The sequence below is a fragment of the Zosterops lateralis genome, assembly GCF_965231275.1.
Source record: "Zosterops lateralis genome assembly, chromosome: 9".
NCBI lineage: Eukaryota > Metazoa > Chordata > Aves > Passeriformes > Zosteropidae > Zosterops > Zosterops lateralis.
Window position 1 is genome coordinate 11,382,616 of NC_139769.1, and position 286,832 is coordinate 11,669,447.

The window sequence follows — 286,832 nt, forward strand, 5'->3', positions numbered from 1 at the left end:
GTTTGTGCCAAATAATCAGATTAACTCTAACTGGAGCTGGGAGATGATAGTTTGCACAGAATTAAGACCTAGAGCTGCAGAGAGTTAGTAGTCTGACTTTGGTTGTAGTAAACAAGTTATATGCCTAAAAACCTTTGAAAACCTGGTTCTTAAAATGCTTAAATGTACACAGCAGTTACAGAATTTGTAAATCTCCCACAGTTACTAAAGAAGTGAGCAGGTAGGACAAGACAAATACATTGGCTTTGCAAAACAGTTGCAGAGCAGAAGCTCTGATTGTGACAGTCACAGCTGCCCTAGGATTACCCAGGAAAGGCTGGGGTGGTTTATTTGCTGCCAAATGCTTCCCAAGCAGGTTGATCTCCATGACTGATGTAGTAATATAAATAACATATAATATATAATCCAGGGGAGGGAGCTGCTTTCTACTCCAGCAGCTTTTCACTCAGGGTTTGCACTCAGGAGACCAAGTTGAGCATTATGCTGGGTAAATGTGGAAGGAGTAGGATGTGCTGATAAAAGTTGGTTTGCAAATGAAGGTGGGTTGGTGAGGTGTTATTAGGAGTGTTTTTTCCTTGAGACATTACATATGCAGTGCTGGTTTTCTACTACTAACACATTTCAGAATATCTTCACTCGTGTGGGCTATGCTGTCTCTCAAGCAGTCCTGGAGTTTCATATGCATGTTCAGGATAATGAATGTATGTTGTATTTATTTCCCTTTTTTTGGAATTATTTGTTCTTTGTATTAGAAATCCTTTTACTTTGTTTTAAATCATTAAACTAATGTAGATCTTGAAGTGTCATGAGGATTAGCTTAAATACTTTTACTGTGCTCTCTTTGAAGATGTAGAATACTATTCAAGTGCTGAGATTTAAATATGGGCAGTGAAGAAAGTGCTGCTGATTGAATTTTTAGAGGCAGCATGTTAGATAATGTGGAATTTGTTATTTAAAGGTAAAATAAAAGCCATGGAGAATGACAAAGTATGAATAGTCGAGAAAATCTTAATGACTTTGTAGGAAACAATGTGTCTCTCTTTTATGGATGCTTAATAACCTTTAGGGTTTGATATGGATTAGAATACTTAGGGGATTTTGATGGGAATGGCAGTCAAAGCCCATCTTTTGGCCTGGGACTATCTTGTGTCTTTATGGATGACAGACATAATTGATGCTTTATAGTTTTTTGTTGTTTTAAATTTTGATCCATACATGCAAAACCAATAGAATAAAGAAAAAAGAGCTTTACAATGTGCACTACACCCCAGAGGACAAGGAAATACAGATGAACAGGCCTTAGATGGAAGGGTTAGAATTTTTCCTCTAAATCCAATGCCATTCTGTAGAACAAAACATCACAGATATTAATGGGTTAAAATACTCTGCTAAATATGCTGTAAAGGCTCCAGGAGAAAAAAAAAAAATCATAGATTAATTCCAGTTTTCTACAGGGGGTACAAGCATATGGATTGTGGTGTATTCTATGCAGATATAAAACCCATGTGGCAAATCTTCTTTCAGTAATAAAAAAATTGAATGGAAACTTAATAATATATGTGCATACGGATTGATGTGTTTCTCGTTTTTCTGTTTAAACAGAGAATAAAGTCTGCCTGAAAAACAGTATTAATGACTCCTTTGCAGAATATGCAATAAACATTTGAAGTGTTTCCTCTGTTGGCATCTTCTCCAACCACATTTCAGAAGGTTAAAAACTTCAAGTGTGAAAAGCTGCCTTCTGTTTTGAGCAGGGTTTTTCTTTTTGTTTTCTCCCCCAAGAACCGAGAATATTTTTGATGAATTGTAAATGAGTTTTTGTGTTCCTCAAGTAACCTGCAATATCAATTATTTGCACAGCCCTAGTCTTATTGTGTCTCATCTGCTATTGTGTGTTCTCAGGAAGACTGTACTTCTTGGATATGCTGGAACATTTCCAAACAGCCTAAGTGGTAGCTTTTATCAGTTCGATTCTGTGATTTACAAAATCAGCATAAAGATGGAAGCAAATCTATTTTCTATTTGTTTCAGTGAGCAGCTTTGTTTCACATAACAGTATTTTACCACACTTCATCTGACATAGAATAATCCTTGTAACACATTCTGAGTAGGATGCTGGAAGGATGTTCTAAAGGAAAGGGAAAAAGATGTTCTCAAAGAGACCAACACTTCTGAAGAGAATGAAAGGGCAATGAATAGTTGTTTAGTATTTCTACTGACTTTTCCTTCACCTTTCTCCAGAGATTTTGCAAATATATTTTGACAGAATACAGCTGTCAGTGCTGTAAAACATAGAATGCTTGTACCTTGCCAAAAATGTGATGTCATAGTCCAGAAACTATCAATAATAAGATGTATTTTCTATTTTAGAGATCTCCCTAAATCATGAAATGGAGTGAAAATCTAAATTCTTGATTCTCTGCAAGCCTAGGCAGAATTTAGGCACTATTTTTGCTGATTAGCTAAAGAAACTTATGCATTATGTGAGAGTATGCTGGATTTGGAGAACTTGTAACTGAGGTAAGCATGTTGCAGCATGAAAACATCCAGAGATGGCAGCAGTGGGTAGAGAGCCTTGTATTGCCCAGGAAAGCCAGGTAGCAAAATCAGGAGAAGTATATACAGCATGTGTTTATTGTGTACTTGGTAAGCTAGCCTTGGATCTCCATGCTGTGTTGGATATTTTCCCTACAGACAAGTGGCTCAGACTCCCCTTTGGTTCACTGCAAGGTTTCAGTTTGAAGTGATGAGTCAATACTGATGATCTAACTTGGTGTGTTCAGCATCTGGTGGGTAGGTGCACCCTTTATGAGACTTTGGCAAAGGAAAACTTCAGGAAGAGGTGGTCAGTGTTGGAAGTCCCTTTTATGCACTGCCAAAAAGCTTCTTCAGATGCTGCAGCAGTGACAAGAGGGTGCCATCGTGGCAGATGGGCAGCAGTGAAACTGTGTTGAGGATTTTTTCAAGGGTCTTCCTGGCATCAATTACCTTAGTATTTATATTTGGGTGCTTCCCAGACATTAAGTGACTTGTATGCAATATCCAGTGCTTTGCCAGCAGCAGTCAACAATTAAAGCTCCCATTGGAAGCAACTGGAGGAGGAGGTGAACACTGCTCAAGCTTCACTGGTGCATGTGGGTGACTTCTACACCCATCCTGGTTTAGCTTGCAAGGGTAAAGCAGGTAAGCTTCAAACTTGCTTGATGATTTAAAAACCCTCACCTGCAGATGGATACCTTCACTGGTGCCCATTGGTAACCCTGTCCAAGTTGAGCATGTGAGATGGAGATGCCCCCATGGAAGAGCACTCTAGGGTTGTTGTTATGCTCTCTTTTAAGGTTTGCAGAGGTCTTTTTTTCCATAGCAGATGTTCTGCAGCTGGCTATCACACAGGAAGGAGGCAGCAATAACTCTTTCCCTTGTTTTTAATGAAACATATTTTTACCAAAAGAGTTATAAGGATCTACACTTGGCAGAAAGTGCTTGTAGGAGATCTTCAAAGGCATGGCTGATGAAATTTTGTAGCAAGCTAAAGGCATCATTTGGGCTAAGGGTGGGGGCATTAGTTGATTAAATACAACAGAAGCACATTAATTTGTGCAATAATCACTGTCCCCATTTTCATTCTAGATACTAATATCAGTCAATTCAAGGTTGCTTAACCCCTCAAAATAACAGAAAAACAAGTAATTGATATAATATATGATCATGAAATTCAGTAGTAGAAGAAGTGTTAGAGTTGTGTCTCAGGCTTTGCTTTCAGGTAACAGTCACTTGATTACTGAGAAGAAAAAGAGCTATAATAGGTGAAGGCTGGAATCTTTCTAAAGAAATAAATTCTGTCAAAAGCTTCCTTATGAGGTTCTGAGTGTTAAGCTTGGGGAAAGAAAATCTGGAATTAACTCAGTTATATAAGCATATGTGACTATTCTTTTCCTACAGGGAGTATGCTATTAGTGGAGTCAATCCAGATTGGCTCAAGGGCTTTTTGGTGTGTTTTGCATTTATCAGCTTGTAAGGGTCACTTGTGAACTCATGGCTTCAGAGAACAATCACATAGAGGGTCTCTGGCAAACAATGGGAAGAAACAAATCACAAATCTGAAAATGCTCATCAACGGCAGCCTATTTCTCAGCTGTTCCTTAGAGGAGGACAGGAATTTTCAACCAATTTGAATTTTCACTCATCAGGGTGTGTGAGGATCAGCTATAGGGCAAACAAAGAGACAGTATTTATTTCAAAAAAGCTTCCTAGGGAGGATCACAAAAAGATAATTAATTCCAAAGAACAACAATTCCAGTGAAGTAATTAACTTTTCTCATATGTATGTTATGAACTGCTGCCACAGCAGGATTGAGGGATATAAAGTCCAAGTGACATACTAGATTAACTTAGGGGAATTTTGAAAAATGAAATGGAAAACATATGGAGGCAATATGAATATCTCCTTAGTGTGAGGATCCAGATTAGATCATTACAAAGGGGTGGTACCTCCTTCCTGTGATCTTGCATCATGTTTGGCTAGTCACAGACAGGAGTATTGCCATGATTTGTATCCCCCAGCTCTGCAGAAAAGGCAGTAATTCTTCAGAAACTGAAGAATCCAATTGGAACAACGACTCTGACTATTGAAAGCTTATTTATTTTAATCACATGCATTTTTCTGTAATTTATCTCCTAATAACTGTGAATACTTTAGTGGAAAACATCAGTTGCTTCCAACAGTTAATTGAAGTGGGAAATTCAGATAGACAAGCCCATTCTATTATTTAATTCCAACAAGAAATGATAGATTGGGTCTTGGTCCATATTCAACATGCTACTGGTATTTGCTCTAGGATGCCCAAGATGCCCAATGTCTATTATTCCTTTATTACTCTTCTTTTTGAGACTGATTTCAAAGCAAGAAAAGAGAGGCCCAGGTCATCCTGGTCACCTCAGTGTGTCCCTGGCAGTTTTTGCTTTATAATCTAATTGATGATGTTGTCCATACCATTGAATGGCAATTGAATGGCAACATTTTTAAAAACTGCTTTTATGTCTGTTTTTTTTTTTTTTTTTTTTTTTTTTTTTTTTTTTTTTTTTTTTTTTTAATAAAAATAATTTGGTTGGGCCACAAGTAACATAGGAATATGAATGCAATATCTGATTCAATTTGTTATCTAGACTGGTGGAGCTATTTGAAAATGTAAAAATATATAATGTCTGGCTAAATCAGGCTGAGTTCAGCTATTCTGTGCTATCAGAATGCTGCACTTGAGACTGCTGAAAAGGAGAGGAGAGCAGCAAGGTTAGAGAGGGCAAGTTAGAAAGCTCTGACTCAGAAAAGTAATTCAATCTTCTCACCTGCAGAGTCACTGCTAAGTACAAACCATGAATTGCACTGTTGTAGTTCTGAATGGCATTTAAGAACAGCAGTGAGCTGTTGTACCTAACCAAATACCATGAAGGGGAGTGGAGGTCAGTGTATATGCTTGGGTGCCTTTTGAATTTGTCACTTTAAAGTGTATATTCCCTGAATGCTGCTGCATGCATGTTCCCAAGCAAAAGCATTCAGTGAGAATTGGAGGGCTCAACCAACACTAACACGTTTATTCTCCTGTGTGATTTTATGTTTCATTGCCCTCTGCTGAAATCTTGACCAAAATGTACTAACTTTTCTCCCATGGCTGTGGTTTGCCTTTGAACCCCCAGGAGGAAGGCCATGGCTACAGAAATTTGAGCACTCTGTCCAACAGCACAGCATAGCCCCATCAAAATAACCTGTCTTGGAGGTTTCTAGTGGCAGGCTCTACCATTGTTCTTGTGTTCTATTATTGCTAGAGTGCTGTTTGACTACAAATGCTGTTTATTATCCTTTTGGGAAGGTTTCTTCTCTCTTACTTTCCAAAACAAATCTAAGTGTTCACTATTTAAATTCTTACTTCATTAGGTAACAAAGCCATTAAAGTCTGTTAGACAAATACAATGAAACAATTTTGAGGGCTGGTGTGAAGAAACTGAAATGTGTTCACAGTCACAGAAGAGAAGCTAATTATATGAGGACTTTATATACATACACCCACAGACATACATGTGTGCACAAAACCAGACATATATATGTACCCACGCTGGTGGCTAATTATGTTGTAGATCATTTAGTAAACTCAACTCTTTGGGATCCTTCTCTTGTTCTGGGTTGCAGTGTGCATGTAGGAATACCTGATATGAGATTTGCTAACCCAAGCTGAAGACAGAAACCCTTCTAGTTTGTCGTGACATGCACCTAGGAATATTTCTGTTATATGATTCTTACCAGTATTTCACATACCAAGATATTTTTAAAGAAAAAAAGGTTCCTAGCATCTTTTATCCCATAGTTCTCTTACTGCCCACAGAACAACACTGGCTGCAGTGGAAAATACCCTTGTTCTTTAAAATTAACAGTTCTATTTATAACTGATTATTGGTAATACTATGTGCAAGAAAAAGGAAGCAAGGATCATGTTACGTGTGGGTATCATGGATAACCCCAAAGAATAATACTGCATGAAAACTAGAGTACACTTGAGGCTAAAGCAGAATAATCTCCTAAAGGGGTATTTTCTGCTCAAGACAAGTGGCTCTCCTGATGATAATATAATTAAGAGCTTTTTTTAATAACCAACCCTGCCAACTATACTCTTAGTGAAACTACTGGCCCTTACATAAAAGGTACTTTGATGTCTGTGTAAGTAATTGCCACCATTCCTTGAATTGCTTTATGGTGCTGCCCAGGTAACCAGTTTGCAGCTCAGTCAGTGCTGCTTTTCAGCCTTGTCTTGAACACTCAGTCACAAGTAGCAGGCAACAGCACAGATTTGGCATAGATGTTTAAATAACTTTTTCCTAGGAAAGAATTCTATTCCAGCAGAGCAAACTGTTAGATTTATTTGCATTTATGTCGCTAAAAATGCATGTACTTACTGTGAAAGGGGTGGGTGACCGCATGAACCCCTAGTGGGGCTTGTTTTTCCAACGTCTAAATAATTTGCTTTTGGAATAAGATGTTCCAGTACTGACACTGCACCCTGAAGTGAGAACTGAAAGAGCCAATATAAACCTGAGCTCAAAGACATGTGGGTTGTTTTGGGCTTTTTTTTTCCTGACTTCATCACATGCAGTATAATTAGCCACCATAGTTAGTGTCCTAAGCTCCTAAACTGTTTAAGAGCAGATCCTGACTTCTGTGAATTATGCTATAGCACATTTAGGAACTTCCTGAGCAGTTCTTGGAGTTTTCTTTCTTGGAGGGCTAAATCATAACACTGTTTACTTGCATTTCAGCCACAATAAGGAAACTTTCTGACTAATCTTGGAATAGGTGAATTTAGACAATTTCTATAAATAGATTCATGTTTTGTTTGATACTATTTTCCAGTGATTTTCACACATCATTGAAAATTCTTTTGTAGTTTTAGAAAGAAACTGCAAATGTGTGCTAAATACATGAGCAAATGCCTCCTTGAAATACTAATTAAATTATTATAGAAAATAAATTAAAATATTTAAAACATTAAATTTCCATCTGTGTCATAGTGAGATCTGTGTGTTGACAGCCTTGTCTCATGGTCTTCTCTCTCCCAGGTTCTTCCATGCAGACTTGCAGAGTCCTGACCTAGTTTTGTTTTGCCTCATGAAAGTTTAGTCATTACTTTTGTCAACAGAAGCAAGCAGACAGTTAAACAGAAATGTCGGCTCTTTGTAGATTATTGCTTGCTGCCCAGCTGATATTACTTCCTCTAACAACCCATCTCTCCTTGCTGTATCAAATTATTTTTTTTCCCAGCATTAACTGGGTTTAAGAATATGGTGCTCTGTGGGCAATTCCAATGCTATTCTGGTTTGGCTGCGGTCAGCGTCCTTGCTGCTACTTTGAGCTGGCTGGGAGACAGAGAAGTAAGGATGAAGGAGAGCAGGAGGGGGCAGGTGGAAGGCTGGGGAGGATCCCACATATTTCTGCAGCTGTTCTCAAGGAGAGACAGGATACCATAATTAAACTCCAAAAGCTTTGTTCAATCTACAGCAGAGCTCCTGTTTGAAATATATTCAAAGCTAGATTCTTCTGCCCCTCCAGCGAACTTGCTTTGTGTAGCAGTGTGTGTGACTTTGCAAAAGAAAAGCTTCAAGAGATGCAAATAATGGCCTTCTGAAACCTGGATAGAAATAAACTGGGCACGCTCTAGAAATGTGTCAGTAAAATTTCAAGTGGGTTTAAGAAACTGCTCTGAAAATTCACAGATTTGCTCTCACTTCGCCAGGCCTTCTGTTGGGGAAGCTATGTTAAAGGAAGAGATTTTCACTCTAGCAAAATAATCTCCATTTCTGTTTGTGAAAACAGAATTAAACACCAATCTGGCAGCTCTTTACCCGGCCCTGATGCCAGTCTGTTGAGCTCTGCCAGTCAGTGGCCTGGGGCCTTTACCCTTCCAGTACAGAGCTGCTGTCATCTTGCAGGAATTCCTGATGCTTCACTTTGTGGGAGTTAAAAATAGTAACCAGAGGAAGGAAGGAAGGAAGGAAGGAAGGAAGGAAGGAAGGAAGGAAGGAAGGAAGGAAGGAAGGAAGGAAGGAAGGAAGGAAGGAAGGAAGGAAGGAAGGAAGGGAAGGAAATGCTCTTGAAGTTGCAATAGGGTAATGTTCTGATTGTCATTTTTCTTTATCACCCCATTGTTATAAATGCAATGGCAAATATCGGATTAATAAAGAAACAATTTATTAATAACACGATATCGATCACCAACAAAAAAAAAGAAAACCACAAAATAGGAAATTAGCAGCGCCGCGACGGGTGGATAGGGGTCTGCACGCCAGGGTACAGGACGCCCAAATCCACGCCGAACAGTTCTCAGTCCACCGTTTTATAGGATTTTTCTGCCCTGAGGCAGTCCAGGTGTCCAGGGTGGGCTGAATAGTCCAAATTTCTTTTCGATGGTCTTCCCGGATCTTGTCAAGTCCCGTTGATCCATTCCGGGAAGGTCTTTTCTTATGCCAATTGTACCAGTCAGTCTTATGTTGATTTCAGTGTGCACATCGTGCCAGGGCGTTGATGAAATCTGCATCGTCGTCAAGAAGGAATTCTCCTTGCATTGGAAAGGATGCGATTCTTATCGGGGCTGGCTAGCGTCTTTGTCCAGTCTGATGGTCCTTGTCCTGTTTCGTAACTGGAGCCGTGCAGGCTGGGGATGCAGATTGCTACCTACTAGACTTTACATTTTATTAGCATCATTCTTATTATACATTGGATTATTATTTTATACACGAATTTTTACACCAAATTTATCACACCATCATCTATTAATTATTCCAAGACCTTTAGTCCCAACTGAAATCTTGCTAATGTTACAGCCCTTAGCACACTATAGCAAAGGCAGCAAACTGTGTGGTTCACAAAAGGAGAGCGTGATGACAAAGCCTGATGTCCTCGATGTTTCCAAAAGGGGAACTCTTTACTGATCACTATTATATTAGACTAAGAGTTTTACAGTACTATAGCAATGTGCAGTTCTCTTTATTCTTATCAGGAAAAGATACAGAAATGTTACATTGCAAAGCAAATTGTCCAAGAATACAAAGGATGTGCTCAAGCTATGGGCTGAAAAATCTGTCCTTCCTTCCTCCTGCTTGACTTCTGACCCAGTTGCCTCTCAGTTGTTCATGACTTCACCTAACAGTCAGATTTATTTCTTCCTTCTAATGAAAACTCTCAAAAGATTTTGATTTATACCCAGAAGGATGTAAATACCATCCTGGGCAAAGTTCAGTAGATCTGGCCATTTCTCCCGTGGCATCTGCTTCTGGAATGACAGATCATTAAGGGAATTAAAGGAGAGGATTAGTTCAATATAATTAAATCTCCCTCTATCCAAACTCTAAAGCTATGCAAAATCTACTTCAGGGGCCTTTAACTGCGAAAGGTAACTTAATTTCAGATTAATAAAATGGAGGAACTTTATGTTTGTAGATAAGTGTTGTATTTAGTGTCCCACAAAAAACCCTTAGGCAATCCCTATACTCTGACACTTTCTAGTGCTAGCAGCCATCCTGTTTGCATCTGAACCCCTGAACTTAAATTAAACCAGTCCTTAAAATCCTTCATGGACCTTGTCCAGCTTGACTGTTATACAATATGCCAAAACAGGTATAAAGTAAATCTTAGGTATTAATATGTGCTTTCTTCAGTCAATGAAATCTGGTACTGCAGTTTCTCCAAAAGTTGTTGTAAATTTTATTAAAATGAAAAGCCAGACACAGTAAATTTATCTCCACCTATAAAGTGTATTTTTTTTTTTTAAATATACTGCAGCATTAAAAAGAGACAACTGAGCTAAGGGAAGAACTATGTCACATCTTGATAAGGAAAATCCTAGAAGGTCTTGAAAACAATAAAAATATTATAAAACTGTATTATGCTGTGCATAATAAATTACAAGCTGTTTTTAAATTTGATGCTTTCTGGAATAACAGAAATACCGTAGTTTTATTGAGTTCTATTAATATGTCTCTGGCAGAAAATGAAATGAGGAGTGTGACCTACCTGAGGATGATAAAAATTATTTTCTTTCCAAAATATTTCCTATTTAAAATATGTCTCTATATGCTTTTTTTTTCCTGTCTTGGATGTTGACATGCAACATTACTTGTACTTCTGGTGCAAAAGAAATAGGTTATGTGATCTGCTAACACTGATGGTGTGCTCTCAATAGTAAGAACCAACATAGAAAAATGAGATGCTGATAATCATCTTGACAATATAGGGGCAAAAAAGGTCTTTGCTTGTCATGCACATACATTTTAAAAATCTGCATTATGAATATACTTCACTTAGATGTTCTCAGATTGGTTGGATCCAAGTTCTGATTTCCCCTGCTCCTGAGATGTAGGCTGTAATTATAGAGCAATATTAATAAACTTCTCCTGGAGATATGGAACTTGCTTCCAGTGAAAACTTTACAAAATCTGGTATTTTACACCAAAGGCCACTGTGTCCATAAAGTCTCTTACTTGGCTTAGAGTGATCTATGGCAGGATTGCATTGCTGATAAAAAGGTTTTTTTAAAAACAGTCAGAGTACCAAATCTTAGTGTTTTGTCACTATAGTGGGTGTGTGAATCTTCAGCTTTCAGGTTGGGGAAGCTTTTAACAGAGGCCTTAATGATTTTCTGAAAATTCAAAAACAACTTTGAACAAAACGTCAGTCACCAGAAGTCACAAAATACCAAAATTAACAAACATCACTTTTGTAGTTTTCCAAGGACCACTGTATAGACTTTATTTGGACTGTTAAATGGACTTACTTAGAGTTTTTCTGTTTCTTACATTATTGGGACCCTTAAAATAATGTGGAGGCTTTAGGTTTGGGTTTTTCTCTTCTCAAAGTTAGCCCACCAGTGGGATACATTCTTTCTTGAGTTTCTAACTGAGAAAGAATACAGTGATAGAGAGGACTTGAGCTGTCTCCCATTCAGTGGCTGAGTTGGTGGATTCAGCACTCAGTATTTACTAGGCTGGAGTGTGCCACAGGACAGGATCTCCCTTTCTTTGCTGCTACCAACTGTCAGGGAAAGGATGTGCCTTGTACTGCAGCTCTAGAAGTGGCTGCTTTTGTGTGAGTTGGTTTCTCAGCCTGGATGGTTCTGGAAGTTAGAAAAATTTACAGTGGTTCATAACAGGGTTATCAGTAATGGCAGGAGATGGAATTTGTGCCTCTGGCTTCTGGGATACAAAAATAGTATTAAATAACAAATCTAAGCATTCAAAATTTCAAATGCCAATGGGATTACCTCTGCAGTCCTAAATATTTTAAATTATTTATTATTTAATATTGTAACTATTGATTTAATTATCTTCTAAACATAGTTCTAATTTATATGATTAATAACATGTTTTTTGTTCTAGTGGTTCTGACTTGTTTACGCTCATGGGCTGGCCAGATGCAGGTGGAGAGCAGCTATTTAATATTCTGTTTGCTCCGCCATGCCCCAGGGTGGCTCTGTGCCACATGTTACTTCATGACAGTGAAAGCACTTCCTGAAGATAGGTTGCCTAATTTCCTAATGGACACTCTTATGCCATTCACTGTAATATGACACCTTGACATTTAAAATTATTACTCTTTTATAGGAAAGAAAGTGAGTCACAGGGAAAAGAATTAATGTGTTCTTTTATGCTGCTGTCCAATATTGGGTGCCTAAGATTTTTTTTTTGTTCATAGCACTCAGCATTATGTATCAATTAATATGATCAAAATGTAACTCCTATTACCTTCAATTGCAGCTGCAAGTACCCAGTGCATTGGTAAATAAGGCCTGATTTCCAATTCTGAGTCCAGAAAGTGAGGGAAAATAATACCAGTGCCTAGCTATTACATCAGAGACCATTGCAGTGGATTTCTGTTAGAGATAAGTTCAAAATCCACCTCTTTATAGCTGCTTTGAATGATTTAAATCATCAGACCTCTGCAGCTTTACTTTAAAACCATTTCTCATGCACTGTATAATTTTTTCCAGTAAATGAAGCAGTGATTCTGTAGGAAACAGCATATTCATGTAATGCTGATTCAAACTCATCTTTTAAAAGTTTCATCTTTTTGAACTAGAAAAGGGTGGACAAATGGAAAAAACCCCACCTCAACTCCAAACCAACCTAATAACAAAAACAACCCACAACCCCAAAACTTCCTCTGGGGAAAGACTGGTGTGGTCATGTAATTAAACAATTCTGAGATCTGTATCCCCAGGCTGAATTCCTGTATCTCTTTAGTCTTGTGTTCAGTGCTGCAACTTTGATTTCAAGGCAACATTCAAAGTTCTTTAATTCATTAAACACCTTAAGATCCCCTTATAAATGCATCTTTTTATCTTCTAGGTCACTATTACACAGCAATGTAGACAACAGGGTAGGCAAGACTGTTGTCAGCTGTAAACTTGTAAAATTGTTAATTAAAACAATTGCATGGGATAGGTCTTGTTAAAAATTTGTAGGAGAGCTGTCAAGATGTTTCAAAAGATGTAAAGGTGTTTTCCTTGAGTATATATGTTAATGGTTTGAGATGGACTCTTCAAAGTATGGCAATGCTTTGCTACTGGCAATTTTCATGGGTGAAAGTAACTTCAATACCAAGATATTTTCTTCACTTTATATCCAGTGGAGCAAAGTCTGTTGGCATTAGGGCACAGCATGGCAGCAGGTTAAAGCCTATGAAGGCTCCGAGGAGAGTGGGGATTCAACAGGGCAGTAGGGTAGCAGTTTATTTGGATTCAGAGGAGTAAAACTCATGATTCCAGATCTATAAACAGCTTTTGCTGTTGCTCATGCTGTGGCTAGGTAAGACATTAAATTTGGCAAGAACAGAATTTCATTGAGAGAATCATAATGGAAGGAGTAGAATTGTATTTCAGTATAGTTCAATTGGTTTCAGGAATCAAGTATAGAATGAGGTTTAAAAACAGGAATAGGTGCTTTTTGTGACTTTGTGACCTTCTTCTGTATAACTCCCCATATGACACCTCTGCTACAAGAGTATATTGTTTACTTTTGTGGTTGCACAAATCAAATTCTTTTCTGCATGTCTAAACAATGTGGCCATAACTGAACAAAGTATATCCAAGACAGGAAAAAAAAAATCTGTGAAAACCTTTTTTTATTCCTAAAATTATGGGAATCATGTTAAAGGTAGACTTATGGCATGCTAAAATAATGCTAATTCATATAATTTCCTGAAACAAGACCACCAGTTACACTCAGGGTTAGTTCATATCCTGTTTTTGGATGGTGTGAGCAAGATCTTGCTGAACAAGGTGGCTCAGATCTGACACTGCTGGTGTTGTACCCTTTAGATGTTACTTGGGAGTGGTGTAAAAACCCACCTTTCCTTCTGCTGCCCTGCACCAAAATGAATTCCCTCTTGAATTAAAATATGTTTGTCTTTTCTGCTGCACTTTTAAGATTTTCCTTTCGAGTACAAAGAAACGTTAGATAAAGCCTTGGGAAGGGAGAGGTTTGGCTGGTGGTTTTTTTTTTTTTTTTTAAAGACAAACTGGATAATGACAGAGCCAACAAAAACAGGCTGGATCTTTGGAGGAAGGAGGCAGGGTATGCATCTGTTTAGTTCAGAGGAAGGCATTCTCCTATGCTGAAATGCTGCTTTTAAATTTTGTTCCAATTTAAGGCCTTCCATGCCATGATTGAAGTTGTCACCAGTTCCTTTTCCTAAGCTCCTTTTATGTGCACAGCTGTATTCTCCAGGATAAAATCTCATTAGAGGATAAACTGACATGGCCATATCTCAGTGTGAAACACTATCAGTATTTTTGTGATGTCAGTTTTATCTCATAAAAATAGTGGGAGTGTAAAGCATTGATAATAGAGCAAAGAATGTAAAAACTTTCTATTTTCTATTCAGCAGGCACCTACAAATGACAGCGCATTTTCAAACACATCATTTAGCTTTTGAACACCCTTCAGAATATTACTGGTGGGTTTTCTTCTCCTGGAGACTGCAGCAAGTTATACATTTGTTTATTGTACTATTTTCATATAGGCCAAACAGCTGGTGGCATAAGCAGACACAGCATCCTTCAGAGTTGCTTAGTCTGTTTTAATTAGAGGAGAGCTGTCTGGGACAGACACTGTTCTTCTCTAAGCATGTGGGGCTTTTGGTTTTTGTTTTGGGTTTTTTTTCCCCTGCAATTAAAAAAATCCATTGTTTCTGTTAAACCACATTTAATTAAGAAAATAAATTACAAATAACAGATGACATGCTTTTTCATTTATAAAAAAAGCTCAACAATCTGTAGTTCAGTGTAAAATGATCACTGGTAAATAACTGTCTTTGAAAACAGAAACCTGAAGCTCTCAGACGAGCATGCATTGAAAATAAAATGTCAACAGTCTGAAAAGATTACTCATTTGTAGGGTTTGCTTTTTTCTGCTTTCTGGAACTTCTACAGACCTTTGTGTTTTAATCTCACTGAATATTAATGCACCATCAGGTGGGGCCAACACTTGTGGTTTTGTTTTGGTTGTTTTTTTTTTTTTTTTTTTTTTTTTTTTTTTTTTTTTTTTTTAAGAATGTTTAGTTGAAAGAAAATTGGGAGGCCTTGATTTCTTGATTTGAGTGTTTGTGAGTGTGCATTAGAATGGGGCTCGGGGGGAACACCAGAACATGCAAGGGCTGCAAGTGCTGTGTGGCTGGGCTAAATTGTTACCATGACACTGAATAATAGTGAGGTGATGAGCTGAATTTCGAACAGCAGGAATCGTGCCGAGTAATCCTTGTCTCCTGCCACTGAGACATGCAGAAGTATTCCACGACTAAACTTTTCGTTTCCTTGATGGATCTGGGTTGTCCTGCAGCTGAAGAAGGTTCAGATGACTTGTGCTGAGAAGGAAGCTGGGCAGGGCAATATATACTGGCTCTTTCAATAATGGGCACATGGCGAGCTCGCTTTAAGACATAAGGATATTCTGAAAAGTAACAGTAGAATTTGGGCTGTAACAAGCCTCACTCGTTCTCCTCAGCTTCTGCACTCTAGAATGTGGCAGAGGTTCACCTCTAAAATGAAGTACTCAGGCTTGATTAAGCCTTCTTTCTTACCTGCAAAATAAGCATCATTAAGAGTTTTAAATTAAAATTCCATGTAGCATTTGGATAACCTGCTAAGATTTCCTGTTCAAATCATAACCCGCTGGTGTTTTAATCATTTCATCCTCTATCTCTGCCACGGCATTGGGCTGCTGCTTAAATTTCTTACTTACAGTGATGAATTACATGAGGTAAGGAGAACTTGATACAGAAGGTTGGGAAAATGAGATCTCTGGATAACAGCAGAGCAGATCTGTTACACTGCCACAGACTCAGGTTGCACCTGAAGGGTGAAAAATGCCACCTTGCATCATCCTTGTCTGATAAAACTTTGTAGTGGCAGTAAGTGTAAGAACAGGTTCTTCCTTTCTGGCACATTTTCACTACATGAACCAGTGTCTGATTTCAGTGATTAGTGAGTTGAAAGCTTTCAGACTTTCTCTAAGCCTGCACTTTTAAAATAACGATGTGGGACTGAAAAATTAACTTACTGCTTAAATCTGTGAGGTTTTGGCTTTGAAGTTCTTACCATAGGTGAAAGTGCAGCTTCATCAGGCCATGGTGTCCACCCACCAAACAAACCAACTGTTCATGGCACAGCCTGCCCAGCAGAACTACCCACACCGGCACTACAAACTCCTGCTTGGATGCTGGCATTGTGTAGCTGTACTAATCTCTGAAAATTAAGCCTTAATCAGCCTTCTCCGCAAAGGATTGATTCCTTATGACTGAATTAGTTTTTAAGAATTAGAACTGAAAAGGACTGCTGCCCACACAACCATATTTCCCCCAAGGTTATGTCGCAATAGGAAGTATCGGAAGGGTTTGGACTCGATGGAAAACACAAAAGGTCTTTGTCCTCAGAACTAAAGGTCTTTGTCCTCAGAAGAGAAGTAGTGGCTTTGTGTGGCCTGTCACAATGACTCAGACTTGAAAGGCAGATTCACACTGCCTTTGACATCCCTACCAGGCAACAACAACCGTGTTAATTTTGGATGGAAAGTTGCAACCACGACTGAAATTTCTGTGAGCTATGTTTGGCCTAAAGCTGATCTCAAGAGCATCATAAGTGCAGGTAAAGCACTTAATGAGACTCATGGAATGATGTGCTTACAATGGCTCTTTGCTTTTATAATTTGGTGGATGCCTCTCCTGGTGTAGTTTCTCTGAGGTGAAAAGCTCAGCCTAAGGCTGGATTTCCTGTTGCTCTTTGTGGTTATCTCAGCTCAAGTCACACATTCAGTTTTGTCCCATGGAGAAAATAAAGTGAAATCTCATATCCTTCCTGAAAGAAAGAGGGAAGGATGGCTGTTGCTGATGTGCAGTAATCATGAAGTATTTTTAAGGTAAATATCCATTTACAAAAAGTCTCAAAGTTAAAGTTCAACACATTTTGTCTGATGTGGTGTTTAGAATCAAAGCATGTCAGAGATGCTTAAAACAAGACAACTACCCCTGCCTCTGCCTTCCCTTAAGGAATATAATTCACTGGAAATCCCTCAATGCTTTGGACATGTTGAAATGGTTGACCTTTCCAGGACAGTTTCTCTCCAGTCTCATTCCTTTTATTCTTTACAGAGCTGGTACAGTGGAGCGTGGGAAGGGTGTGGAATATTTTTCATTTGCCTCAGATGAAAATTTCTTTCATTCTCATCACACAGGTGAAAAGAACAGTTTTACTCTGAGGAAAACTTGATTCTTGACTGCTGGATAGAAAAATAGACAATTATTTTTTATTCAGGAAAGAATGAATTGTTTGTTTATCTTATTCACTAAGAAACAGAGCTTTGTTACAGAACTCCTTATGAATAACTAGTACTTAAAAGACACATAAACTGCTGTCCAGAATGATCTAACACTAGTTGGTGGTAGCCTCTAATAAGAAAAGGTTTTAAGTCCCTCCTTTACCACCTTCTTCCACTGAATTGTAATTTAGATATTTCCTTATGTTAGTCAACACAGTTAGAAACTTCACTAAGTCCTTTTTCATTAGCCTTCCCAGCAATACTACAGTTTTCAGCTCAAGAGCTTTGGCTTGTGGCTATAATTGAACAAGGAAGTGGATTTCCAGTGGGAGAGGTGCTGAGGAGTTTGCAGGACCTGTGTAAGAGTACAGCATTTGGATGCTGATGCAAAGGCCAAACACACATTGGCATCCTCTCTGGAAATGCACAGGAAGGCAGCCAAGGAGGGTGAGCAGGAGAAATCCCCCCAGGCCCTTTCTGTTCCGCTCTTGGGGAGGATTTGCCCCTGCATACAAATGAGGACATCTAGTTCCTTTACTTTCAACCTACTTACTGTCTTGAGGGATTGCACCTGGGTAGGAGAGGCTTGCCAGGCAAGGAACAGTATTGGTTGTTAAATGTGCAGCACAGCATTAATCCCTTCTGGCTCCCACACACTGAGGGCTCCGTGGTAAATGGTTCCATAACATCAACTGGAAGGTATTGCCTGCATGTAAACAGGTACCCTGAGCTGCTGCAGACAGGATGAAGACATCCACTACAAGGAATTTATTAAGAGAGCCAGAGAGCTTTTGGTACTAAAGCAGCAGGAGTGAAGCAATGTGGCACAAAAGTAATAGAGGGAAGGTGCCAAGTACAGAGAATGCAAAGGGTTCCAAGATGAAGTAATGAGAAGTACTGACAAAATGTAAAAAGGAGAGAAAAAGACTCCAGGAGAAGTGACAAATATGAAGTAAAACCTTTATGATATATGGAGTATGTTATGCAAGGGATGGATTTGAATTTTATGACATGTAAAGTGAAAGATTTCTTCAATGGCTGAATTTATTCATCTGCACTTTACCCTACTTATCTTATCTTATGAAACTCCAAAGAAAGCTGCACAAGCAAAAAAACTTCACAAGCCAACCCCAGCTTTCCATTCCCTGTGATGGATGCCAGCTCTTTACCCAAAAAGGTGTGCACAGCACAACGCAAACACCTCTGGTGGGATATTTGGGCTGGTTGCTGATAATGATTTTTTTTTCTCACAGGGCAGCAATTTAGACAAAGGGAAGCCAACTGCACAGCGAAAAGGGCTGAACATAATACTGCACTCCAACAAAGCAGCGTTAAGGATTTTTACAGCCCCAGTAACAGAGAGAGTTTGGAGTTTTTCTGCCTGAGCGGCAGCAGGCGCCTCCTGAGAGCCCCGAGAGGGCTGCCCGGGGATGGATGGCACACACCGAGCTGGGTGTGAAGGCAGGGCAGAGCCCGGCAGGGTCGGGCTGGCCGTGTGCACGGACGGCACCGCACACACACACACAGACACAGACACAGATACACAGACTGGAGCCATGAATCAAACGCCGTCATGTGACGGAGGGGAGGCGCTGGCCTGGCTCCCGGCCAGTGGCAGGAGCTGAGGGGTGGAACGAACGGGGCGTAAAAAGACTAATATGACTAACGGATCCTGGATGCGTGGTACCTTTATTTGGATCTACAGGAATGTAGGCTCAGGCAGTTCTGCAGCTCTACCAGCCTCTTGCCTGACACTGGAACTGCTGCTCACAAAGTAGAATCCTGCTGCTCTTTGGTAGGAGGGATAGAGAAAGAACATGGCCTGCATTTTGAAGGTAAATCTCTATCTGTTGCTTGAATGCGTTGTTGGAGAGCCCCTGGCCGCTCAGAGGCGTGGATTTGGTACAGTCCTATTGCATCTTCGCTGTCTTTTTGAGCACTGGCTTTGTTTGGCAAATGAATATGGAGAGATTCTGCAATGCACAGCTGTGCTCGGCTTCCCTCTGCCATTCTTTCTCTTTCCCCTGCATTGTCAGGACTGTGAGCTAGCGGGAAGAGAAGTGTGCACCGAATAATGAGAGGGGGGAGAGGGGCTCCGGTTTGTCTCGGCTGACTTTATCTACGCTGAATTCCTTCAGCAGCAATAGCATTTGGGCAATAGACTTCTAGTACAGAGGGCAAAACGGGCAACTTATTTTCTTTCTTTAACCATGCAGCATTTAGTGCTCTTAAAGCAACGGCTGCAGATGTCCACAGCTGTCCCGGTTGCTCCTCAAGCACACACTCCCCCTGCTTAATCTGCTCCACACAATTACACTTAGTGTTTAACCTCATTTTCGAATTAACCAACCTATTTGATAGCGGGCTTTCCCCCTTCACACCAGCAGATATCAGCATAAACTTACCGCGTGATCCCAGGCATCCTCCAGCCCGCTCCCCTCCCCAGGCAGAGTGTTGGGACCCCATGGGGATGGAGGAGCAGCGGTGGCCGGGATTGAATGGGAGGAGGAGGCGGAGGGGCGGTCAGCCCCAACAAGCGGCGTTTGTCCCTTGCGGCGCCGGCACTGGCGGGGAGTCACTCTCTGTGCCCGAGTGCTCAGCTTCGGGTCCATTTGGCACCTGGTCTGTTCAGAGCCCGTTGTTATCTGCCTTGCGCCTTTCTGAGTGTATTTGCACTTTGTTTATTTTAGCAGGTAAAACTGATCTGTGAGTTCTTTGTTGTTTGCAATCTGATCTTCTGGCGTGGAGTTGATTATCTCAAACTTTGGGATGGCCTGTAGAACTCAAACACCAGCAGTGGCTTTCAGCGTATTAACAAAGTGGATAAATTGCAAAACTTTAAAACAGCTTCTGGATAATTAATTCAATCCTCAGCATTACTTTTGGCCATTCAGCTTGGAAAAAAATTTGTTATTTTGCTGCACTCTTTTCCTCATTCATTCATTCATTCATTCATTCTCAACTAGTAGGTCTGTGGTACATGGAGGTTTTTTGAGTTGTCTGTCTTGTGGGTTGTAGTAACTTATGTTAACAAATATGGCAAAGTTCTGTGAGTGCAGAAACTTCCCTGAACTAGCAGGTTCTGCTTGGAGCTGGATGTAACAAACTCCTTTAGTCAGACAGCAGTGATGCAACTGAGGGTTGTGATTTGAGATGGGAAGATGTGAGCTCTGCGAATGGAGCCTGGTTTCACAAAGATAAGCATGTGCACTCCTGTTTAAACACTACCTAAATGACAGGCTGGATCTGGCAGTGGTCCAGAAAACAGAAATTTTTTTTTTTTTTTTTTTTTTTTTTTTTTTTTTTTTTTTTTTTTTAATTCTGTGGCAAGATCACATGCAAAATCTTTCTTTTGCCATAAGAGTTAAGTAAGAATCCTTTTATAAGAAAAACTCCAGTGTTTCTTTTGCCCTCCTAATTGTTTCCTCTGCAGAGTCTGGTGACATAGCTTGCCACAAACATGACTTAGAGTTTGAATTATAATGCAGTAAAAATATTCTGTTTGCCTGGGCCAGAAACTCCATTTAGTAGTTATTCTCATGGTTAAATCAATACATTAATTGGTATTCCTTGACAGACAGCCCTCTTCCAGCTTAATTCTTAATCTTGTTAATACAGACAGGTGCAAGGATAAAAAGTGAAACAGATATGAGAAGATTAGCATTGCCATAAGGCAAGCTGTATTTTCTCAAACAAACATCCCACAGGAGTAATTTAAATGTCTAACTCAAGATACTTACATGTATATGTTTTTTATGTAATGTCTACAGCTTTTTCCCTAACAAGGAAATTCAAAATGTGTATTTTGACATGATATTAGGCTCATTCCTTCCTGAAAATATAAACCTGTTAGCTACACCCTTCTCCCTTCCCTAGAGTTTGCCCTGAGCTTGTGTGGAAACAAGAAAAAAAAACCCCAGAAATCTGATTTGAAGTAAGTGACGGCACAGTGGATGGGAAGCCAGAACAACTGTGTGTCCTTTCCACTTCAGCCCTGGGTGTCTCTCTGACTCTGCCTTGTGGCTTGCCCTCCTCTCTTCCTAGATTTTTCCCTGACAAAGATGTTGGGATTTGTTGCATGTTGGAGTTCCATATGAGTGAGAGTTTAATATAAATGCAATTGGTTAGAGGTGTCTGTGAAGTGCAAAGATCAGGGTGGTGGTTCATAATTAACTGGAGTTACGTAGAGTGGTGAAGGGTGTGTTAGAAGAGGTGTATCAGATGTGAACATCTCCTTATACTATGACTACTGCATGAGATCATCTCTGTGTAAAAATGCTCTGGAAGGGGATTCTCCCTAAGAGTGCCTGCTGTCTCTCTGATGTTTGTTGTACACTCTTCCTAGGTAAGAGTGGCGGGGCTGTTACTGATCCTGACTCCAGAAACTTTGTCTTCTCGTCAGTAATTGGGCATTCTCAGTAAAACCAGTGAAATTATTGTTTTGAGCCATTCTGTCCTCTGTTAGAGACAAGCAGGGAAATGTGTAAGTCCTAAAATGCATGATGTTTCTTTATGTTCTCTGTCATGACTTTAAAAATTGTGGCAAATAGCTGAGTGAACTGTAGGCATTTTTTGGAAGCAAACAGTTGATCTTATGCTTGTTACTATGGTAGCTGCATGCAACCTTGCCAGCTACTAGATTAGCAGTGATTACTAATTATGTAGTCACTCTTGTCCCTAATGATATTGACGTCCCCAGGTTCCACTGTATCAGCCAGTGACTCTTGAAAATGAGGACAGATTTCACTCAATAAATTACTTCCTACTCCACTTCCCGAATAATTGAAAAATAATACTTCTAAGTATGCAACTTCCTCCAGTGAATACTGGACCATGATATTTTAAAGCAAATAGGACAGGTAACTTACTTTGCACATGTTGAAGTTTGCAGGAGATTGTGTTCCCAAGCTCTTCTTTTTGAATGGAAGTTTTGAAGAAGATGACGGAGGTGGGTTATGTTGTCATCCCAGTAAAATTTTAACTGCGTAGGCTTAACGTGGTAGAGCTTAATAAATAAAATCTGTGTGTGACGGGCCTGTACAGTGAGGACTAAGCATGAAATCTAGGAAGACACTTCCTTCTGGTTGGTGTGCTGTGTGTTTACTGTGCAGTGAATAACAGAGGTTTCATGTGCCTGGGGGCTGGATGTGACCTTCTATCAACTGGGATCACAAACCTTCAATGAAACTCTGTGGTCTGAATATTATTTGCATAATGTGAGGCAATGTTCTCATTACCACAGCTGATTGAGGGTACTCTCAAAATAAGCAGGTGGCCAACTAAAATTCATAGCCTTTTAAAAAATATTTTTAAAATCTAATTTAAGGATTGAAAGAACTGTTTTGCAAAGCACAACTTAAAGGTTTCAAACAAACAAAACCCTTCAGCACAGGCTTGTAACTCTTCTGCAGGATGCTGTCAAAGTTGACAGTATCTGTGCATTCATCTACTATTCTTTTACATGCTTCCTCTCCATGGTTATCTCCACTGGTTTAATTAAATTCACAGGTTGCATTTTTCACTTAGTGCACATGGTGAACTGTTTTTGGCAGGAATTTTTTTTTGAGAGTTTTTTCTGTGTGTCTAATGGCCTATGTCTAATTGGGGTCTTCAGACACTGCAGTAATACAGATAACATTACTGTCTACAGGCATATGCTCCATCTGCACTTTTGAGACTAAAATAGCAAAGCTGATCTCATTTTATTGAATTTTTCCCCCTGGCAAGTAGCTGTTCAGAGGGTAGAGGCAGGTCTGAAAGGATCTGATCCCAGTGTTTGGATGCTTGTAATCTTGGATATTTAGTTATTAATTTGATTTTCTAAACCTCTAGGTACATGACAATGAGTGTAGATATTGCCTCCCAAGTTGCTATATCATCAAAAGCATGTTCTCTGTTTCAGTCTGCTCTGTTGTGCAGGGTAGGCTATGGGTCTCACCATAATTCCATTCTCTACTAGAGATTTGCAGGATGCAAGCATTTCCATAGAGTTGACCTCTATATCCTGCTTGAATCAGATCCAAGTTAATTCACATTCTGCCTTGACTGTTAAATTGACTGCAGCAATGTTTATGCATGGCATCCATTCGTTTTCCTGTGCTGAGAGTTGTACTTGGATCCTGTTTGGTTCTCATGCTGTGCTCTTTCTTCTGACATGGCAAGAGATGGAGATCCTTGGAAAAGCAGCAAGGGTGACGTCCCCTCCATATGGGAGGATGCTGCACTGATGGGTCATTTCCCAGCATTTGCTGCAGGTTTGCTGTAATGTGAGCTTTCTCCTCCTGATCAACAGTTCTGTGGGCTGCAGTATTTCTCCTGTAACTGGAATCATTCCTAGGATTATATGGTTGTATCTCTAGGGAGGGAAGGTGTAAATATGCAAAGGTGTCCCTTATGAGGTGTGCATAAATGAGCTGGAAAGTAGTAGGTGGATGCAACAAGGAGTTACAGAGAAAAATCAGGATTTCTGAGGTAATAACCATTTTTTTTGTGGATCACTCCATCCTTATTTGTTATAGGTCAATGTTTCCATCCTTTTTCACCCCATCCAACAAAACTGGCAAAACTTCATTTTTAATTCTTTCTAATAATCCTTCTTCATTGGATATTTCTATTTAAAATAAATTTCTAACTGTTACTCTGTTTCTAAATAAAATACTTTTTTTTTGGTGGTGGTGGTTCTACCTTGTTTACCTTTGAATTGCCCCAAAGTAAATGAAGCTGCATTAATGAATCTCCCAATGTGAAGGACGAGGATTTGCCGTATCGTGATCTAGTGGTGCTTAATTACCATGTAAGATTTTATGGAGTTCAGTACATGGGATTTTGTAGTGTGTTTTTTGTTATGTTCACTTCTTGAAAATTTAAGGCAAATTAAGTTCTGAGAAGTACAAAACCACCTTTCGCTCTCGCAATGACTTTAAACTAACCATACTTTAAGGATAATATATTACCCCCCTCCCAGGAAGAGACAGCATCTAGTCAGTCTAGTCATACAAGAGGACTTGCTTTGGTTGGATGAATTTGATTTTTATGCTCATCTAGCTAAGCCAGGACAAGAAAACCTCCAGTTTTCAGCGTGCTTCAGTTTGTTTAAACTGGAGATTTGTGTATGGCTTAGAGGTGTAAAAACTAAAACCACAAAGCCAGCATGAAATGATGATGTGTCTTATACATTTAAGTAGTTATTTGATAAAGCAATAATGGGGAAAGGTTTTTGTCTTGCAGTTCATCTTTAAACAATGAAGCATGTGTCACCCAGATGTTTTAAGGCTTTCCCCCTGCGGGGGCACACTGTCTTTGAGCAGCCTAGTTTAAGGAAAAGTGTCCCTGCCCAAATTAATTTGGCCAAATTTCCCAGTCAATTCTGTGATTCTATGATTATCACGGGTATGGAATCACACATTAAAGGGAATTATCTCAAAATTCAGCCATTTGTTGACTTGTATGTGAGCTTTGGTTTCTATCTTGTTCATTTTTTTCAATTTCCATTTTGAAGTCCTGAATGCCAGATAACTTGGCATGTATGACATAAACCATCACAGAAAGCAGCAAATTGCTATACTTGGACAAAACATATTGAAATTCCTCGAGAGTCAGGACAGATGTGCTGTTACCTATTTCTAGTGACCTGCAGCAAAAAGAAAAGCACACCTTGTTTTCTTGCCAAGCATTCATGATTAATTTGTGTGAAATGCAGCTAAATGATCCCACATTTTAGGTTTTAATCACAACTATCACAACATATGTGTGGTTAATTTAAAAGGGCAGAGCTTTTAGCATTTTGTCTGTTCCTTTGCCATGTTTCATTCCAGCAGTCTCTTATGGGCCTTCCAGAAGTGTAATACTGGTCATAGTGATCTTGCCAGGATGTTCTCTCATCTTTCCCAGGAAAGCAGTATCTATGCAGTAGATTGACTTTTTTTTAAGAGAATTTTTTTTCTGTGTCTGTGACTTAAGGAGGAAAAAAGTTTTCTCTGTTTTTTCTAGGAAAGGAAAGGTCAAATGCTTACACATGAAATGGAAAATTAATTTCTTTACCTTTTTGGTGGCTAATGGATAAATTTAATTTTTCGACCAATCTGCTCCCTAGAGAAGCTTCTACCATAATATAAAGAGCTGTTTTGTGCAAGAAAAATTATTGATTCTAAATTTATTTTGGATTTTTAGTTTTACTTTCAGATATTAAAAGATAATTTGTTTTGTGGCTGTTACCCATGACACTTTCCCAGTACTTTCTTCTGCCTATCAGCTGCTCTCCATCCATATTCAGATTCATAGCACAGAAGGTTGGAAGTGTGCACATAAATAACAATGAGAGGTGGAGGTGTGTTTTATCTTCCTGGTGATTGAGACTTCTCTGAGACCTCTGACCAGGAGCTAGGAGAAATTGATCTTTGTGGAGATCTGTAAACAAGGTGGATAAAGACAGCTCCATTTATTGGATATATTCTCAATAAATAAGGCAAAACTCTGCCTTGGGCCTGTCATCTCTAAAAGCTGAGGGAGCAGTTGCCTTGCTGTTGTCAGCATCAAATACTCATATGGAATGAATTTGCTGTTGCTTTGGAGGAAAAGCTGCATCTGCTGCATTTTTGTGGTGGTTTTTGTAAATAACCTGTGGACTGCTGAGAGAAGAACAGCCACTGCTTTTCCAGTAGCTTCATTGATTTCCTTGAATGGGAAGTATAAAAGGACAATGTGTGACTCTAATGTGTGTTGTGTTCCTGAATTTGTGGACAGAATAAATGATGGCTGGATGAGGTGAGAATTGCTTTGTGTGATCTCAGAAAATGTTAAATATTGAGTTGACTGTTCTCTGTACTCCCCCTGCCCCTTCAGGAACATCCTGCGTTTATGCAAATATTGTATTTACACGCTTACAATACCTGCTTTTGATAGCAGTGTCCCAAGTTATATCGAGTAAGATATCCTTATGCTGGTGCATTCATATGCTTTCTGGGAGCTGTACTGGTGTACTTTTTTTTTTAAGTCAGTCAACTAGCTAAAAATATATTATGAATACAAAATCCATATAAATGGGATTTGTATTTAAAATAATAAGAATTATTTTGATTCTGGTTATTTTAGCAGAAGCACCTGAAAAGCGTGAAAATTTTTGGTTTATAGATTTGAAAGTGGATAAAATACCATGCTGGGTACTCTTTTTCATATTTACTATTGAGAAGAACAAAGGTGGGGCAGGAACTGAACTGGCAGGGTTTAGGAAGTGAGATCTTGTGAGTGATGCTGTTCAGGAGCAATGGTTGATGTGATGTAAAGGCAGTCCTGTTAAGCATTCTTGTTTACCTGTATAGCATGTGTGACATTGAAAATTTACATGGGAGCACTACACTTGCTAATTAAATGAAGCAATAGCTTCTTACGAGAGATATGTTTTCAGCAATTTGCATTAACAATAGGCAGAGGAATGCTGGCCTAGGCAGGTAGGACGGCAGGTGTGGAGCGGTTGGAAGTAATCAGAAAAAACTTGTTTATTTCATGGGAACAGCAATTTGTACAGAAGATATGTGAATGAATTATTTATAGTTCCTGTTTCTTTCAGCATATGTTCCTTGCAGTGCTGGTTTGGTGTAGGATCAGGTATCTTATGCCTCTTTCTTAAATTCTTTTCCTTTATATAATCTCAATACTAGAAAAAATTTGCCAGGGCCTTGGCAAAGAGAATGTCCCCCAAGCATGTAACAACAACTTTGTTCCATGAGGTTTGGTGATTTAATTCTAAGTAGGAAAAGCCAGAAACCAAATACCAATTAATTTTTTCCTTCTAAGTTTCACAACCTTTTGTTAGCCATCAGCTTCTAGTTTCTTCCAAATCTATTGTTTAGACAGATATGAACATAATTTTTTTCTTGGAATGGGGGGCTGCCATTGCATATAAAAAAATAACAATGTGTGCTTATTAACCGCTTAATATACCCAGGGGTATTGCTACTAACCTGCTGAGGCCCATAGAGTGCTTCATGTTGTACTTTCAATACTTATTATTACATTATTTTACATTAGATTATAAAATTATGTACTTGTGGTTTATGTATGTACTCCTCAAAATTACTATGATCTGGCCCTTTTCTATAAGTGGAAATCACTTTATCTTTTAGATTAATTCAAAAAGACTAGAAGGCTTTTGTGTTTTGATGTTTTGTGTTCTGTTCTGGATGCAGTTATGCCAGAATAAAATTCCTGTAAAAATTTTTTTTTTGTTTGATTTGTCAGGGGACTAAATATTTTAATTTCAGGTTATGTGTGTCCACAGTGGGGCTTATGAGGTTATTGAAATTCCTTATAGCTTTACTAAACTTTTCTACCTCAGTCCTCTGAGCCATTTGGATAAATTATTTACAAGTTACTACTGTTCTAGTTTTCCTGTGTTTACATTCAACTCTGACAAGCTAGTCAGGTTAAAATCAGCTGTTAACAGAAGAGAGCTGTTAGTGTTTCTTATGTGGAAACAAAAAACCCCCAACATTTAAAAAAATGGAATGGAGAATGAGACTGACTCATTCTGTGGGATCCTTGGGAGCTGTGGAATGTGTAATGTGGGGAAAAAACTAGTGGAAGACACATCTTTAGTAACTGGGGAATGGAAGTTTTGCCAAAAGAAAAACTTTTATAACTTTTTTCCATATGATTACAGAGAATTTCAGACAGCTGTGTCTCTATTCCTTTTCTGTCTTTTTTTTCCATAGGGAATGAAAATATTTTTACAGAAAAATTACCTTTACCCTATTAAATGTTTTTCTTGAGAACGGCAGTGGGAAGAGGAAGGAATACTCCAAACCAGAGAGAAGAAATGGCATCTTTTGGGGACACTTCTTGAACAGCATCCTAGCTTTTTTGTGCATGTTCTCTCAGCCAGCATTGAGTTCTCTGTACCTGTTACACACCTGGAAGTCTGTCTCTGCAGTTCACAGCTCTTATTATGAAATGAAGTTTATACTGTGTTTTTGTGTTTGCTGCCACTTGCCCATTCATATTTCATTAAACCAGTTAAGGTATCTTAGTGGTTTTACCAGGTCATTTAAGGTGAAAACAGAGAACTGAAGGACCTGGAAATGCCATCAAGGCTTCCCCATTCTAACAACGCTTCCTCTTGGGAACCCTAAATACGGAGGCTCTGTCTGTAACTGCTGCCTTAACCATGATAACGGGCTGGGATCACAGAGGCAAGTGTGTAATCCCAGAGTCACACAGTCAGCAGTGGGCTGTGTCCCAGGGAGCAGCACATCTCACCTCAGCACAGCTCTGGCTCCTGGACTGGCACCTCTGCAAGCCACCTACAGCTGCTCACCTCCCCCTCTGGGGTGCAGCATAGCTGTTACATGAACTGAAAATGCAACTGGATTACAAGAACTCTTGTTGCTTTCTTGAGTGTCATTTTTAAAATGGATTAGTTTCCTGAGTATTGCAGAGCTGCATTTGGCTGAGCTGAGAAGGTGGTGCAAGTATGAGAGAGTAGCCTAGAAGGGGTCAGGAAATCTTTGTGAGGTTCCTACTCCCAAAATACTCCTTCAAGAGTAGGAGCTCATACTGTTAGTGGACATTGCTTGCCAATGCACTGGCAATAAACCCAGACTGGATCTAGCTTCCGTTTAAATGAGAAGTTCTGTAGCAAAAAATCAGCTTTATTCTATGTAGGCCCTACTGCCCTGAGTTGCACAGGGTGCAAGGCCCCATGCACAGTTTGATAAATTGGTCTCTGCTGAGTGCTGAAATATGGTTTTAGTGTGCCTAGAATGGAAAAAAGGGAGCGTTCCATATTTCATGTGAACCTGATGGAAGTCATTGTTTTTCCTGGGCTTTGAGTACCTGTATAACCTTTCCCAGGTGAGCTGTTTCCATGCTGTCCAGCTTTGCTATCTTTGGACAATGCCCCTGGCCATCTCCCATGTCCTTAGGTGCCGCCAGCTCCTCACCTGCAGCCCTGCACTAACTCCAGGTGCCACAAAGTATTGCTAACTTCCACACTTGACTGAATGTAAGCCTAATTTATTTAGGAAGCAGTAGTGTGTTCTAATAGCACTAATGCTGTAGTTTTAGAAAGTAATTATACTCAAGCAGTCTTATATATGTTACTGACTCTGTTGAATCTATGCTTTTAGGCCCTTTATTTCTTCAGATAGAGTCTCTTAGCAAATGAGTGTATATATGTATATATCTATATATCTCCCCTTAAAATGTTTGTTGTTCTTTTATGCTTCCTATTTCTGCAGATCATAGATTTTATTTCTATCACTATGTCCCCCAGCCAAATGTTTTTAATTAAGAGAATGATCACCCATTATTCTATCAGTCAGAGAGCTTGGAGAACCTATTTGAAGTCCACTCTACTTCACTATGTTTCATAATGTGGCCAAACAAGACTAGACAAAATTTTTCCTTGTTGGATCCTATGAGAACAAGAGACAACAGTGACTGCACTGTAGGTGGTCTTTATTGAAAGAGGATTGCTTGTCTGATAAATAATTTAGTCTTATAAAAAACCACTAAAATTGCTTGTGATCCTGTATTGTGCTGGATTCTGAAGACAATTTGTTTCCCTTGTTGTTTTTACTAAATGCCATCGGTATTCTGAGTTTGATCACTTGTCTAAAAGGCCAGTTAGTTCCTCTGTCTCCCATGGGTGCTTGTGCTTTTGAGACACCTGAGATGAAGCTCTATTGGCATTTTGTTAAAGCTTTACCTGTACAGTATTCTTTGCTTCTTGTAAAATGAATGTTTCTGAAAATTCAGCTTTAAGCATTTACTAAAACTAATGTTACACTTGGTGGCATTTACGAATTAACAAGAAGATTGACTGTACTTTTTTCCCCACTGAAATCTTGCATGAGACCTTATTACCACTCCCCATTCATTGATTCCAGGGGGAAAAGCTGACTTTGGTGTACTTGTTCTGAATGCAAACTGCAAGAGCTGTTCGAACTCCTCTATTTTGCCTTTTACTTCAGATCCTCAGTTTCAAATCTGCCTGAGGCCATTGCAGTGAGGAACAATTGTACAGTGAAAAGCACATCCCCCAAAAGGCAGATACCATGCAGGTCACAGATACTGTGGAAATGGATTATAACTTGTTTTTACCTTTAAAATCTGCAGGAAAACGTTATCGGTGACACTAAAAAGAAAATGGGATTTGACAGTGTTGCTCCTTTTTAGTTTTTTTTTCCTGTCACATCCTTCTCTCAACAGGAAGTTCTAAGCCCCTCATGAATAGGGCCAGAGAGTTGAATTTCCTTCTGGGTCTCAAGGCAAGGTACCATGGGTTTGTCAGGATTTTGCTAATGGTGCTATGAAACAACCCTTGTGTTTGCAAAGTGTCTTGTGAAGCATTGCATGAAGGTACTCTAAAGCAAACTATGGAAAATGTAATCCATTTATGGAAATAAACATTCTTGAAAGAAGGAAAATGGAAAACTCATTAGGATGTTTGATAAAACTGTGGGAAGTCTACTTGGGGGGTGTCAGTGTGGAACTAAAATAAAACAAAATCCTGAATATTGTTGATTTAAAAAGTATTTACTGGGAGGAGACATTCATTTTCTTGTGCTAAATGAAAATGAGTTTTGAAATTGTTCAGTCTCCAAGATATATGACTCTAGCAGCCTGAGATGTGCGACAGTAGTCATATATTTCTTCAATCAGTAAAGTGTTCTGTAAACAGCTGTGCAGTTTATTAATTGTTAATTTTATTGTTTATCAGTATTTTATTATTAACTAAAAACAAAATTGCTGTTTTCATAGGATCATAGAAGGGTTTGGGTTGGAAAGGACCCTTAAAGGTTATCTCATTGCTTGGACCAGAAATGTTATGGTAACATTTATCTAATGTTTCCCTTTAGTGGACTTAAGACTGTTTTGGTTCAAAATAGTGATTAATCATTTTATATAAAGGAGTTAGGCTTTGTTTTTCAAGTCAACATTTGTGACCTTTCATCCAAAAAAAATGGGGAAAATTGCTTTACCTACATAGCACTAGCACTGCTTTACTTCATCTTTCCTACCATCTGTAGTTGGGAAAAAAATGAGATTATGGGATCTGTATTGAATCATAGGTATGGTATTCCAGGCGACTGGAATGACTAAAGCTGTTTTGCATACTTCTGTAAGTACTAGACAGGCAGAGTACAAAGGAATGTAGTTGGTAACCAACTCACTGTCTAGATGATGTTCCTTAAAATGCCCTGGAGTAAAAAGCATAAATTATTTTTGTGCTTTACTAGGCATGTTTCCTTTCAGGAATTTAAAAGTACTTATAAATTCAGTAAGAAAGGTATTGAAAACTTCAGAGAATGAATCAGGTCTTGCTGATCTTCCGTGAAAAGTTTCTTCCTAATATTCCATTTATTTGATTGCAGACTATGATAATAACTTAATTAGTGTGATACATGTACAGTATTGTTATGTATATGTAATATACTTCCTTAATAATTTTGTTGGTTTTGTACTTCTATTAGGCATCTATTTTCCATGCAGTCCGTGAGGAAAGGTAATGAAATATAATAAGGGCTGTATCCAAAGCAGTGGAAGGAAGTAATTAAACCTAATTGAAGTAATTTCTTTGAACTATAATAGCAGATGCAAAGGATTAATTCAAAGCAGAATAAGGCCAATGCATGCTTTGAATTGCCAGCCTGCAAATAGATAAGTATTACTGTTATTTAAATGAAGTCAAATGAAAGTATCTTCTGAAACCTGAGTCTGGAATCAGGTCTAAAAATAGACAGTTGGGTTAGGTTTTGATAAGGAATGTCAATTCTATTTCTTAATTTATTACACTCTGCCAGTTAGAAATGAAATCTCAGAAATGCTCTGTGCATGTTATCAAACAACTGCAATAGAACTGGGAATTAGCCTGGGCTATCCCTGAAGGTATTCTCTGAATGGCAACTTAATAATCAGCTGTGACAAGCCCTTGGTTGGAAATTACAGGAAAAACTACTTTAATGATTTGGAAGTAAAATTACGTTGTATTTAGAAATGTTACCTGAGAAATTATACATTTTCTTCTGTCTTTGTACTGTAATGTTCTAATGGATTTCACAGTCAATTTTACATTAGAAGCTTAAATTAGGCTTATTTGTATGCTAAACAAGAAAACATTGGCTAATATTGCATAGGGGACTGAATATGAAAATTTATATGAAAAAAAGGTATGATAAAATTAGTTTTTACAGGACATACTTTATTTCTTTGCAGACCTGATGCAAACAAGAGAACCATAAACATAAATCTGAAGTTTTGGTTTCTTACTCTTTAGAGCTTTAGAATTGGTAATTTCTTTCCACCTGCACAATGATTCTAAATAAAATAGGATGTCAGATATCTCAACGCCTAACTGATCTGTCAAACTCCTAAGCAGCTAAGTGTGAGTACATCCTTTTCTCTCCAGACCCACAGTGTTGGAAAAATAGAGGTGTGAGAGCTGTGAAAAACAATCATCCTTCTCTGAATTTGGCTGATGGGCTGAGTGTGGTGGTAGGAGCCGAGGCAAAAGCAGGGGCAGTCCCTGGCTGCATGTGGATGGGGAGATAGGTTTTTCCAGCACTGGAGTGGGAAAATGAGATAAGCCATACACAGACTGGAAGATGTTAACCATTAGGAAGAAATAACAGAATTGTAGTCTGGGCTTTCTTCCCTTCTGTTTTAATCTTATTGAAGCACTGAACAAGGGTGGGCAACTACAGTAAGATTTACTGCAGAACTGTGAGAGGGACTGCACTTTGAATGGGTTTTTTTGCGTTAATTTGTAGTTTAGTGTGTTAGTAATTCATGGCACAGGTGGGATTGCATGACACTGTGTGCATAATGTCACAGACAGCATCACCAGGGCTCCAGAACTCATTTTGTTGTGACAGGAAAGAAAAGTTGGCTTCTCCTTTCTGTGTTACAACAGCGTTTGTTTTATGTGTGTCGGTTGATAAAATACGGATCCAAATGTTTTGTTTTGTTTTGCCTCTTGCTCTGCAGAGACAAACGCGCTGCGGGGCCGGGCCTGTGCCAGGCCGGGCTGGGGCTGCCGCCTCTCTCAGAGCCAGCACTGGGTGGCACCTGGGAAAGCTCAATAAATGAGGTTGCCCGAAGGCATTTCTTGTAATGACAGCCGGTCATCTGCCTTAATTAAGGCCTCTCTTCAAAAGAGGAGATCAGGGCTCTGTTTTTTTTCCTGCCACTGGCCAAGAGTAATTCTAAAGTGTGGCCAAACAAATGGAACAGACTTGTTGGATCCAGTTTGTGTCCAGTTCTGGACTCTCAGTTTAGGAAGGACATTGAGACCCTTGAGCACATCCAGAGGAGGGCAAGGAGGCTGGTGAGGGGCTGGAACACAAACCCTGTGAGGATGAGGGAGCTGGGGGTGTTTAGCCTGGAGAAAAGGAGACCCAGAGGTGACATTATCACTCTCTACAGCTCCCCAAAAGGTGGCTGTGGTCAGGTGGGGGTTGGTCTCTTCTTCCAGGCAACAACTGACAGAATGAAAGGACACAGCCTTAAGCTGTGCCGGGGAAGTTTAGGTTGGGTATCAGGAAAAAATTCTTCACCAAAAGCGAGATTGGGCACTGGAATTGTCTGCCCAGGGAGGTGGTGGAATCACTGTCCCTGGATGTGTTTAAAAAAAGACTTGATGTGTCGCTCAGTGCCATGGTTTAGTTGATGAGGAGGTGTAAGGCCATCGGTTGGACTTGATGACCTCAAAGGTCTTTTCCAACCCTGTTCATTCTGTGATAACTGCTGTGGGAGTCTGTCTGCTGCCCCCCTTGCCTAGAGCAAACAGCGGGCATGACTCTGTGTATGGAAAGTTGGGATGTGTGTGCCTGCTTTTAATAGGAACTGAAATTAAAAGTGAAAAATCCCCAAAGTCTGAGATTTCTCCTTTGCAAAGGATAGTGGGAGGCAGATAACCACCCACTAATATCCTAGTTGTTAGAAAAGAAAAATCTTGTGAATCTGAGGCAGCTGGGTTTGTCTAGCCTGGAAAAGTGAAGACCTGGGGAGTAGCTGCCTCTGGAAGGGTTAGAGGAGATGGAAGCAAGTTTTTTCTCATAGAAGCATAGCGTGCACAAGCTGCAACAAGGAAAATTCCAACTGAGTATAATAAGAAAAATACACAGCAAGACTGGAATATTACTGGCACAGGGGCCTGGCAGATACAGCCTTAGAAATACTCTAAACTCAACACGACAAGGTCCTGAGCAATCTGGTGTGACTTTGAAATTAGGCCTGCTTTAGGCAGGAGGTTTGGCAAGATGATCTCCAGAGGTCTCACAGTCTTAATTATTCCTCAGTTTTATGATTTCTTCGATGCTGCTGCTGCCGTTTATAATGTTAATTGTAGTGTACCATATGTAGTGGGTTTATTGAAGCATGTCTAATAGCTGTGTTAACAGAATGACCCTCACCTGTGGGCAGGCCAAGAATTTTTGGTTCTTTCATTAATCTTACTGAGGTATAGTGTTACCTCCAGAAGGTAAATACACTGGAAGTTTAATTTACATGTAGAGGTGTAGACTGAAGAAATGGAAGCAGTGGCCCCTCAGTCATTAGTAGGGGAACCATTTACCAATTGGCTTAGGACACGAATAAATTGCTGTCTGGCTCTCATGAGTGTGGCATTCTTGATCTTTTTTTAAGCTCTCTACAATTAAGTGCAAGCTTCTCCTGAAAGGAGTTACAATTTGCATTACTCTTGAGAATGCTTGAAGGGTTGTATTTGGCAGAAATTTTTAATGTGACAAGGTTTTTTGTCCTAGAGCCTAAATTTAATTTGTTCATGCATAATGCACTCAGTTGAGAATTTTTTGAAGTGGTGGAGTCTAACTCTTCTTTTTCTGCCTATGTTCAATGAGACAGGAAAATCTAGCTAAACTGATGAGCCTCTAGTAATTTGGTGATTTGTGAAAGAGTGAGTGCAAACTCAGTCCTTTTCAGGTTTTCTTTCTGCAGTTCACTCTCTCATCCTGCTCCATTTTTCCCAAAGGACCCTATTTAAAACCTATATTCAGGGTTATTAACTTTTTCACCAAGAAGGTTAAGCTTGATGTAATTATACAAGAGAGGATACCTGCAATGAGGTTTTATAGCTTATTACTGCTATGAAAACTCTGTAGAGAGTTTTTTTAGTATTAGGAGTGAGGGAGTGCTTGATACATATGCCTTTAATACCTACGAGTGTGATAAACAGGAGTGATTTATTCCAGCTGTCTGTTTCTGCTGAAATCCACACCTTTCCTTGTTTCTCAAGGGATGTAGTGCAGGCACAGAAAACTTTGAGTTCCGCTTATGCCAAGCTGTGCATGACAGGACTGTGTTATTTGAATTTCACAACATTATATTTACTGGAATGGCAGAATGTACAAAACTGTTCATGGATCATGACTGATGTCCCCAAACAAAACTAGATGTCCGCAAACAAAGTCTTGCAGGTTTCAGAGGAGTTAGAGAAATGCTTTGCTTTGTTCTCATCTTATGTTTTTCTTGAGGATTATGATGCAAATACATTGTCAACATTTTTTTTCTTTTTTGTTTCTTCCTTTTTTTTTTTTTTTTTTCCCCTATTTACCATTTGCTCACCATAGCTTAAAATCAACTGTCTGCTAAAGTGCTACTGGTAAAGTTGTAGAATGTTTGCTGGAATGAAAGGTCAGTTGCCTTGTGTCTGAAAAATGAATTCATTCTAATGTGGTGGTCACAATTTTTTGCTTCAGTGTGGTTTTGGCGCTCCTGTAAGCAGCTCTCATTTGTCATCTGGAAAAGTTCAAATGACTATTCTCTGGCTAATATGCTGCCCTGTTTTGTCTTTTTGGATTGAAAGGTAAACTTAGTCCAGGTTCTCAGACCAACTGTGTGAATGGTGGGAGTTGTATGCTTTATGTCCTCTGATTCTGGAAGTAAATGATTTCTTTTTGCTTTGGCACAAAGACAGAAATCAAACACACAAGTTCTAGAATTTATTACAAGCAACCCACAGCCACAAAATGAGTTTTATTACAGTATTTTTGGAGACTCCCTATCAGTTGCAAATGTGCACAATTTAAAGTAGATTTGTTTGTAAGACTGGCCTATAATGTGTGTTTGCAGTCAGTCCACATTCTAGTGGACAGATAAGAAGGGCCAATGTCACTACAGACTTTGTCTCTCATATCCCTTGTGTTTCTGGATGTAGTTTCTGGCTTCATAATGAATGCTTTTTTCAGTTCCTAAACTTTTTTTCTCAGCGATTCTCTAATACAGGTACACTATTCTTAATATTTTCTGAATTAGACTGGAGGCCATAAGTGGATTGCTACACTTTACTAGAATAAAGCTTCATTTTTAGCAGTTCAGGCCTTCATATTCAAGAGCGACAAAATACTCCAGATTTTCAACTGAAAGGTCAGCATTCCACCTTAGAGAAGCTGTAAATAAACACTACTTTCTGTCAGTTCGTTGGTTTAGTTTCTGTTCTGTGCTTAACGGATCAGAATTATTTCTGCTGTGGCTTAAGGCAAAACTGCTTGTTAGGTTTGCTCTTCTGGAGCAATAGTCAAATTTTTCTAGTCTTTTTCCTCACTCCAAAACCTTTGAAAATCTTCTTTTAGTAGAGGATATAAACTAAAAGATAAGTGAAACTGTTGTGTTTACTGACACTGTTGTCTCCTTCAGCTTTCTCTGATATTTTAAGGAATACTTACTAAAAAAAAAAAAATCCGACAAAATAATAAGCAGAGACTGGACATAAGTCAGAATAATGTTCTGTTTTAAATCCAATTTATTGTGTCTCGTTTGGTTTTCATCTAAGCCAACAGAGGTTTGATTCAATTTGCCAAGTGGTTGTATTATGTGCAAGTCTAACTTGGCTGTCAAGGACAGTATCTCAAAAGGGTCTTTTTGAGTAATCTGCTCTTTTCTGAGCCATCTACTTAAAGTTAGAATCTAGGAAAATAGGAGACTGCATATAATTTATTTACATTTTTATTTGCACATGGGACAAGGTATTTTTTCACTGCAAATGTTTTGACAAGAACAGAGATTTTTGATCAGCTACAAGAATTTGAAGTTTTAGTCTCTTAGTTTGAATTCTTCTTGTCTAAGCTTTTGCATATTTCTAGGAAACTTGTGCAAGGTCAGCTCTGACTGTACTCAAGTGGGATTAATTAGCCTGCTTTCTGTGAGGCCTGACCTGTACTGCCCAGAAGAAAGGATCTCACTTCTTTCTTAAGCTCCTTTTTAAAGGAGCATCATAACAGAGCAGTATAGTAAGTTAAAAAAAAAAATAAATAAAATTGTGCTCTGATTTATTCACAATTCTTGCTTTTTCAGGATTGTCTTTCAGGGCAGATACATGCAGGATTCTTCAGTTTCAGTAATGAGACTACTGGTGTCCTAACATAGGGAATTGGGTTTGCCTTAAGCATTTTAAGCGATTTTTAGCCATTCAGGAATTTGAAGGCATTTTGTTTTATTTTATGGCTTTTGAAGCAATCTGTGCGCTCCAGAGTACTGAGTAGAAAAAATTTTGGAATAGGAAAAGAATAGGAAGGGAATAGTGCTGGGACAGAGAAATAAATACAGCAAGTATTTTGAGCAGTACTGAGTCACCCTACAGAGGTGTTGACAACAGGCTTGCATGCTTCTGTAACTCAGAACACATTTCCATGGTATTGAAGATGCAGCACAGAGCTCCTTAAAAATTGAATATTATGGCTTTGCATATTTTATTTGATACCAATAACCAGATTTCTGGGTAAATAGGCACAGCTTCATTAACAACAGCAAGGGTTCACTGGAGTAAGAATGAACAGAATTGAATTCTGCAGAGCTTCTGCTCTTATTGAAGCTTCAAGGTATCAGCTAATTTGGAAATGCTCTGCACAGCATTCCCAAGAAAAAAAAGCACAGCTTAATTGGAATCAGATGCAGTGACAAAGCTGTGTCCCAAGGTCAAGTTGGTGGTGGTGATTTTCCAGGAAATGTAGCAGTGGTTGCATCTGCAGCTTTTATTTGGGTACATGACTGATGTTTGAATAGTGAAGAATCAAATTATTACATGCAAATCATAATTTAACAAAACAAACAAAGGAAGGTGTTTAATACCACCTTACTTGATGGATTTTTTTTTCTGCTAACTTTTTAAGCTGCTTGAAAGTGCTGGGATCTTGACCCTTTAACTGTGTCATATCAAAGGCACTGCACCAGCTTGCTCTTTCAAACTGAGTCCAAAACACTGTACATAAGTACACTGTAGAAACAGAAGGTAAGCTTTGAAAATCTGCAAGTGAAACTAGCAAGTCTTGAAGTAGTTGCAAGAATTCAAAGACAAATAAATACCACCCTCCTGTTTTAGAGGATCCTTCCAGGACCAGAGAAGTCAGGGATTTTACTCTGGAAGTCTCCCAGGGCGTGGTGTTCATGTGGTGTTTCTCTCCCCTGCTGTTCAGTTCTGCTGGGTATCCAAAGGAATGTTTTCTCTGCTCTCTTCTGTCTGAAGTCAGGATAGCCTATAAATTGTTAATACATTCATCATAAGCTATGAAGTAGTTACTGCAGAGAATACTGGTGCTATTTCAACTGCTGTGAAAATATGTTTGTTTTGAGGGCTACATAACTTGGAATAAATGTTTCATTAAATGTGTTATGAATGATGTATTTAACAACTAGAGCAGGCCAATAATATTCAGAATTAAATTTTGCGGGTTTTTATTAAAGATTGCCTGTTTCAGTGGTGAACAGTTTAGTAAGCATGTGGTGCTATGAATGCTTCATATGGTCTGTTATGAGTGCTTTATTAAATAGTTAGTCAATAGCTGCATTTACCAAATGAACTTAATTTATTGTATTTATTTTTTCCTAAGGGTTTCACAGTTCATTATAAATGATTTATTGAACATATGTAAAGCAGTTTAGTAAGCTGTGTTCTGCCTCTTAAAATGAATGCGTTGCTAGTAGGGCTTGGTATTGCTAACACTTTGTAATTGTTTGAACAGTGTTTAAAAGTTACTAAAACATCATCAGAAAACACAGGTTTGTTTGTGTGCTTTTTTTTTTTTTTCCTTTTTCTTTTCAGTTCCTTCAAAGTCATTGTAGATGATGTTTAAAACATTTAGTCAGTCTGTAATGTGGTGCTTTCCGTAGTTCACACTTAGTGGTAAAAGCAGTTGTGGGGACTCATCCATATATGTTAGTATTGTTTTCTTAGTCAGCAACAATAAATTCAACTTTGCATGTGGAAAAGATGACATTAAAATCTACTTCATAGGAACCATCATATAGGAAAACAATGCATTGGACATTCTGACATTTTGAAATTTATCCTGCCTTATATTCCAGCCAAAGATGGGTGCTTGATATATTTGAAGACTGATGTTTGGAGATGGATTGTTTCCTTCCTCTGAGAATCATTTCCTTTCCTTTTTTTTTTTTGTATAGCATACCTGTCAGCAAAGAAAAGAGCTTTTGTGCTTTAGAGGCCAAAGCAATCTTCAGTTAGATAAAGAATAAATAGGGCATATTCTCATATTCAAGCTGATCTTCATAGTTGTGGCTAATATTACTGCTAGCTGGGCTGTGAATATCCAAAAGAGCTAGTTTGTCTGGCAGAGTAATGTTGATGAAAGAAACAAGAACCTGGAGCAGAAACACAGTTGGAAGCCCAAGGCAGTTGTGTCTTTTTGTTTCCTTTTCCAGCAGTGCCATGAATTAACAGGTTTAATTATTACATTTCTTGGCTGACCCTCAAACTATTTTTGGTCTCATCATCCTGCCAGTGTGCCCTTATCTTGTGGAAGCTAAAGGAGCCTGATTGGAGCTCCATGAATGGGATTTGTATGTGGGGGTGGCATCTGAGACAGCTTTTAAGCATACTGTGGATGCAAAAAGTATTTTGACATCATAAAACTCACTAAAGGTCTTGTCTGAGGCAAGGATATGGGACTACAGAGCTGAGTATGGATATTTATAAGCAGCCTACAAAGTAGAAAAAACACCACACTTCATTTTGATTGCAGTTCTGTGAAATGGTGTATATCACACATGAATAATTCATAATTTAAAAGCTTAGCTGAAAGTACCTTCAGAATGTGCAGCTGTGTGTGGATTGTGTCTCTGGTTGTTTAGTTGTTGGTTTTTTTATTTCTTTTTTTTTTTTAACGATATATAATGAAAATTAATTTGGAGTTGTAGTATGGAAGCAGAAACAAATGTCAAAATATTTTTTCAAGACCTGTATCTGGAGAAAGCATACAAAATTATAAATGTAATACACATGCATGACAGAAGAAATAATAGTAACATGAAAAATGCTTTCTCTATAGCTATGCCCTGGAAGCAGAAGCAGCAAACAGTGAGGGTGTTGGAAGCATCATGTAGTGCACTGTTACCATTACTTAGAAAGAGCATGGAAATGCAGGAGGTTCTTCACTTCTTCAGATAAAAATGCAGATGCTTGTATTGGCAGGATATGTTTGAATGCAAAGCACAGGTGAGCAGGATTAATCCATTTCTGCACACCATGCCATGTTCAAGAAGTGGTCTACAGCCCATAAATTTAAGCTTCTTGATGAGATGTTAGAGATGTTTGCCTCTGTCTTATGGTTTCTTAATAAGTTCCAAAACCAAACAAATAACTGTGTGTTTGTAGAACATCTTTATGTAACTTTTGCTCTCCTTTTAGTTTTCCTTAAGTTTTGCATTTCGCACAAGTAGTTGCTGTTCAGTGTTGCCAGTACAAATTTTCTGCACTCTTTGCTAAACTAATGACTCAAGTGTGTTGTCCTGAAATCTACATATAGAAAAGTGCTTTAAGTAAAGGAACATTGCAGAAGACTGGATTCCTTTCCTGTTCCAGGGTTCAACCACCCTTTGAGTCAAGAACTTTTTTCTAATTTCTGATCTAAACCTCTCCTGACATAACTCAGGCCATTCCCTTGGGTTGTCTCACTGGCCACCAAAGAGTAAAGATCAGGTAGCTCAGGCATGGGGGAGAAATATTCTCTCCAGTTCAGACCTTCAAATTCTAATTTGACTGTACTGTGATGTTATCTTATGGGCATTGTGAGCACATGGGAAATTATTAGACCTGTTGTTTTTTTTATTGGTCATAATTTGAATTAATCCAAGACATCCTGTTCAGTTCTTTGTACACTAAAACAAAATGTCCAGCCTGATAGACAGTTTGATACTGGGTCTAGTTGTATATGTACAACTCTGGCTTGTTCTGTCCTGACTCCCTTCCCCTCCCGCTGGAATGTAAAGGCTGTTCAGGCAATTTTGGTGAATTTAGTCTTTAGAATTCCTTATTATATTTTAGTGTGTCAATTACTGACTGAATAGCTCAGTAATTTGGCTTTTTAAGGTCCAGAATTAATTTTGTCTCCTCTCCTCCCAGCTATTTTCTACTGCTGCTAGCAAAATCCGCTTTCTTTCTGATTCAGCAAATGGATATGCAAAACCCTGAAATAATTTTCTCTTTGGATGGTGACAAGACAAATGCTGCACATGTGTTGGCCATGACACGTAAGGGCTTGAGCCCAGAGCTCATAAAATCAATGGGAAGAAGCTCATTGACTAGATTGGATCTTAACTCAATCCTCTTGGTAGCAGAAAAAGATGCTCGATGGGATAAGAAGTTCTTTGATTCCTGATTGCAGAGACCACACAAAGCATGATGATATGTGTGGAGGGTGCACACAGCACAGTGGTAAAATCTGAATTGTCCTGATCTCTGCAGTCTCTGGTACATGTGTGTCTGTGCCACAGGAGCTTCCCATCTGCCACAGAAAGTCCCAGAGATGTCTGGGAGTGGTGTCAATCTTTTTGGCTTACACAGGACACATTTCATAGCAGTTCTAGTCTCTTGGTTTTGTTGTTTGCCTTTTTTTTTCCCCTCCAGTAATCTGTTGGGCATTTTTGTCAGTCTTGATACCAGAGCGTGGACGGAAGGAGTTGTGGGGGGAACAGGTTTGTTTTTTCTTTTTTTCCTTTTTTTTGTACCTGCTTCTGCCAGTCATACATCTGCTGCTGTTAGAAGAACTGAAATCCAGGCCCTGAATCTTAGAAATTTGGAATACTAACTGAAAATACTAATCAGTTGCAGAGACTGCTCTATGAATATGAGGGGCTTTTTTTTGCGGTTTGTTACTGTCCTTCCCCAGGGAGCTGGTGAGAGGCGTAAGGAGGTGTCAGAGATAGTGGGTGTCCAAGCCCAGTGTGTGCTGTTAATCAGGCAGCTGTAGAGGAGCCACGTTCAGATTGCTGCCAGATGTTTTTCTCTGCACAGATTTTCAAGCTGTGAAGCCAGAGCCTTGCCAGGACTGATAAGGCTAGGCATAAAATATTCGAGATGGCATCGTGTTGGCCCAAAGGGTAACAATACAAAAGTCTGTCACGCTTGGGGTTTAAAAAAATTTTTAAATCCCAGGATTGCTGGGACTCGGTCTCATTTTTGAAAAGAACTTTAGGCATTTAGCCAGACAATAAGAAATATCCTTGGTGCCTGATTTCTATTTCTCTGATATCAGTGAGAAATTAGGTCACAGGAGCCTATGTGTTATTTGTTAAGGCTCCCAAGGCCTCCGAGTTGCTTTTCAAGTATCTTACCTGAAGTGGTGTTTATTTTTGAAGGAGATAGTTTAAACAGGTACTTGTAGATACGACTGAGCATTTTACAGCTGCTGTGTGGAGTGCTCTGAGCAGTGAGATGTGGAGATGTGAGCCCTTCTGTTCCCAGTTCTCTGCAGGTGCTTTGGGGCTACCAGCAAGGCATTGTTGCCTTTCATGTCATAGCAGCTCTAACCCTGTGCTCATGGAGTTTGATGCTCCAGTCATCATGAGGACTTTAGAATATCATTATAGCCATAAGGAGGGAAATTACACCAATGCATATATAAGCCTGGCTGTGAAAGGTGAGACCAAAGGCCAGCTTGGCAGAAATAAAAGACCAAAGCAAGCATCAGTTTTCCCCCTGCTCTCTTCCAGCTCTCAACAATCCAGGAGGGCAGACCTCCTTAGTCAGCAGTGGCTTCTGTTTATTCTGTAATTCTTAATGAACTTTGTGAACTTGCACAGTCTGCTCATGAGCCCACAGAGTTTTATTATGTCCTGTGTCAAGGACTGCCACATGCAAAGGAAGCACCTGTAAATTCACTTGGTGCACCCCACTTCTGTTCTGGAAATGGACACTGAAAAACTATCCCTCCTTAGCCTCTTCATACCACTCCAAATACTTTTTCCCCAGCTACTTGGGGAAGATACTTAGCATAGTTTCTCTGTGCAGTCTAGAGAAGTCTACCATCACCTGAAGAGGAGCTTTTCTTCCAGTAAAGGACAGTTGTTTGCAAACGTTGAGTGTGGAAAATAGTACTGTAGCATTCCATCTGATTAAATATGACACTCACCTGGATAACATCTGTAGATATTATGTAGCTCCTGTTGTATTTAAAGAGGTTGATGCACTTTAAAGCCCCAAATGTGGCCCTTGGAGACAAGAAGTTTGTTGCTACTTATGTAGTCCTGTATTTTGATCCTTATTCAGGTTGTTTTCTTAAATATGAGACAATCTGCTTGTATTCACTTCTCTCAATTAACACCCCCCTCCACCAAATTGTTTAGAGAATAGTATGTTCTTTCATCTGAGAATCAACCAGCCAGCATTTTGTAAACACAGAAAAGAATTCAAGTGATTTTGACATTACTGATTCTTTATTTTTAATGTTAATATTTTTGATAATACTGATGTTAAACTGTCTTCATGTGTGTCTGCATTAAGAAGACCTTGTAAATTGTAGAGCACTGCAAAGGCAATATATTACATTAATTTTTTTTTAAAGTTATTATTTTGTTGAAAACTTTCAGATAGTGTCCATACCCTTCAAGCTGTCTTTTCAAGTCACGTTTTGGCTAGGAAGATGAAATTTTGGCAATCTAATGGATATAAATGCTTCAATGCTGGGCATATTAAATAATGAAATAAACATCAATATCTTTTGCTTGTGAGCAGTGGTTTATAGCCTCCCATTGTCTAGAAAATATATTTTCTTAACCCTTAAAATCTGACTTTCTGATCTTTTTCTAGGTATTCCAAAAGCTTAAGGTTTCCAGACAGCAACTTAGACATTATTTGGCATATAAGGAAAATTATACTCTGCTGTGAAAAACCACTTTTTATTACTATACCCACTGGTACTAGATCATGTCCCTGGTAGAAGAGTTTTGTTGATGAAAAATACAGTCCAGAAACAAGAATGATAGGAATGTCTTTGAAATAATGAAGAAGGGTTGTAGTTAACAGATCCATCTATATATATTTTGAACCTCCCTTGTCCACAAAAAATATTCTCCATTCCAGTTCAGTAATGCTATATAGCTGTGCATTTATTTTAATGCCATGGCACGTCTAGATTTATTAAAATAAGATTCTGGACCAAGGAGAGGCATCTTCCATTCCAATCTCTGTGGTGAAGGGGGTCAAGTGACTTGACCTTTCTTGTTCTTAACATTTTTTCTTCTGTCCTTACCCGAGGACAATGCTGACCTGAAAAAAAACCCACACGAAAGCCAAAAACACCTCTCCCAAAACACTATCACCAACATAACTCCCCCGCAAAACCCAACCTCCAAACAAATGTCTGAGAAATTTTGAGAGAATAGTGGAAGATCTGTGTAAAGTAAATGCTTGTTTACATCCTGCTTGTGAGCAAGCTGAAGATCTTTTTCACAGGAATCCATACAGAATGGCATGGTTTAAAATAGTATGGAACACATCAAAGTCTTTCCAGCCCTTAAATGTCTACGTTTTTCATTGCAAGGTGTGACCTAGATTCCCCACTTACTGCCTACAGCAAAGCTTTTCTCTGTGCCACATAAAATGAGGGTTTAAGAAAAGCTGCCCTGTAACCTGTCCTTGCAATGCAGATCCCTTTTGGAGGAATTCTAGAAGTGTCACAGGCTTTCTAATGAGCAATGGCCAAGAGAGTTCTGTTTGGTTCTGTAAAGAACACAAGGAGAACTACAGGCTCTGTTTTGTTTTCTCAGTGGTAAGCAGAAGAAACTCCGTGCTGATGAGAGGAAAACGAATGTCTATACAAACAGTTCCATGGGTGAAGTATGGCTGTTAATATCTTTATAATGGATGGGTAGTAGTGTCCCTGCTGACTGTGGGCAGCAGGTTTGCTGCAGGGCCCGGGCAGGTTGGCTCCTGGAACAAACAAAGGTGGGTCTACATGAGCCTGAACTTCTGAACTTTGGGGTAAAATTGGAGGTTCGGGGGTGATACGTTGGCTGCACCTTCCCAGTCCCTCAGCCCAGGGAAAGAAAGGAAGCGCCCTGTGGCAGCTCAAGGTAAAAAGGGACCGCTCCCTCCAAAACCTCGGGAGAGAAAACCCCGCAGGTGAGTGAGTGAGCCCCGCTGGGCTCTCCCCCTTTATTCCAATAAAACTGCAGGACTCCTGTGTCTCCTTTTTGGACATAAACCTCTGGCGTTTATGGATTTTCCTAACGCTGACAACTCAGGAGCCTCTGTACACGTTGTTCTTGGAGTCCTGAGCTTTTCTTTGTTCCTTTTAGGGGGTGGATTTCGAGGTATTGTTTTTCCAGCAGAAGAACTTAGGTAGCTGTAGGTGAGTGCCCTCCTCCCCACCCCAGGCACATGTAAGCAGTTAACTCTAACTAGTAGGTTTAATTTGGGTTTGAGGGAATAGTGGACATGGCATTGTTTCCATATTGTGCTTAAGAATTTTTAAAGAGCTGTAGGGACTGGTTAGGACACTTCTCAATAATTGAGTTTTTCAATTACCTGGTCCTGTTCACCTTCCAGGACAGAAGCACTAACAAAAATCTACTAGCTGGTGTTCTGTCAGCAGTCCTACACAGCAGCTCTCATTTCTGAAGGTGTGATCAGTGTGGGATATGTAATATCCTTGTGGATTTCTAGGTCAGCTGGAGCTTTGTGTTCAGAGAAATTGAACAGAGCCTGCTTGGGGCACTTTCACAGAGTAATCTTGATGTGGAACAGAATTGGGAGGTTTTACATTCCTGCTGCAGCAGGAAGAAAAATGAAATAGTGCATATTACCTTAATTACTGTATTGTGTCTTCACTTCCAAGTCTCACATTGCTTTCAGCCATTTGTAAGGCCAAGGGAAACAAGCAGCTATTTTCTGTTGTAGAAAGTTCCTGACTAAGTAAAATACTGGATATAATTCTATTAATCTTGAAATAATGTCAGAGATGATCTTGGAAAAGCCTGTGATCATTGCAATAAATATTTGTTTACAGCTCTAAGATGGCAGTGCATATTTATTTATTTATCCTTCAGATTCTCCTTTTTGTTGTTTCTTGACAAATTCTCAAAGGCATTTGTTGTATGTAGGATTTGGAAGGAGGTTATTTTCCAGATAACTCATGTATTTCCACTTGGCAGCTTTAATATGACCTTTGTCCTAACCAGGTCTTAAGCTTTTTCCATAATTCTTAACAATTGAATGTTTAATTCTTTGTAGCTCTCTGACTTCCATTCCGTTTCACTGACCTAGATTTTGGTGGTTGGGGTTGATTGCTGGGATGATCTAAGCTGCTGCCTACTAAAGCCTTAAATACTCTCCTTTGTATAAAGAGAAAATTATCTCTTAGCTTCTTATCTAGACTGTAGTCAGGAGAAACAAATTCAGATGCTTTTTAAACTTCAGTTTTCATTCTTGGGGAAGTGATCCAGCTTGGATTTTGCTTAGAAAAGAGACAAAAGTGTAAACTGGATTTGTTGAGGCAGCAGATCTATGAGAGATGAGTACAAGGCTCCATGTCTTGTACTGTGGGACACCCAAGGCCAAGGGAATTGTTTTTCAGGCAGCTGGTGACAGTGACGCTGCTGATTAAAAAATCTGTGAGGAAAAAGTGGTGGGTGCTGCTCATAATGTGCTGTCTGTCAGTCTCTGAAGTCCTGGAGGAATGTTACTGTGGCTTTGGAGACAGTCTGGGAGTGCTGTGTGTTGACATTTGTTTTACCTTTTTCACTTATTTTCTTTACCATTTTTCAGCCCACCTTTTTTTTTTTTCTTTTTTTTTTTCTTTTTTTTTCTTTTTTTTTTTTTCTTTCCCCCCACCCCCCATAGTTCTTTTGTTTTCCATGTCTTTTTTCCTAAGCTGTAAGCAAAACCAGGAAGGCATTATAGAGGTATATTAAAATATTGCAGTGGCTCTCAGGTGACTAAATAATTCTGCAAATAAAATCTGAAAGTTCGGAGGACATAATTTACATTTTGGTAAATGGTTTGGAAAAAAACAAGATGATAAACTTGCTAATAAAAAATGAAGCTTCACTGTTTTTGACAGAAATAATTTACATATGCTATTATCTGCCTCTCAGTGTTCACACGGGGAACACTAAATGTAAATTTTACTGAGGTCTGGAAGAAAACATGTAATAATGAAAAATGGATGTGTGTATGAGAGAAAGGGAGGTAAATATATGAACTGATGCCAGCCCACTTCTGGCTTTCTTACAACACTGAGGATATGGGCAGAGAGGAAAGACTATTGATGGGTTAACAACTTGTTCCATTAGGATTCAATCCTTTGTGGGATGAGAGGAATGTCTTAGTGTCTTGGCTTATGGCCAGCAGTTATCTGAAGATTTAATGAAATTTCATGTTATTAAAGTAGGAATCTGGAAAGGCAGTGAATGGGTCTGGTTTATGGAGGCACTCATAAAATAGAGAACACCTTTTGTTATAAATAGCTCTTAACACACCTTGGTGTTTATGTGTAGTATTTTCTCTCTGGGAATCCCTCTGCTGACAGACACACCCATATGACTACGTATTGTGGGGAAGTTGTGAATTATTTTTCATCAGATCCAGCCTGTGTGCACTGGTGGCTGTAGCTGATAATTTTTCTGCATATTCATTCTGGTGTAGAAGAGCCCACATTGAGTTGCAATTGTCTTTCTTCTAATTTTCATGGTGAGCCTCTTGCATCAGAGGGTGTCTGCAGTAATTTTGTTTCGAGGTCTGGTTTCATTGCCTTTTTACAAGAGTTAATGTCAAGGAGGACAGAACTTGTGTTTTCTGTTAGCCTTTCTTAACACTTCGCCAGTGCTCTGCAGCATGACATTCCATTTAATTCTGCTGAGGATAATTAATGCAGAATTGGAAATAATGCTTCATATTTGTTTTTTGGCTTTTAAAAAGCTTTTTCCTTGTAGAAGCCTCTTGAAGTATAAGGCAGAAATAAATGTGGTTGTCATTCAGTAGGACAACGTACCATTCTACTTTGTGTGTCTTAAGATTTTTATTTAAGATATAAGGAATGATTGTCACTTCTCTTTCACTTGTAATGGATGGTAACATTTCTAATAACTGTAGATTCTCAATCACATCAAGGGTTTTTTTAGTACTTTTGTCGACATAAGTGCAGATCTAATTACAGGAAGATTCACTTTTTGATACCTGTGAAGAGACAAACACAAGACAATTTAAAAAAAATGAATAATACTTTTATAATAATATTTTAAAGAAATATATATTTAAAAATGAGTAATTTAATAAAGGTGCTGGAAGCATACTAACCGGACTTCAGGTTATTAAGTGGCTGCAAAGGAAAGGAGGTTGTCAGTACTATGGAGTCTCTTTAATCAAACCTGAAGTCTTGTGGTGCAATTTAGAGCCTGCTGTTAGTGGTATTTAATGTAATGGTGTGGCAGTAAGTATACTTTTGAATGACATCTGTTGCTAAAGATTCTGTAATTTTAGACTTAAATGTTTGCTGGGTTCTAATTCAGCTGCATTTTCAATTGTTTCTCCATTCATATGATAATCAGGCTGCTCAAGAGTTGCTAATTATTACTACTGCTGTTTAAAGAATACAGTAAGCAAAAGCATGCCTGTGACCAGATGCTTTTAGAGATGTAAGCATTAAGATGATAAAGCTCACATAATTCACAGCCCATCATGTGCAGGGAAATGATTAGAAAGCAGCTAAGCCTGTCTTGTCAACCTTCTAGCTTAAAGGAGAAAAAGTCTGTATTTGTAAGCAACATGATAACATTTTAACTGAAAGATGAATGTCAGCATTTCCATAAATCTCCAATTTAGAGAATTAAAATACTTTGGGGGACCATAAAGGGCTGAAGCTGACGTCTAGTTTCAGTTCTGTGCTGCTACAGAAGACAGGCTGTCAAGGATGTTCAGTTTAATTGCTAGGAGAAGGCAAGCACAGAATTAAAAGAATGAGTAACTCCAGTGATGAGGATTTCATGTTCTATATGGATTCAACTTGTAATCTCCTTTCCTCTCCCTGGCTTCTTTTATCTCTCTATCTTTCCTTCAGGTCCTTCCATCTGCCTCCTTCCCCATTTGTTTTTACCACTCTTCCTCAGTAGTTCTGAGTCTGCTCTAGTTTTGGTGCTGATAGCAGCTCTAAGAGGCACCATGTGTGTTTTCCCTGGGAATTCTGGCTTTGCTCTGGCTGCTCGCGTTTAGGGCTTTCAATGAGCCCCTGCCAGTTTACAATCTGTGGCATTAGTCAGTACCTCACCTTCAGGCAAGTGTCTGAGATGCCCTTCACTCTTCATCTTCCTCTGTGATAAAAGATGCTTTGCTACCGACATTCCAGTGGAAATAGACCATTATTTTCTGGAAATTTCCAATTGCTGACTGTCTGATTTGAACATGGACAGTGAAAAGCAAGCTGAGTCCCCTGCTCGCTCACCTCTCAGTTTGAATTCCCTTTTTTCAGTTTTCTCCTACCAGCTTCAAAGTGTCGGCTGATATTTTCTTATTATTTTTATTAGGGTCTGGTATGTGCCAATGCTGCAGCCTGGAGGAAGTATCACTCCTGCAGAGCTGAGTAGGAAAATACTGGAGGAAACTATTTAGGAGACAAGATAAGGAATAGATTATTTTGCACTGATTTGGCTTTGACTTTGCCTGCTCATGTGTCCGTGAGAATAGAAATCTAGTGAAACAGGTTGGAAAAAAAAAATTACCTGTCAGAAACAGGCAAAGTTACAGGGTGATAAGAGGAAATGTAATTACGTTGTTGCACTTTTGGAATTCCATCATGTTTCAGCATTGCACGCAGTGTCTGACAGTTCTCACACAAGAGGGCGCTCCGGGAATTTTAAAAGAAATACTAGGATCTGTTAGGACTCTTTTTACATGCGTGTGTATTTTAATGTGCCGTTTTCATAGCTCTTGTCCTTTAACTAAGGTTCAGTCTCTGAGCCTTAGAAAGCAGTGTCTCCCTTCTAGCTTTACCCATACAGTAATAGAAATAACTGGTCCTATTATGACTTTTACACTAAATCCACTCAGTGAGAAGGAATGATTGGCAATGATTCTGAACAGCATAACCATGCAGATTTTAACAGCTATGTAAATAGATGGTGTCTACTGTCACATAAGATGTAGTATTTGAGTAATGTCAGTCAGAAACGTGACCTAGTTTTCATTTTCTGGCAAAGCAAATCCTTGTATTGGGAAAGCACTGTTACATTTCTAGTACCTGGAGAAAAACACCTGCTTTTTAGGCTAATATAGAAAAAAAAAAAATTGAGAAACCAGAATCTCCACAGAAAATCCCAGCGGGAAGGTGGTGCTGTAAGGATTTTTCTTATTGGGGAGGGAGAGGTTGTAGAGGGATTTTTTGTTATTTTTTGGTTTGCACATTAAAGAAATGTGTTCAGCCAAGATCATTGTCTTGGGTACAGTCAGAACAGGGCAGGACATCTGGCTTGTAGCTGAACTTGGAAGGCAATAATAAAGTGAGGTGATACACTTGGGAAAGGTGGAAATTCCATTTCTTACTGAGCTTCTCTCATGTGTTGTCACTTAGGCCTGCTGCCATTTGAATGCTCACTAGCCTGATAAGAACTTGAACTGGTTGATGTGAAGCTGAAAGACAGTGTAGGCCTAGTAGCATCACCCTTTCTTATCAGTTTTCATGCTAAACAATGTTAAATGTTGGTGAGAGAACACTGGCTTTCTGGGAAGACAAACGTGTTAAATCTGGTTCTGGTTTTTTTTGGAGCTCATGGGAGCAAAGCTCTTCCACTTCTCCAGAAATGCACACCCTTTCCCATGAACTTGTTACTTCCTATCTACACTTTTTAAAGGGAAAACACTTGCTTAGCTGAGCACAAGCCATAGTTAAACACAGGTTAACGCATTAGTTTTGTAATCCAGTGTTCTTCTAGGCCTTTTGTGAGTATTGAGACAGGCAACATTTTGCTCCTGTTGTCTGGGTATGCAGATTAGTGCTCTGTCTTTCAGGACAGGAAACTGTGGAGGGAATCAGTTTCACCCTCACTTACCTTCCCAGTGAACTATTCTTTGTTTTGCAAAATAACGTGTAAACAACCATAAATAATCCCACTACTGGTGCTACAGTTGTACAGTCCTGGTAAGTTTGAGGATATTTTTCAGTGTCTATTAATGTGGGTGATTGCTTTTATAGGAAGGTATTTAACATTCAACCTCTATTTATCCCTGGTAATGAGTTCCGTGGCCTAGTAAGCTAATGTGTTAAAGAGTATTTTCTGTTAAATCACTTGTTTTGCTTCTTATCTTCTGTCTTTCAGGTTCAGTGACTGGCCCTGTTCTTCACCTGTTGATAGGCTTACAGGCCTGGACAGGACCTCTGTCATCATCCCTGTGATCTTGCCCCAAGGCAGGATCAGCTGTATTTGGTCCTTTGGGCTGGTGATTGTCTAACTAGTTCCTAACCCCTTCAATAAGCCAGACCTTGCAGGCTAAACTGCTGTATTTCATTACAGTCTGAAAATGTTGTCCTTATCAGTCTTGCTGAAACTTAATCCCTTTACTACTTGTACTTTTATGTATTTGAAGCATATCACATTGTCATCTCTCCTTTGAATTAATGCAAGCATTTACCCTAGCTTTTCCCAATATTTTTTTAGAATCTCTGGGCTGATCTTCTTCATTGCTTATCATTCTCTGGATTCCCCATTTCATTTCCCTTTTTTTTGATGTGTGATGTGCAGAAGTGAGATGATGTTTCAAGTGATATTTTACAGTCTTGCAGTAGAACAAAAATATTTGCAGATGCTTCTGTATAGAGATCCTTTGTGATGCTTACTCAGTTTGTTTTTTTTTCTTTTTCCAAGGCAGACAGAGGCATTTTAAGTTGCAAATTCTCATTGGGTCTTTAAAAAAGTGTATTTCAGTTTTGCTATTTTCATGCTCTTAATCAAACTTCCAGTCTGATGAGTCCAGTTTTATGAGTCCACTTTTATGTTTCCTTTATAAGCAGGCTAACTCCAAATTTATCAGTTAGTTACATGTGCTGCTGTCATAGAAATCCAATGATTCTGTTTCCTCTAAAATGAGGATATCAGAACTGACTTTGTATCATTTGCTGTCAGTTTAATAATATCTTAATACTTTCAGTAGTTGCCACTCCTTCACAATGTAAAGCAATTGCTTTATTTATCTTCAATCTTTAATCCACCATGAACAGGAACTGTAAAATCCAGGGTTTTGTTTTGTTTTGTTTTTTTTTTTTTTTTTTTTTTCCTCTCAGTGCTTGTAGTTAGCCTGGAAACTAGCAATCATAGTTTGAATTACTCTCTTCTACATATATTATACTCTTCAAAGTTTCCCTTTATCTTGACTGGGAAGAATTGAGTTCATGATTGAAATTTCTCTAGTACCTAGCCATCTTCTTCCCTTAACCTAAGTAATTAGTTGTTGTGTTCACATGTTGCTGTTCTACTCTTAGACTAGTGTTTTTCCCTTTTCAATAGTTTTGAGCATAGCAGCAAGCACAAAGCATAGATTTTTTTTTTTTTTTTTTTTTGAGGAGGAGGAATAGATTGAAGGTTTTCCAGCTTCTTGATCTGTCAGATCGAAGTGAGTCTTGTTAAAAAACAGCTTGCCTTTTCCTATTTGGTTTACATTATGTGCTTTTCACCACAAATTGTACCAGTTCTTTTTTGATTCACATTTTCTAAATCTCTATATTATATTTTCTGATCGGAGGCCCAGGCAAGAACAACACATGAGAAACAATCAAAATGTTAATGTAATTTTCAATTACTTTAAGCCCAGCCCTAGTGTTCTCTTCCTAGAGAATGACCTTCATTTTTGTCCCTGCAGGGAAGAAATCTTCCTTAGGCAACTGTAGGCCATAATATGCTACTGTTTTTTAAGCAGAATTCCCCATTGATTTCTTCAGGGAGTTCCACTTAAAATGCGACATCACGGCAGAGCTCAGTCTAGTTACATATATCAAATGGAAGGATGCAGTTCACATACATTTTTGAATCCTGTGTCTAAGCTGCAGTGGCCACTAGAGGGAATGAGAGATCTCAGACGTTTACATTTCAAAAGAAACATTTTTTTCCCTCTGGTTGGTTTTAGATTAATCTCTAAGAAATAACTGCTGATCTATATTAGCTCTTTTTTTTTTTTTTTTTTTTTAATTATAAGAAAATTAATCATGTACATAAATGTTTGTGATTCTTGTCTCCACTGTGTTTTTTCTAGCTCTTCAACAAAAATCAGGCTGGTCTCAGATAAAGATTTGCAAATCATCAGTACAAAAATTAAAAATAATAGGGATGGTGGTTAAAGAGAAGTGTTTCTTTTGCCCCTCTCAGAGAGTTCTAGATCTACTGGCAAAGTACTGAATTAGTGTTGCAAACTGTCAGGGCCTTCACTTTCAATAGTGTCAACCATTTATGCCAGCTACTAATGGCCATAGAAGAGTAGGCATTTTATGTTACTGAAAAATCTAAATTGCATTCCGGATAGGTTGACACTGATGCTTCAAATTGTGGGTTTGCAAGATGGTAATTCCTAATCTTAATAGAAAAGAGGTGTCAGATTCAGTAAGGGACTGATTGTACTTTGCATTTTAACTCTAGAATGCTACAGAAACAATTGACTCTTTTTAGCTCTAAAAGTGTTTTTCACTTCACTTTTTATTCTGCCTGTAAGTAAACATAGTGTACATAAGCAAATGTGTTCCTTTAAGCTTCTAGTTACCCATTCCCTGTAAGCATGACTTAATCTTTCACAATCTCAATATTTTCTCTATCTTAGCTGTCATCAGTCCTGAATATGGATTAGGAATTGAGCATGATGATGTTTGAGAGAGATTAGTGCTCCAAGAAATGGAGACTTCCTTTGGGGGGGTAAAAAAAGGCACTTTCTGGATTACCATAAGATTCAAGCCCTTGTGGTTCTTTGTTTGAAGAAACTGGGGGAAAAACTAGGAATGGTAGAGTAATTTAGTGTTTTCCATGTGTTTCCACGTAAGGTAACAGAAGCACATATGTGAGTAGAAATGGCAAGATAGTGTGAAGTTTGTCCTTCACATATCTAGAATGCTATTATGCTAAATGGTTTAGGATCCTAAAAAAATCCAAATAAAAAAATCTGATGTTATGTTCTACAACTTTTGTTGAGGTTCATATGAATTCTAGTCCCATGTCCTTCAAAGGATAGACATCCTGAGCGTGTAATACAACTAAAATTGTTTAAATACCCCTTTTGAAGGGGGAGGAGGAGTGATATTGGTGAGAAAATCTTAATAATGAAAGCTTTTGGGGTGTTTTGATAGCAGCTAGTGTAATCATGAAAAGTGGCGAGCATGCTGTTATAGCCTTTTCAAGATGAATAATGTTACACTTAAAAAGAGGCTTAGGATGAATTTACTGATAAAGCAAGCTTTTATAAGGTCTTCCGTATATACAATACTTACTGGCACTCGACCAAATTATCTAAAAGAAATATGTGCATGCCCTAAAATAAATAACTTTAGGCTGTCTTGTGACTTTCAAAATACATATTAATTTAAGAAGAATAGATCTCGGTATCTTTTGTCCTGAAATAACTCGTCTAACCTCAGTATTTGTACAGTGTATATTTGGATCGCTTGCGAGTATTAACATGATCCAAATTGTTACTCTGTGCAAACATTTACTAAGGCAGTGTGAGGTATAGTCTGTGGTCTGATGGAACTTAAAATGCCAATTAAAAATGATGACTTATTTAATGCCAACAGGCCATACCCTGCAGTGCTTACTCAAGCAAAATTCTAATTGACTCCAGTGGGAGGTTTGCTGAAGTGAGGATGGCAGAGAGAGGAAGAGGCATAAGCAAAGGCATGACCTCAAATATTACTCCAGGCATCACAAGGGGCAGCATTTTGTATTCCCTGGCATCAGCAAGGAGCCTGTCTTGCTTACAGGCAAAGATCGAAAGAACAGGGATTTCTCTTCCTATCTGGAGCTCTCTGCAATTGTAGCTCCCTTTAGGGAATGTTTTTGGTGAAACCTGGCTGTTCATTGAAAATTGCAGGTTTAATTACAAGGAGATAACTCATGAGCTTGTATGTGTTTTCACAAATGGACATGGGATGATGAAATGGGGGTTAAAAGGGGAGATGGCATTAAAAAAATCAACAAAAGTAAAACTCTACAAGGATCTGTTTATTTTTTAAAATTACCTAGAAACAAGATACCTCAAGAAAACAAAGTTGCAAACAAACGAACAATGTGATTTCCATCTCTCTTGGGCTTTATTTATGCTCTTCAGGTTCTCCATGTCCAGCTCCCAGCAGCCAGAAAAGCCTCTGCATTTCATTGTGAGTTAGTAAAGTAAAAGGAATGTCATCCAAGTGATGTTCTGTTTGCTGTCCTCTGTCCATTGTTTGACAAGTACTTCGATGTGCTTTTTGAACTGCAAATAAACTATCTGCTGGAGATTTTGGTTGCTACTGCTTGAGATGTGTTCACTAGACAGACAAGCTGGAAGGTTTTTCTCTGGCTTTGTCATCGGAGTTATTCCTAAATGCTTTTGACAGTACCAAAAACCCTAGAGAGCAGACCTGATTGATTACTATTGACTGACAGATTAGTTGGTTTGTTTGGGTTTTCGCAGGTAGAAATTACTCTCTATTCAATGTGCACCTATAAATTACAGTGGTTTAGTTACCTTTATTTTTAATAATGTTTTAATTCAGTATGCTTCTTGCACAGCTTTACTGCTGCTGCATTTAAGTCAGCAGAACAACTTTATTGCAGACTGGTACACATTAAGAGGTGTGTGGTAAGATGTTAAAAATAGTAAGGCATACTTCTAGAAGTTCTGAAATCTAAGACAGGACAATTTAATAGACTTGATATTTTTAAATGATAAAAGCTTAAATGTGGACATTTGTAATGAATTATATATCTCTCTGGTAGTCTTTGTTTTACCTTTTCCACTTTGTTCTCAGAAAACAGAAATGGCTTAAGTATAAGGGGGAAAATTGAGTTTATATGGTCCTCTTGAAGACCTTTTCCATTTATTGCCAGAAATACTGGGTTTTTCTACTAATTTACTACATCCTTGTGAGCAAATGATGTCTTGCTCAGATTTACCATCTTTGTGACTTTATTTTTAATTTTTAAAAAAATTTTGAATTTTGCTAATTATCCTGTGAGATAAGCAGATGATCTATTTAGGGAGCAAAACCTTGCTATTTAAGTGCTGCTGCTGTTCCAACAGTGGAGATGTCAGCTGTTGCCTTGGTGCTGGAGGATTTACCCAGTGGGCATGGGCATGTCAAAGGGACAGGAAAGGTCCATGTTCAGTGCCAGTTTGTTGTTTTGTCCTTTTCTGATCTCCATACAAGAGGAAAAATGGCAACTCTGCATTGGAATGCTGAGCATTAAGTTTAGAGAAGGAGCAAATATAAATAACATTTCTGTTTTTATAGATGACATATCCACCTCTGTGGTATCTTTCTAGCATAGAGTATTGAAGCTATCTGAAACTCGTTTACCTTTGATAAATGTTGGGGGTTTTCCTCCTCTTTGTGATCTTGTTTCTCAAATGACAGGTATTTAGGAGGAGTGTTCAGTTGATTTAGAGCTCTTTACTCAATGCCATCTAAAACTATGCTTAAATCACTGGAAATTTTTGTAATAGATTTTGACATCAGCAATACTGTATTTTGCAAGAATTATACTCTAGTAAGACTTTGTGCTAGATCACTGCTAAAAATGAGAAATGTGCAGTTACTGTAAATTATTTTTTTGGTAGTAGTGTGACATTCCATTGTCATACTCTATTGTGACCATGACAGTCATAACACTGCCATGGATCATGGGAACAGTAGTAAATAAACTGGACAATAACCCTGCATAGATTGTGCTTAAAATAGTTCTCATACTGAGGTACCCCTGCTCCCAGACAGCTGCTTTAAATGGTGTGTTATTGCACATATTATACAAGTCTGTGACATTTACCTGGCTACATTCAGATTTTAGTATTTAATATCCTTAAAAGCTACTAATTTTTAAAAGTATTTCCAATCCTGTGATTATAGTTAGCTAATTGCTAATTAGTAATCTATTTTTCTGTCAAGAGGCTTTTTTAATAAAGGTGGTAGTTTGGTCTTGTTTTTCTTTTTTACTTGTGATAGAAAATTTTCATGGACTATTGAGAATATTCTCCAAGTCATGAGGTATACTGCTTATGTTCTTTCATGGAGTTTCTTTCATAGGAGGTTGGTTTGAATTTCCCAGTATAATGAAATTTGGCACCACCCATATACTGCACAAGAATACAGTGCCTTGCTGATAACTGAAAACAAAAATCCCACCCCACATGGACATTTAAGTTCACTTCAACATGTGAACTGACGCTCACCAACAGTTAGTAGCACTTATTCAGTGTTTCCTTATCAAATGCCTTCTACTAAATAACTGCATGTCTTCTAATAAAAAGGGGAATGGTAAGGTAGTAATTGCATATAGGCCTTGGATTTAATGTGATGGTGGTGTTTTTGTTCTGTCATAAATGTGTGTCTTTTAACATGAAGTTGTTAGAAGAGCTGACAGCTCTTTAGGTGGCTTATAATAAGGGAATGTTTCATGTAACGGCTCTGGTTTTGTAGATCAATTTTTCTATTGAATTTTTGCATTCTGTATCTGAAAATATAATTTATTGTATCAAAAACTGATTTAAATAGACTTGCAGTTCAGGGCTGACTTTGATCTATCTCTGACTAAAAAACTGAACAGCTTTATCTTTCTATCATTTTATTTTGCAGAAGTGTAATAGCTTCAAGTGCTTAAAACCTACAGTGATTTAAATATTCTCTTTCTCCTTATCTTTTTTGTTGGTTCCTCTAATTTAACAGTGCAGGTAAAATGATGAAAACTGTGTAGACCTTAAAAAAATTTTAATGGTTGAGCTCATTGTAAACTGTATGAGATTTTTTTGCCTTTGGCTATAGCCTTTAGTTACAGCTGATTTCCACTCGTGTTTTTTGTAGAGGTTGTGTTGAATGCATATTTAAATACATAACCATGTTCACAGGTGTCTGCAGGGCAGGTGACTGCTGCAGTCCTTCTGCTGACATTAAAGGCTTCTGGTGGTCCTAAAATCAAGGCCATTCAGAACTGTATTCCAGGTCAGGAGCAGATGTTTCTGGGGGCTAAAATGTACCTACTTAAAATGTGATAATTGGCCAGTATTTTATACACATTTTTTTTTCCCCCTTAGGTTTTCTTCTTGGTAAATATCTTGTGTGTGGCCCTTATAAAAGACGTACTTGTTAACAAAAATGTCTTTAAATGAGTTTGTTCTCCTGAAAGGCAGCCTGTTTCCAAGACCTATGCCAATTGAAACATGTCCTACTAATTATGACTGTAGGGAGACCAAGCAAATAAAAGACTGAACTGTGCTTGTGGCAGTCATTCATCGCACAAGAGGACACACATGGAAATTATTCTCATTATTACTTTCACAGCCTGGATACTGGAGACTGTTCTCTTTTGCTCTGGTTGTGCACTCTTGCTATTTGAGCTGTCTTGTTGAGCATCCTTTTATGTTTCTTAGAGATTGTAAGTGTTTGTTTTCTAGATCTGTTCGGTTTAAAGAGTAATAATTATATTTGCTTTGTAGTAACTGTGCCATCTAATCCATATTAAACAGTGCAACTATACATGTAGACTAGTTTCCAAGGAAACATCACCCCCTCTGCTGCCCCTGAACCCCTTCTGGAACTTTAGAAAGTGAAGTGTCTTACTTTAATCACGCCCTGTTTTTGCCATCCTGATCCTGAACTCATATTTCCAACAGAATTACAGCTTTTTAAATGTTTACAGTGCTGTTGTGAAGTTTATCATGCACCAAATGATTTAAGATACTTAAATGGTATTGGAACAAATTACTGCCTTCATTATGACAGACAACAGATGAGTACATTACACTACTTAGTCTCGGCTTCTTTAACTAAAATACTGTGATTGTTTTCCATCCAGTAGTTCTGTAATTACTCTTTCTTTATGTTCACTGTAAGAAGTAAGACAGCATTTCTTAGTCTCTTTAAGTGGCACAATCAATATAAATCTTGCGCATTTTTGGGAAGATGATCAATTATTTCATTTATGTACCCCATGTAAGTAGCATGGCAGTTTTGTTGAGTAAAATTTGGCAAAGATACTTCCTTATTGTCTTGGTTCTATTGCAAGATTTCATGAGGTAAATTTCAAGAAGTTGAGTATATTTACTAGCGTGCTGATAGGATCTAAGCTTGTACTTTGAGGAGTGTCAAATTACATCCATACTTTGATCACTAGGTACCTGCTGTGGCGTAGAGGTTAAGGAGAAGAAAAACTGATGACTCAGTTAAAGATAGGCTTGACCAAGGTTTGGATTTGTAGGTGTGGAATTCTCCCTCCAAGGTTTACAAGGACCAGAACCTGCTGCTGCAGTTTCACACCTCCCAGAAGGGTGTCTGCCCATTGTTGTTCAACTTGCTTCCTGTTTCCAGGCTTTCCAACTGTGCTGTTTTGCTGCATGTGTTGGGTGGATTTTCTGGTGATCAGATGAAGTGAGGGAGGTGGTCTGCTCTGTGTTCATTGCTATGTTGACCAAATTCAGATTAATTTCACATCAACTGCAAATAAATCAGAAAGTTTTGTCTACTATACTGGCATCTAAGAGAGCTGGTAAAGACATGGTGTCTAGACAGCTTCTATATTTCATTGGCTTAAAAAAGGCACAAAGTAAGTGCACTGATAAAAGGTGGTGCTTAAGAGAACTATGTCCTGAATTGGGAACTGTGAAATAAAGATTTAGGAAAAGAAGATTTTTCAGATATTTTTATACTTCTAACTAAGTGTTTGGAGTTACCAGCATGTGCAGTGGCAAAATGTCAGAATTTTATATCTAAGGGATCAGATACCTTGTGCAGACAAGTATTTAATGACATACTGTTGGTATTTTTTATTTTATCAGTGCTTTGCTTTTGAAGGAGGCCTCAGTGAAGTTACACATCCACACAGAGATGCAGGCACAGAGGCTGCCTGAGGCAGCTGAATCTGTGACTGACTGGTTGTGCCCCTTGGTGCCTGGGCTGTGCTGCTGCTGGAGCTCCTGGGGATGTAATTATGGGAGCACATGGGAGAGAAGGGGATGCTGCTCTCCTGGGATGCTGTAATGATCCCATGCCATCAGAAGAAAAGTATTTTCATAGAAGTCTTATGAGGAGTGAAACTGGTACTTAATGTAAGCATGTCCTGTACAGACCACAGAATACATCTGAGAAATGCCACATCTTTGCTCACAGGAGTTTTCAGAAGTCTGGTAAAGTCAAACACACTTCTCCAAGGACTCTTTGTCATTGCTTTGAATTACTCCTAAGGAAATCACTTAAAGGTCTTGGAGAACTGAGATGGTAAGGGATGTGGTGTAGAAATAATTGATCCTTTTGTTTTATTAGGTTGTGTCCCTGTTGTGGAAGTTTTGTCAATAACAATAACACTGTAGAGATGTCTGTCTGCAGTTAGTCTGTAGCTAGATCAAACATTTCATGGGGTTCTAGCTACGTGATTTCTCCTTGGAGAAGGTGATGTATTATTTAATTTGTAACTAAGTCCTGGGACATCTCGAAGAACATTGTTGTTATTTATCTTTGCTATTCCAGGCAAAAGTCCACTGGTTGTGTACAGCACTAGCTTGAGTTTGTGAAAATCTGGCTTGCATGCAGTTGATAATGGTTTTGGAATATTTTCAGAGCAGAATTAAACAATTAACTTTTACATTTGATTTGAAAGCATAATGTGTTTGAAGGAAACCTTTGAGGACGGTGTTTGCTGAGTTTGTGCTTGTAGTTATTACACAGTGATTTGATTTGTATTTTATATTTTTTTTAAAAATGCATTTGCTTTTAGATACTAGTACAAGAAAAATATTTCCTTGGTGGGTACTAACACTCCCACTTTTTTTCTCAAGGAATAATAAAGATCTGTTTGCCTGGAATCAGTGTTGAGGTCTGTTACCACACAATTAGCAAGCAGACTTACTCAGGGTTGCTCTTTACATCTGTTTGGATGCTGGAGAATTAAACTGATTCTGTGTTGACATTTTAAATGTTTCAGCCCCCCTATACAAAAATCTGTTGCTGCAATTGGTATGCATTTGGCTTTTCTGCATTAATCGCATTGTGCAAAGTAGTTTCTGATGGTTTCCTTTAGTAACCTTCACATGGTAAATTAAACCTTGAGTTCTCAGTATCTGATTGTACTGACCTTCACTTCAAGGAGGTTTTTTATTTAAACTTCCAGCCTTCCATCAGACAGAAACACGATCGCCAATAAAAATAAAATAAACACCTAGTCTTGCACCCTCAGCTTACTTGAACAGAAGTGTTCATAAACGTATAGCTCTTAGTTGGGCAAATACAGGCAGCCTGCCGAGTACATTTACATTTTTAAATTTACTGCAGTGAGGGTCATTCCAATTCAAAAGAGAGTATTTGGTAAATGAGTTGGCAAGCAGAATGACTTTGTAGTGTTTAAAGGCGCTCTGCCAAGAATTGGCTGAAAAAATGCTTGTTGTCTGGTTGCACCTATTGAAATGAGATGGGAGAGAAAACATTTGGATTTAGTAGAATAAAATATACGAGGCTCCCTTAGTCAGTGAAGGAACTACCATATTCTGGCATGTAATTCCTTGTGATCTCTGCCTTGAAAATGCTAATGAAGGGAGAAGAAATTTGATGACCAATAGCAATCAACGAGAAAGTGTCTAATGAGTGATGTAGCCATAAATGAGAGTTACTTCTATAGTTACTCTGAGGAAGTTCCAAAATCCTTGTCCCACAATGCCAGTTTAGTGTAGGCCATATAGCATATTCAAAATATGCTGTGAATAGGTCAGGACAGTATGAAGGAAAATCACCCCGGAAATCAGGAGATCCAAATCTAGTGAGAGAGCTGGGAGTTCATTTCTCTCACTGTCAATCATGGGATGCCAGTATTTTTTACCAAGGTGTTTGTCTCTTCATCTTGTCTTCTGGCAAGTGGGCTCCAGTGAGTTACACATTCTCAGTGCAGCTGGTTCTTCATTAGAGCAGTTGAGGAACTGGGCCTCTGGCCCAATATTTGTATGACACTTGTAACAGTGACACAAAGAAACCCTTTGAACTGTGTGCAGTTAGAGATTGGAGGTAATTATTTACATTTGTTTCAGATTAGCTGTTTCCTGCCCTTCCTAAAAGAGATAATTATTTTCCTGTTTTTTTTTCTTTTGTACAGCCATATATTGTACTTGATCTTCCACTTTCTAAAAGGAAAAGAACAGTAGGAAGGAAAGAAAAAGCTTTGCTTTTTGAATGGAAACCTGCATAACATGGCTAAGGAGTGCACTCTCTTCTTATAACTCATGGTCTACATCCAGATTAGTCAAAGGGACCCTGGGGGTAAAAATTCAAGGCTCTTCTGGACTACAGGAGATAGTGTGGTCCACAGGTAAAAAACCTCCCCAGAAATTTCCCTGCCACAGTCCTCTGGCACTTACAGAAAAGGAAATTTAGTTCTAATCTCGCATTGCGTGATTTGTTTTGTTCTTAATGAGAATTTAGCCTCACATTTTGCTCTGGTTCAGAGATATTTCTGTGGTCATACTGGCAAAATACCTAGCATAGCATTTTTAGTCAGTAGGATTATTTTTTTATTAGTCAAAGCAAGGTAGGACGTCTTTGTGAAAAGAGTTGATAAAACCCATGTTTTCTTATTTGCATTGTCCAGTCCTCAGGATTTTTATGTGTGAAATAGTTGCACATTAATACCTGGCAGTAAATACTAAATCCATGTGTGGTGACTGGCGGATTAAGCACTAGGGATTCCAGTGGAGATTAGACCACACGTTTTCAAAGTGCAGATGTCAGTACTATTTTACGTCACAGTACTGAGTTTAGCTGCCTTGTTTTGCATATAAACAGGGGCTATTATATAAACTTTTTTCTTTTTTTTTTTTTTTTTTTTTTTTTTTTTTTTTTTTTTTTTTTTTTTTTTTTTTTTCTTGTGTTCCATTTTAGTTGCTTCACAGGGGTGCTTTTGGCACTGTTCATCCTCACGGAGATCAAGTGATAACTGGTGCAGCACAAACATAAAAGGCAGAAAAAGGCTGTGAGTCCACTATTTGAGTTAGACAGGTGGCCTTCGGGTTGAATCTGAGTGAGGAGGAGAAAGAGCTGGAGGATTTGAGAGAGAGTTGAAGTCAGGCAATTTAGTGACAGAGTAAAAGTAGGGAAGCAGAGATGGAAAAACTAAATGAGCCATGGCTTTGGGAAAGTTGTGTCATATGGATGTGATACTTTTCAGAGCTGCTTTCACCTGGGTTGCTCACAGTTTGCTAGATAATATGTATATGTGTTAATATCAGATGCACTTTATGAGTATGCTTATGAATCCATGTAAAATAAATAAAAGTCATTAAAAAAATATTTCTGGCCTTGAAGCCTTAAAATCAATGTGGGGAGAAGTGAGTTGTGTGCATAAACCCAGCAAAGTGAGAGAATGGATTCACTTTCACCAACTAAGAGTGCAGCCAACTCTGAACAGAACTATCCACATGTAACTGATCATCTCGACTCACTGGTGTTGCAGGATCTCCTGAACAGGAACAAATGGTGCTAACAAGTCCAGTGATATTATCAACAGACCTGTTGTGTTGTATACAAGTAATTAGTGACTCTTGTTAACTTTCACTGCACTCAAGGGGTGGAACAGTGGCGTAGGGAGACAGTGGCCTTGCGTCACTGCGTTTAAGGAGAAATTGCCTCCTTCTCTCAAAATAACTATTTTAGTCAATTTTTGTCAGATGTTCTTTTATCTGTACATACTGGAGGTGTGCAATTAAAGGTTCCTTGGCCTGTTTCTTTCCTCCAGTGAACCCTGAAAGAAACTAGCTTTTGTTATGTAGAACTCTGCATTAACATGAGGATTATATTATATTTCATACATCAGGGTTTCTGCTAATTGCCTGCCAGGAATGAATTCCTCTTCTGCACTCTGCCTATTCTTCTTATGTATTTTGACTTTGGTGAAATCAGGGTTCCTTGGGAGCATCAAAACCAGGTTGTAGCTGACATCTGGATATGAAGTAGGTCAGGTCAATGAAATCTCCAGGAAGCTGATGCAGAGAATTCCCTTGTCTCCCTCGGCAGTGATTTGCTTTCAGACCTGTGATCATTCAGGTTTTTCTTCTGGCTTAGCCTGGCTGGAGCTCTGGGAGTGTTTTATCTTTGTGCTGCAGAGGTGTGATTTGGCTTTGGAACTGTCTGGACTTCCTTCTGCCCATTAGCTCCTGGCCATTGCAAGGCTTTGTGTAACACTGCTGCTTTGGCTTTTTCTGTTCTGTAGTTAAAGTAGGCTAAGTATTTCACTCCTAAATTGAAGTACATAGCTTTCAGCTCAATGGATGTTATTTAGGTGAGACACAGTTGCATGTGATATAGAGGTCAGAATGGGCATGTGCCTTGCTATGCAGAAGGAATTTAATGTTTTACAAGTTTGACTCCCAGCCTTCGGGTAGCTGAAATTAGGATTATTCTCTCTCAAGTGGTCCCTTATGCTCAGTCCTTACCATGAGTTCAAGGACAAAGTTAATGTTTTGCCTCTCTTTTCTCCAGATTGAGATGTCTTCAAAGAATTATTCTTTTCTCCCTGACTGCAAAGGAGAACAACTCTTCCAGCAACTTAACCAAAAATATTGCCAACCAAGGGAATAATTAGCAGCCAAAGAGTTTGATAAAGCTATGTAACCTTTTCAAACAGAAGACCATGTCCTGCTTATTCCACATTGTTTCTGAAGTTGGACTTTTTTTTCTTTAAGCACTGCAGAAACAATTTTGAATGGATAAGAATCAAATTTCTTCAAAGGGAGGTGGATCTTCCAACAGTCCAATAATGTTGGAGGGATAGGAAACACAATAATTGCAAGTTCTGCTATGTTGAAGCTCTCAGACCTAGTCATCTCTTGCCATTGTGCCGCTTGCAGGAGCTGGAGGACTTCTTGGAATCTACTCTTCTTAAGCCCATGCTTCTATCTAAACTAGTTCATTCGGGTTTCTTTGGGAAGTGTGGCAAGAGGATTCTTTTTCTTTACCTGGCCTTCCCAGACTCAAGGTTTCTTGCATAAAAAAAGATATTTTAATATTATAAAAGAACTTTGAAAAAAGACTCTAAATTTCTCCACTTGTGGGATACAGTATTTATTTAATCTACTACTTAAAAAGTGATATTTTATACTCTATAGCTGTAGTGCCATGAGCACATTCTTGGGACACAGCCAGACTTCCTGGTTTCCCCACAACATTTACAAATGCACAGAGGAGATCTTTACATGATTAATACTGATTTTATCCAAGGCAGTGAACTCCATTTTCGTGTAAATCTTCTGTATTAGTGTTCTTTAATAATTAGTCAGAGATGTGAACAGAACTGTGCAGACTGATGAGTAATAAACTGTAGCTGCTGAAGGGAAAGACACGTGAGTCAGCAGGGACTGAAATGGGACCTCAGGCATGTCAAGCATCCTTTGTGCACTTCAGGGGAGAGGGGGGTAGCAGCAGTGAGCTGTGACCACCAACTCCTGCCAGCAGCAGAGGATGGGACTGTGCCTGTGGGGCCCTGCTGCAGAGCCAGGTGTGGTGGCACAGCCACAGTGGTGACACACTGATTGACAAGGCATTTTCTTGTTCCCTTGTTCCTGTTGAACCCTGGCTGGAGATGGATCACTGCTGTCCTGTTCCGTGGATGCAGTCATACTGTCCTCTTGGGACACCCTCTCTTGGGAACCTGTCCTACCCTTCTGATTCATCTGAAGAGGCAAAGCTGAAAAAAAGTGCCATTCGTCTTGTTTAATTACACCTTTAAATTTGTCTGTATATTTATATAATAAACACAAGTCAAGGAAAGGTGAAAGAAAGGCAGAAAGCCTATTCAATTTTGAGGGTGTTAATCTTTCACAGTTTAATTTATGTTGGTAACTGGTAGTGACCTCTCTTTTTTTTTTTTTTTTTTTTTTTTTTTTCCCTTAAGCAAGTCTGATTCTTTCCTTAGACAAAAAAAAAAAAAAAAAAAAAAAAAAAAAAAAAATATATATATATATATATATATATATAGATAGATAGATAGATAGATATAGATAGATATATCTTGATAGAATAGGATTTTAGAAAAATTTGCCATTTTCTTTTGTGGTCATCTGATCAAGTCTCAAGAGTATATTACATCCTCTTCAGCATTCTCAGTTATGACTTGATTTGTTATGAATAAATTTACATAGCTTTTTTTGTGAAATATATCACAGCCCTCTGCAATGTGTTTATGAATAAGTTAGCATCTGCTAAATGGATTTGTTGTGCAATTTGCCTTGAATGAATGACTGTCTTCAAAGGTGGCTGAAGTTAGGCCTAATAATCAGCTGAAGTTAGGGCTGATTTTCAACATAACCATGGAATCATAGGATCATTAAGGTTGGAAAAGACCTGCAAGGTCATTGAATCCAGCCTTTAGCTGATCACCACCATGTCAGCAGGATCATGGCACTCAGTGTCACATCCAGTCATTTCTGGAACACCTCCATGCCTTTAAACAAAGGAAAGTAATATATATGTATTTTTCTCCTAATTTTTGACTTCTGGTTTTGCTGCTTTTCAGTGGGGTAATTTTTCAGTGTTTGACCATTTAGCCAGCAGTCTGGAGTGCTTTTTCTACCTTGTGTTAATATCTTTCCTTGTGCTTAGACTGGACACCATTGTGTGAGTTGTATTTGTTCACTGGGCTCAGGTATCTTTTGTTGTGACTGAGGTCTGTGAGGCATCCATTGTTCATATTACAAAAGACATGTGAATTAATATTTAGAGAATTTCTTGTCTCAGTGATAATTTCTCACAGAGATTCAGCTACCACCGTATCTACCTGTGCTATTACCTCATAGCTCAGGTACACAGGGAGGGAAGGTCTTTCTGTCCTTGGGAACTTGTGAATATTGGGGAAAAGCCTCATCCTAGGAAGGTGCTGGATGTAAGACTGAGTTGTACTGGATGGCAAGTCAGTTATGTATACCTCAGGTTTTTTTACTTGACATTGCTTTTTTTTTTTTTTTTTAAAGCAGCTCTCTGGTGATTTATGATCTTTTTGATAGAGTGGTTCCCTGTCCTTGAATCAAACTTTTCACATGCACACACTCCTTTAAGACATTTCTTTTCAATCAGGTGTGTATTTTTCCTCTGGTGATAGTGACCTTCACACACAAGGTACTGACTGTCCCTTTTATTGGAATGATTCTTCAAGCACCATCTCACTGGCCTCATGTTACGTGATTTTCTTTTCATTCACGTACTACTTCAAGGTGGGATGATTGGTAATAAGCTTCCTGTTACCTCTAATGGCTATATCAAGGTAAAAGAGATGTATTCAGGCTGCATCTTTATTTTGCATCAGCCTCATCTCTCATAAGAGCACTTTGCTTGTTTTAGCATTGCCAGGAGCAGCCATCCACTTGTTTTAAGTGAAGGCACTGATTGTGTTGTCTCTACTTTCTAAAACTTCACTCTGTGAGTTTATTCTTTGGTGCTTTTGTATATAGTTATAATCTGTGTACTTCCTTCAGTTTTATGACCATTTAATTCATTTTGTGTCACAGTAGCTTTACATTATTTTCTTGCACAATTCTGAGGGAATTTGCATGATGTAGTACATTTAATTGTTTGAACTTCATTCATGTGTGTCTCTTTCTCTATACCTAGTGGTGTCTTTGCTCTGCACACGGGGCACTGCATGAATGTTACTGAAGCAAAATGTTGTCTCCCAAGCCACTGATCCCTGTTGCTGCCTCCTCAATACATTGTGTGTTATTTGCTTGCCTGGAAGCTGTGATACAATTATTCTCTGTACCACAGTTAGTGCAAATGACCCCTTATACTAACCATTGCATTACTGTCTTGGGTATTGTTCTTCCTGATTTCCACACTTCTTTGTGTTAAGTTCATCCATGTACGGGTTTTGTACTTTAGCATTTGCTTTTTCCTTGTTTTCTTACCTTCTGAGGTACTTAATGAGTGGACTCCAAGCCTGTACCACAGGTCATCTCTGTTTGGGTGTGGTATTGCTCACTAGTTTTGCATGTCTCTGTACATCTTTATGATAGAGTTCCTGAGTAGTCTTGTTTCCCCTATTTGTGTTTCCCCTTATTGATCTATTGCATGTTAGTTTATCCTTATAGGATTTTGTAATAGCATGGCTTGGCCATTTCACACAGCTTGGCAACCGACCAATCTGCTTTTTCTCCAAATGCATTATTATGCTTTCTTGGGATATGTCAGAAACTGTGGATTGAAAATGCTTCTAGAATTCTATGTAAGTGCTCCTGGTTTGTGCTGAAAAATCCAAATGCTATTTGTTGCCTGTGGCAGCCATTGCTCATTACAGATGGTAATATGACTGCTTTTATTCAAGTTCTCTCTGTCAAACTGCACTGCAATTTTTCATTGTGATCAGAAGGGTTTCCAGTTTCTAACTAAATTCCTTTCATGTTGGTCTGCTCAGGGACAGGTCTCTGGTCCATTGTCATGATCACTGTTTGTTCTTTGTGTGTGTGTGCAGGAGGGAGATGCAGTATTTTTAGCTTCTGATATCAGGTATCTGAAGGAGCTGATTTCTTTCTGTCACCAAGTTCACTGCAGAAGAATTAATGGGGATGGAGCCAAGGCGTCTAACATAAACTTTTTGCCTGTTTCTGTATTTTCCCATTTCCTCAAGCACTTTTAAAATGAGAGCTGTCTAGATGTTGCCTCATATATGAATATGCCATAAAATCAGTATAATCATGGAACAACAACCTTGAGAAACTATTATCCTTCCTCTTGGGTTTGGCTTTTTTTTTTCTTTTTAGTTAATTCACCTGAAAATGAGAATGCTTACTTCATTAAGGAACACTTGTATAATCCTTGGAAACTTGTGAATGAAAAACTTGATTGAACTGCAAAACTGGTGGTAGTGATGGCCATCTTTGTTCATGCTCATTTTCATGCTCATTTCATGTGGTTTTCCCTCCTTACCTGTACTTCAGCACTTTCCTCTCTGCACATAACAGTCTCAACAGCTTGGATTTAAAAAAAAAGTATAAATACCTTGCTTGTGTAAACCAACTGTCCATGTAGCCTATAGCTGTGTTCCAATAGCACCAGCAATCCCCAGCGTCCTCTATCACTGACTTTGGGATCTTGGAGATACATTCCTGCCCCTTTAGGCTATGTTAATGGACAGATTTTGCAATAATTTCTTCTTCTTTGCTGTACCATATAGTGGTTGAAGCTTATCACTATTGAACTGCTGTTAGCCTGAGCACCTTCTCTGAAATGATCTGCTTTCTTTTGCATTTGATAAAATTTGCAGTGCTCGCGTATTTATGACCACCTAGTATTTTGAAAGTCAAATATTCTTCTACTCTTCCTGGTTATCTATAATGCTGATACCCCACTTGAAAATACTGATCCTAATTCCACAGAAGTGCTGGCACATGGTGTGTATGTGCTAATCTCCAGAAAGGTCCAAGGTTTCCCAAGGAATTCACTGGAAAAATGAGAAGCTGTTCAGGTGTCTCCTTACTGTCAACCTCGCTCAGTTGCCTGATCCTCATGGTGTCTCACTGAGAGGGCTGAGTCTGGGTGGAGCCTCCTCTGCTTACGGTCATGGGCAAAAATGGGAACAGAAGAGATGCTGTTTTTACTAAAAGTTTACTTTGTAACCTTTGACTTGTTTTGAAATTTAAAAGGTAGTTATTTCTAAAAAATGATTTCTTGTCTTAATTAAGCTCTCACCTTAGAGCTCACCTCAGAGATGTTTCTTCTTTTTTCTGTTAAAATGAATTGGTTGAATTACACTGTGATTTTCATCTTGGCAGTATCCTCAAAGAATCTTAATTGATCAGAGATGAGCTTCTTTCCCCCTTCTGGAAATAGATCAAATTTGTTTTAATCAAGTAAATTCAATTTTGTTGTTCCTCTCTTTGATCTTAAGAGAGCAGTTTCCATTAATTCAAGTTTGTCTAAACTCTGTGGTTCCCTAGGGCATGTACATGACCTTCTGTGTTAGAATTATACTTGTGACTAACTCTAGGAGTTTTCCTTGGCCTGAACCTGTTTGTGAGAAAGTCTCTTCTGAATTCTGTGAGTGATCTGGGTATCGTGATTTTCTGCCCTTCTAGATAGATATCTCTCTCATTTTAAATAATATCTTCAATAGTGTGTTGGATATAAACTGAAATTGTCTTCTCTCACACTGAAGATATTTGCTTTAACCTCAGCTTTTAAAATAAATATCTGTGTTTTTTAAAGATGTCTTAGTTAAAAAACCTTATTTACGTAGCTGCAAAATTTGCACGTAGCTGGAGGCATGTATGCCATTCATAATTCTGCATTTGTCCCACTACACATACATGAAGAACTATATTTTAAATATATTTTTGTAATGCTCTGGATTGTAAAGTGGAGCTTTCTAGTAATCTCATTATGCTAAGGCTTTATCCATCTAAACTAAGGTGGTGGTAAAAACCTTACAACCTTAAGAAGCTAATTAAGGACAAGAACATCTTGGTCTTGAAATAAAGAGCAAGGAGCACAGTGCTTGTTCCAGGGAGCTTATCAGCAAACTTTATATACATAATTCCATTAAAAATGGATGTACACTGTAAAGTCACACTATGAATTTCTTAGAAAAATTCTCTTCAGAGATATACAAATATTTAGAAGGGGAGGAACTCTGTAATATATTTACTCTGGGGTTTTTTTGGTTGGTTTTGGGAGTTTGTTTAGTTTTGTTTTGCTTGATAGAGAAAAAAGTATTCTATGGCTACTAAAGAATATTCCCTGGACTTAATCACTTAGTCCTGTGCAAACATTTAATATTGAAGACATTATTTTCAGTCTGTAGCTTGCTGATGTTGTCAAATGAGTCACAGACTCTCACATCCCAAAGCAGGCTGGCATAGGCAGGCTTTGGTTTGTACAAATGCCATTGTGTGCAACCTTGAAAACTGCAGGTTTGGGTGGTTTTTGGTTAAAATTTCTGTGGATAAAGATAATATCTGAAATTCTGAGTAAAGGCTAAAGAGCCAAAGGGGAGGCCAAGATGGCCAAAATTATCTTACTGTGATTGAAAGCTGCAAAGATCTGGCTCGTTTTAATTATTGGGGGTGAGGTGTGTGTTGGGGTGGTTGATGGGTGGTGGATTTTGGTGTTTGACCTCAAAGCAATTAAAAACTTTGGGGAAAATTAGAAAATCAGTTCTTGGGGAAACTTAGAAAATCAGTTCTGGCAACAGCTCTTTGGGTGCATTTGAAAGCAACAAATTTTTAGCAGCTGTGTGAGGGAAAAATCATCAAAACTGAAATAGTAGGGACCCAAATTAGTTTGCAGTGATGTGCAGAGAACACAGAAATGTGCTTTGGAATTGTTACATAGGAAGTAGATAGCCTTGGGACACTTAAGCTTTCATTCTTGAGAGGAAAGAGTCAAAGATGATCCCCCATCTGTTGGCCCAAGGATTACAACTGCAGTGATTATTTGCAGAAATATTCTGCAGTAGCAACCAGGATCTATTGATTATTTCTTACACATGTACTGTGGATTCAGAGAGCAAGATGAGCAAATCCTTGTTTTTTCTTCTTAGCAGAAATGTCAGGGAACAAACATTGGCTACCTTTACCAGAATTTCTGCTAGCTAAAATAAAAAGCTTTAAGGGAATTGGAAAGCTCTATAAACTAACTAGAAGGAAATGTTAGTGGGTTTGTTTGTTTTAAATAAGGCTTGTTTTATAGTTATTACATGTGCCCATGCACCAGTATTTTTTCTTTTTTTTTTTTTTAAAATTGCACATAACAAAATTGGAAATTGTGTTCAAATGACATTATTCTGGTTGTACATTTTATTGCCCTTCCATTTTCCTCCACTGTTAGTCACACTGCAAATAAAGAGATTATATTAATTAGTTGATGGTATGTAACAGCGGTATTCATGGTGTGGAAGTTAAAGGTAGTCCTAGAACTGGTTTTTAGATCATCATCTTTATTATTTCAAGCACTTTGTCTACAGTAGTGGACAATAACACTTTAGAAAATGATGCTTAATTTGTCTTCAAAGTTTAAAAAAAGTATGTAATGCTTTTTCATCAATTAGCAGCAGGAGAGCAAATTATAGTTATATTAAACTGTGCATGCTATATAAATCACAAATCTTGTTAGCAAAGAATTAACATCATAACTGGTAATTTAAAAATTGCCTTTAGCTCTGAATAAGGATTGGCTGTGTATGTATTTTAATGGTTTTGAAGAAGTAAAAATAGATCTCTAGAAGAGAGCCTTTCTGGTGGTAGTGAAATTAACTATCTGCTGTTGTATAAAGTACTTGTGTAATGGTAATGTGCTATAGAAAAGACTGGCTATCTTTCCCTTGATTCATGGCCCTGATTCTAGATTTAAAAAAAAATCTGTTTTTTCAAATAATGGTAAGGCTGGATTGTATCACCAAAGGACATAGGCACATCTAGTTTTCTCAGTTTTGTTGGCTGTTCAGGTACAGATGCATGAAAACTGCATGGCTTCTCAGATGTGGATTAATAATAAGGAAGTCAAGGAGATTTTTTTTCCCCCTCCAGCATATCAAATATGTTTGGTATGTTTCTGAGACAACAGACAAATTGCTGAGTTGCACGCTCCAAGACTTTCCTCCTGCTGGCTAATGAAGTAGAACAAGACACAGAAGAAAAATACACCTTTTTTATTGGTTTGCTGTATCTCATTAATTATCTTGTAGATTCTTTCAATGTACTGACAACGTCAAAATGGAGTCTGTGCAGTGAAATGTGATTTGCAGTGTATGTTGGGTTTTGGGGGTTTTGGATTTTTTTTTTTTTTTTTTTTTTTTTTTTTTTATTTTTTTTTTTTCCTAGGAGGGCAGGAGAGTATCATGATGCATATCATTAATACAAATTACAAACAGCCCATTTACAGTGATGACTTTCTCTTCCAGTATTCCCTTTATGGTTATAATTAGTCAGTCTTACTTTCTTGCTGGCCTCATGTCCATCCTTGTCTGCTCCTCACAATAGTTGGAAAATACTATATGAAGAACACCTTTATCTTCAAAAATGGTTTATTTTAGTGTGAGTCTTACCATTTTGTTTCCTCTTTTATCCAGATCAGTTCATGCTCTTTTACTTGGTCAGTTCATGCTCTCATATACTTTGAGGTCTTCAAAAGCATTTTAAGACCGGCCTCCCTCACTACTACTGGTAGCTTTGGTCTGAGAAAAATATGGCATTCAAGTATTTTGCTGTTCTTTTGTAATAATGCTGCTGATTACTTAAAGACTCTTCCCAGTTTGTTGCAGTTAGGCTTGATCAAAGACTGATATAAACAGACATTATGCCTGGGCACTTGTGTTTATTAATCTCTTACTGCTTAGAGGACTCAATTAGAAGGGAAGAACACATAATGATTGTGTGCAATGCAGAAGAATAAACCAAATAATTTCCACAACCTCTTTAATTTTTAAGATACTTTCCATTTGGTTAACAGATGTGTTCTGTGTTCTTCAAGCTATTTCCCATTCTGTTTATACATTTTTAATGTTTCTGTAAGCCACAATGTGTAGGCATTAGATGCAAAATTCAAATTTATGTTCTGGCTGGCTTTAAAGATCCACTATTTTTCATGTCTCTTTTTCTTTGTTGTTTTCACTCTACCTGTTTGTTTTGTCATTTGGAAGGTGTTTAATGCAGCCTTTGGAGGGATGAGAGATAGCTGTGAAGAAAGATTAACCTTACAGTGACTTGGACCTGTTTCTGTTGTCAGCGATAAAGAGGTCCACAACACAGACTATTCCTGATAGAATTTGTGAGGTTTAGTGGGGGACAATGAAAGGAAAAAAATCCCTCCCTGATACTGTATTGATCCCAGACAGCCATGATATGTTCCACAGGGTGTATGGTATTCCAGAGCAGAAACTATATTATTAATAGATCCTTTGAGGAAAAAAAGGTGATATTTAAAATACCTTGTTATGTTATGCTTTGCATTTTCCTGTATACGTGGCTGTAAATATAAAGTCAGCTTTTGGTGTGTGCTTGTGGGACCCAGTAGAGCTTTCCTGAAGCAGCATACAAGAAAAAAACTGGTAGTGTTGGAAAAGACATTGATTCTTAAACTTCTAAAGTAAGTGGAATTTGAATACTAAATTAGGTTGGAACAGGATTAGCCTAATATAATTCTGACATATTCTGTAAAAAAAAATTTAAAAATCTATTTTCAATTGGGGAAGTTGTATTTACACTTAACTTTTTCTATTGTTACTTATTGTGATAATTCATGTTCTCTGGTGCCTTTGGCCTGCAGTAGGATTTGTGTTCTGTCCCCAGGCTCCCTGGGCATGCAGACTCTTGGGCTGAGCCCAAGGGTGGGATGTGTAGAAGACAGTTGCAACATCTTCTGCAAAATAACATTTTTTTTTGATTTATTGCTTGGTTTTTGGGGAGAGGCAGAAGAGGGGGACAATTATTTTAAAACTATTCCAGCCTGTGCTGAACCTGTTTTGTATAAATCTGTTCTCTTTGCTGTCTGTTACGTTAGACACAAAGGTATGTCTACTACAAACTTGAGATCCCCATCAGCTAAGAATTCCACAAGCACCACTGATCCTAGAATATATTGAACTGTGATTATCACACTGTTTAATAGTAAGCACTTTGGACCAAAAATACAAAGTTGTCTAACTCACAGAGACATAAATAGAACTTTACTATTTAAATATTTTTCTGGGTCGGGGTACTTTTCTTTGCTAGACAGCAAGTTTATAACTTCTATTTTTGTTATTTTTATCACTTTTAAATGTCAGAGCAAATTTTGATAAAGGATCCTCACCCAAACCACAGATAGTTTTCCCTCAATTTTTATTTCCCCTGAAATTCTCAGCTCTAGGTCGCTTCTAAAATATCATCAGCATTGCATTCCCACCGAGTGCCTCATCTTATGGTCCACCTCTTGTTGTATTTTGTTTTCAGTTGATAACAAGACCCAAAACTGAGCACAGGCATAGCCCTGCATCCCTCCTCAGGTGGAGCTGCCCGGGGCTTGCAGGAGATCTGTGGTGTCACCCCGTAGCCCAGCAAGGGCAGTGCTGGAGTCTGCAGCCTGTGAACCACTGGGCTGCCTGGGCTCTCTCCTGAGCAGCCTGAGCTTGACATTGCACTCAGGCACTTCTCAGTCACATTGCTCTCAGGAGTGGTCAGATCACGTTGATTTTCTGTTCCAAGTTTCCCACCTTTCAGTGTGTGACTGTTCCTAGAACATCTAATGATGTGGAGCATGATTGATGAGCCCTGGCTGGAGCCATATTCCTGTGATGTAGATGATGAGAGTAGATTTCTTTATTGCTTTCTAACTTCATCTGTGAACTCATCCCACAGAGCTACACTGTTTCGGGTATGCTCTTTTTTACCTTATTTTTTCCCTTTTTATTTTTTTCTTGAGCAGAGACATCTTTGTGTGGTTGTGGCACTTTTCTATCAGGGTTTTTAATTTTTTTTTTAATTTTAACCTAGTCAGACTACCTAAAGGGGAAAATGAATTGGAGATGGTTGAATAAGTTGAATAAAGCGATTTGAGAACTGCTAGAAAACATGGAGGAAGCGAGTGTCTTTTGCTTCTTTGTGGGTCATCTACTCTCCCAAGACACTTGTGGCTATGTGCATTTCTTCACGCATATGATTTTTTTAAAACTACTTTAAATTTACTGTCAGCATCAGTCAAAAGTTGGCCTTGTAGATCATCAATGTTATGACACTGTTATCTCACAATAAGAAACTGAGGCAAGGAAATTTAAATAATACTGGTGAGGACAGACTGGCATTGGCAGTTTTTTGTTACTGATCTGCATCTTGGGCTCATTGTCCCTTTTGAAGAACACTTGCATAGAAGTTACCCAGTGATCCTTTGTTTTAAAAAACCTTGTTTAATTCTACTGAAGGTTAATAAAGCCTTTTCTATTTGCTGAGTTGAAAAAAAAAAAGGAAAAGAAGGCATAACAGATGACTTTATTGGTACACATATATTATAGTTGCTTTGACATTTATGTTTTCCATACTGATAGATGAATGATTTCTGTGCAAGTAAATCAATTGCACCAGAAGTAGTAGCACCAGGGTCTCCCTGGTCTAAAGAAAAGAGGCTTTGAAATACAATTTAACATGTTTTTCTTCTACAAGAGTTCAGTGGAGTTTTTTTTCTCCTAAAAAACATAACAACGGTTTTGCAACCTGGTGTTTAATGTAAACATTCATTCAAGTTTCAAGGACCTGCTGACCCTACTTCTGAAGAGTAAAGTAAGAAATTAACTGATTTTCTTTACACGTATTTAATGTTCCCTTCTTTTCTACCCCCACTTTCCTCTGCCTAATTCTGAATATTGTAGCCAGACTTCACTTCAACATTCAGTCAAATTATTGTAACTTGTTATGTTTTTCTGCCAGGAGATAGCAATCATTTGTTATTCTTGTCATAGTTGATTTCTTAGGTAATGCATATTTTAAATTATTTTCTTGAAATCAATTATAAAATGAAAAGGGAAATTGTGTAGAAAGAATGTTCTAAGAATCATAAAGATCTTAGAAATAATTAGGTAATTCAGTGATTAATTTCATGATTGGCAGTCAGGAAAAAACATTAGTATGTGTTATGACAGAATTTGTAGGAAAGGTATTTAAAGAGATTTTGAAAAATCTATACCAGTACTTTTGATGAAAAGTTTTGCCTTCACACCACAATTTGAATAGCAAAACATTTACTTGGTTTCGCTGGCCCCCTGTGGATTCCCAAATGATTATTCCATCTTCCCTAACTGTGAAGCCATATGAAATGCTATTATTATAACAATATACTGTTGTGAAATAGCAGTGACTAATATGTAAACTCAAGTGTACAGTGAATTTATAGAATACACCAGTCTCAAAACTATAAGCTTAATATGGTCTTTAGGGAATCTGTCCTTTGAGACAACAGTGGAATTAAACTGTATATAAAAATGCCTAAAGCTCTGAAGTTCCTCTTCATCTGTCCTGACCCAGGGGCTGAATTTGGAATAGATCTTACCAGACTGATGTAATGTTTCTGCTTTGGGAAACCTTTGGGAAGGTCTGTACTGAATGAGGGGGTTCAATTCCTTCAATTGCTTCTACGTAGGTGTCTAATGGCATTTCACGTGTTCTGGGATGGAAAAAACGTGTAGGCACAACACAGCCTTCTTGGAAAGTCAGCCACAGACCAAGGCTTGTAAAATGGTGTCAGGCACGTTTGTTCAGGTAGCTATTGTTCAGCTATTTTGTCCAGAGTATTAGTCAGAACAAAGATTGTTAATGGGAAGTAGCTGACCAAAAAATCAAAGCTGATCAGTCAGCTTTGGTACAGTTGTAACAACAAGCAGTGCTGATCTGAGAAGATGAATAGCAGATTTGATGCCTTCTCTGGAGGGGGGATGGAAAGGGTAAAAGGGCAAAGAAAGGCTTTTAATAATTATTTTTAAAAAGAGGTGTTTTCCTCAGTGAAGTGGTTTTTTATTCATCTTTACTTAATGTTTCCTGTATCAAAACATGGCTATGGGAAGGAAAATGCATGGAAATCAGTAGTTCTGCTGATTTCAAGGAAGAAAGCTTTCATCATTAGATACTGACTATGTAGATATTAAGCTTAGAAGAAGTCTGTCCCTTGCTCTAACTCGTGTGCCCTCATGAGGCATCTTTCATTGCCTCTGTTACCATAAAACTGGAGGCTTTCATATGAGACACTTACAATTATATCTTTCTCCATATAGAACTGACATTTCTGTGACACCTTTCTTTCAGGTAATGTTTGTTCTGGCACCTTTTTGCTCTGATTTCTCCCACAGTGTGCTGGTTTGGGGCTCTGGGATGATAGTTTCTCTGTTCCAGAGATGGCTGGATTTCAATATGCTGTGAGAATATCGACACTAAAGCAGTCGGGGTAAAGATAAATAAATCATAAATTAAGGTATATTATTCATGTTGTTCTCTTGGAAGACTGCTCAATGATGCAAAGTTCTGCTAGTGAGAATCTGCAGTGTCGAAGATTATGAGAATATCTGAATATCTGTCTTGCACATTTAAGTATGGGTTTTAAATAACTATTTTCCACAGTAGCTAAATGTTACCAATCAGGAGAGTGACATATAAGAATGGTTCTTAAGCTAATGCTCTTTACAGTTTCCACATGCATTCTGTATCACAGACATCTCTTCAAAATAAGTACTGTAGCTTTCAAAAATTCTCATTTACAGACACATTATATTCTCAATTAACCTTCTGCAAAATCTTTTGTCTCCGTAAAAGCCAAGGCAGTGCAACTTTTTGTGTGGCCTGTTGTTCCAAGTGTGGCCTCACTGGTGGACAGAAGGCAGTTTCTGAAGGGAGCTGACACCAAAAGCAATGAGCTGCTTTGTGTTGTTCCTGTTATTTACAACCTTTAATTCAAGGTGTTGCAGTAAGAAAGTGATACCATCAGCTCAAATAGAATTTTGCTTATTCCCTGCTTAGAAGTGTCATTGACCTGTGGGGAAACGATGGGATGCCCAGGCAGTTGCAATACAACACACTCAAAGGCCAGAGTAGTAAAACATATTATTAAATGTCAATGAATACATTTAGGCATTGGGATGCAGAAAAGGCACCTTGTTTTCCAGGCTCAGATTGAAGAGAATAGAAAGCAGCACACAGATCTATGGCAGAGACGTAGATCAATGAAGGACGCTTTTAAAAAATGTATACATCTGGAAATCCTTTAAAATGTCTTTTGGAGGACTGGAAGAGATAGTAATTAATTTTGCATTGACTGCTTGTAAAGTATACACAATTAAGCGTCTTCAGCCCCCAGGTGATTAAGATTGAGGAACTGGAACAGGTGTGAATAGAGGGCCATTATCCTGTCAGCAGTGCCACGAGCAGAACCTGTGCAGGGTGTCCACATCAACACTGAGCTTGTGGGAGGAAATTACCAGTTACAGAACTGGAGCACAGTTCCATTTTTACTGAAACCTCCCAGGGGATTATATTTTGCCTCCTAAGGGATGAGTCTGGTATTATGGATATGAGATAGTTTTATTAATTGAACAATAGCAAAAATAGTCTTCCATTCTTACTTTGGGTAAGGTTTCAATAAAAGGGCTTATTTAGTATATTACTTGATGCCCAAAACATGCTAAGTACAACAGTAAAAATAACTAGCAGTCAAAGATTTTATAATGATGATAGATCTTGACACAGTAGGTAAGAATAGCTCCAGCAGAAGAGAGAATAATAGAGAATTGGGTTTTCAAACTACTCATTGGTGCATGAATTCTTTTTTTGGGATGGAAGGATAAATGGTTTATATGTTAGGTGGTGAACTAAGCCTTGGGATTTTAATGAGGTCCAGACTTTCCCAGACAGAGGAAGAGCAAAAGTTCTGCTTTTGGTGTTATTTCTGGATCACTATCAATAGTGCAACATCCTAGTTAAGGGCAGGACTACTAACAATGCTGCTGCTTTAGTAAAAAAGTTTGTAGTTTCACAGTAGTGAATGACAACCAAATTTTGCTGGTCAAGGTTTTAAATGCTATTTTCTCCGTTCTAACTTCTTTCTTAGTTTCATGAATGTCATTCCAACTTCTTTCTTCAGCTCTTATTTCTTCTTGATTTTTTCCCAAGGTGCACACTTGAATAGGAACAGATGGCACCTGATACTGTCAAACATGAGGGCTTTTCTATAAGTGATTTATAGATGTGACTCTTTCTGTATTTTGAGCATGTAGCTTTGCAATTTAGATATTATATAGATTAAGTGCTTTGCCTCAGGATCTGCTGCATGACCATGCTGCTCTAACCACTGCAAGTTTGTGCAAGGATACAGTTGCTCTTTTGAAGTTAAAAAGTTTTCTGCTCTACAAAACTTGTTTCAGCAGAATGGAACATCATATGTCAATAATACATAGGTGAATATTTGTCTTGCTTTATGCTATTTTCACAGCTTTTGTAATCTTTTCACAGTTTAATTTTACCTTCACTGTCTAAAGTCATGCAGCTCAGTAACAGTTGTGCCTGCACTAAATGGCTGAGTTAAAAGGCAGTATTAATGCTTGGGCAACTCACAGGGGTATATGCACATGTTCTTCTATTTGGATTGCATTAAATGAGTTTTCAGAACCATATGGCAACGTACCTTAACTATTCTTTCTGAAAGAGTCTAACTGTTGCAGCCTTCTGTTCTAATTAGTTACATCTTCTGAGCTTTACCAATTTGCTGGAAAAACTCCACACTTAATATTGCTTAAATTTTACCCAAAAGCCTTTTGTTCTTGTGGGTGTATTTTGATACTGTGTGTGTGAAATGCAGATAGCTTCTTAGTTACTTGCTTTACTTTTAATATCTCCCCAGACAATACATCACTATTTGGAAACAGTTACTGTTGTTTATTACAGTGAGAAGTATTTCTCCTAAATAGCTGGGATTTGATGAGTTGAAGTCATACAAATATTCCTTCTTTGAAACAAGAAGGAGACTGCAGAGCTGCAATGAAATAAATTATCTGTGTTCATTCCACCCTCTTGGGGACAAGGAAAAGTCTAACACGTGGGTTTCAAATGAGAGTGTGCTAGCCCATCATTTCCAGGTGTTGGAATAGCGTTCTGGAACACATTCTTTATAAAGGACTTAATGTTATATAAAGGATTTGTCATTTATTTAACTGCTTTTTAAAACAGTCAAATAATTTTCACTCCATGAGTAAGTTCTAATAGAGTTTTGCAAACACAGCAGCATGTTCTCGACCACTGAGCTGAACTGCTGCATGCACTTTTCATTAGCAACTGGGATAATATTGGTGAAGTTTGTGCTATTCAGTCTATTAAAGGTGGAACTGTGTCTGCACTGTGTGTAAATTTGAACTTGCATCTTAAATGGGAGTATCGAATTTATTGGTTTTGTTATCCAAAACAGTGCAGAAAATGGAAGAAACATTAAAAGTTGGTTAACAGAACATATGAAGATAGGTAAGGTTTGTTTTTAGAAATTTGTAGGCTCTTTGTGTGTAGGAAAGGGAAAATACCTTTTCATCGGTAAAAAGAAAACTCCATACTCTTGTTCCCAAAGGCACTGTGCAAGTAAGAATAATAAAAGATGTAATATCAAATCAATCACATTTACATTTCAAAAGCATCCTTTGTAAAAGTGCCCCAGAGGGCTGAATTCTGCTAATAAAACACAAATAAAATAAAATATTTAACAAGCTATATCAAGCACAGGTAGGTTGTGCATGTTTTGCAAGTCTGACCTTAAAAATGCTCAGGAAATCAGAGTTTTCAAAAGAAGTTTAAAAAATCCAATGTCTAAAGGTAGGGACCAGAGAATACAAATGGAGCATGGAATCCATAATATCTGATTATGATCAGAGAGGAAATCCACTGAGGCTGAACAGGGATATTGCCTGAACAAAAGAGAAAAAATGGTCATATGGGTGTGAAACTCCACAACACTGCATTGAAGAGTCAATGTGTTGCCCGAAAAAAAACCCCAAATATAGTCTTCTTAAATGATTGCTTGATATAAGACTGAAGTTGGAGGATCAGACACTCGGAATTCAAACATTTTCTTAAATTTATTCCCACTTTGTCGCAACTGGGTTGTACTTTCAGTCAGGCTTTGAAACGGAATGAATAAAGAGTGGAGATTTATGTTTAAAATGGCTTGCAAGGGCAGGTGGCCTTGGATGGCCTTTGATCCAAGGACATTGTAAGCTGGCCTTTTATCATAATCATTTTCATGCTTTTCTTTAGCATCAAAATGGTTCCTTTTAAAGGGTTTAAAACAGGACAGACCTACACGCTCGTGTATAATGTTACTATCTCAACTTCTTCTGAGCCTTTTGGGTTGCTCTTCAGGTGACTTTATTTAAAGATACTTTTTCCTTTTTATGTTTGAATGCAGTGTTTCTTGCCCTGTTTTTTTGCTAATAGATATTGTTCTGAATTGGACTAAAACTGTTGCTGCCAATGGGGAAGCAGAAGTTGCCCTTCATCTGGGAATACCATTATGAAACAGAGTTGCTCTTTTACGGAACAGATGGTGGAATGATAGCTGCTTCCACTTCAAACACGAGCAGGCACAGGGTGCATGTGGGCAGAAGGTTTCATTGCAAATGATTTTATGAAGCCTTGGATATACAGGTGAGAGAAAATAGATGGGGTACTGGAGCAGTAAGAGAGGGCTGTATTTAAAGCATTGGATATTGTGACAAAACCCCTGGCATTCAAGTTCAGAGTAAAAGCCAAAAAGTCCTTCTGAACTAAGTGTGAGCTAGAAAGAAGTTTGGTACTCTCTGAGTAAAGAAAATATCTCATTTTACTTTAATTTCTGTTGCATTCAAGGCAAATCTGTGTGTTTGGGATTTTTTTTAAGGGTGTTTTGTTTTATTGCTTGTGAGGGGTCTTGGGTTTTTTGCTTGGTAGGTTTTTTTCATTTTTTTTATTATCAGACAAAATTGCATGAGATACTTTGTTCTATTGTACATTTCTCATCCTAATCAGAATAAACTGCAGCACTCCTGAGCTGACTGATGAATTCAGTCTGAAAGGATTATGAGAAGTATGAATTCTGTTAATTTGCTGTTGTTGCAGTTGTTGCTGTAAACAAAACCCTTACACTTTCTCCATGGAAGCATTTGGTTCCTGATAACAGGAAATGTATTTATGCAAAAGTCTCTGTAGTGGCTTCTGACTTGTGCTGGTCCATGATAAGGCTTGGATTTGGTGGCTGTATGGTAGCACTGCTAACAGAGTCTGAGCACTTTAATAGTGACCTTTGCAGACATTCAAACATCCTTACATTGACTCATTTGTCCTGTGGACATATCACTACCTGACTCTCTTAATGAATCTCTCTCTTCTGGAAGCAATGAGAACAGACACCAACAGACTATCTAAAGTGAGTTTCTTAATTAGTAAAAAGTCATTCCATCAGTAAAATGGAATTAACACAACATACTTGCCTCAGGATGGGACTATTGTGTCATTGTATGTTCCCCTCCCTCCTTCCACATCACAGTATATATTGCTTTTCTGGCTGTTTCCTCATAGCCTTTACAAAAGAGCATCTTCTTGCCATACTTTGGACATTTTCCTTGGTGTTGTCTAGTTCTTTTCCTTTGCAGTAAGGCTTTCTCAAATCAGTGCTATGAGAGATCCTGAGCTTGGGCAGGCCTGGGTACCTGGCTAGTCTGTGTGTTGGTGAGGACCAGAAGAGCAGTGGGTGCAGGTAACTTCTGAGTATACCCTGTCAAGAAGATTTTCATGAAACTTGCAAGGAGATCTGACTATTGAACAGGCAGGTTAGAGGCATCTGTGACTTCTTTTCTTAGAACATCAAGCTAAAAATAACAAATGAGAGGGATGATGCTGGAAAAATACTGGAATGCTGCTCACTACTCCTAGTGGCCCTTCAGCTGAATCTTGTGTTAGTGCAGACTCAGTTGGTTTCTGTTTGTTTCATGTAAGTATTCAATCCTTCTGTACTAGCCAAGGCTTTAGTGGCAGACTTGTTTTTGCAAGTGATGGTTTCATAGCAAGGACAGGCCTAGGCAGGGCTCACACATTGCCTAAATTTTGTATTTAGGCAAACAGATCAGGTAATGGCACACAGAGTCACAACAACCCCATGCAGTGCTACAGGCTCAGGAGGAGTGGCTGGAAAGGTCCCTGGTGTGAAAGGACCTGGGGATGTTGATTGTCAGTCAGCTGAACAGGAGCCAGTGTGTGTCCAGGTGGCCAAAAAGGCCAATGGCATCGTGGCCTGTGTCAGCAATAGTGTGACCAGCAGGACCAGGGCAGGGAATTGTTCCTCTGTTCTCAGCACTAGTGAGGCCAGACCTCACTTCCTGTGTCCAGTTTTGGGTCCCTCACTACGAGAAAGACATTGAGGGGCTGGAGTGGGTCCAGAGAAGGGATGAAGCTGGTGAAGGGCCTAGAGGGTGAGTCCTGTGAGGAGTGGCTGGGAAGGCTTGATGATGTTTTTAGAATTCATGGTTGTTGCACTTAGGGACAGGATTTAATGGTGGACTTGATGGAGTCAGATAAGGGGGTTGGACCTGTTGACCTTAAAGGTCTTCTCCAGCTGAGACATTGGTATGATTCTATTAGCCAGTTGGCAAATAATTGTCCTTCTCTCCAGGCATCCCTTTCCTTCTTCCTGCTGCATGCATATATTTCCTTCTCTGTTTTTTTGATTCACATGTCAATTTCTTTATTCCTCAAGCTAATTTTGAGCCTGGTTTGGTTTTTTACCCTTTCTTTTATTTGCATGTACATGCACAAGTTCACAATAGACATGCCCAGCAAATCTGTGCCTCCTTCTTCTGAAGACAATGTTTCCTCTGTATCATGACTTTGCCCCCAGGAGTTCTCACCCAGTGTGTGTCACTGCTGTCAGCTCAAACACAGACCATTAGCAGCAGGGGGCTTTTTTTACCCCGGAGTGCTCTTTTGGTGTCCTACAGCATTCCAAACAACATCAACCTGTAGTTTGTCTGTCCGTGTTTAGGTCTGTGGAATATGAAATGTTAAGGCCCATTAAGTTTTTGCAGCAATTGGATTTTTTGCTGGAAGTGGTCTTGGGTATTTTAAGCAATATAAAGATGGGTATAAATTGAATGGCATTTCAAAGTTTTCCTTCACTTGAACTCTCATCTCAATTGAATTGCAGTGAAATTGTAGCAAAACATTTTATCTAATTATTAAATAGTTCAGAGGCAGAGCTCGGTTTTAAATGAAATTTGCAGGATATGACAGCTTATGAAACAGTCATAGTAGGGGTGAGCATAGATTTCACTGGCAATCTTCCTGTGGTTTGTAAAAAAATCAGTGATTGGTTTTAAAACAATTAGAACCAATTGATCAGAAGTTATTGTCCACGAAACACAGAGTTTTGTCTGAAATTAATAAGGAAATAAAGTGTCAGAGGATAGTGTTTCCTTCAATTTATCTTGGTTTATAGGAATATTATACCCTTTCCCACTTCCCCTGCAATTTCTGTCTTGTAGTATGTATTTTCAAAACAGGGAAGTTTTGGAACAGCTTTTAAAACTACAGTGATGAAAAGTGGTTTTGTGAGGTTGGAAGGGATGCCCAGCTGAGTCAACTCATTTCAGGGTGACATCTTCAGAGTCAGCCTGCTGTGCTCACGTCATGTTTGTAGATTAAATACTTCTATACCAGAAAAATGCTCACTCTCTATTAGCAAAGCATTTCAGTCATGTGAGTTTCTACAAAGAAGGTGATTTGGTCTTTGACTTCTGAAATAAATGAGTTTGTTTGCTTGCTGGATGCTGTTTTTACTGGCAAACTCAAGCCTTTTGAGGAGAGCTGTCTTGAAGTATGGTCTGAAAGATGTACACATTTTAAATAGGGTGTTTTACCCATAGGTTGCTCTCTTTTTGCTTGAACTATTGTTCATCTGCATTAACTTGACATTTGCATCTAAATACTTTGTAACTCTGGAGAAAGTAGGATTAAGTGGATGGTGAAAAAACAAGATATGTAGATTTGGCCCAAACCTTGTCCTTGTTTTACATTTCCTTTCTGTATACCACAGGCTTTTCTTGAGGGCAGGATACAGGAGAAAAAACACTGGCACTATATGCGCCTTTAACAAACATAGAAGAAATTGAAATGGAGAATGTGTATGTTTTAAGGGTATGGAAACATATCCTTCCTTTTTCAATAAGGGATGCATTTGAGGTAATTTACTCTTATCTTGAGTAATGTGAGGTACGTGAAAGAGAAATGAAAGGATATAAAGGATATTTATTTCAGAACTTATCTTTTATCTGCTAACAATATCCAAGGGTTTCTCTGAACAGTTGAAGTGTTAAGCAGTTCAGGAGCTTGCCTTGCTCTGTCTTTACTAGCTAAATATAATTCGAGTATTTATGAAAGGAATATTATCCTGCATGATGTATTTTTACCCTCCTCTTTTCTGTTTATTTACCAGTCAATAGTGTTATTATAAAGCCAGAAATTCTTGGCCTTGAAAAATATAAACTGTGTTTTAAATTTTTGTCATCTTGTTGATAAAGAAAAGCTAGAGGATATTTCCCAGCAAATTTATAACTGGATACTCTTTGAATTAAGTAATTTCAGACTCTGGGCCAAATTAGGTTTCAGTGAAGTGGGTACAGTTTTGACAGAAGTGTACAGATCCATGATGGTTATGGCACGTGCAGTTATTCTGAATATGGTATAGATGGGCTTCAGGCAGAAGCTTAGGAACAGTTCCTCACTCCAGATCAGTGTTCAGATTCTAAGCAGTCATTGCTTTGGCCCAAATTCAAGCCACAGGATTTGGGGAACCAAAGACCCTGGATCCCTTATGTATCTTTCATTTGGGATTGTTTGAATTCTGCTAATAGTTGTAGTGCAGAGGCAACTTGCCAGTCTCAGTTTGGAGAATGAGACTAACAGGTATAGCGGAGTTGTGGGCAGGTCTACAGCATTTGTCTTGCATTTAAACACAGATCAGTCTCCAATTTCTGTGGTATGCAGGCATACTTTAGGAAGTTTATTATTTGCCCTTTGAGTTCTCCAATTTTTGAGGGGTTGGGAAAAAAAGAAAGCTCATTCATATAGACTTAGTCTAAAAGCAGCAAATATCTACAAATTCTACCTGCTCTGGAAAGGGTGCATGAGGTGCTCTTTGTGATTAAATCCAGCATAAACAGTGGAGAATGTTGAAACAGGGCTTATGGCAGCTATAACTGGGCTGCAGGAGAGCGTGTGGGAATTGGAATACGTTGCTAATGTGGTAGCTTTTGCTATGAGGGCAGATCATTCCCAAAGGCAGATTACGATAGTGCATCTTTAAGACATCTAAATGGTTTTGAAATTTCTAATCCCAGCCTGTTTGCCACAGTTTAGTGCTGTGTCAGGTTCAGCAGCAATCAAAGACAGCTAATAAGGGCTTTTATGCATAGTGGTGAACAGTTAATGAAATGTTAGTGGGACTTGGGTGTCAAGGGTGTGCAGTCTAGTCCCATTTCTATTTAAATCACAAGAAGGGAAGCTAAGTGATATGGAGAGGGGTCTGGTTTGCAGGAACAGAGATGGCCTTCCTTATCAGCAGAGCAGATAAATCATCTTTGCTGTGGGACTTACTGTGGTAATGTGATTAATACCATTTAGTCTGGAGAAATTCGTGCAGAGGCATCTGTTTAAAGAAAAAAAAAAAACCTGCCCCACCATTAGTAAGTTTCTGAGTAATTTCATGATTTTCTTTTTCATTCATCATCAGATTTATGAATCTGAGAATCTAATACTGGTCTAAGAACATAGAATTTGTGCATAGCAAGTTGGTATCTGGTTCACCTAGCTGCAGTTTTTAGTATGTCTACAGGATTTAAATACAGCAAATAATTCTGCATGGCTGCATGCCTTTATGTTTTATGTTGCACTGCCCCACATCATTGTATGCATTATAGCCCTTTGATTTCTTAGCTTTCTGTAGTGAATTGATCAGGGTGCCAGTATGCCTAGCCCACAGTGCATGGCACACCATTTGCTTTGTCTTTAGTTTTCAGAAGCTTATGCAGAAATCTTTGCCTTGATAGTCTGCACTGCTGTTTGTATAGAGTAGTGCTTTTGATTTTAAGACTAAAGAACCAGAAGCTATGAGGGAGTTCTGTGACAAAAAACAAACATGAAAATTTCTGCAGTGGCAATAGAGAGGCTGTGTTCTGAAAGTAACTAATAGAAGGTTGCTTCTTGCACCTTGGCAATAATGATCTTTAAAGGAATGATGAAACACTTTACAGAGATCCTCATTACAGGTTATGAGAAGGACATGACATTTCATCCTCTTTGTGATTCACCAAATTTTAATTTACCAAAGGCAATTTACAACTTTGTTCCCCTCCAGTGGAAATATACACAGAAAACACTACAAAGGAACTAATTCCCCACTGAGGAACAGACAGCCCCAGCAAGCAATATTCATCCCTGACATCCCACCTTCTTTCCAAATATAAGATGCTTCAACTGTGCTTTCTCTAACAGAAGTGCTGTGGCATTAAAGGAAACTCTAATGCTTATAGCTTGTCTTTCAGACAGCTGATGACAGCAAAAAAGGCCAAGTTTATTTAATGTGTCTCTTGACAAATAATAAATCAGTTTGAGCTCTCACCCAGAAATCTTGTAAAGCTCCTTTTGCTGGTGCCTTTGGAAGCAGAATTCTCCATCCATAAGCATGGTGGAAAAAATTTATGACTGCAAGACCACCCTTTTAATTTGAAAAACACCTGAACAGCAATCTGAAGGGGCAGTGAGACAATATTCTCCTCCTTGTTGTAGTCAGTGGCAGTGAGATCACCCAGTTGTATTTTCTATTCCTATAAAAATAAGCATCCTATTGAAGTATCTGTATAGGCCAAACATCTCCTTTCAGATCAGCCTCCTGTCCCAGCAGTGCTTTCTTGGTCTTGTCTCAGGTTCTGGCACCTGAAATAAATGAGAGATGCAAGTGACAAATAACTGAGGTCCCCTGGCTGGCACTCAGGGCTGTTTCCTAGTCCCTAGGATACATGGCATCCTGGTAGCACAGGGAGCTCTTTAAAAGATTAGGAGACCAGCTGGATGAAGCTCATCAATAGCACTATTTCCACCTTAGCTCCAGTGAAGCACATGAGAGCTCTCATTTTCCCTCTGAAATGTCTCACAGCAAGCATGCACCGTGTACACACACAGCTGATTCCCTGGGGAGGAGCTGAGGCACGGGGAGCTGCAGGTAACTCTGATTTGTGCTGTTAACGTGCATCAGGAGAGGATTTACTGCAGTGAGCACGCTGGGACAACCTGCAAGGAGCAGAGGGAAGGCAGGGCTCATGTGTCACCTTCTCTCTGTACTAACTGGAGAATGTACTAATGGCTTATGGAGAATGCTGGGAGAAAGTAATGAACTTTAAAAGCAGTGTCCTTGCTCTTAAACTAGAAGGTTTGGTTCTGGGGCATGTTGTAGTAGCTGAGAAGCAGAGCTTATGGCTATATAAATGCAGCTATATAAATACGTAGATTAGTGGCTGCTCATAGACCACAGGAATTGATTTAAACCTGGTTCCTTCTTCATGGCAATATCTAACAATAAACTAACTCCACAACATGCTGAAATCTGGTAACCTTAAACAAAAGCTTAGCATATACCTTTTGAGAGAATAGGCAGAAAGAAAAGGAGGCCTTGACAGGAGAAAAATAAGTAAAAAAGCAAAAATAAGACACAAGAGAATAAAAGCAGAAAGCATGAAACAAAGGCAAAACTAAATCCACTAATAAGAGAATTGTCAGACAGGAAAAAGAAATAGAGAACAAACAGAGAGCAAGACAGAAGTAATGAGACAGGGGGGAAATCGGATTCAAAATGAAATCTGGTAATAAAAGAACTGTCAGACATAAAACGAGCCAATATATGACAATGGAAGAAAGAGCCAAGGAGACGGAGCAAGGCAATCTTTGAAGAATTAAGCTAACCAGATGTGGCCTCCAAAGGTAATTTGTAGAAAAGTTGATGTTACTCCTGATTTCTAATGAAAGCAGACTCTAAGAAACACATTTCTTTTATGCTCCAAGGAAAAAGATGTTTGGCTTTTTTAAAAAATAAGAAACTATGTGAGACAAATCAGAGGGCTTTGCATTACTTTTACAAAACTGTTTTATAGGTAAGGTTGTGCTGAAAAACAATATGAAACAAATAAACCGTAATGTGGTTTGTGTGTTGAATCTGTTTGGCTTAGTCATCCATCCTAATGGATGTTCCTTGACCTAGCTGCATTGCCTTAGTTTCCCTCATTTCACAATACAGACTGTAATGTGAACACACACATCACTAGAACTGGAATGGAACAGAATTCAAAATGTTCATAAAGGTTTTGGTTATGGGAAGCATTTTCTACCTTGCCAGACAGAATCTAAGCTTTTATTTGGAGACAAAGATGAAGATGAATCAGTGGAAGACGTGAACCATTTTACTCAGGCAGAATAAACCCGTTGGCTTCAAGGGACCTAGGATTGAAAGAAAGACCTCTGATTTAATAGGCTAGCTCAAGAAACCCAGAAGTCCACTTAAAATGCTTGTAATGCTGGATTTCTTAAAACTGCTTGTGTATATACAATAAAAAATTAAATACACATCTTGGCAGTGCATGTCCCAGGTATGTGCTGCCTGCTTCACAACCACTCCCTGCTTACCAGCAGCAGGAAACAACAGCACCATGCCCGCTGGAAGTCATTGTGTCCTTTAGTTACTGAATTTAAGGTCAGATCCTAAAATGGGTTCAGCTGAGATGTTATCATCATGTTCATTCTTGAATCTTGCAATTCTCTTTCCCTCTTTCTCTCTTTCTCTCTCTCTTCCTCCCCTTCCTTTCCTTCCTTCCTTCCTTTCCTCTTAAGACATCTGAGGATGGTTTCAGAAAGATACTGATATCTTGTGGTTGTTTTCTTTAACTTCTGCAGAAATACAAAGCTTTTTCTTCCCATTTTGGGCAAACAGTGAATTCTGGTCTGGGCTGATTTATCAGGTGGTACTTACCAGGAGTTTAGCCAAACAGTCCCTTGCTTGATGTGTAAGTATTCCACTAGAAAACTGCTTATTTTATCTCATTTCTTTTTCTCAGTTAGATGGCTAAAACTTCTCAAGTAGAAATAAAAAAGAGTAATTAATAAAGAATAAATGTATTTCCTCATGTACCAGAATACAGATATTTGCAGAAAGTGTTGCTGTTTGTCAAATATTTGGATAGAAATACTGGAAATAGCAACTGAACCACTAATGCAGGAAAACTAAGCAGAAACTCATGGACTGAAGTAAGGCCAGGACTGCTGCAGAAATAAGACAACCCATTCCTTTGAATGAACTTCAGTGACCTTTGGAGGAAGCTCTGTAGAGTTCTAGTGATGATAAAAATACTAATTCATCCTATCTACTTTTAGTTTTGAGGATAACACAGAAGGTACCAGCTCTGTGGACACAACTTTTGTGTTTTTGCTTGGTTTGGTTTTCATTGGGTTTTTTTTCCTTCTTTTCCATATAATTTTTTTTTTTTTTTAGAAAAAACTAATGCATTTTCTGTGTCTTTAGAAATGGAACACTTACACTGGGATATACTTGAAGCAGTATTTCCAGCCACATGTATGTAGCTATGTGAAAGTTACTGGAGAGGTGACATTTGGAGAACTCTTCTGAGAGCACTCAGGGTGACAGTAGGGAATGAATAATAGAAGTGGTGCTTGCAGAGTTTTCTCTTTTGAGATTTTCCATGTCCTGGGTTATCATGTTTGATGTAGTCAAAGTAATAGGTTACCTCAAGGTACCTTACAATTGGCCAATTGTAGGTTAATCTGCTTGGGGTTTGGGGGAAGGGGGTGGGAGTAGTGGGGTGTTTATATTTAGTCAGTTGGAGAGAAAAATTTAGAAATATAGGTTGGAATATGATTCTTATAGGCAATTGTTTGGGTTTGGAGGTATTTTCTTGATCCTGCTGGCAGTTTACAAGATGGTCTGTATTTGCAGTATAGCCTTCAAGTGAAAGATTGTTTCGCAGAACTCCTGTAAAAGCTTGAAGTGTAGGAAATTTGGTCTCTATGCAGAAGTTCTGGATCTCAGACAATTTCTAGATGAAATTCATATTGTATTTGTAGATGAAGTTAATAATTTATGTAAGTATATTGGAATTAAGCTACTTAGGGTTTCACATGCTTATAAGGAAACTGCACACAGAATGATGCCTTAAGGATTAAACTCTTGATGGTGGCAATAAATAATGCAGGAAATTCAAATATTGAATGCAGAAGAGACTTCAATCAGGCAGAGCCTTGCTGACATTTCTTTTCACACTACTCTCTTCGTATTTTTTCTACTGTTGTTCCTGAAACCAGTGGCCTCCTCTTGAGAATTTTATCATGAGCCATATGTGTGCTTTGGTGTGGTTTAAAAATGAGTACTCAACTTGAAGGCAAATTGAAAATGCAGGAGGGTGGAACCCAACAGGGTCGGGTCCCAAGTGGATCTCTGTGCATTTCACTGAACAATTTCTACCCTGAGTTATCGTGTAAATGGTAATAAAATAGTGAAAGTCCTGTGGGATTTGAAATCAATATCCAAGAGTGGAGCTACACATCTGTTGCATTTATTTTTAATTATTTTAAAGAGGAAAGTCTTTTAGAGTTAGATCTTTAGGGTTTTTTTATCCAGCAAATGACACAGCTGCTTTAATAAACAGTCCAGCAAGAAAGTCATATAAAAGCATTAAGAGGAACGTGCAAAGACAAGAGTTCAAAAGCTGAAACATCAAGCAGTGACAGAGTTGGTGAGCTGTGAAACCTTTAACTCTGTATTCTTTTGGGTTTTCTTTATAATGGAACCACTCTAACCTCCCTCTACCTGTCAGCCATTATTGTTAGCAAGAAGAACGGGACTCAAAGTCTGGAGTGTCTGTGTAGAAACATGAAACAGGATTATTTTGTGTTCCTAATGAGTAACCTGAGAAAAGCTTGGGCTTGTATGATGGGTGATGTTCCCCCATTCACACACAGAGACTTTGATAACACAGTTTCTGACTGTTTAATAAGTATATATCTTCAGAACCTCTTTACTCTGTACCTGTAGGGATAAAGCTGTTGTCTAGGATTTAGAAAACACTATAAAAAAGTGGATCACTGCATCAGGAGATGGCAGCCATGGGAATGTAGAAGCCAGACATCCCTTCCCTGGTGTCCCAGCCTTGTCAGTGCCCTCCTCAGGGGATGTAAGGTATTTTTTCTTCCACCATGTGGGCAGGGCTCAGGGGAAGCCTTGTACTTCTGTGCAGGACTTAGAGGCAAGCTGCAAATGTACCGGAGCATTTTGTTTGTGATGGGAAATGCTTGAACAGATAGTCAATTAACAGGCCAGAGCTGTCTGCAACTGCCATGGAAGATTCTGTCTGGCAAGTGCTGTGGCTACAAGAGGACTAATGGCTTTAATTTGGTGAGGGAACGATTTCTGTTCTCTCTGAAGAATGACAATGGCAGAAAAGCCAGGGGACAGATTCACTTCACAGCAAAATACTATTTGACTCTATTTATTTTATAGAATTAAAAACCAGAGTATTTTCTTTTTCAATGGTAGAAGCTGAGGAGACTGGGTACTGTTAGAGTTTAAAAACATGTATTTTGCACAAGAAAGCTAAAGTAACAAGTAAAAATGAGACAATTCAGAAACAGTGTTATGAGAAAAGTGTCTGAATAAAACTGCAGGAAAGCAGAAAAGAAATTAAATGCCAGGTTTCTGTGAAAGATGGACTATTCCTGCTCCTGGGAATAGAATTTTTAAGGATGCTAAAATTATAGACTGACAATTTCTTATAAAAAGAAGACAATTTAAAAATTTTATTCATAAAAATGAAAGTGAGATTTGCATAGGAAATAGCTAGAAAGCTTTTGATCTTAATTTGAATCAGAGGATTCTTTGCAGGAGTTAGTCATTGCAGAAGCTCTTTTGAACAGGCCAGTGTAGAAGAAAATTCCCAGGCTGTATTACTGGGAAATACATGTAGCTGGCATTTTATCAGCTACAATCAAAAGCAGCAAGAAGTAAGAAGATGCCCTGGCAGTTTAGTTGAAGCTCTATATTTGAGTTGAAGCACTGTTTGTTTTTCAAGAACCAAAATACGATCTAGACTTGGAACAAGGATGCTATTCCATCCAGTGCAGGTGGGCTTACTGAATGACAGCACTCTGAGCAGAACAGCCTTTAAAACAAATAATTGTGATGATGATGAGACCACTTTGAGAGCCTTAGAGCTGCTGTAAACCAGTGGAAATAGTGCCACGGAGTTCAAGCAATACAGTGTGCTGTGAAATTGCTGTACACAGAGCATGAGCCGATCAATGGAGCTGCGGCACTTCTTCCCAAGGGAAAGAGCTCTCCAAAGGCAGGCCCCTGAGAATGGGACAAAATGCCAGTAACATGAAAGGTGTGAGAGCTGGAATCAAAGCAGGCTTTGCAGACAGAGCCCAGACAATGGCAGAGGGAGAAGGTTTGTAGCTGGTTTTGTGCACGTTCCAAGAATGCAGACAGTGGAAATGCTTTTAGGGTTCTGTGTGCAGAGGGAGCGTGTGGGAAACCTGAAGAGGCAGTGGAGGGTAAACTTTGAAAGACAAACACTCTCAGGCAAACTCCAATGCCTCCAAGTTCTGTGCTATTCAGAAAAACTGTAAGATTCATGGGAGCAAGGTTACTACAGCATTTCAGTTATAAGGACCAAAGTTTTTTTTTTTTTTATTTGCTTTCCAAGTAACAAACCCATACTAGCTAAGTTAGTCTAGCTTCCATCACTGCAGTAAGTCCAGGGAGATGTGAGAATCCAGGTGTGCTGATTCTTGTGTCAGTAGCTAGATAGTGATTTTACCTGTTGATAGAAGAGTCACTGGAAATGGAAATTTGTTTTGGTATAACTTTGTCTTACATTGGATATTATGGATGAAAAAGGAAGAGCTTCTTATTAGAGAAATAGGAATAAACTCTTTTTAAAGCAGAAGGCTTATTTATTCAATTTGCAGAAGGCTGTCTGAGATCCAGTGTGGTGCATGTTTTGAAGGCCATTATTGTCAGTGTTTCCAGTTAGATATTATGGAACACTCCTGTATATCCTTACATTCCATGGTGCACCTGCAGATTGAGGGTCTGCTCTGTGCTTGTCCATCCTGTGGTCAGTGTATTTGATAAAAACTATTTAAAACATTAAGGGATAATTGCAGTTGAACAGCCTGGATCATAGAAATGCTGTATTTGATATTTCCCCTCTCAATCTGTCTAATCCTTAAGCATGTTAAATGTGGTTGGCTTATGTGTAGATTTAGATGCCTCACCCCCCAAATCAACTCTAAATTTAATTAAAGTCTAGCTTTTCTAGTTAAGCTCCAAGTAGCAGAAAACAAGGACACTGCATGACCCAGCTAGTATACAATAATGTGAAGATAGTACAAGGTGATTACTTGAGCACACCCTCCGTGCTACAGATTCCTAAGCATCTCAGTTCAGTCAGTTGTAGTTCAGTATTATTTATGCCTGTTTTTCCCCCATTTGCTTTCCCATATTTTCACTTTCTTATCACTGTCAAAGTCTGACATTAACCTACATGTGCACTCAGAATCACTGGGGCAGAAATATTCAACATGCTGATTGTAGAACACATTCCAGCATCACAGCAGAGACATGGATGCCAGGATAATCGAAATTTGAGAAGTGCAAGAACAGAATTCCTTCTCTGCTTAAATAATAAAAAAAAGTCTCCTTTAGCGATTTTTGTTGGAAATTATTGACTGCTATGTAGGCTGAAAGCTTGATTCAGTGTTCTTTGCTGAGAAAATTACAGCAAGTTATCTCACCATCTGTGATACTCATGTGGATTCTTCAGAGGAATGGCACAGTTGTTATCAATCAAATTGCTTTATCAAACAGACCTCTGCACTCTGCACTATCAGAAGAGTGTGTTCACAGGACAAAATAGAGAAAAATTATATAATGTATTACTCTCCTCTATTTCTTTTTAAGATGCTTGGCTGCTTGATTTACTGCTGTCCAGGAAGGCAGGTTTGCTGAATTCATGTGCAAACACTTGAGATGCACATTCTGCACAATACCCTCAGAAAATGCTTTCACTCCACAATGCCCTCCAGCAGTTGTACAAATCAGAAATGTAAGTCTGTAGGTTGTAATCCTTTAAGACAGCTTTCTCAATCTTCTGGGCTGAGGTATATTCAGACAGCATTTCTGGAACATGCCAAACCAATCAGGAGCAGACATTTTTCCTGCACATTAAATGGGCTTTTTCAAGATGCTGTCATTAAAATCTTATACCAAAATGTTAATTGAACAAAAGCAAATTCTTGCATGCCTGCATGTCTTTCCCTTTCTTAAAATTGAGTTTAGTAATAGAAATGTTTCTCAAGCCAGCTAGCCAATGTCTGAGAATACAGAACAGTTGTCTCTAGTGAATTTTCTCTGTTTTTCTTTCATTAATTAAATATTCGACATTGTAGCATCCTCATTTCTCCCTTGTTTGAACTGGATCAGCTTCCATTCTCAGAACATTTCGTTGCACCAATTCATTCTAATCACATTGCTGCCTTGAGCATGTATTTAATCACATCCCTGGGAATAGAAGCTGTGTAGTTCTATCTACATGCCTTGTACATCCCCAGATTTCAGAACTTTGTTGTTGTGATTGTTTTGTTTTGTAGGTTTTGTTTTGTTTTTTCTTTCACCTCCACCCCATCCTTGGCTTTTTGTATGCCTCCCATGCACCTCAACCTCATGGTGAGAATGTATTTTGATCTTCATCTCTAGTGAGATGCCAGCATAGCAAGATTGTCTGACAAGATACATTTTTGTCTACTTACCAGTTTGTAACTTTAACCATTGATATAAAAATAACACAGTCCAATTAAGATCTCCGACTTACTGTAGCTGTAGTATATGCATCTTTCAGCCTCTCATTTAGTTAATTTGATTTAAAAAACTCAATTTTTTCTTAATCTTGAACTGAATTCTTTTAAGTGATGAGAAGCAGATATAGTTCAATTGGCATAAATACAACACGTTATCCTGAGTGTGTGAGAGAAAATCAGGCTCTGTCAGTGCAGTGTTGTTGTGGAACTGTTGTCATACATGATTTAACAAATACTTGCATTTTCCAGCTTGTTTGCATTAAAGCATCTTCTGAAATGAATTTGAGGTAAATGTGTATAATGGCACTCGGGGTTCTTCTGACTTTAGCTGGTCATGTCTGATGAGCTGCTGAAAGAATTTTAGAATTTTTTTACACTGCTGTTATTTCAGTAAGCAAGTTTTTCTCCGTGTGTGGTGATCTCATATGCCCTTTATCCTCTTTATACTCTCCTTCTCCCCTGCTCTCTCTTTCTGTACTCTGGACATGCAAGATGGCAAACAATCTGTCAAGTCTGGAGCTATGTGCATGTGCTGGCCAGCCAGCAAAATGTCAAGTAGAATGTTGAGTAGCTGAGTTGTGCCTATCTGACCTCAAGTGTGGGTGCTGCTGGTTTTTTCTCTTGGGAATTTAATTAAGTCTGAGATAAAAGACCAGCCTAGCACTCTTTATCATTTTGTCAAAATTTGCAAGTGCATATTAACTATAGGCAGAAAGAAGAAATAGCAGACAGATAAGCTGCATTTAAATTATAACAAAAAAACCCCCATTCTGTCTACAGCCAATCACAAAAGCCCCCCACTACCCCAAACCCTTAATGTTACTATGTAGTTCAGTAGTGAGTTCTCATTTAAAGATGTTTACTGCCTGTAGTTCTTACTTTTCATCTAACAGTGAACTACTTAATGCTTATATGCTTCCAACAAATGGAACTAAAATTGTGTAACATGCACTCATTTTTGGCAACAGTTCAAGAAAAATTCTTTTTGCCTTGGAAGGATTAAATTCTCTCTTAGTTGCTTTAAAATGTTCTGCTGGCCATGCTGCTCAATATAGTTACAGCAGTGAATCCCTGCATGGTCCTGTATTTGTTGTAGAATTTACTAAAGCCAGCAGTATCCAGAATTAGAACATTTCAGCCTACTTTATTAAATAAGTCTCTAAAAGTCTTTGCAGTTACATTGTGCTTAAGTGCTATAAAAAAGTATTTGACACTCTGAGTTGGATCCTGTCTTACTGTTCCTATGAAATGAAGACTGTCAAGAAATGCCTGGGAAGAACAGGTGATACCTCTATGATAGAGGTAGGATGTTCTTTGTTATCCTCAAGTTTGACAGTAAATAGGAAAAATCCATACTTTAAGAGCTGTTCAGTCTGTCCTTACTTATCATGTATTTCCAAATGGTGCTGTGCAAGCCCACAAGGAAATAACTGGATGAACAGTCACAATTGAAGTTTATATGGCCATGCTTATGTGCCTGTTTATGTGCTCCAAATAACTTCCACATTTCCTGGTCATCTCAGAGCTACTCACATTCCTCTAAGTTTTGTGAGACAGAACCTTTTTCTCACAAAACTTCTAATGGAAGTTGAGGATCCAGAGTAAGCTCCCAGGCTGAGGAAAGGCAGACAAAGCTGAGCTGTAATACACACTCTACATAGTCTGCCCGGCAGCACCTGCCGGTTAATCAATGAATATATAATTTGTTAATAACTGCAGTGTGTGTGGTCTCTGGCTTGGGGAGAGAGTCTTAGAGGACATATTTTCATTATTTCCATTATTCATGGAACATCTTGTAGTGCTAAATGATATACAGGCAGCAGGAAGATGGAAAACTCATCTCTGTTTGATCATAAACTGCAGAAACCTCCAGAGACTAATGAGTGTATTAGAGCTGCTTCGTGCTCTCACCAAGGCCCAATGACAAACAGAACGTCCACAGCCAGATGCAGATGAGAAATCATCCATCTGTACTCTGACTATCTTTGATCTGACATTACAATTAGGTAATTGCAAAGGGTGAGCAGTGTATGTGGGCACTCACTTGCACATGCATACAAGGATATCTCAGCTCTGATACTTGTTTCTTTAATTTACAATCCACAGAAAACTGCAAGGATGTTTTACTTCCATTAGTAACATTATCATTGCCTCTATATTCTGGACAAATGCACTGTTTGTAGTGATATGGAATCTTTCCCCTGAGACTCTCCTGTTTAAATATCCTCCTTTTGTTTGAAATAAAAGACACTTTAAGTTTCATTTCTCCTTTACTTCTACCTCCTTTAGATGTTAAAGAATAAGATATCGTATTAATTCTGCTTGTAGGAATTCATTCCACTCTCATAGGACCATAAATGCATTGTAAAGTGCATGTGTTGGGGGGCGGGGGGGTATCCTCCTTTGTTCTCTTTGTCCCTGTGTACCAAACGGTTCTACTCCCAGAGAATGGAACGTTATGCCTACAATATTTTTATTACACTGTCTATAAAAGAAGCCATGAAAACAGTGCACCAGGAAGATAGCAGATCAGAATAAAGGCCAGTTGTTTTACAGCAACAGTGTCCTCCTATCCTACGCCTTTTAGGTCTGTTTTCCAGCTCTCCTACCACTTACGCTTCTGTTGAAAAATTACCTAGGGAACAAACTCGTATGGTCAGCTCTGGATGATCAAAGCAGGAGAAAAAATCAAAGAAAGAGCAATGAGGACATGACTTTGAAAGAAAAGGATGGAAAGGGGGAGGTATGGATAATGAGTTCCTTAACCTCATCTGCAAGCCCCAGTTTCAGATTTCTTTATACTGAGCAGGAGAAGTGGGCTATCAGCAATATGTGACTTTTACTGGAACAGCCTTAGTGAGCTCAAATGTCTCTCAGAAATTAGGAGAAATTTTCTGGGTTTTTTGACAGATTTAGGATCAGATTTCTGTAGTGGCTGCTCGCTGCACCTGCAGATTCCTACACACAAGCAGGCTCCTGGAGTCACTGTGTGCTGCCAGTGGAGCCTGGACAGAGACTGATCTTGCCCCTTTGGAGGTAGTGCTCTTCAACAGCTTCACAAATGAATGATTTGGACACAGGACTGGATGGGACGCTGAGCAGGTTTGTGTATCATTCAAAACTGGGAGGAGCTGTTGGCTCCCTTGAAGGCAGGTAGGCCATGCAGAGAGACCATAACAAATCAGAGGGCTGGGCAATCCCTGACCGTGTGAGACTCAACAAGGAAAGGTGCTGGATCCTGCGCCTGGGATGGGGCGACTCTGATGTATGGACAGACATGGGAATGAGAGAGCAGAGCCATGGAAAAGGACCTGGGGTCCTGGTTGATGGCAAGTTGAAGATGAGCCAGCAGTGCCCTGGCAGCCAGGAGGGCCAGCCCTGTCCTGGGGACATCAGGCACAGCATCACAGCCGGGCAGGGGAGGGATTGTCCCCTCTGCTCTGCTCTGCTCTGCTCTGGGGCAACCTCACCTCCAGTGCTGGGGGCAGGTTTGTGCCACTGTACAAAAAGGACATTAAACTGTTAGAAAGTGTCCAAAGGAGGGCAGGAGGAGGCTGAAGGGCCTTGAGGGGCAGCCGTGTGAGGGGCAGCCACGGTCACTTTGTTCAGCCTGGAGGAGACCGAGGGCCTGGAGGCCTCACTGCAGCCACAACCTCCTTGTGAGGGCCCTGAGCTCTTCTGTGTGGGATCAGGGACAGGACCCGAGGGAACGGCCTGGAGTTGTGCCAGGGGAGGTTTAGGTTGGATTTTAGAAAAAGGTTCTTTCCCCAGAGGGTGGTTGGGCAGTGGAGCAGCTCCCCAGGGCCGTGGTCACAGCACTGACAGAGCTCGAGACTCTTGAGCACATGGTATGACTCTTGGAGATGGTCTTGTGCAGGGCCAGGAGTTGGACTTAATGATCTTTCTGGGTCCCTTCCACCTCAACATACCCTCTGATTCTGTAATTTCTTCTTAAAAAGAAACCGTGCAACAAATAAAAGGCATTTTCAGATACTTTTGTCTCTTTATGTTGCTTGCTCTCCATTCATCTCTTGGTGCCTCATGCTTAATAGCCTTGCTAATAAAAAAAGAAAATCAATTTCACTTCACTAGATTTCCCAGAGAGATAGCAGAAAGTGTTATTGGTGGAATTTTTTCTTGAAACTTTGTTATAAAAGAACTCCAGGCCTTACTGAGTGCCGCACCAAATACTTTTTACAGGGGATCAAGGGCCATGACGTGAGGTCCTTTTTCCTGTGACCCTCTGGTGCAAACATTTCATTTGAATTCAGCACATTTAGCATCTGCTAAATAGTTCATCAGAAACACACAGTATTTCCCTGAGAAGAAGTGTTCTTGCTTGGTGCTGTGAAATGTCATAAAATTATAGCTAAGGCAGTGATGTTTATCATGTTGTGTTACTCAATGTGGGCTATGTAGGAGTTTAACTAGGGATTCAAGGAGTGGGAAGAAGGTTTTTTTCCTTTGTTCCAGCCTTTCCTTGTTTAGTCACAATATTATAAATGTACATCTAGTCAGTTTGATCTTTCCTGAAGCCTGGGGAAGGATGGTTTTAGGTTTCTCGGTTGTGATCTGCTTTTGTTCTGCACGGTGTCGGTGTTAAAAGCTTAGATGTTATAAAATAACACGTACAGCAGAACAGCACTTCCCTTCTGCCCCTGATTACAGGGTGTTCAGGGAGTCTCTGTGCATGGGAAACTATTCTGTCTTCTCTGCAGTTTTTGAAACAGAATATTTTGGTAGTCTCTCAGTATGTTCTAAAGAGGTTTTACAGGTAAGAGCTCCATCTGTCAACGTGGAAAACATTTTACAATTTATTAGACAGTTCAATGTGACATAGTTTATCAGGGACTAATTTCTGTTGAAAATTTACATGTGAATACAAGATTCAATCTAGATTACTTCCCATTCACTGTTTGGGGGATGCTATTCTGCCATAAAGACCTTATAATTAAATTTTCAAACCTAGGACCCGGGAATCAGATATATGCTTGGAAGAGATCTAATCCAAAATATGTAGAAATTGATTTGTCATGTTGGAGGGGTGAGGAAATATAGCAAAATCATGCATGAGTTTTGTATTCATCTTCTTTACTGTATGTATTTACTGCTAGCTACTGCTTAGGGTTAAATATTTGCCCGAGGCTGTACAGTTTTCCAGCAGAATAGGTGACAAATTAAATAGCTTGTGAGATATGTTCTTTAAACGAGGCTCCATTATTTGAGTGGCACAGTCCTTCTCACCTTGAACTTTTAAAATTCAGAAATTTTTACTTATATCCACTTCTAGCTTGTGGTCATGTTAAGCAATAATGCAGGCTATATATAACAACAGCAATCTACTTCAATCCTTTTTTCTTCTCTCCTTTCTTGCAGCCTTCCAGGGTGCTGGAGTTTCCATGAGATGATGTATTCCTAGTTAGAATTTAAGTCTAGTGACTGGAAGTTCAAGGTTCGCATCTGCTCAGAATAATATTCCTGGACTATTGCCTATTAATTATTCTCGTACAAAAGCTTTGCAAGCAAGTATCACGGGTCAGGATGATTTAAACTTCCTTGAAATTAATCTAATTAATAGATAATTTTACCATTGTACTTTCAAAAAGATGATAAAGTTCAACAATAATGGACTCTACTATGGATTTTTTTAATCTATTAATATCATTATAGATCAAATTTGGTGATCAAATTAAATCATAGATGGGTATTAAAAACCTTTGATGAAATAGTAATTTTTTCTACATCTCATTCCAGTACTGTTGTAATGTGCTGCTTAGGTGGAATGAATTAAACTGAACTTATTCATTATTAGACAACAACATAATTAAGAAAAAAGAAAAAAAAAATTAAATTTTGCTTTCTTAGTAGTGTCACTACCTTACCTGGTTTGATCCTTAGAGTAATTGACAAATTTTGAACTGCTTTGCATTTTGAATTTGTGCCTTAGTGGACTATTGTATCATTCCTTTCCCTCTGATGCCATTTTTAATAGGCTTTTAGTTCAGCTTATTGAGAAAATAATTTACCCCTATATAATAGAATAACATTTTCCTCTAGTCAGCAGTGTTGCCTGCTGTGGTCTGCTTTTGCTGCAAGTGGCAAAGGGGGTCTTTTAAGGTCTTTATTTTTTTTTTCATGGTACAGACTTGTTTCTCTAACTTAGCTGGTGTATCATGACTGGGTTTGGGGGCTCTTTGCCTCACAGTTAATTTCTCAAAACCTCTCTGATTCTTCTTCCTTCTTGGTCTCTGTGCAGTAAAATAGTCCAGCAATTTATCCATTATTTTTCTATGTATTAATATCACATATCTATATCTATCCTGTGTTTATGGAAGACAGAGAAAACTCAGAGAATTTCAACCAGTGCAGAGCTTTGCTATAAGTTTTTGTACTCTTTGGATCACCAAAGGGAAACACTGGGTGTACTGGAGAAACTATGTAACTTCTCCATTTCTGTGAGCATCCAATAAAATTAAAAAAAAAAAAAAAAAAAAAAAAAAAAAAAAAAAAAAAAAAAAAAAAAAAATGACAAGTGAAAGATGAGCAGCAAATATCTTGCTGTACTTACTGTTATCACCCCCAGTTTTATGATATCACAAAATCTCTTTTTCCTTTCACTTTAGAGGGTTATGTCAGCTGCTGTCTCTTTGAGGTGACAGTACAGGGCTTTTAGGAGATGACAGCTTTAGTGTAGAAAGGCAGAAGGGTGAAATAAAATGTTTGTAACCCTAGTAGCTTACTTCATCCTCTAATGCTTCATACGCATCTACTCTTCACTGGACAACATATGACATGCTTAGTACAGTCTTGGTCAAAGTTTGAGAGGCTAAATCATTTAGTGTCAAAATTTCTCTTACCTTTGTTTAAAATCATAGTGAATGTAAAGTGACCTGGCTGTGACAGGTTTTCTGTCATGGTACAGCCTGGGCACAATGTGTTTCCTTGAGACACTTCCAAAGTATTTGAGTTAAGGCTGACCACTGCAAACTGTTTTTAAAGTAGTATCTAAAGGCTTAACAATAACTTGAGATGCTGTTTTCAAGACCCATTTCTGTAATACCCCTGTCAGAAAGTGGAGAGTGCTTTCCAAAAATCTGACCCTAAGCCCAGCAGCTGCTTTTACACTAGCTGCTGCAGCCTCTTCTGTCCTGCCTGGCATGACAGAGACCATTTCTGAAAGTTGTTTTGTAAAAGCTTTCTGGAGGTCGTTTGTTTCTTACAGCTGATACCAAAGTTAAAGTAACAGAAGGCTCTATGGATGTTCTGCAGTGTTTAAAACAAAACAAAACAAAACCAAAAAACCCAAAAACAATTAGACAAGCTCTAGAAAAACAGGATTAAGTAACCATGGTGCTTGACATACTGACAGCTCATTAGCTAGAAGCAAATGGCTTAGGACTCATTATGGGCATGCTGATCACTCAGTAAATTATCAGGAATCTAAATAAAACTGAACCATGAAATACCTTCAGTCAGGGAAGTTTTGTAGCTGAACACACAGCCTGAGGTCCCTTTTGAACAACTGAGTTTATTACCTGTGGTCAAGGAGGATGCCCTGAAAGCAGAAGAGCAGAGGTTGAGAAGCTGATGTATCTGGAGATTGGGGGGCCTACTTTCTGGAAGATTGAAGAGTTTGGTTTAATTACCTTGCTAAATCCAGTTGAGAGAAGATATATCAAGGTCTGTTTCAGAGAATGGACAGGACCAATTAAATACATTAAATGCAGTCTATTGTTTAGAAAGCTGCTTCTAATCTAGAGACGATTCATTAAAATTAGTACTTTCTAGGTAAATACTTCCAAAAAGGTGCTGCTCTCACTAACCCCGCAAAGCACCTTTTTTCACTAGTGTTATAAACTTCCAGCTGTGCTTCTTGCCATTGAGGGCACTTTGCACAGCCTAAGTGGAACAGTACTTTCTTTTTCTTAATACAAGTCCACTCAGAGCATCTGGATCTCAGTCCCAAAGTCTTAAGACTATTAACAGGGCTGAAATACAGCAGCACACGACCATTACAGCAACCACAGGAGTGGTGTCATGACAGAGAAACAACTTTTTCCCCCAGGAAAAAGGGGCAAATAGACTCGCTGCTCTGCAGAGGACTCTGTTTCCAGAAAGAGAAAGGCTACTTAGTAGGATAAAAAGAAGAATTATTACAAGATGAAAGATCATGTTCTCAGAGAGAATTTAGCATGGAATTAGGCAGCTAGACAGAGGACTGTGTGTAAATGAAGAACAGTTAAGTACGAGATTCTTAAAAACAGTTATGAAAGGAGACTGACAGGGAGGTTTGACTTAAATGGGAAGTTGGGCCGTAACTGCAAAAAGAAGGGATTAAAGAATTAAATACTGCAGTTCCTTAAGGTAAGTAAAAGAGGAAAAGTTGACTACAGTATTGCAGGGTAGTAAGAAGCTGCTGAAGTAGAGGCACTATCTGGCAAAACAGAGAGTACTGGGTGACTTTTTGGAGGATTAGAGTATCTAAGCATAATCAGAGGATATAAAATTAGATGTTGTGATACTCAGTGAGGTAGTAGCTTTCAGACAAAAGGAAATGGAGGGAGACAGGCTGAAATTTGGCCAACGAAATTTGTGGTGAATGCTGAATAACTAAGAATGAGAAACAGAAAATACCATGATTTAATGCCTTGAAACATTAACATCTGAAGTTGGATCTTCTAGGCATTAAGTTGTGGGAGTCCCAACAGACCTAAGGTTTCAACCAATTAAATCTATTTTCCAGCACTGTGGGATTAGTTACATGTGCAGGAGCAAGGAAATTGCAGATAAATATTCTGATTACTCACATATTCTTTTTGATTTAATGAAAAAAATACAAAAAAAATTAACGAAAAAGGAAGGGCATCATTAATTTTGGCATCTAAAATCAAATGATAAATGATCAGCTGATTAGTGATTTGCATTTTATTCTTTTAATTTCTTCAGTAATATGTGAATGTCAGGTTATACAATACTTAAAATGAATAAACCTGGAAATGAAATACATTAGGATGCATCTTTGGGTTCATCCCCTGACTGGTGAACAACCTGTCTCATTAATCTATATAGTGGTGTTAATTTAAACAAACAACATTATTTGTTGAGATTTATGGCTTGAAGACTTAAGGGTTCACTGAAAAAAATCTCATGCTGTTTTGTTTTCAGAGCACTGGGATAGATTTTATGACTTTTAGTGACTGGAATGTATCATAAACTCTCATAACTTGTAATCCCTGTACGAACTACTGCAGACCCAAGTATTCTGACAGAGAATGTGGGCACAGTGAAAGATGGCCAGAAACATGTGGCCACAGGGCAGTGGGATGCTATGTCCTGTACAGATTCCTTCTTGTTGGTAACTGCTGCCTAACCAGCACTGGGGTAAAGGTAGAGATAAAAACTGATAAAAGTGAAGACCTTTGAGAGGAATAATGGAAAACACTGAAAACAGATGAAACAGTAAATGTGAGACTAGCATTCCTGCATTCATTATATATGCTTTTTGAATATCATAGATGCTGAAGTGTCTAGTATCTATTTTTAGAAGTAACTTGAGTATAATTCTGGTTCTAAATGAGGAAAACTCATCTTTGCTGAGTACTTACAAAGGATTGTGGGGCACATTATCTAATCTCACCAGTGTCTCTTCCCTGCTGGAAAGGAAAAAAACCCTTCTGTAACCTTTGGGACACTGTGATGAGTTCATTAAGGGTTTAGTGGCCTTATTCTACTACTTTAGACCAGATTACTGTTTAAGATAATTGAAAATATATGGCCTCAGGGCTGTTAGTGTGTGGGAGAGATTCATATCCTACAGAAAGGTTGTGGGGAGAACCTGCTTCCTGCACCAGCTGCCAAAATGAAGATAAGAACTTGTTCATATCCAGGTCAAGGCTTGCACAGCTGGCACCTTAGGAAGTTCCTCTGTGGCTGTGAGCTACTGAGGTGCAATATTGGGTCCCACAGATGTCAGCAAGAAGATTCACAGGCTGGGTTTGGTGACACCCGACTTGGCTCCAGTGGGAGTTGAGTTTGCAAATTGAGTAACTTATGCACAAAAGCCCTGGGAAAGAATTTTTAAAAATACATGTTTCGTACTGTTCCTGTTCAAATTTAATAGTGCTTCTGGCTTTTTCTTGCTCTCCTTTGAATCAGTTAGAGATATCTTTATATGAAGGAGGGACAGAATTCCACAGTTGGCTTTTTTGGTGCAAGTAGCTGAATATGCTGTCATTGAACCAAGTGGACAGTAGATTATGTCTTTATTATGTCTTGCAAAAAAAAATTAGACTCAATTTGAATGTTTTGGGATTTTGTACTTGTTTTGTTTGTTTCTTGCATGGAAGTGAGTAGAATGTGGATGCAGGGAACCAGGGGTTTGAAATAATTTCTGACACATGACAATCTCTCTACGTTTGATGGACTGAAGGATAGAAAACTGTGCTAGGTGCCCAATTGTGTTGCATTTCTTCCATCAAAATGTTCTAGATCAGCTCTGATAGGAGTGGTTTCTTTGAAGTTTAAGAAAGCCACAAATAGGATGTATTTGCATTTCCACATGTAGCACTTTCAGTTTTTGATATAGAATCATGTCCAAATGTGTTTTTATCTAAGCCTTATTAGAGATTGATAATCTTCTGCATGAATTTTTCATGGGGTTTTTCTTGTGCATATGCTGGTTCAATGATGCATTTTCATATGAAACACATAAAGCTTTTTAAAGCGAAAATAAAAGCGCAGAAAATCTAAATCAGTTCAATTACACTTGCAGATTAAAATAAAGCTGTAATATATATCTATTGTATTGAAATGCTAACTCTATGAATTTTTGATCTGCTTTAAAAATGTAAAACTTGGATTTGATTAGATTAGCTGTGGAGTAATCTAGACTGAATAAATCTGTCTTCCCTTCATGTGATTTGTCAGTGTTTGTAGTGGGTTTGTACACACAGCTTTTGCCATTATTTTCCGGGCAATAAAAGCGGCCATGCAGAAAAGCCACCCATAAATGTCAGAAAACAGAGATATTTTGTTGCATTCCAAGGGCTTTGAAGGTCAAGTTCAATTCAGTTAGTTCACCCAGCATGAGAGGAGTGTGATACGATGATGGAATGTGTGTTTGGGTAGGATATATATGTTACTGTCCCTGTACTATTCTATCAGGATAACAGATCAGTGAGAGATTAAACTTTACTGCTTGGAAGAATTTCTTTTGGAAAACTATCAATTTTTATGGTTTTCTCCAGCTCCTATTGAGATGCTGTGCAGAAATAATGAATTCAGAGAATTTACAGCTTTTATCACAATGGAGATTGACTCTTGATTGTGTCTTTTGGGTGCTATTCCACTGCAGGTATCCTATTCAACTGCATGTATTCACAAAATAAGTCTCAGATCATGGATTTTATTGTAAACATGAAATTGTATTTTGCCTCCTTCTGATGAAAATAGGTCTGTATAAAAATGGTTTCCTACTTCCTAGAAGTGAGAGGCTAATTCCTAGAAGTGAGAGTTCAGCACAAAAGGCAAAGTTTTCCCACTTTAAGGAATCTGTTTTGCCAAGTCCCACTGCAGCTCAGTGCTTTGTGGTTACCTTCCCCTGCCATGCTCCACGTTTTTTTGTTTTTTTTTTCTTCTTTTTATAAAGAGAAGACATGATCAATAAAGCTCATAATTAAGTTGAAGGCACTACCTTGATCAGTGCTTTTATTGAGTTTCAGTGCCCTGATTAAAGGAGCTCCCCAGTCAACAGAGGGATATGCCATCCACTGCTTGAGCAGTATGTGAGCAGTCATTGTGTTTTGTAACTGCAGAGCTGCATAGTCTTTGCTATCTGGAGAGTCTCTGTGGTGCCTTCTGATAACCTCCTGCTCGTGCTATCCAAGGATGAATAATGAACAGACTCCTACCTGTAGAAGGAATACAATTGTATTAAATGGGCAAGAAATTTTGTTTAAGTTCCTGCTGCTTTGCAACACCTTCTGGTGACTGTATGAGCAGGAGTAAAGCAGGGTCGGATCATGTCAATGAAGGCAATCTCTCTGCCAAAAATGTACAGGTCATTTTCCCCTCTGTGTTGGTACCAACACTGCATTGCTCAGTGCAGCCCCTCCCAAAAAAAAGATGTACAATGTAGTCCTGCCTATTTTTCATTGGGATCATAAAATAGTTGGATGTGTGCTAGGAGCATGCAGTGTTTAACGCAGCTGATCTGCATCGTAGATGAAAAGCTCTTTTCTGTAGTGCTGTGAAAATAGTATGATCGTTAATGTTTCCAATAGAAGTGCCTGGCTGGGTTCTGCATGCCTTCATCCAAACACACCCCCTAAATCCCCTCCCTATTCCACATGTGTCCCATGGAGTATTGCTCTTGTGCTGGAACATGCAGTCCTTAGAATGGACCCTGATGTGACCATCCCAGCAAATCCCACATCCTCTGTGTGCCTCCATTTGCTGAAAGATTTGGTGCCCTGAAGGTTTGTAAGACACAGGGACAGTTTATAGTCTTTCTTCAAAGAGGACTCTGCCATGCCAGTGTCCTGATTTTGGTTTTTGTTTGTTTCCCTAACCCCTTTTTCTAAGCTTCCAATAAAGAAAACAGCATACAGAAAAGAACTAGAATTAAGCTGGGAAAGTGTTTTTTTCCCCTCACTAAAAGTAACATGCTTCCAGCTATATGGCAGAAAATTTCAAATTCCCGTTACAAAATAGCTGATCTCAGCCCAGACTTCTCTGTAATTAGGTCATGCTTTTTATCAGCTATAAATGGTTAAGCCTATTGGAACGTTACTCAACGTGCCAGAAGCAGACAATGCTTGGAGACATTGAATAATACATTTTGCTTTTCTGATGACGTATATGGCAGTTATGTATGGATGAAGTAGGCTGGAACAGGTTTATTGCAAGTAAACAGGGTGATTTCCATGTCTGATGGAAAACAGACAAATTGCCTAAAGAATTTAGAGCCCAACGTTTCCTGATGGAAAACAGACAGATTGCCAAAAGAATTTAGAGCCCAAGGTTTCCTTGCTTTGTGTAAAAGGCCATCCATAGAGGCTGCTCTCGTCTCCTGCCAATCCAGGACAACACTCCTACAGCTGTGTTGGAGAGTCTCTTGATCAAATGTAAAAGAAAAAAAAAAAGAAAATGGAAAAAAAGAGAAGATACTACAAAAGATCTCCTGCAGTCTGGCTGAAGTGCATCATCTCTGCTTAAGAACAGCTTCTTTCTAGTTTCTTTCTAGTTCATCGTTACCCTCTTTTTTTTTTTTTTTTTTTTTTTTAAGACCAGTGTGTAAAAACTTATTTTACTCCTTTTTGAACTTGGACCTTTGCCTGGTGAAGGAGCTGACTATTACATGAATAGTTTTATATTTCAGAGCAAAGCCAGCCTTTCATCCAGCCAGACCTTAAAGAGCCCATATGGCTCCTCACACTAAACAGTGTTTGCATCCCTGCCTCTGGAACAAGGCATTCACCTGCACTGTGTTAGGGTGCCCTGGCTGGCTGAGGGTGCAAGACTAAAATCAATAATGATCCCTTGCTTCTGTTTATCTTTTCATGCTTATGAACAGCAGGTGCATTGCATGGACTGGCAGAGAGAACATCCAGAGGAACTTTCCAAAAGTGCCGTCCTCCCAAAGAATAGTGTGGGATGAAACTGGTGTGAAGGGCCAGAGTAAGAGTTCTGCCAAGTAACAGGCTGGGCAAGATCTCCTTTGTCTTCCAGTGTTAAATGGCTTTTAGAAGGAAACAGAGGCATGGTGTCAATTTTTTGTTAATTTCAAGTCCAGCATGGCAGTCAGGGATCTTTACAGAAGGAAATTCAATGGAGAAAGTCTGGGCTTGTCCAGATGGTGGTAGGCAATTACAATTCATTTGTGTGAATTTCTGGTTATGCAATTTTTGCTCTGTAGCATAAACTTTCCCCACAGGCAGAAGTGAGCTGCAGGCAAGTGAAGGTTTCCAGCAAAAGGCATTTTCTTCACAGATGTGCAGCTTGAGAATATGGGGTTGTTACATTTTATTTACTTTCATTTCTTCTGCCTCTGGGCTGCTGTCAAGTGTTTAATTTTATTTGTCTGATTATTTTCTTTCTTATCTAGAAGTTAGTTCTTCCAGAGGTTACATCCCAGTGTAGTATTTACTAAACATATAGGTATGTGATTAACATCCATTCCTCCTGCTGCATACCAATCACACTAATGATTTTACTGCTGCGAGCAAAATTGAATTTATCTCACTTTCACTTCAGAAGCCATTATATTACCTTTCCTGTGAGTTTTTGAAACAAGAAATTGAGTATTTCTGGTACTTCATGTAAAATGGCAAAGAAATGCAAAAGACTTTTAATAACCGCATCTTTTTTCAAATATAAAGATCTGCTGACCAGAAGTCTGCTGGTATTTTATTGTCTTCTAAGAATCTTTCTTGATGTATTTGTGGGGCTTTTTGTTGTTATTTTTCTACTGATTTATGCATATTTTAGTCTTATTTCTGGCTGAAAGAATCAACTTTTTGAAAAGGATTTTCTTTAAAATGTTGGCAGCTATAGAGTGCCTTTCAGAATGTTTGTGAAAATCCCTCAGTTACAGATTCAACCTCAGGATGTTGCCGATCATGAATCTTTATATATTCCTATAGAGGAGAAAGAGAGGTCATCTGAGTGAGGTATCTCTGGCTGAATAAGAGTTAATACTCACATATGGGTGGTGGTTTTTTTTCTTTGAACTTTTCTCAGCAGGTGAAAAATAGCTACAATCAGGTACTACTTCAATAAGTAGTAACAACCAACTGCCAGGTTGAAAGATCACAAATTCTTGTACCAGCAGTTCTATTATAGGGAAGTGTATGTCAGGCTGTGTGTGTCGGAAAGCTTGCCAAGGTATTGATAAGAAGAGCTGGGCAATAATCCAGCACCAGAAGAAAAAAAAAAAAAAATCACCATTTGAGAGCTGTACTGCAGAGGCTTTCCTTTTTCTCTCCTTTTTAATAGTACTTCATCATGCAGAGACTGCATTAGTCTTTATATAATATGCATCTACAGCTACTGATGGAGTTCACCCTAGTAGTGAAGGACATCAGTGAATCAGTAACTGGAGTTTTAGATTAAATATTCTTAACAGATCTTATAGAATGAAAAATCAACAACCTTATTTAATGTGTGCTTTGCTACCATGGGGATTTTATTGGGATAGATATTTTAAATTACTGGACAGCTTTCAGCTGCAGTATAAAGTCAAGTAGCAGACTAGCCAAAGGCATGCCTTGCTCAGAAGTTTAGGTTTCTTTGGCGGTACTGTGACCTTGTGGTGTGTGAGACTGAGGCTGTGCTAATGATGTGTTTGTGCCTGGTGGAGTTGGGCTGTTTGCATAGGGAACCCTGGGCCAGGAGGAGACTGCTGAAGGAAGTACAGATTCAGCTTTGAGTAAGCATGAAACTGTTAGCAAGAACTATAGGATATGGGGAGCTCAAAGTGCTGGAAAGCCTGAAGGGATAAGAATATCTCCAGACATATAAATGGTCCTTCTTATCAGGCTTCGAGTTTAGGGCAAGAGGGAATAGTGACACAAAATAATTGCTGAAATCTGGCAACGCTTTGCAATTTGAAGGGCTCAGAATCACTGGGGCTTTTCAAATCTAGTAGCTTTTTATGCATGATAGCATATGGAAGGCCTTCAAAATACTTCAACAGTTACTCCTTAAAACTTGGAAGTTCTTTACCTTATATAATTTCATATCATTACTTAAATACGTGTGCTCTTTCTGATGGGAATGCTGTATATGTAATAAAGTTGTGCAGTTACCTGAGACTAATAAAAGGAGTTTACATATAGGAGGATTATCTCTTACATAAGGTTTTTAATAGAGACTGCTGCTGTTACATCCATTATTTGGACTGTGCTGATTACTGTTTTGTTCATTGCTCAGGTCTTACCCCAGTAAGCCTGAACCCACTCTGCACAGTTTTGGCTTAATGAAAGGTATGGTTAAATATGTTGAGCTGCTATGAACCTAGACACACTACCTCTGAATTGTGAGTTGTGGGGAAAACTGAATTATGTAACAAGTTTTCAACAAATGACAACACAAGAGGTACAGTGAGCTGCGTTTTGAGGGCCCTTGAGCTGCCTCAGCTATAGAAAAGGCCAGAGCTCCTGCAGAGAAGGCGTGCAAGAAGTAATAATGTGTCTTCTATTGATGCCTGCTCAAACACCACAGTCCTCAAACACAGTCCTGATTCAGGGCACCTTCTTATGGGAAACACTTTTCAGGATAAAACTCAGGTGTTTCTTTCATTGTAACTATCTATTTTTAGGTACACTGCATTTCCCATGTTACTTCTTCATCACTGAATTTCATTTTGACTCTTATTTCTCAGTTTCCTGGCTGCTTACATTCCAGTTAAACAAAGATGTCCTTGTCCAGAAAAAAAAAAAAAAGTTGCTTTAATCTTAATTTTACTGGTTTTCGAACCCAAACCAGATCTTACTGGTGATATAACCCCTACGAGCTTTGTTCAGAATTCTCTCCTCCTAAGAGAGAAACACTGACAGCAATCTCCTGTGGAGTCTTTGAACATATTCAGGTTAACTTTCACTTCTGGAAGAGAAGAAAGTAAATCTTCAGCTACTGATGTTATGCAAATGAAGTTTGATACATGACTATTTCTAGAAGGATTTTTGCTATATAGTCTTACTCTCTTTGAAAACTTCTAGGACCCCTGCTTGACTATCTCTTCAGCAGCCCCGTTAGAGGGAGTTTCAGGACAAAAAAAATAGCTGGAAGGCATGGTCTTTTCCAGTACCGGTGAAATCAGTAAGGTATACTGAGCTAGAGTACTGAAAGAATTTCATTTAATGCTCTGTTGTAATAGAAAGTAGCTTTTAAATGGGATGCTCAATACTATAAAAGAGAAAATTAAATAAAACTATTTTTTACATATAGTGGTCTACAAAATGAAACAAATTCAGTAAGTGTAGCCATTATTGTTTTCAATTGGTATAATACTTGAGTAAAAACTGAAACCCTGCATCAGTCCTATAATGAAAGTAATATGATGTGCAGAGATATTATAAAAGTGTCGAGTTACTCACTCTGCCCATAAAGGTAGGTATTGTGAAAATAATACAATAATACTGCATATTGTGTCATCTGAGAGACCCAAAGCCCTCACATAAATCTTTACCTTTCATTTGTCCTTCCAAGCTCGGTGCTGCCATGTAGCTATAAAATAAAAGAGAATTAGTACTGAAGAAAATCAATTTATGAAAAAAGGCTTATTTGCAATTGCTGTTTGGGGCATGGTTCCTATGGTTCTTTACTGGAATCTTCGATAATATCATGTTCAACTTTGTTTTTGAACAAATTCCGGCAGTTACTTGTGATAGAAACAATAAGCCTGAAAAACAAAATAGTTCTTGAATGAAAGTTTTGGAGTTGAGTAAAAATCTTCTTCTCTTCAGTTCTTTGTGCTCTTAGGGAAGTTGATTTCAACCTCAGTTTATGCACCTGTGAAATGAGTTTTACTGTGAAACTCACTAGGATGGGGATTTATTCCTGCTTGTGAAGTGGTTTGATAGTCTCTGCCATATAGTACATTCCAGGTGGCAGGGCAGTGTGCTCTGGATAGAAAGTAGAATAAAAATACTTAGTACAGATCTTAGTAAAATTTACAACTTAAGAAATTATCTTCCTATGCTGAAAATATTTCCTTACTCCCTCCCTCCTAGACAACTGTATGGAACACAAAAAAATGTTTGTGTCTTATTATTCTGTCTGGCATTATTGAACTATAAAAAAAATGAGCTTGTCATCTCACACTTCTTAACAGATTATGAAAGAAAAATGACTAAAACTTGTTCAGACTGTCAAGTTCCTGCCAAACTGAAATGAATGAATCACCCTGGCACTGGTAATTAGTCAAAACTAGGTGATATGAAGCATATAAATAGTGCTAGGGACCATGTTGCCAAATACATATATTTATACCCCTGAAAGTAGGTATTGTTTTATTCCCATGAAGTTTTTAATTAAATTCTATCCAGCAGAGTAGTATGACACTCCTGTTTTTATTTCAATTCTTACTTTAACAACCTGGATATAAATTGAATGTGATTCATACCTACTAGTTATTGATTTTGATATACATACTAGACAGAATGAGCTTGGTGTCTGAGAAATCACTGACACCAAAGGTGGGATGATGCTGTTGTGGGGATTGAGTAAAAAGAATTAGAAGAAACTGTTTAGTCCTAGTGAGTGCTTTTGGCCCATTGGGGTCTCAGGTATTGCAGTTCATGTACTCTGATCTCAAGTTTTTCCTCTTCTACCTTTTTTTTTTTTTCTTTTTTTTTTTTAATTGGGAATGAGCCTGTAGGTAGACTTCATCTCATTAACAAAAGGTAAACTCCTTCACTCTTCTGCTATAGAATCCTGTATTCATGAGAAGGGCAATTTTGTTCTTGCCACTGCCATCTAAGCTAGTCAGGTACTACAGTGACTGTAATAAAATGTAACAAAAGCTAATATATCATGCAAGTCGTCCAGCTAAGAAACTCTTTAACATATGTCTTACTGTGTACTCCTCACTGAATATGTGAAAAATGAGAAACACTTAAAATATGTTTATAACTGAATATACATTTCTTATGTAGATGTTGTCAGTATCAAAATGTCTACATTAGATTAGCTAAACAAGAAAAAAAAAAGATTGATTGAGATTTATGCACAGGATATGTCCATGTTAGAGAAACATTTCTTTTGTTAAGAGACAATTTGCATTCATAACTGAAAATTAAGAAGGAATAAGATTTGTTTCTCTGCAGACTTACTAATTAGTGTTGGTTTAACTCTCCCAAATGGTAGGATGTGTGAGTATTTAAAATGTTGATGCAGACAAATTTTGAGACAAATTACAATTTGGTATTCATCCCTCTATATAGCTTCAGACTTCTTTGTCATATCCTAATGACATGTAGAATTTCTGGATGCTCAAATGCTAAATTTTAAGTTTTATCAGAGGACCAATAACAAAATCCATTTGTTTGCAGTAAAGGAATTTTACAGGAAGCAGTTAATGACAAATAGCACCTGGGTTTGGTTCTTTTTTGTTGTTGTTTGGTTGGTTTTTTAATGAGCAGGTAAAGAACATAGGGACTTAAGGGAATCAAATTACTTTTAGAAGTGCTCTGTAGAATGCTTGTGGCCACTAAGCAGAATTCTTTGTTTGGTGCTTTAAGAAAGCTAAAATTATGAAAAGTATATGCTTTGGTGTTTTTCAGTATTTTTACAGCGAAATTTATAGAGCTACTGAAATGCCAATTTGCAGTAGTCTTTCCCACTGAAAATGTCTATTGTTGGATCTCATGTCTTCAACAAAAATTGAAGGGGAACTGAATACTTAATACAAATGTCCTTTGTTCAGGTTGATAAGTAAACATTATGTTGCATATGGCTAGATTTTTTTTTCCAAAACAATTTCAACAGATGCCTTAATTCTGTTCTGTTGTAAAAATTCCTTTCTTTCATTTGAATGTTCTTGTTAGTGCAGATTCTTTCTGGTTAAGCAACATACAGAGAAAAATCTTTGCTGTTTTCCTTTTCAAACAGTATTTTCTTACATAAAAAACCAAAAGGCCACAATTTTTTCTTTCATCTGGTAGTACGGTGCATTTAAAGAAAAGAAATATAAAAATCAGGTGGCTTCCTAGTGAAGGCCAAGAAATTTAGCTGTACAATCTGAATTCTTCTCAGGGCAAGGGCTGTTTAGAGCAACTCCCTGTGAGAGGCACATAAAGCTGATTGTACTGTTTTCAAGTTCAGAACAGATCTGCATGAAATAAAGGAAGTAAAAAGTGATATTCAATAAACCAGGAAGATAGGATATGTGGAAATCAGGTAGTAGCAATCTTGCTTCCTGCTGTGGATGTTTTGATTGAAACATGCTCATGTAGTGGAATGAGACTCTAGATTCCCCTTTAAATATTTGCAATATTTTAATTCTGATTTGCAATAAATAATATGACTAATCCATGCTCCCTCTCATTGCTTTATGATTATCACTTGCACTGCACATCTTGGCTGCTCTTAGCACTTACAAGGCTCTGATATATAGCTAAATGTTTCTGACTCCATCTGCTACAAAGAGAAGTGACACAGAAGTGCTCCCCAGCCATTTTATTGCAATTTAATGTAAATCTGTTATAATGCAGATGATGAAAAGTGCAGTGGCTTCCATGAATTCTGAAAGCTGCGATTGGGTTGTGGCTGCTGCGATGCCCTCTGAAGATTTGCTGGGTTTAATTTTACATTGCACAGCCATTAGCTGGCTGAGGTTCCTCACTGAATCACACTGCCAGAACACTTCTTCATCCTCCTCTTCCTTTTCTCCTCACAGTGACCTCGTTCACCCAAGTTTTCCAGCCCAGTCTCTCACTGCTTTTATCTTACAAATTGTAACCTCCCAGTACATCAGAACAGAAAGCCATGCAATTGACCCCTGCAGTGGATTATTTTGTTAACTCTTGTTTGTGGGAGTGTCATAACATCCTTTCCAATTTGCTGTGGGGTCGTTGTGCAAAGAACAGATTCATCTTACCTGGTTGCAATGAGAGCTTGCCTTTACCATGGCATCATGTGTGATCTTACTTCCATCATGTAAAATAAGTGGTTTAAATGTGTTCTGTGCTGGTTAGATCGTGATATTTGTAGTTGGGAATTGGGGTGATCAGATTCTGTCATCCAGCATTAAGTGTTATTATACACTTATGTATAGGCCCTTAGGCAAATGATTTTTTTCCCCCTGTATTTTCTGTAAATGTTACTGTTTAGAATGATAGAATTACCTTCAGTAGAGTAATTAAACTGTGGCAAATTAGGTAAACCCAGAATGTAATTAAAGTACAGTAAAACTCCTGTAAATGATAATTGTTTCATTCCCTCAGGGAAAATGTGAAAATAATCTTTTTGGTAGAGTATCAAATCTAGAATCTTTACGCGTGTCAGCTGACATATTTGTCCTTAAGTAATTTATCTAGGAGTAATTGACTGCGGTATTTAAAAAATAGCTAAAAATAAGGAGAACATACTTTCTTATAAGTTTTTCACCTGCAGGCTGGGGAGTTTCCCAGGGAAAAAGTTATGATCTTTCTGTGATTACATTCTCCAGTCCAACTGACTGGATGGGGTAGAGGCAGAAGGGAAGGACTAATTAGACACAGGCTTCAGACTGGTTGAATTATTAGCAGTGGAGGTCATCTTATCCGAAATAATAATGCCTGACTTTGTAAATTCGTGAAGCTGGAATAAGGCAGAAAGTGGTGCTGACTTGACCAACAATTTATTCTCAAGTATTTAAAGTTAGAGCATGAATTCTGTTGCATGGAATGATCTGTAGTGATGGTGATCTTCCCAGTAAATTTTGTGTGGTGTCATTGCAGATGGCATTTTCCTTTTGTGTATTGTCGTCCCTAGAAAACTGATGATTTTGAGTGAAGACTTTGGTATGGATGTTTACATAAAATCTTTGTTCCAAATGCAAATAAAATTGAAAGTTGATAGATGTTTTTTGAACCTTAAAAAAAAAGGCTTGGGTTTGGTTTTTTTGTGAGCAAAACTGACTCATTTGCAACCAGTTCTAAAAGAAACTCTGCAAACCTCTGAAGTGCAAATTTATTGAAATAAAACAATTGAGCCACCTGAGTCCTTGTGCTCCTGCAGCAAGGTGACTACCAGAGGAATAATATCATATAAAGCTTTCTCAAGTGTTTTTCCTTCATCCTCCAACTGAAGATATGTATTTTTTTATTAAAACTGACTCTCAATTTTAATAATTTATTTCCTTTCTTCTTTTCATCACAGAGAAAGTCCATTGTTGCTGTGAGTTTCATTGCAGCATTCCTCTGTCTGATCATCGTTCGTCTCACAAATGAAGTAACTTTCCCTTTGATCCTAAACTGCTTTGGACAAACCAGAGTCAAGTGGATCCCATTTTCTAATGGCCAAAGGCAGCCTCTGAAAACTCATTATGGATATATAAATGTAAAAACACAAGAGGTAAGACTTGGTTTTAACAGCCTGGCAAGATGGACCAGTAGATTTCTTTTGCTCTGATCCCATCTAATGCTTTTTTACAACCTGCCCAGTGTAAAAACTGAACAAGGGTGTTTCTGAGCAAAGTGGCTGTTTTAGAAGTCTGCTACCACTTAAATGACCTTTGAAATTTTAAAAATTTCTTTCATGTTTGCAGTGGAGAAAGCCGTGAAATGGCCTCAAAAACACCCTTGATTGAATAAAAACTTGTATAAACAAACAAGAAAAATTTTCAGATTAATTTGAATGCTTCAATCCCCCTAATGGAAAAGGAAATTTTCTTTGTTGTAGTAAGGTCCTAAGAATGTTTCATTTTGCCTGGGCTTCCCAAAGAAGTAGCTTATTTTTGTTTGTATGGGCATGAAAGAGGAAGAGGGAATGATTTGTGAAATAAGCCTGTGTGAGTCTAGTAAATGCATAAAGCTAGAGGTTTACTGGATTTTTCTGGAAGTGCTGCATTAATACTTGATAGCTATTTCAAAGCTAGCTATGTATTTGCATTCTGTACTTTAAAACTCACTGATGTGTATCTGCTTTGCAAAATACTTGCTGTGTGATAAAAATACTTGTCTGATGAAATTAGGTTTTACAGGGACTCCTGCTTTAAAGTGTCTTAGTTGTCAAAATTTCTAGAGCTACTGTTGGGTTTTGATGGGGGTGGTGCATTTTCTTCAGACTTTTCCCTCTCTCTTTGTAATATTTGTAAAATGGAAACTTTCAAAATAAGGTAACATAAAAAATGAACTCTTTCTATAGTTTGTGATCAGTTATAGCACTGTCAGTCATGAGAAATACTATCAGACTTCCACTAACAACTAGTTATTCTTTTCTATAAAATTACAGTTATTAATGAGTGAAATTCATTCATGTAACAGCTTTTATAGAGAATGAAAATGCTTTACCACTTCATTATATTTAGTCCTATAAGTTAATTATTATCCTACCTTTAGTGGGTTAAATATGAAAATCAGAATGAGAGGGAGGTAGTTTTTATCTTCTTTTAAACCTATATAGCTTTTAATCATTGTTCCTGTAAGATGCAGCACTATTTTAGAGGCCAAAGTAAATTATCTATAAAACAGGAAAAGGACAAGCACCTGAAAGGAGAACTGTTCAGATGTGAATGGTAGTCCCAGTGAAAGGAATGGGAGGTGCTGTTGAGCTCAGAGGGGTTAAGGCTTCATCTAGCATCTCCCATCCCTCTAGAAACGTGAGGGCAGTGTGTTCTGCATGTCCCTGTGTTGGTGCCACAGTGGCAGGTGTGGAATCTGAATGAGGCAGAGCTGCCACGGTCACTTGATCACTATCAGTCTGAACTGATAACTGGAGAGGAGAGGAGCATGCTAATCCATTTTTATTCACCAGTGCCTTCATCAGAGGTTAGAAGTAGTTTGTGAGGGCCTTAATTCATTCTTAAATTTGATAACACGCTTGGAAGTTCTAACAGTAAATGGAAATGAATGTCCTGAAAGCTGGTGACCGGTATCGATTCGTAAGACATTTGTCTCAATTTAGCTTGGGTCATGAAGGACTCCTTAAACTTAGTAATTTTAGTTGTTTTCCCTGCTGTATTTGCAGATTACATTAATATTTGCTAATTAAAATGATAATGAAGAACCTGAACATGGCTTGCTTATTGTAAATGCACTAACTTTTGACTTAATTATTCTCTGTGTGTGGGAATTTTTGTTGTGATGCTCATGTGAAAAGCTTTTTCATGGCTCATGTTCCTAACTCACACTCATAGCTTTGTCAGACTGTGATTTTTAGAATGCATATTGCTTTCTCAAATGAGCATTTGTGTGCTATATGTATTAATACAGCCAGAAACCCTCAGTTATTAATTTCTTTATTGCATCAAATACATCGGACTTCTGCTCATTTCATAAAATTAAGATATTTTATCATTTTTTGTGCTGCTGTGGTATGTAAGATAAGCAGAAAAGTCTACTCTGTGAGACAAGCTTGTGCCCCAAACAGATGTGGCAAGTTTTTTTTTTGCAAAATGGGACACTTGATATCTGATCAAGAACCAAATGGTGTAAGGAAACAATACCATAATGAATTATCAGAAAATAAAGTGATGGAAGAGAAGATAGGAGAGTGAATTTTGGCTTTTTCTCTTCTCTTTTATTGAGGGAATCTTTTTGCACCTGTTGAATGTTCTCATATTCTCTCTCCTACAGTGTCCTTTGAATCCTGTCATCCCACTGGCTTCTCCTGCTGTCTGATAGCACTCCCTCCTTTTCCTCAGCCACTTCTAACATCCTTCTTCTTTTCTTCACATTTGTTCTGTTCCTCTTAGGCTGCACTCAAAGGTCTGGCTGAATGCCAGTTCCTTCGTGTGCTTAAATGTACGAGGTTAACAAACCAAAGGAATTAGGGTAATTTGCCACCAACCCAATCAGTCACCTGAAGTCACAGGGAAGCTAGAAAATCTAGAATGAACTTCTCTGCCTTTCCTGTCTCACTATTGTATACTTAGTTTCTAAAGAAAAAGGAAAACCAAACCAAACCAAAAAAGGCCCAACACCCCAAACTTTTCCAAAGCAATAAAAGTTTAAGTTAGGAGGAGCTGGTTTTTGGGAGGTAAGGCTGAGTGGGATGAGACTTGAAAAATCTTATGAGACAATGAAAAATCAATTACTTGGTTAAAGTGGTAGTGATCAATCATTTGTATTAAAAAAAGATCAGGAAATATGATGATATGAATATTAGTGTTTATCTCAAGTAAAAAACAATGGTGTGTCTGTTATTAGGTATGATCAGAATACTGCTGTAAAGACATTTTTCAGGGGTGTTGTGTATTTGACTTGACACTGTAATATTGTGGAATTTTTATTAATAAAAAGTCAGAAAAACTAAGATTACTAAAACTCGATTGTATTGGAGTATTTAATATAAAATGCAAAGAGAGACGTAATTTAATCCACAATTAAGGCTGTACATAACACAGGGTTGTTGCTATGGTTTCCTTGATTTGTAGCCATAGCAACAGCTTTGGAAAAGCTGTCTTTATGTACAGTAAATATATTAGATTTGAAATACAAATAGATGCGAAGTGTTGTATATACTGGGCCATTAAGTCTAGACACATTTTAGTTTCACTTTGGAGATATTTCTAAAATAGAAGATTCTTCACTTAGAAAATTTGGATCCAGAGCCCACCCTCACTCCCCCCAGTAGGAGAGGATCTTGTAGTAGCCTTCCATGATGTGAACTCTTTTCCCTTTTCAATATCCACATCCGAGGTGACTCCTTGAGATTTGTGGGAAACTATGCCTGTCTGTTTTGCAATATTGCTGTCTCACTCAATACATGAATTTTGACCTTTCAGTGAGAAGGAGGTGTATGAACAAGATGACCTTTCTTTTCCTTATTTCCTCCACTTTGTGCCTATGGATTTTTGGTGAGAGGTCCCATGAAATCTGTCTTTAGGAAATGTCATGCCTATCATATTTTCTTATTTTTATCCTATTCCTGGTGATTTTTTCATAGAAAATATTAATTTGATACAACTCCACAGTGGTTATGCAATTGAAACCTATTGGAACAAACTTCACCCCCCACCCACATCAAGCTGATGTAATGACTCTTTTTGTATATCAAAAATGGGGAAGCAGATAAAAAGAAGCAGGTAGAGAAAATATAACCTTCCTCCTTCTTTCATACCACTCCTACTCTACAAAGAGTTCTGGCAAAATTAATGAACATCATGTATTTAAATTGCAGCATTATGACATCAATTTAAAATCCATTAGCAGTTTGAAACTTTATGCTAGGCAAGTCTAATAGTGTTCTTGGATATTTGATTGTGCTTCCTGAAAGGTGAATATTGAATAGATTTTTACTCCACTGTCAGTATTAAAATAATATAGCATTTTCCTACATGCGTAAAATCTGAAATATAGCTGCAATAACACTTGAAGCATAATTATAAAAGTATATTCAAGCACTGAACAAAGATTAAAACTGTTCTTGGAAAAGGGTAAGTTCTGAGATGACCTAAAATTCCTGCATTAAACTGCAACTGAGAGATCTAATGGCTTCCTCTGAAATGAATTTTGAGGGAGCAAAGAGCCTTTGTGTTGTGAACATTGAAGAATCTTGCATTACAGTGATGAGCACTAGATAAAAGAAGTTTGCATTTTAGCACTTAAGACTTTAAAAATCTTGCCATAACTGAAAAACTCATCAGTACTGTATTGATATTGAAGAAATCCATTTGGATCATATTATCCCGTACCATTTTGTCCCTAACCTGAACAGACCTGGGTAAAAGCATTAATTGCTCACCACTTCTGGCGCACACAGCTATAAACGTGTGTGACTGGACTGCCTGAATCTGGTTCCTTTTTTTTTTCCTTTTTGCCAGAAGTTCTGTAGTAGAACTTGACTGAAATGAGTGGAGGTTTCCACAAATGAAATACCCCAGATATGAATATTAACAGGAGCCTACAGAGCTTATATATATATTTGTGTTGTATTTTTATTGTTAGTTTTTAACACGGTAAATTAGGTGCACTTAAAAATTACCTGAAATGTAGAGGAAAACAAACATAACATGCAGAAATGTGGACTGTGATGTGGTTTCTGGTTTTAAGATAAGGCACATACAATTTCAATAATAGCAAAACCATAGTGTTCAGTGTGTTACAAGTAATCATTTGCTGCACCCACACCAACCAGGAGACACCATCTTCTTAAAAAACTTGAAAAAAACCCTAAATTAAAAAATGCATAAGGAAAGCAAAGAATGGGATTGATGTTTTAAGTTAGTTCCTCTCCCAATATGGCGAGTAAGAAAAATTTTTCGAAAAGACTGAAATTTTATAAGAAACATTATAAAAAATGTAAAGCTAGCAGCCAACCTGGAAATGTTTCTTTTGCCTCTGTTAGTAATGGATGAAAATGACACTATGAAGTGTCAGTGGAGAATATTGGAGTGCTATTGGAGAACAGCTTTTGGTTTCGTGTCAGAAGAGAAGGTACCAGACTGTAAATTTGCATGGTGTGTTCAACTGACTCCAGAGATGGTTGTTTCATACTCTTCTTGTGAAAAACTGGGTCCTAGAGAGGTTAAAAAGCTAGATCAGCCAAAACTCCCTGTGCCAGAAAGTTACATTAGTATTTAATTTCTGACACATGGATGACTTCTATCCTGTCTTTTCCTTTGGGGTCTTGTTCTGTATTACAAATTAAGAATTCACAGAATATTTAGGTGATAAAAAGTAGTTTGTTTAATTTTAATTTATCATCTCTATCTCTTCTAAGACATAGTTTTTTATCAGTTGCACAGTTACTTATTATTTCAGCCTCAAAAATAAGATAATAATAATAAGAAGAATGAAAGTACAACTAAACATGCAGTATCTGGATATTTTTATATTCTGGATATTTTTCTGCTTCCATTTATAAATTTCGAGGAACAATTTTCATTGGATGTATTGCAGAAGGATTAGTCACATAACACTGTAAATGACAATCCCATTGCCTGTTCAGCTTCTGACAGACACACATGGTGGTTTGATGGTTCCTGTCCCCCCCCACCCCTGTTGTGTTTTCTGTCTGTACCAGAGCTCCCATTCCTGGCTCTGGGAGCCATAGGCACACACTCAGAAATAAAATTCCTGCCAAGGACTTGAACCACTGAATGAGCAAATCCAAGAGCACATCTTCTATTATTGAAATATATCTCACTAAACAAATAGACCTCACCAGAATCCTCACTGTCCTCTTCCTCTTTCCAACCCTCTTTTGGCCTGGAAGAAGAGAGAATGATCCAAATAAGCTGCAAGGTCCACTTGAAACCACTCAGGCTGTTACGAACCTACAGGAGAGAAGGGAGCACAGATAATGTGTGTCCTCAGTGGAGCAAATCCTGCCAGCTCAGCCATTTTCCTTCTGTATATATGGAATTAGCTTAGGTTTTTAAAGCTGCCACGATTCTGATGGAGTCTCATGAGGAAAAAGTCAAGTGCCAGGATAAATATATCAAGTATTCTATACAGAGGAATTAAATCTGCTCCACATACAGCCTCAGTGTGATGAGTCAAGCAGTGCTGCCTGTGTGGCAGCTCTGCTTTAAAAAAAAAAGACTAAGGGACTTGAAAAGAGATTACTATCAGCCAGTGAGCTGTGCCTTCAAAAGTCAATCCCTAAAGAACCTGGGCTGGTAGAAATAAATGTCTGCGATGCAGTCGTGGGCTGGATTGATCTGTTGAATGGAGCTTATAGGTTATATTGCAGAAGGTTACTGCTATCAAAGATTTGCCATCCAACTTGATTATATGTAATTTTCAAAGATTTCTTCCACCTTCTTGAGTATTTTTGTTCTGCTGCTGAAGGGTAGGGTTATAGTAGCTAACATTAGTCTCCCGATTGAGAAGATGCCAGTTGTGTTCTCCATGTGGAAAGTGTGAACAATGTCTCCCCAGATGAGAGACACACACCTAAAAAATTGACTGGAGATCATCTGGAAAACAGAAGAGCCAACTTTTGCAGTTAGCTACCTTGATAGGCGAATTTCTGTCAGCAATGTTTTGTTTTAGTTTGAATGGCAGGTGGACTAGAAAAGTGAATGGAGTATTCCTTGGACTGGTAAAGAAAAGAGCAGAGAGGTTTGGTGTGATGTCTTCTTGAGTGAGACCAAACCTCTGAGGGAAATAGGAAAGATGTGATGAGAAGATGAGAGGTGGGGCTTGTCAGGGGGAGGAAGGAGGAACTTACTGATTTTACTCTGGATAAAAACTTGCCTCTGTTACCATGACATGATTTCAGCTCTTGTCAGTAATAGTTGCCAAATGAAGGATGGGCTGTTTTGCATTAGTGGCAGGTGAGGTATCTCCTTGGTGTTCCAGTTCATCAGCTGGGAGAGCAGTGTCCTATTGTTTCCTCTCTGAGTATTCTAGTATTCTCCCACTACTGCTGTTTAAAAATGAGGATGCCTTCATCAAAAGAAGCTCTTATACTTGGAGTCCATTTCTCACAGAGATTCAAGGTGTCCCATTGCAGCAGAGTGTCATTAGTTCTGGATTTAGTGATGACAGCTGAGGTACACTTTGTACTGGTGTATAAAATACACCAAAGAGTAAAAAGAGTCACTAAAAATGGAATTTTGCTCTTATAGTCGTTGCTACACAAGGGCTTCCTGCTGGCTATGGCAATCAGTGAGTTCAGCTCTTTGAGCTCTTGCCCAGCACTGCTATTCTGGCAGAGATGCACAGCACAGAGCTGACCCAAGGCTATTAATACTTCCCTGCAGGGAGCCGCATGCCAGCCACACACAGACGTGTGTGGGTGCACATGTAAACACAGCAGCTAGAACTCGCTCAAGAGACAGACTCCTAACACTGACAGTCATGCCAATTACTAGTTAGCTTTAAAGCCACAGCCATCTTCCTTGAAAGCCTTTGCTTTCCAAGTTTGCTCCCATGGCCATCTGTCACAGCCTGCGTTTGGCAGCTTCAGGTTCTGCTCTGAGGCTCTGCGGATTGAGCATAGAGTTTTGTCTTTTTTATTGTTCTCTGAGTGGGTGGAAAGTTTCTATCACATGAGTCTTTTCTCTTAGGCTTTTTGTTAGATTAAAATGTGAAACTTAAATGCATTTTTGAGCTGTTAATTTGTGCTATCTGCTCTCAAACCAGGATGGAACAGGTGGACTGGTGTAAGTGCTGCATAGAGACAAATGAGCTCAGAGACCCTCTCGGAGCAGATGCAAATTGTACCAGCAGTAATTGCTTTTCTTGGGATAGTTTCTCTTGTCTGGCTGAATACCTTAGTCTGTACTACCAAATCTGTGTTATTTGGTCTGTAAGAGACCTGTATGAATGTTGTATCAAAAACTTCATGGCCATTAATGGTAGTACTGTGCTGACAGTGTGTGCATCTTAGAGCTCTGCTTAATGAACTCACAGTATCTGTCACAAGGAGCTACATTTTCTGTGGCTGTAGCTGTGAATTTTGTTTACTCATCTCAAATAATTTTGTAACTACTTCTAAACCAATAAATTGTATTCCCACCGATGTTGGAAAGTTCATTGCAAATGGTGTCCATGCAGCTGCACCCTTAAATGAAGACCAATTCAATCTGGGAAGAGGTGGGAGGGAGAAAAATTAAGTTCTGTGTTACTTGCAATATTTCTTTCTTCCATCTTTGTTTTTCTTTCTCTCTAATTGATATATTTTCCATATTGAGCTAGTCAGAGATCACAGTAATCTCTTGTTTCCTGTTATTTAGAAGAGCAGTTGGCCCATCAGATGAATAAATGCATTGTTAAATGAAAATACCCAAATGAATGCAGAGAAATTACTACAATAATTTTGGGATTGTCCTCTTAATAACAACAATTCATCTTCCTTTTTAATCCCCAACCCCAGGGATGCACATTACTGCCTTTACCTTTTCATACCAGTCAAGTCCTCTTTTCTGCAACTAATAGCATTGTTTTTTAAAGTAGCACTTCTGGAATTTTTCTTTAAGCGTTTCTTGTAGTTAGGACCCAGAGTTTTGGATTTGAAATTGATGAAAATGCTACCAGTCTTAGATCAATATTTCTCCAGGGGATGGAACCTGCTTGGTTCCTGTTGGAGACTGAAAAGAGCACTGAAGGGTCTCATATTAGTATTACACCAGGCAAAGTGCAAGTTGGTTTGGGTTGATTTCCCTGGTTCTGGTTCAGTGATGCTACCACACTCCCTCCTTTCTGCCTGTTTCGGTGCTGGTACCTAGGATTCATATTTGTAAAGAGAAAAATATAATTTCTGGAGTGCATCAAGTTGAAAAAGTGTATTTCTAAGCTTTTACACAGATTCCTTCAGACTCCTATGAAATGCCTGACTGCATGCACAGGACACACTGCAAAGTAGTTCCAGGGCATTACACTGTAAGCTTAGATCAGCACTGGCAAATATCCTACAACAGAAATTAAATACCAAGGTGAAGGATAAAGCCTGGCCTTTAGGTAAAGATAATAACCCTGTATTTGATGACATACAGTGTCTTATGGAATTGATCAATGAATGACAGCTTTGTTCTCAGGTGTTTTTGTCTAATTAATTTTATTGATTTATCAGCATTTTCCAGCTTACAATACAATTTCTTGTGTCATCTTATTCCTAACATGTAAAAAAATTGTAATGTCAATCCTATTTCCTATTAGCTCTTCCTTTTTACAGCCAGTCCATGCTGTCCAAAACTGCTGATTTTCCTTTAGCTTCCCCTCCAGTTTGGCTTGCCCTTTACTGCCAAAAATTTCTTTCACTAGATCATCAGATTTCCTCTTCCCCCAAAATATATATTACTATTTATGCTTTGAAGGCATAGATTGAAGATTTAGGAGATAAGAGGCTATTCTTAAGCCACCTACTGCTGCATTCTGCACAAAGTTTGATTCCTGATAGAGTCAAGATGTGGCCTCAAGATTAATATATTGATCCAGTCTTCTGGAAGGAAGCTTTGGGAGAGCATCTGGAAATAGGTTTCAAATCAGAAGAACCTGTGACAAAATTGTGTCTCAGGTCAGAGTTCTGTCTAAGTTTCTTTCCGATGTCCTTGCTAGAATGACTTCTTTTTCAAATGGAGTGAGCCCAAAAATGTTTATTTGAAGCCAAGTCAGTGTTTCCCAAAGGCTGAGTACGGACCATTTTCAGTGTTTCCAAGGCTGAACCAGCTCTCCAGTAAGAAGCCAGAAAAATGCAATTTTCTCAGGCACACAGCAGATGGTGCTTCTTCATTAATTGCCTCCATGGCAGACCTTCAAAGAGTGCCACAGGAGTGCCTTGGAAGTAGTGGCATCATCCTTTGGGATCCTCTGCTGGTGAGGTCACTCTGGAGCTGTGCTATTCATTTCTGCTCTAGTTGGCCCTTGGTTGAATGGTTGAATGTGCCTTGTCACCATCGGTGTCAGTGCCAATGGATGGAGCTGATGACATTATTGTAAGTCAAATAATGATGGTTAGTGTTGATCTTTTACTCAGAAATGAGTGGGCAGAGGAACAGTTGGGACTCTTATGAGCTTGCCTCAATTTCTGTCCTGCTGCTGATGTGGACCAAAGTATTCTTCACTGCTTCAGGATCATCATGTTTGTAAAGGATTCATGTTTATAAAGAGCAAGTAACATTTTTGATCAAGTTACTTGTGGTTGTGTTCAAAAATTAAAATATTATAGTCATATTGACTGTCATCAAATGATTGTGAATCTACTATCCTGGATAGATGACCCCTTATTACCATTGTACTACAGCCAGAACTTTATTGTCAGAGCAACAACAAAAATAATCTTTTCACTGCACTAATGCTTCATTCTGATTGACAAAGGATGAGGCAATCCACGTACTGTGACAGCAGAGTTGGCATATATTATATAATGATATATAGCAACTTCCATAGACTGTCATTAATTTCTGCATGAATCCTGTCTGTCTTTGATAAGCATGTGTAACTCCTAATAAATTATTTTGGAGCTGAGCATAAGCATCAAGGAGAAAGGACTTTTGTAGGTATGGGGGCTGGTGATAGCTGAAAATGAGAAGGCAAAACTGACAGATAATTGTAGATGAGAAGTCATTTTCAAGCAATAGAGAGGGATGATATTGTTTCCTGTTTAAAATTAGTTGCCACCTCTGCTGGCTGCAATGCAAGGTAAGTTCTGCTGTAAAATCTAAATCATTTGATCATTTGTTATGTATAGGCTGTTGATAATAACATAGGAACCATCTCCCTCCACTTGCTTTTAAATGGCTTGCTCGCATTCTGGTGGGTGTTATCCACTCTTCATTTCCTGGGGAAGAAATGGCCCTCTGTGAGACTGTTTATCTGAATAGTGCAGAAATAATTTTCTGCAAACATAACTATTACCATAACAGAACCCTTAAAAAAAATTACAGTGACACTCTGAGTTTTCTGAGATTAGTGTCTTCCTTTAAGGTCTCTATTTCCTCTGGTATTACTTCCAGTCCTGTTCACTGAAACTACAGTGCATGTCTGCCACAAATAGGATGAATAATGCATATAGTTTTCTTCTAGCTTCAGTGTGTGCTAAATAGTTTCATATACAAAAAAATAAAATCTAGAGCTGAAAGGAGCCAATTGGCAACTCATCATCCTGCTAGGACGTGATTGACCCGTATTCCACGTTATCTCAGGTTTTAACCTGCCCATTGCTGTAATTGCAATTCCTGGGCCTTTACCCCATCCCTTAGAAGATCATGTGGTACCACTTGAGTATCTTCTGAGATTGAGATATGGCAAATATTACAGCTGTTTATATCTTTTTATTTCCTGTTTCTTTAAAGATCTTTGATGTTGCTAGTTCTTATTATCATTTTTTCCAGTGTGTTCAGACACTTGTAGTTTCACCTTTATCACCATGTTATCAAGCAAAGTGCTTCCTTTTTTTTCCCCTAAATCATCCATAGAAAGAGCCCACTTATTCCTTGCTTCTTGCTGTTCAGTTTCCTAGAACTCAGTATGGGATTGAGCTGTAATGGAAGAGAGGAGATGACATAATATGGTCCCCCTGTTTCTAGATGTCAAAACACCTTAAATTTATTTTCTTAATGTTTTGGGTCTTTTTCCATGAGATGAATCACTTCACTGTTTTCCAAGATGATGCCCACCATGTTACTTTCTTCATGCTTGTGAACTCACTCTTTCTGCAAATACCATTTATTTTCTCCTGAAGATTGTTTGTAAAAATAAGGCAGATTTAGCAAGGAACAGATCGCAAATATGGTGTTGTATGAGGCCAATTAAAAACAGTTTAGAACTAAAAGGCAAAGTGGTTTTTTTGTTGGTTGATTGGTTGGTTGGTTTGTGGTTTCTTGGGGTTTTCCTCCTTAGTTTGTTTCAGTCCATATCAGAAATCTTACAGTGGTTTAAGTTATTATTGAAAATAGGATTTTTAGTCATAATTTTTTCCATTCAGTCTGCAGTAGCTTCCTGCAGTTTAAATGCCCTTGTTCATTAGAGGAACAGTTTTTATAATGGAATAATCCAATGGATCTGTTAAGAAATTAGAGCTTCATTTTATGTTCAGAACACTTAATTTGTATCTACATTTGGTTTTTGTATATTCAGATTAATTGTTCATTTATCTAGGGATCCATATTCCGAATTCCTGAAAATCTGTCTTTTTATCAGTCTTTAGTAAATGCAAGAATGCCTCTAGTAATTTCCCTTCACTCACTAAGCATGTCATTTTTCTTTGAAAAATCTAGTTTGTCTGGCAAGATCTTTATAAACATAAATATAATTTTAGCAACTACATATCACTAAGAGGCATTTCTGTGTTAGATGTGAGTGAGTAGATATTGCATAATAAATCTTAAAATCTGTTTGAATTTTTAAGTTGCTAGATTATTCATGAATGTAGTTTTTTTGTTTCTTTCCAATATGAGTATCTCTCTATATATACAACCATTATTTATTTCTAGAAGCAATGAAGTATTTATGTACTTAAGGATGTCCAAGAGTTCTTCTACTGTTCTGTATTTGAGATAGCATGATTTTTAAAAGTGCTCAACACAGAGCCAGTGTCTATTATTTAATGATTGTGGTGATTTGAGAGGGAAACAGTGTTTCTAGATTGCACGGTCAGATTTGCTCCCAGTACCACTTGAAGTGAAACCTCAGGTTCTCATGCTTTGTGGAACCTCTGTGTGTGTCTGCAAGATTCCTTTCCTGTTAATTAGGCACCTCTTTTGTCAGGTTCACAGCCCAAATGCTGTCAGCCTTTGCAAAGCACAGGTCACAGCCCCATGCAATAGTTGTAAGAGCAAAGGAGACTGAACAAGGTGTGGAAACATCTGCATATATTCATCATGTCAGCTTACCTGGCACTGTACTCAGTAGCATTTAAAGCCCTTGTGTTTTGCCCCTCCATAACAGAACAGTACAGGGTAAACAGTAGTATTTTTGGCTGTACTATTAATTCTATTGTGAAAGGATGCCCTCTTTGTTTTTGCAGCAGAAAACAGGCTTGTCATGAGCTTTGGTCCATAGGTAATAGGTTCTTGAAGGCTTGGAGTGTTTCTTTCAGCAAAATGCTAATCTGGTAAATTGGTACATTTAACAGTCATCTCAAAATGCACCCTTTTGTGTAATATGTAGTTGATTGTAACAATTATGGATGCTATTTAATGGTGCTATCCTTAAACTTTCCAGTGTGATACTACCTAGAGAATTTGTTACTGATGAAATCATTATAGTGTTATAGAAATGAAATAGGTTGCTGCTGAAATTACTCTCAAAATCTAATTGTAACTTCACTGGAATTTTTCCCATGATGGATGTTAAGTATATGTGTATTTCTTATTTTTATAGAAGCAGCAATTTTATTTGTATGCTTAATTCTATTCCACTATCTACTATGTATATATTACATCTTGTTTCTCATTTCCAGTTGTGGTCAAATACAACTTAGTCCAATTTGGCTTTTATCTGATATTCTTTTATTTTTATTTCTCCTGTCATATGAATAAGGCAGCATATTTCCTTTCTTGAGACTCCCCTAGGATTTCTCAAGTTAACACAATGAAGAGCTCTATTTTATCAATACCTGAAATAATGCAAGTCCTCTCAGTTTCCTTGTGAGGGCTTTCTTGGAAAGAAAAACATGTTTTATAATTTCTGGCCTTCAAATCAGTTCAGATTCCTCTTTTTTTGTTTGTTTTTTAAAATCTAATCTCTTGTTGTGCCCAAAGTTTGCTTTTTAGGCTTATCTTTGTTTCAGACAGTGTCTGGTTTAAAACCAGTACAAACCAAGAAGACAAATCTTCTTCTTACTTGTTTGTAGTCCATAAGGAACAGATGAAATCCTTGATCACAGAGGTAGATTTTAGTGACTTCTCAAGTTCCCAGGCACAGCAATCCTGCTTCCATGACACTCTCTTAGGTTATCTCTGTTGTTCTAGCTCTTACTCAAAATGTGGTATTTCATTGCCTTGAGAGCAATAGCCTTACATTCATCAGGAGTTGTGCCATTCTTTCTTTTTGCTCTTGATCTTACAATATAGATTGATCTTATAAGAGATTAAAAAAATGCCCATGTGTATTCATCAGATTCTGTCATTGTAGTCACAAAGCTGGGGCACAGAGTGGGCCGATGGCCACCAGCCACCACTTTCGTCACCAGCCATAGAATCCACTTGACTGCTCAGAGAAAAGTGGTGCACAAATAGCTTTTATTTCCCATGCTCATATTTCTTGCATTTCTCCCTCATCCTAAAGCAGCGGACTGACTGAAATATTCCTAATTTGGTAATTATTGTTGCAAATTTTCCATCAGAAAACTAGAAATTAATGAATCCATGGTTCTAAAACTGTACAAGATATGTTCCATCTGAACAAAATGTTATAATATGTATTTGAACTCTGTGCTCTCATTGTTCTTAGAAGTAGGCTGCCCTCTCTCCTAAACAAAGAAAGCTTTGCAGAGTAAGGAGGGAAATTGGCATGGTTTGGAGAGCCCCATGGATTTCTTTTATTTTGTTTAACAGTTCCTTCCAAAGATTCTCAGATACCCAGAGCTATTTGTTAGAAGCAAATATTTTCTAAAGCCATTGTGCCTATGTGCTACCATTGAGAAAATTGCCATGGTAGTGTTACCTTTCACCCAGGAGGTCCCCACTGATGGGCAGCAGTGACCTTGCTGCGGTGTCTCATTGGAGTGCGGGCGGCTCGAGCTGTGCCGAGACATCCCCCAAACCTCTGCTGCAGTGTCAGCATTGGACACGAGCCCGTGTCTCAGTCAGAGATGTGAATCCCTGACCTTCCAGGGGAGAGGCAATAGTGCTGCCAGCTGTGTTATGCTGACAGGCAAAGGACTTGTTTTTGAGACCCAGAAGTGAAGAAATTGAGCTAAATGCAGCACAGACTTCTAACTGTTGAAAAAATGTAGCAATAAACCCCAGACAATCTTACCTTCAGTTTCCAAATTATTTTGTTTTCCAGGTTGCTGGGAGTAATTTGCTTCATTAATGCAGTTCTGCAGCATAGGTTATTTAAATTTTATCCCAGAATGAGTTCTTTTAGCTGAATAAAAACCTTTTTGAAAAACCTGATTTATGTCACAGTCACAGCTTTAAATAGAGCAATTCTGGTTCAGTGGAAAAACGTTGGGGTCAAGGTCCTTGGTCCACATTTTCTGAGTGCTGTGCATGGATTTGCATGCACACAGCTTACATTAGCACTAACACAATTTGTGCATGTGGCCCCTGTGCAGTAGTTTAGTAATGTAGCCCTCAATAGAGGAGATATTTACAGCACTGAAGCTCATGTTGGGAAATATGAACAGCTGTGCTCCAAACAGAAAACACACATCTGAAGTAAGATAAGCATACTGAAAATTATGTCCTGGCAGTTAACGTTTTTATTTATACACCCTGCTATGCAAAACTGAACAGAAATATCATTCTTTCAGGATTCATATGTTTTGCAGAGTTAATAGGAGGAAACACCTGTCATCAGAAAAGATTTTTGCTGATTATAATTTTTTTTGCTGCATTTCCTGTAAGCGTTGGTACAAAAGAAATATAATTAATAAGTAAAAGCTATGTCCCTTGTTAATTATGTTTTACTAGCAGTAAGTTGGCCTCTCTATACTTTTGAAACTCAGTTGAAATTATTCCTCTAGAACATATATTTGCATAGTTTTTTAGATTTAAATATTTTGAATTTTCAATTCTAATATCGCAGCACCTGCTGTGCACAGAAAGGGAGCACTGAGAAAGGCATTATCCATCATGCTGTTATGGGAATGTTGTATTTACTTGCATAATGTCTACAGCTGACTGGTAGCTAAATCCACAGCAAGTTAAGAGGACTTGGCAAAAAGAAGTTTTAGTTAATTTTAAATATCTCTGATGGAGCACATGCCAATACCTCAGATTTCCCCTGCTGGGCTTCCCTGGAATTGATCTGCCTGCCTGTTGCCCAGTCCCTGCAGGATCACACCTGGAGGGTTGGAGGCCTCGTTCCACTGATCCCCATGTTCAGGGGATAATGGGGCTATTGCAGGAGGCGCAGTAATTCCCTAAATGGACCATGCTGAATACTTCACCTTCACAAACACTGTTACCCATGGAGAGGTTTGAGGTAAAAAGGCTTTTTTAAAATAACATTATTGAAACTATAACATAGCAAAGCGGTTCTGTTTTGCAGATTGGCAAAGTGAGACCTTGAGGTTGTAATTTACCTGAGACATAAAACAGGTCAGGAGCAGGCCAGACCACAGCTCAGGGTTCCTGAGTCCGAAACTCCAGACTTTTATTTTGCCTTCCTTTTGGGGTGGTGGGCTTGTATGTCCAGGGAACAATTGGAAAACTGATGGGTGAAAGACACAAAAAGCAGTTTAGAACACAATCTTGATAAATACCACTTAATTAGTTTACATAATGAATTTTGGAACATGACTATATCTGTTAGACAAAGAAATTAGAATGCTTCTTTAATATGAATATTTTATTTCTTAATGACATGTTAGTTGGTCAGGGGAAAATATTTTCACTAGAGCTGGTTGGAAAAATATTTTCCCAGTAACAATTAGGACATTATAATTACAAAGGAAAAGTAGTTTGGCTACTGAAGTAGAGAGTGGTATTCTGCTGCTGCCATTTCTGCTGCATTAATTCAACTGACTGAAATCTGGGGGGGGATAGGCAGGTTCTGGCCCTGCTGGACAGCACACTTGCCACTCACATGCTGTGTAGAGATTTCTTGGCTTTTTTAAAATATCCTTTTTTACCTCTGAGGCTGACATAATACAAGCAGGGTTGCAAAGTCAAGGTTCAGGAACTGGAGAATGCCATAAATAAAATTATTTGTCCACTTTTGATTCAGAATTCTTCAATGTATTCATGGCTCTGCAGAGTGGGACAACTTCAGCCTCATTCATTGTCCAGATTTTATCTTTTTTGGTGCTGGGTTGAAGTGTATAAAGAAGTTGCTAGGACTACTGCCTCATTTGCTGAAGAAATGGTGTGAGGGAGTTGTGACACTACAGGAATGGAAGGCAAGGCTGTCACAGTCAAGTGTTAATGCTAGCTGTAATATTCTATTCTTGCCTCTGTTACAGAAATTTCCATGTGATTCTAATCTAATCAAGCCATGTTTTTACTAATTGTGTGTGTTTACTTTCTGAATGCTTAGTTTGAGACCCTTGGGTCTGATTTATGAAGCACAGAGATAGCTCAAGTCAATGAAAACTATTTGAACGTATAAATTACCGAAGAATTCTAATTGCTCCAGGTTCTGTATGCCAGTCCGTGTATTCTTATTAATTTAAGCTATAACTTTCACTTAAATTTCTCAGACCCCTTTAATTGAAGTGAGCTAATACAATATTTTCCTGTCTCTCTTTAGAATGGTATTTGAGAAGGGAGGAGCTACTCTGAGTACTGAATGACAGCCAAGGCAGAAATTAATAAGTCTCAGAGCAGGGTGTGAATAATGCTCAATAAATGAGGCATGGGGACACATTGACTAATAACAAGAAAACAAAGGCATTGAGTAGCTGCTCATTATGTCAGTCAGTGCAGGCAGGGGTCCAGCGGAAAAAATAGTAGGTGGTTGGGTAATTAAAGATAGTATCATAATGCATGCACAAAAGGTTGCCCAATTAGGGCTGCACAGCAACTCTAATTCTGACACTTCCCTAAATTTTCAGTGCTTGATTTTACACATTTAATGTTCCCTAGCATATTTTTGGTGTATTTACATATATACGCTCCCCCATTGCTTCCTTCATTGCCAAACTGTTAATTAGGTAGAACTACTGAGAAGTGCAGTTGGATAAACAGGGCTTTGCAATGAACCTTGGATATCATGCTGCAGAGCAGGAAACCTCAGAGCCAGAGTTTTGAAGGGTTTACATCAGTGGTAATGAATTTATTTCCTTTGCTTAAATATTTTCAGGAAGTTATGTTTTCAGTGCAGTCTGTTTCCTTACTCACTATGTTGTGTTGTTTCTAGGCCTTCATGGCTGATGATGGTCTGGATGAAGCAACTTTTTAATGAGACTTGTGTTCATAAGGCTCTTCTGTGGGTGTGAGTAGTCTTTAGCTATGGCCCTCATTTAAAACAATAATTTTATGTCACCCACTTCTTTTGGAAAATTGCAATCCGCAGCTAGATACTTCGATTTTCAGCTTTCTACTTGGCATTGCCTGCCTGTGTGATGTGGAACTTTTCGGAATATCACAGAAGAACAATAAACACAGAAGTGGAAAAATTGAGAGACTGGGAAAGGAGAATGAGGGACAGGAAAGTAAATAAGCTTTGTTGAGACTTTTTGTCTTGTGCATGCAAATAAATTATTTCAATGCTTCAGTGATGCTGTTCTCCTGAGCTGTTCCACCACAATTGCACTGTAAGTGTTCCACCTGATGTAGGACTCCAATATTCTGAAATATGGCCTCACTTGAGTATGAATATGGCCAGGGGTTGAGCAAGGGCCATGTTCCCTGTGCTTCCTGGCTGAGGGGAGATGTCTGGATGTCTCAGTTGCTGTTGTCAGACACCAGGTCCCCTTCACCCACCTGGCAGAGCAAAAGGAGTGATACAGGGTGAGTGAGAGCCTCCTTTGCCAGCCTCCATTCCTGAAGGCACCTCCTTTGCAGCAGTGCCTGCCCACCTGGATGGGCTGTCCCTGAGAACTTGCAGAGTTAATGCAGTCTTGTTTCATGGTAAAACTCCATTCTTACAGTTCTACTCATTCTAGATCTGTCTTCATAAGCAAAGGGACTGCTGGTGGTGTTGGGTAATAGTCATTACATTAGTATGAGTATTTCAGCATTGAATATGAGATTTCAGCATTAGTAATAGCATCAAAATACAAACCCAGGTGACAGATTCAAGATTAGAAAGCCTGAAAAACTGAGCCTTTTTTCACCTTGCCCTGTCTAGATACCATAACTCAATTAGTTTCTTTCCCCTTGCTAAAATTTTACCCGAAATGAAAAGGTGTCATTATGCTGACAAGAAATCATAAATAAAGGTGTCTACATTATGTGTCAAGCCACACAACATCATCTTTATAGCACTGTTTGTATTTTTTTGCAGAACCAGTTCTTGGACTTAGAGTCAAATGTGCTATAATTAAACATTGATTCACAGGAATGAAGGGATTTTTTTTCCCCTTTAAGGAAATGGATTTTAGGGAAGTAATGGAACAAAGGAAGCATAGTATAACTTCAGTTTTATGTCAGAAAAAAAGCAAGTGACCTTTTACTTGCACCTAGAACTTAATATTTATTTTAATTTTTCATTTGTATTGTCTTTAGTTGTATCTTTTTCTCTTGATTGCTTAGCATTCAGGAATTCTAGCCTTTCACAAAATATCTAAAGTTGCAGTGAATATAGATGGCTGACACTGAAATTATATTTACTCTTTTATTGCAGTTTTCATATTAGTTTAACCAGACTTTTACCAAGCTTTCTATTCTTATAAACCTTTTTATTTTAGAAACTATATGGAAATAATTTGGCAATGAGTTACATTATAGCATAGCCTCATATTCTGAAGCCTTTTGGAATATTTTGTTGAGACTGAGGTTGATATGGGCTCTGTCAGTCATGGCATTTATGTAAACTATAAACATCTTCCAGGACCATTGTTAATTTGAATTCCATGGCTGAATGTTCTGATCCATATTTTCTAGTTAAGGATTTGTAGAGTCACATTTTCCTGTCACCCCCTGTTCATGTGAATTAAAATCAGAAGCACAGAGAACACAGATATTCAGGTGATAACAGACAAGGATGAGGGGTCAAGGCCAGTACTTATCCAAAACTTATAATCTGCTGCTACACCTAGGATTCTTCAAGAAGCTGGTCTTGTAGTGTCCAAATGCTTCCTCCTTACATTGTTTAAAACTCATTGTCTCAGATGGACTAGTAGCATTTAAGTGCTTAGACAGACAGAAATGACCTCTGTGAACTCTTTATTTCTCTCTGATACTTGTTTAGCAAAACACCTCAGCTTGTTCTTAGCCCCAGATATATTTACCAGGGGGCTCATCCCAAACCAGATTAAAACATTGATTTTTCATGTGTTTTGGAATGGATCCCAAAGCATTTAAGCACGTGCTAAATTCTGTATTGGCTGAATTATCTCTAATATGCAATAGATAAAAATTTTAAAGGGAGATAGTCAATGAATGTACACTGAAGGCAGCGAAGTTACAAGACATTTATACTACATGAGTATTCCCTGAATTCTCTTTTATATATATATGTATATATAATTTATTTTTTTTTAACCATTTGCTTCTATCACAGAAACCTGTGATTTTGGTTGATTTCCTGCTGTATTTTTCACCCACAGTAAGCTTCCTTCTTGCAAATAGCAGCTTAGGATGCTCACTAAAGTATTTGTAACATGGTCCTGCTCTGTAATGGTTTCAGAAAGTGACACCAATTGAAAATATACTGTACAGTTGGCTTTAGTGTATAATTTATTGTAACCTTCAAATCCTTTCTTTGTTCTGGATATTGTCCTGTTCATTCCTTCCTTTTATGATTCAGTCTATGTGATTTTTACTACCGTTCCATCCCAGAAGCTTGCACTTCACCATACTGTTCTTTCTGAATCCCGTTAGAAAACATGGGTTTAATCTTTCAAAATGAACCTGGATATGTGTGGTATTTACAAATATTGATTCCTTGGTTAGTTTCCCAGAACATGGGCTGATACCTGTACATAATTTAAAGAAAAGAAAGCAACAAACCAAACCAGAGCAACCAAACAAAATAACAGAAATCAATTGGAATGAACCACTATCCCTCATTCTTCCTTGCTTTAGTGCAATTTGGTGTAATTATCTACACTGTGGACACAGAGATGTTTGAGTTTTTGCAGTATAATACTTTACCACTCTTGTGTAGTGATTGCACAAAGCTTGCTGGTATTTTATCCCAAAGCTATGATTTCAGCTCTCTGTAGTCTTGCATTTAAAAGTAGCCAACTGAGATTAGCTCCTGTGGACCTGAATCTTTCTCTTCAACTATCTGTGCAGATACAACTTATTACTAGTTTTACGCCAACAATAAAAAGCAATAAAATACATTTTAGCAGAGATGAAAATATGTAGTGAAGGCTTTAAAAAAATAAAATCTACATGCTATTTGCATATCTAAGATATATATTGTCTATCATTGACAGAAAATGCATGTTATGCTGAAAATTACCCCAATTAGGTGTAAGAAAGGCTAGCATGCAAGGTTGTAAGTTCATTCCTTTCTCCTTAGCAGAAAATTTTTACTATCCATTTCTATTTTTATGTTTTACTTACGTCAGATGCCCTGATTTATTTTCTTTGTAATGGCAAAAAAGGTATAAAAAAAGCTCAAGTGGTTCTAGTAGGTACACATATGGCACTACAAATTCTCCACAGTAAAACCTTGGAATGTTCTGTTTATAGACATCCTTGTTTCCTTGTCTATGGAAAGATTTATAACTAGCTCTGTTTTCTGTCTTTTTCAATGCCTTGCTTTCCTACTTTGGAAATCAATCTGCTAGATGAAGCAGTATCAAATCAGTTTTTGAGATCCACAAAAAAATACGTCTAGCCTTACATCTTTTTCTTTGCTGAACAGCAAGAGGCTTTTTTTTTTTTTACGCAAGGTCTTCCTCTTTAAAAAAAAAAGAAAACCACAAAAACTCTCATGAGTGATCTTTCCCATGAGCACAGCTCAGTTGGGGTTGATTGCTGTATTTGCCTCTGGGTTTGGAGGCTCTGGAGATCATCTACTTCAACCTTCACCCCCAAAGCAGAGTCCGCTGGGGCACATTGCTCAAGGCTCTCTCCAGTTGTGCTTGAATGCCCCCATGGATGGTGACTTCCCAGCATCTTTGGGCAACCTGTTCCAGTGCCCAGGCACACTCACAATAGGAAAGTTTTTTGTATGTTTGACTGGAATTTCGTGTATTTTTGTTCATGCACGTTTTATCTTGGTCTGTCGCTGGATATCACCAGGAAGCGTTTGCTTTTGCCTTAACTCTCACCCACTCCAGCGAGGTATTTATGCCGAATCTTTGAACAGGACAAAGTCTTTCTCTTGGCATTTAAAGCTGTCAGTTCAGACTTTTTCCCTTGAGCCAGGATCCACAAAGTAAATATTGCTGTATATTGCTAACTATCTTTGGGACTTTAGCCCCTTATGTTCCCTGCTGTCCCTGCCTACCTTCTGCCTTATTAACTTCTATTCCCATTCCTTCCTCCCTGCATCTGTCTGGATTCTCCCCATAGGAAAGAGAAAATGTTATACAGCACAAATAAAATTGCATAAAGATGAATGTTGCCTCAAACTGCAATATTTTGGGATCAAGTGAACATAAGCAATAGCTCACTCCAGGGATAATGCTACTGATTGTGAGAGGCCTATTCAGAAGGAAGTGCTATTTAAGGTGACACTATCAGGCCAAGGGACTGTGAATTACATGTCATTTGTTATCCATTTGCTTCAAAACTGGAAAAATTTATGTTTCTTTGAGAAATAGTTTGGCATCAGAAGTAACCCTGATGGCCACTCCACCAGTTCAAAAATGGATATGGTTGCCAAAGTTCAGACTCCTAAATTTGAAAATGCACCCACAGACAGATCTTTTCTGCGCTGTGCTCTTTATTGCTTCTTCACAAAGGTTGTTTCATTACCCTGCTAATTACCCCTAATCTGTACTTTTACATAGCTCTGTTTATTATAAAGGTGTTATTATAAAAATCCATCTTGGTTTGAAGGATATCTGTATTCATAATTATTTCTCATGTATCATGCTTTTGGGAAACAGAATTGATATTTTTGTGCTCAGCAAAAAGGACAAAAGTAAAAAGTACAGTTATATACCAGAAGCAGTATCTCCCCTCAGCACAGCAGTTTTTCAGCAGAAACTTGTGCAGTCTCTTACCTTCCTTTGTTCAGACCTCTCTGTAGTGGTTTACAATTCACAGTGAAGGTTTCTTATTTCTGCCACTGGCATGAATGACTTACCCAGAATTTAACTTATATTAGTGTTAAAGGAGAATGAAGTCCTTTGTTCCTTTTCCTTTGCCTGCATTATCAGACCCATATAAACTTGGGTGTAGATTTTGGACATTTTTTCTGTTTTTAATTGTCAGTGTTACAGATTCTGGTCATATGAATGGTGCTGCTGAAGATATAAGTAAATAAATAAAGTAGTGGTGTAAATGTTGTGTCTTAGAGAAAATCTCAGCATGATTGTGCAGAATAGAATGACTTTGTTGTGCTATTACATTTAGGGTTTAAAAGTGTAAAGTCAAAGACAGCACACACACACACTCAAAAAAGATAATCTGATTCTCATGTCTCAATGCCAATAATTAAATAATCACATCCCAAAAATTGAAACACATCAGCATTTACAGTCTGTCTTTCTGAATCCTGCAGTTGTTATTTTGCCTTATAACCTCTTCTTCCCATTTTAGCTGAGCCCTTGCTGTGTAGCTGTGTGCACATGGTTCTGTTTCCAGAGCTCAGTGTGAGTGCAGTGTTTGCTTCCCATACAGGAGCTGTTGTAAACAGACTGATCTCTGTCAGAGGGAGTCATCCAGTACTGTAACTGATTTGCAAATGTTGAGGCCAGCCTGGAGTTCTCTGGACAAGTTCAGCTGCACTGATAGATAAAGAAATCTGCTGTAGCAGGATCTCTGTACGTGCATTTCCTCAAGTGGTGGGTTTTGTTTGATAATACACTGAAAGTCATGAATCACAAGACCTCTGTGATGCAGGGGAGCATCAGAGATTCCACACAATATACTCGTGTTTTATCAAGGCTTATTGTCTCTGGAACCCCATATCTGCTTCTGATTTGATACTGCTTCATCTAACAGATGGATTTCTAAAGTAGAAAAGCATGGCATTGAAGAAGTGATACAGTTACTTGGTTAGCATGCAAACTTGCAACAGCTTGGAACCAAGCAACACATGAAATGCAGATTTAACCTGCAGGTTTTTCCTAGGCCAGGAGGGTCATTCACCTAGCAACAGCTTTAAAACATTCCTAAGTGCTTTTCTATTGTCTACATTATCAAAGGTAGTAGCCATAAAATGGCATTTCTTTACCATGGGGACATGTAAGGTGTCTCTGCAGTAAATAAACATATGTTTGCCTTCACAGGAGAATTTCACCAAGGAGTTTTAGAGCACAGCAGACTTATGTTCTGTAGTCAGAAACTTTCTGCAGAAGGTTCCTTTAGGGCTTCATTGCCCTTGAGTAATTTGTGGCATCTGATTCATTTTCCCCTGGCAGCTATATATGAAGATGATGCTAACAATATGGCAAAGACTTTGGAAAAGTGTCAGGGAAGAGCTGATCAGAAACATGTGAAAATGCACACCCTCAGACTGACTTTAAAAACAACATTTTTTGCACATATAGAAATTCTTATTCTTTAAATACACATTCAACACCACAGTTAGTGTAGACATATCACTATTCCAGACTGTGATATGTACATCAGGCAGCTTTTTAAAAAGTAACTCATACAAAATATTATTTATTTAAGCAACCTTGAAAGCAGGGTCTAATTGCTTATCATTTGACAGAGCTTACAATAGAAAAGAATTTGACATCCTTATGATGAGTGGTACTTTATTCCACAATTACTCCTATTCTTTGTACTGAAAAAAAGGGATGGCAAGTCTAGAGCTATCATAAACTATGAAGAAATACAGCTTTTACACAAAGACAGCTTCATATCTACTGTTGTCAAGAAACAGGGGTTTGCTAGGAGTGCTTCAGGAACGTTTGAATAGATTTACAGGAAAGAAGGGTTGATTTCAATCCTTCTGTTCCATTTAAGCAGGGTTTCAGCATACATCATAAAAGGTGATGGGCTAGTGAATATTTGTATTTCAGTTTCATTTTGCTGTAGCTTTAAGTTGAAAATCAGAAGTGCATGGCACTCTACTGAAGCAACTGTTAATAATTAGGGAAATAATTCTTGACTTTCTAAAATGTTTGAAGCTGTTGCCTTTGCTGCTGCTGCATTATGGATAACCTGATCTGTTCTCATTTTACTGGTTTCCCTGTCTGGGGATCAAGGTTTGTCAAATTGCAGATTGCTTTACTAGAACATGAGTTCCATCTGTACACACACATCTGCCCTGGTACCTTTTTGCTGAAGGATACCTGGATAGCTACTTTTCCATGTAATGCAGAGCACAGTGCTGAGCTAGAGACTGCAGCACAGAACATTATCTTTCTTTAGTGTCACCCAAGAAGGCTACATTGTGAAGTGCTGTGTGCACATCCACTTACTAAAATTCATGGAATTACAGAAAATAGGATAAGAAGAGACTTCTGGAGATAGCAAGTTTGTAACTGTGCCCCTGGAAAGATTGTTTATAACTATGATTTCATATAGAAAGCTGCTTAAAGTCTAACCTGAATCTAGCTACCACCCTGCTAATGTAGAACAGACGTGAAGAATCCTTTGCAGCATGTTTTACATATTTGGAAACACTTATCACAGCTCCTCCATTTTCTCCTCTTCTCTCTCCCCTTCCCCTTCCCCTTTTTTTCTATTGCTGGTTAATTTTTCTGTGCCTGGATTATTCTTCTTGCTTTTTCTGGCCTTTCAGCAGCAGATCCAAATCTGTGCTGAAGTCAAATTCCCAGACTGTATTTACTATCAGTGCTGCTGAATAGAGTGAAAAGATAATTTCAAAACCCTTTATGTATGTCTCAGGATTATGTTTGCTTTTTTAGTTGCTAAGACCTGTATTGATGATTTTGCTGCCACTGAGAACACATTTGTGACTTGTAGCTCTGAAGTTGACTGCCATTGTCACTGAAGGCTGCCCCACTTTAGGAAGTTAAAACATCAATTAAATTAGTTAAATGTTTATATTGCTGACATCTAGCCAGCAGAACAGATGTATCTTGGTTGGAATAGAAATCCATAGAAATCAAAGGTTATGCTCAGAATAAGATTATAGCATGATAATCTCATTACTTGAATTGGGAGGGGGATGTTGAGATTAAAAAGAGAGAGAAATGGAATGCAGTATAGACCAAAACTGATATTTGTTACAGAGAAAACACCAATAGAAGAAATTAGAGGAGACATGCCCGATTTGAACTTCAAAACAGTGAAAATAGCATTTCATTTCTATTTTTATTTCAAACCACATCCAAGAAAAGGAATAATGTAGATGGAGACAAAAAGAGACTTCTAAGTGCTTTTCTTTTCAAAATTTTTCCTAGCAAGAGATGGATGGCAGGGGATTTTATGCCCCAAACAGCACTTAAAAGTGCTTTTGCTTTTTTAATCCCGTCCTTCGACTGAGAAAGGGAGAGAAAGAAGCAGACAAGGTGCCCTGACACATCACTTCTAAGTGATTTCTCTCCCAAAAGTATTCAAAAGACTGATAGAAGATTTTTTTCTGTTGGATATTTATTTTTTTTTCTGTGACTTGGCAGAAATGAAGTGGGAAGATGAAGGGAGGCATCTCTTGCTTGTGGAGCAGTATTAAATACCTGACTGTAGCTTTAGTTGTGAGGGTGATTGGAAGGATAAAATTCTCTATTTGGCATGGCATGTTACAGAATTTTATTGTTATGTCTTATGTATTCCTAACTGTGGGTCTCTTGTTCCAGAGTATGTAGCTAAGCCTCATCAGGGAGCAAATCCCAAATCAAATTGTTTCATGCATAAGGAAAGACAGTTTGGAAGGCAGGAGTCATTAGAGGGAAAGGATTTTTCATTTTAGTTATGAAGCTTAATTTGTTTTCACTGTCTTCCCTCCTTTACATCTCTAAAATATTGATAGAGGTTATAATTTCTGACAGTGATGTTGATTGTGGCATGTAAGTAGGATCCAACAGCTGAAAGTGAGAGTGTAATATCGTGACGGGGTTTATCACATAGAGACAAGATTGGAAGGTGCAGCTGAAAACTGGATAATTGGTATAAAAGAGAATCTTGAGTCTAAACAGGCCTGAAATTAGGGAAAGTTCATATCTACGTGCAAGTTTCACAGCTCTTATTCAAGTTGTGAATTTTAGCAATGATATTTCAAGTGTGAGGACTGAGCAGCACTGTGTGATCATAAGGATACGGATGGGAAGGAAACCCTTCCTCAGCAATATTGCTGAGTACCAAGCAAGCACATAGATTTTAATCCTACCAGAAAATGATTGTGTCTCCTGTTGCTTCATGGCAGATCCTGCCTTTCCTATTTTGGAGTGCTTTCCATCTCTGGCATTAATGATGACTCCTATCAGACACCTGTGGTCTCTCTGCTGATGGCTGATTGATCATACATGCAAGGCAGAGAAACAGCTTTACAAACCTTTGATCAGTGTCCATAAGTAGAGTATGTTTTATGCATTAAATTTGAATCAAGGATTTTAGAACTGCAGACTGGTTTCTCTTTAACGAAAGTTTCAGAGTCCTCAGAAAACTGAGGAAATTTTTTTGTGCATGTCTGTACTTTTGTCAGTTTTTTTTTTTTTTTTTTCCATAAACCTTTTTTCAAAAACAGTTGTTCTTGCTTTTTCTTGAAGTTTTTCCAGCTGCTGATAGTGTTCAAAATAGCTCTGCGCTGTGTGGGATCAAAACAGTTTTGGCATTAAAATAAAGCACAGCATTAACTCTTCTGTTTCAACAATAAAATGGGAAATAAATGAATAATTTTGGAAAAATAATTATATTATCAGTTAGGCAGTACTCCGGAATTAATTCGTGAGGTGTATTGGTTATCTCCACAGTTAATTACATTTTGATTTGAAATGTGTGGATGTGGAAGTAAAGAGCAATATGTTTAATAGTCACTGTATCTGGGTCACCCCAAATAGCATTTAATCCCCCCATATCAAATGGTTTGTGGGTTAGAAGAGTGTCCTGGGAATATCAAGGCAAGATAACAGCCATGCTCTTCATATTTAACTTGTTCATCAACAGGTAAGAAGAAGAAGAAGTGTCTGGTGAGGTATCCATGAGCAGCAGCCAGATGCTTTGCCCTTTCCAAATGTACTCTGAAGAAGAATGGAGCTGTGCTCCTTGTTTTGCTCATTAGATAGCATTATCTCTGTGGAATGGCAGTTCATATCTCCTTGTGCTGTGTGTGGTTCTCACATATGGGATTTTAATAACCTTCATGCTGTGCAATGAATTCATAAACAGGGCTTATAGAGGAAAAACACCACAGGACTTTATTTTTTAATTATTGCTCTTTTGAAAAACGGGGTCTGCAGGATTTTTGCAAGGGTCTTGTGACAGTCAGCAATTGTTTTGTTGCTGCAGTGAGGTTATTCCAAGAGGAGGGCATAAATACAGTATTTACCTAAGATACACTTTTTTTTCAGAATTGATTTTCAGTATCCTACGTTTCGTAGCCACTATAATTCTGCTGTTTTATAGGTGGAATTTTGAAGGTCTGATGGTATGGGAGTTTTCCCCATTTTTCTGGAATGTAATTTGCATTTGATTTCTTAGAACGTAATTCTCCTCCTCATCTCTCCCTCCGTCTCAGCCTGTGAAGCCACAGTTTACTGCTCAATGGACACTAGCACATGGCAGCAGTTTAGATTTCTGTTCTGAAAAAGACCTATTCATTCTGAATCAATGGGGTTTCTTTTCTTTCTTTTTACCCCTCTTCTCCCTGGAGTCCATTTAAGCCACCACTTCTGCATCTCAGCCATGTTCCAGTACTGGTGAGGAAGGCACCACAGTTAGTAGAGCTGAAAGGAGTAACAAAAATTCCCAGCACTGGTCTCCAGGTATTGTGTGGTATTTATCAACTTCTATTCACTGCTAACAGCCTTAGAAACCAGACTTGTGAGGAGGACTCAATAAACTTAGCTTTCTCTACAAACACCATGAAGTAATGAGTCTGAACTGTTGAGTACAACCATTTCAGCAGTCCAGGCACTGGCTCACACATGCCAGGAGGGAAATTGCACCATGTTGCCTCCCCATACTCTGTGACCCAACCAGCTGGAATGAACCCACGGTCATTCTGGATTCCAGTCCTATGCATAATAATATTATATCTGGAATAAGATTTATTAGGTGTAGGTTTTGTGCAGGATTCTCATAGGACTTGCAGATCAAATCTTTAGCCCATTTTCATTTTAGGAGTGTTTTTCTCTCCTGCTGTATTTTGTATGACTTTGTGTGTGACAGGCAGTATTAAGAACCAAGAACAAAAAAAAAAAAAAAAAAAAAAAAAAAAAAAAAAAAAAAAAAAAAGAATATTTTTTCTCTAATTATTCAATTTTCATTATTTTGTTGTCATTTTGAGTTCTTTTATTTCTAAAAAAGTTCCCCAGCACATTGAATAGCCCTCATTATTAAAAATGTGTGCCTTTTCATTAAAATTCATTGAGCTTTCCCTTGGTTCTTCATAGTGATAGAACTATAGAATTACTGAAAAAAAGTATGTTTGAAATAACCTCTGGAGACCATCTTGTCCAATATGCACTATAAATAAGACTAACATCAAGGTTAGGTCAGACCTGTGCCTCATCAAGTTTTGAAAATCTCCAGGAACAAAGACTCTAGATTCCTTTGTTTCAAAGCTTAATTGCCCTCTGTCATAAAAGTGCATTCCTTGAAAAAAGGATTCTTTTTTAATGGGATATATATAGTCCACTGGGTTCTTTTTTCCTTCAACTCATCTGTCTTGGTCTTTTATAGCCATGAGAACAGTGACTGTCTGACTCCATGGATGGTGGTGTAGCTGATCACAGACACGCACAAACTTCTTCATGCTGCATCTATAATTCTACAGTTGTATGACTCAGAGAGAGGGGATGCCAAAACTTGCACATTTGCTTTGTAAATATTTTCTTAGAGTTAAATTAATACGTAATCTAGACCCTCCATCTCTCTCGCTTGCTCCTTTTGGTGTTGCTAATACATATGTACATGTATGTGCTTTTTTAAAGTCACTAAGAAAATGAGAACATAGAACTAACATTGAGTATGGAAAAGTTTTCCATTGTATACTGTTCACGGAAATGAAGAAATGTTATTTCTATGCTTTTCCTCTGCATAAGCTGTAACCTGGACACCTGGATTATTATTTTATAATTATTTGACTTCAGTTGATTTTTTTTTCTTACTCAGCTGCACCCCCGAGTTCCTCAGACCAGCTTTGTGGCAGTGAGGTGGAACTTACCCTCTCAGTTCCCAGTGTGCAGTTGTGACCTGCTGATAGATTGAGGTGCAACAGAGCCTGTAGCATGGAGCAGATTGCTCCAGAAGGAGGACAAAATGAGAGGCACAACTTGTTTGCTTAGAAGGCAGTTATCAGTATTCCATGATCTCTTCTCTTTCTAGGCCCTCAGCTGAGATGTGTTTTGCCATATTCATACTGCCAGCAAGCCACAGCAGGCAGATGCTCTCAGAGGACACTGACTTTCTTTCTCATGTTGCTCTCCCCAGGAAACTGCTCTGTCAGAACCATGGTAGTCGTTGCTGTATCAGAGTGAGTTATAGAGCCACTGATGAGCTTAGGTGTTGACCTTTAAGATTGCTTTTCAAGTTTCAAAGATCTTGCTGTCATTACAGTCCTTGGAAACATTAGGAATCACAAGCTACATTAAAGCCAACAGTCTAAAAGAAGGAAACAGGAAAACCTACACAAACTCCGTGCACTCCCAAGCAGAGTGGAAATGTGGAATCTGATGCCAGCAAGGAATCTACCATGGCCCCCAAGGCTTCCATCCCAGAGCCAGACTTGGGGCAGGAAATATTTTCAGTAGTGACCAGGGAAGTCCATCCAGCCCAGAACATCAGTATGTGTGCTCACACACAGAGAAGGAACACTGTATTCTGGCTTTGTGAGCAGAGAATTTAAGTCAAGAAAGCAATTTGCATCCTTTTCATGTGTTAAAGCAGAATCACAGCTGAAAGGCCAATGCTGCTGCCCAGGCCTCCTTGTGGAGGCCTTTTACCTCCTTGTGGTTTGTATTGTTTGCATGATTTTGTAATCTTGTCCATCCATGAACTGCAAATCCAAATTTTTCTTCCCAAAATTCCTGTGTTAGGTGAAGTCTCCAAGAAGTCTTCAGCCATGTTAGTGGGAGTTTTACTTTTAACTGTAATGGAGGCAATGAATGGGCCACAGATTTACCCAGAAAGTCAGTGTATAGATACATTGCAGTGGTATTTTTCTTTCGAAGATGTATGAAGGACTAAAAATCAATTTCTCTCTTAAAAATTTAAATTATAAGTAGAAGAGCTATATGATTATAAATACCCATTTTGGAAGTAGTGTTGTTTATATCTTGCATCTATGTCACTGTCATGCCAGACTAAATAGTGGAGAAAAGATTGATAGGGTTTATTATTTTCATCTTTTAATAAGATTTTGTTTTGCAACTGCTTCTAGCATGTTTCACCTCTTAATTTACCAGCTCATTTGTGTGTGTATGTGTGTTATTCAGTGCCTCAGGCCTCGGTTTTGTTCTGAGCTCTGTGCTGGGGATGCACAAACCGGCACAGAGCCTTTGACTCCAGTCAGCTTTGGCAGAAGCCACTGAGCTCGGGGCTTTTCTTCAGTAAAAACTTTCAAGTGAGGGGGTAAATGGGGCTGGTTTGGGATGTGCAATTCAACAGGAATTGCACTGTTGAGCTCCATGAATAAGAGAACCAACACAGAAGGATCTTTGAATTATTTACAAGTCACTTAACCCCAGTGGTTTCCACTTGAGTTTCTGCTTACCGATTTATTGCAGGTGCTGTTAGTCCGTGATACAAACTGTTGTCTGCATGTAATCTGCACTGCTTAAAAGGTGGTTAGTGGACCACCAAGGCAATGATGCAAAAGCAATCAGAAGAGAGTATATGTACAGTGATTTTTTTCTTTTGAAACAGACTTTTAACATCATAGCTTTCCTACATGACTTAAAAAAATATAAAACACATCTTCCTAATTATTTAAGCAGAAGTTTCCAATCAAGTTTAAATTTTTGTCCCAGTGCCCATTGTCATAGTGTTTGAAATTTCAGGTGTCTGACAAAGTGATGATTTAACCTTATATGTTTCTGCAACTGAAATGATTTTATGATCTTAAAATTAAAACAAATTATTTTAAAAAATTATTTACAAACAAAAAATTATTTAAAACAATTAAATTTTTGGACTAGCACTTTCAAAGTAAAATTTTAACCTGAAATGACATTTTGGAGAAAATGGTGAACATTTTTACAGATGACAGTCCTAAGGTGCTACTGCAAATATTGCCAATGTACCAGTGAAAGTAAATGAATGTGGCCAGAAGCAACTGTGTATTCTCTTTTAGATAAGGCATCCTGCAATTAAAAACACTGGACTTAGAAAGCTTCTTAAGGCTTATTTTGTCAAATGAAAAATGCCACTGGTTTGAATGCTGTTGTAATAAACCTTATTCTTATTCCTGGCATGAATATTATATATATTTTTTTAATTTCAGAAAAATGGATAATTAACATTTTTTGCTTATCATTTTCCTTCCATGCATACAAATAATTTGTCAGATAGACCACCAAGAGAAACAAAATTAAATAATAGGTCTAGATAGCATGAAACCAAAATAAATTAGAGGTTAGGCTTCCAGCCTGTTAGGTGGGTTTCCAGAGGAAAGAAAAGAGGGGCTTAATACAGGGAAGTTTTTCTGACAGTTTTTGCTGCCTACCTTTGTATTGTTTCCGCATATCAAATCCCAAATAAAATTGACCTGAAATAAGATGTGAAATTCATATTAGAAGTCCCTTAGTTTATTTGTGAGTCTAATTTTTTCAAATGTATTTAGATTAGAGGCCTAACAGGCATTACTACATCTGTGATTCAGCCAACTAAGTTCCTAGATAATGGTCCATGATTAATGGTGAGTGCTGATAATAGGAGGTTATTAGAGAAAGCAAACTTGGAACAAATCTGCTATATACATTATATACTTTGCCGCCATCTGTGGGTATTTATAATAAATACAAATTAAAGTCAGCGCTAGAGAAACCCATGTTCTCCATATGTGACAGAGAATTCCTTAGACATAGTCTTCCAGTAGGCGCTTTTACTGTAGGAATTCCCATTAATTTTTTTGCAGAGGTACTTACTATTACTTGCAAAGAAAAAGTAGTTTTTATGGATAGAATTCTTTTGGCCTTGGTTATTGTCAAGGATGTCTTTCTAGAGCCCAGTCTGTAAGGAAGGATTATGTGTTACATGTTACCTCTGCTCTGCTGCCACACACGTTATTGGGTGTGAAAAATTGTTTTTGTCCTTTCGTACTGAAATTCATTCTCTATTCAGCCCATGTGCTAACAGGACGTTCCTCCCTTTTATGTCTTCTTGAGTGGTGACATTTTACCTCCTTGTGGTTTGTATTGTTTGCTGAGCAAATATGTTGGTATAGAGAAGAAACAATTGTTATCTTCCTTATTACTAAATGTAAAAAGCAGAAAAGAAATGTGATACAGACAGAGAATTGCAGAAGATAAATTAGAGCTAAATATTATGATACCAATAACCTGCTATATCAAGTGACATATTTTGCTGGTAGCAAATGTACTGTTGCAAGGATAGTTCTGCAGCAGAGTGACAAAAGGGATGCCATTGCTAGGATCAGCTTGTGTTGTGCTCTGAGTTGTTTATGCTGTTTGATGGACAGTGTCTGGTTTACATGGTGTTTTTCCAGTAACTTTTGTGCACAAAATACAAGAGTCATCACGTAGTGGTGAGGGCAGGTGAGCAATGTAGTGGATGTTAAGATAAATGACTTACTGGATTCAGCATTCAGCAAGCAGTACTTGGTTGGAAGAATTCCCGGCTTTTGAACTATTACAAAGTCATGATATTTTAAACCCTCTGTGTTTGTAAATGGGTGATAGATGAAGTGTCACAAACATTCTGGTTATTTATGGTCATCAGCTAAACCTCTGGGATGCAGTTAGGAATACTGTAGAACTAATGTAGTTTGTTTGGTTTTCCATTTTGTACAGCTGTGAAGCTAATTTTTTCATAGGCTGTTTTTCAGAGTGAATGCTATTTTAGTTGCTACTTTGTGAACTTGCCTGTGTAGGGTGTGCATGATGGAGTTTGCTTCCCTTCCATAACAATTCAGTCCTCAACAGTTTCACAGGAGCATTTCCACATATCTTCTTGGCTGTACTTGTATTTTTATGCTGATATATATGTATATGCCAAAGAGTACTCTGCTTTTCTTGCAGTTCAGAGGTGTTTATTATGTGGATCTGAAGGTGCAGACATCTGCATGCCTAGGGATGTCAGGGTTTCTGGTTACCTACAAACTGTAGTACTATATGTTGGACTGAGCATAGCCGTTTTCATCTGTTTTCTACTTGGACAGTTGTGGTGCAAAGGACAAAAGCTTTTCTCTCTGCCTATTCATTCAAAAATTATTTGATTGACATGCCTGATGAAGTTCTCTTCACAATATTTAGTTTATAACTTAAAAAATACCTTTAGGAGTTTTGGTTCTTCTTTGCTGGATAGCATTCCCAAACATCATGGTTTATCTTCTCAGCTATGCATATCAGTATTTTGCTTTTTCTCAAATCCTTCTTCCCCTTACGTGTTTGCCTTTTAAGCACTAAACTACATTCTACCCTTTCATAGGTGTCTGAAATTTTTTCTGTTCTCTCCTCTCTTCTGTGTGTTTGCAATTATTTCCTCCCCCTTCCGTGACATGATCCATTCATGTAAATAAGAGCACGTCCCTTCTGCCATCCTGCCTAGGGACAGGACAGTCTGCCAGGCACCTGAGACACGAATGAAAATGGGTCTTCTGCAGACTGACTGAGAGTGCACATGCAGGACAAGTCTTCACATCCATCAGGAAATGCCTTAGGGCAAGACTTTCTCACCTGCCACTCTCTCAGTGCCTGAAGTCCTTCAGAGCTGTTGACCATCAGTCCTCCAGAGCTCTGCCTCTCCAGGGTCTTTCTGTTGTACTTGAAGCCCTGAATCTTCCTTCCTTCATTAACCCTCCATGCAGAGGCAGAACAGCTTCTTCTGTTCTTATTTACTCCCTGCCACCTTTCTATTTTTAAGTCTTTTTTACCAATAGAGCTATAAAGAGTGTTCCAATAGTTTATTATTCCAGAAGAAAATACTAGTGTAGGCTTATTTAAAAGGTGTCAGTTTCCATAAAGTTTCAACTGGAAATCAGGAAAAATGAAAAAAATGAAAGGGACTGTTTTGTTAATGGGAACTCTCATTCTTTCACCTTTTCATAATAAAGCAAAATGTTCAATTGGAGGAGCATTTTAGCTCCATTTTAGAAAATTATTTAAATAGACCTTTTGAAAAATGGAAAGTTAAAATATTTTGATCAAGCTGGACATGGCTTTTAGTCACTTTTAGTAAATTTTGTTTTATGAGATTAACATGAGGAGTATTATCTTTGACTTTTCAATTTTTGCCTTAAAATAAAACAGTGGAAAATACCTAAAATATATAACAAGACCTGGTTTTATTCTTTATAGGTTATATACTTGATTCTTTCTACTCAGAGTTTTCTCATATATATTTGAGGCATTTGGGTTTTGGCTCTCGGTATCATGAGATTACTTAATTCTTGCTTTGTTTCAAAGCTGCCTGTATTGTTCCCAATAGGAACAGGAAAACCAGCAACATGCTGGTGAGCATTTGCTCTGCTATATCTTGAAAGAGGTAGGAGCTGGCATGGGGTTGTCTGGAGCTGTCTCAAAAGTGAGAAAGATGACACTGCATCTCTTTGCACTGTGGTTGGTGTTTGGAAGGTTTGAGTTTCTGGTCTGTTTTTTTCTTTCCTTTCCATGAGAAAGAAAACTAAAGTGTCAAAAATACACTTGCTGGTTGAAAGTTTAGATGGGATGGGTGAGTTTAACACACAAGTTTCAACCTCTGCCCAAAATCCAAACTTCCTTTGTTTTCCTGTCTCTTTACCACTGACACGAGGAATCCACAAGCAAAGGGCTGGTACAGCCCCTTTAAGGAGCTGTAACAAGAGCTGCAAATCAAACAGTTCTATAACAACTGGGTCAGTGTATATAGAAAGACTCTCAAACATGGTTATTTATTCCGTCTCCTGCTGTAAGATTAGTCCCATTATGTGCCTCCTATGCATTCCCTTCCAATTCATTCAATTTAAATAAAAACTTTCTTCTAGAATTCATGTACATATCAGTGACGTTCATCTAAATAAAATATCCCAGGCACTTGAGTCTCAGGAACAGCCTTATGAAGAACAAGATCATATCCTATTTATTTGGAAATGGGATGCATGTTGATGTTGGGCTTATTTCAAAATAATGTCAAAATGTTAAAATCTTTATGAAATCTTAACATTAAATTTTATGAAGACAGAGAGGTTTGCTGGGATGTGATGCTGAGGGCTAGGACCAAAATCAACTGTGAAGGTAAAAAAAACACAATACTGTGTTTTTACACAGTAAAAATAGGGGGGAAGAGGGAGCAAACACAAACTCAGGGTAATCAGACCTGTCTTTTTTATCATTTTTACCATTTTTTGCTTGATGTTAGTAATAAGTTATATACAGTGCTGTACTAATTTGGTAGTTCCTGGTGGGTGAACACACAAATGCTATCTTTCTTTTTTTTTTTTTAAACCTGCTGTATTTTTTCCTAGAGAAGCTTGGCAAGTCTTTTCTCCCAGTCAGAGGTTTGAAGAAATTGAGTAAGTGTAGATAAAACTAGCTTGTTTAATCACTAAAACACAGGAAAAATTAAAATACATTTTTTGCTTGTTAAGTAGAGAAAAGCAATAAAAACAATGCCAGACAGTTAATGCCTCTCTTGTACCTTTCATTTCAAAGACCTCAAAAGAACATCAAGAAGAATAAAGGCAAAATCTATTCCCTATTGGCATCATTATAAATGTTGTATCCTCTAAAACTCTAAAGACATCCAAGAAGAGTAGAAGAATAAATGGCATTGAAATAAAGGAAGTCTCTCTGGAGCTTTGTTCAATCGGCTTTGTTAGAATTCACTCAAATAGGATGATTATAAGAAAAGATCTCATTTGTTTCAACATTAAAGGAGCAAATTAATATGTGGCAAGCTGCTAATAATTGCCTCATTATGTAGTGAATGGGCATTGCGTCCAATTTACAAAATTACAATCATATTGTTAGAGTAACAATTGAGAAAGTTTAGTCTGAGTTTCCTAACTATCTGCATGATTAGTTGTGGGATTCAGAGTGGAACAGAGTTGGTGGTTGGAGAGAGCGCACCACTGGTCTATAGTGCTAAGAAGCCACAAGAGAAATTTAGCTTTTCATTAGTGGAAGTTCCATCTGCAGTGGTCTCTTGAGCTGGATTTGGTCCAGCTGAGGAGTGAATCTGGCAGTCTCTGCTGAGACCTGAGCTTGGCTGCTGTCTGGTCTGTCCAGACATTATTTTGTGGTTCAGAGACCTGGCCTGAGATCGTTCCCACATGGACCTCAGCAGATGTACAGGGCTGTGTCTGGGAAACTTGGTGATCCAAGGTCTGTGCCATTGAGAAACCCACCCATACAAATCATTCTGTAGCTGGAATTTCAGTCATCTGGTGGAGACTTGGAAATGGTGGGAGAGTTGTCAAATTTGGAAAGTAAGCAATTTTCCAAATAATGAAATCCTGTGTGGAAGAGAATCATGTTTTGTGACCTACTTTGGTTGGATTTGCTTGTGACCTTTTCTAATTCTGGCTGATTTTGTTATTTAATGATTTGACCTTTGATTCTGTGAAGCCACTTCAGTGCTAAATGCAAAGATTTAATAACTAGAACTGTTTGATAAGTGACCTTTATTACACAGCTATTTCTCTTTGCTAGAGAAATGGCACTGTTTTGCGAGTTCTAATTCACAGTTTTAATTATCTTTTCTATTGTCTGTAAGCTTGCACAGGAAATGGAAAGGTCAGACATTTCATTTTCTTTACTGATTAAAATATAAGTGTTCCTCAACAGTTACAATGTATCATTCAGAAAAAAGATGGGTCTATTTGTCAGAACCATACCCATCTTCTCTGCTGAGGACTTCTTCATCCTTCTGGTCAGCAACAAAATGAGCAATTTTCTAGCAGCAATAATAGCTCACTCCCCTTGGTGTTTAGAGGTGAAATAAATGTCTAAATGCATGAAAAGAGAAGAAAAGGTGAATGATTCTTAATGTTTTTGTCTTTAACTCGTGTATCTATGATGCAAGTGAATGAAGATCTTGTGAGAGGTGAACCTTGGCCTGATTTCTGGGTCCACAGAGGATAAGCAGTAACAGCACAAGTTCCTATGCGGTCCTGCCAATCTGTTTCAATTCCACTGCTGCTGGACCATCTCTGCAGATGAGAGGGCAGTCTGGACTGCCTGGCTGACCCATTTGTATTGTGTGTGGATTCATGTGTGTCACTTAAACCACCATTCTCTGTATGTCTGTGACACTTACAAACCCATACCACAAACTGGTGGCCTGTCTCCATATGAGGTTCAATGAGTGAATATTGATGTGTGTTTTCTTATATGTTGAGGGAGATATGATGCAAAAAGATGATGAAGACAGTGGATGGTTCTGGAGTCAGTGGTATATCTATCATGGATGTCAGTCAGTCTCCTAGCTCTGTCTGGGATCTCTGTTGGGAAATATGCATATTGGGACATGTAAAGTCTCTCTACATTGTAAAAGATATTTATTGTGAGATAGAGCTGGGAGGGGGTTAGCCTCTGACTCTGTTCAAAAAGAGCAGATTATATGTTGACCTAGTGTAAGCATTCAGTATTATGAAAGCACTTCATAAATTGGAACAAGATAAATGAATCACAACAAAAGAGCTAGAAAACCAGGGGACACAGTTGCAGGAGTGAGTGTACTCAGCTTATTCAAGCAGAACAGTTGCACTCAGTGAATAGAAAATGTGAAATGAATTTCTAACTAAGGTGAGAAAATCAAACAATTCTAAATTTAAATAGCAGCTCCATTTTAATGGAGAAGGAAGAATTTAGTGAAAAAAGCAGCTCTGAGGATGAGACAAATTTAAATGGAACCAGATTCTTGACCAAATTGGCTTTTCCTATCTAGCAGTTTCATATTCAGCATTTGTTAGTTTGAAAGTTCACCCTGAAAGCTATAAATTAATCTACTGGGACTGTAACAATTCACTTCATGCTAGGATATGAGTTATGCCTGTGGATTTGTTTAGGTCACCCAGCCATGTCCTCATAATGTATCTTAGAGAGAATTTCTGTAAGTAAGTGGTAAACAGAAAGACTGCTGCGTTCAGCTGCATCTCCTGGGATTTCATCCCTGCTGTCAGAGTGCCATGCAGGACAGCTCTCTAAAACTATAACAGCTGTAAAAAATACATGGTGTTCTGTAAAGGAAACATTGACAATGCTTTTGCATTCAATCAGAAACCTTTAGCTACTGATGAAATGAGGAAAGAATGTTTTTCTGAACCAGGCACATAATGAATTCGAATTAATCACAATAGGGAAATCAAAGCTTTGGAATTGCGAGGTTTACTGCATAAGTCTTGCAGGATGCACGTTAATTCAGTACAATATTTGTCACCCAAAGGTGAGATATTTTAGCTTTCTTCAGATGTTTCTCTCTTGTCCTTGCATTATCAAACAATTCAGTTTTTTGTCAGCAGTGGCATCCTGGGGTTATAGTGGTCAAATGTAGGCAGGCTATTCATCCACATCAACTAAATGAGGTGTGATTTTGTAGAGAAATAGCCACAAGTCTGATCAGAAAAGCACCTAGCATCCTGTCAGAGTAAGTGTCCAAAGAACGTGAAGGGAATTCTTCCTAAAAAATACTAAACTGAGGTCACTGGCTACCAGTTGTGAGCATGACAGAGGATCAAGTCTATGACCATACAAAAAATTGTAGGTTATCTCTGACCTGGATGATCTTTTGTATGGTTTTCTTTGATGGATCTGGTTTTCATTTGATTTATATTTCTAACTGAACTCTTTATAAAATCCAATTTAAATAGAGGGCATTTCCTTTTAGTCTGTAGGTACAAAAGAATGAAAAGACATTTACTCTTTAACAAAAGGGAAGATCAGATAGGTCCTTATATCTCTGTTAGATGATTTTTTTCTATTTTCAATTCATACTGGAGTAATAGCTAGAACTTGGTCAGAAAATACTGTCTTTGACTGTAGTTTTCTCAGGATTAAGTTCCTAGTTCAGGTGTCACTAGTCCATCTACCTCTCATTTTCCATGGATCATAACTGCTCTCTGGAGAGAACAACATACTCCTCTGTCCACATCCGCTTTCCAGCTGTAGGATTTTCATACTGCTAGATTGTTTTTTAGAGTTACATCTCACATTTGACTTCTGTCACAATTTTGGGAGCTATTCATTCAGACACAAACACAGTTAATGTACAGTTAAACTTCCAGCATTACTTTTTCAGTAGTTTTTTTCCTATTGCTTACAACACCTTGTTAAAAGAGAAGTCATTGATCTAAATATTGCTTTCTGCTGCTTCTTTATTTCCTTGTTTTTTAGTGAAAAGAATAACGTTTAGACAGAAAAGGGGATGATTATTTGTGTAGTTGACTTTGCAAGGTGGGAGCAAAGGCAAAGATTGGAGCTGCCTATTTCACTGAAAAGGTTTGCATTCAGAGCTTTGTAGTGGTAGAGTTTTCAAGCAGCTCTGCCACAAAATTGTGATTCTGCTTTTTAAAGAGAAACATTGCTATCAATTTGATGTACTTTACCTGCTTTTCTTTTTACTGAATTTTAAATCTTCATGGTTTACAGCTAAAAACTTGAAATATATAACATACATTGTTTCCTGTCTTCCAGCCTCTACAACTTGACTGTGACCTCTGTGCCATTGTTTCAAACTCGGGACAGATGGCTGGCCAGAGGGTGGGCATTGAGATAGACAAGTCCTCCTGCATATGGAGGATGAACAATGCTCCTACCAAGGGCTATGAGGAAGATGTTGGGAAGAGGACAACTGTAAGAGTGGTCTCTCACACGAGCGTGCCTCTCCTGCTGAAGAATCCCGAGTACTTTTTCAAAGAAACCAACAACACTGTTTACGTGATCTGGGGTCCTTTCCGAAACATGAGGAGGGATGGAAATGGCATTGTGTACAACATGTTGAGGAAAACTGTTGACAGCTACCCAACTGCCAAAATCTACGTGACCACGGAGAAGCGCATGAGTTACTGCGATGCGATATTTAAGAAGGAGACAGGAAAAGACCGGTGAGTCTTAAACATGAAGAACAATTATAATGTTTGACAAAAGATACGTGAGAAATTCCATGAAGGATGTCAGCTACTAAATGAGTCCCCAGATATGTTTTAAATGGATTGTTGTATAGGTTTGACTGTTATAAGCACTTGATGAGGCAGCAGCTAGGCCCCATTTACCCCACCTACACTACCTTCTGTTCATTCCATTTCTGTTGGCTTGAATCCCAAAAATATTGGATGTCTTCCTGAAATGTTTTCAAAGCTGTGTGTTGTTTTCAGCTCAATTTACTATTGATTAAATTGACATTTTATTTGAAGAGGATAATCCTACACAAACAACATTTCCAAATGCACAACCTCAGGATAATTCTGGATATTGCATTTTCTTCTCTGTTGAGATTCACTGTAGCTTTTCTTCAAACACAGACCTCAGGGTTATTTCTTCAGGCATTGTTTCTGTTTCTTGGTGAAAACGAGTTATCAGAAATACTGGAATAGATTTAGGTTTCTACTTGTATTATGCTGAAATTCTAGTATCCATTCTTGATAATGTGTATTTATGCTACTCAAGAGAGGCTGTAAGAAGTGAAACTGTGGGGGGCACTTTTTGGGCTAGCATGTTCAGAGCAGAAACTGGATTTGTGGAATTAAGACCAAAAATTTCAAGAATTTGTAACCAACTGCAAAAATTCAAGTCATCTGTGTTTTGGCATGGAAGAGCACCTGTAATACATTCTCACTTGAGCTAACTAGGAAGGAGTTTCCAGATCACTGCTGTGCCTTAATATTAATTTTTAAATTTGCACATCATGAATTTGAGGTTGGGAAGGACTGTCGCTATTCTGACCAAATTAAAGATACAGATATTCAGAAACAGCTTGACATAGTCTGAAATTTTGACCTAGCTTTTGAAGTAAATAAGCTTGTTATCTCAAACATACTTGTTTCACTGTTTTTGAACTCCCAGAATTGATGACAGTTGATTTTTCCTATTTTTCAAACTATTGGAACATAAGGAGGAGCCTGCCCCTGTTCACCAAGTGCACATGCTGCTGCTGTGGTTCTGGAGTTGGAGGGAGCTCATATATCTCATAAAGGTGTCAAGGTTATCATGGCTTCTTTAGTTTAACTGAACAAACTGAAGAACAGGGGCTAATAAATACACAAGATCCATTCTTCAAAAATGACCTTTAATAATACAAGTCATCCTGTTTACATATTAATCAAGCTAAATATGATCACAGGTACATTATTGCATTGCTGTACATAAATTTGTTTATATTTATGAGTCAGTCAGGTCACAGCGACTTTTCAATACTTCATCAAAATCCTTATTGTGAGATTAGATCTTGAAAAAATCTATTCTTTTTCCTATTAAAAAAACCCCCTCATCATTCAATGTCAAAGTATCCCTCTCTCCAGCCTAATGCATTCCTCTTCAACAAATTAACACGTCTCAAGTTTTTATAGTTACGCAATTAACACAATACAAATGCTTCTTTTCATGTCAAAAGCAGATTGAACTTCTCTCAGTGCTTATAACAAAGTTCTTAAGCAGCCTAATGTTAAAGTCGCTCATGTTCTTTCTCCTTAAGTTTCACATTGCAACAGCAATAAATTTTTATGAGCCTGTCTCATGACCCATCACGTTGTTTGTGCATGTGTGTCCCTTGGACACTAGGGGAGAAACCCACCGTTTCTCAGTGTTACCACTGTGGTAACATCCATGTATCTACAGCAACTTTCATTTTTAGTCCTACTTTTCCACATCAAATACTTACAATACAATCAAAATTATGTTTTTAGCATCATTTGGTGTTTTTTTCAGCCAGAAACAAGGGAAATGATTGATGTGTCACCAGCCAACATCTTTCTGTATCTCAAGAAAACATCTTGCAGTTCCCTAGTAATCAGGGACTTCAGTTTGGAAACTGTTTCATTTTTGGTACCATCTTCAATTTGCAGGACCTGTCTTCTGTTTCTAGGGAGGGTCATAGACTGTCAGAGGTATGTGGCATTTGTGGAAGCAGTAAATGGAGAGCACAGGAGATTTGTGGGTGATGAAAATACTTTCACACATTGTGCCAGGCTATTATGATGCCGCGAGGCTTGGGTTCCTCAGCCAAATATTCCTTCAGTTCCTCAGAGAAAAATCAACCCTTGCTTGGAATATTAGATTGAACAGAGGTCTGGTTCGACATGTTTCCAGCAAAAATTCTGGATGGAAACCAATTTCAACTCATATTTTAAAATGTACTGAGTGGATTGCAACTGCATCTATTTTAGTTTAATCTTAAAATACTGTCTTTCTGTACAGTGTATGCTACTAATGCATAGTAAGATTGCAACAGATTTCTAGTCTGTCGAGCCTTTAATGAGTTTTCTGTTTCTACTCTTTGATGTACAGTCTTTTTAGGTAATTAGTGGGACTTTTCAGCAGTTTCATCTTCAAGTTTTTAAAGGATGTTGTGAGAAGCAGCTGACAGGTTGTGCTTCAGTCACTTCTCTACTGCAGAAAAGCTCTGGTCCTGCAGTGCTGACATGAGAGCTTTATCCCTGACTTCACTGGGTTCAAAACCCCCAGCTTTGGTATTGACAAATGATTTATTACTGATGCATGGAAGAAACAAGAATTGCCTCTAAGTAACTTGCAACAAGCAGTGGGTTTTATTTTGTAATGAATATTTGAATTCTACAGCAGTACAAAATACCCTCTGATATGGGCTATCTGCTCTGGGTAATTAACCTTGCATGAGTGTTAAGAATCTGGGGAACATATGTTCTTTCTGAGAGTCTTTGTTAGTGAAGCAGTCGAGTTCAAGGTGGTGAATGCTCATCCACTTTGAATAATTGTTGTACATAAATAATATTCATTACCAGACATTCACAATTTTTCATTAATGCATTTTACTTGGTACTTCCCTAGAGGGAGCATAAAGCTGGCAGCTTCTTCCAGTACTTCACTAATGTGCTGGTGTATTATATATATTGACTCAAGTGAAAGGATTTAAAGAAATATTAGATAATTACTATGTGTGGCATCTTTGTATGTACCTCACTCCAGATAAGTGGTTCTAAAGCCATCTATATCTTTGCCATGCAATACAAATATAAGGTAATATGATATAATAACATTTAATTGGTAATAACAGAGAAAACTGTAGTCTTCATTAGAGCAGCAAAGCTAATTCTGGTCTGATAAAGTGCACTGAGCATCCCTAAATAGGTTTTAATTAGCTGGCACCAAAGCTGCACCACCCTTAGGGAGGGTAAAATTAATGAAAACTAGCAGCAAATAGATCAATGCTACTGGATGTTCTTGCCTTAGGTGAAGGTGATGAGAAAGAAAGGAGTGTCTTTTCAGGATCATTTAGAAAACAGTCTGCATTAAAAGTCACTTTCAACAAGCAATGCTAAAATAAATCTGTGCTCATATCAGTGGAGCAGTCTAATGTTTTCTGGACTGCAGGCTCCATTTGTGTTTTTACTCCAAGCATCTGGGGCTAACCCTGGGCACTGCCCCTCTGAGCAGTGCCTGTGAGGGGCCAGCTCCACATCCCCCCTCGGGGCTGGCAGGGGGCTCAGGCCACTCCTGTCCCAGTGCACACGGGAGACGTTCAGCCCCAGCAAACAGCCCGTACTGATGTGCTGGTACTGCTCAAAGAGCAGCTTAACTGGGTGTTTGCAGCCACTCCTTTTGTGAGCAACCGAGCTCTGCTGAAGAAATGTGTCCTGAGCTCCTAAAATTCCCAGTGGGAGGTGTGAAATGATGTTCTGAAACACAGCCAGATTGATAGACAGAGGACTTTCCACATACACTGTCCTAATTCTGACAGTGCCCATCCCACACCCAATCAGTTCAATTCAACATTTTTAAAAGATTATTAGCTACACACACATCTTCAGGAAGCAGGTTCACTGAGCCACATTTGCAGTCAAATGACTGTTTCTGAAAGATTTCTGTCAGTATCTTGGACAATTCTGAAGAAACAAAATTGCTTTTGTGCTTCTCTTCCAGAAGTTCTTCGTTTCCTCAGTTCATGCCAGATGGTGCTATGTGTTAGGTTGTGAGAAAGCTGTTTTATCATTCAAGGCAGAAAGATGTATCATTCTGATCGCTGACTTCTGCATCAAGATTCAAAATTTGGGGTTGTATTCAAGCTGCTATTTTACACAGTTCTGCTCACTAATTATTTATTACTTTGGTGATATACGAGATCTATATCACATCTCTGTCATTTGGAGCTAGCAAATTACATTCATCTAAAGTTTGGATTGACACTGTTAAGACAACTGCAGTCATCACAGCTTCACCTCAGCTAATATGTGGTTTTTCATGTGTCTGACTAATCTACATGAAGCTATAGTCTAGTAAAAATGTCATTGAAATGAATAAATGAAATTACATTATCTGAGGTTCAAGTAGCTGCACGTTCTATTGTTTGGTGGTATTCTCTGAGAATTGAGGTAGTAAAGCTGTCAGTGTCCAGAATATCAGAGTTTTATGCCGTGTTTCTGGTTGTTGGCTTGAATGAAATATTGTAGTAATGATATTTTCATTTTTGAACTTGCTTCCCTATATGTATTGGTTTCTCTATTAAAGTTATTCAGAGGAAATATAAAAGATTTGCTAGTGTTGCTTAAAATTTGCAGAAAGCAGTTTTTCTTTGGGAAGCTGTGAACATTGACACTGAGTCTGGCTCAGAAAGTTAAATTTTAGCACTTGGGAAATATGTCCCGTCAGTGCTTTGTATTAATGTGATTTTTCTAAAAAAAAAAAAAAAAAAAAAAAAAAAAAAAAAAAAAAAAATTCTGGAAGATGATTAAAAGTTCATTTAATTTTGAATAGAAAATGGGCAGAGTTAGGGAATATCAGTTTAAATTACAGAATTTTAGGAAGAAAAGGATGAAAAAACTGATTCAGACTGACAGAGGAAATGTATAATGCCTGTTGGAACATTTTTAAGGACAAAGATTAATTGTAGTTTACATTTTGCTATAGCCTTTATCATGATGATGTAATATCTGCTGCTGCACCAATAAAGTCAGCAAAATTTCTCAACTGCCTGTGAGCATCTCAGCAATCTCAAAAATACATGTTTGATATAGTGACCATTTTTAAAGTACTTGACAGTAGATGTTTCTTGAACTATTGCTTGGCACTTCCATTCTTTCTTTTTATAAAGTAATTCCTTAAAAAAATGCTAATGGATTTGTCCATCTTAATTCATAAAGGATTTAAATTGTTTCATTGTCAGTCAAGACTGCTTTATTACCTGAAAAAACAAGGGTCTAAAGCCTGAAACCTTAATGAAATAAATAGATTTTTCATTATAAAACACTTAAAACCTCAGCATCTATTACTATTTGTGGTCAATCACCAGATGGTTAACAACTGTTTAGGGGTTTATATCCACTCTTCCATTTCCTGGTAAAACACCAGTTGTTCCTGAGTGTTCTACATTTATTCCCTCCAGCCCATTAGTAACTACATTTATATTCTTTATGAAGATTTTCCTAATTAAGATGAACACTTTTCTCCATTGGGCAGATGGAACTCAATAGAAGAAGTCCGTTCTTTATTAACATGCCAGTAAATGCTGCTCAGAGCACCAGCACTTCTGTTAAGAAACACAGCTCCTACTACATTACACTAATTACACAGTAAAGTGAAACTTTATTAAAAAATATCAATATTAGCTATTATTTTGTGATAAAGCTGTGGCTGCATATAGATTGGTGTGAGCTTAGAGACCTATTGATTCTGCAGCTGACTATAGCCATGGAGTTATTTCTTTTTAATTAATGATTAAAGACAAGGAATATATAATCAAAATCTACTCCATCATTGTGCATTTTCACACGTTCTTTGAATTTATCCATCTATTTCTTTTAATTTATCACATCTTCTTTAAGTGCCACGGGATCTGTTTTCTGCTCCTGATGAACTGTTTGTTAAATCTTTATACAGTGTTTGATATAGCCCTAATTACATGCACACCTCTTTCATCCTGTGCTTTAAATACTCTGCAGCTTTTATTGTTTTGAGAGAATTGCTGATATCCCTCAGTAGGAACTGTGCATATGGATGGGGTTCTGGAGTTGATCCTTCAGGATCTCTTTCAACTCAGCATATCCTGTGATTCTGTGATTCTCACATTCCATGAACATCCACCTTTGGAAGGGATGATGTAAGCCGGTGACTCATGCTGGCAATCCTGGAAGCATCCTGGATTGCAGGGCTTCCAGTTTTGCTGCTGCTGGTGAGGATATTTTATGGTTACAAAGGAAAAAATATTGGAGAGAAAAACTAGCAGAAGCATAGATTTTGAATGAAGCCTTTGGTGTTCGTCTTCCATAGTTCAGTGTTTTTCACTTTTCAGATCACAGTGTGTGAAATAGACCTCGATGTTCCTGAAGTAGCTTAAAATTTTGAAGGAATAAAAATAATTTTTCAAAAATTAAAAAAAATTAAAAAAGGATAAATTAATCTATTTTTAAAAATTCAGCCTTGCTGCTGGGTGAAGTAATTGTCTTGGAAAACACAGAGTGATTACCATTGAAGTCTACCAGTTGTCACACAGCGATTCTTTTCTAAGAGATATTAAACAGATTAGAAGGTAAATGTTATGTTGCTGTTGCTGAAGTGTGATACCTGTTGGTTACTGGTAACTGTGGAGTTTCTAATGGAAGATCCCCAAAGAGCTCTGCGCTGAATTTACAGAACTAAGTAAAAAAAAAAAAAAAAAAAAAAAAAAAAAAAAAAAATTACTGCAATCAGACTGCACTGGGAGGTTTGTGCTACATGTCTGCTGCTTAAGTGAGGATAGAAACTTTAGGAGACAAGGAATAAGACTCTACAATAATTTCTTGTTTTGGACAGAGAAGAGCTTCTGTACATCTGTCCACCCACTAGCTAGACAAACTTATTAGAAACTACTTTTATAAGAAAAGATGTATGAGAACTCTCATACATATCTTACTGAATGATATTTAGAAAAGATTGTCATCTCAAAGCTTTGTACAAGTAAACAACACAGCAAAAGAAAATCTGTTTTAAAGTAGAAAAAGTTTACCCTGAACTTATGTTTGAATGTTTTTTCATATAATGTAGAAAGATTAGTAAACAAATTCTGCAGGGAAAATTTAGTAAGAAATCAAGCCTATGTGAGACCTCACAGACATAGGAGGAAAACTAAGGGGAAATGGGAATTTTTGTGACTCACTATGTTAATTTAGAACTAATTGTTAACTAGCTGCTTGCTTGTGCATATCTTCAATATGTGTTTTTACCCAGATGAAAAAAAAGCAAATGTTCTACGTTTTTTTATTTCTGTGTCTGCTATTCCACATAAAGAATTTAGGCTGCAATTTCAGAACAATGAAACCGTTCAAATATGTGGATCTATAGCACCTGCCTTTGAAAGTGACTCAGGATTCATAGCAATGCTTCTCAGGGAACCTGATGTGCTATTGGGATATGCTACAACTTGTGTTTAGAAAACAATCACTCCTACACAGTTCCTGTGATACTCAACTTCTCTGAGCTTTTAACTGTGAGGCAACTCTGCATTTAAAGAGTAACATGCACAAGAGCAGCATGTACAATTTTTCTCAGAGATTCACATCTTCAGCAGGTTTTGGATCTTTCAACAGTCTGGAAAAACATAACTGTAACAATGGGGATTTTTTATGAATCTTCAATCTTATGTCTTCAAACAGTTTGTGTGAAGTCTCAGATATTGACCAGCATGGGGCTTAGTTTGTGTGTGAAGGGAAATAATCTTTTATACAGATGTTCAAAGATTCAGCCATTCTATTTTCAAGACTTTGTAAGCAATTCCTGATTGTAGGAGCCTTCAGTACAGTTGGGACCACTTACCAGAGACACCACTCATCTCAGAACCTGAGCAGCCCTATCTGGTGCATTAGAATTCAGTAAACATGCAATTGCAGTATAAGAAAAGGGTTTTAACTGCTCATGTTTGTTCTTTACAAGTTTCTTGTTGGTATCCCATCCTTATGTTTGAAGACTTCTTTTTCTTCTTTTTTATTTTTAAAATCAACTCATCCCAGCACACATATCCTCTCTGCTCTAATCCTGCAGGTTGCAGAAAGGAGGCATAAACTCTTTGTCTAATAACATTCTCTATATGATTCATTAAAACTTTCAAAGCACAGGATTTTCTGCAAAGCTTTGAAAATTGCTGCAGATGATGTCACTAGCGTAGAAAAAGTCAGAGAAAGGAAAGAGTTAGCAGATGAAATTCTAAAAAACAAACAGCATGCTTTTATCTTAACAATAAAAACAAAGATAAATGTCAGAAATATGTGCTCTGTGTTCAGTTTGCTCTCCATATGTTTCAGAATTTTTCTTGAATAAATTCATTAGATTTTCTAGTACTCTTGTCTCCAAGAAGTGTCCTAAGTATTTTCCATGAAAGCATTTCTGAAAAACATTGCAAGTATCACTTAAGTATCAAAATGCCTTTGTGAGGCAAAGGATATTTGTCCCCTTTTTTCAGCTTGATTTCCCTGAGAGAAAAGGGCACTGGGGGAAAGCAGAAGCTATTGCTGTGCAGAAATCATGCCCATAGAGCTTTTTAAATATTGTCTGCTTACCACAAAGGCATTCCAATCTCATACAGTCCTAATTTGGCATTGGAATGGTCTGGAAGTGCAGTATGGAACAGATTTCTGCTGCTGTGTAACCTGTTTTCAGCCAAATATGGTACTGTTACAGCATTCCCTTCTATATGAAATTAGCTGTAGTCTCTTGACATTTTACAATCAATCAAAATATTAGGAAAAGAAAATAACCTGAAGAGTATGTGCAAAACCATATTCCTCTAAAATAAGATTTTTAGTTTTATTTTTTCAAGTATTATTTTATGTATTATCAATATTCTCTGTCCATGCATTTCAGCATTCTTTACACACCTTTCTAGTCCATTAGGAAATGTGACTAGTGTTTGTCATGTGTAGCTTTTTCTTTTATCAAGGGAGAGTTGTGTCTTTGCCAGAGCTCAGTGGTTGTGGTTTTTTGCTTGCTCTGTTTGTGCTGCTCTGATTTTATGTGATGACACTGTTGAAATATGTTTTGTATTTGGAGTAGAAGCAAGCAGTGGTCCTTAACTCCTTGGGGCTAATTTCATGGTCTTAAATTGCCTTTACCTCCCCTTCCAAGAATGCACAGTGTTCAGGAGAGTTGGATTTCAGCTTCACTGTAGAGAATGTGCCAGGGACTCTCAGCTGCAGTGATATCCCAGAGCCTTCACACTCTTAGAGAGATTTTGAGTCTTGCTCATGGAGTGCCTGTTGGATATGAAACTTCATTTGACTTTACAGAGGACATCCCCAGGGTATCCTCAAGCTTTATGTACTGCTTAGATCTGTCTAATCTCTTCCTGCCAAGCTACACTGCTTTGCTTGCTTAGAAGGAAGGCAATGAATAGAGGAGTAGCTAAAGCCAGTTCAGTATTTATCAGTAGGAAATATAGGATTTCAGGCACTATTTTTGGATATGGTTTAGGATGGTACTTGGAAATGATACATTGTGGGAAGGCTTATTCCAGTTTCCCTTCCAAGCTCCTAATTTTGGATCATTTGTTAGTTTTCCTTTGTTTTGGTAATAAACACTGGTGTCATATAAATTTGACCAGTTTCGGGGTAGCACAATCAAGAGAAGCTCTACATGTTTTCCTTAAACTTCTTCAGTCTTCATTCCAGGCCTGAGATTGGCACGTAATATAAACATTTTCTTCATTATTACTTTGCATTTTACCTTGAGGCAATCATACTGATTTCAAAACCATGGTCATCATTATGCTAAAATCGTGGCATTAATACATTGGTCTGAGGGTAGATTATAATATGAAGTTTCAAAATAATTGTCCACTAATATGAGAGGTGGATGTATAGTATTCTATTGCTTGTAATGCAACCATTAAAATAACAATTACGTGATAATGGAAGGACTCATTATGCTTTAGTTTATCTTTGCATAAAGTTAATAGCTAATGAAAACAGGGAAGATTATATCTAATTACATTTTAACAATACTTTTGCTCTTCCCATAAAGGGAACATTTTGCACAGAATTGTAGATTGACATGCCTCAGTAGTGTGCTTCAAATTACAACTGTTTTAAGACCAGTGGTTGCATGTTCTTTTTTATCAAATGGTTCACACTGTCTTCGCAAAGAACGTTTTTGAAACTGAGTCACCAGAGGGAGTCAAATTTGCAACATGACTGCGCTGAACATAAATTTAAAAATAAATTTAGTTTCTTCAGGTTTGAAGTGTTAGAAAAATGAAGGCAGCTTGACACTGAGTCAGTCAGTAGAATACTGTCTCTCTTTGGGTGAATGAGAAATGTCAGATGGGTATATTACCTACCATCTGTGGCCATTTTGATTCAGTATTGGCTACAAGGCATTGTCAGGCAGGTGAGCAAGTTCCTTTTATATTTATTGTAGCTGGGGTGGAACAGGCAAAAATAAATAGCAAAACAGGGCTTTGGCATGGATAGAGAAATCTCTCATTTTGTATGTTGGGATACTAAGCTCCAAGTGAAGAGTTTTTAGTTCAGGAATGCATAGATAGAGCTCTCAAATTATCTTAATGGCAAGAAAACTAATTAGAATTTAGACATTTTGGTGTTTTTATATACAGATCATACCACACTGAATTTTAAAGATGCAGCAAGATTGTCCTCCACTTTTCAATATTTGCACATTTTTAAAACATAATGATTTATTTTGAATGTTACCTTTAAATGCCAAAGTCATGGAGGTGGGAGTTATATAATCTAATCCATTTCACTGCAAAATAGAATTAAGAGATATGAATTAAGCAGTTACAGATGAACTAGGCATTAAAAGTATAATTGTATTGATTTTACTAGGTATTATATGAAATTACATGGATGGAAAATGTCTTTGGTCTAATTGTGTGATACTTAATTAATTTCTGTTCCAGTGAGCAAAATGGTGGGTTGGGTCTGTGAGACACAGCATACACGGTTTTAGGGTGTTCAGAGCCCAGTTACTGCCTGAGGCTCTGTTTGGATGCCAGGACAGCTCAGTACATACTAAAGCACGCATTGTCTATGAGTCTTGAGGCCTGGTCCCAAGTAATTCCTGAAGCATTTCAACTTTCAAGCCTTCTCTTACATCTGTCTCAGATTCTTCCATTTGGATCAGCTAACTCAAATCACAAGCTGCTATGTTATCACTGTGTTTTGGTTACAAACACTTTCTTCTCCATGCTTCTCCTACACTTTGTCTTTCTGATCACAGAATCACAGGATTGTTAGTGTTGGAAGGGACCTCTGGAGACCATCCAGTCCAACCCCCTTGCCAGGGCAGGGTCACCAGAGCAGGTTATACAGCAAAAGAGTCCAGGAACCTCCTTTTGGCACCCACCTTTGAGATATTTATATTATTAATGAGATCCCTCTTCTCAGTGTGCTCTTGTCCAGACTAAAGGGGCGCAGCTGCCACAGTCTCTCCTCACAAGAGAGATGCTCCAGACCCTTCATCATCCTTGTGCCCTCTGCTGGACCTTCTCCAGCAGCTCTTTGTCTCTCTTATCTTGAGGAGCCTAGAACTGGAGACAGTACCCAGATGTGGCCTCACCAGGGCTAAGAAGAGGGGGAGGATTACTTCCCTCAACCTGCTGGTCACACTCTTCCCTGTGGAATACTTGTTTCTATATTACATGTTCCTTGCTTTTCTTGAAATATATTTTCAATCTCTGACATTTTTTACGGATATTTTGGACATTTTTTCCTCTTTTATTTCCTGCCTCATTGTTTGTAACTATGTCATCTATATAGCTTTCTTCTTTCAGCCTTTTGTCCTTTTATTGTGAAACATATTGCCTCGAACACACCTCCTGTTTTCAGCACAATCTCTTTTGAAACAGCTCACAGACCTGCAAGGTATCTGATGAAGAGCAGCTTTTCCCTCTGTGCCCTTGCCCTTGCCCTTGTGCTTCCTCATTCACTTGAATCCTGGTGCAGAACACCTGAAAGTCTGCAGGTCCGGAACTGCAGATCTCAACTCAGTACATCCAGTTCTTAAAACAAAAACAAAATATCACAGTGGGGCGTAGAAGCTGTGCATGATTATTTATTGATGATTGTTGGTTACAGGAATTAAAACAGCAGGGAGCTCAGATTTTGATCAGAAACCAAGTGATTTTTCTGTACACTTTTATTGTAAAATGTGAACATAATATAAACCCATTGTGCTCCTGCTGTTAAATGCTAAGCCCTGGCCTGACCTGCTGTATGAAGAGTGTGTGTTCCCTGTCTCACAGGTATGTAGCTCTGTATATGTGAGCATTGATTAAGGCTTGAAGCTGTTATAGGGCAATTTTTATGTATGTGAATATAGGAGCTTTCACAGTTGTTTCATGTCAGCTCTCAAGAGTGCCAACCACCCAGCACAGTGTGATCTCCAAGTGAAAAGCAAAGGGATCTGGGGCTGGGCAGCCTTTCTGTGGGCTCCCAGCACAGGAGTGTTCACACAGGGACTCAATTCATGTGCTGGCAATGAGCAGAGTGCATGTGCTTTGCTTTTTGTAAGCACTTTTCTATTATTACAGTACAAGATAGCCAGCCTGGCAGTGACTTTTAGGTCTATGGTTATAATTTATTTGCTTTTAGTTTTTGTTACATTACCAACTGCTAAGGGAATTGATGCTTAATACATTTCTAAATAAGTAAAACTAAAGTATAAATAAATTATGCCTGGTTTATTAGTCTAGGTGTTTTCAGCATTGCTGAAAGTGGTTTGATGACAGCCACCAGCACTAGCAGTGGAAAAAAACTTGATTTCACAGTGATTATTATCATTATAATAAACCATAATTGAAAGATTACAAAATTGATTCTTTTAAAAATTAATGTTGCATGAGTGAGCAGGCTCTGTGGCATTCTGATTTTTTTTCAGTGTTACTTGGAAGAAAAGTGGCTTATTTTATTTTCTGGCAGAAAACTGCTGATTTTCGAACAATCACATTAGAGAAAACAGTCCCAGAGGGTTACAGGAGGCAACAGACCTGTGTCATTATGCTTTACCCTTTCCTGATGGGTTCGGAGAAGAGCCAGAAACAAAAGAAAGTTACATTCATTATTGAGAGAGCCTTGGGAAAATCTGTTTGGCCAAGCAATTTTGCATGAAACGAGTGAGGAAATATTTGACTGCAAAGAACATAAACTCCTTCCATCAATATGCAATTTTCTGGATCCATTTGTCCAAGTGATTATTAAGAACAGTTTCTAAATTTGCAGTGCTTTACTTCAAAGGGCTGTGAAAGCATCACCTAGTTAAATGGATGGAAGTGTTTTTTAATAAATAAAAAAAAGACCAAAGTCAGTTGTAAGACAGTTTAAAGTGCAAAGTATTGAAAACAGCAGGAAACCTGAGGACCTGCAATAGCAATCATCTGCTCCAATCAGGAACATGGAAACCACAAATTTATCTTTGATGATTTCCTGTAAATATGCCCTTTGAGGACAGATTGCCCTGCCCAGTCTTGTGGAAAATGCTCAGAGTTACAGCTCTTCTCACTGCAACATATGGGTCTCAGCAAGCTCTGCTTCTCCATTTCCGAAGTCATTCTTCAGATGGAAAAGTCTGAGCAAAAAATGTAGTGCTGCAAAAATGCTGTTTAGCATCCTTCAAGCCTGGTCAGCCTGACTGGAAAACATCTTTCTGAGTTGTTGTTCTTTTTCTTGGCCATTTTCTTCAGCAAGGTCTGCCCAGTTTTCCAGCCCCATTATCCTGGTGGAAATGGTTTTACTGATGTTTTCATTCACTTAAAAATGTCTCATATTTCCCTAGGACACTGCAGTATAAATACTTTCCCCCCAGATATTTAGCAGTGTGTCCTGGGGGCTGGGGAAGGTACATTTGGGTGTCTCTGAGTGGCCCCAGGGACACTCTCCAAAGGACCCCACCTGCAGTGTGACAGCACAGTCAGGGTGGCTGTTCAGCATGTGGGGGTGACTGTGCAGATGGGGGCTCTGGTTTTTCTTTCTTGCCACCTCTCTGTGGCACTTCACTCCTGATGTTGTGTTACTGGGTCTGAGTGCCTGGAATCTGGGCTGCAGCCAGTTTGGGTTTTCCAGCCAGTGCCACATCTCACATTTATGACACAGACATCAAAGAAGCCCAAGAAATTGACAGTGGCTTACTGTTTCCTCATATATATCCTGAAGAGAGAACATACTATTCTATTTTAAAGCTGATGTTTATGCACCATTTCACATTGTCCAGATAGTTTGCAATCTCTGAAGAAGTTTTCTATGTTTGAATTTACAGTAGACATATAATCTACCACACTTGGTATGTATGCTCTTACTTGATGACAACCTCCTACTGGCCCTATGTAATGTTTTATTAAATAGAGGGACAGTTCCCCAGCCCATCTTTCTTCCCCAGTTTGAAGTCAGTGTTAGGTTTCATTAATATTATTTAGCATTTCATAGTGCATATCATCCACGGACCTTAAAGCACTGCAGGACATTAAATCAGCTTTAATTTTCCCATTTTCATGATTGTAAAACTCATGCAGGGAGTCATTTGTCAAGTTGCACGGAGGTATCATCCTGCAAGTCTGTGGCAGAGCTATGAAAGTACCCTTCAGTCAGGGTTTCCAATTGTCTCTGATGTGCTACCCTGACATTCAGAAGGTGTGAGTGTTTATTCTTATCTGTGCAAGTTCATGTTTAACAGGGTCCTGGGTGACCAAGTGACAACTAAGTGCATTTTTATAGGCAGAAAGAAGGAACTGGGATTTCTTAAAAGATTTCACTAGAAATTCTGTTTCCTAAAAATTTATATGACTAGACCTAACTCTTGTGTCTTGGCCTCTGTGCAAAGACAGGCTTGTATTGCTCAGCAGAGCCTTGTTTAAAGGTAACAGTTTGCAGGAGGGAGGGGTGATCATTAGATTTGAGAAGGAATATTACAAGACATGTTGGAGCGTTCCATATTCAAGCAGTTGCTTTCCTGCCACTTCCCAGCAGTTAACATTGCCCATCAAAGAAAATTGCTAAATAGCTCTGCTACATCATTCTTCATTTGCATTAGAAATGGCTCTAAGCAATAACAGGATTACAGCCAAAAAGTGCCAGCACTTTATCATTCATTTATTTGATTTAATATATAGAGGTGCCTGTTTGAAACAGCATTTACTTTTCTTGAGCTCATCTTAAAACCCACTCTGAATGGAAGTGTTTAAGGTAATGACGACTCCGATTAATTCTCTTAGAACAGCATGACTGGAATCAGATGCACTACTTCTCTTTTCATTAGACATTTCTGAGCTGTTATGAGTGATCTTATAGCATGAGAGGAAAGAAATTAGCTGTGTAAATCCCCATGTAAATAATCCACAATATGCTGCTATTCTTTTTACTCAACCTGCTGAACTCTAAGCTCGGAAGTCTTTGCAGTGGTGTCCAGATGGCATCAATAGAACCTGATGCAAACTTTCTGTTTTAAAAAAGGCAGAGAAGCCATACTTGCTGTGTGCAGCAAATTTCTCTTCACCTGCACTGTGAATTGAGCGGTGTTACAGCTTTCTCAGCCGGCCATTTCCATCTTCTTCCCCTCTTCTCACTGCCACCAAATCCCTCTAAATCCAAGCCTGGCCTGAACAGCAGATCTCTAATCTGTTTTTCAACGCACACGTCCCCCACCAAAGTCAGGAGGTCAGACGTTGTGTTGCACTTTTGTTCACAGACAGGATTGATACATGGGAGGCTGCATAAGGAGCTCTCTTCTAAGTGAAAAAGATGTTTCAATTCATTTTAGGAAATTTGAGAGCTGGCAGCTAAGTTTTGCCAGTGTTTTATTCCTGTATACATTTCTTGATCACCAGTAAACTACTATTTTTTGTCAATGGACACGGCACAATTATAGGGAAAAAACATTTTTCCAAAGCACCTCTCTGACCAAATAGTCTGTATTACATCTGAAAATTAAACAGTTCCCTGAGTAATTTAGGCTTCTTGATTTTTTTTTCCCCCCAACAGAAGTATCTGAAATTCCCATTTTCGTCTGAAAGCAGAACTGGAAACACTACTGTAGGATGTTTACATTAGTTTGAAGAAGCAGAGCTTTTCTGGTAACACTTGTCTAAATTTCTTGTGCTGTTTTTCCTAAACATGATTATGAAGTTCTGCATGATTGCTGGTGTTGCAGGTGTCTTAGCATTATAACACGGTAGTAGTAACTAAAAGAAAGGAGTGGGTAGGAAGGCAATGTGATAGAGAATCTCAGTGAAAAATTTTCTGAGCAAATAGCATTTAAAGTCAGAGTTACAAAGTGCATGCTTTTCTACTGAGGACCGAACCTATTGGTTTCAAATTAAAGGTTCACACAAAAGTTCTATCTGCTCTGCCTAATCTGCAGTAATTGATTCTTCTAATTCCTAGAGGAGCCCTCTCCACTTAAAGTACAATTGAACTCCACATTACCTTAAAATGTTACCGTTTAAGAAGTTGTATCAGCCTAGCACTGTGCAGTACCTAGTGGGCTGCAGGTGCAAGCAGACACTTTAGACCCTTTTCACTTCTTTGTTTCGTGCCCTCTGAATGCTAAACAGTTGGATCAGCAGCCATTCCCACCCTGTATATCACACATGCTTTCATTTCTTACATATCTGTGCCTGGCAACAGAAGAGGAGAATTCAAAATGGTATGGTGTGTTTTCATTCAGACTGGTTTATGGGCTGGCTTTTCTTTTCTACTTTCTCTTCTGATTCTAAAAAAATCACCTGTAATCACATGTAATATCAAGGCTAATAGAACAGCCTGATCTTCATTATTGTTTGAATAAATTTTCAAGAGAAAGTTAGAATTCTGCTGAACCATTACCTTATCTATCAAAGGAAAATGTATTTATAAGCCACTGTATGGAAGATTTTATGAAGATAAGTTATATCTTATCGTGTGATCTGAACCATTATGGATTATAGAAGCACTGGCTTTCCAGAATCAGTTTTTAACATTTTTAGTGGCAATAAATTTAGTCATCAGTTCTACAGAAGTCTGGCTGTAACTAACAAACTGTGTGTGTCTGTATTTGTAATGACTGTCTTGATAGTTTCACATATCAGTTCAATAAAACATCTTCCACTCAGGGGAGGCATTTGGGCAGGAATATCTCATGACATCCTTGCCATTCCCATTACCATCACTACACACTCAGAGTAATATGTTTTAAAAATTGATTGAGTGTGTATTTACAACATAGATCATAGGACATGTTTTTTTAATGGTGAGAAACTCCCAATGAAGCATTCTGTGATCTGTAGCATTGATTTGGGTTCTCTGATTTTAATGCTACAGAATACAGTCATAAAACTTTTAGACCCTTAATGTCATAGGGTGCAGCTTCTTGACACAGAATGGTAATCTGAAAGGCAATAGCTACTGCAGGAAAGACCCAATGAAAACCAAAGACTTACATTAAACATAGCTAACGAAATTAATTTGGATTCTTAACACATTAAATATAAAATATGGAGAAGCTTATTGAAGTGACGTAAGTCTCAGATGAAAAATCTCTGATGCAGGTAGACTTTCAATGGGCCATTTTAGAAGTGTGGCAGATACACGTTTGGTTTTGAGAGTTTACGCACCTCTCTTCAGGCAGTTTTCAGTAAGCGTCTCTAAATAGTATTTTTCTGAAAGAGTCATCTAAAGATGAGTGAAGCAAATTTTCCACCCCTTCTCAGTCGACTAAAGATGAGTCACCTAGACATTTCACTCTTGGTTAGCAAAGGAAGGTGAGGTAAATAGTGGTGAAATATCTTGTTATATGTTGTATAGGTATTTGCTGTTGTACTTAGTTCAAGACTTTGGTAAAGGCAAACAAAGGTTTGTTCTTATCACAGCAGAAAGCACAAATGCTTTGTCATACTCTTTTCACTCTAGTTGCCATCCTAGTTCTTAAGAATTTCCTGTTTCTCGCAACCTAAAACTAGGTCTAAAATTTAATTCCACCCTGGGTCAGAGGTAAAAGATGACAGGGAAAAATGAGTGAAAGAGGTACCAAAAAAAAAAAAAAAAAAAAAAAAAAAAAAAAAAAAAAAAAGCTTTGCCAGATAGCAAGTGTTGGAATAGCTGTGAAGTATCTTTCCATAGATCCAGTTATAGTGTACAATATTGGGAAGCTTTTAATTGTTACACAGAAGTCCTACAACCATCCAAGGTGTATTAGAGTTCACTTGGATATAGAAAAGTCTTGACATTTCTCACTGCGGTGAGATTACTGTCCAAAGTTATCTGGAATCCTTCCAGTGCAAAAATTGAGTTTAGAAAAGGCTGAAATTGCTTTGTTCTAGTTCTGTATGACTAAACTCAGATGGAACATTGAAGACAACAGAACTGTGGACTCAAATATGTAAGTGTGGTTGGCAGTTTTAGTTGACTGCCTTTTCTTATGAATTTCATTCCTCCCATTGGCACATTAACATTGGTCTAAGTTCTTAGAACACTGTTTGGACACAGACTATTTTTCACTAAATTTTAATTTTCTTTTTTAAGAGAAGGAAGAAAAGCTAATTGATTGTTGAAAAGCTAATTGGATGCCTTTTCTCTGTTACAGGTGTCTGCACTGAGAGGTGTTTGTTTAGGGACACACATTGTAAGCCTTTAACACGCCAATAGGTTGATAATTTGGCAGTAGTGCTGAGGACAGAGTTTTCTTTCTCTGTGGCACTCTCTCCTGGCGTTGTAATCTTACCCTCTGGGACATGTAGAGCTGCAGCTGGGTCAGACTTGCCCATGGGCTCTTGTGTGACTCTGCTGAACACTTAATGTTGATACCTGTTCCCCCATGAGATGAGGGGTAAAGGGCAGAGCAGTGAATCCATTGGAGGAAACAATAGGAGAGAAACTCTTTTTGCAAAGGAATAAGGTACCTTAAGCTGAGGGTGGATTGTATTTACAGTGCCTGTCCAGACCCGTGTCTCTGTTACTAACCTTTTGTGATGTCCAAGAGTAAATTAGCTTTCCCATCAGTCGTGAGCAGATTTTACTTCTGGGTGCTACTATTCCAAATGTTTCCTGCTGTGTTAACAAGAGGGTTCCCACTGGCCAGGCTGGGGCCTCAGGAAAGGCAATAAATCCTAGTGATGTGTCTGCCTGGGGCCCCACATCCCCCATCCCCTCAGCAGGCAGAGCCAGTGCTGGGATGTGCAGCCAAGGGGAGGGCAGCTGCCCCACACTGGTGGGGAAAACTTAAATCTCCATCACCTTCCCATGCTTTGCAGAGCGTCAGGTGCTGCCGCAGTGGTAGGATACTTGAATGGAGAGGATCCAGCTCCGGCAGGCTGTTCTTCATTGTTCCAGCTGTTCACAGCTGCTCTATGGCTGATTGAAAAGACATTTACTCCCCTCGTGTGAATAACCTTGAGGGATCAGAAAGTCAATTGTGCAGAGCACCTACAGTCAGTGCCAGATGTGTGTCTGGGAGCCACTGCAAAGGCGACTGACATTTAGAAGAGCTTTTTGGTGGTGGTTTAGGGACTAGCAGGTGGCTACAGCAACTCAGGAGAATTTATTGCTAGTCAGAGCAGTGCAGAGGTTACTTAGCACACAAGTATTGGTATTTAAAAGCTCTCTTTGCACCTCCTTTTCAGAGCAATACTGAGCCTACATCCCCTGTAGTTTTCAGTCTGTTAGTTCATCTGCGAATGAAGCAAATGTTACATTAATTGTAGTTCATTAGTTCCATCTGGTGCCAGGGTGGGGAATGGAGACCCTTTCTTACCTTACAAAACATTATATACCTTTCCTGCCAAGCTGCTCTACTGAATAATAAAGCCTGAGGCTAACTAAATGTAAAGATTTGGAATTGTTCCTCCACTGGCCTTCCCACAGATAAACACGTGGCTCCCTAGATCTGGCTGCTGTCTAAAGAAATTAAGACCAACAGTATTTTAGTTAAAGCAGTAGTATGCCATATGCAAGGCCAGAGATGCTCTGTGTGATACCCACAAAATTTGGTGCCTGCCTGCTTTTTTTTGTTCCCTTTAATCGATAAAAATACGATTTCACTCGAGTTCAAAGGAAATTGAATTTTCGCATAGCAGGGGAAAGCAAATACCCTCCAGCATTGCTATCAGTGAATTGGGGCACCAGATGTCTTTTAAATGGGTCCAGCATATTGTCTCTCCATTTCCAAGTCACTCTTTTATGCTTCTATTTATTGTAGGTAATTATGCTTTGACCCAAAGACATAATCCTAGTGGAATTAAAAATCATGTGACCTCTTTTTATAAAAAAGCTGAGTCTGATTTTATGGAAAAGAAATGTAGAGAATGAATCTAGTGGGAAATTAGACAGTAGTATTTGATGACTGTAAATGTATTTATTTATAACAGCTAATCTTGGTGGAAATGAAGAAATAAGAAATAATTAACTTTACTATTTATAAAAGCGTTTCTTTTATCCACTGTGTAATGCAGTCACCTCCAGGATGAAATGCAATGTTTGCTAAAGAGCATATAGACATTTAAGAGAGAAAGAAAAGAGCAAATGTGTGTTTGACGCAGTGGGGAAAATGTAGCATGGAAGGAAAACATTTGCATGAAAATGTTGCCCCTCTTAGTTGAAGACATATTTTAACTGGTTCTTGTAATTATTCAAACTGGAACTTGTTCATAAAAATAAAATATTTCTGGCCTTGCAAAATGCACTCTGACATTTTTAATAGCTTCGATACAGAAAAAAAGCACTTACTTTACAGTAAAAAAGGAACATTTACTCTTAGAAAGATAAGGGGCTTCATTTTCCTTTCACAAAGACCAGCTTTACTGATGATGTCACTGGAGTTATTGCAGACTTAGAACAGTGCAAGTTTGGGAGAAATCAGGATGATCACTCCAGCAGCACTGGGACAGAGGTAAGAATGCTGCTCACTGAATTAACAGCTCTTTTCATAAGCCCAGAGAATGAAGGAGTAACAAAGTAGGCTGTGGATGAATTCCTGACCATGTGCAGTGTATCCTGGAGCTCCAGTTAAACCTTTATATACCTCAAGAGAGGAAGAGAGGAAATGCTACAGTAAAGAGCACTCTGCCAAATGAAATAGAAAGATCCATGAGATTGCTGCACTATTACAAGTGTCAGCACACAATTAAGAGTCAGCTTATATATGCAAAATATTTTACTGAGCTTGAGTGAAATTCAGTTTTTAACAGGAGACCTATTGAAATATACCACACCATCTGTGATACATGTACTCAAAAATTCTACTGCTCATCTTACATCACTAAACTTAAATGCAATATATCCTAAATGTACATATAACTATTGCCCTCAAATCAATCCTCATTCAAGTAGTTATATCTAACTTACATACTGACTGAAAGTCAGAGGGAGAGTCAGTCTTGATAAATTGAAAAAGAGCAGCAAAGTGATTTTAATATTTTAGTATTGTTGATTAAATGTGTGAAGTTAACTAAGAAAATAATCTCCACAGAGAGGTGTTGTGATAGTGGTCACGTTGTGTCATTGATTTGTATTAAATGCTAGGGAGGAGAGAGAGACAACTTTGAAGATTTGCTTTTCATTATGGTATGAATTGATGTTCAGCTACTAAAATGAAATAGGTTTGCATAAGAGTTATGACTGTCAAAAACCATTTGGAATTTCATTCTGTGCAGAGAAATTAAAATTTTGAGTGATTATGTGAAAGACTCTTCTGAGGCAAGGTTATAAAACCACATATTTCCCTTGTTACTGGACTTTTTAGATTAGGTGAAATTCTTACTGTTTGTTTTATCTCATCTCAAATGCTTTTTTAGTGACTTGCTGAATTAATATAATATTAAATTCAAGAAACTATGGTGATGGTACAGTATGCTTCAGTATCTAACTGCATACAAAGATATCCAAAGTTATAGGTCATACAGCTAATGCTAGTTAACCATCTGGGTGTATACATACAAGAAATATTTATTCTAGTTTCTAAAAACAGTGTAATTGAGTAGATTGGGCAGATACACCATTAATTACATGCTTCAATACAGTCTGATCTGATATCAGGAACGGAACACTCGAAATTCAGAATCTCTTGACATTTTTCATTCATTTCCATAACAATCAACCACTCAAACCACTCAGTTTTGAAGGAAATAATGATACTGGAAAAGCACTGAGTTTTACAGTATGCTTTCAATATCCTGGGTTCAATTAAAATGGAAGAATATATTCTGAAATTACAAGACTTGTCCTTTGAACAAGAATCTGCAGGTGAATGTGTATGATTCCCATTGGCATAAATTTCCCAGATCAGATTACCTAAACCTTGAAAAGCAGAACAATTTTGAGTGGTCTCAAAGTTAGATTTCACGGTGTTTTACAGCACTCAAATATTGCAAAGTGCTTGCTGGAGTTCTGGGCCTATTATTATAACTGCACTCTAGAAATAGAGAATGTGGCCAGGCCACTTTATCCTCTTAGAAATGTTAGAACAATCAGATAATAGAATTCACTGCAAGATCCTAATGGGCTTTGTAACCATGGATCTGAATGACTCACCAGTGGAGAGCTGTCAGATAGTGATAGAAAAAACATAGAAAAAACATAAGTAAACTTTTTGTGCATTTAGGGCTTTTAGGCTGGTTTTGCTCTGTTTGCAGCTATCATCTGTTTTAAAGGAAACAATAAACCAACAAAATTGCTCACTTGATGACAGAATCAATTTTTTTTTTGCATGTTTATAATCAGACGTTGAGTTAAAAGCACAAAATGAGTGCAGTCCTTTAAATGGATGCCCTCTGAAATAAATTCACTTGTCTTTTCAGAAGGGGTTTCTAGATGTAGTAACAAGCCTGGCATTTTTTCACTGGCATGTGAGGTCACAGTTTCAGTCAGCTGCCTTGCCTTCAGGTCCAAAGTGTGTCGGGTTTTTTGCCTTTTGAACTTTATCTCTTTGGTGCAGTCAGTTCTGTTGGGAAAAAACCACCAGGTGCTGCAAGAAAGTGTCAGTTTGCAGATGGTGCCTGTGCTCCTTATCACATCTGCATTGACATGTGCTGGGAGCTTCTCCTCTGAGTGCCTGTGTAGATTCTGGGCCAGGAACAGAAGCTTGTTAGAGGTGTCAGGGGTTGTAATGGCATCATTCACAGGCGTTCAATGCTGGAGCTGAGGTGTTGAGATTTAAGAAAGATAAAACTGGAATTCTATTAATTTTTGTTCTTTTTCCTGGGCTTATTTGAGTTTGTTTTCCAACTGCTCTTTGAAATCATGATGGCTAGGAAATTTCTTTGGTTGCAGCAAAAGTGGCACATGTGATTGAGTCAATGGATTCCAAAAAGTGGGGCTCAAAGAATGGTAGATAATGTAAAATTTACAATAAAATTGTGAAATCTCACAGCCCCGGGCTCTTGCCATTAAAACAAAAGATGTGTTTGGATGAAATTTTCCTGCATTTATGTAAAGTATGTAAAGAGGATAAGACATCCTGGAGAATGATTTTGCTACATTTTTAACACAACAGCTTAGATTTGATTAACTTTCCTTTTTTTTTTCCCTGTAGAGTCATTTGGGTTAAGGTTACTGCGGGCTTTTCCCCTGGACTCTCAGCAGGGGCAATGAGTGAGGCAGGCACAGTCCTGTTGAGAGATCCTTGAACTGTGCCAGAGGTTCTTCTGATCCTTGAACTGTGCCCCATGCTCTTCAGGCATGAGTATGCAAATAAATGTGCATTTCTTCCCCCAAGCTCACGTCCCTTTCATTTGAACTGCAGCCTCTTGTAGGATTTGCTTTATTGGCTTGCAGCCAGTGTCGTGTCCTGTAAGGCTGAGGAAGGTGTTACAAAGACAATTCAGCAAAGGGGAACACTTCAATCCAAACAGTGCACACTTCCTCAGAGAAAAATGGACTTTAAGTAGCTCCTCAACATGGTGCCCTCTCCACTCTGCAACACCAGTTATTAGTGATAATGCATTATAGAAGAGGCTGATATTTGTTCTAGTACTCAGCCATCCACACATTTCACCATTTCCTTTTATCAGCTCAGCTTGTTTAATAGCTGTGTACTCAGATGACAGTTTAAGTGATACTGGACCATTACTTTTGGATTGTGGTCCAGGGACCTGATGAAAGAGAAGCTAAAGTGTTAAACCTAAGCAAGGGCAAATGCATACATGTATGCTGTGAAAAATATGTTACTGTATTGCATCCTGAAGACAAAAATAACCATAAATAAACATGAAATAGACCATATTATTTTTTCACAGACTTTTCCAAGCAAAACATAGAAGACTGTATAAGAGGCTTTAAAAAATCCTACTATTTTCTGGAAATCTTCAAATGCTCACTCTGGTTTCTGTACTGCTGAGATACTGCATTGGTGGTGTTACTGCATTAGTGGCATTACTAAGAAACCTTGGGGTAATTTTCCTTTCATATCTGCCTTCCAGGATGATTTGGTCCCTTCTGATAACATTGGAGACCAGCTGAAACTGAAAACCAACCTCATATACTTTGAAAGACTACATCTCAACGTCTTCCATTGTCATTGTGACAGTTAACTTGCATTTCAGCTAAGGCAACCTATTGTAATTTTTATGTGTCTGTTTACAGCAAGATACCTCAAAAAGGCTGTCTGAAGTTAGTATCTTAAGTCTTCATATAGAAATGTAAAATTTACCCCAGTTTTTCAAAGTACACATGCAGCAGTCCCTGTATTTTAAAAACATGGGCTTTTTCCTTTTAGTGTCACTCAAAAATAAGATGAAAATTAGGATAATAATTATACAGCAGAGTGCATTGATTGCCAGTGCCTGATGCTGGGTACTAGCAGAAATACACTTTTAAATATCCAAGCAATTAATTTGGAGATAGCATTTATTGATTGTGTAAGAAGTTCCTACAAGTCAATCTAAAATGTGTCATCCAAAGATGTATTGTTATAAATACAATAGTGAGCTTTGCACTGGATGTGCAATGAATGTAATGGGTTTTGAGTGATCCCAATTACATTATTTATGCATCAAGTCACCTTAGATTTTGCAAAGATATTTTCCCTGGAGGATTGAAACCATGGCAAATAAAAGCCTGGTAAACCTGGCCTTTGCTAAGGTGACACCATGGGGAGGTCACTGCAGGTTTTTTTCTTATGTAGTTCTTTCATCTCCAGCTGCAGGTTATCTGGGCCCTTCTCCCCACAGAGACTGGTAAAGCCCTATGCCAGCTGTCTCCCCTCTGGGGTAATCTTCACTTTCAAGCCTGTCAGACCTGGTTTAAAAAAGGGTGACTGCAACTGTGGCACAAAGAGATGGTGTGCAAATACTAATTAAAGCCTCCAGGCTTTGATTGGTGCTGCTGAAGAGCTGCCATTCTGTGCATTCAGTGCACCAAAACCTCGAGATTTCCTGTTACCCCTTCCAAGGTGAGGACTGTTCTGCAGCTGGTGTTGCCACAGTAGAATTGTGATTCTTGAGTTCATCAGGAAAGTCAGGTTTAGATTCCAGCCCTTTCCTCCTTTCCTCCCAAAAGTACTGCAGACTATGCATGAATTTGACTGTGAATGTTTATTTCCCTTACTGTAGTTATAGCTCACTGTATTCCTATACTGAAGAGTCTCCAGTTTGGGGAATGTCTGTGGTGCAGCCCTACTTGTTAGACCCTTGATGCACAGCTGAGAGTGAAGTATCAGCATTAATCTCCACAATGAAAATGTATTTTGGGACATTAGCACACATATGGTGAGGATTTTTTAACCTACATTACTGTATGTAACTTTGCAGCTTAATTAATCAATTAGGATTAGTGCATTTGTAATCAAGTCCAAGAGTGATTGATGCATGCCATATTAATTGCAGCATTCACATGAAGCATGTCATATACACAGTCATTTTACAGCTGGATTTCACATTGGGTTGCTCATAAGCACTTAATGGCAGGAATATTTTAGACTCGCAATCAGGGAAATTGTATTGCACAATATGCTTTATATGTTGTACACCCTGCTTAGATAATAACTCCTCCATCACTGATGTATCCTCTTGCTCCTCCTTCCTGCTTTGGTCGTTGGCAAAGTAGTCCATTTTCAAAGGCTTTTCTTTGCTGTGGAACAAGAGGTATAATTAAATTGTATCCCAGTAGTGAAGGTTTCTAATGATGATGAGCCAAAACTAATTGTATTGATTTGTTTATTACTGGCTTAGGAAGCTCATCAAACAAATGGACTGAAACTATTTCCATATTCTTATCTGTTTGGTAAATGAGAAACAAATAACACTTCCATATGTCTGTTGCGTGGTGTCACGGCATTAATACTAATTCTGAAGATTGACTCGAGCAGAGGAAGAGAAGTTATCCCTGGTGCAGGTTTCTACAGCCAAGAAATGCCACATTTTTTTCCACATTTGTGTTCTGGGATGAGCAAAATGAGGATGTTTTCTTTCTTTTTCAATACAGATGTTCTAACTGTCAGAACTGGGGAGTAACAGTCTATGCCCAGAAAGTAGAAAGGTTGGAGGAAAAAGAAAGGAAACTGGGTTTATGTTCATGTCTCTCTTTGTTCTGCACATTTGTTCCTTGCCTTCTGTGTTAAACAAAGCTGGATGAATAACGTGGACAAAAAATGTCTATGAATATTCATTTTAATTTTTAAATTAATTTACTTCACTCTCACATTAACTCTGCAAACAGTTAAGCAATCACATCTGGTATAAACATTTGCAGAAAGTAAATTTTGCTATTTCATATAAGAGTTTTTGTAGAAGAGTTTTGATTTTGAATGTGCAAAAATATGTTACTGCTCCCCCAGACTAAAGTGTGGACCAGAAGAAAGTTTCTCTGTTCTCTGTGAAATATCAGTTTTGATTTTTCCTTGCATAATGACTTAAAAATGTTGGGCTTTTTTTACTAAATATTTATGATCAATTCTTAGAGCAACAAACTGCCCAAGTTCATTTAAACAGCTGCTGATATAAAACCATTGAAGCCACCAATAGTCGTTCATTGGCTTGAATGTTTTGGATCAGTCTCCTCATGGATGCAGTTGAGAACAACCAGAGCAAGGAAAAAAAAGACTTAAGTTGATTGTATAAATTGTTATTTTAATTGAGTTTGGGGGACTGATTATATTGAGGCTGTGAGAATGTGGATTCCTCCACAGTGAAATGTTGACTTGGGTTGTGTTTTGCTCTTAGAGTAATACAAGTGAAGTGGCCACTTTAATCAATTTAGAGCCTGCATCTGCTTCCTGTGGAAGCAAAAGCAAGTGTTTTATTCTTAGGAGCTGCATAACACTAGCTAAAATCTCTATTTATACATGTGGAACCATCCCATTCCTTTTCTGAAATACAGCTTCCTCTTGCACTCAGCTGTGTGTTTTCAATTACAAATGTTTGCCACATCTCTTATATGCTGTAGGAGATGACACATTGTGGCAACTTTTGTTCAACTAGCAGGTTTTGGTCCAAAGAGGATTCAGTAAAGTTGGAGGGTGAATTACCCTTACATCCCTTGAGAAGCTGATCCTGTCAGCTTGGCAGAGCATTGCTCGAACTGCTGCACCGCATATTATGTGTAGACTGTGGATAAGTTAATAACATGAGAAGCAGAGCTAAAGGTAGAGGGAATTATACACCACAGTTATTAAACTTTGACCTTTATGATACTTTAAAATCATAAAACACTTTAAAATAGATACAGGATAGCGCTTCTGCTGGGCAAACTGCCTCTCAATACAACTTATGGCATTTATTTCAGCACCTCTCTCCATATTCCAATTTCCATGCAGTTACAGAGTGGTAGTGCTGCCTTTCTTCTGGTTATGTTTTCTGTAAAGATCTGTTGTTAGAGACAGAATCTGGTGTGCTGTGATGTGAAGCACCCCATCCTGCCTGTTCTGCCTCTTGTGCTCTCATTGCACAGCTGTGGTGCTTTACAGGCTTCAGCATTAACCTCCGGCCCTGGAGCTGGTGTAAGGGGAGCCAGCTGAGGCACCTGGTTTTTTTGTCAGCCACAGTCTCGTGGAATAAGCATAAACAGAACCGAGGAGATTCAAAATACTACTTAGGAACTTTCATTAGGACACCTTGGCTTTCTTGCTTTCTCTGTATTCATTGAAGAGAAAGCCTCTTTTCACCACTGTTGGAGTTCTTTTCAGAGTCATATCCGAGAGAGGTGATTGGACATGGAGCGTTACTTAGGGGTTCCGAGTTGCCTTGTGAAGCTGACTCTCTTCAGTGGCTGTAGAAAACCTGAGGAAAAGTGTCTCAATTAAGTTGTGCAAATATCCTCTCTCCTCATGCTGTGCCTTGTGCTATAATTATAAGGCAGCTTTTATTATTCCCTGTTTTTTGCACTGATAGGCAAGGGAAGAAACACAGGTATCAGGAAGCAAGGAAAATTCCAAGTAGATCCATGACTTAAGCTTATCCCCTAACAAATAGCTCAAAGGTAAATATTTTTCAGTTAGGATTTAGATTTGGCTCATTTTAAAGATCCCAGACCCCTTGCAAAATGTGAATGTTTCCTGGTTCAGGTCCCATACATTGCTATCTTTCCTCATCTATGCAGGGCTTACTGGCCCTGGGTGGCAGAGTTCACCACCACCATTGAAAGTTTACATTTCAAAATGTGCTTTTTTTGTGGCAACAAACGCAGTACTCTTTTTCCCCAAGCTGTCTGAAAACCTGCCCATACATTTCTGTGCATACCATTATTTTGTTTATTATTTACAAAACTTGTGGAAGTTTTTGCATTTAAAATGGAAGGTGAATCAGAGGTCTTAAGAGCACTAATGAGCTAGTCCTGAATGAGCTATTTCCATATGTCATGTCATTTGACTAAAGTTTGAGCTCAAGAAAAACAATCTCTCAGCCACTTAGTATTCAGACATTTGCATGTGCCCTCCAGTTTCTAAGTTTTGCTCCAAAAGTCAGCTCCATGGCTACTCCACACTTTAACAATACAAACTCTGGCTATTCAATTTTTTCTTTCACCTTGCAGTAGTAAAAATATAAATGATGAGATTTGTCCCACAGGTATAAAGAACATGCATTGAGGACCAGAGATCTAAAGCAATAGGGGAAGCACTCAGCACCAGGACAGGAGCAGCCAGACTTGCAAGGTCAGATTTTCTGCACTCATTTAAAAAGATCCAGTGCCATTTCATTGCAGAGCTATTAGAGAAACATAAAGCAAAAACTTCAAACCCTTGAATAACACATTTTTATTTTTTGCTTTCGCTGGTTTTGTGCCTTTGCATTCCTTTTATGTAGCACAGATGTGAGCGTTGGAGTGCAAAGCATTCTCAGCAGTACGTGTGGCTATTCACTGTGCCCACTGTACCTCAGAACAGAAGAAAGGTGCTGGCAGTGTCTCCTTATAATACAGAAGAGCAAAAGGAAGAGAAGTTTGTCACCTGTCAAGGCTGTGCAGTGGTAATGACCCTCTCTGTGGTTCACTGGAGAGCAGCAGATATTCCAGGGAGAAGCTATCCTGTAAAGCAGCCATGCCCATGGCTAAGATATTAGCTTCTTATGGTGCTAATTCCACACACATTCTAGGGAGAAAAACCTTGGAGATGGGTTTTACTATCAGCAAAGGCTGACAGGGCTCCCATTAGGTAAGGGACTCTTTTACCTCCTGTTGCACTAACAGCAAAGTAAACAATCTCCTGAAAGCTTTTGAAAATCCTTTCTTTTGATGCTGGGATGTTTGTAAATATGCAAACAAAGAGGGATGAAAGAGGACCAGAAGTGTCAAGGGATTTTATTTATGAAGCTATTGACAAATACCTTTTGCTCTATTTACTCACCTCTTCCCTTAAGGAGAAAGCAGATAATGCCAAGGATTTTTATGGAACCAGCAGAAATTCTATTATAGCACCAAAGCCCAGAATTTTGTCTTTTTAAATTTCACTAAGATTGATATGCTGAGCACGGGATAGTGGAGGAGACAAGAAAAAACAAGAGAGAGAAGAAAACCTTGAAGGGGTCCTGAAGACAAATTAGAGACGGCAGACAGTGTTTTCAGATTTAGATAGGTCTGAAAATTAAAGCCCTTCAAGTTCATGGAAACCTGTGAAATGAAGGAATCTAAAGCCATTATTTTTCCATTCTTTCTATCATAAAAATGAATCTTCGACTGGGCACATTATAGCTACTGTCAGTGTGAACAATTCAAATACCTGTACCCTGCAGATAAAGAACCCCAAATTGCCTCTTCCTAAATATATCCTCATGGACAGCTCAAAAGCTGGATGGCCTTTGTGAGGCTCTCAGGTGCAGTTTGCACAGTCACAGCTGCTGTACCAAGACCAGCAATGTTTCAGCATGCTCGAGTGCACATTCCCAGGAGGAACACAGTGAGTCTTGGTGCAGACAGTAGTGAGGTGCTTGAGGACAAGTCTGGTTTGGAGGTGACCTGTCCTTTTGCAAACCCAGGAGGATTTGCTTGCTTTCAGAGCTGTCTGTGCAAAACTGAAACCTCACTTGCCTAGTGAATCAGCCAGTGATAATTCTTTCCCTGTGTAGCTTTCACTGACTTTTTCTGAGAAAGAGAGAACAGTAATGCTTTACCTTCCTGTCGCAGAGGAGAAATCTTGGCCTCACATCTCAGCTGCCTGGCTCTTTTCCTCTTTATTTTTCTTTTTGCCCAGCCTTCTCCTGATGATCCAACTTTGCTGTAGTAGGTTGAATAATTCAGGTGGAATGAACTGTGAGTTGAAACAAGTGGACAGTGTTCCACCACTTGTCCACTTCAGTTATTCGCAAACTGTCCTGAAATAGGACCTTTGCTCTTTATCTTAAATGATTGCAGTGTTTCAGGTCAAGTTATGACTGTGTAGTATAGTAAGCAGCTGTGCTCAGTTTTAAATAATCAGACATGAAATACATTAACAAATTTTCCTTACTGTATAACTGAACATGTATTCTTTCATTTTAAGTTCTATATTGGCCTGATACTAATGAGTCATGTCACTGCATTAGATTGCACAAGATTTTCTTAACCTTTTTTTTTAATGCTTCTTCATTGCACTTCATATGCAGCCAATGGCTGCTCCTATTAATTCCACCTGCAGTTCCAGTTACCAAGTTCATGTTAAGCCAGGGTACATATTTGAGTGTGATAGACTCAATGTCTCATTTTCTAAAAATCTTAACTTCCCCCAAACTTCCATCAGCAGCAACTTTGAAATCCATTTGCAATGTAAATGACTCCAAGTATCCTGCTGTGTTCCAGAACGCTTCCTTCTTATTTAATTGCCATAGACACTTTAGTTACTAATTAAGCTTTATTGTTTATGATGTTGCATTTCATTAATAGTTGTGATAAAAATTGCATGTTCCAGCAGATATTTTGCATGTTAATACCACTAGTGGGGTAGAATTCAGAATTGATGGGAAAGAGTTCATCTCAGAGGTTTCAGGGTTGGGGTCTTATAATCACATAGTGAAGCTGCCACACATGATCTTGAAACAAGAGGGTTCATGTTTGAGTCTCATGTCCAGAGTCTTTCACTTCTCATATGATGGAATGACTTAAATGTTCTTTAATTGCGATGAAGAATACTGGAAATGTCATTAGGATTTTATAGAAGTGCTCCAGATACATACACATATCTGTGTTTATATGTACTTGAATGACAAAGTGAATGGTTAGAAAAATTTGGAACATAGTTTGAACTAAGAACGTTTTAGGTTCAGGAGCTACAAAACGCAAAACCTGTAATTAAAGATATTAAGGAAAACCTAAGGCTGAAACTTTAGCTCTAGGTACAGAAAGGGAATAGGAAGTGTCTTAGATGGAGGGCAGCCAGGAAGTCACTGAACAGATAATATATAACTCAGTTCTCAGTGATGAGAAAGGTGCCTAATTTCTGAACAGATGAGTTTTGCGCCTTCTAGTCTCATGGATTCAGGGAAAGGATCATTTACATCCAGAAACTCTGAAGTCACCCATGGGACCTCCCTGTCCCCACTATTTCACTTCCCTCCACAACCAGTGTGGCCCATCAGCTTTAGTTCTACCACTGCTACTCCTGAAATAGCATCTGCCATGTGCTGGATCACCCAGAGAAAATGGTGCATTGCAGTATCTGGTGTCTGACAGTACAGAAAGCCACATTGATCCAAGTTACTTTTCACAGCACAGAATGATTATACCAGGATCTTGTCCCAGTGAAGCTATGTTTGCTTCCCTGTGCTGAACAGGCCTTCTCCCTTCTCAGAGTCCTGCACAAAAACCCTCAGGGATCAGAGCAATGAGAATCTCACTGATGCTTCCCCAGAAAAAGGAGCACAGGCAGAGGCTTCCCTGGACAACTCACCCTGAGTGTTGAATGCAATTACAATTCTCTCATTTCCAAATTTCAGCTGCATCTGCATTTGGGTAAACAAGCTTGCCAATCTCACACATTATATTTTAATGGAAGCTGAGGCTTTTGTGGAAATACAACAGGTAGAGTCCTCTGATTACCCGCCTGGCCCAAGTAAAGGTGAACAATACGTGTAAGTGAGACAACTAATTTTGTATCCTCATCCACATGCTGTTGCTCTGCACCTCAAGTATTTGCTCATTAGTGGCACATTCAGCACCACTAGCAAGATGCTAAACTATTGCCACAGTCTTAACAAAATGTTTCTTTCTCTGGATCCAGAGTAATTCTTCCAGGCTGAAGCTGTATTGAGCTGGCCTGGTGAGCAGAGCAGTCCGGTGCTGGATGCTGCCCATCTGCAGGGTGTACAGGATTTGTCCTGCAGCTGAGCAATAGCTGTCTTTCACCTCCACATCTCTCCTGATGCAGCCCTTTCAGCTCATGGGGAAACTTTGGTCTCCTAATGACTTGCCAGACTGTGTGATTAAGAATGATTTCTTTTGTGCTGTAGCAGAAAAAGATTTCAAATAGATGTGATAATGGTATTGCATTCAGCATGTAAAGATCGTTGAATATAAACCTGAAACAGAATGTACTTCTGTCTCACAGAAAATTGCATTTAGAACTTGTTGCCTACTTTGCTGCTTTTGTAATAATGCTTCAACCTCAGACCCTGGATCTCAGTATAAATATGTTGGCGTTTCACACAAAGGAATCAGAGAACAGCTATTATCTCCCAAAAGCTGAGAAATTCTGGAAGGTGCATTAAAACATGTTGGGATCCTTCCACTTGTGCCTACCAGAAAGTCACAAAAGATACTGTTTCGGAAGAACTAATTTTTAAAGAAAACTTTCCATAATAGGATTATGTAATGCTGGTTTTTGCACATACTGGCAAGACCACATATCTGCTGCAAGAGGAAAAGATGGAGAACTGGGAAGAGAATAAATTCTGGGTTAGAAGTTCTGACTTTAGCATAGCCCAGAAGAGTTAGTAAGTGTCACCACAAATTCATAAATACTTTTTATTTGTCAGCCATTGTGTGTAAAACACTGTGAAAATAAAGCTAAGATTTACACACTTTGGTACCAAAAGTTAGATGTTCACTCCAGAGTTTGACAGTGATGAGATTTCCCAAGGTGTACCTGCCATTTCTGTTCCCATGACTGCATGTTTCCTTGTGAAAATTTTCCACTTAATAAATAGCTTTAGTTTAAATTAATTCTGAGGTACAGCAACTTCACTAGTAGCTGCTGAGTAGTTATTACTTTAGAAGGTCAGACCATTTGGATAGACATTTCATGAATTGTTTTATTACTGTGTAGAAAGGAGACATGGAACTTGTTTGCACTTCACTCCTCTAGCTAAAGTTAAATACATTTTGTATTGCACTGCTGTGTTCTACACAAGCATATCCTTAACTCAGGAAAGCAGAAGAACACTGAGTATTAATCAGCCATGTCAGTTTTCTGAATACAGCATGATTCTTATATGTCATATTTGCTTTAAACTCAAAAGACTGCATAAGAAAGATTAATGCTGTTTTACTGAAAAAATAATAAATCAAGATTCAAACCTCATTTTAAACTGGAATTAAAGATTACAAAATGGCCAATCACACAGGTTGCAGAGTTCTGCTTTGGAAATTATATTTATTAGTTTGCAGTGAGATTGAATTTTAGACCATCAATAATTGCCATTAAATGGAAATCACCTTCTGGCCCTCGTTTTTTGTTGCAGCACATCCTCATCACTACCAGTAAGACACTTTGTGGGATATGAGCTGCCCTGACTATAGCTCTTCTCTTTCTGCTGGGAACTAAATGTTCTACATCACTCCTTATATTCCACAAAGTTAGGGTGCTGGGCTGTTTGCCTTGTCAAGACTGGAATGTCACTCTGAAGTAATTTGCTGTGCTTGGCTTTGTAGATTTCATCAGCTTCCTAATGAACATTTAAGTGGTGAAGAAACTCCAACCCCTTTTTTCTGTCTTAATCTAGACACTCTCGTGGCTAGCATGAGATGTGTTTTAAAGACACTGGGCCCATATATTATACACTGATTTTATAAAGTTATTTTTTAGTATAAAAAGATCCAACAGCATAGAGAGCTGAAACAGAGGAAGTTTAAGCTGGGATAGCTGCATGTGGATGTCCTTGTCCATGTATGTACCTAATCCTTGAAGATTTACTCTGCAGCACCTTGAGCTAAGGCAGCTTCCAAGTCTGAAATCCTGTTCTCATCAATTCAAATCCCTTTCCAATGCACGAGCTGGCTCCAGCTTCTCACACCAGCCATCCTCTGTCACATCCCATTGCTTGTAGTCACACTTCCAGCCTATTCCAAACATTTCCAGAAGATCCTGTGGGATATGGTTTGTCCTGAGTGTAGTTTCTCTCTTTAGGAAACAAAGTGCCTCATCTCTTTCATGCCACAAGCTGCCAGTGCCCAGGGTGCCCTGATGCCCCCAAAGGCAGTTCCACGGGGTCACAGCTGAGCCATCGGACTGACAGCAAAAAACAGACTTGGGTTTAGACAGCACGAGAAGTGTGCAGTGATGCACAGTAACCTCCTGAATGCAAATCCATGTGACATTTCCATTTTTGCAGTTTTCGGGGGAAGCAGCAAGCCGGGTCATTGTAATGAATTGGTAAACATCACACTGTATTACATATGAAATTCATTTCCCAGAGCTCAGAGCAGGGTATTAATGCAATGCTCCCCTCTATGGTGTTTGCTCTGTGATATTGGTTCAATGCTGTGTTTTAAAATATTCGTATCCCAGTCATACCATACCACAGAGTTATTAGCCTAAATCTATGAAGACAAAAAAGATGAGAAAGAAAGCTAATTTCACTTTTGGTTTTCAATTCTTATGCACTGTAACAGAATGTGAATAACCTCATTACTATACAAATTTTGTGTGTCACATAATGACCTCTATACTGAGGACCAAAGTTTGCATAATTGAGGAGAGACTCACCTACAACAGTGCTGGAATTCATTAGCATAGGGCTGAAATAATGCTAAGAAAATAGCATTTGATGTCACCTATTTAAAGTGAAGCACTGTTTTCTTTCCTTTGGACTTCTTAAAGGTATATGCTTATGATGGGGAATAAAACTTGTCCTACTGAATCTGGCAAATAGTGAGAGATGGTTCTCTAACTCACTGGGTCTTTACATAACAAACAGAAAAGGGCTGTTCTTATGTTGCTTGGCAGTTTCTTGCAAAGATCAGTGAAGTACATGTTACCTAATAGGTTTATTTTTATAGGTGATGTATTAATATATTTATCTTGACTTTTAAGTGTTCATCCTTCATGCTAGGTTCTCTGTGGTAATTTAAATATACCATAAATCATATCCACTGTAATTAACAAAATGCACTGTAATTATCTGTTGATCTTTTGCACCTATTAAATAACTACTGGGATGTTTCAAAGCTGAGTTATTTTTATATTCCTTGAGATAAACCTACTGCAAAATGTTGGTAATTCACTTAATATTGCAGCACAGATCAACTTTGGGGTGTTTCATGTCTTCTCTCTTCTCACTGTAATGCTATGGCAAGTCTATTGGCTATCATATAATTCTGTTAAAAATCACATTTATGAAAGGCACCTGCATCCTGGGGTATGCAGTTATTGAGGATCGCTCTGAAGGAAGCTGTTCCTTTCATCCTGCTCTTTGTCTTTACCATGACTGCAGACAGAAATTTTACATGAATTGAAGGAATTCAAAACCTGAGTTGGAAAAAAGGAACAACTCTTATCTGAAACCTGCAGGTGGTTAAACCTACTTCAGTGCAGCTGCTCAGAATGAGAGAGAGCTGTGAGCCCAATGGTAATAAACACAAACATACAAAAACAATCCGAAAAATGGCAAAATAGTTCTGCTTGCCTTCATTGAAGGTGTAAGTATCCATGTATGAATGTTTGTAATGTAGCCTTGGAACAAATGCACCAGGCCTTGCTTACTGCGACATTTCCCAAACGTTTCCCTTTTTACAAGTATTAATTCTAGCTAAAACACAGGCATCTTGCCAGATTTTTTAATATTACCAACTCTGTGGTTGTATAAGAATTATGAGGATGCAATTTGTTGTAGTTTTTTATTGGAAATCGAGGTGAGCCCAAGTGGAATTATATAAGTGTCAGGGTTAATTTTCTTACTCTTCATGGAAAAAACATTACATCAGTTTCCTGCAAACTTGAATTTCCAGTGATAGTAATATCTTGCAGCCATGGTTGTGTGTAATGTAGCAGTGTTAAATTCTTGTCTTCAGAGATTTATGCAAGTTGTTATTTAAAAATAGAGATCTGGGAGTCACAGCTACCTAATTAATCTCTACCAAGGAAAGCTAAGTGCTTGGCCTTTCAGGCATCCTGTGATGGCTGAGTAAGCTTGCAGTCCCATAAAATTTTCACTTCTATGCTGTTTGGCTTTTTCTTTTTTTCACTGAGTTGAGTTTTTTTTTTGTTATAGAAAAAATAGATGCTGAACCAATCATCTTATTGCAGACACAGTTTTCAAATTTTTCTGTGGATCTAGTCCAGAATTTGACGTGAATTGGAAATAATCAGTGTACTGCTCTCCACCATGGACTGAAGATTTGTCAAGCATAAGCCTGTCAGGAATGTAACCAGCCAAGTATTGCTTTCAGATTGTATATCATATTAATTTACCACTGCAATAATTCAGTTTCTTACCTGATATGATTGCGTTTTTCTTTTGGTCTTGTCAGAATGTTTGTTGACATCTGTTGTCATATTGCAGTTAATTTTAACAGCCCTATGGCCAAACCTGAAAGCTGACCAATTGTGTAAATAATACCAAAAAAGAAAAGAAAAAAAAAAGAAAAAAGGTCAACATTGTAGTAATTCATACTATCAGTAAATAGAAAAGGTAAAACCACATAACCATAATGGCTTGATTGGAAAAAGTAATTTTCTCATAACGACTGATAAAGTGAATAGCAGTGGTCCCCAATTCCCTGTAAACAGAAGTAGTAGGTAATCAAATTACTCCAGTCCAACCAGCAGAATCTTATTGGTTCAAGATAATCCTTTGTAGGTTAATAAGCAACTAATTATTTTTACAGTCATAACAGCATGCACGGGAATACTCCAATCTTCATTTGGCTGTAACCTGAATGTAGTTTCTGGCACACCAGATTGGAGAAATGCAGTTCACAGGAGTGACTGGATGTCATGATCTCCCTCACAGCCTCTTTATTCTGACAAACACATTATTATCCATTATTTGTTTAGTTATTAGTATCTCTAGTGAAGAATTAAATTAATTATGTTCTTTAAGATGTATGTATCTATAAATTGCTGTTCTCCATCTCTGTGGAGGCAAGAATTACAGACTTTAACAAAAGATTGTGTACAAAATTTTGAATATCTATGCTAAGGTTTGAATTTCTGCAACAGCTGTGGGAAAGTTTAGATCTAATTGTAATCACATAAAGAAAGTAGGTGTGAAAAGGGGGTTCATGTCAGGCCACAATTCCCTTCAGTGAAAGCAGGTGCCAGTCCCACACAGGGCAATGGAGCTTGTGCTCAGGAGCTGAAACGAAACTCAGGGAGCAAAGCACAAGGGGTTTGTGTGCTATGGTGAATCTATGTCTGTCTGTGCTATGGTGTCTAAATGTCTGTCATGGTTTGAAAGCAAAATGAATGAGAGGCTCCAAGTCAGAAATACAATTTAACAAGAAAAAAAGTAAAAAGGTAAAATAAAATAAATGCAATAATACAAAAGACCACTGACAGAGTCAGAATACAATCTGAGCAGGGTGGTGGAAGCAGTCCAGGTGAGGTGGTCTTCCTGAAGCAGTGATCCTGTAGAAAGGTCTGGTAGCTCTGGTCCTCTGGGAATCCAGTGGGTAAAGGCTGCTTGCACTGTTCTAAATCCCAGATTCTATCCAGGTGAGAATGCTTGGCTCCTCCCCCTGGGCGGAGCATCTCCCAATGGGATGATGAGTGTGAAGTGGGTCCTTGATGGCCCATTAAACAGAGATAACCCCTGGAGGGAGTTACCTGTGAGTCGTGGGCAAGGCATTGATGGGCCATGAGCAGAAGGCAGCCCAAAGTAAGGGGGGCCTGGGAAGACACTGCCCCACCTGGTTTAACAGTTCATGAAGATGGTGATAGAATAAATACTTGTGTACATCCTACACTACAACCCAGGACAGTGTCACTGATATTACATTACTTTTTGAGCCTCTTTCTTCTGTGTCTTTGCACAAAGAAAGTCTCCTCTTTAAACTCTTTGCCCAGAAGAACAGTGTCATCACTGTAATATCCTGACATATTTTACATATTTGAGTACATTCACCTTCCAGATGAAGACAATTACATTTGCTGGCCTCCATTCCCACAACTGTTAGGAAATACAACATTCCTGGGTCAGTCGGCAAGAAACAACAAACATCTGACACCAGTTAGCCTCTATGATGCAGAAAAGATAGATGGTGATGCCTTTAATCAGTTTTATGTTTAGCAAACTCAAGTGGTAACCCCTCAATAATTGCTAATTTTTATTCCTTTATCTGAGCAGCATGTCTTGTTTATCTCACACATTGCCAATCTTCCAGTGTAAGACTGAGATGCTATCGTAGTCAATTCAAATAATTCAAATTATACAAATGGCTTGTTCTGACACAGAACTGTGTGAAGACATCTCTTCTATCCATGCTGTATCACTGAGCAGTGCCAAGTGCAAATTACTTCCAAAATCAAAGATAGTTTTTGTCAAGTAATTAGATGCAATTCTTCATATGCTTTTTCCTTAGTTACTGCTCAGTCTTAATAGTTTTTGTAAAGTATAGTCCATAGGGCTTTTTTCCTGTATTTGAAATAAAATCTATTGAGGTGTTGTTTTTTTTTTTCTGTCAGCAGGAGTTGTCATTTGATCCAGAGTAGGGTTTTTAACTTCCTATTCCTCTGTGTCAAATAAAAGGAAGAAAATCGGTAAAAGTATTTTTGGTCTTGTAAGGAAGAAGTGAGAATAATTCTTGTTCTTGCAAAGTCCTTCAATGAGTATTCTTAGACATTGTGCTAATTACAGTGTGGCCATAACTATTTGTAGAGAGGAATGAACTGATGCAGGTGTGGATAATATCCTGTATCTGCTTAGGGTGGTTTTAGTCCTATTTGTCAAAGCTGATGGAAGAGGACTTCCTAACTCAAACAGTGCTTCTAATGTGTATTACAGTAGTATTTAGGAAGATTTCATTCCCTCATCTATCCACATACCTTAATGACATCTTTACAATCTTCTTTTCAACTTGTCTCCTGTGGGAAATTCTGTGAATATGGGCTAATGCTGATATGGGCTTATTTAATGAATTCAACTGTAATAACACATTTTCTAAAATAGCAACCTGAGGAGGCAGCTGGGATGTTTGTCTTTTCTAAAGTACTAGAGGAGTACTGATAGGCTGCTGTCTGCCCACCATAGGCAGGTATATTGCCTTCTTTAATAGTAAATCATATTTCTACCTTTCTATGAAGTTTAACTTTTATCTGTTATAGCTACTCATTCTGGTGAAAACCCATCCAGAGTGGCCTCACAGGGAGAAATATTTAGCTCAGTAATTATGCCTAAGGAGACTGACCTACACTATGTACATTCCTTCCATTCACTCTTTGCTCCTGACCATTTATGACAAATGTTATGCAGCCTAAAAGAGATAGAAATTACTAAATATAGTAACCAAAGAATCTTTTGCCAGTAATTATGTGTAAAAAATAGATATGTGCCTAAATATTGTTTAAATTCATAAAATAAATCATGATGTCTGATGCTAGTTTTAAATTATTTTGTGAAATTAAAACTTTTAAATTAACCTTGAGGGAAAGAGATGCTGCAATTCCCACAACTTTTTCCTGCCAGTGAATACAGTTAGTTTAGCCTGACCCCTGGTTACATTTGTTTACATTTTGTTTGTGAAAAATGCAGGGAGGAGTGATGCAAAACTCTCAGGAGTTCACTCCATGATTAACCGTGACGTAATTGACAGAGGAAAACAGCAACAATTCATGCAACCAGTAATTAATCTCTAGCTTTATGGCCTCATTTGCCAACTGTCTCCAGATTTGACAGCAAAAGTGACTTGCAGAATGTTTAATTTCCACAGTGACAGCTAAGGTATGAAATCAGATTTGAAGATAAACATCTTCTGTGGCTTCTGCTTGCAAGAAGAGTAGCCAATTAAGTGTGCTTGCTTAGTTCTTGCAAATATTTGCCATAGCATTGACATAGGAAATAGAACATTTTCCCTGTCTGAGCAGGAGCCCCACATCACTGCTCCCCTCTGATGTGTGTGTGCAGGAGCCTTCTCAGTTTCATGGACATGAACCATGCAGGTATTCTAGTTTTCTCCTTTCTCTTCTTTTGTCTCTGTGTGTAAAAGGGCCAAATTACATGAGATGCTGACTATCTCCCAAAAGGAATTGCATGCCCTAGCAGGACATGGGCAGTTTGACATATCCCAGGAGACAATTTGCACCTCGTGGGATTGGTAAAACAAGTAACTCAGAGATCAGGCAGTGAGCAGCTGCACTGAGTTCTTTCCAGAAATATTTTCTCCATATTGCAATGGGAAATATTTTTATTTTCATGGTTTTTGTGAATAGGCAAACTTGCCTATCTGACCCACACCACATTCTGCTGACCTGCAGGAGACAATTTCTCCCTTCTGCTCTACCCTGACAATTTGAGATTCTATCCACGTTCTGCATTCTCTGGACAAGTCAAACAATCTGCAAACAGACAGCTGCAGCCCAGAAAGGAGAGAAATTTTACCATAAAAGGAGAAATTAAATTAGTGGCCTGCTCACCTGCATTTGATTTTTAAAGTAAATACATTTGATATGTACCCCCTTTAGTACTATTGAAAGGGCTGTTGCCTGACACCACTCATATAAAACAATCAGGAATGTGGACTCTGGCATCTCTGTATGTAACAGGATGGTGATTGTCAGAATCTTCTTTTTTATTAAGTTGGAGTTGGTAAGGGAAAAAGATTTTTTTTCTATCTGTAAGCTTTAATGTGCTTTTGTTTTGAACTTGTCATTTTTATTTGCCTGTGAGCTTTGTTTTGAATTTTCTTGAAGATTTCTAGTAACAATAATTGTTTGCAACAGGAAGATTCATGTGAGCTGCCTTCCATTTTAAACATCAGTTCCTACAAAATGAAAGACTATTGCAGTGTGGATGTGGGCAAAGAGGACTGATGCGCCCATACAATGTACTTCTGCTCCAATGGTAAATATATTTTCATGATTAATAAAGAGAGAGTAGAAGACATTGTACTCTGTTAGGGTTTTGTTGATGGCTGCTCCCCAGAATACTGAAAAGATGCTATCAATACTCTTGACACTCTGCTTAATCAAGATGTGACCCTCCAATGCAACCAGACAGTGTGCTTGTTTCAGAGCTCGAACAGTGCTGCAGTTTAGGGAGACATGGTTGTTGTTATTTTTGGTTGCAGGATTTTTTATAATTTCGTTAAAATTTAATCAGTGCCATTAAATAATATATAATGCTACTAAAGTGCTCTTGGTTACAAATAGGAAATCAATCAACTTCTGCTCTGAGTGGCCGTCAGCTGTGGAACTGCATAGGTACCTCAGAGGGAAGGGCTGCACCTTGCACAGCAGACAAAATCAGATCAATAATAGTATGTTTAGTTCAGATTTTAAAATTGTTCTTGCTTGGAATGTGCCAACGGGCACCTTCAATATCAGATATGTGGGCTTGGAACAAGAAGTTTTTGAGTGCACCCTTAATTTTTGCAACTTGCCAAGTATTTTTGTTCCCTAGGTGCTGCACATCAAAATCCAAAATTGTAAGAATGGAGGTTCCCCTAGGCAAGCTGGAAAGATATGTCAAATATACATCAGGATCTTAGCCTGGTGGTGGAATTAGTCAGGCCTGCTCTTTGATGTGCTCTCCAGCTTGAGCAGTAGGTCATTGTTGCTGGCTCAGTGCAGTCAGCCCTGTCTGTGTGTGCAGATACGCTGGTGTGGGTGTCCTGAGAAACTGAGTGGCAATTGAGGTAGGTTTGGAATTAAACCACACTCTGGCCCCTGTTACAGCCAGTCTCCAGTGGGTTAATGGAGTAGGATAGCTTCCTCTGAAGGATTTAGGATGATCCCATTAACTGCAGTGGATATTTGTTCACATTCTCTACCTGTGGGGGCAGGAGGAAAAGGGATTACAATCAGTAGCCACTAGCAAAGCAGAGCTCTGCTGACTGTCAGTAATGTCTTTATAGGACTGGGGAAGACTGAACAATTCTGTAAAATTTCACAGAGTCCTGACCAGAGACTTATGTCTTCCTTCAGAAAGTCCATGTGAGGTGAGTTTTCACATAAACTCAGACCATTTCAAACACTCCTGCTGGGTCTGGCCAGAATGCATTTGACGATTCCTTGCAGCTGTTTAATTCCAACATAACTGCCTTTGAGATTTCCTTCCTGATTTTTCTGTGTAAGCTGCACTAAGCTATGTAGATAAGAAGCAATCTATACATTCTGTGTATAGGAGTAAATCCAAGACTATAACACAGATGGACAGAAGCAAGCAAAAGACTCAGTTCTTGTAATTTAAAATACATTGCAATGTGAGCCCCACTGAGTTGAAATATCTAATTTCCAAGGATTTCCTGGGGCAGGAGGCATGAGGCTGCTTTATTCCACACCAGTCACATCAGTCTACACATTAAAAACTAATGAAACATGTTTAAAACAATTACACACACCTTTTCTGACTTCTTCACACAATAAATTTGTGTAAGCCATCCAATGACTAGCAAGCAATTCCTGCTGACAAATATGATAACAGTTAAAATTGGTGCTACATAATTGTGCTGAAAATGTGCTTTTCCCCTCTTATCAGACAAAGATGGCTTGATCACCTTCTGTCATCTATAGGTGGCAGATGGAAGGAATTACTAAGTCTGTCCCTTTTGGATGTCATTCCCCTTGATGTTGAAGCTTGCCTTACTCTATTTGCACTCTAAAACCTTGCCATACCAACAGTACCAATTCCGACTGTTTTTATCAAATAGATCCTAAATTCTAAATGATACATCAAAATATTCTTGCCAGGACCTTTGAGCACTCACCCTTTTGGAGCAGAGTCATGGACTGTACAAACCACTGCATTAAACATTTGGTCCCTGAGAGAGGTAGGTGTGGGAGCTGTTGAATATGATTTGAAAAAACAAGGAAGGAAGGAAAGTAGGGATTGCATTAGTGAGGGGGAACAACTATATGCCCCACATCCCCAGCTCAGCCATATCTAATCTGCAAACTCCTCTAAGGAAAAGCAAGATGTTCACTGTGTGCAGCTGAAAGAGCTATTTAAACCATGGAGTATTAGCATGTTGCTCTGTTTTGTGAATTTAGCCCCTCACACCATCTCCATCCCAGCATGAGAGAAGTCTGTAAGCTCAGTGCAATCGTATCATAATTTGGATCTCTACAGGAGACTTGAACTCGCATCACCAGAATGCATCAAGCCAATGCATGTGTCAATGCACAGTTGCAGATACGCACCACGGTTACAGGCCCGTGGTGACATTTTTCAAACTGATATATTGACAGAGTGCCAGGATATTTTTTAAGCATATCCAGAAGGAAAAAGAGTATTACAATAAGGAAGAAAACCCAGCAGAATGCTGACACCCAAGTACATTACTTAGTGTGCAGTTGCATTAATGAACCATTACTTCAAATCCCAGGTTTGCCAATAGTGTCACTGTTCGTTTATCAAGGCAGAGTCATTGTGGATGTGAACAGAATGCCTGTATAATAGATAACTTCTCAATCCTCCCATACCATACATATCCTTGAGCCCATTACAAAAGATTTATTTTTAAATTGGAATTCTTTTTTTCAGCTGGACAGAATGAGACTGTTTGTTGAACAAATGGTGTTAAAATCCCCAAGGCTCTGACTTACTTCAGTAACGACCAAGACTACTGCTTGAGCCAGCTGATGCTCTTTTAATGAGCACTGCTTGTCAGAGGATCATATCTGCAAGTTGCTGTGTAAAATAACCGTTTTCCATGAGTTCATAAAGCAGTCTCGCATTTGAAATGGATGAAGTGTTGTACCAATCTCTGCAGCACAAAACAGGCACTTGTTTGAACTGGAAAAGGAAAAAAATTCCTAACTCAAGGTATTTGACAGGATTCTTTTTTTCTTTTTTAAAAAATTGTTTTCCCTCTCTATGACAGCTTTGTGTACATACACAACAAGCTCGATTGGTTCAAGACAAAAAATGCTGAAATATGAGCTTCAAAATTAATTTCAGCTTTGGCCTGATTGAATTAATAGAAGCATGACAGGTTACTTCTTTAGCAAAGTAGGTGGACAGTAAGATTAAGATTAAGCCTTTTCCTGTGACAAGACATCCCAAAAAATTCTCTTGCTGTCCCTTGTAAGGTTTTTCAAGACAAATCAAGAAGAGACTGCTAGATAAATCAAAGTGACAAGTTCAAAACATATGAGTCCTTTTTTAAAGAAATATCATCTCCACAACAAGCCCAAGCTTATTAATGTTGCATTCTGACAAGCACAACCACTTTGTGATTTTGTTCAGTCCGTGGACCTGATCATAACCATGTAACTATTGTACTGCTACTGCTACCACTGGATTCAAAGCTAGGATCACAAAGTTAAAGAACAGCATTTAGTAGCCCTGCCATCAACCTGTTCTTTTTAATATATGTGTTATTTATGGCTGCAGGTTAGGTTATACCCTTGAATATCACATTTCTCACCAGAAACAGCAATGAGTAATTGGGTACTGCAGGGTTTAATGTGCAATACTGAGTCATTTTGATTAGACCCATATTTTATCACTCATGCTATTAACATCAAAGATTTTTTAAACTACAATACTCTGTACACTTGATATTAATGTGAATTAAAGAAAACAGGTTCTAACATGCTCAAGTACCTTGAGTTTTCTTTGTATTGTGCATATCAAATCCACCTAAGGTTACTGGTAAAATTCAGCTTGTACTTGTGTACAAACTAGTTCTGTCCTGTGAAAATGAACCACTGAAGTTAATTCAGATTTGTTCAGGGCCTTGAAAGATGTAAGTAATGAATCTTTCAGACAGTTAATTCGAACTGAACAAAAATAGAATCCACTTAAATGTTATAACTGCTTGGATTGAACCTTACTAGCCTTGATAGGTCTGAAGATCCAAGCCTCAGTGGAAGAGATCTGCAAATCCCAGCTTTGATCTCAGCAGAGAGAGAGGTGATGACCTGCTTTCTGTTTATTCAATGAAATTACTGCCCTAGCTTACTTTCTGATCAGAAACATAAATATGTAATTCTATTTTGCTCTAAAAGGAATTTTTAAATTTGTAAACCTTTCTCCATTTTGCAGATCTTACATCCAGGCTGATAAAATCATGAAGCAGGAATAATAATGATTTCCTGCACAGAAAAATATGTATGTTAGAGATGTTGGTTGAATGTTTCACCTCTATTAACCTCTCTTCCAAACCAGCAGAGAAGTGGGAATATTTACTTATCATACAAATTCAAACTAAGATGCTTTTTCTGTGAGCAAAAATACTCACCAACTTTGTTTGCAAGGGTAAAGTCTTGTGTGGTTTGCTGCATATGTTACCTTTACTCTAGTGTTTCAAATTCTGTGATTCTGTGAAATTATTTGGCATTCTTAATATTGGGAATTGTAAGGGGTACTCTCACTGTTTAATTTTAGACTTAAACCTGGTTAAACTTCTATTCCTGTCCATCTGTCTCAAGTTGTTATGGATTGTCCAATAGTGACTAAGCTGCTGTGTTATGATTCAGGCTCTAGATGTGATATTTAGCATGCTGTGTCTCTTTGCTGTTCCAGGCTACACAGAAAGCAGCCTCTAGCATATTAAATGCCTGTTTCACCTGAAGTAAAAATGGGACAGCATTTTAAAAGATAAGTTTTCCTTTGCCACATTTCTTGCTTGTGCTGTAGATTATCAGAGCCTTTCCCCCCTGACATGTAAGCAAAGACAGATATAGAGAAAAATGAGTTCTTTGAACCACTGGAAGATTTTTCTTTGTGGTTCTATTAATATCTGACTGAAATAAAAAGGAAAAATTCTGAATAAATGACTACAAGCATCCTGAAACCTGTAAAATTACTTTTTAAACAGGGCTTTTGCTTAAAAAATGGGATCTGAACATGTGTGTAATGGAGCCAGACTCAGAGGAAAATTACAATTTCTATGTCTAGCACCTGTCAGGTTTCTTCAAGAGTCTAAAATGCATGCATTATCACAGATAATACTCCCAAATAGACCAATCAAAGCCTAATTTTCAGAGGTAAATCTTAGAATCCTTTTGAAGTCCAAATTTAAAACATCATCATGTGTTATCCATCAGAGGTCACTACCAACTAGATATGTTTGTAACAAATGTAGCTTTGGAGCATGGTAGTGATAAGAAATATCAGAGAAACTATCTTCCACCATTGAACAAGGAGTGATAACAGCATCAGAAGTAGTACTAGTCCTGAAATTTACCTCTGTGCTCCAGTGGTTTCACACCAAGCATTTGGAGATGATACTCACAGCCTCACAGTAGGGATTCTGCTGAAACCTATGCCAAGATACTGGGAGCAGTGCTCGGAGCAGGTAGCAGCCATATTGCCCTATGTATCATGATTAATCCAGGACAAAGAACAGATGGCAGGAGAAGGAGATGGATTCCATGAATATGGAGTGGGTGGCAATTGTAGCTGGTCCAAGCTTTGAGACCTGAGAGAGTAGTATTGGAAAATAGTGATAAATGTGAAGGGATTGTTTCCTGCATGTTACAAGTTACAGGAAGACAGAATGGAGTTGTCAGCTACCTGACAACTAATTTTTATACATGAGGGGGTTTTATGCCTGCTTTTATGCTGTGATCTGTTGTTTCATTTATTTGTTTGCTGCCAGGCATTCACTGTGAGATTTCAGGATTCCCAGTTTATGAAGAGGTGATTTTGTGTAGGAAAGCCTGGGAGACCAGAAAGGCTGTGGTCTCACAGTTAGAGAAGATGAATTCTCAACTAGTAGTGAATGTTTAAGCCCTGATTTTCAGAAAAATGAAAATAAGGAAATACATTTAACTTTCCTTTGAGTTTTGTCCCACAAAGTTTATTGTTTGATGTTGAATTTGTATTGATGATTCCTTTTCCACACTGCAGTTACTGTGTCAGGAGGAGGAATGCTTTGAAAGGTAGACAGAAGAGGAAAATACTCCAAAGGAAGTTGCACTGTTGGTCTCCTGAGACAACCAGTGTATAGATTTTGTTGGCTTGTGAAATTCACATCAGTCACACCTCCATTTAGATCAAGTCTGGCTTGTTTCTGATACTTAGTGTCATGGGCAGTGAGTAATACCTCTACAGTGGAGAGATGACATGTTTCAGTGGAGATGCCAAGGTGTAAGCATGGATTAGTTCAAGTGACTTTTTCTTGGTAGATGACTTAGAAGGTGCAAAATGGCTCAGCAAATCCCATGGGAATACATCTAGGTTTTTATTCCTTTGCCCTTACAAATTAATTAACTAATTGCTGGTTTCATCCTTTTAATTGCTGTAATACTAATTTTTATTCCAGAAGAAACCAGAATGATAATGATGTACAGTTTCATGAATAGATTTTTTCTTACTGTTTCCTTAAGAGAGTTTCTCTCTGTACCTAATATATATTTTAGAGCATAATAGTTACATACTTCCAGAATATTTTTACTTCTCTTTACGAGAAAAGAAAATGGATTTCAGAGTTCCTCACAGGAAAGCCATAAAATTATTTCTGCTTCATAGTAAAGAAATATTTGCAATATTTGCAACACTTGCACTGTTTTCCTTCTAAATAACTTCTGTCTCTTGCTAGAATTTAGAAAAGGACCATCAATACTTCTTTCTTCCAGCAAAATATTGTTACTTCAGGTGAGGTTCATTAGTGGGTGCCATATAGTTTAAGTTTAGGATACTTTTTCTGTATGATATATAAATTCTGTAATGAAAACTGGTTATTTTCTTTTGTCTTCACAGCTGATCACTTTCCCTTTCTAGACCAGTTCATTTAAATTTTTGAAGATCTACTCAAACTTTTTTGAAAAGAGCATTTTGTAAAATATGGAGAACAAGAATTTCAAAATCCTTGGGAGCATTAGGTCAATTTATTGACAGGAATTTTGCACCATTTGGGAAGATGGGTTTAAACAATATCTGTCTCTCTTCTATTTCTTGTTTATAGGACCCTGGATCCTGTGACAAGGCAGTCATATTTTTTTTTGGCTGTTTTGTAGTACAGTTGCACTCATTAGAGGGAGGAATATGCAGGGGTGGCTGAGAAAACAAACCTCTGTGAGAATTTGAGCCAATGAGGGATGGCACTTTGGGAAATCAACTCCCCCATATTTCAAACCTGTGTTCAGTGAAAGGACAGTCTGCACAGCAAAGAGGATTTACTGGGGTTTAATCCTGTTTGAAATTCTGTACTTTGAAAAGTTCTCTAAGCATTCAGGCTAGGATGAAGGGTTTTCTTTGCATACAAAAACCAAGCACACATCCCACTTATAGTTATGAGATTTGGGGGCAGTAACAGACAGGGATTTTCACTTTTTAGATGGACCTCCATTTGCTTTGCCATCACAATTGCATATTGCTGGCACATTGCCCACCCGTAAGGGAGTCATTCAAAAACTGCTATGACAAATTCCATACCAGCAGTCATGTTCCAATGCCAGTCATGTATGCCCTGTGGGATATTCCATAACTTGTCTCTGTAACCTGTATTTCCCAAACACGTTGTTTGTTCCTGTTGTCCTGTAGTTTATGGTGCATTGTCAGTGTAATTGATTGAGAATTAGATTTATCTTTTGTCAATTTGCAGCTTACTCTGGGCTTGATACTATGATTCTGGAGAGAGTGAGAGTACAACTGTGTTATCCATGAGTAGTCCATTTGGTTATCTGACACTCCTTCCTTGTGCTTCAGTTAGTAAGTCAGAATCACAGAATATTCCGAGTTGGAAGGAACTCACAACATGAGTGTCCCATACAGGGATCAAACCCACAACCTTGGGACACCATGCTGTAATCAACCAATGCCTGCTGCATTCACTGGTGTGTGAATAGTTTAATAATTCTGTTTGCAGAAAGTACTTGGAACAAAGCCCGAAAGGTTGTTGTTTATTTTGGAGCACTACAAAATGTGAAGGAATGTAATAGTTCAATACAACTTTGTGCAAATTCTAATTCTCAATTCTTGGGCAGTTGAAGCCCTCTGTCCACCAAATCATTCAGATATAAGCATAGAGCAGTTCAATGTCAGACCAAAAACCAAAAGAGATCACAAAGAACATAAATAATTTTATTTCATTTTAATGGAATTTTGATAAAAAATAATTTGAATTGGAACATTTTTCTTCTCTTACAAAGAGGAGGAAAGAGAAAAAAGTATTATTTTCTAGAACATGCCTCTTCAACCTGCTGCTACTGAATAAAAATCCATCTTAATGTAAGCCTCCACCTAACCACTTTGTCAAATATCTTTTCTGCCACTTTTCATTATTATTTTTGAACAAAGCTAAGGACCTAAGGCAAAGTACTGAAAAGCTCACAGCATTATTTGCTTAGGGAGGAGTGCTTTACTAGTGGTCTTGTCTCAGGTTGGCAATAGTCTGTTGCATTGTATAATATTTGAATTGTGAGGATTTACAGCCACTGTTCAGGTAAATAACAATGTCATGCCAGGTAAAAGATACAAAGAGGTGAATTGAATTATTTAATCATAGCTGAGTTTGCTACTCAGGCTCCTGGAGTGGCAAAGAAATTACCATTACAACAATGATCTTTTTTGTGAATATCAGGCATGCTTCAATCCAGGCTAGAAAAGATGTGGTTTCAATAATTCTCTTTATAGGCACAGAGCCATTTTGAAGCTGTTCACTTGTCCATAATCACAAGATCAGATATTTTGCTCTCTCCTGGTGGATTTTTTTTTTCCAATTTCATATTAATAGAAATTCTAGGAAGCTGCTCACGAATGCACAGTCCTGGGGGTGGCCAAGATTCACATTCCTGGCTGCACTGCTTCAGGACACAGCCACTTTCTAACTGTGCTGTCCCTGCTGTTGTTGCTGTGCTTTCTGTGTCCAGGAGTTGGTCTACTTTGGTTGTAGACTACTTTTGCTCAGAGCAGGTTAGAGACCTGTACCATGTGCTCCAAAACTGTGTGGGAGCAACCACCTGCAGCTGTTTGGTGTTTACAAACAGCTGGAGCAGTAACATCCTGTACCTCACAGCTCATCTCAGGCAGGGTCTGACAGACTGCTGAGCATGAGTGGGGATGGTACATGAGCTCAGCATAGATGGAACTGAGCTGCACAGAGCTGCCTTTGTCCACCCCAGGTTTAGCTTTTCTGCCTGTTAATGATAATATTTGTCCTTACATACCTTGCATAAAACTGTGAGGGCTTGTTTACGTGCAACATCAAACTGCTTTGAAAGGAGCTTGTTGCCAATGTAGATTTCACCTCTGGATTGCAGTGTGTTTTCCCATGGTTAATTTTCATGCATTCATGCAATTCAGAATCATATTTCGTATGTTTTATGCACTAGCGAAATAAGTTATCAAGAGGAGATAATCTTATATTTGTAATGCCTTCATCCATCCCAGACTCTCTTCTTAAAGGGAAACTCCAGAAATCTGTAGGAAAGACAGTTTTAAAAAATGTTCCAGGTAGAAATGAAGTTTGACTTATGTGCTCATTTACTGTGGTATTTGAGGACTGAGAGAGATAATATCTAGCATCTTTTCAAACACTGCTCTGTATAAAATACTTCCACTCCAGTTGCTTGTTTTCTGTTGCTTGCCTATGTAAACTCTGTTTTAAATATTATGGGCCTGCCTAGTCTACATTGTATTTTACAAGTTAGAGATGGGCAACTCATTCCACAGTGGGGGAAAAAACCCCCATGATTTCAAACTAATCCTCTGCCTGCACTCAAGAGAAATCAAATAAAAAAACAAAGGTAAAAAAGAACAAAGCTTCACTCAAGTTCAGAGGAGAAGTGACAGCTCCCTGGTTGAAGAGCAGCTCTCTTGTTATACTTGTACAAGTAAATGGCAAACATTAATGATCTCAGTTGAAGATGTTCTGTCTTCTTCCTCCACCTCTACTGTTGTTCTCAAGCTTTTGAACAATTGCTGAAATCTATAAAATAGTTTAATTTATATTTCTTCCCCCACAAGTGCATTTTTTATTTCTTACATCCTCTTAGGAACGAACTGAAGGAAAACAAAGTCATAATGTCACCACTAAAATCATTCAACATTTTCAAAGTCTGATCCTCTAGTGTATAAGCTTGTGTAACTCTGCTGCTCTGCCTTGTAAGGGTGAGGAATACTCTGATGGATGTGAGTGCAGTATGTGTCTGTGGTATCTGTAAATCAGTTGGTGTAATCTGTGTGTGTTACATGCCCATGCAGAGGCAGGGCATGACAAAGTGTGTAATAATGAATACTGCACAATGGAGGACGATACAACACAGCATAAAGATAAAGGATAATGACATTGCTCTCAAATAACAAACCCCTGAGCAATGCTGCCAAACCTATGAGGGGATGTAAGACATCTTCATTGTTTCATATGGTAATAATCTGTGTACACACGTGGTTTTCATAATGATTCATGAATATAGAATATTATATGAGCAGTTCAAGAAGAAACTACCTGTTTATATTGAATAATTTCCATATGAATGTTTAGGGTTGTGGGTTTTCTTGCTTTGCTTTTCTGAGATCTGCAATTTCTAACACTGGCTTCTTATCACAAACTTGCAGCCATACAGCCTGATCTCATCTGATCAAACAGGTTAAATGTAGTCAGATCCGGTCAATACTTAGGTGAGCAATTTCCAAGGTAATTCAAGAATGCATTGGGAAAATACTCCGTAGCAGTATTCCTCTCTTGCCAGCATTGGGGAATTCATTTGATACATAGTTCTTCATCCTCATCCTAAATTGTCCTCCATCATTGCCATGTGCAAGTGGCTGCATTTTCCAGTGTGCATGTATTCTACTAAAAACCTTTTGTGATGAAAGGCACTACTTAAGCAATAGTGCCAGCTCAGACTTTATATTTTATATATAATATTTTTATATTAGTTTTGTGCAGCCCTGGTTTAGTAAAACCCAACAATATGTTATTTTTAAAGCACCGTTTAGGTCAGCCTGTGACTGAAGAGTTCAGAGCATTGTTTCCTTGTCAAAAATACTTGTGCAGAATCAGAAGTGCTGGCATATACCTGTCAAAAGGACAAGATGAAGCAGCATTTCTGTTATCATCTGTGAGATAAACAAGAATTATCATGTTTGAGGTCTTTTACTTTCTTCATAAGATGTGATTTAATTGACTTACTGGACTTGAGGGAGTGCTGGACCTGGTCATTGCATCTTGATGTTTCCCCTGGTAATTGCATCTTGATGTTTCTGTTTGCTTTCACTCTAGGCCAGCTGACATAACAATTCTTTATATTTGTGTAACACCTCCAGTTCTACGTCTCTTGGAGAAAATGTGTGGGATATCTATGCATGAGAACTGTGCATTACAGTAGCTAAGAGCTATGATAAAGAATACAAACTCACTTGTTCTCATCAAGCTGTAAGATAGCATCAGCACAAAATGAAACAAGAGGCTATCGAACCTATTGCCAGGAGGAAATGCAGATTAAATACAAATAACCACAAAGTACAAATGAAAGATCTGAGTAGGCTTATATAATGAAAAAGAGGGAGCCCAACAAGCTTCTTTTCTGTTTAATGCCATACTCCAAAGACAAATATCACAGCTAAGTTTTCAAGGAACAAAAAGTGGTGCCTTTGTTCTGTATTTTTTCCTGGCAAAGCTACAGAACAATTTCCTTAACTGAATGCAAAGAGTAAGACCTACAGCAAAAAAACCAAACCACTATTAGCATGATCATAGTTGTGATCATGTAAACACAGTTGATTTTCTTGCTCTAAGACTATCATGATCCACCACTGTGAAGGAAAACCACACCAGACGTGAATTGTACTCTCTGCTATTAGTTTGGGGATTCAGTCCATATATTGTGTCAATATGCTGATGCCTATGCTCTGAGAACTTCCAGTGAATATATCTCATTAGAGCAACCAGTAAAATGAAGTTAGGAGTCAACCATTCCCAAATCTCTTGTATTTATATATAAAGTTGGGTGTGTGCGTTTCTAGAAAGAACAAAGGAATTAATTCTCTCTTTGTTGGTGGTGGTTTTTTTCAGTTTGGAAAACTAAATATTCTCCTCAATATTCTGGATACTTTGTAATATGCACTTTTGTGCTATTTCCTTCTTCTGGTTTTATATGAGGATTCTCTTTTCCAAAACCTTTAAAGCATAGACAAGTTTGATTATAACTTTTAGAATCAGATTTAGGTAAGGAAGTCCAATTTATACAAGCTTGGAGAGGTTTTGTTAATACCAAGCATATCTGAATATGCCTGACTTTGTACCTTTGCAGGATTTCACATTGCCTAATAATGTTCGTCATGGTTTTAATTTTTCCTCAAAATGGATCTCTTTTATGTCTGCTATTTACCATCCTTGCCAGAGTCATTGAGTACAAGAAATACAGTATCTACAAGATGCAGAAACTGCTTTCTTCCTTGCACTCATGTAATATGTAATGGATGGTGTTAAGAAAGGATCTTCACTCTGTGCTTTACCTATTCATGTGTAGGATTTTGATTTCATTTGAAATGAAAGGCGTAAACCTCTGGTCTGAAAACTAATAGAATTTCTGCATTTACCTGCTGATCCATAGCCTTTAGGTTAGATTGTGTGTCAGCCAGCAGTCAGCTTGTTGAATGAAGCAATACTTTAAAACTAAAATGAAAAGATTTCTGTTATATGTAGCCTGACACCAGATATGAAGGCAGATTTCTGCTGGCTTATTATTGGAAATATTTTCCAGTGTGTCTGATAAGCAAGACTGAACAAGCTGTAGGAAGTAGACCTAATCAGATAATGCTGACTTGTAGACCAGAAAAAAAGAGAAATGTATTTTCCTAAGTGCTGTGCCTTCACTTGACAAGACTGGGGACAGAAAGGTTGGTGTAATGGCAAAAGACACGCAGAGAGCAGGAAATAAACCTGCTGCTTCCTGGAGGTGGCTGTTGTCTCTAAGCCTTTTTTCTTGTGTACATTCATCATCTGTGTTACAGAAGATTTACATCTAAGTGATGAGTGCATTGGCACTCTGGAGATGGGGCATGTAAAAAGGACTGGGAGAACATCAGACTGGATCAGCTTTTCATTTTTCAGTGAGTCTAGGTTTGTTTTTGTTTGGAACTTCAGAGGAATTCAAAGACTTATGAGAGGGTCTCCCTGAAGTTGTGTTTTGCACAGACTCTCAAATCCTGCAAATCCTTCCTGGAAATACACTTGAACACTGAGGATATTCACAGGAGAAGCAAATTCTCAATATGATTACAGGACCTTCATGATGTTGCTGGATGGAGGACAAAGGAGGGTCAGGACAAAGGAGGGTCGGGACAAAGGAGGGTCTTAGTAGTAATTCTTAAAAAGAGTTCCCAAAGAACTGAAGCAAAAAGATTCCTATGTTACTTCCATGTAAGAAGTGGTCATTACCACAGTTTGATAGTTAACACAGGAAGATATTGAACACAACTTCAAATTCTTTTATGTTTTCAGATTGCATGTAGGTAATAATTATATCAAATGCAAACATAGTGCTACATTAATATTGCATGACAAATGTGCATACTTTTATTTGTTGGCCTGAAGATATTAAAAAAAGATTGTTGGAAGACCCTTTTTATTCAAGGGGGTTTTTTTTAAAACAGCTCTGCTCTTGGTTTTGTACCTTAAATGTGTCTGCTCAGGGAAAAATGAATTTAATTGCATAAAACCTACTCTGCACTGATTTTTCCAGGGAAAAGATTAAAGTTTTAAATGGATCGAGTGTCCCTGTAAGTACAGTCACATTCATACGTGTCTGGAATGAACATGCCATCTGTGACTTCTGCTTTATTTCTCTTATGTGTATTTGGAATTCAAAATAACATTAATTTTGTGAAGAAAAAAAGTCAATAAATCATTTAAGTTGTCCTACACTTTGTATAACTAATTGTAATTAGTATAATGTCTTTGTTGGCAAGGGCTTATCAGGCACATAGCATGAAGAGGCAAAGAAAGAGCTTTATAAAGAATGATGTTGTTTTGTAAAGCTAATTGTGACACTATCTCTGCTTTTGTATGTGATTGAACTCTTAATTTTTAACGTGGCATTCTCTTCAGTAGTGTAGCTCCTACTGTTACCTGAGGTTCTCTGTAATGTAACTGTAGAACAGATTTTAGTCAGTCCTGGATTTTACAGTTTGGTGCCAAAAGGATGTAGTCTAGACTTGAGTCAGCTAAATTGTGGCACGCGGGTTGCAGTTTCTAGTTGTAATGAATTAGCTTGTTTTAATGTTTATGATGCAAATCTCGTAGATAAGAATTTGGTTAATTGTGATGTCCTGAACTTTGGTGCCAGGGGAGCAGCCACAGGCTCCTCTGATGGATCCTGTCATGTGTATGGCCTTCGAGGAGCTGCTTGCCTGCAAAATTCCATAGCAAGTCTTAACTAGCTGATACTGGGAATTGCTGAAAAGATGGTGTTACTAAGAGCGGTAAAATGTGGAAGAGAAATCAGAGCATGTGGAAGAGAAATCAGAGAATTTATAAAGCGAGGGATCACTGTCCCAATTCATGTATGTATTCTAGTAATGTGGGTTCACTGGAAATATCATATTCCTGATGATTACTGAAGTCCTCACCATTCTTGATACCTAGGCATTAGTTTAGACTGACAGTGAGCTGGCTAGATGATTAGTATGATGATTCTTGTATTTATTATTCTCAAAAAGCTGGATGGTGAAAGACTTGGAAAATTAACTAATTTGCTACTTCAGTTGATAGCAGAGAAGCCATAAAAAATCTGGTTTCAAGCATTTAACTGCCATTCTAATAAGTATGGAGATTTTTCTCAAAGCTTTTACTTGTATTATTAACCTCCTGCAGACTATTCAATGAATATTGGAATAATATATTCTGAAATTGTCCAGTGTTGAAGAAACTGTTCAGCGGGGTAGTAGGAAATCAACTGTGACTCCTAGTTCCTATTCCTATGAGCTGCTCTGTGGCAGTCTCCTGCTTTTCTGAACTGTTTGTTGTACCATGTTTTTTCTAAAGGCTGTCATCTGAGAGAAGAATTCCTGCCATTCTTTGTCCTGCCAAATATGTCTGCCTACAATCAAGTGCTGCCTCCAGTGTAGATATTTGAACCAGTGGCTGCAGACATGTGGCCTTCAGAAGACCCTGCTGCATAGATGCAGTGACTCTGGGGAAACAAAAGTGGATGAGAAAAGCTAATCCTGTGTGTCCTCAGGATTTGGGACCCTATATTTTAAGTGAGGCTTTAATTTGACTTCAACCTCTTCTGCCCACAATAGGCATGAGTGAAAGATGCCCTTGAGAAAGCCACCTATTATGTAAGCCAGGCAGTGGAGGAATGTTTCAGTAGCTCAGATATGAGGATTATTTGCTTCTTTCTTGATATTTGGACAGAGGTGAATTAATTAAGAAAGCAGTGAAATACTTGATCCATTTTGATGGAATATAGACAGTAATCAAAACCCTAATATTGATACTGAACCATAATATGATACCTGCACATGTGTGTATGCGTCATTAAAATGTATATCAAAAAAGAAAAACAAAAAAGGAAAGAAATATTTTGTTCCTTCTATGCTTTAAGGAAAAGTTAATCTGGAGAAAGTTACAGTAGTAAAGGAGAAGGCAACATCTGTGTTAATTAGCAGTTCATCTTCAAAGCTTGACTGATGGGTTACATTATGGCCTTTTGCAATTGAATTAAAATTCAGACCCACTCAAGTTCTATTTTTACCTCATTTTTCCATATCAGAATAATTTGTCTGGATTTTAAGACTTCATTTTTGCTAAAAATATTGATGTTCCATAATCTAAAATGAACTTTTGGTTAGTGCAAATAGGCTGTGTAGAGAAGAGCTCTGTGGCTCCGGATGCAATTCCAGAGAACGTGGCTTTATGACGTGTCAGGGATAAGGACACAGACGTTCTCCAAAGAATCTGTTTCTCTTGGGTATTTGACAGTTAAGCTCTTTGCTTCAAGAACTCCCATGTGTGTACAGTGCCTTGCACAGTGAGGATTCACAGTGCCATTGTAATGTAAATAATCAGTTCGTAATTTAGCAACAAATTAGGAATTTATTTTAGAATATCTGGAAACACTTTTCTAAATATCACAGCTGGGGGGAGACGAGTTGTTGGTAGAGGAAGGCACACTGATGAAGGTCTAATCTGTGGAGTTTAAGTTCTCTTTTTCCAGTGACTATTACCTGTTCAGAAATAAAACTTACAGTTAATATTCTGGCCCTCCAAAAGCTTTTTTTTTTTTTGTATGGGCATCCATCCTGTTAAAAAAGCAAAATTCTCAGATAGATGTGAAATGTGTGGAGAACAATAACATCACCTTCCCTTCCATGTCAGTATCAAAGAGGGAGTGCTTGAACTACCACAATGACTGCAGACTGTGGAAAATTTGAAAGGGTATCAGCTGATGTACATCAGTGTGGGTTCTGTCAGCTGAGTATCTGGCCCAGTGTTCTTCCCTCTTAAATGAACAGTTTGGGCACAATCTCATGCTAGCTATTCTTTCATTTTCAATATAAAAATAAAACAAAATACCTTTATTAAAGCCTCTGCTCACATCCCAGTGTCACAGAAATACAATGTACACCTTTACAAAGTTATATCATATTTTTGATTTAAACATAAAAAAGACCCAACCTAATAGAATTTTTAAATGAAAAATTTAAGCTGCTTTCAGACAAGGTTAGATGAACTCCTTTCAGTATCTTGTATTGAGAAGGTAAGAGCTAATCAAGAAATTCCTTCTGTATTCACCTACAATACATTTCACTAAAATATGCAGCCAGGAGTAGTGAGTGCCCTTTAATACCAAAAGAAAAGGGTGGGAAAGCCTCCTTAATTAAATCTCTTCAGGGATCCTGGATTAACTGCAGCTCTGTTTAGTTTATAACCTCCCTGTAGAAAAATGTGCAGACCCAAGACAGCAAATATTGATCTAAATGGAGATGCAGGGAAAAGGCCCTGTTGTCTTTTTATTTCCACTTGGCACAGTTTTTAGTTCTGATTCATTTTTGGTTACAAAGGATGAAAATCTAAATCCTTCTCTACTCCCTTTCACGCTGTGTGAAAATATTGAACCAGGACTCAGCAAACTGGATGCAGCTACTGGTGAAGAGAAGAGCACATAAAGCTGCCCTACAGAGGATTGTGGGACCAGCCCTGAAACCAGTGCCAAGGTTTCAGCTGTCACTCCCTTTGTCACAGTCACCAGGGATTGCAGTAAGTCTTCAATCTAGCCTAGTCCAGTAAAATGTGGGGAACAGTGGGACAGAGTTACGCCATGGTGCCACAACCAGGGAAATTTTGGCATTACCCCCCATTTGCTTCAACCACTGCAAGCATAAGTAATTGTCCTGTGGAGCAAGTGCTCTGCTGCCACTTACCAGAAGAGTTGCATTTCCTGATAAACAGTCTCCCTAAGCATGGAATGAGTTTTACTTTACAAAAATCAGGTGATTTTTGAAGAGAGAAATGACTGTGTAAAGATGCCAGCAGCTTAGCACTCAAACCTGCTCATGAGAATTTAGTTTTCCTTCATTCTAAATGTAATTGCATGTTTGTAATAGGTGACATTTCTGTGCATCCTGTCCTGATTTAAACATCGATTTGTTCAGCAGCAAAGTCCAAGTGCAAATGGAGATGTGTGGAGCCATGTGCTTCTCTTTCTGCACAGTGCAGCTCCAGCAGGTCGAGGTTGTTTGTGATTGTGCATAAACTGCTCAACTTCAGACCCCAGGGGACAAGAGCAACCTGGGCACTCACAAAAGGCATCTTCTGCTGATAACTTGAGGCCATGCAGTAGCATGGGCTGTGGCTCAGACCACAGTCTGTACTTAAGGAAGGGAAATAAAGAATCTTGACACAAGAGAAATCAAGAGAATATGTATTTCTGGAAACAGGAAGGTTAGGGAAGAGAGTGGGGAAGGAAAAAAGTTTGGAATTGGGATTTACTGTTTTGTAAACAGTTTGCACCAAAACCACAGTTCTTGCCTGAAGACTCACTGCAACCTGTAGAAGCCCAATAGCTGTAAGAAATTTATCTACCAATTTGTGTTCCCTGCAGGGGATGCCATTCATCTCTAATTGATTAGCACAGATTTGAGAATGCATGAGAATCACCTTGAAATAATATATATGTCCAATATATAGACTGGAGGACAGAGTTTACAATTATAATTTTTTAGAAATTCTTGTTTCTCTTCTGTGTGCTTTGCAGCAAACTGGACCACTATGATCGCCCTTGGTAAATAGGAATTCTGCTTTTCTTCTCTGAGCTCAGCAGCAGAGGCATCTGAAGGAGCCCTTTCTGCCTGGGTGAAATAACTTCCTTGTCTCATTGCCTAAGTTCACAACTGAACTGAGATGCATCAAAGTCAGGTCAAGGAATCAGAAATAAGGAAAATGCAGAAGCTTGGACAGCAGAAGTCAATTTTCTCAGGCTGCTGCCTTTTTTTCTCCCCATTTGTTTCAGGTTTCCATGAGTGTATTGAATAGACAAAAGAAAGAAAGGAAATAAATTTTAAAAATGTACACAACCCAAAGATTGGAAATATATCCATAAATTCTACACCCAAGCAGATGCCTCAGGTATTTCAGTACCTGTAGTAACAGACTAGTCCTTGTTTCTAATGTTGATTTTGCCTGTCTTGCCCAAAACAGTAAGTAAATAGTAAGTCAAATAGTTTCAGTACTTTTTTAATTAGATGCAGTTAAAAAGCAATTTTTTCTCTGCTTCTTTTTGTGATTCAGAAGTGTCCTTCCTGTCTTTTTATCAATGCTATTTTGACATGGGATTTATTAATTGTTACATCTTTTTAAATCAGATTGCCTGGGGAGATTCTCATGGGCCATTTTGTGACCTAGGAGTAGTGTTTACTGCAGGTTTATAACAAATTCAACTGAAACAGACCCTTGTCCCTGTGTTCTGTTGGTGAAGTAGTGATATAAACAGAAAGCCAATGTTTCTGGAGGTTAATTGTACAGTATGCCACCCAACTGCAGTTTATTTTCAGGATTCAGAGTAAGTATGATCTACTAAGAGTTTGGGCTGGCTGGAGTGCATCACTTTTCCACATCCAGGTACATCTTGCTGGGCATAGTCACTGCCTGAATCTGGAATGTGATCTGTGCTGTTCATGATGCATTCCACTTGTTTAAGCTTTGCATAAAGCTATACAGGATGGATAATAAAACATCTGTCCATGTGTAAATGTTTCACTTTTCAGGATGACCTGAAGGATGATGTGTGAGACAGTCTGCTCACTGCTAGAGGGGCACGGCTGTTTATTATTGGATGTCCTGCACCATTATGGAATGCAAAGCAAACACCTGTGTGTACACTCACACACACATGTACGAAAGAATGAATGATTATGATAAATGGCTGCCTAACAGGTATCTTTATAATGCAGAAATAGCAACCATTTTACCAGGTGAAATCAATTTTCTGTGCTTGCATCTTCTTTGCTCTTCTTGGGCTCTTTTTTTCTGCAGAAAGTATGCAATGAAATAATTAGCAACAAAGCACTGTGTCTTAAAGAAAACAGAAATAAATCCAGGCTAGGGCTGATATTCTTCAGGATTTAGAGTCTTGCACTTCTCCTGTATCCAAGGTACTTGCTTTGCTCCTCTCAAAAAAACACCTCTCTGGCAAGAGAAGTGTAAGTGCTCCTCAGGGGAAAGGTGAGAGCGTTGCTGTTCTCTCAGGGATGGGTGCATTTTTCTGTCAACTCATTTCAATCTGTCATTTACTAATCTACATCTGATGTGAAGAGAAAGGCGTAGACCAAAACCATGACTTGGGGAATGTGGGTGTTTGATTTGGCAAAGCAGAAGAGTTGTTCAGAAACTGTACTCAGAGATGCTTCCTCAGGAAAAAGGAAAGGAAAGGAAAGGAAAGGAAAGGAAAGGAAAGGAAAGGAAAGGAAAGGAAAGGAAAGGAAAGGAAAGGAAAGGAAAGGAAAGGAAAGGAAAGGAAAGGAAAGGAAAGGAAAGGAAAGGAAAGGAAAGGAAAGGAAAGGAAAGGAAAGGATTAAAAAAAAAGTCTCAGTCAACATAAGTACAATGGTAGCATTCATTTGGTTAGTATAGAATTAAGTAGTGGCTCACCAGTATGTGCTGGCAGATAAATTTCCTGTATTTTTAGTTGTAAGGAAATAATACCATGATTCAGCAATGCAGAAACCCAGAGAAACCCAGGGAGGAAAGGAGCTGATTGTCCTTAACAAGGGAGTGCAGATGGGACATGTACCTGGTGCCCTCATTCCCAAGAACCTGTCACAGATGAGGCTGACAGAGGACGTGTGACAGAGTGCCAGGCAAAGCCAGAGTACCCTGACCCCCTCCCAAGGATTAATGGTCTCTTGGTGCACCACAGATACAAATCAGTACCAGACACAATTCTACCTGAACATAGTCTAAGTTAATCCTGACATATTTTTGAAAATATTTCTGGTTTTTTTGAATCGTTCTAACGAACTTTTTTGTTGGAAGGGCATTTCACAATATGAAGCCTCCACTCTGTGTATTGTAGGTCTCTTAGTTTGTTTAGACCAATACTCTTATTTATACTTATTTATTAATCAAGAGGCCTGACAAGCTGCTTCAAATGAAGCTGCTGCTGATTCAGTAGTTTGGTAGGAGAGTCATCTGAGGATTAGATTCTATAAACAGCCTTTATGAAAAGATTTATTTTTTGTCAATTAATTGGCCGGGAGAATTTTGTCATTTCAATCTGTCATTGTTGAATTTTACTTTACTGCAATATTTTGAAATTAAGTCAAAAAGGAAAAGTGTCTATCTAATGCTTTTGGCAAGCTCTCTGTTAATTAATAGCCTTTTGAAGTACTAAATTTCCTTGGTTTTTATCTTAATTAACACTCTTAATTGACCTTCTGTGATCTCTAGTTTCTCCCAAAAGAATTAAAAAATAGACTTCTCAGTTCTTTTCTGCAATCAGATTGACATGCAGTTGCTTGTGTAGACATCTTCTCTGGCTTCACAAATGCTTTTTTCATTTTTATTTTTTACCCCTGAAGTCCCCACTGGAAATTACAGTCCATTGAACCATAGAGCTAAAATTGATTGTGCACATAAAAAATCCTGGAACAATTGAATGAAGAAAAGAACTTCCTGGAATTCTGTGCTAAAATCAGAACTCAAGTGACAACAAAACTTTTTCTCGATTTGAACTCACCTGCCCTGGATCACCAAGAAAATATTTTATGTTCTTCCATTTACCCCCAATGACAGAAAAAATGAGTTTTTCCTTCATTTAGCCTACATCAAAGCACGGTTATAGATGTCAAAGAAGATAAATTTCAGTTGCCAACCTTTTTAGGGTGCATTCTCTACTCCATCTTCTTTATATCAATTTCTTTTTGGGAAATAGTGGAAAGTTAAAGCTGAAGAGCCCTATCTAATTGCTTTTATTTTAAATTATTTTTTAATTAAAGCTTTATGTGTCACATATTACAACCCTAGCAATCCTAAAAATGCTTTTTACTATTTTCTTCTGAAATATAGAATGCAAGTCTCTTTTGTAACATGTTGTGAGAAACTGTAGTCAGTTGTTTCTGCTGGAGTTTATGGAAGGCATTACTAAAAATGCAAATTCTATGTTTTGAGACTTCAAACTTTCGAGTAACTATTAATCATGGAGCTTACTTTTATATTCTGAGATTAAATAATGACATTTTAAGCACTTAAACCTTCACTAAGAGCAAGATAAGCAAGCATATACTTCGTTTCAAGCATTTTAACTAAGTTGATTCCTCTGGTCTTTTCATGTCCTTAATGTTCAGCATATGCCTATGTACTTTTCTGAAATGGTGGATGGTATTTAGCAGAGTGAATTACAACCAATAACTATCATTTGGTTAATCCTAATAAAGTAGAAAGTATGCAAAATAAGCTTTCATTTGCAAGGTAAATAAAGTAACTTTTTGTGAGCATTGCCTTTTTATTGCTGCATTCAGCTGTAAATCATGTCTTGAAAGCAAAGCCATCTTTTTAAAAGTGTATTTTGAAAAATAGTGCATTATTTTCTCCTGAGCTGTCGAGATAATTTCCTGTCCAGATCTGGTACCCCATTAATTTCATACTACTAAAAGAAGTCTCTCTGAGCTGTAGGAAAGAATTTGGTATTGCTGCACACACATACATCACAACAGATCTGCCTACGGTAGTTCTACAGATGATGATCAACAAACTCCTGTTTACCCTATTTTGGGATTAACATCCTCCTTCCCCCAGATTTGTGTGGTTACATAGTCTTATGCTACACATGAATGGAGGATTTTTTTATTTCCTATGTGTAAAATTTGAAATTTGAGTGCAATTACAGTGACAAGAGGAACTCTTTTTCTAATGAGTCTCAAAAACCCCTGACCAAGAAACATGTAGAACTCTCCTGTAGAGAGGGAAATTGAGTGCACAGTGTTAGCATAATAGCAAGGGTTGAGACATTGCTTTGTACTACAGTTTTATGGGATGATATTTTAAAAGGTATTTGGAGATTTATGACTTTTTAGGGATAGATAAAATTGTTTTCGCATTTCTAATATTGCTTTCATTAGAATCTTGAAAGTATGTTTATGGTATCAGATTGGATTCTAAGGTGTTACCAAATCATCCAGAATCTCCACTGCTTAAGTATATTCCCTTGTATCCCTGTGTATCTTCAGAGGAAAGAATGAGATGAATATAAGTGCTTTGGTTTAAAGTATGTAATCTGTATTCTGTCATGTACTTCATCTCCCAGGGAAGGTACCTGGGAACTCACTCTGCTGTTTTTATTTATCCTGCCAGTGCAGTATATAGATGAGAGGACTAAGGTCCAATGGTGTTAAAACAAGACATGAAATATTGATTAATTCTTTTTTTAAATTCCTTTTTCCTCCTGAGTATAGCAAATTTCAGATGCTACTGTCAATACAGTGCTCTCCAATAAACCTCCATTATCGGAAGGGTCCTGATCTTCATCGTGTTCTTATAAATGGTTATTATGATTCTAAAATGCTTTGAAAGCTCAAGGCCAGTGTTTTCCTGGTGCAGGAGCAGAAAGCAAGTTAGAAGCAATGCAGCCTTTTATCATGGCAGAATGTTATTTTGAAATAACATGAATTGGATTGGGAATTCTCCCTGCTAGACAGTAGCAGAACATTCTGGTTGAAGAGATGAAGATCCTATGGGGCAGATAAACAGCTGTACACTTCCATGGCTATAAAGGTGTCAAAAAAAGAAGCATAATTAGAGTTGGTATCCACCTAATGAAACATGGGTGTTTGACACCCTGCCTTTAGTTTCCACTTGTCATTCTTCAGACTAAGTTAACCCTTTATTTATTGTTTCCAGTATGATCTTTATAAAAGCAGCTGGGATAGCCAATGGAAAGGATATTTCAGGAAAGGCAGAGATAGAAGTTCACACCAGCTCACATATGAAGGATGACAGACATGGGCAAGGAAGTGAATATTTAGCTACTCTCAGTGTTTTTGGACTCAGATCTGGGAACTGAGGCAATTGTTTTTTGCTAAAAAACCCAAAGGTTTATTTAAACTGGAGTGTTCTGGAGTTTCTTTAGGAATGTAAAGCTCTTGGAGCTTTTCTACTATCCATAATAAAAGGTATTGCACAGAGAATGAATTTGAATCTCAGACCTGTATGTGCCAGGTAATTGTCATGATAAAGGTTGTACAACTACTTTTTCACCCATTGCCTTAAATAGTATTTAGTTCAGCTTGAGCAGGGAAGTAACACAGAATCTGTGCCAAAAGCCACTGATTGTTGTATTTATGCTGGAGGATGGAGGCAGGACACTGGAGTACATTCTTGCTCTGAACCAGGGAAAAACACCTGAGGTTGGTTCTTCTGTCTCACAGGGAACCTGGGACTTATAGGGTGGATAAATTGCTATAGGGTTTTTTTCCCCACATGAAAATTTTATTCCTACCCCAGGATGAAAACGTTTTCAGATTTTGTTGGTGGCAATAACTGATTTGTTATAGGCTTACTTGGGAGTTCTTTTACAGCAAAATTTAATTCTGTGCAAATGTTAGGCTGCTTTAACTTAGGATGGAGAACAGTCTGCTCCCTGCCATACCCAAAAGCGAAGAGCTTTCAGGTGTGGCAGAAAGCTCATATATTCCCTCCTCTAACTCACTATTAAGGTACCCTATTAAGATGGTTTTGTGAGTTTTGTGGTATCTTTCTTTGAAAACGAGGCTTTTAAAAATAATTTAAAGATAATTATTTTCACTGATTTCAGTCAAACTGAAAGCAATGCATGCACAAAGCTGGACTTTAACCCATTCATAAGCCACAAGGGCTGAGTGTACTCTCACTACTCATGAGGTTTGAATGCAGTGATGATGCCCAGGTCATCTGGGTAACTCCACTGACTCCCAGTCCCCCAATGGTAGCATTTGTGTGAGCAGAGCAAATAGGGTTTGGTTTGTGTTCAACAATGCATGTGTTTGCTCAGCCAACCAGTCTGTGAGCCAAATCCATACACAGGTCATTTTTCTCACTTGTGCAGGTAATACTTCTGGGCTGATTGAATATATCTAGTCATTTGAGCAAAGATTGTCAGTCTGGGCCCTATCCTCTTGTGGTTTTCTCTCTGCTACATTAGCTCGAAGAATGATAGCACAAAATTATATAAAGGGATGTGCACAGAATTTTGGTTTTAAGAACCTTATATTAGATGTTTTTGTACCAGAATATCCTTGGAAGTTTCATTACTGTGTGAATTTTCAGGTCAAGGATAGCCCACTGCAGATTAAGATTTTGCTTGCAGAAGATGGTGCTTACTCACATGCACACACCACAAATTCTAACAGTACTTTGTATTTTGGTAAATTTTATCTCATTTTACATACTCCACTAATTGCTATCTTTCAGATGTGAAAATAAATTATTTTCTGTTTTACTGGAGTTGCATTGTTTGACTTCAGATATTTAACGTGGTATTTTTTTCTGTGGACAATAGCTGGAGGCCCCAAGCTGGGAAGAATGAGGGCATATCTATAAATAATTCAAAGTAATTGTATGGTTTTGACAGATTGTCAAGCTGCTTAATGCCTTTTGTCCCAGGCAATAGATTGTATTTCTTTGATAAAGTGTTGATAATTTCTCATTGCAATTTGTTTTGTGTACGTTGTATTTTTACAGAGTCCAGTCAGGTTCATATCTCAGCACGGGTTGGTTCACCTTAATTTTGGCTATGGATGCCTGCTATGGAATTCACGTCTATGGGATGATAAATGACACCTACTGCAAGTAAGATCATAGAAAATTATTTTCGTGCATCTACAATTCTGATGTCTTGTCAAAATTTCACAATTGATTTTAATATCATAAATCCAAAAAACGGATCAGGCAGTAATTTCCCAGTGTTTTGCATTGATGTGACACTATTGTCAGCATATTCACTCCTGATATGGCATGTGCTGTTGATAAAATAAAAACATTTACAAACTCTAACATCAGATGTCATAAGGAACTATTTTTAATCAAAGATCTTACGCAGTTTCTGAATTAGTTGGAAACAAAGTATGCTCATATTCTTTTGATAAAATATACTTGCTTCCACTGCTAAAACAAATCTATAGAGGAAAAAACTAATATATTATATTCTGAATACCAAATACACCTGGAAGTAAAATAAAATGATTAGCCCAGGATAGTTACCTGAAATTACATTTCACCACCACTGAGCAACCTACTTGAACTTTCTAGGTTATATATGGCTTGTTTTGAGTAGTAGAGGTTTCTAATTAGATAATAAAACAAGTCCTGTGAGCTTTATCACCATAAACTGACATAAATTCCAACCAACTACTGTTGGTGACCTTACAGTGACAGTGGATTAATCCTATTGTCAGAAGTATAACTCTAAACACAATTTTTAAAAGTCCAAGTTAAATACTTTAATCTACTGTGTATGGTAGAAAAATATAAATTGAAACTATTCCTCATTCATTCAGAAAAGCAGGAAATGTCATGTACAATTTATGGTTCTGGTACATACACGCCTATTCTCCTGTACCTAAGCTGGCCCAAGTCCTGCATGTAGCCAGTCCAGAGAGTCATGAGCTCCTAAAGTCAAGCCTTTGTGTAGATTCTCATTCCACATTCTGTGTCGCTCCAGTGTGAGAGTCATTCCTGGCAGAACCTAAAAAATGTCACAAACAACGGAATTTGAGTCACAGCTGTTTAATTAGGATATCTTAATGTTAGAGGCTGACTTTTTAGAACTTGCAGATCTCACTGATTGAGTCATCCAGATGGAATAAACAGAATGAACATATGTTGTTCTTTGTTTGTGAAAACACGCAGTAGGCACCCTGGGATGAGGGTGACAGGACTAAGGTTGTCCTCAGAGAGCTCAGCCAAGCTGGCATTGCAGAGCCCTGATGTAAAACCTGTCAACAGCGTGATAGCACTGTTGGCAGCAGAGAAGGCTGTCTCCTAAAAGCTGTGATTCTGATTGGATTACCTACTTATATTGGATGTTACTCTTATAACTGCCTTATTCAAGAACAAGTTTCAACAGCTGGGACTATCCAGTGAGAAGACTTTGCTCAGGGAAGGAGCCTTGTGGGCTGAGTTATCACAGGTTAAACAAAATGTGCAGTGCCTGTAAGAGCCAGCCCATTGGTTTTGTACTGACTGACAACATCGGTGTATGCTGAGAGATACAATGAGCTTCTTCTTCCTTAGGAAAATTCCTAGGAACCATGATGTATGAAAGCCCTTACAGTTTAGCAAAGGAGTTCAAACACTGATACACAGAAAGGATTTCAGATCATTCATAGAATTGTTTAGGCTGGGAAACACCTTTAAGATCATGGAGTTCAATTGTTAACCCAGCACTGCCAAGTCTGCAGTAAACTGTGTCCCAAGTGCCACGTTTGCACATCTTTTAAATACATCCAGGGCTTGTGAGTCAACCACTTCCCTGGGCAGCCTGTTCCAGTGCTTGACAACCCTTTAGGTGAAGAAATTTTTCCAAATATCCAGTCTAAACCTCCCATGGTGCAGCTTGAGGCAATTTCCTCATGTCCTGTCACTTGTTCCTTGGGAGAAGAGACCGATCCTCTCCTCATTACAACCCCCCTTCAAGCAGTTGTAAAGAGTGATAAGGTCACTCCTGAGCCTCCTTTTCTCCAGGATGAACACCTCCAGCTCCCTCAGTCATTCTGCATGGGAGGTGTGCTCCAGACCCTTCACCAGCTCCACTGTCCTTCTCTGGACTCACTCCAGCACCTCTGTGTCTGTCTTGTAGTGAGAGGTACAAAACTGAACACAGGATTTGAGGTGTGGCCTCACCAATGCTGAGAACAGGGCACAATCACTGCCCTGGTCCTGCTGGCCACACTATCACTGATCCAAGCCAGGATGCTTGTATCTTGTATTCAGGTGTATTATATATTTATGTTTTTCTTGAAAATAGTACTTAAGTTTATCTTTTTTCTCCCTAGGTCAGAAGGCTTTCGTAAAGTTCCCTACCACTATTATGAGCCAGGAAGAGATGAGTGTGAGGAATACTTTCTCCATGAGAATGCTCCATATGGAGGCCACAGGTTTATCACGGAAAAGAAAGTATTTGCTAAGTGGGCCAAGAAGCACACAATAATATTTACACATCCCAACTGGACGGTGTCTTGATACTGGTTTACTTAACTCTCCCTTAACAGCATATTACAAAAATGTCTCAGTTTACAATAGTTTTGCTTACATCTGGCTGGCCTTTCTCAGCCTAGGTAACACTAACTAAAAACCAGAAGACAAAGAGGGTGGTGGTTCAGCTGTTAAGCAAAATTAATCATCTGTGGAAGGCAGACACATTGTTTGTTATTTCTTAGGGTTTTAATCCACACTATGCACTTTATACTTTAACTGGATTTTACTTCAAGGCAGGAGCAGTTAAAGACAGATGAGATTCCTGTATATACAGGTGCACACAGAGAACATGGTGGTCCTTTGAAAATTGTCCATCATCTCAGATATTTAAAAATTATTACTTGTAGCTCATTTGCTGTACTGAACACTAGTTCCATTTGTGGTATCAGTAGAAATTTTCTACAAGACAAATGTGAGGAAAAATACAAAATACTGACCTCCAAGGTCCATGAGTGAGTAAAATTTAAAAAACACCTGAATATATTGATACACAATATATTGTGGGCACTTGCATATATGGTGAAATTAGAGATGAGCTAAGCATGGTTCTTGAACTGTACCCAACTCTTGAATGAGAAGATATTACTTACTCAAGACTCCTGATTAATTCATAACTTCTGAAATGCAGATTCCTTCCACCCTGGTCAGTCTGCACCATCTGGGACTATGTAGTTTGTGCTTTTTGAAGCTATTGTCCCACAGTTCAGCTCCAGCAGAATGGAATTTGGCAAAGATTGGTTTTTGCAGCCCATGATGAACCTTTGGCTGTTGTACCAAGCCTGCTGTCATTGCCCAAGCTGGTGAGTGCAAGATTGTCTCATGAATATCTCCATTTACTCCAGCTGTGCATTTGACTGGCTCCAACATCCAAATAACAGTATTTTGACAGTATTTCCCATGGACCTATCATAATTTATTTTAGATCTCCCGTTTCTCCATCTTTAAAAACAAGGATAGTGTCTATCTACCTCACAAGAGAGTTGTGAGGACTAATTTAATTTAATTTAAAGCACTTTCCTGATGCAGAATGCTCCAAATCATTTATTCTTAACACAAAAACAATGGTACCTGTCATTTACTCTTGTCTGTTGGGTATTTGAAGAAAGTGACAGTGTGTCTGACTCTGACGGCAAATTGTTCTGTGCATCCGCTTTCCTACTGAGGGTAATTTATAATACTGAGTTCTATCAGTTTGCATTGCTTCAGATGAAGTTGAAAGAACTCCCCATCTCACAGTACTATCTGCACATTAAAAGGCAGTTCAAGAATCTTAAAATATACTCATCTCTAGTTTAAGTATGTATTTCCAAGCTTACTGTCATGGAAAGTTTTCAACTGCAGCAGACTCATTTGTCATATGACCGTAATTCAACTATACATGTGAGTTTTATTTAAACTGTATTTAAACTAATGCTTTAAGTTTAGAATGTGTCTTATGAATATTTTAACATCTGGAATATCAGATTCAACACTGTAATAGCCAATACTGTGAACACTTGAAGGAAATACATGTGGAACATGTCACACAGGGTTTACTCACTCTACTTAAACATTAACCAACAGGAAACTTTGTATGCTTTTGTAAATCAAGAAAAGGGGAAAGTAAAAAGCTATTTTTACATGTAAGTATTTGTATACTGACTATTTCCTATTGTATATTTGTATATATAAATCTATATTTTATATGTTCATTGCATAAACATTCTCTCATCAACAGCTCCAACTCATAGGGTGGGGAGGAAATCTCTTCACCAGTATTCCTCCTCCTGATCATTGTTTTCTTGTTCCTGTTGGTAGGTGATTCTAGGATATCAACTCTGTTGCCCCTTCTGTTTTCTATCATAAATGCAGCTCTCTGGTTTTATTTTTTAATATAGCTCAGCTTTCACTGCTTACTTTAGTACTCTACCTATTCATTCTGGTTGTCAGACAAAGACTGGGGCCATACTTATGATCTTGGATAAACATCTATATTCAAACACAGGCTTTGTCCCAGGTTTCTGGCATGACTTTATGTCTTACTTTCCTGTTTCAAAAAGGAGAGCAATAGTATTTTCCTACAGCCTTTCTTGACTGACATTCTTGAAAGCTGTTGAGATGAGTATTCCCATTTTCAACTTATTTGTATAATACTTTGAAGAAAAGGTGCCCAAATTGTCTAAAAATTACAGGCAATGCTGTGATATACAAGTAATTAAATGTGCCCGTTTTTTCACTTGTAGGCTGATACAACATGGGAGGAAATCAAAAGGGGGGAAAGGGTCATGGTTGGATGAAGAGCTGTAGTAACAAAACCAGATTTATCACCATATGCATGTTTTCAGTTCAGATGGATGGCTAGATATATGGAAAGCTAATAAAAAACTGTAAGGTGGGATTTGAAAACTGTAGGACATGAAGAATCAGAGAGAATTCCACACATATTTTACAGGGTAGCCTGGGAAATCCTATAATTCCCTTGAGGGAAGAGGAACTGAAAAGAAGGACATCAGGCAATTGAACTTCAATTTAGAAGGTTTATGGGTTAATAGAAAACTGCTCTGAAAGTGTTACACATGAAAATTGTTTGGGCTGGACAGACTTACATGGAAGTGTCCTCATGAAGTAGAATGTTTCTCCCCCCTAGTGAACATAAGGATTCTGCCTGAGTTGTGTTCACCTGCAAGGTGGTTTTTAAGCCTGAGAAAGTTTTTAAGATAATTAATAGTTGCCAATTCAGCATAAACGTGTTGTAAAATATGTGCTTCATTCTGAAGTTCTTTGAAGGGTGCTTGCATGCTGCATGAAACACTATCACAAAGGATAGGTAAGAAAAATACAACTCTAAGAACATCTAAATGCACACAAAATTGAGGACACAATTAGAGTTCAGGTGTCACAGAGCAAAGAAAAAGTGTTGCTCTCTGCCTGGATTTGCACTGAGAGCAGATCCACTTTAGAAACATTGCAGAAGGCTTCATTCATACTAGAGGAAATGAACATCAGTTTTCTTATTTAAATGAGCCTGTCTTTAGTATAAGTTAAATGCCTATTTGCATGATTTTTATTATATGAGTAAGTAACTGTGACCACTGTGTTAAAGATGATTCTACAAAGAAATTACTTGGTTGAGATCTGTTAAAAGCCAGCTTTGCTACTAAAGAAAGAATGTCAGTACTTGGATGCGTATAAGGGATCGTGGTCGTTCACCTTCTGAGAGCAGTGAAGAAATCAGATGAGAATCACTTATTAATTCTTTGAGATAAAACTACTACAGTTTACCTGAATGTAATCATATCCTAATTGCTTATTCATTCAAGCAGTCCTATTTTAATCAACTATTCATGAGTATAAAACAAGCAGGGAGTTTACCTGAGGTTTTCAAAATGCATTTTCACATTGCTGCTAATAGAGGAATGCTCAAAAATAGTTTGGCCCTTTTTTTTGCCATCAGTGAGCTGAGTAGTCATCAAAAGTTTCTTTTAAAATGTAGGAGGAATTTAAACTTTTTTTAAAAAATAGGGAAAAAAGGCATAAATGGCTTGGTTTTAATAAACATTTTAAATTTTAATATACTTTATGTTGCATTACCTTCTGACTTTTGGTTTTCAAAATAGAAATTTTAAATAGGAGCAGAAATTTTCATTAAAAAAATATCTTTTTGACTGGCTAATTACTGTTCATAGATAATTGACTGACTAAAATACAAGTGTTGTTTTTTCTTTCGAAACTGACATAACAGACATCATTCCAACCTTTTCATCCCAATTAGATGTCCAGATCACATCCTTCTGCTTATACCAAGGCCTCTTCTCAAAAAGAAAAAAATTAGTTTATATATCCAGCCAAATTCCCTTTCCATCTGGGCTGGGAGGCTCCATCTGCAGACTGCTCCTATCAGTTACGTCAGTAAATGGGAAGGACTGATGGAGAGCTCTACTTAGGAGCAGATGGTGTTCCAACTTCTAAAAAATGCCCCTAAAGTGCTTTAGGCAAGGAGTACCCGTTGATCTCTCTTGGAAATACTTTACTAAAGTGTTCAGTTTCTTCAAATGCCTTTAGCTCCTGTGTAGAATAATTTTCCTACTCTCTCTATTAGGAATTATCATCAATGGGAAAGCATGTCCTTTACAGAAAAAAATGGAGGCAAATTCTCTGTTGTTAAATATTTCCACATAAACACCACCAGGGGTGAAGAAGTCAGCCTGACACAAATTACCTGAAGGTAATTTAGGATTAGGAATCTCTGAGGACTCAATTCAAAACTAATGAAAGTGGCTTTGGAATACAGCACCTATGCCAGTAAAATCTTTGCACTCCTGGGTGCTAAGGTAAGCAGTGTTTTGTCTGGGAAGTACCATGTGCACATAATGCTTTGCAGAATTAATAAAGAGAAGCCCATCCAACTCTTGGAGGGCTGATGCTGATGGTCTTCCATTATTCACCTGCTTGTGGGCTGGACTGAAGTAGGACCCCACACAAAGATAGCTGTCAGCACAGATGCTCAACCAGCAGACATGTCCAGGTAAGTAAGAATTAAAGAAGTAATGCCTAGTGAATTATAGCTGGATGATGGTCTAAGTAAATAATCAGAACCACTTTACATATTGATGGTTATAATTTGCTATCTTTTTTTCTGCATATATGTCAAAAATAGTGTGTCTTTAGTTGTGTTCAGGCCAGCCTGGGGTTTGTTCATGATGATTCTTCGGGTACCCACAAGAGTGAACCTTGGTGTTGATATCACACAGGAGCTGTCTGTGGCCATTGTGATGTACTGTGAACAACAGTCATGTATTTACTAAAAAAAGTCCTGGTTTTCCTGACTGTATTTAGTTCCTTTGGGGAGGAACTGTTTCATTTTCAATAGATGTGTGTCATTGTGTTCCTTCTTTCCTGAGAGGATGCACAGGAATGAAACTTAACCATAGAGGAGTGAAGCCAGCCACCAAATTCATACATATTTTTCTGGCTATTGCTGTGATGTATATAGACAAAGTCATAGGGAAGGGGAAGCTTTTTGTAAACCTTGTCTGGCATAATCTACAGAAGTCTTGTGTGTCTATTCTGGAGTAGAGTCTCCTAGGCAAAGCCTCTAAAAGAGGCTGAAGGAGAAAGAAAAGGTCTTTCTCTGTTGAAGGACAGGACTTCTGTGGAAGCCATACTAATGTGTGACACATCTGGGCCTGCCCCCCCCAGCGTTTGTAAGTCCCCACCCAGCTGCAGCTTTGGGCCCTTTCCAGCCCCACTGGAGAAGAATTCTCCATCTGACTTACACAGCCTGTGATCCACACAGAGCCTGCCCATCCTCCCCTTCTGTGGATCAGGAAAGTGCTGAATCTGCCCTGGGGGTGCAGTGTCACAGCATGGACACACTTTCCTGTCAGAAACGTGATTTGCTTGGGGCACAGTCTCACCTCAGGTGCTGAACTCAGTTTCTTGGACTATGATAGGAAAGATATCACTGGGTTTTGTTATTGTGTCACAAAGAGTTACTATTTTATGGAAGTCTTAAACAGCTGAGTTCATGTCTTTTTTTGCATTGCTTACTGCAATTTCTGGGAATTCCTCAAAATATGCAGCTGTCAACATCTGCCACTGCTGTTCTAATTTACTGGAAAGAGACTATAAACTTGAACTAATGCATGTTCTTACCATGTATTATGCATGATAGCATGTTACACATCTTATTCTCCATTATAATAAATAATGTAAGTTTTGTGTAAGCTTAGTTCAAGCAGCAGGACTTTGTACTTTTTCTTTCTCTCGTATCATGTGTTGCCCAGAGCACTTTAGTAAGTGCCATTAGCAGCTGGCAGCAAATAAACTGTTGAAACCAGTCAGGAAATAATTACTAAATTTGACATTTTTCACTGAAATATCAGAAATAGTTCAGCTTGCTTTTGTGAACCTACTCTGGCATTCACAATCACAATTCTATGTTCTTTTCTAAGGAAATCTCACATCCCGAGTGTAACCTGGGAATGACATTTTTGACACAGATGTTAAGAGGTTAGGAGAGCAATGATCCCAAAGTTTTTATATTTACGGGAGTATCTTTTTAATGGGAATTGAACATGCAGAAAATTGGCTGAGATGCCTGCAGAGCTTTTCATAATTTTACTACTGAAAATAGTATTTCTGATGGTAGAAGGAAAAACAAATTGTGTGCCCACTGCTCTTTTGGCTGATCACCTGTGCCCTCCTCATATACAGACACACTCACACACATCTGCAAACACAATGAGTGTCTGTAGGGAAGGTGCCTTTTTTATCAGGTAGGGGCAAGTAAGAACAACTAAGAGTAATCTACATGGTAAATACAGCTTATAGTACTTGATGATTAATGTTTATTCTGTGTATTTCCAAAGCCTGTGTCTATGTTAGCAAAGAATTAGATTAGCTGGATAGGATCTGTAGCCTGAAACTGTTGGTGCTTAAGGACCTGATCTCCACACATATACCTAGTTTGATCCCAGGGGCTGAATGCCACTGGTGATTGGAGCACATCCTTTGTTTCCATCCAAAAGGAATCTGGTGCACATCCTAGTGAACACTCCATCATGCAAACTAAAGTTCATTAAGTGAGGCCACTATACTGGACTGTCCCACAAGAAAGTAGAATTCCTGCTAGACCATCTTATAACTCAGGCTTTGCATGGGTATTTTTTTCCATGGGTATTTTTCTTTTGAATTTGAGATCTGATTCCTCCTGTCAGATCATGGGAATCAAGGGCTCCTGATTCTTCCTAAATTTACCATCCAAATGTGCTCCATAAGTCAGGAGTGTGATATAGGACAAAGTGATCCAGCATGGGTACAGCATGGTAAGTGCTTTGTTTGATGAAGAGTTAATGTGATTCTGCTCGTGGATGTAATTTTATCTGGAACATGCTGGGTGCTTGCTAATGCATGCATTGTTTTTATATACTGCAAGACACATAAAATTCCCTTTATCATTTTCCCGGGGTAATTTTGTTCTTGTGGCCTTCCAGTTGTATCTGTATATGTGTGCATATATGCATTTATATACAGTGTGCAAGCATTCTTCTGTTCTTAGACAGTTGCTACTATATGCTGCTAACATAAACTTTTTTAGGTGGTTCATGTTACACAATTTATTACTTGTATTCTTTGGTTGCCTTTTTGTGATGCTGACAAGTGTGTATTGATAGCAGATACCACTGTAGACTAAGAAAACTTTCATACTATTTATACTTACTTTGTATGTTAAGCCATGTGTTTTCTTGCTATATGTTACTTAGTTTTTGCTCCCATTTGGAGAATGTGCTTCTATGTATTTGCAAAATTGTGCCTGGATTATTTTAAAACATGAATAAATGTATACAATTTTCCAATTGTCTGATATAATTTATGCATGATTTTGTGCAAAATACTTTTATTCTTGTTTATGTATACGCCACTATAATGATATCTGACAGTTCACTGAACTCAAGGAAACAAAGGTCTTTTTTCTCATAGGTGTTATAAATCAGCTGCACACACTTTAAAGACATTTTAAGGCATCTTCCCTAAAAATATTCAGTAATGTTGGGTAAACTCAGCCACAAAACCTACACTTACAATAACTCATTATTTTATTTCTGTGTGTTAAAACACATTGCAGGCACAAATGCACTTTGTGGGAAAGGCCCATTGGATCCTGGTCATAAAGGGCACATCCTTGCCAGAGCATGGCAGTCTTGGGGGTGAAGCCACTGAAACCCCAGGAGTGGACATGAGCACATGCTTGAGAGAGTGTAAATTTGAAGGGCTGGGGGAGAGATCACATTTCAGGAAAAGGTGCAAACCTCTACTTGCAACTGCAGTGTTGGCAAGAGTGTGAGGAGGACCTGCATAACTTTTGTTCCCCAGTGAACTCTGTGGTGCTAAGGGAGAAAGGGAACTGGAACTCATTCATCCTCTGGTCTCTAACTTTCCTATTTAAATGTTCCCAGCTAAGAGCATGATTAACAAGCAACAGCTTTGATCTGTAAATCTTAACTTGGTCTGTATGTGCTGAAATAAACATATGTAGAGTAGTAGTTGGGTTTGTGAAAAGACTGGAGATTCTGCATTTATCTGTCAGCACTGGCATAATGTAATGCAGCAGCTGTTACCACCTAATTCTGGGCCAGATTCTGGCATATACCACTTAGAACTGGGCTCTTTTGTCAGCTACCAGAGTAAGGGAAACGAAAAAAGTATTTCTGTGATAAGGATAAAACTAAATAAAGGGAAGAAATGCCTTTCACATGCTCAGCTATGAGGGTCCTTCAAGTCTGATATGCTGCCAAGGGGCTTGTTAAGAATTTGTGTGTTACTTTTTCAGGCATACTCTGCATAAACCGTAATGTTCACTTCAGAACTATTACAGTGTGAGCTCTGAATGCATATTAGTAGCATAATGTAATATGGATTCATTTCATCCTTTTTCCATGCAGGATGGTTGGATATATTACTCTTGAAGTACATCAAGACGTAATAGTAGTGACATGGGATGTGAACGTGAGTTTGACTGTCATAGGACCAGATAATCAAGTAAAAAATAGTTTAATTATTGAATATGCCCCTTTAGAGCTTTCAAATCTCCATAGAATAGCCAGCCTAAACTCCTGAAGCTTTTGCTCCTCTGGCTTTACATTTATTTACATTTAGATCTTATTTTATTAGTTTGCACCAGATCACCCATTAATGGTTGTCAACAGTCTCAGTGATATTTTCTTTTTATTACCAATTTCTTCCATAATGACTGAGTCTTCTGTGAACCTTTGTGTTCTCTTTCAAATTACAGATAAAATTGTGAACTAGTGTATGCCCAGAAAGCTATCCCAGCAGAATACCTGTTCTGTGATCATTCCCCATTTAAATTTCCATTTTGAAATGTCAGTTAACCAGTTTTCCATTCCTTTAATGTGAGACATGTCAATTTTGTATTATCATGTTTTCTTAACTCAAATGTCATGAATACCACATCAAATGTCATATGGAATCAAAGTGTATCAACAGTGTTGTCTTTCACTTGTGCTCACAATTGGAAAAAAAGCCAGCAAATGTGTTTGACAGTATCTGTTTTCCATATTGCACTTAGATTGGCATTTAGCATATTTCTCCTCTTTAATTAGTTAGTAATTGAGTCCCCTGTCAGCCATTCCATTACTTTACTCCAGATCAATTTCAAACTGACAGGACTGTAATTATCTAGGTCATTAAGTTTATCCTTCTTAAATATTAACACAACATACGTTTTCTTCCAGCTTTCTGGAACCTTCCCAATTGTTCCAAGACTTAGCAAAAAGCAGTAATAATAATTGAGATTCTGCAGTCAGCTCTTGAACAAATCTTGGATACAAATCATCTGAAGTTTCCTACACAAGTGTTTCTTACTTTTCTTACTTCAGTAGCTTCCATGTAATTTTTTCCTTTTTTTTTCTCCTTTGTTGTCTGGTAGTTTATCATCCTCATAGAGTATCATCAATTGTCTGTCTTTTCCTTAAATACTGAACACAAATACTTATTGAACACTTCTTTCTTGTCTTCATTACTCTTAAAAAATCTTGCACTTCAATCTGATAAAGAACTGGTACCATTGTCAGGGTTCCTAATGATTTTGAAAAATACTGTCCTTAATTCTCTGACCATAAATTTCCTCTTACAACTTGGCTACACTTACTGGAGGAATTATATATGTAATGCCTTATTTCTACTCTATATTCAGTGTTATTAACCTTCTTTTTTAATTTCATTGATTTACAATTAAGGAGAGATTTTCATTAACCCTTTAATCTAGATATTTTTTGAATAACTTTCTTCCCTGATTTTTCAGCTAATAAATGTATTATTGTATTTTCCAATTATTGACCTGCTTTCTCTCCTAGCTGATTCTCCTTTTCAATAATTTTCAGGTTGGCAAATAGACTGCACCATCCATATAACTGTGCCCTTCATTCTCTTTGTGCCCATAAAGAGCAATCAAGTTATCATCATAGCCACTAATATGAATTTACTTCTCTTATCAAATGCCTCTGATAATTTTTCATTGTTTCTGAGATGCTGTGTCACACAAAATTCTCATTTTTTGGAGAGTTCTCCATTTTGGTGTAAGAAATATTCATATAGAATGTTCAATAATTCAGCAGAGGTACCAGCATCATGAAATTTCATGCATATGTTGGGCAGGTTGCAGTCTCAGATGATTGTGCAGCCTTTTTGCCCCTACACATTAGAGAAAGTGCAAAGGCATCCAGTGATCCTGCTGTCTTCTATGATTTGGTGATTTGCAGACAGCAGCTAGTATCCCATCTAGTGTTTTATCTGTTAGAGTATTGATCCATTGCATTCACATCATTTGCTTCTGAGCTGCCAGTGTCCTGAAAACAGACTCTTTTACTGTGGAGTGCCACTCTTCTTCTCCCTCTCACTACTTGATCTTTCCAAAAATAGGTTATAACCATTGATTTTAATGTTTCAGTTATGCAGTTCTTCCCATCTAATTTCAGTAATACCTGCTACACTGAATTTATAAATACGTCATTTTAACTCCTTTCATTTTTTTAACCAGACTATCTGGTATTGGTTTATAGAAAATCTACTAATTTTACATTCTTCATTTTAATGCCTTTCATTTTTTTTTTACCCAGACTATCTGGTATTGGTTTATAGAAAATCTACTACTTTTACATTCTTCATGATTTTTGGTTTTACCATCTTAATTTCATCCTGAAAGACTGGGGGGTTTTGGTTGGATTTGGGATGATTTTTTTAATCAGTTCCTCTTTTTGTACTTATTTTTAGCCTCTTTCTAGCAGGCTGTTTGCCTTTCTGCAGAACAGGAGACCACCTAAATGGTGCCATCCTTTCACCTGCATCAAAAGACAGATACTCCATGTTCAGAATCTTCTTTTTTTCCTGTCTTCCTTCATTCACCAGCCAAGGATAATATCCTGGAGGATCACGCAGACATCCTTCTTTTAAAGCAATGTTCAGGGTTTCCTGACCTTGTCTGAGGTCTGTGAGATAATCCCTGTGCAGCAGAGCCACTGATGCATATGGTCTTTCCAATTGTCTTTCATCTCCAGCCTTTTCCCTGGATTGGTTGAGCTACACATGATCCCTAGCTGTCCTTTTTTGAAAAACACTTCTGCCTCTGGAGAATTCTGGAATTTGGGTGAGGGTGCACTGGAGATGGAGGGAAGCTGTCTGTTCAAAGGAAAGGGTAGGCTGTGGTAATGCATCTGCTGGGGCCTTTCTGGTTTTTGCTCCAGAGAGTAATCAGATCTCTGTGGGCTGCTCAGTCCCTGGGCTAGCAGCTCCCATCTCTCCTCAGGACTGGCAGAATTTGGGAACTAGGGAGTCTGAGTTCTGAGACTATGTGTAAAGTGAGCAAAGGAACTGTCAAAAAATGAAACATTAAGATTTGGCTTGTTTTGTCATAAAATTGATCAAAATCTGCATCTTTGAATGGGAGATTTAAATTACAATCAGCTAGCACTCTTCATTGGCAAAAAGAAAACATTCTACCAGAGAATTTCTGATTAACTCTTCTCCTGTCCAGAGGAGAGCTATCTAAATTAATTGTCTTTGACAGGTGAGGTCTGTCCTCATTTTGGTACAGGAGATAAGGTACTGGTTACGACACAACTGGGTAGACTTGCACAGCTTTTTAATTACAACAAAAGCACTTATCACAACTGTCCTGTAAACTGAGTGTCAACAGTGCTTGGATTGCAGCTGCCTGGCCTTGGGGTTTGATGGTTTACCTCTTTAATAGACACGATGAAACATCCTGCATTCTGTGACCAACTTTGCCTTCAACCTCTTTTTATAGTGCCTTATAGTTCATCAAGCCCTACTGCACAGGCCTTAAAATAAGGCAAATCAAATCAATTTGGTCTCACATTGCCTTTTTTTGTCAGCATTCTAGGAGAGATGCTCAGTTGATTGATCTGACACACTACAAGTTGCATTGCTTCATCATCTTAGTGATCTGATTGATGAAAGACACTTGATGTATGGTGATGTCACCAAGTAAAAAGTCTGATTTCTGCCTTGTCCTGTTTATTGGTTCTGCAGAACTAGGAAGGGAGCTAAGCAAATGCTTCCCCCAAACATATTGTATAGAAACTAAAAATCTTCCAGCACCTAATTTTGCAGGATAAATCCACATGGTACAGTACAAGCCCCATGCCATGCAGAGATAATCCTCTTGGCTCTGAATGAACAAAACGTGCCTGCATACAAATGGCAAACCATTTGTTAGGTTTTTGCAAGGAAAAACATGAAAAAAAAAATCTGTCAGAGCACAGCCTTGCAGTTCCTGGTTTCTCTGGCCTGTGATGGGAACAACAGGTTGAGTTACTTGGAATTGTGAATCACTCGGTATTGTGTTAATTCACACACTCACATACACACACAAAATGACATGGTAAAAATATCACACACTACAACATACACTAAAAGATCAAGTCACTGTCATGTACTTTTTTTCTACAAGTGTTGTGGAAGGAAGGGGAGGCAGCACTGTTTATACTTGCAGAACTGCTGAAAGCTGTATACAGTAAGCACCTTGAGAACATCAAGCGATTGTGAAGGGAATTATTATGAACACTAATGATTTTATTTTTGGTTATTTCTTCATGCTAGCTTGAAAAAAATCAGTTCTTTTCATCAGCACCTCAAAGATTCTTCCCAAAAAAAGTACAAAGCAGACTGACAAAGAGTTTCTGAAAGTGGTTTCTATTAAATGAAAAGAAGCAGTGGGAATTTAAGAAGAGCAGAGAAAAGAATGAATATTTAAGCTAAGGACATTAAGACCTAAAATTCCATCACTTTATGGAGTGTACTTCTCACTGGTATCAATGGGAGCACTTACTGAAAGCTTAGTACAGGATTCAGGGATTCCTTCATATCTACAAATGACACAGACCAGAAAAAAAAAAAAATAAATAAAAAAGAAAGACCAGTCTTTTTCTGGTGTGAAGCTTTTGTTTTATCTTTCACGATACTTAAAATGGCAACCAACTTTAGTGATGGTTCAAATGTCAGAATTCACTTTTTGTTTCCCCCCACCAGCAAAAAGAGGACCAGGGAGTCAAACTGCATCATTTTTTGAGGGCAGCCTTGCAGTCTTTGGGAATTTTAAAACGTGGAGAGTACTGTATTAATCTGAGTGTATCAGTAGTGAATGGGATAATTTAACAGCACTTTCCCCCCTCAAGTATTTCTTTTCTTGAATAGATTATTAGACAGGAAGGGTTGAGGATACAAACCTTGAATCATGAAAGCATGTGTACATGCTGAAGAGGCATTACAATGAATTATAAGCATTGGTAATAGTTTAGAATCCAAAGGGCTGGTGACCTTTGCTTTTAAAAACATGCTTTAAATGTTATCATTCTACAGCACCGTCTTCTCCACTCTATCTCCTAAATGCTTTTGGACACACAGACCATGGGATTAATTATATACTGCAAGCAACAATTCATGAATATTTAACACACTCATTTATACTTAATGAATAAATTTGCATTTTGACAGTGTTATTTAATGTGGTTTAAGGAAAAACTGCTCATTACCTTTCAATTTTGTAGATTAGGAGAATGTAATTGGAATGATAAGGTAGGAGAGAGGCTGCATGATTGTTTCACACGGTTTGTTCCCACAGGAACGGGTTGGGGTTTTTTTTATCAAAACGGCTCAGTTTGGTTTGTTCGGGGGAAGTTTGTGTGTCTCAGTTACTTGGGGGATGCTGAAGCAGTGAGGGCCGTGTCGGGAGGAGCTGCCGCACCCCGGCTGTGCAGGCTGGGCCCTGGCTTGGGGCATTGCCCGGCCAGGAGAGCCGAGGGACCCCCCAGGGCACAGGGACCTGTTGGAGTCCAGGACATCCCCTTGGATGACCTGGGACCCGGGAAAGGGAATTTGAGCCCTGGACAGGGGGGTGTGGAACCAGTCCAGGGAGGTTGGAGACCTCGGCACAGAGCCCAGGAAGACACTGTGTTTGATCTTAGCCCATGGGAGAAACTTCCGACACAAGGAGAGGAATTGCAAATCACCAGGAAGTGAAAATAGTAGTTTAACACAATAGAACATACAAAATTCAGTAGTTTTAGGATTCTTAGAATAGAGGTAAATGGGGGCCAAGATGGTGGAATTTGGGTGGTACCTCGTGTCCCTCTCCTTCTTCTTTGTCTTCCATCTTCTGAGGTGGTGATGATATAAGGTAGTTAGAGTGGATTGGGTCAAAGCAGAAGTGACCCTTTTAGTGTAAGCACTAGGCATTGGTACAAAATAGTAAATAACCTACATGTAACTATCTGTATAAATGTAAGGTGATGTCCCATCGGTGGGCAGTCACCTCATGTCCCAGCCGCTGTCCGGACCTCGGCTGGGAGCGGAGAAAAACTCTGTGATATCAAATAATAAACAACTCGAGAAAACAGAAAGCAAGGCATTGAAGACTCCGCTTCTTCGTACTAACGTGACTCGGGGCTTTTAGAAGGCAAAGGACTTTAAACAACCTGAATCTCGGGTGAGAAAACCAACCCGAGAGGACCATGGCACAGCAGAGACCCTTGTGGCGGTGTGGGGACTGCGGTGGGTGCGCTGAAGGCACGGGGAAGGGCGGGGAAGGGCGGGGCAGGGCGGGGCAGGGCGGGGCGGGGAAGGGTGGGGCGGGGCGGGGCAGGGCGGGGCGGGGCAGGGTGGGGCGGGGCGGGGCAGGGTGGGGCGGGGCGGGGCAGGGCGGGGTGGGGCAGGGTGGGGCGGGGCGGGGCAGGGCGGGGCAGGGCAGGGCCGGGCAGGGCCGGGCAGGGCAGGGCAGGGCCGGGCAGGGCGGGCGGTGCCCGTGGTGCCCCTGGTGCCGGTGGTGCAGGCGGTGCAGGCGGTGACGGTGGTGCCCCTGGTGCCCCTGGTGCCCGTGTCCATCCCGGGCTCCCCGCCCAGCCCGTGCCCAGCCCCGCAGCCCGGCAGGACCCGGGGCACTGCAGGTGCAGGGCTCGGAGCTCTCCCCCGGCTCACATTGCACAAGGTTTTGATGATTCGGATTTTTTTTCCCCCCGAAAACTCGGTCCTTTTGAGAACTGTAAAATCTGTAATAATAATAATAATAATAATAATAATAATAAAAAGCAAGCAACCCCAACCCCCCCCAAAACCCGCAGTTCATCTTTCAAGAAAACCTCGGAACAGACTTGTGCACATTTCAATTTCAGCAGTTCAAAAGGAGAAGGAGGTAATTTTTTTTTTTTCTTATTGTATTCCTAATTTTTAAGCCTAGGAAGGGGAAGCAGTGATGACAAGGAGCAACCTTTTAGTTTTGTATTCTGTCAGCAGTCCCGATATGAAGGCTGTGTCCCATTTAAATTTCATGGATTTTCCCCCGTTATTTTAATAGGGCTAACTACAAAATCTTTGTACTTGGGTATCTTTGCTTTGCCTTTTAAGCTTGTATTTAATCAACTCAAATGTTTCCTTAGGCAAAGAGATATTAGAAAGAATTCTCAACTAGTACAAATGAAAATAATAGAAAATAATCAGAAGTTTAAAAATAATTTCCTGGGACTTGGTCTTGTGTATTTGTGTATCTGAACAGCAGAGAGAATAGAAGAGAATATCCCCAGATCCCTAGTCTTTAACATCAAGGGTTGATTGTGTAAAATAGTTCTTAAAATGGCTTGCAATTTGCTTCTTTAACAAAGTATATGCATTGTTTCTATTTGTCATTTTAAAGTGCCATATGGTGGCAGATACTAATCCACAATATGTTGCCATAGTTCTCTCTGATCTCCCTTGAAAAAAACATAATTACACAAATGGAGACTTGACCTTTCATTCAGTATTAATGGACTGTTTTCTGAGCGTGTTTCTAATCAAGGAGAATTGCATGAAATGTTATTGTTGAAGTTGCATAAATACACCTTGCCTGGGAAGGGAAAAAATCTTCAGGCCAGAATCAGGTCACTCACCAACTCTCCATTCAGCACAGAGTAATGACATCTTGATTCTCACAAGGGGGCTCTAGAAATATCTTTGATGTTAAGCAAAACAAAGAAACAAAGATTCAAAATGTAAAAACTGTGTTGAAATCCTTGTCCTCTGGGCAATGATGCATAAGCAAAGATAGCCCATCTCTGACGTGCTCCTCATCCTGTGGGAATATCCCACACAATATTAATAGAGGGGAATGTACCAGATAAAGCTTGGATCTGCCTTCTGGTGTTCTTTTCCCTTAAATTTTGTAAGGCTTAAAATTTTAGGTACTGTTTTGACTGTATCCATCAAGCCAAGAGCCCATGACTTGCCCTCACATTCCCAAACTACCTGTGTCTCCATCACTGTGCATCTCCACATCAAGAATTATGTCTTAGTCTCTCAGTGACTTAAAGCAATTCTGGTTTTAGTGTATCAAAAGAATCTAACTCCTGGTGGGATTTATGGGGCAAATCTAGGTGGATTTCCTGTACATGTCTCCTTTTTATTTAATACAAAATGGAAGGGATTTGTGAGGGGCCAAAGCAGGTGTGTGCTGACAAGGTCAGTGGTTTCCCAGGGGAGGTGTGAGCCCATTGCTGTGTCTGCAGCTGGTGCTGATGGGCTGTCACAGGATATTGCAGGTACCACAAAGGACAACTGCAACACTGCCCGTCCCTCCTGACTGGGAGCAGGTTCTTGTCATACTTGGGAGGAGAGTTTGTAGCCCTGGTTGAAGGTTTTGGTTCCTGTTTTAGTCACCAAAATGGTTGATAATGTTCACAATGCATAAACAATAGAACCTAAGGTTCATTATTTTATGTACATTTTTTTGACATATTTATTACCCTTTTGGTCTGGAATTTGATAGCCCCCAAAACAGTTTTCTGTCTGGAACACAGGATTGCTATCTTGGGATATTTATGGAGATATTTGTTTCTAAAAGTATGTGTTGCTTGGCACCATTTTGATAAGGCAGGAAAGCAATAGAAGTCCTATCTTTAAAACTTGTCCCTCTGGGAAATCTTGAGTTTGTGAATATGGTGACTGATTATATGCATCACAAAACAAAAATGCATAATTGAACAGTAGCAACTGTCTGAAAATAATCTACTATTTCAAACAGTTGAAGACTCCAGTGTGACAAGTCACCAAGTATTTAAACTCTCTTCCCGTGATCAGTCTACATGCTAGCTTGATAAAAGGTATTAGCTATGAATACATGAAAAAATCATTTTTATTCCTCCCATGCCCCACCTTTAAGTATGCCTAGAATCATGTTTGATGGAGCACAACAGGCACTAGATCAGATGTCATCAGGTCTCTGTATACTAGCTGTTTGGTTTACTTTTTTTCCTAAGTATTAAATGTTTAAAACTTCTGGGGACAAAACATGATTCAGGATAGATTAGGCTTGTCTTCTGACTTTGGTGATTCAAATTTACTTACATAATTTAACTCAATAATGTTTTGCTTGATAATGCATATGAACTGGGAAATTAACAAGTAAGGAATCTATCATTTTTCCTGAATTTTATTCCAAATTTATTATTTCTGTTAAACAAATTTTTCACTTGTATTCAGATGTTGGGAAATCCATATATGATGTTTGCTTTGGATTTTACAAAGCAGAGCTACTCACATCCAAGTTATGAAAAATTAGTACATTCATAATTTGTAACGTATAAGAAATTATAACATCCAACTTATTGGCTATAGGAATCAAGCTTGGGGGCATATATAATTGAATCAGAGTCAGACATATTTCTCCTGTGGGCAGAGGGGTAACTTTTCTGAGACACAGAAGTCTCTCTCATTTGTATCTTGTGCTAAAGATCTTTTAAGCCTCATGAAAACCTTCCTCACTGGACCATTCTTCTTTCCTCTGCTGTATTTTCTCTTAACAAGGTATTGCTCTTCTGCTGTTAATGTTAATGAGAGTACAAAAATCTCTTAATAAGAACATGTTTGAATTAATAAAGATGATGCCTTTGCTATTCAGGATCAGCCTGATTCCTTGTGCAGAGATTACTGTGGACAATTTTACAAATGCCAGTATTTGGCCTGGCCAGGGGCTCTCTGGAAACTCTACAATTTCAGGGAACAGCATAAATACTCTAGTCAGGCTATTTGAGAAGATAACACAGTAAATTTTTTTACCAGTATATTATCTCAACCTAAAAATGTTGACACCTGAACAGAGCAAGTGCTCTGTTAATTCATTTATAATGAATTAACTAGGCTTGCCTGAGCTTTTGAAGGTTATGTGACTGCATTTATTGATCTCATTTCAGTGGTATCAATAAAAGCTGAAGTTTCTTGTTACCCCATAAGGCCATTCATGCCATTGTCTCCCCGAGTCATTTGAAGCTTTTCCTTTGATCTAGAAAGCTAAAAAATCTGCATGAATCCTTAGGAGAAGCTCTGTCTGATATGGTTCCTCTATTTATTCTCAGTGAAGGAACATAAGCCATAGCCCTATTACTAGTTCAGGGGGAAATGAAGTTTAGTTAGCAATGGATTTGTCCTTAATAGTCTGCATTTCTCCATTGATTTTGCTCCACATTCCCCATGTCCCTTAAAAATCTTCATACACTGTGATATCCCTATGTCCTCTGTCTTTTTCCACACTGCCTCTGTGCCTCTCTTGCCTATCCCATGTGTATTCCCAGAAAGATCTTCTACTGCAGTAACTGAAGTTAAGGTGGCTTCAGAGGTCCTTCACATATTTCTTTACCACCTTTTTTCCTGTCTGGTGGTCCAAAGAAAACACACTTTGGCTGATTTCAAGTTATGTGTAGACTTCTGGTCCATTTAATAAATGTGTACCTACTCACTGTTTGTTGCTTCCTCCCTCTGAGCAAACTGAACAAAAAATACACAATTTAAATTGCTCCTGCCTTTCCTTCATTTAAAGTTCTAGTAGGGACTCTCTCCTATTATCTGGCTGTTGAGCTTCGTGAAACTCATGCCTATATTTGAGACCTTTGTTTTTCTGTGAAATTAGTTTTAAATTACCCAGTGAAATCCAAAGTTACTTAATGGAGGTAGACAGGCATGCAAACGAGCAGTGTGTATGTGATCACACGAGCTTTGTTTGCATTGGGACATTAGGCTTACACAAAAATAGGTGGAAGCTGGAGGCAGTGATTTACTATTCCTTGGACACCTTTGCTGACTTTCAGGACCAGTTATGAGGCAGATTGCTGGTTTCTCCTTTGGACACAGACATAGATGGGCTGAAGGGAGGCAGCAAGCAAAACCATTGGAGGGGTTTGTTACATTTTGTTTTACATGCCTTTCATTGTTCCTATTTGATCATATGACAGGTGTCAGTCATTTGTTTTTTAAGACTTTGTCTTGGTACCTGGAGAACTGGAGGTGCCTGTATTTTATGTGTTAGTACTAGAACAATAAATCAGAGGTAAAGGACAGAGGCAAAGTGTGCAGGGAGATATTGGGTAACAGAAAACTATTGGAAGAGATTTGGAGAGGTCTGGATTGCCAGCTAATGGGGAGGAGAGGAAAGAAAAGAGCAGCCTGACCTTTCTGTGGTGCCCTTATAAGAGGTCAGAGGAATGAAACAATAATGGCAGCCTTCAGTCTCGAAAAGGGCAGCAGGAAGAGAAGGGCAGCAGCAGAACTCAGCTACTGCTGTATAGTCGATTAACATTTGCTGCTCACAATCCCATAATTTTGCACTGAGTAGGAGCCAGGATAAAAGCCATCTTCCTTAGTGGCCATTTCGCAAAGTGAAATCTAATTAGTTAAATGTTTAAAAGTTAATGAAGAATATGCAATGTCAGAAAATATGTTCTAGTGTAAGTGCAGCCCTCTCATACAAGCACTGGTGCTGTTGTAAACTCTGATTATGTAAATAACACCTCAGTGCCAATGCTATAAAAGGCCATTTGGCAAAGGGCCAGGAGGATGCTGTGGAGAAATGTCCAGTCATTGCTTTAGGGGTTCAGCTCTGGTGTTAATGAAGGCTCCTTATAGACACATACCTGAAAGGTTCTCAGTGATTTCTGGAGTTTGTGTGCCACTCACCTCTGTAACTGCAGAATGCTGGACAAGAAACGTGAGAAGGCATTTTATCTGGGCATGTGGGATGCATGCACTGAATTTGCTTTAGGACTGCTGCTCATACATAGGTGCAGTCTAGCTTGAAATACTTACCCAAGAAATCAAGGGGGAAAAAAAACACCTGAGAATTGTCTGATGAGCTTCAGATATTACTAGAGTTCCTGAGTTGTCCAGCTGAAAGTGCATTTATTTGACAAGTAAATACTTGATGCTTGAATACAGAAGTTGGAATATTACGATTTGAGGGCTTTAATATCTCCAGATGAAAATTTCTGCTATAGGACTAAAATTCAATATTATGTAATATAATATTTTGCCCCTACACTGTGAAATTTCAGCACATTCATCTCTGGAAGAGTTTCCAGGAATTATTATGCTTCTCCAGGAGATGCATCAGAAATGAAAAAAAAAAAATAAAAGTCTTTGAATCAGACAAAGGCAAACCTGTTAAAAAGAAGTATTGGGTGCAATAGTACCACAGAGAACAAGGCCAGATTGTGTGTGGGAGTACATCAGCATTGCTCCATTGAAGACAAATGGATGATTTGAACTGAATGTTGAGTCCTACAGGGATCTTAGGTAATTTCTTTGTGAAAGAATAGAGCCTCTGTGCTTCTGTCTGAAAGCTGGTCCATTGCACCTTAACAGAATCTAAATAGTATCATTTCAAATGTGTCCACTTTTTACAATAAATATTCATGGGAATTAATTTCAAACTCTGGTTTGTCAAGATCTAAATACAAGTAATATCCAGCTAGGATACAGGTGAAGCACAAAGCCTTTTCTCACTATATAGTTATCAGAAACACTCTAAAAAACTACAGTAGAAAAGACATTCTTTGCTATTTTGATCTATGAGTAATTATATAAAATAGAAGGGGTTTTTTAGAGGGAGCTACAGAATGACAATTATGTGACTTGAAGAGAAAGGAACAAAAGGTTGTAGTTGGAAAAATGATACTTTTTCTTGAAGAAAAAAATGTGAAAGAAAAATCAAGCTCCAGCAAAGGAGCTAGATGTGATTAGAAGAAAGATATAAAAGTGATCCCTAACGAGTGAAAGGTAGAAATTCTTCTAAGAGGTGGCTGAAAAGTAGTGAAAGAATCAACTACCAGGCCTCTCTGGAGGAGTTATTCATAACAAAATGCTGAAGAAAAATGAGTATACTAGAGACTTGCTGTGTAGTATGTATTCAGGCTCAGATAAATATTCACATTTCAGATTTTCACATTTTGCAAGAGTAGCTCCTGTGAATATTTTAAAATTAACATGGTGATCACCTGTAAAAGCTATCACCATTACCTCATTTCCTACTCTCTGTGCTGGCTTGTTTTGTTTTGGGTTTTTGTTGGCAGCTGTGGTCAGTGTGAAAATCCTGGTGGATCAGTTGGGAAAACTTCCTACTTCAAATATGGTTTAATAGATTTGCCATTTGAAATGGCACGAGAGAATTGTGGGACTGATTTTGACTCAAATTTCATATGTTTTTACACCAAGTAGTGCATGGGAATCAGACTGTTTGCTGTGAGGTGGAAACCAAAAATGGTTCAGTGAGATAACAAAATTTGGGTGTTTGCATTCCCACCAGTCCTTCACCCCAGTGCAAGTTCCTGTGTCTTTGTAAGGCTTCCACAGCCATGTTTTGCCAAAAGGACTGGTGCTGGTGCTGGGCCAGCAGTGAGCAGGGATTAGGGCATGTTGTGGAGACTTAAAGCAGCACAGAACTACCCCCTGCTGCTCTCAGGTGAGGTAAAGAGGAGCAGAATTAAGCCACACATGTGGGATGGCTGCAGATGCTCCTTCATGGCTGAACACCTAGCAATTTTTATGGGGTCTGTGTGTACCTAAGGAGCAGTAATATCCGGTCTGTGATATTGGATGGAAAACCAGTTTGAAAGCTTTCAGAAATCATTGAACAGTTAAAAGGTGGGAAACTCCCTTTCTCCCTTCTAGGGGGTTCTGGAGAAGTATGTAAGTACTGCAACTGTCTGTGCCCCCTGCCCTTTGTTAGACTGGTTTCACTAAGAAAACAGAATTTCTGAACCCATTTTTAGTTTTAAAGGTATTGTCAGGTTTGGGGTTTTTTTTGTGTTTGTCTTAATGGCACAATTTTGTCTTAAGTAATGTCTTAATTTCGCAAAGACTGGTAAAACACTAGTTACAAACACCTGAAGTTTACAGCATTTCTTCTGCTGTACTAAGAAACTGTGGACTTCATTTGGGATTTTCCTCTCGGCTGGTCAAATATTTTAAACAGTTTTTTATCATTTGGGTGGGATATGAAATTAGGAAAAGAGCAATTCATTGGCTGAATGTGGCCACTTTTAATTCTTGAAACCAGGTCCCTCCCACAAATCAGGTAAATATATTTTATTAGCACCTTTGTTGTTAAGATATTGATATTTCTGTGGCTTCCTTATGGACTTTTTAGTGAATAATTAATGTTAGAATGATGTGGATGGATGCCTAATCACATGGTATTATTTCTGTTCCTTAAGAGGATGCTGTCAATACTTTTATTCAGAAAATGAGTTTCGGTAGGGCCTGTTAGGAAATTACTGCCTTAAAAAAAAGGAGAGATGGCTTCATAAAGAGGAAGGGCACAATATTCTGTTTGTGTTCCTGAATATTGGATATGTAATAGGAAGGACTGCCAGCCTACCTCACTGTTAGCTTGTAGTAGTTGTATTTAAGTTATCTTTAGTTTTTCTCTCCTCAGTGTCCATCCATGCTCCTCTTATGCTTGGTCCTTACAGAGAATTTCAGAAATGAAGGTATAAACTTTTTTTACATAAGGTCTGTGTGTGTGAATACACTTAGAGAGGGTCCATGAACACTGTGTGAATGAGATAGATCTGTACAGACATTGAAATGCACCTCAGAAGATGAAAGCAAAAAGCCATTTTCCCTTATCCCCAGTCTCTGAGGCAGGATGAGTACACTCAGAATAACCATGACCAGAGTGTTTCTAAAATATTTTAAGAACAGGTGATTAATTCATGAGGGCAGATTCTCATGAATTGTGTAAACTACATATTTCATTCATTAATCTTGCTATGCTGATTTTCACTGAGAATCATCTCCATAATTTTCAGAATATCATCCCACATGCTTCTTGGCCAGAGTGCTGCCTCACAGGATGGTCAGATATGATGACAATGGATATGGTATAAATAGGCAGAGACAGATCTCTGAAGGGATCATTTTGAAAGAGCCAGATGGCAACAATCACATTTATTTTTTTTCCCAGTGTCACAAATATGCTTTGCAGTAGGGTTGTGCTTTTTCATTCCAAATGAACCCAACCCAAACCCCATGTATCTTTTCCATGTATATTTCAGTTCCTCAGGGAGACATCTATGGGCACAATTTTACAAAGTCCAAGTCTCATTTTACTGATTTACCATCCAGGAAATGGAGTGACATAACCAGATTGCTTATAATTGTGGTTTTTAAATTGGCTTCCTGAAACATTAAAAAAGAAACAGTGAAAAGCACAGTTGCTGATACAGGGTCCCATGCATACCACTGCTTTGCATGAATAAGCCTCTGATTAATTCTGAGATGCTTTAAAACACATCTTAGTCATCCTAAAATCTAAACAACATTTCTGTGTTCAAATTAACATCCACATCACTCACTTAGTCCTTTGCTCTTTGTATTTCTTCTACTTCTCTGCCAATTCTTTCCTGTTTCATCTTCTATCAGCTGGTAGAAGTTCATACCTTCTCCTTGGTAATTCTATGCATAGCAGACAGTAGCTTTCAGACAAAATCAGTTTCTCTTCCCTTACTATGTCTATAGCCAGCTGAAAACTTTTCTGTCTGCAATGGAGGTAACACTATGCTGTCCAGAGCAGGAGTTCTTTTGGCACTAAGCAGCACACTTGAGTCAGAAGACTCATTAACTGAGATGTAAGCACGCTGTATAAAATTCTGGATTTTAAAACTTCATACCAGACGTGGGACCATAAGTGTGCCTTTTCTGCTTTTGCCAAGTTTTTACTAATGATCATTAAGAAGTACAGCTAGATCCAGCATTTTTCAGCCTAAGTCTTCACTGACTTGTTGAGCGTTTTTTATGTAATAAGAGTTGCTATTTATGATGCTATAATGCAGAAGGGGAGAACTTCCAGAGGGCAGGTTCCCACTGAGGCACAGCTCCTGTTCAGAGGAGGGAGAAGACAAACCCAGGTTCCTTTCACCTGCCTGCCCTTGGTAGTTATTTACATTGACCCTGAGGTGAGGCAACCCAGCTAACGTGCTGGAAGGGCTTTGCTTCAGGGTTGCTCTCACCCAGTCTCTGCCGTGGGAGATTCCTCTGCCCAATCTGTAAAGTGTTTTGGGGTGTTGGCTTCACCCCCCTCCTTGCTGAGTTCACATTCCCTTTTGATGAGGAGCTGTGTGGGCAGCAGAGGGATGCTCAAAGCAGGAGGATGGCTGAGGAGCCAGGAAAGCTCAGGGCTGGCAGGAGCAGCCCCAGCCCATCCTGCCCTTGGGCTCACACTGAGCAGTGCCCAGGGCAGACCACCCGAGCTGGGTGGGAAATGCAGCCTGTGGAGTGTCTTTGTGCCAGCTCTGCCAGGTGATCACAATATCAGCTACCTGATCTGTCAATATGTGATACTGGCCTGCATGTGGTAGGCAGTGCACAGGGAAAACACAGGGAAATGCATTTGTTTTTATTTTCAAACTGTTGTCTGAATGGGGAGGCAAGTGGTTTGGGGATTTTTTTTGTGTATTTTTATTTCTGCTCAGGGGAAGTTTAGGGCTATTTTTGATCTGTCTTATGTTTGGGGACAGTAAAATAAAGGAAGCAATAAGCCTCTGTAAATACAATTTTCTGGAGTACAGTGACAATGATACTGATTAGTGATAAGTGCACTATTGTTCCTTGAAATCTCTGTGAAGTGGAGGCACAAGTATTTTGCTCCCTGGTGATCACTTACTTGAGGATGACTTTTCATAGGAATTTATGCTCAGTTGCATTCTGCCCTATTTCCTGGTATTTTTGGTAAATCAAACTGGCGCCCTCAGCACACTTGCCTTTGTACTTTGAATGGATTGTCATTTCAGAGATGACAAATCCTTTATACAAATTTGAAGGATAAAAACTCTGTATGCCTTTTATATTCAAATTTGTTTACAGAATGATATTTGCAGATAACTCTTTAAGTCACCCTCTTTTTTCTTTTTATTTTTTTAAAGTGATGGTGTAGTCAGTAGCTTGTTCTGTGCTTGGAGGTGTATTTCTTTTATTATGTTCATTATTCATGATGGTTCTGTACTCATGCTGTGGGAATATGCTGCATTCATTAAATACCATTTCATAAAATTGATGGACTGCAGCTGGCACAAATGTATCTATAATATTTTCAAAGAGGATATATCATGTAACCAGCTTGTAAGTTTATAAGTTTTAAAACATATACAGATTCATTATGCATTTTCTGTTAGCATTGCTCCATCACCTCCGTGACCAAGTCCAGATGCCTCTTGGAGCTAGAATTTTATTCTATTTTGCTGCTGACATGCAACAAGCCCTCTTTAGGATTTCCTCTGCTGTGTGACCTTATACTTTCTTCTGGAAAAATACAAAGCTCTCAATTCTTGTAATTATTGCATTCTAACTTGATTCATTCTACTAGTTCTAACAAGGGAAACTTCTTCATTTTCTCTATCAAACACTTGTGATATAATTTCAGTGCTGCACACTCCTGTCCCTATGTGGGTGTTGTTTATGGTCTAAAGGTGAACAAACACTACAACATAGAGAAAAATTACAAAGAATTTTGAGATACCCCACAGTTTCCATTTTGCATACACATTAAGGGGAAAATTACTGTTGTCATGATGGTCTAAGAGTACAGATAAGGCAAGGTTTTCAGGAAAAAGTCATATATATTATTATAACAACTATTACAATTTTTGAGGGGAAAAAGGCCCTCACTTGTCCTTGCTTACCCAAAGCTGGGCTGTTTGTCCTTACTGTGTTTACTTGTATAATAAAGGATATCACCTCTCCCTAATGTGTCAAATTTACATTTTTCATAAAAGCTGACCTTGCTTTTGTATTCAGCAAGTAAAATTTTCTCATAGCCACAAGCATTTTTTTTTTTTTCTTTTGGGAAGTGTGCATTATAATAATGAAATGAAAGCTACATAGCAAGGAGATTGTTATTGTAGTGGACAACACAAACATGATGGTTTCTGTACTCATCACTTGTAAAAGTAAATTGCGGATGGTGGGAAGTGCTGTGGTCATCTGATTACTTTAATGTGGTAATACATTAGCTTAATGTATTGAAGGTCAGGAAGTGTACATCTCAGTGGCACTAAACTGGAAATCTGCAGAATATAACAGAAACCAGCAACAAGTATCATAATTGATAATCATTAAGGAATTAATTTAGTCAAAGAGAGCTATTTCTAAGCAGTAGTGAAGAGCAGAGGGCTATAGACCTGTATGCAATTTTACAACCACCTTGTCTCAAGGAGTGTTTTATTTGCCAAGTGGCACTCTTCCTGCAGACACAGTTACAATAGTTTTTCCTTATGCACATTGGTCACAGGAGTCTATCCATTAAGAATCAGAAATACAGGAAACACAGGATCAGAGCAGATCCTCAAACACTGATATATAGTAATTTGGTGGTTTGTAAGAATTCTCATTTCATCCAGATTATTTTGTCGTTTAGATCTAGAATTATGCTCTGGATTCTGTGAGCACACAAATCTACTTGACATTTCATAGTCTGTTCTTTGTTGGATATGGATTGGTTTTGTTAAGCTGTTCATTAAGAGATGTAAGGACATATAAAGCAAAGTACAAGACAATTAATTTGCTTTGCCCTGATCTGCTGACGCACTGGAAGATGTGACAGAACCAGAAAGCCAAGCAACTTCATTATGTTACTGGGTTGGTACTGAGGTAATAATCCCAAGCCATGTTTGGCAAAGCTTTTCTTAATCCTAGGGACATTTTTTTCCTCAAAGACTTTAGAGAACTGAAAACCCAAAGACAAGAAATTCTTTTCCATCTATCTTGCTTCACCTTTGATTCTCATTCTGCTTAGCAACCTTGGTCCAAATAGATCCTTCCTGCCTTTTCTTCTTGCAGCTAGTTCTGCTTCCTAGTTGCAATGAAATGGATCTCACTTTTCAGACAGCTCCTCAAACTCAGTGTTCAGGTAGACAAACTGCAGCTTTCAGAGCAAACCACAGGAGAATTTCACCTCTTCCCTATGCAAGTGTACTTTCTGAAGTCCACTCAAAGACTTTACTGCTTGGGAAATCTCTTTCATTGAGGATGAGACATACACAGCTGAGATTCCACAATAACTCTCAAGTTTGTAGTGGTTTACATGGTTCCTCTCTTCTGTCACTGTACGGATGGTTTAGTCCTAAATGGAGCTTGTAATGCAACAAGCCAATGACAAAACATTCGCCTTTAGCTTTCGGTACAGAGCTATCATCTTTCAAAATGGACAAGTCAGAAATACTGATCTCAATGGCAGAGCACTCCTGAACACCTTCCACAGTTAGTAATGCTTCTACTGAATTTCATTGTTCTACTTTAGTGACCCAGCAATAAAGAGAGCTTTAATTATTTCCATTGTAATCTGAAATACAGTGTGGCTGTCAACCAGCCTACAGGATTGCTAAGTTTATTACAGGTGAAGAGTTTTGCCCTGTAAATACTGTGCAGTTCTTCCCCAGGATTTACAACTATGTCATATGTGTATCCGTATCTAGTTCTTATGGTGCTGTTAATTTCTGAACTCATCCTGACCTGAACTGAGGAAGCTGAGATTCCATCTCATTAGTCTTGTTTCCCCCCCCCCCCTTTTTTTTTCTCTTAGCAGTCAAAAGAGCATCATGTACAAAACACTGGTTAGAAACATTTCAGAAATACAATATAGCTATATAATCAGTTTCCAAACCAATGTTTTTGAAGATTATATACCTGTTTTTCTTTCTCTTTCTCATCCTTAGTCAAAAGGATGGTGTATTACTGGATACTTAGTGCATTACTTTTTGTGGTATCATGCTGCTTAGAAAGATGTGCAAGCAGCCTAAATTCGATGGGATTATGCAAATGTCGTGCAATACGACAGCCTGTGCTAGAGTGGAAGGACACAGACACTGGATGTCAGTTTTATAACAAGGTAGTTTGTTGTTTTTAATGAGGCCATTGGGCAGAATAAAAAGGGTGTGATTTTTTTTTCACTCATTGCAACTATATCTCTCTGATCTTCCTTATTCTCTTATCTTTGGATGACCTAGATTATAATACGATCCCTCAGAATCCTTTGTAATTTTTGAGCATTTCATATCTCTTATCTGAGAAATCATCTTTCTTCTTTTATACCAGACTTTCTAATGTAGCTTTTTGGCTGACCTGTTAAACTTCTTTTTCAGATCTGTTTGTCCAGTAACTGGAAGAACCTGGTCTGTCACATTTCCCAGTAACTCTCCTACAGACTGAAAAGCATCCTGCCTCAGAATGCTGCACTCATAACTCAGTATGCAGACATTACCACCTGCTTCCCTATTTCATCACTCATTGGCAATTACATGACTCATGCATGCAAATTAGGGATAAACAATTCTCATGAAGTTTGAATTTACCCAAACTTTCCAAACATTTTCTGATGTTTGCAGATGTACTTTAAGTTTGTGAAACTTTGGGGAGCATGATTTATTTTTTTCTTTTAAACAACAACATCTTGGTGCTGGCTATGAGAATGCCAGTCCAATTCTAAAGCATATAAGAAATTTAAGCAAGTAATGCCTTTGTCTTATAAATAATATAGTCTAGTTGCACTCTCAGAAAATGCAGCTGTGCATAGAATTACCTTTTACTGTCTGAAAAAAAAATACAGACAATCATTAAAAATATGTGAGCTAATTATTCACATTTATTTCCCTAAAGCAGTGAGAATTTAGAGGTTTATTTCAGTTAGGAATTTGATGCTGTAGTCTGTTGACAGGAAATGCTTAAATTCTGATGGACCAGACCTGAGAGTCTGTCACACAGTCAGTGCCATTTGAGCTGATGTCTTCCACTCATCTTGCTGAGTAGCTAATGGCAGGAATATTGTGGATGTTCTGCTCAGCCCATTTAAAGCCTTTGTTCACAACCCACTGTGCTCTTCACAGACACTTTTGGATGTATTCTTAGCCATGTTAACAGATGTGTCTTGCATTGCAGAGTTTCTGTCTTCCAATTTAGTAACAACTTCACAGGTGTATACAGAGCAGCTCGGATCCAAAACACCCCCTGAGTGTCACAGCAGGAATTTTTGGGGTGGTCAGTAGATCAACACTGTCCTGATCCACATCCAAGCTGCTGCCTGTGTGGTGCTGTGCCAGCCTTGGATTGCAAGGCTGATTCACGGGACTGTCCTCTATCTCACTTAACAGTTGCCCCAATACAGTAAGTGGAATTCCTTCCGGTTTTTTGCTTCTTTGAGAGGAACCTCTTGGGAAAACAGGGCAAATCCTTGGTTAGCAAGCTCTCATACTCTGGTAACATTTAATTTAAAAGGTTTCTGTAGAAAGAAGATACTTGTAGACAGTCTACCACGTAATAAGACCATATTTGGAACAGACAGATGGAGGTAAATGAACCAGGAAAACCTTCAGCTCATTTAAAAAGGTCTGCTGTAGCACAAGAATTAAAAAAAAAAAAAATTTAAAAAAAAAAAAAAAAAAGGGAAGCTTTATAGGATAATCCTGAGTGCCTGTCCCTAGTGTATTGACTATCTGAATGGCAATTTTTAGAATTCAGGAATCAATTATGTCAGCACATTCAAGAAGATTAAAAATTACCCAGTCTTGCTTTATCTTTTGCTATAGTCCTTATATTTTTTAACAGCGAGTTTCTGTACTATTTGAAAGATAATCATGCTAGAAAAAGCACACGTATTTTAAGAAGTTTCAGAAGGTACAAGAGCAAGGGCTTTCTCTCTGAAGGATAATGAGCAGAGGGGCATCCAGATGAATATGTACAGCTTGTAAAGAAAAAAAGCACAAACTCCTCTCAGCAATTTCTGAGGAAAAAGGAAGTTACCAAGAAAGAGAAAATTGATATAAACATACTGTCTGACTCCTACAAATGCTGAATACCAGCAATTAAAACATTTAAAAGGTGGCACTGCATGTTAATGCTTCTTCAAAGACAGTGTCTAATCTTCTTTAGTCTTGTGTAATATGCATCATCTCTGGGAAGCTGAAAAGCTTGAAGGGAGGTCTTCAAAATACTCTTCCTCCTTCTGAATGAATCATTTCTCCCAGAGATAGTTAACTATTGCCATCTCTTTGCCATAAACCAAATGGTAGCCTAAACTCCATTGTAATAGCAATGTGGTTTTCTGTAGCATCATTTCAAAGCAGGGAACCTGAGGATATGTTTATTTATTGCTTGGTGAACAAATATATTCTCAGCAGATGACAACTGAGGATAACATCCTGCTTTAATGGCAGTTTTTCATGGTATGTTTTTTTCCCACTTTCCTTCATACTCACCTTCTTGTATTTTCCATTTACTAGTTTCTGATGTGCACATCAACACTAATCAAACAGGCTATGCTTTTAAAGCTTCATTCTTCTTAGTCATGCTTGGGTTGAATGTGTGAAAACACCACCTTCCCAGCCAGAAACACCACTGATACATTGCAGTCTAAAGAGAAGTCTGATGTTTGAGGCACTGACAAACAGCCACTCACACACTGCAAGATGTAACTATAATTTGCATGCTGATGCAATAATACACTGCTAGTGTATAAGTATGGTCTGAAACCTCTACAGCAGCGTCTTAGGGAAGATGAAGGAAGCAAGGAGGAAGTATATGTGGGGAAAGAGACATAATTTATAGTATCACTACATTTTGTCTGGCAGGCATGCTTAAGAAGTGATGGTAGGAGTGTCACTAACTTCAGGGTACACTTACAGGTAAATATAGTTTCTCTTTCAGAGGAATTATCAGACTATATTTTCTCACTTTATCATTCACATGTCAGATATAAATATAGATATTTATATATTTTAGGGATAAGTAAATAGCCTGGTGTGGAACATTTAACTTCCACAATGCTTAACACAGAGTTACCAGTTAAATCATTGGCCTGGGCAAGGTTGGCATGGCTGTCCTCTGAATTTCTGTCAGATCACTAAGTATGTGGACAAACAACACATCTGTAGCTTGTACCAAAACTTTCACCAACTTCCCACCCTTAATTGTTGCCTCTGACTATCTAAAGGAAGCTAGATTTAAAAATTAAATACTGCTTTAATCAGACATTACACTTCCATATGAGACAATTGAGGCTTTCCTCTACAGCCTTCCTTGTTTCACCCGGACCACGCTTTACTTCTTTTTCCCTTACACCCTCATTGAATGTATTCAGCTGAAAATCAGGCAAGCAAAATAAATTATATCTGAATCCCAATGAGAGAATTTTGTGAGGTGCCTAATGGATCTGGCACCTAATCTATCTTGATAAGAGACAACTAATACTTAATATTTCCATTCATGAAGAGTAGCTACTTAGACTCCTTAGAGGGTACCTTAAGTTTTTGCATGCTATTTATTTTTCATTTCTGTATGTTCTTAAACAGCTTCCTCTGTCTGTTTGTTGACTGATAAATCTAGCTGTTATAGTCTTGGTGTAGACATCATTTATACCTGGAAAAGTATATCTGAAAATACATTACCTTTAAATAGTGGGATCCATCACATCTGAGCTCCCATGTCTGATAGCCAAAAAGCTCCATTTCATTTCAGAAGAAAAATTGCTTCTGTCAAGGTAAACAGAATGCATTATCCCCCTTTAATAACCATTTTTAAGCATGCTTCTGTATTACTTTTTTCACAGCTGTATTGCAATAAGCCTTAGAGTAATTGCCAGTTCTTCTGTCTAATAGGTTCATTATTCTTTTGCCATAATTGCAGCCATTAAACGTCCAATTGTTAAATTTCCACTCCTACATTTACTTAGTGTTACTTTTTATAATGGGCTATGTCATTACAGCACCCCAGTGGCTACAGCTGTTGTTCAAAGTGTTTCTAAAAGCCAATGAGACCTGAGATATGTCTGAATTTTTGATTTTTCACAGATTCTCTCCACTGCACTTTGTCATCTTTTTTTAGCTTTTATAAAGATAGCTGCATTTAGATACCCTTTACTGAAAGTTTAAGAACCTGACCTATTCAAGAAGACATAAAACTATGGCTTTAATATTTCTAAAGCACCATTTTTTCACTTTTATGAAATGATTCATATATAACAAGGTGATGGAGCAAAGATTTAACTAAGGGAAATTAACACTTATGGCTTAATAGCTTTTCGGGAGCACTGATTTATCTTTTGTCACGTTAAATTTGTTGGGCTTTTTCTTTGTTGTAAAAGAAGCCTAGCTCCTAGTGTTAGCTACAGTTGTAGCTAACGACCTTTAAGCTGACCCTAAAAAATAAAAACAACCTTTCCAATGCTCCTTGCTTCATTACTTGGCATTTCTAGACATGTTAATAAGTATGCTAGGATTTACTTCTTATTTGTGTGAGAGGGTCTTCTTGATTTGAAATGTTGCATTTAGACCTGATAACGAAGCTTTTTAAAAACAAAAAAAAGTAAAACCCATTAGGATTTTTTTTTAAAGACACTGTCATCTATCTGGTTTGTGTGTGATACCTGGTCATAATTTGCTTTTTTAAAATAAGACTGAAAAATGGCTTTGAGACACTTTTTTTAACAGTTGCAATAGTTTTTGTTGCTGACAAGCTTGGAGAAGCTGTCCTGGAAAGTGCTGGTAACAACCATTGTCAGCCCCAGTCAATTTCCTGAGCAAGCTGATACGTGATACCCAATAACTATTTGTGAGGTTATCCAGCCTCTTTTTAGGATATAACTTCATGTGACTTTAAAACTTTCATAGGCAGTATGTCATTTTTATTGCTTAGATTTCATCCTCCTCCATAAGGGGTTGATTAAAACTGCATTTGAAATGTATATCACATAAGGTTTTTTTATAGACCACATTTTCATTCTTAACCTCGTTACCAAGCTGTAATTTTTTTCAGTGATTATCCTAAAATTGCAGCATTTCCTATCAGTATATGCAGTACCTCCTATGTTCTCCCTCACACATTATAATAAAAATAATATGAAATGGAGTATGATTGATTTATAGATTTTTATTTAAATACTTTTAAGAGAAAGGTTTTTGCCATCCAAATTCCTTCCCATATTGTAGAGCATATACTGGAGACAAAAACAGAAAGAAAAGGCCACACAAAGAAAATGAGCTTGTTTTTTTCTGTGTAGAGGTAGACTTTCCACAGAGGAAGGCAAAGAAAAACTTTCTGATCCCGACTTCTAAATTGCAGCTCAAATCTACATCATTATCAAAGAAGAAAGTTGTTACCACATCATGTCTGTGTACATGACATTTATCTGCTTGTTATCATCATGTTTCCACTGCTGAGGTAGTGGGTAATTAATTCTTTCAGTGCCTGGCACCAGATTGCAGTTATACTAGATATGCCAAGGTGTTGAAGATGCCATTCAGATGTTCTGTTCTCTTGTGGAGAGGTTCTTTTTGAGCAAAGTAGGTGTAACAAATTTCTAATGTAATTGTCAGCTTTACAGCTATGGAACAGGCTTTTCTTTCCAGGATCCCTGGATTATAAAATTCAAGGAGATACAAAAGCTGAGAGAAAAAACCCACCAGTTAGTAATTTGAAAAAAATTATGATGGGATTAATGCTAATATAAGCAAATAGGTGGTAGTAGAAAATATTTAATTAATTTTACCCTGGTTTTAGCTCTTTGGGGCACTGGGTAGAAGAAAAATGCATTCTTGATTTAAAATCCAAGAGTATCGCATTCAGCAGATTAGAACATTGTGAATTTCAGATGTTTTAACCAGATGTACAATTCACAAGTAAATCACAAGCCATTCTACAAGCCATAACACTTAGTTAATAAATAGAGTTTATAATTCACACGGGCTAGAAATAATTCCCATTTACATTTTTCATTAGAGTTGTTACAAGTATCATCATCTTCTCTCTTTTACCCACCAACCATTATGGCTATAACAGCACAATTGTGAAGAAATCATCAATTCAGCTCAGCAGTGCTATCGAGAGGAGGCAAATGCTGAAACTCCTCCTGGCTGCCTGGGCAGCCTACAAACCTGCCTGTGCTCCTTAGGCAATTCCTGACACCCTATGGGAGCTGTGGGTAGGCCTGAGAGGCTGGGGGAATAGTCTGCAGCACAATCTGAAAAGTATGGCAAGGGTTTTGCACTGTTTTTTCATACATAAGTTAAGAAGTTCAAGTTGTTTAAGGCTCAAGTTTATAGGTCAAATTTCATTGAAAGAGTTAGGACCATCCATAAACAGAATGTGAAGGCAAAGTGCTTCCCAAGGAGAGGAACAGAGTGCTGTGTCACTGGGGCTTGAGTGCTGGATGGGGACTTGGAATATATCATGGTCTCGCAAATGTGCTAGAAGTCATGTCAGGGGTAGGCTGTATTCTGGCCAAGCTCTGTGAAAGTGTGAAGCTGCTTCTCACATTTCTGGAAGAGGTAAATGGTTTTTTCCTACCAGACAGTGCTGAAGTCGGTACTGAAAGGCAGAGTTGAGCCTGCTTTTATGGGGGCAAATAAAAGTACGCATAGCAGTGATCTGGGAACATGCTTCTGTGGCACTAATGGATGCCCAACACCATTTTTAAAGCTTTGAAAGCCAAAGAACCCTGAAAGGGTTCCCACTCCCCAGGATGCTTCATGGGAGTGGGAGTGGAGTGCATGTTGAGGGGTAAAGTTCTGTAACAACTCGTGTTTGTTCATCCAACTGAAATACCTGTGCAGTAAACAGGACCTTTTAATGTCTGTTCTGCATGAACACCATCATTCCAGATGTAAAAATAGTAGTGGAAACATAAAATATGGAAGAAATATAGATTAATTTTCAGTTCCCAAATTATGGGAACTTGTTCACATTGTATTAATTGCAAACAAGGCCAATCCTTGCATCTTCTAGACTATTAGTTGGAAAGAAAATTTCCTGTGGTTTGGGAGTAGAATGACTTTGATATTGTATCACTGATGTCACCTGTAACCCACAGTGCATCTGCCCTTTTTTGTACTGGAGTAATCCCAAAGTCATTATTACAGTGAGTTTTTCTAACTGACTCTGCTTTTACTCCAGCTATTGTATTCTTTTCTTTTCTCCCAACAGCACACCAGCATATCAGCTTGAGCTTGAAATAATAATAACATTTTAGATAGTTTATGACACAGCCTTAACCTTCTTTAATAGCAGTTTTATGTATTCAATATTCTGCTGCTCTAGTCGGCTTGCAGTTTTTCAGAAGCGCTGGTCACTAAATAAAATAAAGTTCATATTTATTGCTATGTCTCTAGATGCTATTGTCATCTAAAAGCAATCACTCAAAACAAGAATTATAAGATCTTCTACAGATGAAAATGTTTTTGTGATGGAAGTTGGCAAGGCCAATCTGTTATCATGAGGCATGGAGAAGAAAGGCCAATGTTCTTGACTGTTTAGTGAATGCACTTATTTTCTTTTTTCAATTTTCATTATGGCAAATTGTTTGACCTAGCAGAGAGACACCTTCTCAAGGCTGGGATCATATTGTTTTGCTGGTATAATTCCATCACAGTCAACAATGGATATAAATGGAAAAATGAGGCAGAGAGGTACAACAGTATAGAATGATATGTTTTCAGATCAGTAATCAGTGTCTATTTAAAATAAAATAGAAATATATTAAGTGATGTGCTTTGACTTCATTTTATTAAGGTGAAGTGAAGTTTTATTACTAGTCTTACAATCAAATGAAGGAAAATAGGGGTAGAGAGAGCTATGCACAGGAGAATAAAGGCAAGCAGCTAAAAATCTGCTATATTAACCTAACAGGTTTTGACATTCTGTAAAGTCATTGAGATGTGATTTTTCATCTAAAGCTAAAAAGTTTCTATGATAGTATTAGTTAAATAAAAAAAGGAAAATAGAAGTCCTGGTTATTGCAGGAGACACATATGTTTGATTTTTTAGGACAGTGTAAAAGAATATAAATGCTAATTTTTCTCATCTAAGTTCTCAAGAATAAATAGAAAAATAATAGCTAGAATAGTGAAAATTACTTGCAGAATAGTAACTTCTACAAACAAAAGCACTGCTTTTTCCATTACCTTGCCAAGTCAATACAGTGGCATTTAACTGTTCATATTCTTACTTTCTTTTTAAAATGGATTTGTTTCTTTTTTGTTAGATTTTTCAATGTAATGAAAATATCAAGCCGAAGCTCATCCTTTCTTCAATTTTTATAAGTTAGCAAATATTATTTTACGGTATAAACCAGTATGTGAAGGATCATCAGCCCTTAATTTATGCTTTTGCAGCCCAGTACTCACGTGTAGTTACACTGGACCAAATTTAACAATATTGAAGGAGAAAACAGACACAGGTTGATCTTGTGAACTTTTAAAGACGTGAGGTGCTTGCTCATGTCTGTGGTTCCACAGAAGTTAAATTGAATTATGCAAATAAGACCACATGTGTACATGCTGTCAGGTTCCAGTTAATAAATGGTCTTACTCTTCTGTAATTTTCATGAACTGTACAAAAAAGATGCTTATGTAGACACTTCTTCAAAAAATATGAATAAAATTTTCTATGATATGAGCAAAATAACACCATTTAATCTGGCTGTGAATGAAACTGCAAATACAGTGTTTCACTTTCGGAATTTCTAAACAGTTTTAATTACATTATGAATTTATCTCCATATGGTTGCTGACATGCATTGAAACCGTAGTTATTAGCCATCTGAATTTATGTTGTGCTGGTTTTGGGGGAGGAGTACTGATTCTAATGATTACATGAAGTGTCTGACACCTGTAGAGCAATGGAGAGGAGTGTTTAAAAGAATCTGCTGAGATTTGCCCCCCATTTGCAGCCTCATAACAGGGCCAAAAGCAGGTACAGTTACCTTAGTGCAGATAACAATCAGACCCAGTACATTCATGCACGTTTATTTTAGATCCTGGCATTGCAGGTGTAAATATGTACCCATGTCATAAGAGAGTGGACAATTACTAGAAACTTTTGCAATATAAGGGAGTGATCTCTGGAAGGAATCACTGCCCATGTACTCACACACTCACAAATACCCACAGAGCTGTCTGCAAGCACCAGTGCCTTTCAGAGCTTAACCAGCAGAGATGCACAAGGGTTATGATAATCTGCAGCAGCTTTTGCCAGCTCTTGCAATACTCCTCAGGCATGTGGCTCAAACACTCACAAACACCCAGGCATCGTGCCCTGCCTCGTGTGGCCTTTTGATCACCAGTGCTTTGGCTTCCTGAGAGATGCTGAGGGAAGTGAATCTATTCCCTAGTCTTAGTTTCCTCTGGGTGTGCAAGATACAATAAAAAGAGTCTTGCCATGTATGAGGTCACTTTCAGACTTAGTTGTAGCTCAGACTATTACAAGCCAGCTCAGAGAAGTGGGAGGAAATACTGCTGTGCCCTTTCTCTGACATCCTTGCTTTAATTTGTTTTTGACTAGACCTGCACTCAGAGGTGGTAGAACATAGAGTGGAAGTTGCTGCCTTGAAATAGTGAAGACTTAGTAAAATAAGGTTATTTTATTTAGTCACTGCTTGCCAAGACATTTCTTACAAACCCCGAATTTTTATTTTCCTTTTACTAATACTTTTTAGAATGAGGTGAAGGTTTTTTAGTTTGAGACCATGACAAATTCAACTGTTTAACAATCTGTTTTTAAAAAGTTTTGCTGTGTGACCTATGAGTAACAAATCAACTCAATCTTTCTTATTCTCTGTTTCATTTTTGAGCTTTATTGATAGTGATGAGTCATATGAAAAAACTTCACATATATTAGTGGTTACGTGGAATTGTTAATACAGTCAGCAATGACTTGCCATAGCAGTGGATAAAAATGTTTTTATGGAAAAATGTCTGAGTTGGAGCTCATTGTTGACATATATTACAGAGTGGGGTGGGATTTTTCAATGTTTATTAGGCTGTAAAGACTGTGAATATGCTTTTTCCCAAATGCTGGTGAGGTCTCCCTGTCATGTGCAACAGGCATAGTCCAGGTGAGTGCACTGTCTGATAATTTGCCATTATAAATTCCACTCTGAAAGCAGTCAGGGGAGTGAACATTTGACTTATTTTAAATCAGGGTAAGCTATCAATTATTAACAATATTTATCATGTATTTTAAGAGAAAATTTATTATCAAATTGAGTAATTAATTGTGGCTCCTCCATCTCACAATTTTCACAGAAATATTTTTGTTTTTAAGAATGCAAACTAAATTTAAATTGCTGGATACTTCTGACATGCCCAATCCTACATTTTTCAAAATTGGATTAAATTTTATCTTCTTTATAGACTTTGAGAATATTTTAGAAGCTGTTTTACCATACTATTTTATCTTCATGAGGCTTTTTTGTACCAGCTCAAATTCTTCAAGACTGCATGGAAACTGTTTTTACAATAGTTTTGCTTTGGGTATATTGACATTTGTGACAGCAAGGAGTTGTGACTGTATAGCAATGGATGATAAAAGAGTAGTCTGGGCTTTCTCTGGAAGTTACCATTGAGAGCAGATGAACTGTCAGAGCTTGAAGCAACAGAAGTCACACCCACACTACTGAGGTGCCAATTAGCCAACTTTGAACAGGGTCCATTTGTCAGATTTTAGGGAGAGAGAGTTGCTGGTAGCTGGAAGCCAGAGACAGGGAAAGCTATTACTGGTATAACACATGGAAATATTCAATTGTTCTCTACAAGCTATAACTTTTGTTTCATCAGCAAGTGTGGAAGCAAACCTGGCCAGGCTTCCTGACTAACAATTGTAGCACAGCTTTCTTTCATCAGATTTTGATAACTTCATCAGAGGCAGGTAGCAATCTCTGGGTTTTGACATTGTCAATTTGATATAACTTGATAAAACGTCTGAAACAGATGAAAAGACTCTGCTAAGTTTCACCTTTTATAATTTTCTTGGTGCTTTGTGTGTATATCCTGGGGCATGATATGAATAGTAATAATAATGTCTAAAGTAATGCTGATCTGTCTGCCAAAACAAAAAAATCCCATCCCTTATCTCTGTTTTTTTCCACCATTTTCTCTATCAATGGTTGTTGAAGTACAGAAGCAGTCATGTATCTGTGTGTACCATATTTCTGTGTTTAGGTTTTTTTTGGGAAAATGTCTGTCAATAAATTGTGTGAGCTTCTACAGAACTATGACTGAAGCTAGTTATTTAAAAATAAATCACAGGACAATTTTTTTCAAAAAAATCAATAAATATATATGGACTGCAGTTAAACATACACCTTTTCATAGTCTCATTTAGGTAATAAAACCAGGTATGAACAGTGTTTTGGAAAAAGCACATTTTGGTAGAAACAATGGAAATATTAAGAAGTGACTTTCATAGAAAAAGAGGACTTATGTGTATTAGTCAGAGGACTAGTACTTTTCTCTTGTTTAATGAATTTTAGACATTCTCTGAGCATCCTGTTTAAGTCCTACATCAATTACTTAAGTCATTGTTTCTTTTACCTAAGGCCAAATCTCAAAGGATGAACACTTGAAAATGTTTTACTCTTGATGAGAGTGGCCCAAGGGGCTTCACCCTGTTGCCCTGACTAAAATAACAATGATACCAAATCTTTGCATACTCATGTGGGGCCCCATTCTTTGACTTGTGAAAATCCCTGTGGCAGAATGGCCTTGTATCAGCTGTGGCCCATCTCTCTCTATTGGGGCTGCTTGCTGGGGCTCATGTTAACCCTTGTAACCTATTTAGTTTATCAATTCCTTGTCCCCTTTTTGGTTTACCTGACACTCTTAGGGTGCAATAATTAAAGCTATAATGGATATCAAAATACATGGTTTGCCCCAGTTGACCTCCATCTCACCTACAAGGTATGATCACTTACAAGAGGAAGAAAGGGATATAATGCATAGATTTATAAGTTCCATTTCTCATTTATTTGGTAGGATGTTTTTTATTTCAAGTTGCATCTTTCTTTGATTATTAGTAATCTAACTGAATCAAATCTAATTGTGTCATCCATGTGAGCAGGACACCCCTTTTTTCATTTGGTAACTTCCTTGCTGCTCAGCTGCTCAGACAAGAACACAACTACAATTCCATTCATTTCTTAACAGTAGTGAGCAATGATAATTCATTAAATCTGAGAAATATCTTTAATAGCAGTTTTGCCTGACTTGATCATCTTTCACTGCCTTCTGGAAAGGTTTACTAAGAGATCCTATTTTTCAAACTCTATACTCCAAACTGAACCAGGAGTCTAGTTTCTGATAACATTGAGATAAAAAGTTGGATGGAAGTGAGATGACACTCTATCATGTGTTCAGAAAGTTCATGAAGATGACATCCATTTCCTGAGTTTCTCAAGCAAGTTCTGCTACTGATGACAAAGGGAGTTTCTTGCATTTTTGCAATAAACACATACATTGGCCACAGATTTGGGAAGTTCCTTCTGATATTCTGGTTATGTTTGGGTTTTTGCCTTCATTTTGAAATTCATTATTGCAATCCATTTTATAACTGAAAAAAACCACTTCTTCCTTGTTAAATGTAGATGTTTGTAGATGTTATAATATTCCCTATAGCCTTTCTTTAGTAAATCTTAACAGTGATTTTAATCCTTCTTCAAAAGCATCCTCTCTAATCTACACACACCCTCTCAGATTTTTTTTCTGAATTATGTTTAGTTCACTCACACCCTTCCAGAATCAGAGTGCCAAAATCTGTGTACAGAATTCCATGTGCAGTATCACCAAAGCCACAGAGAGAAAGATTATCACCTCATTGGGCTGTGATACAGTATTCCTACAACACAGAGCCAGTTACTGTTTTGGCTTATTCAGATCTTCATTGTAAGGTTTAATTTACCATGCTTGGCTCCCTCTTTGGACTTTCCAGTGTGTCCTTTCTATGGAATTGCAGTGCATAACAAAGTGTGACTTGGATTTTTGGAGGAAGGATTTAATTCTTAATATTTTTCTCATATTTCTAACATTTAAGAGGGATTTTTGTATGATTACTCTTTGACTAAAATATAAAACTGGCAAATCTAATATGAAACTATATGCTGATATATGAAATACATTAAATATTTATTTTCTGCTTCCTTTACATTCTCACCGTTAAAGCATTCTGGCCCCCTGTTTGTGGCAATTTTTGCTTTCTGTTGCTAAAACAGTGATCACATCTGAGATAATTTCAATACATTTTTAATAAGATTTTGTGAGAGATATCTTTTAAGTCTGTTGATACATGAAACTCTAAACACAAAACAAGTGCAATCCCAGAACGATGTTTCCTGTGTCTGATTTTATATGCATTTTGCTATTGATTGAGGTTGTGAAACAAAGGATAAAAAAAAAAAAAAAAAAAATTCAATGTAGATCAGAACAAAAGGTTGGGAGGATCTGTAAGGGGGAGATTACAACTGAAAACAGTGATGGAAAAACATTGCCAAATGTTGGATAAACATTCTGAAATCAGTAAGGAGACATCCAATAGAGGCAGATCTCTAGATGGAAACACCAACACACTGTGAATTGATTAGCTGTGCAAAATCACTGCAGATAATTATCTGGCCATAAACTGAACAGGAATCACTCCACAAATGCGATGCTGGATGAAAAAGAAAGCAAAGGCTTTTCTGAAGTGTGGAACAGAAGTGTGATCTAACTCTGCCATGATTTTTAGTGCTGCTGGGGCTCTCCAGGACCGCTCTACTCCAATTTCAATCTCACACTTAAAAGTGTGGACAGTTTGGAGAAAGCCGAGAGAATGTCAGCAAGAACACAAGGTTTAGAAATGAAAGGTTGATGGAATTTATTACTAAAGAAGCAGCCGAATGTAATAATTACCTCAAGAAATGTTGTCATGAAAAAGACAATGATATGGGGGTTTTACTTCCCTGTTTTTACTGACAATAAAAAGAAAGAAATAGACCTGTTTGAAACACATGATGTTCTGAAGTTAGGAAATCCTTTTGATTTATAGGAAAAGAGTTGGGAGCAGACTAACTCTGGAAGTTTTGCAAGCTTTTGCAGAGGATTTTGGGAAAAGAAAATAGGCCAGCTATTACCTATTCTTTCTCAGAGTAAGAAGAACTCCTCATAAGGCCTTGTCCAGCTCCCTATAGTCATATATCTCCATGCACAATTCTGTTCCCACCTCTTTGAATTAAAGCAATAGAAACTGAGAAGACTGTCTTGATACAAACTCCTTATTTTACCCTGCCAGCCTCAGGATCCCTCTTGCAAATATTAGTCTAGCTTGTAGTAGAAATGAATACACCAAAGTCAAGTTTCATTGATAATAATAGTTCATTGAAACTTTTTGGGTTCAGCAAACTTTCCCTGAAGTGAAGATAGAGATCTGGGAAAAACATGCTTGTCTCCAGGTGAGTCTGCCATAGGGAAGGGTGGTAAAACTTTGGGCTCCTGAGGCAGGCATAGAGATATAACAGATTTTATTTGCCTCTTAACTATCCACACCACCTTTCCTTGTTTCTCTTTTTTACAGACCAAACTTGGAAAAAAAAGAAAAAAAAGAAAACAACTACCCAAACCCACAGGGTGGGCAGCTCAGTCATGTTTTGAATCATTAGTAAGATAATCCTCTTGATCATTTATTGCCTGGTCTAATTTCTCATTTGTGTACTTTTTCTTTTCAATACCTTCAAATATTCTTTTATTCACTGTTTCTTCTTGAACCAGAATTACCTCAGTGCACATTCATTTGCTCTTATCTTTGTCCAGCTCTGCTCATTTATATATAATTCTTTCAATTTCTAGAACATTCTTGCTGCCTTCCATTCTTTGAGTGTACATTTGGGAAGCTGTACTGGCTGCTTGGCGCTTTCCTTGCTTTATCAGCAGGATTATATTGTATTCTGATGCCTTTCAGTAGTCTCAGCATCCTTGAACTTCAATATCTACCACTCTAGGAATCCATTCTTTAGCATGCACCAAAGAACTAATGGGCACTACCAGGGAGCATCCCTATTATTTAGAATCAGCTCATAGTATGGAAAATTACAGTAATGAAGGTTAGATCCATGTTGAACACTCTTTCTCTTGAATCTTTACTTTTATGACTCATGAAATTGTGTCTTGTATGCCTTAATTTTCAGATTTGAACTCCATTATTTTGCCACCTTGCAAATACAAAGGAGCTATATCCAGGACTTATACAGCCTTCTATATATATTCAGGAATTATGACCAGCCCTAGAAATTATTACCTGTATTTAGAGGTCAGGAGAGAAATACTCCAAAACCACAGTGGAGCTCATTTTAGTCATCACTGTTTTGTTGGCATGGGTAATAGGATGCAAGTAAAAGTAGTATGAAGAATTACTCCTTTGGCAGGTGTCAAACAGAGAAACTGAACCTCTCTTGCATTTTTCACACTGTTTCTAAAAGGAGCAGCAACCAGAAAACCAAATGGAGAGCCAAGGGTGGTCGCTAATTCACACTGGCCATCTAGAAGTGTTCAGCCAGCTCAAAATGTTTCTGTATATGGTTACTATAACCCTGGCTGGATCACTCCATTAGTGTGAGAGATTTTACCAGAATTCTTCCATGGCCACCTCTCAACAGTTCTGCAATGTCTCACAGCCATTAAATTTGTCTATCCACACACCATTCCCACAAAGCCTCTGTTGTTTCTGCTTTCTATACAGGAAAAGTGAGTGCCAGGTAAAAGTCAGGTTTAGAGTCATAAAGGCTTGCAGCAAATCCCAGGTCTATAGGAAGTCTGATATTATATGTTAGTTCAGGTTATTGAGAGCAGAAATACCTGAAGATTGAGTGAAATTAAATAATCTGTAAATAATAATTTAAAAAATCATAGTCTGTGGCCAATATGCATCCTACTTCTCTAGGAGCAGCAAGTGACTTCTGCTAAGTGTAATGAAACGGGAAAATAAATTTTGACAAAATCAACAGATTCTCAATGCTCTCCTCAAATTTGAAACACCACCTTTTTAGTACCTGCAGTCCCTTTAATCAAACAATGCCAGTCAGTTCTGCAGAAAACACAACACAGCAGTCCCAGCTAATAAAACCTGGAATTTGTTGGTACTGTAGATGTAGCAGCTCATGACTGAGTGGTGTAAAGAGTAAAGTTTTTATTTGTACTAGGGATCCATGAAAGACAGGCAGCAAAAAAACCTGAAACTGTAAGATGCAGAGGTGTATGTCATCAGATACTGATGCAGTCATAGGTACAGGCAGATAAACGGAACTCCTCTACTTTTAATTTAAAATTATTGAATAGTATTTCTTTTTACATCTGTGTTTACCTTTATACCATTGTCTGCAAAATTAACACATACAGTACTTCTGGAAATTGGGATTTTACAGCTATTGCAGCCTTCACTTGTAAAACAGTAGCCACAGTTTGAAATTGAAATCTGCCCCTTCAGCCTTTTAATTTATGGAATATATTAAGCTGTAGAAATTTAAATTGGCATACAAGGGGAAGTCTACTAACTAAATTACATTCTTGATTTACAAACACAGAGGCAGACTGACAAACAGCACAGATCCTGCCAGTGCATTGTCATATGGGAAGATCCATGTGTGTTGGACAAGGGAAGTAATTACCCATCATCCACTCTTCAACCAGCCTTTGAGGAACAGGTTCCAGACAACGGAGCCAGAAAAGCTCTGTAGATGAAAGCAGAAGATACTGGGCACACACAAAGTCAGCCCATGAGCCATGGCATGCAGTGTTCAGAGAACAAAGCAGAGATTTGAAAATGCAGTACAGAAATAAAGCAAAAAGCACATTAAATAGTTGTATGGAGTGGACTTGCCATGATAATTTTTTTTTGTGACTTCTTATAAAGCTCCTCTTTCTTCAGATTATCAATTTTGCTCTATTGATAACTATGTAGAAAGAAAAAAGAACAAGTACTGTCTTTATTGTATACACTTGGTATAACAGTAAGGAAATCTCAGGTGTAGAATTTAAATTAAATATTTAATTTAATTTTCTTTGTACTGCAGTGATATTTGGGCCATTCAGTCAAGTCAGACATGAGTGGGTAGTAGGAATTGCAGATCTGCATTTGCTCTTACATGTTTTATTTGTTCAGTCATCTTTAGTTTTCTTCCTGGGGCCTGATGGGAGCCCCAGATTTGGGCTCAGACCACAGAATTACCAAGAACGTGGGCTAAAAAAAAGTGCTACAGTTGACTGCTTAGTAACCAGGTGAAGTTGAGATTGATTTGTAGAAAATTTGAACTGTGTCCTACTACAGGAATAAGCAAAGTAAATGACTCATTCCTGTATTAAAGCAAGGTAACAACTGTGAAGACTGATACCTTTATATTCCAAATCTCTTGAGTGGACCTTAAGTCAATCCTACTAAACAGACAGCAAATATTTTAAGATCTGATTAGTGTGTAAGCTGATGGCTTTATAACCCTAAAACCTTTATGACCCATCTCTGCAGGCAGGGAGGGTATGTTTTGATTTTGTCCTGGATTACAGTCTACAGTTGTTAGAGAATGACTGACAGCTTAGAAAATCTAACCAGCATTTTTTTGTACACACATATGTATTTCTGTGTATTTCTATCTATAAAGCCCTAGAAAATTCAAAAGCAACTTGAGCACCATCTTGATTGGCTCATATGCAGATTTCATTCCAGCAAAGTTCCTGTTTAGTTCATAAAAATTAGAAAAGGATGGCAAAGACCTGTCCTTAATAATCAGAATTGCATTTTTCTGTAGCAATTTATATCTCTGGCTGATCTACATACAAAATTCATAGATATATATCCTATATCCTTCTGTGTGGATCTGAGTCCAGAAAAACGTCACGGTTGGCAAATGAGTAGAACCCAAAGTAATTTTCAAATGCTTTGTTTTAAACTAATTTATCAATATTTGGGAGATAAAAGTAGCTTCAGCCTGTTACTGCAGATCTGCTGAAGACTTTCATCAGGCTTGACTCTTAAGCACATCAGTCATCCTTTAGATATAAACATGTCTGCTAAATTGCAGCAAGTAAAATATGTGTATTTGTCCTTGCAGGATGAGGGCCTTGAACTAAGGGTGAAACTTGGCAAATTGTTTTGTCGCCACAGAGTTTCACAACTTTACTTCAAATAATCAATTAAAAATGAATTAATTGACAGCATACATTAATTGCAGGAAACTTTGCTCTTTCCATAGACCTCAAAAACACCTTAAGCCAATGGGGTAAACAGTGTAGAAAGGATCCAAAAACATTGCAGCTGCATGCCATTCTTCAGTCATTTTTAAGCTCATTATTACTGCTTATTTATAAATCCCTAGAAATAGGTGTATCCAATAGATCTGCTGATAGATCCTGAAACAGAGTCACACAAATGGCAGGTTGTAATTAGACAGGGGGTGAGGGAATGAGTCTGATGTTCTGCCAGAGATCATTGAAACAGGTTGTGCACTCCAGTGCACAGAACATCATAATTGGTAAGAGAAGAACATACTACTGGCTGCATAGGGAGGAGAACATGAAATTGTTTTTCTAGGAATTGGAGAAGAAAGGGGAAGTAAGAAGAAGAGTGGTTCTTCTTTTCAAGGACTGAGATAATACTGTTCTGACCATATGTTGGTAAACCAAAATGCAATTGTGTTCGACCATTTATTAGCAGGGCAAAGGTAAACTGCTCAAAGGTGCCAAGGCCAGAGTCAGTGTCTGTACTGCCCAATCTGATCGGCGTTTATTTGGCAAGGTGTACAAAATTTTTGGCAGATCTGGTGGTTGCTCTTGCCAGTCATGTCCTATACATTCCTATGCATTTATTTTTGACAGTATAAAAAGATGTGCAGGGTGCCATGAGCTGCCATTTCTCGTTAAAGCTGATGCAGCTGTAGAAAGCATTTGACTTGGGGACAACTTTCACGCATTCTTATTCATCCTTGCTTTCTAATGGCCAGTTTTTGACCCTGAAGGATGCTTTTAATATATAGATAACACAGATGACCCACTTGTCCCATGAAGGTCAAACAAAATACCAATTGTTGTCTGGCAGACTTGGCTTTGCTGCATTTACTTCAGCCAGACAGAATGGATACCCTGCATGGGGTAGCAGAAGACAGGGAGGAAAAACGCTGTTGAATGCAGTAATGGACTCAGGAAGCTTATTTTGCAAACCAATGTTATGTAGTTCACAGAAAGGTAAAAGGCATTGAAGCAGGAGTGTGTACAGCAAAATAGCCTTAGGTGCATTGATAGATACCCACTTTAAAAAAAAAGGAAAAAGAAAATAAATACTGTATAAAATACTAAGATATGATGAAAAATGAGAGCAGATGTAGACTTGGAATGAAGGGTTAGGGTAAGCTGTTTAGTAACCAATTAACAAAATTAGTGTTATGAAGCTTTCTCTTAAAAATGCAAGAATATTTTCCTTCTGTTGATTCCCACATAAGAGGAAGTTCTGGGGAGTCTGAAGGTTATTTCAGTCATAGAATGTCAGAGTAAGAGGTCAAATTTCAGCACCTCTTTTCCACAGATCTTGAGAGGGAACATAGGTCCTTAAACATCTAACATTATCTGTTAAATACTTATTTGGCTTTCATAAACTTTGTCTTAGTATAAGATATTATTATTCTATAAATCCTGTACCAAGCAAAATATCATTCTCATTTATGTAGGGCAGGTGAGAGGACTTATCCTCAGTTTGGTTAAACTGAAGAATTGAACAGAGATTCTGTTGGTAAATGGTACCTCCCAGCAAACTAGATTTGTGATTCCTTGTTTGAATGCTATTCCAGTGTCTTATGGGCATATTGTGTCCATATTACATGAACAATATTACCCCTGTTCATTGCTTATTGATCAGAGATAATAAAACTCCCTGGATCCAGGTCTGATTTCAGCTGTAATCCTATAAATCTAATGGAAAAGCAAACCAAATAACTTTTCCTCTGTAGAAATGGTGAATCCAGACTGAATAGCTGCCAACCATTCCTAATCCAAATCATGAGCAAATGACACATATTAACATATCAGTGCAAGACTACACGTGGTGAGGCAAGGTACAGACAGAAATGCTAATGAAAAACAACCCTTCTTTATTCTGGGGAAAGCAAATAGGAGAATCAGCTCTAAGGCTTCATTTGGTAGCTGATCTGGAGTTGGTGGTCATAGGTAGATTGACATTTGCTGAGAATCTGGGATAGAGATGTTCTCCTGTACGCAGTAATTTAGGACTGGACCTTACAAACCAAGACAATCATCAAAAACATGGCTTTTTGGAAAGGGAAGTTTTCAGTGCTTCTGCTTCTACTGATCTAGTGTGTTCTCAGCTACAGCCATAACTGTTTTCAATCTATGCCAATGGTCGGACAAGCTCGGCAAATGCATGGAAAAGTTTTCATTACAAAATCCAGGGAACAGCAGAGAAAGGTCCTGGAAAAGGAAAATTTTCAGGCTCCATGGCACATTATTACTGGTGAAATGGAGCAGTCAGCTGTGCTATCAACAGCTCTGGACTAAGAGATTTTACAATGTAGATCAAGACCAAGATGATAACTTGTTCAAGCCATCATACAAATTCATAATCTAGAATAACCATAACCTACAATTATTCCTAATACTAAACATTGAAATTAATGGTAAAGGCTGGGAATATGTTGAGGCTGCTACAATACTTCCTACATTTGCTGTCTTCCTTATGCAGAATTTCTCTTTGTAAATGTATGAACAGGTGTTAAGATGAACCAGTAAAGAGGTTACAAGAATATTAATTGCTGCTTTGAAGTGTTATCTTTAGGGAAAGTAAATTAAAACATAAACAAAGCAAGTAATAAGTATGCTCCTGAGGCAACAGATAAGACTCACTCAGAGAAGTTTCAACACCTAATGACCCAGCATTTTACTGCCACTGAGGGAGCAGAAAGGCTGTCCTCCATCACAAGAGACTATTCCTGAAATCAGGGAGGTATTTGAAGTGGATACCAATTTCTTGTTGTTCTGAAGTGGAAAGTTCAGAGCTTTTCTGAACACTCGTTCTTCACCAGAGGAACTTTAATTAGCTAAATCTGCACATGTCTGGCTGAATGGATGCTTTAGCTGTTTTGTACAGTGTATCTGGAGGCCTGGCACGCTCTTTGTGTGGCAGACTTATCCAACTGGGTATTTGAGAGGTTTTTTTACTGTAGTAAACTCCTAGGATGCTTGGTTGCAACTCTGCCCCACCTGGGATAGCCCTTGCAACCTTGAAGTTTACATGACAGGTGAATGAAGTCTAGATAAAGGCAAGGAAATTAATCTTTCTTTGGCAAGAATAATTTTGCCACCAAATTCAATGGTACAGAAAAGGTTTTTATCCAGTATATGTAAATCTGACTCTTTTCTTTTGATCACAGGGCTGTCTTGATCTTAGCTGTATGGCATGACCCATTCAGAATAAAAGTGCTTTTGAGTGTCGGTTATTGTGATGAATTCCCAAGATATATTCCAAGCTATGGATAGCTTGCTAGGCTTTGGTCCTATTCAGTCATTTTTGTTTCAGTTCTGGGATTTGACATTTCATATTAATAAATGGTGTTTGTGAGACAGTGGGCATTAATATCTGAGTGGGCAGGAGTTTTACTGACCCTGACATTTGATGAAGAGCTCATCTACCTACATAAATCAGCTTGGTTAGTGGAAAACTGTGATGTGTTTATTTCTGAACAATAGCATAAGCCAAACAGATACATCAGTAAAGGGAAAGAAAGAACATATCAACAGGAGTCTGAATGGAGACCAAATACTGATGAGAATGAAACCTTATCTCAGGATGCAGGAGTTGGCATTCCCTGCTGCCAACAGCTTTCACAAGCCAAAGAAGAGAGAGAAATGTTTTATAAAAATTATAAAGAAGTTGGGAGACCCCCTTAGATAACTATCCACCTACATGTAGCTGTCCCTGAAAAACCAAACAGCAGGAATGAAATCCAATAAATGCTTATTCTTCAGTACAGCCAAATATCAGCTGTGGGGCTTCAGTGAAATGAACAAGCTCTGTCCTGAGTAAATATATATATTAATAGCTTGGAGCTGCACTATCAAAGAAAAACAGCTGAACAGCGGAACAACAAAACAAAGAAGCTCTGAGGCCTTCCACTGCCTACAGCAATGTGCAGTTCAAGATGAATACTCTGCTCATTTCCATTCTAAACTAAACGCTATCTTCAATGCCATCAATATTATCAGTGTCATTACTGCAACTGCAGCATGAGTTTAATGCAATAGCTATTAATTAGACCATTTTGCCCTCCTCCAACAACAACCCTAGTGCATCAGTTCCTAATGGAGTTTATGTTATTGTATTTTGATTTTGCTCAGAGCAGCCTTTCTGAACTATAAGTTACTGTACAGTAATTCAAAGTACAGCAAAGGTTGTAGAATACCCTTCATACTTTACCAGCTCATCTGCTTCACAACATTACACACCAGCAGCATAAACAGCCAACTCAATAATGAAGAATGCTGACATAAAAAATAGCGCCCTACAATCACACACTCCAACTCTTTTCACTCCTTTTCTTGGTGGTCAGCAAGGTGAACAAAATTGGGAATGTCAAAGAGAGAGGGCAAACCAGTTAAAACTTCACTTTCAGAGGTAAGAACTTCTCATTCTTAAAACATCAGCAGCTGTTCCATTTGTTTTGCACCACAATGGTTATCCTGTACTTCTGGATTAGTGTAAATCTCATTGTTTCTTTTGTTAACCTATATTTAGCATGTTATCTAACTTGCTGGTTGGAGTCTCTCCATTGGCACATGAAACAGCAAAAAGTTAATTTGCATTGTGGGACCACAGGTTGCTGCATCATCACTGCACAGGGAGTGATGCACATCTGCCTGTACTGACATCGCTGCGCTCCCGCCTCCTTTAATTATTGAGTAGAGATACGACTTTTCTTATCTAGCTCTGTCTCCTCTGGTCCTCTGTGTTTTCACAGTCTCCATCACAAACAGAGCTCAGCTGCTCAGCTTTAGCAAAATGGAAAAAGAAAAACTCAGGGTTTTTCTGAAACTTCTGAAAACCGAGCTCCATCAGTCTGTTGCAGAAATTAGCCACAAAATGTTATAAGGATTTCCTAATATAACAACCAAGAGTCAGCTCCCTTTCCTAATCTGTGGAGATGACAGTTGCTTCCCACCAATTATTCATGAAAATGTAAACTGATATTTGCTTATAATTTTGGAAGAGGACAGTGGGTTTTATCCATCATTGCTATTGTAATCCTTGCTGCTATTGTGGGTGAGTTTCTGCTTTCTCTCTCAAACAAATTATCTAAAGTTTAAGAGCTAACCTATCAAGCAAGGAAAGTTTGGTATCTATACTCACATATATATACATAGATAGAGATACACACATACGTTACTGTGTATGTTAGAATCATCTGTTCCATGAAATTGCTATTTCCTGACTTTGGATTGGGGTATATTTTGAAAAAAAGCACATTCTGGTCAAATTTAATTTCAGTAATTAGTGAGATATATGTGCTCGGGTTTTTTTAAATGGAAAAGAAACTAGAATGGAACCTAATTTTTTTAAACCGCAAAATACTTTGGCTCATATTTGGTTCCAATTTCTGCTTTGCAGGTTTATCATAACTGTAAGCCAACATGTAACTAGATTGAAGACATCTGATCCAGCAGCTTCTATGCAGCAAACCCCCCACTGACTCCTGCTGACTTAAGGGAAGCATCTTATTGCTACTGATGATGAGTTTGAGTTCCTACAAGTGTGAAGCTTTAGGTCCAAATGTGCTGAGAGGCTTAAAAATATCCATGAACAGAACTATAGATAATCAGTGTTGCTGAAATGTCAGAGAAGTTACTCAAAAGTGTCATGATGCAGTTTCCTTATCACTGAAGCTATCCCTGAAAGGAAAGAGAACTACAGGGGCTTCCATAATCTTTTTATAAAATCATTATGGCTTCATCCCTTTAGAACACTTGATACTCTTGGCTCCCTGGAGTGGAACAGGCATGAAGTGAGCACGTGGGATACTTAGTCCTGAAATCTTTGATTTTGAGATTCAGTGCAAGGTCTGCCTGAGTGATTTATGAGGTAGATGTTAGGAAGGAGGCTTGAGGATTTAGCCTTGTATGTCTCTCTGCTTTGGACTCACAAGTATTTAAAACTCCATTATTGTTTTAGTAAAGCTGTTTAAGAATTTGCTGAAAACACTGTCTCCCTTGATTCTTAATGTCTACAGGATATTTCTTATGATAAATATTAATAATTTTCAAGGACATGGATGAATGCATTTTTATAATTACCAAAACCCAGACATACTGGTTTAGTGTTTAAAATTAATTATAGTATGGAAACCAGCATTCCATAAGGGAATTATATTAACTCATCAGAATGAGTTCATTTTGCCTTTCAATTTACATTTGTTGAATTTTATTTACTGATTTTGTATATAACTTTTAAGCACTTACTGAAATCTCAGTTTTTGTAACTAGATGGTCTTATTCCTAAATGTTTGACTTGATGTATATTTAATTTAGATCACTGTGTATTAGAACCTGTAACAAGTACATAAATACAAATAACTTCAGAGAAGAATAAGAGTAACTAATTTTCAAAAAGTGCCTTCAGTTGCAACATTCTTTATGAAATGAGAATAGAAAATTAGTATTTAAGCATTTTAGATTATTTAAGCATTTCTTCAGGATACCTTAGTTTACCATGGTACTGAAAGGTGAAGGTGAGCAAGAACAAGTGGCAGTTACACAATGCTGATTTCAGGGCCCACCAAATGTCCCATCACCTTACCTGGTTCCCCCGTGTACTGCAATAAGGACTACATTCTACCCAAGAAATGTATTTTGTTGGCCATGCAGTGTTACCAACAATCTTTTTCATAGTGAGAATGATGATCTGATTACACTTAATTGCAGAAGCCTCTGATAAATGGGAACCAGCTGCTTGGTGAGTTTCATCTCAGGTACCTCTCAGCGTTTCACCTGGACTTTGCAGATTTCCCTGTTGCCATAGGGACTAATTCTAGCTTCCTAAATCTGTAGTGCTGAGAGTGGTGGGGGGTTACAGGTTATGGCTCTAGGTGAGCTGGCAGTGGAAGGATCTCTGTCAACACCTGTCTGCAAGAAGTTTCAGGCTCATATGGTTCATGAGAGAACAGCAACAGTAACAAGGGATGGGAGAGACTCAGGTAAGGGTTGATGTGCACTGGAGAGTTACCTGTGGGGTAGGATGTTCTCTCAGCATTATTGATGCAAGAAAACAGTACATAAAAGGTTTAAAATATCACAGAAGAGGGTTCTTATATTTACTGTGGGGAAGCAAGAAGCTAAGGAATGGAGGAAGGACCTGGGCTGCAGTTGCTCATATGATGCCTGGTTTGACTAAAAGTGTTTTCTTTCTGTTTGTAGAGCCAAAGGCTTATTCATCCTAATACTGCTGGTCTACTTCTGACTCTTTCGGAACACTGTAGAAATGTAATAAAAAAATTGTCCTGCCTTTTGAGAACTCATAAGGATTTGTCCTTTATCTTCATGGTGATATGTCTTACTGCGAGGGGAGGAGACATTTTTCCTTACATCTCCCCAGTGATCACAGCATGGGAGAGCAGTCCATAATGCTTCTAAAGAATCCTTCCTTCATAAATTCATGTGAAAATCCAAGTCTGAAGTGAAGTATATTTTTTCATTTGAAGCACCACTGTACCCCATGCAGGCCATTGTGAAGGTCCTCAGACTTAGGAGTTTTCAGTTTTGCTGTTAGTGAGGAACTCAGAGAAGTTCCACAGTTATCATGACTTCAGTTCCAAACCTTTTAGCTGAATCCCAATCTACTGCATATTTTGAAAGTAGTTTAGAAACCATAAGACTCTGTTTTAGAGTCTCCAAAGGTTTACTGATGCATAACAAAATAGGACACCATTTTAAGAGCATTTCTGCAAATACAAGCTCTCAGCTCTAATGCAGTCTACTTTGGAGTCTCCACACAATCTCCCCAATATTTTGAAGACTGGTTTGCTTCTGTTAGCAAAAATAGCTCTGAAAGTGGGCACCCTTGACTAGCCTCCCTCGAAAGTCAAAATTGAGATAGTATTGTGACATTAGTATGCATCCTTGCTCAGAACAGTGTAACTGATGCAATACATTTACAGCAAATTTTAAAATTTCCATCATAGTAAAGAGAAACTGTCATTCAATCCAGTGAAATGCTTTCTCAGCGTCAAAAGATGCTATTACCACAGGACTGGCATCATTTTTCATCTTAAAGAGGATATTAAACAAGCACAGCAAATTCATGCAGGTGAGCCTACTGTACTAAACATAAAATAAAACCACGCATTGTTCAGGATGAATTATTTTAATGCTTATACTTTGAGTCAATTGGCCAATAACTTTGCCAATTTGTTAATACCTGCATTTAGGAATAAAATGGATCTATGTAACCTATATTGCTATGTGTTTCAGTCGGTTTCAATGTTGCCAGTATCAGCACCCTGCAGTCGGGGAAGTATCTGCTGGTCAGCACCTGGTTTGCATAATGTAGTGTAACAAAGATGAAAAAAAAACCAGCCAACATCAGCTGGCAAAAAAAAAAAAAAAAAAAAAAAAAAAAAAAAAAAGGTTCCCCTTTTGAAATGCAAAGGCTAACCTTGTCTAATGATTACAAGATTTATGATCAATTCAATAGCAATAGACTATAAAAGTGATAGGTCAGGCCACGTGTACACAAAGAGTAAGCAGCTTTGGGTGAGATAAAAGATAAGGCAAAGATCCAGCTTAGATCCAGAGCTGTATTTTCAAGACAGCCCAGCATGCTGAGCAGTAACATCCTTATACAGAAATAGGTTTGAGTTTAGGAACATATTTTAATCACAGAGATTTGAATAAATAGCCTGGCTTTTCATGGATTTTGAGCTCCAGGCAGAGGGAAACAAACATGATATTTCCCTTTACACCACCTCTATATTAAGATTCAGAAATGATATTTCACTTATATTAGGTATGATCAGGGACCATCCATTGCATACCATACTTTCTGTGTACCATCTTCAACTTCTAAATCCTGATTAGGTGGCTTGAAACATCAGCAGCCATGGGCAGCTTTAGACCACACAGATTTCTTTTCTATTGGTGTGAGAGAAACTGTACAGGTCTGACTTACTATGTTCATAGTGTTTTGATTGACTTTTTGACTGTGATGCTAAGACATTGTTTATCCCTGACACACCCTTCAAAGTGCTTTTCACCCTGCACTGTTTCTGTATTTGCTGCATATACTCTTTCCACCCTCCTCTAATCCCTTCTCCTTCCTCTCTTACCCTTCAAATATGTAAGCTATGAAGAGAGCAGTCTTTCTTCTGCATGTTAGTTAATAATATCCAGACTGTGAAACTAAAACTTACAGTAGTGCATTTCTAATTAATCAGAAAGACATGCTGTAATAATATAGCTAGAGACAAGGAGCTCTGCTAGCAGTCACTCTGTGCTCTGTTGAAAAGCAGCTTGCCAAGCAGACCAATCATTAGCCAATTACATCATGGAGCTCTGTATGGAATGGATTTGGTACATACGTGGTAGAGCAGATGGTGGGGAAAAGTAGCCAGGGAAGACCTAGTCCAGCTGCTCAATGGCTGGACAAAAAAAGAAGTTTAAAAACATAAAAGATCTCAAGTGGTTTTAGTTGCAGGTGAGGATGGGGGCATTTGAGAACGGTTTCTGTTGGCTGTTAGTTGTAGGAGTAATGTGTTGGAACAATTAGTACAGTAATTTGAAAGCACTGCAGTGATCGTGGCTCCTGGTTCATGGTTTCCAGTCCAGGTCTCCATGTTTGCTTCTAGGTCCTTGTGCCTTGCTGTCTAGAGAGGCAATACAAAGCAAAAAGGGCTGAGGAAAGGAAACTGCAAACCAGAGTTGGACCATATGCCTAAAACATTTGCTAATAGAGGCTGGCTCAGCTTCTCATGAAATGAGCCTGTGCATAGCCTGTCTTTGTTCTCTGGTGAGAGTGAAGAAAACTGTTTCCAATGTGCATTAGTCCCCCGTGTGTCTCATGAGTTTTTGATAGCTGCTAATGGTAATTCATGAAAGACTATGAGGTTTCGTAACTTATAGTAGCTAGAAATGTGAAGAATCTGAGTCAAGTAATGTTCTAAGCCAGTATTTGTGTGAGATCACTTCCCACCCAGTTCTGCTTGAAACTTCTTTCAAGCTGAGTTTGGAGAGGTTGCTATTGCAGCAATCCTCAGGTGATGCTGAGAAATAAGAATTCTAGGGTTTGAGAAGTCAAGAAGGTTCAGATTTCCAAAACAGCTTCCTAATTTTCAGTGCCCAACTTTAGGCTTTGTGGGTTTCAATATCCAAGGTACTGAATATTCACTGCTATAAGGTGACAGCTTAGAGTTGAGTGAGCAACATTCTTTACCTTCACTACATAACAGTCTTCTGGAAATAGGGCTGAAAACACATAGATTTTGTGAGGACTAGTTAGTGTGTAGACAATCCTTGAATATGAATAGTGCTTAGGAAAACAATTTTGAGGATCCAAAGAAATTTACAAAATTTACAGTTTGATTAAAATGATTGAGCCAGCTATACAAACAACACTGATAGATAATTCCTTCTCTCCTCACTTAGGAAGAAACGCTGTCCATGTTTGCTTGCTAGCAGGATATTAAAATATATACCAAAAAAATCTCCAAAAGCAGTAACTGAACAAACACAGAGCAACCATTACGTTATTTCATACTAATACATCATGCCCATTTATTCACTTCTCCACTAAGCTTTGGTTCTACTTTACTGTTTGCAAGTTCTTGAACCACATCCCACGGTCCTTCAACCCAGCAGACT

At 38.2% G+C, this 286,832-nt stretch overlaps 1 protein-coding gene and 1 long non-coding RNA gene across 5 annotated transcripts; one reads left to right on the forward strand and one right to left on the reverse strand.

Annotated features, from left to right (window-relative positions):
* Nucleotides 1-19,000: 19,000 nt before the first annotated feature.
* Nucleotides 19,001-230,409, forward strand: ST6GALNAC3 (ST6 N-acetylgalactosaminide alpha-2,6-sialyltransferase 3). 4 transcript variants are annotated; one of them, XM_083867972.1, is made up of 5 exons: nucleotides 19,001-19,184; nucleotides 119,063-119,257; nucleotides 160,064-160,473; nucleotides 227,326-227,433; nucleotides 229,638-230,409. In XM_083867972.1, the coding sequence occupies exons 1-5, from the start codon at nucleotides 19,167-19,169 to the stop codon at nucleotides 229,822-229,824; spliced, it is 918 nt and encodes a 305-aa protein (XP_083724098.1). In that variant the 5' UTR covers nucleotides 19,001-19,166; the 3' UTR covers nucleotides 229,825-230,409. The 4 variants fall into 4 exon arrangements, with proteins under 4 accessions (XP_083724098.1, XP_083724099.1, XP_083724100.1 ...); XM_083867973.1 differs by lacking the exon at nucleotides 119,063-119,257; XM_083867974.1 differs by lacking the exons at nucleotides 227,326-227,433; nucleotides 229,638-230,409 and adding an exon at nucleotides 164,483-164,572.
* LOC310912818 lies at nucleotides 124,232-134,340 on the reverse strand. The gene is made up of 3 exons (XR_014590726.1): nucleotides 134,218-134,340; nucleotides 125,012-125,123; nucleotides 124,232-124,363 (listed from the first exon to the last, which is right to left on the reverse strand). It is a non-coding gene; the product is annotated as an uncharacterized lncRNA (long non-coding RNA).
* Nucleotides 230,410-286,832: the final 56,423 nt, after the last annotated feature.

What these genes read in the sequence shown, in the direction of transcription:
- ST6GALNAC3 (XM_083867972.1), top strand. An exon ending in TAAATGTAAAAACACAAGAG is followed by an intron (nt 119,258 to 160,063) that starts GTAAGACTTGGT and finishes CCTGTCTTCCAG; the next exon opens with CCTCTACAACTTGACTGTGA. An exon ending in AAGGAGACAGGAAAAGACCG is followed by an intron (nt 160,474 to 227,325) that starts GTGAGTCTTAAA and finishes GTATTTTTACAG; the next exon opens with AGTCCAGTCAGGTTCATATC.